The sequence below is a fragment of the Pteropus vampyrus genome, unplaced genomic scaffold (genome assembly GCF_000151845.1).
Source record: "Pteropus vampyrus isolate Shadow unplaced genomic scaffold, Pvam_2.0 Scaffold347, whole genome shotgun sequence".
Taxonomy (NCBI): Eukaryota; Metazoa; Chordata; class Mammalia; order Chiroptera; family Pteropodidae; genus Pteropus; species Pteropus vampyrus.
The window spans coordinates 1,297,774-1,528,091 of NW_011889128.1; the positions used below are offsets into that span (position 1 = coordinate 1,297,774).

Consider the following 230,318-nt stretch of genomic DNA (forward strand, 5'->3'; position numbering starts at 1 on the left):
ACTGAGTTAGCGGAGCAAGGAGTCGGGCGGGCTCCGCAGCTGAGGTCCCGGCTGGGAACGCCTACGTGGGCAGTCCCCAGAGTTTATCCACTGCATGTGCGCCTTCCCGCGGGGGCTGGGACTGGGCTCCGGATTCCACTGTCAGGAGGCCAGGAGGGAAGACCGTCGGGGACAAAATCGTAGGTTCCACAAATGACAAGGTCTTCGATCGCTTCCAGAGCCAGCGGCAGAGACTTGGGGTCCTGGGCGCGTTTTCCAACGGCCTGCCAGTTCCCGGCCTCGCGGCGCAGCCGCTCCCCGCGTTCGGAGCGGATCACCCGCCACTGTGCCGCGAGGGCGAAGGCGGCGCTGGAAGCCGCCAGCCTGTCCATTTTTCTTGAAGGCAAGAAGTCTCCCCCTTGATCTCCCCTCCGTTCCCTCTCCCCACCTAAAAACCCACCTGCAGCAGCCATATCATTTGAGGGCAAGTGGACAATGAGACCAGAGAAGCCACGCGGGCGCCATGTTTGATATAATCGAGAGATGGCGCCCTTAAGAGCAGTCAGTGACAACTGAAGCCAGGATGTCGCCATATTTTCTGAAGGCACCTTCCGGGTCTCTCAACCCGGGTGTCCATGGCCAAGCTGCCAAGAAGCGAATAAACGCCGAGGGGGTTGGTTTCTCCTCATCAGAATCCCTGAACCTCTAGCAACCAGTCCCTGCTACCTCGGTCCCCTCGGCTGCGTTCGGATGCCAAGGCTGGGAGGGGCTGCGGCCGGGGAGCCCTTACTGCGGACGACGAAAGCTGAGCCCGGGGCGGGGAGGCGGTGGCCCCGGGGCCAGGCAGCCTCTGCTCGGGGTTGGGAGGCCCCATGGCGCCGCCCCCAGCCCCGCTTCTGGCACTGACAGCCGGGGAGACCCGACCTGCTTGCAAAAAGCCCGAGGACGTGAGCTTCGCGGAGGTGGCCGTGTACTTCTCCTTGGATGAGTGGGGATACCTGTGGCCAGCGCAGAGGGCTCTGTACCGGGACGTGATGCGGGAGACTTACGGCCACTTTGGCGAGCTTGGTGAGGCCCGGGTCAGAACATCCCTCTTTTTTCACTGGGGTTCACAGACGAGATGATATAGAGGGACCCAGAATATTGTGAGCCCTAATCTTTATTCCACCAACAGCACCAGCTATCTCCTATTCCCAGGGCTTCAGGTACCCCCTTGGGAATCCTTCCATCCTGCATCTGCTTCCTTCAGGCAGGAGCACTGAGACTGTTCAGTTAAGAGCATAAGTTCTGAGAAGTGCCCTCACCCTGGCAGGGGGATGCCATCTTCCCAGGGCAGCCTCTCAGGCTAGCACTGTGATCCCTGTTCTCTCCCAGGATTCCCAGGCCCCAAACCAGCCCTCATCTCTTGGATGGAACAGGAGAGTGAGGCTTGGAGCCCCGCCGCCCAGGATCCTGAGGAGGGGGAAAGCGTGGGAGGAGCTGTGAGAGGTGAGGGATTGTCCCAAGCCTCCCCGACCTGGTGACCTGGCTCCAGGGCTTCCTGTCTAGCAATGTTTTCTTTCAGATTCCACTCCCAGCATCCCTAGAGGAATGAAAGAGCCACCCGATGTTGGATAATAGAGGAGGAAAGAAGGCAGACCTGGTACAGTTTTCAGAACTTGGGACAGTCATCACGTTGAGACCAGAGTAGGAGAATCAGGAGCCCAGGTCCAAGACTCAGGTTTCCAGGTCCCTGTGGTAGAAAGCACCATGCATTTTCCTTTTTCAGAAACAACTAAAACTCCCTAAGAATGGAAGTGGCTTCAGATCCACCTTTCTCATTCCTGAAACAAAGCAAACTAGTACATGACAAAATGCCCAGTAATGGACAACTCGGCTCTTCTCCCCTCAGCCCCGCCCCCCAGCAGAGTGATTTCCAGCACAAATAGGATTCCTCATCCGTAAATGTCCTTACCTTAAAAAAAAAAATCAAGAAAACATAATAATAATAGCTACTGCATTTTGAGCATTTGCTAAGTGCTTAACGTGCTTGTACTCATTTAATCCTCCCAATAACCCCGAAAAGAAACCATTGATTCCCATTTGATACATGAGGAACGGAGGCCCAGATAATTCACTCTTAAGAGATTTGAACTCTATTTACCATCCTTTAAAGCCTGCGTGTTAATCATTAGGCAATACTTTTCTGGCACTTTAAGTAAAAGCACCCCATAACATGAGATGGTCTAAGCAAATGTGTTTTAAAATGTAATTTAATTCCTATTCCCAGGAGTTGACCCAAACAAAAAGGAAGAGGAACCTGAAGAAGGACCAGGAGCCAAGGGACCCAGAAAGACTCCTGGGATGGAGAAGCCTGAAGGGCTGGTTAAACGCAACCCTGACTCAGCCATCAAGACTTCGGCAAGAGCACAGCCACTCACAAAAGCTGCCTGGGACCAGAACATGGGTACGCGGCCCCAGGTCCCGGTGCCCAGCGTGGACGCTCAGGCCAGCCAGCGGCGCCACGTGTGTGCAGACTGTGGCCGCCGCTTCACCTACCCATCGCTGCTGATTAGCCACCGGCGCATGCACTCGGGGGAGCGACCCTTCCCCTGTCCTGAGTGTGGCATGCGCTTCAAGAGGAAGTTTGCAGTGGAAGCGCACCAGTGGATCCACCGCTCCTGCTCTGGGGGGCGGCGGGGTCGGAGGCCTGGGATCCGGGCTGTACCTCGGGCCCCAGTCAGGGGTGACCGGGACCCACCCGTGCTGTTCCGGCACTACCCGGACATATTTGAGGAGTGTGGGTGAGCGACTCCCAGAAGCGGAGTTGAGCCTGACCTTACCTAAGGACTGACTGGGCCCTGAGTGGGGCTCCTAAGTCAGGGACCTGAGAATAGAAATTCATCAATTAGGCTTCCCTCGGATATCTCTCAAGTTTCCAAACTTGTAAAAAGGAAAGTGCCTGTAAAGATTCAAGTAGATTAAACTTGACAGCTCTCTCTCCAGTCTTTTTGGAAAAAAAAAAAAAAAATGAAGAGAGTGAGACACTGGACTTTTATCAAAAATGCTATCTCACTAGCAGGGGCAAGCAGGATCTTTTCACTGCCTCAGAAAACACCACCTTGCTGCTTATCTACCTGAGAGGTAAATGCTGAGGGGGACTACAGCTGGGGAGCAGGCCCAGACGGAGGGCATGGGTAAGCCCTGGCTAACTGACATCAGAAGGCAGCCCGGGAAGTGAAGTGGGCGCAAAGAGTACAGAAGCCCCAGCACAGAGCTGGTCTCTGCAGCTTGTCCCAAGGCATAGCTGGTATCACAGGCCCTCCCCAAGCCTCACTATTTTATTTGTAAAATGTGGATTACTAATATCTACCTCAAAGGAAAGGGTTACTGTGAGACTGAAATTTTAACACAATAGTATGTATGATAGTAAATGTGCAATAAACATCTGTCAAAAGTGAATTATTGACATTTTACACCTCAGAAAGTTTAAAGAAGCCTGCTAAGGATGCAGGGCCTGGATAGCAATAGCCCCACTAGCCATGTTTTACAGATGATTAAACTGAGGCTCAGAGAGAGGAAGTGATTTGTCTCAAAGTTTCATTGCTTTAAGGCAACAAAGCTGGAAACTGACACAGAGCCCAGGTATTTCTACCACTTCCTCTGAGCACTCAGATCTGGAGAGAACATGGGTCAGGGGCTCAGGCGAGGGTGAGGTAAGAACTGAGATTTGGACAGGGAGCCAGCCAGAGAGCAAACAACAGCAACTGCAGAACAGGTTTTGTGGTCCTTAGTTTCTAGCTAGATAGAGGTCTCCCCTTGGTGCTAGGGGTGGCTCCTCAGGATGCGGGGCTCAACCCTGTCTGGGGGAGTCTCAGCAGGAAACTGAGAGCCTCACCAAAGCCAGTGACCTTTTACTTAGAAAGTACAATCAGCATTCAATGACTTGTTGGAAAGACTGCTAGGCAATAAGGGAATTCCCAACTGAAGAAGGCTGACCCCATTCATTTTATTCAGCAAACACCATCTGAGGCCTCTTTGCTGGGCTCCAGGAACACGCTGACTCAGTAGAGAGTGATTGGGGCTGTGATGAAGGATGTCCAGAAGCACCACCTAACCCATCCTGGTTGGTGATATACCAGAAAATGCAGCTTGGAGAAGGAGGTGGTTGTGCCTCCCATAGCACTGGGTAGGAATTGATGTGTGGGGAGATTTTCAGGCAAAGGGAGCAGCAAAGAAGCCTTGTTTTATAGAAAGGATAAAAATTGGACAGTATGGAGTAGAGATTGAGAGCATGGGCTCTGGAGTCAGACTGTTTGGGTTCAGATCTTGATTTACTTGCTTTTTAGCTGTGTAATCTTGGGCAAGTCACTTACCCCAAGTTACCTCTCTGTGCCTTTGTTTCTTAACCTATAAAACCTGTATAATAACAGCAACTACCTCATAAGATTGATGTAAGGATTAAATGAGATAATATAGAAGAGTGTCTTGTACATTAGTATTTAATAAGCATTGGTTATTGTTATTATTCTAATACAATACAAAATAGTATGTGAGGAGGACCAAGAAGAGACCTGGGCAGGTCTTCTGAAGGAAGTTTTCCTGGAGGAAGTGCTTCTAATTGGCCTTGAAGGATAAGAAAGATTTTAACCAGGATAGGCATGTTTGAGGAAGGGTCAGCAGTTCTAATTGACTGAAACAGAAAAAAACAAGTAATGAATAATGGAAGACAGATGCAGCAGAGAGGTGGTTGCCAATCCGGAAAGGCCACAGATTCCAGTGGAGGAGCTTAAGGTTTACCATGTAGGCATTGGGGAACCATAGAAAGTTCTTAAGCAGGAGCAGGGCTGTTTGACAGGAACATATTTGACATATCAGAATATGTCTTTGTGCGACTTGTGGGAGGAGACTGGATATTAGAGACCTGATGGGCATCTGATCCTGGATAGAGGTGATCAAGAGCTGGGACCAAGCTAAAGAGCAAGACTTTTCTTGCAGTTGTTTTTGTTTCCTGACCTTGGAATTGGGAAGAAAGATACACACACGAGAGGCTTTTGCAATAGAATCTGCATGGCTCAGTGACTGACAATATGAGCTGTGAACAAGTAAGTCCCAGAGATTTCAAGCATGGAGAGCTGAAGCAAGGGAGCACAACACCTGGGCAAGGGGCAATTGGGATTGGGAGGGTGTGCAGGCCAAGGGGTAACCATACTGAAGAAGGGTGAGTCAAAGAGAAGGTGGAGCTGGAGAGAAGAGGTACCACCAAGGAGAGGGGAACAGAATCAGGCACAGTGTGTTAAGTGCAGCGTTGCCCAGGTCAGCATGGGGCACAGGGTGAGTGCTGTCTGCTCATTCTTTCTTGTTTATCAATTTAACATATCTAGTAAGCATTTACCATGTACTACATACTATTCTGTGTGCCAGAATATAACTGGGAAAACAGACATAGGAATCCTCTTGAAACTTACATTTGAGTAGGGTGGGGAGACAAGTGATAAGCCAATATATAAATAAGACAAGGTACCATATTGCAAATAATAAGCACTACAAAGGAACCAAAACAGAAGATGTACTGCAAGTGCCTGTTGCAGATGAATACCTATGTGGGGCTTGGTGAGGAGGAGAACTTGAGCTAAGTTCCAAATGGTGAGAATAGCCAAGGGAAAATGGGTTGGCCTCACAGGATGTGCAAGTGGGGCAGGGCAGAGTATCAGAGGCTGGGGGGGTGGTTTGGGAGATGAGTAGAGGGGTTTCCAAACAGGAAACAGCAAGTGCCATGCTCTGAGGTAGGATGAGTTTGGGTGAGGTACAGAAAGTACACGGGTGGCTGGATTGAGGAACTGAGGAAAAGATTTACAGATGAGCTTGGAGATGGAGGAAGGGTACAGGTCATAGTGCTCTGGCTTGTCATGATGCAAAGTTTAGATTTGATTCTAAATATATTGCGAAGTCACAGGGTTGTTTTTGTTTTGTGGTATGATATACATAACGAAATTTACCATTGTAAATGTACAGTTTAGTGGCATTAAGTACATCCACATTGTTGTGTAACCATTGCCACCACCCATCTCCAGAACTCTTTCATCTTCCCAAACTGAAACTTTGTATCCATTAGACAATAAAGCCCTATGCCTCTTTTCCTCAGCCCCTGGCTACCACCATTCTATATGTGTCTCTATGAATTTGACTATTCTAGGTACCTCATATAAACCACTGGGGGGCGGGGAGGATTAAACAGAGTATCAAGGTGATTTGCTTTGCATTTTAAAAACCCACTGTGACTACTCTGAGAATGGGCTGCAGTGGGCAAGTAGAGAGGAGATGTAGAGCTGCAGGACTGGAGGTAAACACGGGAAGATGAATGGACAGAGCCTGTCTGTGGGCTGCATGTGGCTGAGAGCATCAAAGAAGCCCAGACAATGATAAAGTTTTTGGCTGAATGAGGAGGACAGAGAAGCCCAGTTCCTGGGGTGGCCCTGAGGGCGATGACAGGGTGGACTATAGCATTTTAGAGCTAGAAGGGAGCTCTTAGAGCTGTCTGGTTCAATGTTTTAAGCAGGGTTTGGGAAGCAAAGGTTGGAATAGGTTTCATTGTTGAGGGGTCTCTCCGAAGGACATGGGGAAGAAAGCTTTTTCCACAAAGCGTCACATGGGAATATTGTTCCACAGAACAGGCTCTGAGAAAGGCTAAGGCTCGAAAGGGGAAGGGCCTTACTTAAGATCACACAGTTGAGTTAGTGGCAGGAGTAAGCCTGGACCCAAACCTTCCAAATTCTCAGTTGGTACTCTTGCTGTTTTCACTACACCAGGATGCAGTGCTGGATGAATGGCAAAGGCAAAAGGCTGAAAGCCCAGAGACCAGCTAGGAGACCCCAGGCCTAAGTCAGCAAAGGTCTGAGCAAGAGGAGCCTACGCTGAGAGATGTTAGAGGGTATCTTTTGTGAAGCCTGTCACCCTTTCTTCAGGGCAATTTCACACATCTCCCCAACACTGAATCATGACATATTTTTTTTCCCCATGACATGACACTCTTATTTTTCAGTATTTGTCATATTATAGCTCGTTATTTTAATTTTTTCTCTTTACATTTATATGACAGTACGGAATTGTATGTGTGCCCAGAGCAGCTCTTCTGACCTCCTAGGTCTCTTCTTGCACTACCCCATATTACAACTGTATCTTGGTAACCTGGCCTAAAATCTCACCTCTCTGGTTGCTGAGATTGTACCTTCAATAATTTGAGGCAATATAGCATGGGTTCTGGAGTCAGACTGAAACTGGAGGGCAACTGAGTCCAGGGCTCATGCTGCCTGTGCCACCCCACCAATAGACTCATACAGGATTTGGGATATTTAGAAGAGGCGTTTATTGTCAGAGCACCTGTGATCTGAGAAGGCAGCAGGTTAACACCTTTGAAACTGCCTTGGTTTCTCAGTCCTGGGTATTTAAGGAAAAATCTGGGCATTATTCCAAGAGGTATGTGATGGTTCCAGGGGGTCTGTTTTGCCTCACGGAGCCATTTCTCTGGCAATGTGGTTCTCTAGTGGCATTAGCAACTCAGGAACAAAGATGGGAGTAGTCTGGAAAGAATGCTAAACCAGAAGGATTGTGATCAATAAGCAGAAAGGCATTAATCATAAGTTTCAGGGCAATTTTCTATGGCAAGGGACATTTCAAGCTCTGGATCAAGCCTCTGAGGACAATCTATTGTTAAGCTATGAGGAAAGAAAAAGTGAAGCCTGGGATGTTGTGAGGCCTCTACTACAGGGGTCTCAATCGTGCCTTTTCAAGATTGCTTGGGTTTGAATACTGCCTTCCCCATTTACTAGCTATGAGGCTTAAGGCAAAGTCATCCCTCTGTGCCTCAGCCTCATGATTCAGAAGAGCATTTATCTCTTAAGTGTTGTGAGGGTTAAATGAGTGAACAGGCAAAAGCACTTAGAACAGAATCTGGCATATAGTAAGTGATCGGTCAAGGTAAGCAAAGGTTATTCATGTCTTAGTCACATCACAGAACCAAGAGCAGCTCTTGCATATTCTGTTCTGTTAGGAGAGCTTGGAATCGGGAAATCGGGAGGCACATTTGAATGGAACATTACAACAACCAGCCCTGTCATCCAATTTTTTATACAATTACAACTTAGTAAGTTGAGACTTCAGTTCGTTTTCACAAGGTTAGCAGGGGTCAGTAAATTCAAAGTATTCATGTTGCTTTTCTGGATCTGGCCTGGAGTAGGCAGCAGGAAGGAGTGGAAATGTCTCAAATTTAGGAGTCTGAAGACTGAGTGTCATTAATAGGCTGCCTGCCTTGGGTAAACAACTCGGACTTAGCTTCCTCTTCCGTGAAATAACTGAACTCTAAGGCACTGAGAGGCATTTGGCCCAATGTCCTCAGTTAAAGAGCTAGTAAATGTGTGGAAATACCACAGATGGAGATAGACACATACATAGTACATAGATAAACAATCTTTGGAGGGATATTTAAGAAACCGTTAGGAATAGGGTGGGAGGAGGCTTCACAGAATATTATTCTGTAACTTGTAAATGAAAAAAGAAATTGAGAAGTAAACTAATTTGCCAAAAAGTATTTTTTCTTAAATAACGGTCACTAAGTGGGTCTTGTTGCATGGATTGAGAAGGGAACATCAGGCGAGAGGCCTCCTGACCTTACCTCCCCTTTTGCCCAACCCCTCCCACCTCCGTCGCCCACGCACCCAGCCTCACCTTTCACCAGCCCAACATCTGACGCTGAAGTGGCTGTGGCCATCTTAACTACGGGCAAGGGGCGCTCTCAAAGCAGCTTTCAGAACAGCAAAAGTCGAAATTTGAGGGGGTTAATAAACGAGGTCATCAACACCAGACTGACATTGAAGCTGTTAAATGTCTTTCTCTAAACTTGAAAGACGCTAGAGTACCACCATCTTTTTTGATGAGGCCTTCATTTTCTTGGTCCTGGGACCACTGAGTTCATGGAACCTGCGGGTTCTGGAGTCCTAGAGTGGCCCCACTCAAAACTACTTCCGGTAGGTTAAACCCGCCCGCCCCCAGCCCCTTGAGGCCGAATTTCCAACGTTTCTCCTTGGTAGTAGTGGGGGGATATGGGATAGGTTTGGTCTGGAGACCCGCTCCCAGCTTCTCCAGGAAGGTGTTGGAGAAAGCCGGGAGGCGGGGGTGGGTGGGGGGGACCATGCGCTTTGAGCTTCCTAGACGGAAAAAGGAGTTCTATGGAAAGTAACCTCACAGGGTGAGTTGATCATAAATTCTTAATTGGGCAGGTCATGACAGGTGGTCATGCCCTAGGCCTATAACTTCTTTAATGAAAGGTTTTAAGCCAGCCCTGGCTATTGTTCTTGTGCATCTAGGTTAATACACTTTTGAAATACCAGAAGTAATTCCCCTCGATTCAGAATAATATTCTGTGAAGCCTCCTCCCACCCTATTCCTAACGGTTTCTTAAATATCCCTTCAGAGGTTATCTATGTACTATGTATGTGTCTATCTCCATCTGTGGTATTTCCACACATTTACTAGCTCTTTAACTGAGGACATTGGGCCAAATGCCTCTCAGTGCCTTAGAGTTCGGTTATTTCACAGAGGAGGAAACTAAGGCTAGTTGTTTACCCAAGGTCAAGTAGCCTATTAATGAGGGGGTGTTAACCCTCAAGAGAGCACATAATCTTATTAACTATCCTGTAATCCAATCCCCACTTTGTTTTCTCCAGTCTTCCTTGTCTCCTTCTTAATGTCAAATGCATAAAAGAAATTGCAAACGTGTATTATTCTCCAGAGCATTTGAAATCTTGCTCCTGGCATATGTCAGTTTGGCTCAAACTCCTATAAAATTTATCTACAGGTTTGGATGTTTTTTACATTGCTACTGTATTTCTTCCTCAAAGAGCAGGGGGTGTCTGTGGCCCGTGCAGAGGGCAATGGACAGGGACATGATCGGGGAGACCTGCAACCACCTGGGCATGCTCCTCGAGGTCTGGTTGTCCCTGATCTCTGTAAAAGGGAAGGGGTGGATGAGATGGACCATGCAGTGTGCCTGACTCATTCCGCTCCTGCCTCAGGTGACTCTTTTCTATGATTCCCCACCTGATCAACCTAACTGAAATTCATAACTGAGAGTCCTATGCCAGACTCCTGTGGCTCTCCAGGACTTCCTGCAAAAACTTCAGAACCTGTGCCACAATGCGAAGGCCCATGGCATGCTAACCTCTAATTCAAACCGTCTTTCCCTCTAGGCAAGCAATCTCATTTAGTTCCAGCCAAATAGAATCTTGGGTTTTTGTACACCTCTAGTTTAAGGAGCTTTAAGGCTTTGCTCTTGCTATTCTGCTCTGTATACACTAAACCTCCAAATATAACATCCTTCAATGCTCTTCTCAAGTTCTGTCTCCAAGATAATCCTGGAGCTCTTTTGCCCCGTGCTGGAGTCTCCTCAGAATCGAGGCTCTGTGTCTATCTCTATAGCCCTGAGTATAGTCTGCCTAAAGGTCTCCACACCTGTGCCAGCAGAGCTCATACCTGGTATCTCTCTCCCTTAGTGTAAATTTAGAGCTTAGTGTAAACTTAAAGCAGTAACTTTATCTTGGGTCACCAATGTCTCTAACAATAGAACATTTAGAACAGTGCCTGGCACCAAGAGGTGCCTGATAGGTTTTCTTTAAATGAATGCATATGTAGTCTTAAGAAAGGTTTCTTGAGTGGTTAGGGTTCTTCCCCAGGATTCCCAGATCCCAAACCAGCCCTCATTTCCCAGGTGGAATAGGAAACCCAGTTGTGGAGTACAGATGTTCAGGATCACCAGTAGGGAGGAAGACTAAGAAAGACAGAAAGATAAGAAGTGGGGGCAATGTCTCAGTTCCAGCTTGAAGGGAAAATGTTCTGCTGAGCAAGAAACATTCTCTAGTTGTTCCTAATTTTTTTGCTGACCTGAATTTATGACACGTAGTGGAGACTGAAATCTTGGCCTTCTCTTTCTCACTTAATTTACTTTAAGATACCCAGTGGTCCCATGATCAGGTCACACTGCATGAGATATCCAAACTCTAGATCAATAGCAGTGTATGAATTCAAATTCAGGATGGAGGCAACTCACCTTTCTGTCTCCAGGTCCTGGACTCTATAACAGCTGCTCCTCTGGTTGAGGGTATCTCCTCTGGTTGGTCCTGAGATTGGTGGAAAATATCCCTGATTCATCAGCCCCTCAATTGGTGAACACAGTCTAGGGGCTGCTTCCAGGGGCTAGGTACCTACCTGAATGCTTCTGCCACTGTGAAAGTTGATTCTGTCACCTGAACATGAGTAGACCTTGGAGAATTAACAGGGCAAGTTTTGAATCTGCTGTGTTTCACAACAGCCACTCAGAAAAACAATATATTTGGAAAGGACCAGGAGAAAAAGTCTATTTGGGAGTTGTTATGAACCTCTGAGATCAGAAACACTGATCTAGTCTATGTGCCTGTAGCCAGGGCTCCCTGTAACCAGGACTTTCCCACCCACTCACCGCCCCATCTGCACCCAACCTCAACACGTGGCACTCATGCGATACCCTCGTTCCTGCCCCAAGTGCAGTCGTGCTTTGCCATCACCTCTAACCTGGCCCAGTGCACTCGCTGGAGAAGGACCCTTTGCCTGCAGCTACTGCGGCACCTGCTTCCACTACAGCAGGTAACCTCTCGTGCTTCCAGCTGACTCACATAGGCAAGAGATCCTACTCCTGACCCCATTGTGGGAGGTACTTCAGCCAGACGCGGTCACCCAGTGATGGGCCGAAGCCCAATTATAAATGGCGTAGCCACAAAAAAAAACGTCCTTATTCCCAAAAGCGGAGCCGGCGGGTCAGGGCTGGAACCGCGGTAACCAGACGCTGACCTCGCGCCGCGCTGGGTGGGGCCTCCGCCCGCGGGCGGGACTGAGGCCGCGCCTCCCAGCGCGGGGGGCGGGCCGGGGACCGAACGGGGACTTCGTGGCCCGCTACTTCCCGGGCCGCTGGCTCTCTCAGGCGTGGTGGGGTGCCTGCTGCCGCACTGGTAGGCATCGCGGCCATTTGGGCAGCCGAGCAACCCGGAGACCCTGAGGTGGAGTCATCTGGGCACAACTGCGTAGGAGCCAAGTTCGTGAGGCCGCGTTGCCGCCATTTCTTAGGAAGGCGCTCTCCAGTCCTGATTCTGTGTGTACCCACGGCCACCAACTCTTCGCTTTTAGTCATCCGCGTGGTCCCTGAAGAGGCTGCCTCCTGCGCCCCGGGTCTTCTTGACCGCGCTCCGCCCCTCGGGCTGGCGGGGCAGGCGCTCTCGACCACGCGAGGCCCCGCGAAGCCAGGCGCGGCTTTGGCCTGTCGCCGGGGCTGGCGCTTCCCATGGCGCCGCCTCCGGCTCCGCTGCCCGCGCGGGGACCAGAGGGGGCCGCCCTCGTGGGGCTCAGACCCGAGCCCGTGAGCTTCGCGGAGGTGGCCGTGTACTTCTCCCCGGAGGAGTGGGGCTGTCTGCGGCCGGCGCAGAGGGCTCTGTACCGGGACGTGATGCGGGAGACCTACGGCCACCTGGGCGCGCTCGGTGAGAGCCCTATTGCTCGCCTGGGCTCACAGCCCTGTCCACCCAGCCCAGTCTCGGGGCCCTGCAAGAGGAGTGGGAGGCCCTAGGCCCGGGACGCCAGGACCGCGGGGGTGAGGGGGGAGCGGCTTCCCCGCAGTGTGGGGTATATGTCCTTCTTCCCCAGGATTCCGAGGCACCAAGCCCGCCCTCATCTCCTGGGTGGAAGAAGAGGCTGAACTGTGGGGTCCAGATGCCCGAGATCCGGAGATAGAAGAGTGTATGACAGAGGCAGACACAGGTGAAGTACTGGGGACTCTGCGTCATGGGGACTTCCTCGTCGCGCTACCCTCTACCAACTCCTACTTTCATCAGTTTCTTCTCAGAATTGCTTCCCCAGCTTAAGGTGATTATGCCTGGGTCCTGCCTAACTTCTGGATCCAGCCTAGAAAGGGCCTGTGAGCGTGACCAGGCCCTGCTGTGGTGCGGGTTTCTGGCATACGTGCCACTCCTCTCCCAACTGCTGTGGATCTGAGCCCCTCAATCTAGTTGGTCTCTAAGTTACGTTGAACTCCATATCATCTCTCCTGTTTTCCTACATCTAACTCCTCTGCCACCTTCTGTGTTTTAGTTTACTTCCCTTTTGTTGTATATTTTTTAGCAGTCTCCTTTCTCTTGGTTTCCACTGTTTTCTTCTAGTTCATCCTGTCGACCTGTTGCACAATGCCCAGCTCCTCAGAACTTGTCCATGCCAGACAGGTTAATGTCTCTGTGCTGTTCCTGCTGCCTGAAGCATCCTTAAGCATCCATTCACCCTGCATGATCCAGCTAAAATGTCATCCGTCTCTTCCCCAGCCATTTCCCCAGCCCTGAGATGGAATGTACTGTTCCTTCCTACTCTGTCTCTGCTGCTTTTCTTTCTGTCCTCTACAGCTGAGGAAAAGGTGTTACTCCTAGCTTCCTTGCCTATACTAAGCTGAGTCCCAGAGGAAGCTATGGGTCTAGAAGGTGGCTATACCTAAGAGGCTTCTCTGTCACCATATGGGGTGCGGGATTCAATGACCAGGATAAGCCAGGGTCTGAGCTCTCCCCTTATCTCCCAGCAGATTCCAGAAACAAGGAGGACAAAAGACAAGGAGAAGGGGCCGAAGCACTGGGGAAGATCCTTTCTATGGACACATGGCCTCCTGAGCTGAAGGCTCTCAAATCCCCTTCTGCTGGGCTCCCTTACAGTTTGGAGCAGCCGTACAAAGTGCCACGCCGGGGTCGCCCCCCACTCTGTGCCCATCCCCCTGTCCCCAGGGCAGACCAGCGTCACGGTTGCTACATGTGTGGGAAGAGTTTTGCCTGGCGCTCCACCTTGGTGGAGCATCTGTACACCCACACGGGCGAGAAGCCCTTCTGTTGCCCTGACTGTGGCAAGGGCTTCAGCCAGGCCTCTTCTCTGAGCAAGCATCGGGCCATCCACCGTGGAGAGCGGCCCCACCGCTGCCTGAACTGTGGCCGGGCTTTCACCCAGCGCTCTGCCCTCACCACCCACCTACGGGTCCACACGGGTGAGAAGCCCTATCGCTGTGCTGACTGTGGTCGTTGCTTCAGCCAGAGCTCTGCCCTCTACCAGCACCAGCGGGTCCACAGTGGCGAGACACCCTTCCCCTGCCCGGACTGTGGCCGTGCCTTTGCTCATGCCTCAGATCTTCGGCGCCATGTGCGTACCCATACAGGCGAGAAGCCCTACCCATGCCCAGACTGTGGGCGCTGCTTCCGACAGAGCTCCGAAATGGCAGCCCACCGGCGTACCCACAGTGGGGAGCGCCCCTACCCCTGTCCTCAGTGTGGCAGGTGTTTCAGCCAGAAGTCAGCCATGGCCAAGCACCAGTGGGTCCATAGGCCTGGTGCCAAAGGTCGCAAGGGCTGGGGTGCCAGTGGGTTGCCCGTGCCCCTGTCCTCTGGCCAAGGGGACTTCGACCCACCTGTGGGCTTCCAGCACTACCCAGAGATATTCCAAGAGTGTGGGTGATGGCCTCAAAAGTGAAAAGACAAAGGGTGAAGATCTAGACGTTGCCTGAGGCCCAAGTTGGGCTCAGTCCTGAACCTCAGTGGTGGTTCCAGTGGGCTTACAGAATTCCTTGTGCAAGAGTTGGACCTTGGGGGTGAAAACCATCTTATGTTAGGCCCTCACTAGCTTGATCTGCTGACACTGCCCTCTGTACTGTCCCAGACCCTGGAAGCCCCCTTTGCTGAGTTAGGGTTGAGGTAATAACCCCGAGGAGACCTCAGCTGTGGGGAAGAAAAGGCTGTTTCTCAGATGTGTTAAGAGGATTGAGGTAGAGGAGAACCTTGTTTTACCTGTTGTCGTTTTACTGCATAAGTTAATAACTGATGGCCATGTATTTTTATTTATTAGCCTAGCAAGCATTTTAAAATGTTACAAATTATTGGTTAAGATTTCACACAAAAGTCCAGGTTTCTGGCTTCCCTTGAAAAATCCAAAGATTTGGCAGCTCGACCTAAGCTCTCACAAAACCACAGTTGGAAGCCGGGGACAACCTTCCCCTTCGAATGGAGCCAGAGTTTGTGCCCTCTAGTTCGGTATGCCCTCCACTCCTCGTTAACTCCTGACCAGCATCAGCTGGCACCCATGTCTCTGGCAAAGCAGGCCTTCTCCATCTGTATTTTCCACTTGTTTATGTGATCTGTTGGACTTCTGTGGCCATTGGAGTTTGCAAACCATGGTCTATGGCATTCAAGTTTTCCTGAATCAGTGATTCAGGAAGACAGCATATATGTGAAAAGGTGGCAGGAGAGAAGTAAAAGCAGGCTTTATATCACCTTGCTTACATTGCATTTTATGGTTTCCAAAGTACTGTCTTGTCTATCAACTTATTTTACCCTCTTAACTGCCTGAGGAAGGGAGCGTCTTGCTTGGCAAAAACAGCCCAGTCAGGACTGAATCTTTTGCCCCGAACCAGTGGCATTTCCGCCGCACCACAGCACCGCTTTCAGCTGCTCGATAGTTCTGGTTTGGAAGGGGAAGGCCCTGAGAGCACCCTCCAGTCTTCGGACCTCCCTGGGAGAGCACTGCGGCTCAGGCCTTAGTGCTCTAGACCCAGCTCGGAAGAGATCTGAGCTCCATCCTTCTGCAGTTGGGAACACTGAGACTGGGTAAGGCTAAGCAACCTGTTCCAGATGGCTGGGTTCTTGGTTTACTGCTGTCTTTATCAAAACATTCTTGAATTTCTTGCCAGTGTCTCAGCCAGGGTTTGGAGGTATCTGCTCACTACCTTTGAGGGGACCCAGGTACTGACCTGGACTTGGGACAGACCAGTACAAAGTGAGTGACACAATGGCCACATAGCAGATCAAGGCAAGGGAGAAACCAGCCTAAGATGAGAGTTCAGGGCAAACAAAAGCAAAGCTTGATCTTCACTCACTTTTGGTACCTACCATTATGAACCAAGGGGAACTAGGCCAGGAACACTTGGGGTTAGCAGCCAGAGGGAACTGTACCTATATTCCCGAGCTCTGCCAGAATCTCTCCCCTACCACCGTGTGACTCCATTATCCACCTATTACTAATTCCTTTGTGGTCAGAGCCCAGCCTTATCCAGGTGATGGAAGCAGCCAGCCACAGGCAGACCCTGTCCTGCCTCTGGTCAAGATGACCCTTTACCTCAAAGAATAGCAGGAGTTATGTCCTCTGCCGGCTTGTGTGTAATTGCCTTCTTTACCCAAGTCAACCACATGTCTGGCCTACCTTAGGCAGGAAGAAACCAGATTTGTCAACCTGGAGAAACTTGTAAAAAAAATGTAGAAGATTTGAGGAAAACATACTGGTCATGTGAAGAATGAACTGACTTGATTCCAACCTAATCTTCAAATCTGAGCTCACCAAGACTTCCCTTACCCTAAGCTTTTCTGGGAGGATTGGCTTGTGTACCACCTTGTCAAAAATGGGACATCTTGTGAGAAGAAGTACCTTGGCAGTAGGAGCTAACTCTGTACCAGGTTTTGTTTCCGTAGAGAAGCCAGCGTACAACCCATCTCCACTAACCTTCAGCACTGCCTGGGGAAAGCCCAGCTTGCAATATCAGTTCTCAGCTCAAACTCAAAGCCAGATCTGGACCTTGGCCTCAGCTTGCCAATTAAAGGTATCATAATTACTACTTTCTCTGAGTGCTCTGAAGTTTGCAAGGCTTGCTCAGGGCCCAAACACGAGACCTAACTCTTCTTCCTGTGTTTGTGACCTAACTTTCTACCATTAAATTAATTATCAAGTGTCATGAAATACTTAAGCCTCAGCCTCACTCCATTCTTAGCTCCTCCTTTCGTGGTATGGATACTTCCACCAGAGGTAGACCTTCCCTTTTCTCTCTGCTACTGCAGGTCTTTGAGGTTCAGAAACTGAAGCAATTTAATCCAGTAAGAGAGTTTTCCTGGGGCTCTACTGGTGCATCAGGACGAATGCTGGGCTGCACCATATACAATGAGCCCATCCATATGGCCAGAGTGAGAGGTCAGGCCATGTCTCTAGCTTGTTCAACATTTCAAATAAGGGTAAGTACTGAATTGAATTCTAAAGACCCCTAAAATTTTGGAGAATGTTATATGCACCTTTCTAGGAACCGGATGTGCAAAGATGTTTGTGACCCAAAGCTAAAACCTGCTCTAGGCCAATATTTTTCAAAGTAAGACCTTCTGCCAAAGAATCACATGCTATCTCTTTAAAATGTAGCCAGCTCCTTGGGCCTTGTCCCTAGCTATTGAATTAGAACCTCCAGGGTTGGAATCATGCCTGCTAAACTTTGAGAGAACCACTGCTCTGAATAAAATGTTGTTTTCTAGCTGCTCTTAATTTGCAAGAGTAGAGGTTTGTCTCAGGGCCCGTTCCAAATGTCAGGCCAGAAGATGACCCAACTGTACACAAAAACTCCCATTTCCTTTGTTCTTCCCAAAAAGGCCTGTGCTGTAGCTGGTCTCTTCCTGGGACTTCAAATCTTGATACACTGGAGCATCCCTTGTAGTGTGACAGAAGGCCTCTTAACTGGGCTTTTATTCTGCATACAGGTGAGGGAGCAGTTCACACAGGAGCCCCTCTCACATTGAGAACCTTTGTGAGGGCTTGCTCAAGTGTGGGCCCTACCTACAGTGTGGGCCAAGTTGGCTGGACCATAAGCCTTGGCTGCACACTGAACAGTTCTGCCACAGTATTGCTGCACACCAGGGAATGATGATGTGGACAAAGTGGCTGCTCAGCTTGGGATACACACAAGGCTCCTCCTCACCAGCACACATTGGTAGAACAAGATCAGTGGACCACTACCTTGGATTGGTTGGTGCTAGGTCAAGTTGGAACCCTCATCAGAGGTTTCCATGTGTTTAGAGCCTCTCACTGCTAGGGGCAAATGGCAGTGGGAGGCTGGTTGCCTCTTGAAGTCCCATTGCATAGATGTATCTGGTGCTAGAGGAGGCTGCCTGGAAGTCAGCCACTTTTTTTTTTTTACTCTACGCACTAGTGAGACTGAATTTCCATGTGGAAATGATGGTGCCAGAGCAGCTTAAAGCCCTGGCCTAACTTCTGGTACACATGGGGCTTTGTAGCCCATGCAATGAAGAGTACAGGCAATGAACCATATTAGACTTGCGGCTAGCTTCGCCACTTACTTTGCAGCAATGGCTGTTCTCCTGTGTAAATTTTCTCCTGTGTGAATTTTCTTGTGTGTGGGTAAGCAGATAGGAAAGTCATAGAAAAGTGTCTCATGAGATTTTGTCTCTCACTTGTGTGAGAGCTTAGAGGATAACCAGTGGGTACCCCAGGTCCAACTCTTCCCAAGATCAATGCATATGTAGGGTGTTCTGTCTGTGTGGGCTGCCTCATGTGGACCATGTGAGCCATTCTTAGCAAAGGTTTTAGGACAGAGAGATATTGAGATGGAGAGAGGCATGAAGCTGGAAGCTGGAAGCTTGAAGCTGGAAGCTCTAGGTGGCAGAAAAATACTCCCAACTTTATTTGTAGGAAGATATCTGTGATTCTATTTATAAACCTCTATTGAGAACATTCTCTCTAGCCTTTTACTACTTGGAATTCTCCAAATTTTTGTTCTCATCTCTTTTCAGGAGAACGAAAGAAGCTATTTTTTCTCCTAACCAGTTTCTTCCCATCATTTGCCTGAGAAGGCAAGAAAATACAAACCATGGCTCCTAAATCACTCACACAGGAGAATTTGGCTCTTTAGCTGTCTGGAACACTACCAAACTAGCTTCAGCAGCAAGAGCAGAAAAGGGACAAGAATTGGATCCGATTAATATAGTTATCACTTTTTCCTTGATTCAAAACAGCACCTAGGGCAGTGTTTCTCAGGTTCCCTTCCTTTACAAGCCTCTATCCAAGTCATACAGGGCTGGAGCGTTCTTAGCTGCCTTGACGGCCAGCTGGTTCTCTCTCTGTCCATTTCCACTTCTGAACTCTGTCATCCTCACCTGGAAGAAATTCCCACAGGATCCTTGCCTCCCTGTGAGAAAATCCAGTAACCAGAGACTAAGGTTCCCAGGGAAAGAGTTAAATTTAGACTTTGGGGAAGGTGAAGGGGAGAGGCAGAATAATCGAAAAGAAAGCAGCCTCTTCTCTGAGGGAGGATCCCCAGACTGGCCCCTTCAGCACTTTAGACCTGTAGGAAGAAGGAAAAGTGCTGGTAAACGGAGTTGTGGGAGAAGACTAGGGGAGGAAGGGTGTCTGTCCCCAGATCCCTTGGCTTTCATTCTTCAGAAAGATAAAACATAACGATGGGTACTGGAGCGGGAAAAGTACTAAAAGTAAAGACTCGGCTCTAGGGCAGACGCCAGGCAGGTCCCTCCCACTCCTCCCGCCGGCACTTCTGGCGGACGGGGTAGGTGGTTCCGGTTGCGCACTCTCCAACCAATCAGAAAGATGCCTCGCGTTTCCTGGCGACCATTAACGCTTAGCAGTTGGAGTAGTGGGAGGTGGCGGGACGGTGAGCACAGGAGCTTCACCCGCCAATTGCCGAGCTCTCTAGGAGGTAGGGGCGGTGCCCCTGCAGATCCGAGGCGGAACTGTTTCCTTGGCAACGATCCTATCCCTGCGGGGGGCGGGTGGGGGAAGGGTAGAAATTAGGAGGCGCAGAGAGGAGGGAGCCAGAAGTGGGGGGTGGGCACGGCGTTCAGGGGCAGTGGAATTAGAGGAAGGGGGGGTCCCAGACTCAGGAGTCTCAATGACCCCAGGGAGGGGGGTGTCCGTCCAAGTTCCGGAGGCGCGGCCGGAGCTGACCCCGAGGCCCGGGAGCGGAGGGGAGCTAGACACCGCCCCCGCTGGCGCCGGGAAGCGTCGCTCCTTCTCGCTGACCTTGGTCTCTCCTGTCGTCTCGCCCTTGGCCACAGTCACTGACAGACGCAGAGCCCGGGAGAAGGACAGATAGGCCCTCCGGACGGAAGGAAACCTGGGACATAGGCACAGAAACTGCCCCAGCGTCTCTCGCCGGCTCCAGGACGCCCCGTCCTCCACCTCAACGAGGGGGCCTTCCAGCCCAGGGTTAATGCCAACGAGTTTCCACCTCCAGCCGCTCCTAGAGAGGCCGCAGCGCTAGCCAACGGGGGAAACTGGCCGCGGACGGACACTTCCTGTGCGGGGGGAGGGGGTCGGACAACCGCAGCCCAGCCGGGGGCTGGGAGGCCAGACTGCGGGGTCTCGGGTGGGAAGAGGTCTCTGAAGGCGGTAGGACGCGTCGTGAAGCCCCTCGTCTCCGAGGCCACGACGCGTGGGGACCTGTGAGGGCCCCAGGGCAAGCCGAGACCTTGTGGGTGGGGGCGGGGCCGCGGGGAGGGGAGGGGCTCGGCCGGCCCTAGAGGCCCAGGGTCAAGACGTCCGGCCTTGGGGGCCCGGGCTGGGCAGCCGGGTCTCCGGGGCGGCGCTCAGTGGGCGGGCAGCGAGGGCCCTGGTCTCAGGGCGCTCAGGCCGGGTTTCAGGATCATCCGCCATCGCCACTGCTGCCGCCGCACTGGGAGCCTGCGGGGATGGAACGGGAGGCGTCGCCGTGGGGCCTTGAGCCCCGGGATGTGCAAAGTCCTGACGAAATAGGGAGCCCCGAAGGGTCCCTCAAAGGTGAGGGAGGGAGCGCCCCTCCGAGGATCGTGTCTGGGAGCGGGAAAGAGGGCTCTGGTCCATGGAAGGGGTAGGGAGCGGGGGACTTGGACAACTGGGATTTGGAGTAGGCGGGGGCTGGGGCTGAGTGTCTTGGATTTGTTGAGGGGAAGGTGGGAATTTCAGCACCTGCCGAAGGGCCAGCTACCGTGTTTGAGGAGGGAGAGGTTTGTGGCAAATAATGGTAGGAACTAGTGACCTATGCCCCACAAAATCTGGATTTTTTTGTAATTCTCTGATCCTACAGGCGACATCAGTGAGAATGAGGAAGAGAACATTTCTCAGCAAGAATGCACTGGGGACTATGAGGTCGAAGAAATACCTTTTGGGCTTGAACCCCAGAGCCCTGGGTTTGAGCCACAAAGCCCAGAGTTTGTACCCCAAAGCCCCAGGTTTGAGCCTGAAAGCCCAGGTTTTGAGTCCCGAAGCCCTGGGTTTGTGCCCCCAAGCCCTGAATTCGCACCCAGAAGCCCAGAATCAGATTCTCAGAGCCCTGAGTTTGAACCACAAAGTCCTAGATATGAGCCCCAAAGCCCTGGGTATGAACCCAAGAGCCCTGGGTGTGAACCCCGGAGCCCTGGATATGAATCTCAGAGCTCCAGCTATGAACCCCAGAACCCTGAGTTCAAAACCCAAAGCCCTGAATTTGAAGCTCAGAGTTCCAAATTCCAGGAAGGAGCAGAGATGCTTCACAGTCCTGAGGGAAAGAATCCTTTGAGCATCCCCTTGGGAGCCCATCCCTTGGACTCCTTCACCCAGGGGTTTGGTGAGCAACCCACAGGGGGCCTGCCCCTTGGGCCACCTTTTGAGGTGCCTACGGAGGCCCTGCTGGCTACACCCCAGTTTGAGATGCTCCAAAATCCTCTGGGCCTGACGGGTACCCTGCGGGGTCCGGGCCGAAGGGGTGGCCGGGCCAGGGGTGGGCAGGGCCCTCGGCCTAATATCTGCGGCATCTGTGGAAAGAGCTTTGGGCGGGGCTCCACCCTGATCCAGCACCAGCGTATCCATACAGGTGAAAAGCCCTATAAATGTGAGGTCTGTAGCAAGGCCTTCTCCCAGAGCTCTGACCTCATCAAACACCAGCGCACCCACACGGGTGAGCGGCCCTACAAGTGTCCCCGTTGTGGCAAGGCCTTCGCTGACAGCTCTTACCTGCTTCGCCACCAGCGCACCCACTCTGGTCAGAAGCCCTACAAGTGCCCGCACTGCGGCAAGGCCTTTGGTGACAGCTCCTACCTCCTGCGGCACCAGCGTACCCACAGCCATGAGCGACCCTACAGCTGCCCCGAGTGTGGCAAATGCTACAGCCAGAACTCATCCCTGCGTAGTCACCAGAGGGTGCACACTGGGCAAAGGCCCTTCAGCTGTGGCATCTGTGGCAAGAGCTTCTCCCAGCGCTCGGCACTTATCCCCCATGCTCGCAGCCATGCCCGTGAGAAGCCCTTTAAGTGTCCTGAGTGTGGCAAGCGCTTTGGCCAGAGCTCTGTGCTGGCCATCCATGCCCGCACCCACCTGCCAGGCCGCACCTACAGCTGCCCTGACTGCGGCAAGACCTTCAACCGCTCCTCCACTCTGATTCAGCACCAGCGCTCCCACACAGGCGAGCGGCCCTACAGGTGCGCTGTGTGTGGCAAGGGCTTCTGCCGCTCTTCAACGTTGCTGCAGCATCATCGAGTTCACAGCGGGGAGAGACCCTACAAGTGCGATGACTGTGGCAAGGCCTTCTCACAGAGTTCTGACCTCATCCGTCACCAGCGGACCCACGCTGCCGGCAGGCGCTGACCTGGGGTGCTGTCAGGGGCAGGGCAGTGGTGGGCAGAAGAGGAGGGGACAGGGAGCTAGAGAAATCTTTAGAATAGTGGAAAAGCTGGAGGAGAAAGGAAGAGTTGAGGGTTATAGGAAAAGGGGGCCAGGATGGAGGAAGTTACATGCCCTGGAGACTTATGGGAAATGGGTAATGAAGAGGGGTTGGAGGGAGGCCAAACAGGCAGCAGGAGGCTCTGGGAGAATCCAGAAAGAGGTCAACAGAAAGCTGGCCTCAGCAGCAGCATGCCCCTTGGTGGGTGCTAGATGGGGGTGGGGGGAGGGAGGGGTTGGGTTCCTAAATTAGAGTAGGGTAGCCTAGATTGGTAGCTACTGAGACCCTTGTTCAGTCAGGAAGGGGTGAAGGCAGGTGGGATGGGGAGTAAAGCCCAGAGTGGGGCCTACGCCTCGGAGTGCAAACCCTAGCCTCCCTTGTCTTCTCAGGCTTTGGAGCCCCTGAATTTGAGTTCAATAAAAACCTTTATGTGGTAAAAGAGATTTGTCCTTAAAATGTGTGCATGGACAGTAATACCCTGGGCAGTGGAAGTCACTAGGTCATAACTGCGAACAGTGAAGCCATAGGGAAGTGCTGGGAAGTGATTTTATATTCAGTATTTTACTGAAATCTTACAATCTGAATCTCAGGAGACATGACTTTCCCATATCTGCCAGAGTTTATATCCCATGCTTTTTGCATGCTGCACAGACTCACAGGGGGCCCATTGTGGGTTTGAGAAAGCCCTCAACTTTGTGGATATCTCTCTTCCCAAACACAGAGGGTGTGCACTTGCACCAGAAAACAGACCCTGATTCTTATATCCGGGCGTGGAGCATGCGTTCCCTCTCCTTGGCTTCCAGCACCCAGCTGTGCCATTCCCCCTGCCCCACAAGCTGGAACCTCTAGCCACCATTCTGTGCAGACCCTGACTCTGACCAGAACCATAAGTTCCAACCCCACCCATAGGGGGTCATGTATTGGGCCCAGTATGAGGATTCACTTTAGCCTTTAGAACCCTCTCACCAGGGTAGGTCTGATTTGCCGCAGGTCTGCTGCCCCTTTTTAGGATCCCTGTATCTATTGGTGGGACCACTCTAGCTTTACTTTATCCTATTTCCCTTTCCCATCTGAGCCTCAGCCCTTGCAACACTTGGCTCCTCAGGAAAGGATGGGGAGTTGGTGTTATTAGTGAGTGTCAGGGATTCTGGCGTGTTGTGAGCTTAGCTGGGGACAGACCACACCTTAGGGAATCACCCTGCTGGGCATGTCTTGAGATAAACTCCTGCTAAGGGCCTGACAGTGCTCTGTGAAGGTTTATTCTATTTCACAGAAAAGGAAAATGGAGCTCGTAGAGCTAAGTAACCTGCTCATAGTCACTCATGGCTAAGAGGCAGGAAAGACATTCAGATTACGTCTGCCTGGCTCCACCTGCCCCCAGCAGCTTGGCCACAAGACAGGTGGGGAGTCTGATTTACGAAGTTTCTTGGGCCTCAGGATCCTGACATCATCCTAAGCCCCATGCCCATCCTCAGGGCCTTATATCTTGTCAAGAGTAAATCACTTTTCTAAGTACATTTCAATCTAGCCTCTCATGATCTGCAAGCACTGGAAGGGGCCTTGGAGATCATACAGTTCAATACAGTTTGGTTCTGTTTAGTGGTAGCCCAAGTTTTAATTATTTTTGGAAGTAGATTTTTCAAGTAAAATCTTGACATTTTAAAGACCTTTGTAAACTTTATCCATTTTTTTATATCGTCATACTCTATCACACAAAATTTCAAATATTAAAATACTCCAATTCCCACATTTAATATAGTTCATATATTTAATTACATACATTGAATAGAACTGCATTTGACTACCTTACATATTGCATTTGTAAACGTTATTTCAACATTTATTTCAATTACACAATTTAATTTTCATATTTTTGAGTTGATTTTTTTCAGTTCCCAAACAAGTTCATAGGCCTCTGAGAGCTAGGAGGCGCTGGGCATAGTGCCTGTGGCGCTCAATTGATAAAGTAGCCTGTATGCACAGAACCTTAGTATGTACAAGCTGATCAAATGAGGGTGGGGACTTGGCTGCTCAGCTCCCACCTCTCCCTTCCGCAATAACCCCCAAAGTACTGCCAGATCCCAGGTGGGGCAGACCAAACCCAGAAAGGGCACAAGTATTCCCCCAAGATCTGGGCGGTAGAGCTAGTGGAAGAGCTAGGACTCCAATATTTGGTGTCTTGATTTACAGTCCAGCACACTGCCTTTACCATACCATTCTGCACATCTGAACAACCATTTCTATCCACCACTGTTATCAAGCACTGGTGCGCTATAGCAACAGTGCTCAACAGTTTACAAGTATTATCTCATTTAATGCTCACAACAGCTCTGAGATATATACACAGTTGTTATTCCCATTTTACAAATGAAGAAATGAGTCCCAGAGAGAATAAGTAATTATCCTACATTACACAACTGAGCCTGGATTCAAAGCTAGGGTTGACTGGGTTTTGACTATTTTCCTAACAATACTAAGATGTTATTTACTTTTTTACTGTCCTTCTCACGTAAGTGCCATGTTTCCTAGAGGCTGCATGACATGTCATGGCAAATGTCATTACTCTGATGGCTTGCATGGAATATAGACTCAGGTGTTCTTATGTTTTACATTTTTCTCTATTTTAGTTTCTAATTGGATAAATACCAGTACATATAACCCATATAAATGAAAGCTCTTTGGGGATCCTCAATGATTTTTAAGAGGTCTTAAAACATTGAGGCCAAAACATTTGAGGGCCTCATTTGAACACATTCTTTGTGCCAGCCCTAGTGAGGGGTCACTGTTGATAACATATGTAAGACTTCAGTCCTGCCTTCCAGAACCTCCTAGTCTTGAGACAGGAGTCCATACAGTCAGTGTATGTGGTATAAACAACATGTGGTGTTGTATGTGGTGATGGTACAGGTCTTTTTGTCCAGAAATTGTGGGACTGGGAGAAGCTTCGAAGTGCTCTGAAGTAGTAAGGTTTTCATGGATAGGAAAGAGGTGGAACTGCACATGCTGGCAAGGGGAACATGTGCAAAGGCACAGAGGTGGGAAAGGACACATAGGTATTCAAGAACAAGAGCCATTGAGATTCTTGGGGATGATGGCAGGTCTGTTCTTAAAATGAGCCTCCCAGATCTTCTTTGCTTTTTGTTTTCAACCTGGATGAAAATATCCACTCCCCACCCTCCCCATGTCACAGAATATCACCTCCTTAGACTTTTCTGACCACCTATCTAAAAGGACCCTCTCTCTCCATCACCCTCTAACCCCTTATCCTGCTTCATTTTCTTCACAGCCCTATTGCTATTTAGAATCACATTTCTACATTTTTACTGTTTTCCCACTGTAGTGAAGCTTCCCAAGGGAAGGGACTTTTCTGTCATGTTCATCACCATGTCCTCAGAGCACAGAACAGAGCATGAGACAAAGCACTCAAGAAATACTTCATAAATGAGTACAACCTGATTTATGCTTCATGAGACCTACAGATAATTTCATATACTTTTAGTAGTTCTGTGATATTACTGACAGTTAAAACATTTTCCCCCTATGGAAAAATGGGCCTCACTTCTTCCTTCCTGATGTCTTGCTTAGGATCCAGCCTCAATATTCTTTGGGGACTGGACCGGAAGGGCCTCAGTAATGTTGGAAAGGCCAACAGCCTTTAAGAGATTTTTCTGGGTTGTCTGCCAGTCTTGGGAATGCTCACTCACTCCACACTATAGGTAGAAGGGAGCCATCAAAGGTCACTGCTTGGGGACCAAATGTTGCTTCTTACTTCCCGATGCTGGACCTGGAGCTGGCCTTAGAATGAGTCAATATTTTCCCTTTATCCCTTCTAAAGGAGGAAGTGACAGGGTTTAAAAAGGGTGGGGGGTGGGGGAGCAAGGGAAGGTCAACTCTCACATCTAAATGAATTGTCAATGCTTCCTTAATCTTTTCTCATTTTCTGTGTCTCCCTCCCTGCTTCTCTTTTGAACTAACCCACAATATCAAGTGCCAATCAGTTTCTGAGGGTCATGATGGAAAAAAATAATAATAATAAAGAAAGAAAGATAAATAAGAACTACTACTTGGGTCCCACTTAGTAAAATGGTTAAGAAAATGATCATTTAATTGAGTCAGACTGCAATGTTGCACCAGCATAGCAACTTCACAAAATTGGACGGAATTTCGCATTTATTGGGTAAATATATGTAGGCAGTGTGCTTGGCACTAGGAGCCAGGTGAATGGATATGGTCCCTGCCCTTGAGCTCAGAGTCTCACAGTGAGGGCTATAGTTGGGGATGATGACGTTCTGGTTGGGGCTGTGGAGGAAGAGGGCAGGCACTCAGGGAAGGTTGAGCCTTTAAGAATGGGGATACCATGGACCCATCCAAACTTTTCTCTATCTTACCACAGGCTCCCTCACTAATCGAATGAAATTATGTTAGGCACCAACTATGTGTCTGGCTCTGTGATATCATCAGGGATCCTGAAGTACAGTTCCTACCCTTGGAGTTCACTTTATTTGAGAGATGAAAATTAAGTTAAATCATTTAACAGTTAACAAATAAGATCTGTGCTATGATGGACAATTGCAGGCAAATGTGAGCATGCATAATGTGAAAACCCAAATGAGCCAGGTTCAGGGGGCTGCCATGAAGAAGTGATGTGTAAGTGGAGATCTGAGGACTGACGAGAGTTAGCCAGGAAAGGGAGGAAGGAGGAATGCTGCAGGCAGAGAGAGCAGTCTGAGCGAAGGTGGTGAGACAGTAAGGAGCTTGGCAAGTGAGAAATGCTGGTGTAACTGGGGCTTAGGAAAGGCTGTGGGATGTCATCTCTATAGGAGGCTGGGAAGGCAACAAGGGCCCAATTCTGCATTGGCATATTAAGGATATTTTGCAGATTTTGGAAGGCATATTAAGGAATTTGGTCTTCAGCCAAAGAGCAAGAGGTTTGCAGCAACAATGAAGTGACACAGATCATATCTGCTCTCTGGAAGCAGAATGAAAAACTGGCTGGACTCCAGGCAGGAGAGAGTGTGGGGCAAGGTTCTGGGAGTCTGAGGGCTTTGTGGACCTCTATGGGCAGGTGGGTTTGAGGACCAGGAGTGTCACTAGGTCCTGGGACTACGGTTTCTCCAAATTTAGATCAGATTTTCTCTTCCAGGGGAGGAAACTAAGAGGGGCTGGTGGGAACCAGGGCTACCTGATGATTACAAGGCCTCGCCTCCATGGCCTTCCTGGCCCATCCTTTGGTGAATCTTCACCATAAGCCTGCAAAGGAGGCAGACATGTTCTCCATGTTCAAGACAGAAAAATGGAGGCCTAGGGAGAGGTAATAACTTTGCCAGAGGGCACAGAATGGCATGCAGCTACAGGCAGACCTGCACCAGACATCCCGAGTCCAGTCCTGGGCCCTCTGCCTCAGGTCTGGGCCTCAGATTGTGCCACCTCCATCCTGGGCATCCTCCTTATGCAGGGGATCCAGGCAGCCTGGATCCACAGCCTCTTCTTCAGATGCTGGCTTCCCAGAGTCTTCTCCAGGGATTCCATTGGAGGCATCGACAGTAGCCTCCATCTTCTCCTTCAAATCCCGTTTGAAGAAGCCAACCTGTAGGAAGACAAAAATTGAGTGAGCGAAAAGTCATGGAACACAGGTGGCCCTATCAAAACATGAAAGCACTCTGTATGTTAATAAATCACAAGTGCCGCTGACATGTGGTGTTTACTCTAGGGATGGGGTGAGGGTGTCTGCCACAGCTGGTTGTTGGCAACATGTTAAAAAGCTGTACACTTACTAGTTCATTCTTCAGGCTCATCAAAATGTCATGTACCAATATTTTAGGTGTGTGATTTGACAATATCTAGTAATACTAAGAGTAAGAGCCCACGCTTATATAGTGCTTAGTATGTGTCATGCACTCTCTGTTGAAAGCTCAAAAGATATATATTCTTTGGCTTAACAATTCCATGTCCAGGTCTAGGAATTAATTCTAAAAAATATTTGGACAAGGGTGCAAAGAGGTGTGTAACAAGAACCTCTTTTGTCATGCTGTTTGGAACAGATGTAAATTATAAACCATCTAAATGTTGATCAATGGAGAACTTGTTAAAAGGTGGGGCACCCAGACAGCAGAGAAAACCACCCGGGTTACAAAGCAAGAGGTAGACCTGATTGTGGTCAGATGGAAAGACATCAAGATATAATATCCAGGGGAAAATACAAGCTCCCATGCAGCATATTCAGTCTAATCTCATTTACATTTTCAATATATACACACATACATTGACTTTTCTCTTTCTCTCTCTCATGCTCACACACGTACATATGTTAACAATAAAACTACATCCTGGAGAAACAGAAACAAAAAGTTGTTAATGACAACCCTCTGGAGGGGTAATGGGAAGAAACTTTCCCTTCAGTACTCTTCATCTGGCTAACTCCTACTCATCCTTCAAATCCCAACTCAAATGCCACCTCGCTTGGGAGGCCTTCCCAGACTCCCCCAGCCTAAGTCAGGCTCCTGCATTATGGGCTCCAGAGCACACAGGTCCCCCTAGTGGAGCCCTCATCATGTGTGTTCCTGTCTGTCTGTCCCATTAGATTGTGAGTTCCACAAATGCGGGGGCCATGTTTGTGGTATGTGCCTCTGTATCCCAGTGCCTGACCCTCGATATGTAGGAGAGCCCTTCTCCTTCCTCTCCCTGGGTACCCAGTCCTGGCCCTACCAGTGCCTGGTGGAGTGATGGGGAAAAATCTCATTTGCTCTTTGGGGCTCAGTAGCCAGCCTTATCTGTAGAAGGAAAGAGTAGGCTGAAATCCCTTCTGGCTTTGTTGCTGCCTGATATTGGTGTTCTCCTCCCTGACTCCTGCCAATCTTCTGCCCATCTCAGCCATACCCATTCCTCCCAGAAGCCCCCACCTTGTAGAGCACCAGGAAAATCAGCAGCAGCAACAACAGCCCCCCAATGCTGCTCAGCATGTAGAGATAGAGCATTTCTTTCTCATATACAATGTCCACCTTCATGATGACCTGGGGAGAACGAGAGGAGAGAAATACAGAGAAGAAGCCCGCCCCGCCCCCGCCAGCCCCGGCCTCCACTAACATTTCTTGTGAATCCGGCCTCAATCTCTAGGTCTTTGCATTTCCAGTCTAGACTGTGTCACGACACCAGGCTCTGGCCCCACCCCCCTTTCCAGTATACTTCTTGCAGCAGCCGGCAGAGTGAACTGGCAAACATGCACCATGGCCCACCTTAAGCCCTTAAATGGCTTCCTTTAGTTCCGGGAGAACATGCTGGAATCTCAGCTCAGCATGAAAGCCTTCTAGAATCTGGCTTCTGCTTATCTTTTTAGCTGCGACTTCCCTTCTCCTGCTCTGAGTCTCCTGCTCTTAAAACTGCCTCGCCCACTGTCTCAACTCCGAGCCCTGCACTTGCTCTCTTTCTACTTAGAGTGCCTTCCCTTCACACTCTACCTGAGGGGTGGGTACCCCTTTGCTGAGCTGCCATCAATTTGATCTTTACCTGACACACCTCAGACAGGTGACCTTGTGGTCTGTTTGCCCATTGGTGGTGGTAGAAGCTCACGGCTTCCATGAGCTCTGCCTCTGGGGAAGTTCTTACTGTGCTAAGCCCACACCTCCTTCAGTATGGCTGCCCGCTTCTAGCTCTGGCTTTTCCAGCTCTGCCCTGTGGTTCCTCAGATCTCTCTGCTGACCTCTATTCCCGGGTCTTCTGAGGAGGTAGAGAGATACCTGGGCCAGGGAGGCATTGCTGCCATAGAGGTGGAAATGCTTGCTGCTGTTGAAGGAGACGGAGAGGGAGCTGCAGAGGCTGAACATGGAGGAGGCCTGTGGGAGGGGAGGGGAAGGCGTCAGAGCCATGGAGCACGAGGCCCAAGAATCCACTGACTCTGCCCCACTTCAACTCAAGGGGCAGAAGAGAATGGGTCCTAGTGGGGTGTACCACATCTACTCAGTTTTATACTGCAGCATTCTAATGTGCTACACTCCACTGATGGAAGAAAAGTTCTCCTATAAAGAATGTATAAGAACTGTTCACAGGTCGATGAAAACAGCACTGCAAATTTCAAATTTCAAACACTGGGGATTTTTCATCAAGATAAAACAGGAAATGCAGGAAGAGCACATGGTAGGGAACCCACCTCCACCCCTCAAGGCCCCCACAACCACTTCTGTATCTGATGCTGGTAGGTGCTACCTTGATCTCCCCCACCAGCTCCACAATCCCAGTCACTTGGATGAGGATCTCCTGCTTGAAGGCAACTGGGCAGTGGAATAGGGCTCCGGGCAAACAAGGCTGCTAGGAATAAAGAACAGCAAGGGGTCAGAGAGATTGTCTTCCTACTTGCGTTCTGCCCAGCCCACACTCAAGTTTCTTAGCTCACATGTCCATACCTCAGTCACACTGGGCGACCTCTCCAGATTCTCATAGTGGCAAGTAACAGGAGGCTCCTAGGAATGATAAGGTGGGATCTTCAGTTAGTTCAGAGCTGAGAGAGGACATTGGCCCCTTAAAGCCAGAACCTGGCATTCATCCTGACCCTCTAGATATGACCTTGAAATCCCAGTTCTCCCCAGCTAGCCCTTGGAAGATTCAGACATAACTGAGTGTGATAGGATTCATCCATCTTCACTCCCTTCCCATGCCTCTGTATCCCTTTATGAGCTCAACTCCATAGACCTGAGCTTTCTTCCCTCCCCTGAGCAGTACTCACCATCTGCACGCTCCACTTGTGTGTGATAGGCCCCTCACTGTGAGGCTGCGGTACACCAATCAAGGCCTCTAGGGTGGGCACATTGTGGTCATGGACGGACGGCTGAATCCTCACCTGGTATAGAGAACAAAAGAGCTGCTGAGCCCTGGATGCCAGACACCCTAACTGCTACCCCAGGTCCAATTCTCACTGGCTGAGGCACAAGGGCCCACTCATTGTCAAGCAGTGGGCAGTGATCAGTCGCATCCCATCCCTGTCCTCAATTCAGTGTGGGTTACACGTACTTCTTGGCTTTCTCCATGCGGCCAGCCTCAGACATCCTGGAAGGTACTGCTCAAATATATCATTCTAAAAGTCTGGCTGACTCCCCAAGGATAGGGCAGCTTCCCTCTACTGTGTTCCCACAGCAGTCTACATCTCCAGCAGGATGACAAAGTATCTGCTGATGTGTCTGTATCTCCAATAGAATGTGGGCTTCACGAGGGCAGGAGCTGGGATTTATTTCACCTACAATTCCCTCCTGTTGGATACAGTAGCTAGCAAATAACAGGCCTTAAGAAAGTTTTTTGAATAAATAAAAGAATGAATGACATTTAACAAAGACAGATGCAAAAATTATTTGCAAAATGCAAGTTGGGAAAGACTCATTGTGGCAAGTGCGTTAAATTAATTTAATAAATATTTCCCGAGTACCTTTTATACAAAAGAGCTATCTGTGCTCGGATTGGAAGACCCAGACATATATAAAAAAGTGTCACAAGGGCAGCACCAATAAAGGTCTCAGGGATGTCAAGCATGGAAATATATATCCAGTTCGAGAGGTTCTATCATTTATTCATTCAGTAAACATTTGTGTATGCTTTAAAAATATCAGTTAAACTAAAAAGGTCTAATGTCAGAAGCAGAATACGAATTTAACTGTGAAAGATAAACAGGAAATTAACAGATGAAGATGGGGAAGGCATCTAGAAAGAAAAAGGGCGGGAGTTAGGCCAGCACCAGGTGAGTGTGTTGTGGCTAAATGGTAGGGTGCTCGGAAGGAGAGAGAGGAGATAAGTCTGGAAAGGAGACTCTGGATCAGACTGTGGGGCCCAGAAGGCCTGAGGGCAAGAAGTCAGGGGACCATTGCTCGGCAATGGAGAGTCATGGAAGGCAGCTGAGGATGGGGCGGCTCCAGTGAGACGCATCCACAGCAGGTATGGAATAGAAAGAAGTTGGGAAAGGTGGGTTGAGGCCCAAGCTTGGAGCCTATGCCAGTGGTCCAGTTGCAAGAAGATGAGGAACTGAGTCCGAGCAGTAGCAGAGACAAAAGAGAAAAGAGGATACAGACCACAGAAGATGAGGAGGCAGTGGGTCTAGCTATATTGGAAGGAGAAATTCACCCAGACTTGAAAGTTTTGCTTGAGGAAAAAGTGGTCTTTTAAAAGATTCTAAGCAAGCCAGAGAAGATGCTAGCTTAGGAAAAGATAATAAATAAATTTGGTTTAGAACATGTTGAGGCCAAAGCTTCAAGAGGAGCAGTTATAGTCCTAGTTATAGACCCAAGAGAAATAAAACATATGTTCACACAAAAACTTATACAGGAATGTTTAAGCAGCATTACCCATAACAGCCCCAAAGTAGAAACAACCCAAAGTTCCATGACTTGATGATGCATAAATCAAATGTGACCTACCTTACAGTGGAATATTATTTGGCAGTAAAAATGAATGAAATACTGACACGTGCTACAACATGGATGAATCTTGAAAATACTATGCTAAAAGAAGCCAGTCACAAAACACCACATATTGTATCATTTCATTTATATGTCAGGTTCAGAATAGGTAAATCAATACAGAGAGACAAGAGTCTATACAGGAGCTGGGGGAGGGAAGATGAAGGAGTGATAGTACATGGGTACGGGGTTTCTGTTTTGGAGCAATGAAAATGTTCTACAATTACATTATAATGATGGTTGTACAAATTTGTGAATAAACTAAAAAACCCATTGAGTCATATACATTAAGTGGGTAAATTGTATGGTATGTGAATTAGTTCTCAATAAAGCTGTTAAAAGATCAAAAAAAGATGCTAGGAAGACATTTCAGTGGAGATGAGTGACAAGCTGCAGGGACAGGTGTATTGGAGAAGGAGGGACACAAGCTGGAGTTGTCAGCTGGAAAGGGGTCACTGACACTGTGGAAACTGACACAGAGCAATCAGTAGTGCCGGCCCAGAGCCACGTACTGCTAAGGGAATGGTAATGATGACAAAGCAGAAGACAGAGGATTAGAACACATGCGTAATAACAATCATCATTTACTGAGCACTTGGAGGGCCAGGTCTCTTCTAATTCTCACTAAGTGCATCATCTCATTTAGTTCAGTCAGGATTCTTACTTGGTGGACATTATCATTCCCCATTTTACAGATGAGAGAACTAAGGCTCACTGAAGTTAATTTGTCTGAAGCGATCAAGTAGCAGAGCTGGCATTTTAATCTAGGCTCAAACCAGAGACTGGAACCACTATGCTTCATCACCTTCCTTGGATGACAGTAATAATAATAATGCTAAAACAGCCAATGTTGACAAGTACCTTAGGTGTCAAGCACTATGTTAAGTACGTAACACATATTTTCTCATTTGCTCTTCAAAACAACCCCATAAAGTAGGTGTTACTATCCACATTTTATAGATTGAAAAACTGAGGCTCAGAGAGGTCAAGTAAACTGCTTAAGGCCACACAGCTTTAAGTGGCAATGTTTAAAAAGATTCAGGTCTGGCTGAAGCTTATGTTCCTAACCAGCCAGAGGAGCAGGGGACCATGAGGAAGGAGATCCTGTGGCCCAGCTGTCCAGCTCTCACGGGGTTCCATGCCTGTCTAGGTTACAATAAACCTCAATTATTAGAGCTGACCTCCTTGTGGCAAAAAGGGCCTGACTCATGGGACAGTTTTAAAAAAGAAGGAATGGATCACCCATGTCCTATATTGTGTTGGGTTTAGTTAAAACAGAGAAGACATAAGGGGCTTTAGCAAAAGCAGCTGCTTGGAGGGCCAAGTGGTGGGGAATCAAATGCTGGCTTAAGGTGCTGGAGGGTGTGAGACAGATGGAGCCATCTAGCCCTGACGACTCTTCTGAGGGAGAGAGGAAACTCAGGGGTTTGAACTGGTTCTGGGCTGAGTGAGGCAAGAATGAAAGGAGGCCTTCTAAGTAGCTGGGGGTTCTCAGGGCACAGCACAACACCCACCTCACCCACCTCACAACCTCTACTTCCCCAGGCAATGCACCAAGCACTCCACAGGGAGCAGGTAACCCACTGAACCTCACGGCCACCTGTGAAATTCTTATTCCAAACTCCTTTTGTGATGGAGAACTGAGGCATAGACAGGTAAGTCTTTGGCCCAAGGCCACAAAGCAAGCAAGTGGCAGAGCTGGGGTTTAGATCCATACCTGCCAGGTAAAAAGACTGGCCTGGCCAACCTCCTCGGGAACCCAGAGCCATTCCAGTGAACAGCACTAGAAGCCAACTCAATTGGCTATTCAAAACATTCTATTTCAAACAAGCATGTGACCTTCCCAAAGGCCACACTCTCCTTCGTGGCAGTCTCACGGAGAAATGGCTCCAGCCTCTGTTCTGAAGGCACCTGAACTGCTTCAGGCCCCTTTACTTCTGGGCTCCTTTCCCAGTCTGTCCTGGCTCCAGTGTGGCCTTGGGTGAGACAGTTCCTTTTCGAGGCCTCAGTTTCCCCCGCAGTAAAATGAAAATGCTCTTGACTTGGTCAGTGCCCACTCCTCTTCCAGAGGTTAGGTCTAAGAAAGCCTTAGACTCCTCAAGCCTTTGACCCAGCGGGCTTCTTCTTAGACTCCTTCTTCTGAGTGCTGGTAATGGAAACTGCCATTACAGCACTGAGCATATCGCATGAGCAATGACAGACTCTTATCTTCAAGGTTAAACACATGGATTTTGGTATTCAAATAAGTGCTTGAATCTGACCTGTCCCCTTATTAGCTGTGAAAATCTGGGCAAGTTACTTGACCTATCTGTGCCCCAGGCAGTGTCTCATCTGTAAAAAGGAATGACGATGCCTAGCTGATATGCTCTCACAAGTTGGTGTGAGAATTAAAGGGTTTTGCATACATAGAGCACCAGGCACAGAACTTGGGTTTGATGAGTGGTCAAGGGCCCTGTTTTTTCTAGAGTGGCTCCAGCACCTAGTGAAGTACCTAAACTAGAACATCAGCTCATTAAATGTTTGAATAAAGGCAAGGTTCCCAGTTCTGGTTCTCAAAGTCTATGATAATTTATCCAGGGCTGGAAAGGAGTTAGTGAGTATGCTGCCACTGGAAACATTCTACTGGAGGCTGTGAAACCAGACAAAAAGGATCAGTTAACTAGGTGGAGGGCTGGACTCACTGAGGACGGGACTGCATCTAATGGTTCTCTGCATCCTCGGTCCCCAGGATGGGGCTGAATGAACGTGTGACCTATCAGGACCTTTTCACACTGAGGTTCATACCTGGTAGATGTGCTTGACATGGTGGATCTTGGAACCCTTGGAGGTGAAACTGATGTAGAGGGTGGAGTTTTCCTGGCTGCGGAGGGAGAGAAAAGCAGAGGTGGAAGGTGAAGAAGACCGCAAACCAGTCTTCTGGAGGGCAGGGGGGCTGGGTCAGGGGAAGCCTGAGTGGCCGGCACTGTGCTACCAACGGCATTGCCATGGCTGCATGTAATCCCCACAATGCCCTGCTGTTTCCCTTTGGAAACTAAGGCTTGTGGAAGGGGTTAGCCTCTTGGGCAAAGTCCTGCAGTAGAGGGCCGGGACTGGAGCGCAGATGGGTGTGCCTTTGGAGCCACGTTCTGCCTGCTACACACCACTGCACCAGGGTCTCCACTGCACTGGGCCCCACTGTTCATCTCCTAGATAACTGCACCAGCCTCTGGCTCCTTTTCCCACCCCATCTCTTCCTTGACCTTCCTTACATCACCTTTTGATCCTGCCTCCACAGAATCCAGCAAAGGCTCCCCGCTGCCCACAGGGTCAGGTCCCAGTCTGCCTGCCCACATCACCAAACAGACCTGACAGCTCCTGAGCCTTCCACTCCCTGCTCCCAGATCTGCCAGACTGTTTGCTGTGCCATGCCTTCATCGATGTTTTCTCTGGTGACACGTCCTTCCTCCTTCCTGGCCCCTATCCTCATCCTTCAGAGCCCAATTCAAGCCCCTACCTTTTCATGACCCCTTCCATCTCTCATCCAACAAATATCATCTTTCCTGGCTCTGATTTCTTGTCACTTTCAAACACTATCATTGTATAATGAGAAAATCCAACCAGTGGTCCCTATGGGTCCTTCTTGCCATAGCATCCTGAGACTCACTGATTCTGTGTGTGCATGAGTTTGGTTTCTCCTACCTGACTACACGCTCTCTGTGGGCAAGGGCCATCGTGAAACTTTTCTCTCACCTCTACTAACAGTGCTGGCCCCAAGGAGGGAGGAAACCTAGCACAGCTGAAAATAGTAAAGAGCAAGCTTAGTAAAGGTCAGGTCTTTGAGTCAGACAGTCCTAAGTAAAGGTCAGGTCTTTGAGTCAGACAGACCTAAGTTCAGTTCACGCCATCAGTAATTCCCAGCTGTATGACTTCTGGGCCAGTTCTTCCCTTCTCTGAGCCTCAGTTTGGTCACTAGTAAAATGGAGAGGGGCACTGCTGCCTCACAAGGCATTCAAAGCTCCAGGGAAAGTATCAGCTGTGCAGTGAGCTGGCACAGAGTTTGATATAAGGACAGCATTCGATGTGCTTTTTCTTCCATCTGAGTCAGATTAAATGTTAATCTGACTCAGCTCTCAAAGGCCTTTGCTCTTTTGAGTGTTGAAAGCTGCTAGAGTTGTAGCTGGAGTCAGTTCTAATTACCCCCATGGTGGGGGTGTGGGCTCTAGGACAGGGAGGGGGCTTTCAGGGAGAACCCTGGGAGGCAAGGTCAGTCCCTGAGTGGAGAGGCTGAGGTTGAAGGAGAGGGTTGGATGGCTGCTCAGGACTCACCCCTCGGTGAGGATATTGATGGGGTACAGGACTGGAATGCTGGTGGCAGCTGAATTGTCCTCCAGGAGGCCTGTGTCCTCATTGTCACTGCATTGGGGCAAAGGAGAGGGCAGTGTTAACAGAGGGCTTGGCCAGGACTGCAGAGCAGTCTGAGAGCAGGGTAAGGATGTTGGTGGGGGCCTGCCTGGGGCCTGCTCACCAGCTCACATTGGCGTGCAGCTTGACAAAGTCTCCCCAGGAGCTGTTCAGCAGTGTATGAAACATCACCTGGATAACAATCTGGGAGGAGAGAAGAGGGGAATGAAGAAGGAAGGGGTCTGAGCCTCAGGGGGCAGCCTTAGCATCTCACAGCCCCTATAGTCAACCGCCATAATAACAGTAACCACTTATTGAGTGCTCATTATGTCTCAAGCACTGGGATAGGGGTTTTATCCTCACAATACAGATGAGGATTCTGAGGTTCCAAAGAGTTAATGTGTAAGTCATGTGTAAGGTCATAAGACAGATAACCCATCTCCAGGTTTGTCTGATTCCCAAGTCCAGGCTCTCACACATGACACAAATTGTCTCCACACTGAGGTCGGGGGTAGGTAAGCCCTTCGCTGCCAGTCATCTGCACTCTTGGCTAGAGCCAGCAGCTCCCTTCTCTTCTGAGCTCAAAGCCCCTGGCTGCTTGGTACCTAGGGAGTTGAGACACTCACCGAGCTGCCTGCTTTAAAGATAGGAGAGCTCACGTTGCAAGAGAGGCTCCTGGTTGGAAGAGTGGCCTCCTCAGGAAGCTCCTCGCAGCTCACAGGTATCTGACTGTGGGGCTGGGGGTGAGAAGAGAATGAGTTTTTCAGTGGGCATGGCTAAGGGTTCCCCAGAGGCCACCAACCCTTAGGGCCCACTTCCTCCAGTTCTGTCCCTTTCCAGGCACATTCTCAGAGAGGTGGGGTCAAAGAATCAGGGGCACAGCCAGAGGTTTAGGACCAAGATATTCACTGCAATAATATTTATAATAGTGAAAAACTGAAAGAGAGAGGAATGGTTCAGTACATTGTAATACAATCACAGGAGAGGATATTATGAGATCATTAAAATGTGGCTACATCTACACTTTCAGCAACCATTTTTAAAAAGAGCTTGATCCTAGACTAAGCAGTTTAAAACCATTCCTCTTCATTTTTATTTATTTTTTTAAGCGAGACAACTCTTGGTTGACCTCAAGATGGCAAGGACCTTGTCAGCTTACAATCCCTTATTTTTTATTTTTTACGCCTACAGCACCTGGTCTTCCTAGATGGTCTCCCATCCAAGTACTAACCAACTAGGCCCGACCCTGCTTAGCTTCCAAGATCAGACAGGATCAGGTTTGTTCAGGGTAGCATGGCCATAGACTAAAACCATTCATCTTTACCATAACGTGTAGGACAGATTTTAGCCTCAGGTTGGGAAGGTGATTAGATAAGAAAATAGAGGCTCAGGGAAGTCAAGTGCCTTTCCTAAGCTCTCACAACTGGGTAATCTGGCAGGGGTCCAGCAGGAACTTGGACACAAGTCTGTGACTCTCAAGTTCTTAATCACTCTATTAGATGCCCCTTTAGGAAGCATTCGGTGTTTTTATTTAAGAATAATTCCAGTGTCCATGGACAGATGAATGGATAAATAAAATGTGGTATATCTATACAATGGACTATTACTTAGCCTTAAAAAGAATGAAATTCATACATAGTCTCACATGGATGAACCTCAAAAACATTATGCTAAGTGAAGTTAGACAGACACAAAAGGACATATATGATTCCACTCATAAAATATCTAGAATAGGCAAATGCAGAGAGATGTAAAGTAGATTAGAGGTTATCATGAGCAGACGGTGGGGAACAGGAAGCTATTGCTTAGTGGGCATGGAGCTTCTGTTTGAGATGATGGAAAAGTACTGTAAATAGGTAGTGGTGATGGTTGCACAACATCATGAATGTACTTAATGTGACTGAACTGTATGGTTAAGATGGTATATTTTATATTACATATATTTTACCGGAATGAAAACATTTTAAAAAACACGGAGGAAAAAAACATATCGAGAACAAAATGCCAGTTAGTTAAAATAAATATAGAATAAATATACAATGTAATTTGTACATATAAACAGAACAATAAACACCAAAATATTAAAAGTAATTGCTGAGTTGTAGAAGTATGGCTGATTATCTTCTTTAAACTTCTCTGTAATTTTTAAGTTTCTATGGGGAACATGTATTACCATTGTAATAATAATTTAAAAAATAAAAGCTGTACTTAAAACAACCCATGCCATCTCTCAAAAACATGCTGGTCACTTTCAGGAGGGAGGTAGCACAATCTCACTAAACCTGTGCACATCTTCTTGGTCACCAGGTCCAAGAGCCTCTGTCATATTCTCCATTTCATGAGACCCTCTCACTAGCCCTGTGGGTATCCCCAGACTCTCTTTTTGGTTGGGGAATATGAGGCTCACAAAGGGTGAACCTTATATCTCAGGTCATATGACTTGAAGGTGCCATCAGGCAGCGAACCCAGATGTGGCCCTAAGACCTCTGCATGCCAGCTGCTGCCCACGTCTTTAGGTGGTCCTGGCTTCCTGAGGCTCTAAGAGGTGAGACAAGTGCCCTGGCACATGGGCAGTCCCTGCCTTCTCATTCACCTTTAGCGTCTCCACTTTGCGGAAGGAGAGTCCCCGGGGTAAGCTCAGGCTGAGCTGGACCCAGTAAGCATCTTCTCCCAAGTTATTCAGTGTCAGCTCCACGGAGAGGCTGGCAGAGGGTGTCAGATGCAGAATTGTGGACCTAGCGGGAAGATCAGGGAAAAGTGATGAGGGCCAAGGTGAAGGAAGCAGGAACAGAGGTGTAGACTTTCAGAACTGAGGGATCTGGTAGGCCAGGAAAAAAAATACACAAAAATAAGCTCCTATGCACAGGCTTTAAGTTTTAAATCTTATCTAATCCTGACAGGGGTGTCACAAGAGACTTTCATTTCTCAGAAAAGGAAACTAAGGCCCAGATGACACATTTAGTGAGTGTAGATCGGGGTCTTCTGAAAGGAAAAGGAGGTGAGGGGTGGGGAGTCTTACAGACCTTGCAGAGGAGAAGGACAGCCCCAGGTTTGCTTCACAATTCTTGTCCTCTCCACAGTTCTTCTCAAAAGGGATCTGAAAGGCCAAGAAGAAAGAACTAGGAGGCTTAGGCCCCCAGACCCAGGAGGTCCTGACTCTGGCCTTTCCATCTGCCCTTCTTCCCCTCTTACCTCCTTGGTCTCTGAGTGAGGCAAAGGTCTCAGGATGGGCTGAATGTCCTTGCCTTGCTGAGCACAGAGGAGTGAAGAGCCGGGAGACAGGAGAGGTTAGTTGAGGCAGCAGAACTCACTGAGGAGGGCTGGAGGAGCTCAGGGTTTAGAACTCAACTTGTCTAGCTGTAGTCTGCCCCTCCCAGGAGCCAAGGCCCTCCCCAAGGCAGGCCCTGCCCTCCAGACTCAGCCCAGGGCCATCTATGCAATCCTCTGGTGGCAGTTCTTTGAGGGAGGCTGAGGATCAGGATGTCCATTCCCTTTCCTGGACAGGAGATCTGGACCTTGACAAAGCAGCTCCCATAGTTTCTCCTAGCCTATCTCCTCCCCTGGCAGGAATGCTTGGTACACAGCCTCTGGGCTCACCCGCTCATGACTAGCTCTTATTATGCTTCTCCGTGAACTCCATGTCTCCCTAGAACAGCTCTCCATCTCTTATCAGAGGAAGGCCAGTTTTTTTCAACAATTCCTGCTCTGGGCCAGGCCCCATGCTGGGTCCTGGGTATGCACCAAGAACAAAACAGGCACAGTGCTTGCCCTCCTAATCTGGTGGCATCTTGAAAGGTTATGATGGGACAAGTACAGGGTATCTTTAGAGCATGTAGAAGGAAATCCTATCTCACACTTTAGGATCAGGAATGGCATCTAAACTGAAATGTAAAGGATGAGCAGGAGGGAGCCAGGTAAAGAGAATGGAGAGGAAGGAAGAAAGAACAGTCTATACAAAGGCTCAAGGCAAGAGGGATTGTGTCTGTGGAAGGAGCAGGAGGACACTCGGACTGGCTAGAGTGCCGTGTGTCAGAAAGGGCAGGAGAGAGAAGCAGGGTCCAGATTCCCCTGGGCCTTGTAAGCCATGTTAGGGAGTTGGGACTTTATCCTGTGTATAATACAGTCATGGAAGTATTTTATGGGTTATCGGCTGTTATGTTCTAGAGAGATTCCAGCCTCCTCTGCTTCCAGGTCAACTGCCAAGCAGCCTTTAGATCCTTCCTTAAGGGGCAGGGTTCCTGGCAGCCTCTACTGACTGCTTGTACCCAACCTCAACATTCATACAGATTCGCACCACCCACTGGACCACAGCCGGCCCCCAGATAGGCTGTCTTGCACAGTTGTCATGCCAGAAGCCAAGCCCGCCTCCCATCTCCCTTGAATTTACCACCATACCTTTCCTCATGCGGTATCCTTCGCCTCTCCTCTCTCCACTTACCCAGTCTACTCATCCAGAGCCAATGACACTTCCCGCAGGAAGCCTTTTTTGACAACTGTGATTTCAGGTCTCTTTTTTATTTGAGTTCCTACATCACACAGTTTGGCTTTTTAAAATTTAGTTCTGATAGCAGACTGCTGTTTGTCCCCATATATCCTTCCTCACCTTCCTCATCTTCTGCCTTTAAAATACAGCCTCCATTTTTAAATCTGGTCATATGGCCACATGGGCAGAAGACTATGTTTCTCAGGCTCTCTTGTAATTAGCTGTGACCATGGGACTAAGTTCTGACCAATGAGATGTAAGTGAAAGTATCATGTGGATGTTCTGGAAATTTTCTTAAAGGGAAGAGGCTGCTCTTCTTCCACCCTCTCTCCTGCTTTGTGCTCCCATCCCCCCACCACCTCGGGCATCTTTATGCCTGTGCTCACACTATGCTTTCTTTCTAAATGCCCTCCTCTCCTTCTTCACCTGCGGACTTTCAGGGTCACAGCTTGTGGGAAAGCTTTCCTTGTTTCCCATTTATGTGGCAAAAGATGTTGCTGACTTTCCCATAGCTGTGTCACAGCATCCTGTAACTGTCTGTTGACTTTTCTGATGTCCAGAGCAGACTGTGAACCCTTCATGGGTAGGGACCATGTTTTATTTACTCCAGTAGAGCCAGTGCCCAGAATAGGCCTTAGCACAGGCAGGAGCTCAATCAACTCTCCTTCGGTACATGATGAGCATCTGGTGGGCAGGGCTTTACATTTGGGTAAGCACATCATTGTTCTTTCCCAATCTCAGGAGACTGAGCATGCGTTGGGGCATGCGCTTGCCGCATACTGCCGAAAGCCATGAGAAAGTGTGCATTTAGCAGTCACCATGCTCCAGCTCTGGAAAAGGCCTCTTATAGGTGGGGAAACAGTCCCCGAGAGGAATAGGACTCGGTCATGCTTGTGCCAGGCCTAGGTTCTTTCCACCAGACCTGCTGCCCTCAGCCAAAAGCCAAACTATCAACTGAGTGACAAGGATTTCAGAAGAGGAAATCATGATTTCAGCAGTGAGTGGGCAGTATGTGGTCTGAGAAACCAGAGTAGATATTGTTTTCCACCTTTTATGTAATAATAGCACCCCAATTTGGCTTTGCACTCAACTGAATACTCTTGAGTGAGAAGGCTAATCAGGGAGGGTGCCCTGTCTTTCCATAAATAACAGATGGTCCTAGGTCTTCTGAAGTTCTCTCCCTGGAATCTACATATTGAGCAGTGTAGGAGTCTGGTGAGGACTGAAGCTAATGCACAGGAGGGACTTGGAGCAGACTCACTGAAGGGGCCATGTGCCCTGAAGAGTCCACCCAAACCCCTTCCCCCGGAGAAGCTCCAGAGCCTCCACTCTGTTCCCTCTCTTCCCAATCTTGCTTTTCCCAAATTTCTCTTAAATATAAACATCCATAAATTCCTTTCCTCCTTAAGTAAGCCATATTTGGTTTCTATTGCTTTAAACAAAAGACTCCTATATAATATAGTCTTGCTAAATTGAATTTCTACTCTCCTCTATTTCCTATCAATTCCTTCAGTTGATCTCTCCTTACCTCCCTTTGGTTCCTCGGTGTCCCTTCTTCCTCCCAGAGAGAGAAATTTAAGGAGACATTGATGGGAGAGATGAGGTCTTGGACGCATACCTGAGGGTGACAAGAACACACCCTATATCATGAGTTTAACCTTTACCACATTCCAGTTACATGCATACCTTGTCCACGTTTTACAAAAGATAGGATTCTAGTAGTTAGTTGTCTTACCAGTAGCAGAAAAATATTTATTACATATCAGGGTTGCTTCCCAGCACAGGTGTCATTCCTCAGCCTCAATTCCACAGCAGATAGCGCGAATCTACCACAGCACATTTTCCCACCGAGTCCTGACAGAAGCCCTTGGATCTTTGTCAAATTAAGTTGCTCTAAGCAACTACTACCAAAGTGTGCAAAAGACAAGACTATTCTAGAATACCCTAGTCCCTTGAGAACAGGGATGGGTCTTAGTCTTTTATGTTATTACTAGTGCCCGACTCTGGCATTTTGCGAGAACTCAAATTGCACTCACCTGAAGTTTCTACCGACCCAAAGAGGTAGGCACTGTTATTGCCACATTAAAGAAGAGGAAAATAAGGTCTAAAAAGGTGACACAGTTTTTCTAAGGACTAGAACTAGGAAGTGAACTCAAATCTGTCCAACTCCCAAGTCTAAAGTCTTTCCATCACAACACAGTACCTCTTCTCTGGTAAATATTCCCCCCTCACCCCCCTGGTAAATTTATGTTTAAAATTTCCAAGCCCTGTAATGAAGCATGGCACAAAGAGTCAAAGGGGCACTGAGTTGAAGTATAAATGAAATAAATTGAGGTGATAACTGCTGAAATTGGGATAATTATTTGGAGGTTCATTCAACTATTTTTCTACTTTTGTATGTCTGAAATTTCCCATAATAAAAAATATAAAACCAACTTCAAGATCCTATACACCAATCATATACTGAGTCTCTTATAAAATATTTAAGAAACCACAGAAATTTAATGTCGGCCCTATTTTACATAGGACCGTGATAGCAAACTGAATTTGAGTGTTTTAGGAGTTGTTTAAACCAATATTTAAAAAAAATCTTTTTCTGGATGGATGTGAATAATAAATGACCATGTGCACCTGGCAAAGGACACACCTCTATGACTGAGTATTCTGTAACCCTTACAAATAATTATGAAAGCTGGGTAGCAGCATTAATATGTGACGTACGAAAACAGTAGGAAAAAATGGTAAGTACTTCAAATCATAATCATGTGAGAAATGCCTATGTACATAGATTAAGGACTAGCAGTATAGAGAGATCAAAGTGATTTGTGACTCAGCTGTGACCCAGAGTTAAGCCTTGCACCCAGTGCTTGCTCTCACTGGATCAGCTCATCTGTCCTTTCAATTCCTGAAGCAGCCTCCCTGGGTCCCTTACCGGGAAGTGGAACCAGAACTTAGTGCAGGACTCATTTGAGGTGACAAGTGTGTTCCCGCTGAGTTCATGTCTCCCTCCTGGAAACAACCCCCGGCTTCTGGTCCGATGGCCATCCAGCTGCAGAGTGTAAGTGAGGTTGGCAATCAGGAGCCCTAGGCAAGGTGAACAGGCAGGAGGTGAATGGTGGAGGATCCAGGGGCCATAAGCCTGGATTGGAACAGGCAGCTGCACTGGGGAGCAGGAAGACAGCACTGACCTTGGAACTGGGGGGTGAGAGACTTGACCTGAAAACAAACTGTGACATTAACTCCTTTCTTCTTCTTGTTGCTGGTTGGATAGGAGCACTCTACTTCATGCACAGGGATCTCAGCTGGGTAGAAGGACATCAGAGTGACGATATCCACCACAGGCCGGGATCTGCAGGGCAGAAAACAACCCATGCTCTCCCTTGGCCTCAACTGCAATAATTCCCAATCAGACCTGGAGTGCCATCCCTCAGAGCCCAGAAGGGTTCTCTTTCTCTGGAGCAAACCTCAACATCACTGTTTTCTCACAATAGTAATAATGATCATTCATTAAGCCTCCCTAGTTCATTCCAGCAACTTCTGACCCATTTTCCATATAGAGAGTGAACTTTAAAAAGAGAAATCATATTGAGCTACTTCCATGCTTTAACCCTTCTCTGATGCCATATGATATTCACAATAAAATCCTAACTTTTTACTATCCATGTCATACGGCCTGCCTTTCTAGTCTCATCTCCTACCATACTCTCCTTTGACTGACCATGGTCCAGCCACATCAGACTTTTGCCTGCCTTATGGCTTTGGTGCATCCTGGGTTTTCTACACAGAAAACTCTTACCCCAGATTTCTGCAAGCCTGGCTCTTTCTCATCTTTCAAGTCTTAGCTCAAATATCATCTCCTCAGAGAAGGCTGTCTTGATCACTCGATTTATAGTAGGTCTTCCCTGGTATTCTCTCTCACAGTACCCTGTTCATTTCCCTCATAGCACTTATCACAATTTGTAATTACATCTTTATTTGTTTAATTTTTTGTTATATGTTTCCCCACACATATACTCTGTACCCAATGCCTCATTCAGCATTTAAGACAAAGTAGGTACTTAGTAAATACCTATTCACTATATGATGTTACATGACGCCTCCAATAACTAAGATATGGGTAAGACATGAGACGCCATCACCATTTCAAAGATATGGAGATTGAAGTCCTGAGAAGCTAAGCGACTGGGGTAAGATCACCTGAGAAGTAAATGACAGAGCTTCAGCTTGAATCCAGGTCACTAGGTTCTAAAGCCATCACATGATGTTGCTTCTCTAGGAAGTTTTAATGTCAGATAGGCCTAAGTTCATATCCCAGTCTGTCACTGAATAGCAGCTGTTCAACCTGGGGTAAGACATGAAGCCTGTATAAAAAGAGAACCTATCTCACTGAGTTGGAGGGAAGACCAAATGATCTAATGCCTGTAAGAATTTCGTACAACGCCTGTACACAGTAACTATTCAAAGGATGAGAGCTGAAATTACTAGGTGGGACTCAGGAGCCCCGTCTTACCTCAGCACGATCACCTGACCCTCAGCCCCCACAGCCACATCTGTTAGGCCGTCCCCTCCAAGGTCCTTCACCCCATGGATGGAGCGTCCAAACCATCGAATTCCTGGGAACACTTGGGTTCCTTCTATCCGCTGAGACCAAGAAAGAAATTCATGCTAAGCTGGGAAGAGAACTGGCTGGAGGGCGGGAAAGGTCAGGCTGGGGAGTGGGGTCTGGACTTAAAGGCTTCCAGACACCCGGGAATGGGTTTTAACTGGCACGAAGGGTACCTCACCTGACTTGGCCGGGGGCTCAGCCTGCCATGCCACCCATTGAAGATGTATACAGCCCCCTGTTCCTCCAGAGGGGCTCCCACAGCCACGTCCATCAGCCTATCCCCATTGATGTCTGCCAGGGCGGTGATGGCTGCTCCAAATCGCCCAAGGGGGTAGCCAGGATCTCCCTGCAGTTCTGAGACTGCTTCAAATCCCAGCTGGTAAGGAGCAAGGTGAAAAGTCACACCTCAATCACTCAGCAAGCTTTCACAGGGTGAGGCATTTGCATATGTGAAGAACACTAACGAAATGTCAGATGTGGTCCCTCACAGAATTAGAATGCTGCCATCAGACTAACCTGGGTTCAAGTCCCAGTTCCACCTCTTGCTATTTGTGAACTTGTAGCTTTGGAAAGTTCCCTAGCCTTGCTGAGCTACAGCGTTCCCATTTGTAAGATGAAGCTCGTAGTACCTTGTGAAGTGATAGTGAGGATCAAATGAGGTTTCAGATATATAAAAGGCCTTTCGCACAGTCTACTGTGCCAGTGAGTATTAGCTATTGTTTTTCTGTGGTTCTAAAGGTCTGATTAGCACATGATCAGATAGGGAAAGCTTGCAGAATAACTCGTACTTGAGCAGTTTCTCCCACCCCCTTGGCTCTATGACCTGGTCCCCACCTGTTTTTTCTGATAGATAAACACCCGGCCTCCTCTCTGCTCCCCATAGAATAGGGGAGCTCCAATCAGCAGCAGCTCCGTCTCCCCATCTTGGTCCATGTCAATGCCACACAGCTCACCACCAAAATAAGAGCCAATCTGCAGGGAGAGGAAGATGTTTGAAGAGGAGACCATGGGCCCCTCAACCATACCCAATCCCTCAAATGAAAGTTCAAGTCCTAGATCCCACTTAGAGTCTGTACGAATTGAGACAAGTTGGGCAATTTGAGGTTCAGTTTCTTTAACTGGCAAGTGGAGATAACAAAGCTTACCTCAGAGGGTTTTGTGAGGAACAAACGTGACAGTGCTTGGCACACAGCAAGTGGATGAGTGTTTGGAGGGCAACAGAGAGTATAACTAGTGTCATACAAGCCTCAGATGCCCATGGGCCATGCTTACCTGGATTCCATCTATTTTCTGGATCTGGCTCCACTGTCCTTTGCCTTTTGACTCTTGGAACAGCAGTACCCGACCCACATGCTGGTATCGAGGGGCTCCAGCTGCCAGCATCGATGTGGGCCCTAGGGAGGGTAGCCAGGTCACCGTGTAACCTGAGGAAGAGTGGGGGGCTTAGAATTAGAAACACAATGACTGCTGGAAGAAGGTAAAACCCATGGGAGGCTTGGAACAGAGACCCTGGGAAACTGGGTTGGTAGCAAAGATGCATTGAAACAGCCAGAAGATCTGAGAAAAGCAGTCATGTGCTCTGAGCAGTACAAATCCTACTATCCTGATTCATGGCTGCATTTCTCAAACCATGGACAACACACACCAAGGAAAAGCAGCCAGGCACCACAGGGCAAACATGGTACATCTTCCTGAGGGTTGTTAAGAGACTACACTTCTTAAAAGATAATAAAATAAAATGGATATATTAGTAAGAAGAATGCAAAGTCTGCACAAATATTAAAGATAAAGCAGGAGACTTGAAAAAAATTTCCCCACTTAAAGATATAGCTTCAGGCTATCCTCACACTTCACACCTCCTCTGGCAAGGGTCTCTCCTCTCTATTACAGCTTTGGTGAAATGTGTGAGGAAATGCTAAAGGAGACAACCAGGGGTTGGGCTAGAGCCAGGAGCCACCCAATAGGAAGGCTCTGATTCAGAAGGTGACTGACAATTCTCTGCTTAGAGCAATCGAAAGTGAGTGAGAAAGGCAGAGATGTCTGAGACTCTACAGCACATGGGAGGAAGAGTCTGAACCACTCTCCTATTTGTTCATGTATATTGCTGAAGCACAAGGATTAAGAACATGCCCTTTGAAATCAGAGATAAAGCTTTACTCCTAGGGTTACTGCTCCCTAGCTGTGTAATCTTGAATAAATTGCTTTAATCCTCTGAATCTCAGTTTTCTCAACTGAAAAAAATGGGGATAGTACCAACCTTACAGGGTGGTTTTGAGCAGTAAATAAGATCATGGATATAAAATGCTTGGCACTATGCTAGTGATATCTAAACTAGTATCTGAAGGATAGTAGCATAGTAGGCACTTAAGATTATATATATATATATGGTGTGGTGAGTACCTAACTAGAGATAAAACTTTGGAGTTATTTTTCCCCTTTAGTGAGCAACATTGTCAGGTATTTTGTAGGATGCTGAAGGACAAAAAACTACCTTGAAGGCAGTGGTGTAGGTCCTGCAGCATACATATAGGGGTTACTGGCATTGACTTTGGGGTTAGACTACCTGGGCTCCACCTACTAGGCAAGTTATTTGAACTTCCCTGGGCTCAGTTTCTTCATCTGTAAAATAAAGAATGGAAATATTTACTCACAGTGTTGTTGTGAGGACAAAGTGAAATAAGGTTTGTTAATACATGTCATACACTTAGAACAGTGCCTAGCACATAATACTTGCTCAGGGAAAAATATCGAAAAAGAAAAAAACAAATTGCTGAAGTCAGCCTCCCTTAGAAGGGTAAGTGCAAGATAAATAGCACCAATTTTCTCAAAGAAAGAACTTCATAAGGTCTGAGTGTTCTGAGAGTTTAATAAAGGCATGGCCTGCCCCTAGACAGAGGTCCTGGATGAGGCAGGGGGAGGGTGGTGGTTCTCAATCTATGAGAAGGTAGAGCTTGGAAGCAGTCCTACACCAGAGCTCTTGGAGCCAGTTTTTGCCTTGGAACAGGCTGACTACATGAATTAAAAGAGCTATAACCTCTGAGCATAAGAGTAAGGCCCCTCCACAGCCTGAGACTGCCATCAACTCGGGTGGACAGGCAGCTATAGAACTGCAACAGCAATTGTGGACTGACCACTCACTTTCTCTGCGCTTGGAATCTGAAGAACTCTGGAAACTGAATCAACCCTGGAGTTCCTGGACAATTCAAAAGTAGGATGCCTCAATGAGAAGCAGCTAGTCCTCCTACTAATGAGGCAGGTTGTTTTAAAATGTACCCAGAATTTAATTTAGAGGTATGACTAAGTGACAACAGAGAGGTCACTGCCATTGAAAGAAGTTTATTACTCACAGCTCCCCAAAGCAGGAGGCAGACAAGCCATGCAGGGCCACAGGGGGGAAGCACCAGGCAGGAATGAGGCGACAGTGGCCCAGAGACTTTATTGTGATTTCTGAGAGAAGGAATCAGTGAGGCAGAGTAGGCAAGCTTAAGCAAGCTTAGGATTGAACAGTTTGAAAATGTTGGCAGGCTCTGGGGTGATCTTTAGTTGTCTAGTATTTGGCCCTGGGGTGGCTTAGGTCAGGGGGAATATTGGCTTGGTGTGTGAAAGTTAGATAGAGGAGGCCATTGGGGATCAAGGCTCTGGATTGGCTGGTTGGCCTATGCAAGGTCCACTCACAGGCAAGTTATTTACTTTCTGTTGGAATGAGTTGGCCCTGGGATGGGCAGTCTCTCCAGGATTAGCAAGGCCTCAAGATATCAAGGCCTCATGAAATGCAGAAAATACATACATGATTAATACACAGGCGAGGGGTTATTAAAGGAAAAGTTAAGAATGTTACAATCATATTTAAGCTCTGAGTTTGTTTATGCTAGTTGCTTAATTACTTTCATTTATATTTTTGAAAGTTGGTTTGAGTGACGACGCTCTGGCCCCTAAAACCAAAAAAACCTAGCATAAAATATAAGTACTCACCCAAATATCCTGCTCTCACTTCTGTTGTCAGTGGTTCATTCCCAACAAATATGTCATCCTGCAGGTCCGCCTTCAGGTCTAGAAAGCCCCCGGCCCAGTCTTTGGCTCCAACTGCCCCCACCATGCCATGGCCCTGCCCAGGGAAGGAGATGAGCGGGGTCAGCTGCATTCCTACACCATCCCTTGGCCCGCTGCCTCAGGCACACCACTCACTCTGCTGAGGTCCGCGCTGATCCCACTAGAGGACAGCTCCATGTTGAAGGATGTCAGGTCCTGTTTGTTTGTGCCTGAAGGACAAGGTAGAGGAGAACAGGCTAAGACCCAAAGAGCAGTAAAAACAGTGATATTCATAAAAGGACTAAGAGAGAAGCACAGCATTTGCAAGGTAGAAAGAACATGAACTTTAGAGTCAGACAGACTGGGAGGTGGCTTATGCTCTGAGTCTCAGCGACACTCCACAAGCCCAGTTACTGGGTCTCTGGTAACTCCAATCAGCACATCTAAGATGCAGCTCTTGATTTCTGTTCCTACTCAGACTTCTCCACTTCAGTGGGTGGTACCTCCACCCACTAGTGAATCATGCTAAAAATCCAGGAATAGAGCTTGATTCTTCCCTTTCTCCTGGTTCCATCTCCAAGACATCACCAAATCATGATGCTTCTCCCTTCAAAATGTATCTGAGCAGCCTGTATAGCCACTACACTGATGCAAGCCAGCCTCATCTCTTCCCTGGCTACTACAGTAACTTACTAATTTGGTCTCTGACTCTACTCTTCTTCTTTCTGTGCCTTATTATCCATGGAGCAGGTCAGAGCAATCTTTTTAAAAAATGTATATCAGACCACATTTTTCCATTTTTTAAGAAATCTTCATTACTTCCCATTGCGGTTTAGACCAAATGTCAAAGTCCTGTGAGGACCCTGAATGCCCCTGCCTATCTCTCTGACCTTCCCTCTCCCTTACTCACCATGCTCCTACCACTAATCTCTCTTTCTGTTCTCCCAATGTGCCAAGCCCTTCCCCATTTCTGGGCCTTTGCACTTGGTCATCTCTCTGACCAGAATGCTTTTTGCCCACATTCTTCACATGGCTGTTTGATTCTCATCTTTCACATCTCAGCTCAAAAGTCATCTCAGTGAATTTTACTTCAACTGAAAAAAGGCATCTTCCTTGAAAAAGTTTATCTAGAGTGGCTTCCTTCGGTTAATTCTGTCTCATCACTTTATTCATTTTCTTTACAGCAGTTATTTCAATCTTTAATTATCCTGTTTGTTCACTTATTTATAGTCTTTATCAAACTTGAATATGAGCTCTACTTTGGCAATATACCTAAAAGTCTAATTCTCAGAGCCTGCTACATGATTGTTGCAAGAATGAATAAAAATGAAAATAATACTACCAGCCTTGCAAGGATGCTGAGAGGAATGAATTAAATAATACAGATAAAGCACCTGTTACATATAAGCTTTCAAAAAACAGTAATTACGAATATTGGTTCATTCACTGCTTTTTCACCATTGTGCCAGGGATATAGTGGTGAAAAAGCAAGAACAATGCTTGCCATGATAGACCTCAGAGTTCAGTGTGGGAAACAGACACTGAATAGACAACTAGAATACATGTATGTCACAGGAGCTATGACAGGGAACATACAGAAGTTATAGCAGCATATGGGAAGAAACACCTAATCTAGACTTGGGAATCAGTGAGAACTTATCAGAGGAAGTGACATCTAAGCTAAGATCTGAAGGATGATTAAGGACAGGTCGGAAGAGAGGATAAGGGCTATAAATAATAAAAGCTATGATTTAGAGAGAGCCTACAAGGTATGATACACTTTGCTAAGCTGTTTAGGGGTTGAACTGTGTTCCCTAAAAAAGGGATGTTGAAGTCCTAAGCCCTAGTACTTCAGAATGTGATCTTATTTGGAAATAGGGTCTTTAAAAGGTAATCAAGTTAAAATGAGGTCATTAGGGTGGTCCCCAACCCAATATAACTAATGTCCTCATAAAATGGAAAATTTGGACACAGAGACAGATGTGCACAGAGAGAAGATGTGAAGACACACAGAGAGAAGTTAGCCATGTGACTGCAGTGCTGTACTACAAGCCCAGAAACACCGAGGATTGCCAGCAAACACCATAAGCTAGAAGGGGCAAGGAAGGGTTCTCTTCTAGAACCATCAGAAAGAGCATGGCCTTGTTGACCTCTTGATTTCTCACTTCTAGCCTCCAGAACTAAGACAGAATAAATTTCTGTTGCTTTAAGCCACCCAATTTTTGGTAATATCAGTCCTAGGAAACTAACACAGCAGTTAAACCTTACAGCCCTGTGAGATTAGTATTATTATCCCCATTTAACAGAGAACAATGACCTAGCTGATGTCACACAACGCAGGCAGCACGGATTCTTGAGCAGGTCTACCTGGTTCCACAATATACACCCCCCTGTTTTTTGAACTCCCACATTCCCTCTTCCTGGACTCAGGACTGAGGTATTCTGGCAAGACCTGGGGGCCTGGCCAAATGCCACCAACGTGCTGAACTGAACACCAATGCTGTACCTAGCAAAGGGGCCTTCCCTGTGAGAACCATGTATTCCCCAGCAGATGAGGCTTCCTGTGGAAATACCTTCCCATAGCTATTCCTCCATCTGGTAACCACAATCAAAACCTCTCATTCTGGGCTAAGGAAGAGGACCAGTGGGTTCCTTATAACTGGCCCCTGCCCGCTTACCCATCTTAAGTAATTTGAGGCCAAGGATAAGTAAAAATGAAGAAGCTGAGTGAGGAGAGGAAGGAATTACAGTCATTCTACAGGGACCACTGACACCAGCAAGGTAAAGGTCAGTTCTGGGCCCCACCCTGGACCAAGCTAAGCTTCAAGAGGAAGATGGAATTTCAGAGGGAATAGAAGTTGCTCCTAAATCACCTTCTCCTAAATTCCTACCCAAGGTCTTTTTTCAGGAGGGCTCTTAGCACAGTGTCAGATAATTAGTAATTGCTCCTTACTATTATTATGCAGTGTGTCTCTAACCTAACATCCCAGATGAGTTTCTGTATAGACATCCCAACGCTCCCTCCAGGGTCTGCTACTCACCCTCAATAACATAGATCTTCTTTTGCAGCTCAGTGAATAGATCTTTAAGTTTCTCAAATGTATCCAGAATCTTTACGAACTCTTTTGCGGGTTTTGAAGCAAATTCATGGAGTGTCTTCTGACTTTTCTCGGTCTGGAAATGCTTTCCAACCTGTGAGGGAGAAGAAAATGAAGTTCTGACATCCCCAGAATCACAGTCTAATTTTCTACCATTTTTACAAGGATAAAGGGGAGTAGGGAGAAAGGAGAGTGGGGTTCAAGAACAGGAGAGAGAAGATGCGATGTAGAAAGGAGCCAGGGGCCTGGGGCCTGCGGCCCATACCCCAATAATGTAGCGGATGATGTCTTTGGCTGCGTCAATGTTGTCATGGTCGGTGGCTTCCCCATCAGTGATGATGATGAGCACTTTGGTGGCATCTGGTCGGGCCCCTAGGTTTTGTTGGAATACATTGTTCCTGTGTCCAGGAAGGGGAAATGTGAGAGACTCCTCCAAAATCATATGAGGTCTTCTCTACCCCTCACCCCTCTCATTAAGTCAGTGCCCTGTTGATTATTCATGATTATTCACCAGGCAGCTATTCCCAGCCTTCTGAGTTCTCTTCTGAACCTCCTACTTTGCCCTTGCTACCACACCTCTCCTAGACCAGTGGTCTTCAACTGAATTCTGGGCAGTTGGGAGGTGTCCTAGAGTCCATAGGTGGGAAGGGGGAGGTTATGTGAGGGGAAACTCTGGGCTTCCCATCCTCCATTTCAACCACATTGCAATTACCCTTTAATCAAATATGCCGATGCTCTAGGTGAGATTTAAATAGAAAAAATGGGTTCTATGGCCAAAGAAAACTGGAAAGTCACACAAGCAGAACTAGCTCATATATCACCTCCTCTACCTCCCCTACCGTCCCCAGGCTGCCTATAGATCTCTGCCACAGCTAGTCTCCTATAGAATTGAAGTAACTTATTTCTGTATCAATTTTTCCCCAAACCATGAGTTCTTCCAGGAAAAGACCATGTTTGATTTGCTGCTGTAGCTCTGGCTCCTGACAGAGTAGGTGCTCAGCGTATGTGAATTTTTTTTTTTTTAAAAGGAACACAAGACTGAATACTAGAGAGGCTAAGACTCCAAATTCCTGTCCTGTCCACTGTCTCCTTCTGAAGAAAGACAGGTTGCCCACAGCTTTTGCTGGGACAACAGCTCTATTTGAACTATTTGATCCTTCCCTCCTTAGCCCTCAGCTAACCAGAGATGGACAATTAATCCAAGAGCAGCCAATCTACAACCCCTGACTATGACATGACGTGACTTGAGAGCAGAAGCTGGGCCACACTGGGAGGTGGAGGAGAGATAGAAAAGAGGGTGGGAAAGCTACCTGGAAGCTACCAAAGACAGAGGAGGTTTGGAGCAGGGCCAAAAACATGTTTTGTTGAGGCCTCTTCTTCTATCTTGGATACAAAATATTTCCCCAACCTCCATCCACACGGACATGGCCTATCATAGGTCCTGTTCATGAATTTCCACCTGGTCTGAACCACGGTCATCTCTCATTTGGATTTTTCAATAGCCTCCTAACTGACCTCGCTATTTCCATCCCTGCCCCTCCACAGTCTAATTCAACCCTGTAGTCAGAGGGATCCTTTTACATGAATCGGGTTATCACTCCTCTGCTCAAAACCTCCAATGACTTCTCATTTTACTAAAGTCCTCACTATGGCCTCCAAGTCATCCAGACTCCCCTGGTCCCTCTGACCTCATCTCCCACTACTTTTCCCCTCACTAACTTCTCTCCATCCTCACTGGTGCCCTGGCTATTCTTGGAACATCCCAAGCACATTCGTATCTCGGGGACTTTGCTTTCTGCTGCCTGGAATGGTCTGCCCCGGGTTTCCACATGGCTCACTTCCTCACCTCCAATAAGTCTTTGCTCAAATGTAACCTTCCCTGACCTTCCTATTGAACATCATTTTATTTTTCTCTATCAAACTTATATCTTCTACTGTATCGTTGAATTTACTTATTTATCCTGTTCATTGCATTTTTCTCCCCTACTAGAATGTTAAGCTCCAAGAAGGCAGAGATTTTCCTTTGTTCTATTTGCTGCTATAATCTCAGCACCTAGCCCACAGCTTTTTTGTATGGTCCATGAGCTAAAAATGGTTTAGATTTTTGTTTTTAAAGGGTTACAAAAACAAATAAAGAAGAATATGTAACAGATACTGTGTGTGGCCAGAAAAACCTAAAATATTTACCATTTGGTAAATATTTGTCAACTCTTGACCTGGAACACTGCCTGGCACATAGCCAGATGGTCAAGAAGTATTTATGAAATACATTTCCATGACTGCTTCTTTTTGCTCTCACAGTTGACACTTTTTGGGATGTCTTCCCATCCTGTGGTAATCCTTTTCTCTAAGAACTGCCCCCTTCTTATGGAGATGGAACCCCAGAATCCATGTTTGTGCCATGTGCCTCTATGCCATCAAGGCTATAACTGGGTGGACCCATGGACACCTAACCGAGGTTTGGCCAATCGTTTTCTCTCCCGGAGGCTGGAATTCAGGTTGAGGAACTGAGGCTGCCTTTTTTTTCCAGTGGACATGGCTTGACCATGAACCCATCCTTCAGAGAGAGAAGAATGAAGTAGACATGACAGGTCAAGTGAGCCCAGAAGAAAAAAGCTGGAAACACACGCAGAGCCTTGAGAACATGCATCACGTGCATGTTTAACTTATGCAAATTCAACTATACATGCTTGGTAAAGAAATGAAAATGAAAAAAATAAGTGTAGTAGAGATCCTATCTTGAGTGTATACCCAAGGGGGAACATGAGGTAGATTTAATTCTTTTATTCCGCAAACTGGTTTCAGTTTCTGTGGCCAATTTAACGTTCAAAGACATGTATTTTTAAAAATATACGATATGATCCTTCAAAATAATCTATGTTCATCTAGGCCTCAATTTAAACACAGCAATCTGATCCAAGTCTGGGGGAAAAAATATCTATAGTAAATTTAGGAAATCAAGATATGCTGTTTTCAGTGTGGGACTTGAATATATTTTATTGAATATTATGAACAATTCAGGGAATTCTTCATGGATGATTCTGACTATTTGAGATTTTCGTTTGAACACTTACTTCAAAGCTGATTTCCATTTAAGAAGTGACTCTCCTGTGGCTGCCGTAGTTCACCATTACTTTCCAAATCCTGCTTCTAGCTTCTCATGAGGCCCAGCAATGCTTCCCTGTCTCAGAGGCTCATGAACTATCCCCGCAGCCCCCCAAGAATTCTCCTTTGGGATTTAGTTAGTATAAAGTGGATATCTGTTACTCACAATCCAAAACCAGGACTAAAATTGCTCTGCTTGAATTCTTACAATAGCTTGTCCCTGCTGAACCCACCTGTTGAGTTCTACACACCAACTTGAAAAAGCCAGCGCATAGAGAACAACTGATGAATGGGCTTTCTCCTGCAAAAGGGAACTCACGCAACATAGTTGATGGCACCAAAGGTGTTGGTCAACTGGCACATGTGTTTTACTTTGGCCAGCAGAACATCGGGGTTCTTCAGTTTAATGTAATCCAAGAAATTAAATTCTGTTTTGAAGGTCGTGGAAAACTGAACGGCAGCAAACTAGAAAAAGAAGGAAGAAACAAAATGTTACATATCTTTTCTCACTTGTCTGTTCCAATCTCTACTTTTTATCTAGGGCCTGGGAAACCCACCTCCACATCCTGGCCTCAAAACATTCCTTTATTCCTTTTTTTTTTTTTTTAACGCCTACAGGCACCCGGTCTTCCTAGGTGGTCTCCCATCCAAGTACTAACCAGGCCTGACCCTACTTAGCTTCCGAGATCAGACAGGATCGGGCTTGTTCAGGGTGGCATGGCCGTAGTCATGTTTATTTTCTTTTGAAAATAAACAAACACAGAAATAAATTTAAATAAGCCTCTGATCCCTTGTGTAGTGCTGTCTGCTAAGCTCCTGCTCTCTGGGTCTGCCTACCTCCCCAAAAGGGTTGGCTCCCAGTAGCCATACTTCTGCTGCGTGACCCTGCTAAATAGGATACTGTTGGCTGGGCCAAAGACAGTCACTTGACTGAGGCTAGACCAGTCAGAATTTCTTCTCTGAGAATCTGGAATTTACAATGGGAAGAATTGGTTGAGAGGAAGATTAAAAAAACAAATGAACAAAAAAAACCCTCCTGAAGCTTTGACATATAAACTTAGGAGGTTTGCACAGGTCCATGTGACCCAAAGAAGGTGAGGGAGCCATTCTAGAGAGAGAGGGGAAGCAAAAGCCAAAAAGAAACAAATAAGAACCAGAGAAAATCCTGAAAATTTTCTATTCCCTGGTTCTTGCCCCTTCCAGAGTTCCAGCTACAGCCATGCCCTTAGGTTCTAGAGACATCTTAGACTAACTTGTCCTTTTATGCCTCAAGCTACTTTGGGCGGGCATCTATTGCTTACAACCAGGAATCCTAACTAATATATTTACCTGGTAGGAAGAATTGCTAAGTTTCTTCATCACATCCTTCATGAAGTCCAGAATTTTCTGAAATTCATCTTGCTGCAAGCTCATTGAACCATCGAACAAAAATACCAGGTCTACATTGCCCTTTAGACATTCTGCAGAGGCCAGACACAAAGGGACTTGGTAAAGTCTCTAATGGTTGGCCTGCCCATGCTGGTTCCCATGTATGAGCAGCCACTTGAAGGTATTTTTGCCCACTGGATCCCCAGTTCCTTACCCTGATAACCAGGGCGCCCTTGCAGCACAGGACCCCTCAGATCCTGGTGGAAGAGGTAGCACAGACCACTTAGATAGATATTCTGGTCACATGTCCGAGACAGCCCAGGGTCACAGGCCTGAAGGAAGCAAGTATAAAAGGGTTGCAGCTTCCTCTTGCTGGGTGTCTTTTGGGCATCATCAGCCAAGAACAAAAACCTTCAGAGTTATCTCCTGACCTCACTCCCTACATCCAACTGGTTACCAAGCAAGCCCAGGTAATTCTGTCTCCAGGTCTCTTATACCAATCTCTCCATCCCTACTGCCAATGCTCTATGCCAATGGATGCTTACTGCCTAGAGGATAAAATCTAAACTCCTTAGTTTGGCATTCATGATGTTTATAGTTGGGCACTATCCTCCATTTCCAAGCCCACCACTTTCCATTCCCAATCAAACATTCTGTGTTTAAGCCAAATCAAATTACTCACTATTCCCAGAATATACAATGGTGTTTCTTTCATTTAGGACTATCTTTCCTGCTAGACTGCAATTTCTTGAAAGTTGGGGCTCATGTCATAGTCATTTTTGTATCTCATTACCCTTTCTCCATCAGAATCTAGCACAACACCTGGCATGTAATACTAGCTAAGTAAACAAGCTATAATTAAATACTGGATCAATATTTCACTCAGTCTTCCATTTCTCACCTAACTGTATCAGAAGGTTGCTGCCGGGATAAATTATAAAGAGCAATGGACTTGGAATCAAATAAGAATTTGATTTAAATCCTGGCTCTATCTCTTTAAAACCATGTGACCTTGGCCAAGTCTCTTAACCCCTTTGGTCCTGTTTCCTCATGTGAAAAATGTATATTCTGATCCTTAATTCACCTGAGTGTCTTGAGGGTTAAAAGAGACAAAGCAGTGTTTCCTAAACTTTAGGCATTTAGGCATAAACTTTGTGTACGACCTCACAACATCTACCATGTGGGTATATCATCCACACTATTTTTCACTTAATAATTTATTTACTTTAAATTTACTTTTAAAAAACTTTAGCCTCATCCTAAACAATGAGATCCAAGAAATTATGAATTTGATGTGCTTCTTGTGTATTTTTTCTAATAATCCATTAAATAAATATGTAACTATTAAAACATTAATTAGTTTGTGTACCACCAAAAGTCATCTTGTATGTCAGTTGCTACAGATATTTAATATTTGGGGAAACAACTGAGGTAAGTAAGGTCTTGAAAATAGCTGGCTCAGTTTGTTCTCAGTAATAAACAATGATTGGATCTGAATCTCTCTGATGCCTTTAATCTTCTATAGGATCTTTAATCCATTTTTTTTCTTCTTTTCATTCTCTCTTTCCTAGCTTTGAGCTTCACACTATGCAAAATTCTTACCAAAAGGCTTCCACTTGCAGGGTCTGTTGCCAAGGTCATTCCCAAGTACTTAGAGGTGTAGTTTGAACCTGTAGGTACCATAAGATTTGTCTAGAGGACTTTAGGCAATCTAGGTGTGGGGGGCTATCCTTAATTTCCCAGAGACAGTATTCTTCCCAGCTCCCTCACCAGTTACTCACCACTCAAGCTCACTGGCAGGCAGCGTCCAGTGCCTGGCTGGCACTGGTAGAGATTTCCCATGCTGCTCCCCTCACCCGGAGCTCCCACGACAACCCTGATGAGAAATCTCACTTGTGAGTGGGAGTTGCCCAGGTCTTTACCCACCCACTCCTACCTATTAAGGGTGTTTCAATCCCCATCAGGTATCTCAGAGCAATGCAGCCATTATCCTTCAGGTCCCCACCTGTTTCTTCCCTATTGATTTCCAGATAAATAGTCCAATAAGCCAGAATTCTAGAAACTGAGGCCCAGATAACATGCCAGAATGTTACAAGTTCATTCAATCAGTCATCAGTTCAAAAGATATTGTTATTATGTGAAGGCTGGAGTATGTAGTGGGGATCAAGGGGGAAGAGACAAAATTCCTGCCTTAAAGGAGGAGCTCACTGTCCAGTCAGGGAAAGACTCAGGAGCTTAGGAAGTGCTGCCAAGTGTTTTTGGGTTGTGATATTGTTTCACTTTCTATTAGGCACTTATGTGGCGCTTTAATGGGTGTATGGTTCTTATCCTACTATCTGATGGCCTTGCTCTTTTTTCGGAGAAACCCCACCATTGACTCCTCGCAACCTGTGGGTTGCACTGACTGGCCAGCCTCAGGGCTGGCGTGTGGGCACCTCGTCCAGGGCTCTGCAGGGCAGGGAGGACCTGAGGCATCAGCTTACTCATTTCCAACTTGCAGGACGCGATACCCAAAATGTCTCCCAGCGTGTGGGATGGACAAGCTCTGCACATGACACACGTCCAGGTTGTAGCCAGAGGCTGGGGCTGAGGGAGACAAAGGGCAAGTCAGCTGCTTCTCACCCAGCAAGCGCCCCGAGCCGTGAGCGCTGATAGGCCACCACCCACATGCCCCAAGGAGGGGAGCCGACCCCCAAAGACCCAGCTGCCCACACCCGACGCAAGTTGTAATCTGCCTCCCTGGACTTCCCCTTGAGGGCCTTGACTCAGGGAAATATGGAAGCAGCGACTCCCTCGTACCCAGAGCTCTGGCAGCCCCAGGGCCTGGAAAGGACACAACTTCCTGTTTGTCCTCTCGGCAAAGAAGGAAGGATGAGAAGGTGGAGGCCCTTAAGAGAGGAGCAGATGGGAGGGACCCCTTGAAAAGATGGGGCTGCCCCAAGGCGGGGTGTATCTCCCACATACCCACTTCTCCCCTGGACCTGGGGCTCAGGCACCCTGAGAACTCAAATAATTAGCCTCAGGCTTTTCCCATGGGCTAAGTTTCAAGATCACCTGATCCCTGTGAAGCTGCCTCCTTACTCATCTAATGGTCCCGTACTCCCCACCTCACATGGACCAGTCTTTTTCCTAACCATTAGATCTCAGACTCCCCCACCTCAGGCAGCCTAGGCATCATCTACAAGCCCAAACTGTCCTATCTGGCCTTGCTCTCCTTCCAGGCATCATGCTACCTGCACAGAATCCTAGGATGTCCGAGATGAGGCCCCACCACTTGTTCAGATGAAGAGACTGAGGCCCAGAAAAGGGAAAGGACTTGCCTAAGATGGCATAGAGTAGTAGCACCATGGGTAGGACCAGACCCAGCCCAGCTCTAGGTCTCTATTAACCATCTGCCTTTTTTAGGGTCCTACTCCCCCAAATCTCACTGTTGCCATCTTTGCCTGCCTTCTGTCTTTTCCTCCATACCTTGCCTATACTTTGGACTCTTTCTTTCTTGGACCCCCTTCTCCCTCTGGGGTTCCTGGGCCCCACATTACCTAAGGCCAGTCCCACCCTTAGAGCAGCTCCTCCTTTACTCTTGTTTCATTAAGCCTTGCTGTTTTTCTGTTCACAGACACGTGTCCCCTGCCTCCCCACCTCCTTTGCCTACCAAAGAGAAAAGGCCCAGACAGCAGCAGCCTCATTAAGATGTTGCAGGAGTTCATCTTTCAAGCAGCTGGCAGGACCTGACCCAGGCTTAGTCTCAGAAGACCCTTGGGATTTGCTGGCAACCTGGACAGGGTGAAAGACGGAAATGATTATGCCTCTGGGGCTCTTGCACTGTGACTTTTCTCACAGAGGCACCAGACTGATGACACTGGGTGGGGGTGAAGGAAGGTTTTGCCTATAGGGGTTGTAAAACCGCAGGGGTTCAGAGAGGAAGTATAAGCAGTTTAGAGATTTCCTGTGCCTGCTTGCATTTTCACATCATCCTGGAGCAGACAGCAGAGTAACTGGATGACTTCCTCTTTTGCCCAAGAGCTGCTTGCTGTGTGTTAGTCCTTCACCAGCACACGAACTTCAGACTCTTTTAAGCTTGGTAGAGGACTGATCTAAAAATTTGTGGTACAACCATGATGGGATAGCTTTCTCTTAACATTGAAAGATGCCTATGATATGCCATTAAAGAAAAAGAGCAAGTTAGAGAACAATGAATTTACAAACTCATTTCGATTCTAAAAAAGAAAATATAATACCCATTGAATGAGAGAAAATATTTGTAAATCATATATCTGATACGGAACTTGTATCCAGAGTATATCAAGAATTCTTGTAACTCAACAGTAAAAAGACATCTCAATTTTTTAACTAGGCAAAGAATTTATGTAGATATTTCTCCAAAGATGATATGTAAATGGCCACCAAGCACATGGAAAGATTCTCAGCATCATTAGTCATTAGAGAAATGGAAATCAAAACCCAAATAAAATGCCACTTCACACTCATGAAGATGGCTAGAATAAAAAAGGAAAAAAGAAAGAAAATAACAAGTGCAGGTGAGAACGCGGCGAAGTCGAACCCCTTTGCCATGGAGATGTAAAACGGTGCAGCTGCTGTAGAAAACAGTTTGGCAGTTTCTCAAAAAAGTTGAAGAGTTACCATATCACCCACCAATTTCTAGGTATAGACCCAAAAGAATTGAAAACACAGTTATAGAAAGTTTATACATAAATGCTCATGGCAGCATTATTCATATTAGCTCCAAACTGGAAACAACAGAAATATCTATGTGAATGGATAAACAAAATGTGATAAATCCATTCAATGGAATATGATTTAGCGATAAAAAGGAATGAAGCGTGACTAGAGTAAAAGAAGGTTTTTGAATTTGGAATTTGACATATTCCATTAAATTGATTTCACAAAGTCCCTTTATTCATAGATTAATTGGTTGGTTTTGATTTTTTTCTTCTTGAACCATAAGACGAAGTTCTTAATGTATCATAAACATTAAATTTTGATAGGTTTCTGCTGGTCTATTAAATAAAGCATTTGTAATCCTAAAAAAAAAAAAAAAAAAAAGGAATGAAATACTGGTCTATGTTAAAACATGGATAAACCTTGAAAACATTATGCTAAGTTAAAGAATCAGGCATCAAATGTCATATATTTTATGACTCCATTTAAGTGAAATGTCCAGAAAAGGCAAATCTATAGAAACAGAAAGTAGGTTGGGGGTTGTTAGGATTGGTGGGTGTAGGAGTGAGGATTGACCGCTAATGCATGTAGGGGTTTTTTTGGGAGGTGAAGAAATGCTCTGGAGTTAGATAGTGGTGGTGGTTGCACAACTTTGTGAATATATTTAAAACCACTAAATTGTACACTTTAAATTTGTGATTTTTATGGTATGTGAATTACATTTCGAAATATAAAAGTTAAAAATAGAAGTTGAAATTATGTGTGTATGTATGTGTGTGAGTGTAAAAAAAATCCAAAATGACACATGACCAAATTCCAAACAGAATAAGGTTTATACATTTCTGTATATGCAAAATCAAGATCAAGCTCGTTGGCATGGCTTTCAAGAGCCTCACTGCCTCTCCATACTTCATGTTCTAACTGACCAAATGTTTCATCAGTGTTCAAATAGACCAAGTATCTACAGAGGAGTGTATGAAACTTGAAGCGTTGGCCATACTGGTAGTCCCTTCTGAGGAACGCAGCTTCAGCAGGTGCTTTCTGTATGACGATATCCTGGCTGCATCAAATTAACAGTAGGAAACTGATCCTGTCGGTGACGTGATGGCTAACTGGACATGAAATCAATGCCCAGGACAAAGTTAGCCATCGATAGACTGAACACAACAGATGCCAGCTCTCTTCAGGATGACTTGTTCTCTCTACTTGTTATGGATTGTTCCATACAGGATCATAAAAATGGACTCAAACATATCAACTCACAGATAAATGGCAAATGAGATCCTAGACTGGGAAGTTCTAGAGTACACAGAATCTGTGCATCTTCAGGCAGATGCCAGTGGCCTGGGTGCCTCAAGTCTTCAGCATCCTTTTTAAGGAAAAAATTATTTTAATTATGTCATCTTTTTCTATAGATTCGTCTGAAAACAATATGAGATCATTTTCTCTTGCTCTACTCAAGAGAGTAAATGGAGTTTGTGTCCAGCCAATTCTCATCTTTATCACTGCTCATTCCATGGTCAAGACACCAATATCTTGTGCCAGGATTTTGTGGCAGTCCTCTAACTAGTCTAACTGCAGTTTTACCCTCCTACAGTCTATATTCTTCGTACAGCAGCCAGAGGGATCCTTTAAAAACATCAGATCGTGTTACTTTCTTACTCAAAACCCTCCATTGGATCCCAATTTCACTCAAAATACAAACCAAAGTTCTCACTGTGCCTCATAAAGCCTTAACCTTTCAGATATCTCATGATCTCTCTGACCTCATCCCCCTCTATCTAGCTCACTCCTTTCCACCCACACTCTTTGATCATTCTAGCACACTTTTGCCTCAGGGCCTTTGCACTTGCTGCTCTCTTGCTTGGCTTTCCCAAGAAAGCCTCATGGCTCATTCTCTCATCAACCTTAGACCTTTGTTCTTTAGCACTTATAGACTTCTGCTTATACTTTTTAATTTATTTATTCATCCAGTTTATTGTCCATCTTCACTAGAATGTAAACTCCAACGAGCAGTATTATTATTTGTTGTTGTTATTTACTCCTGTATCCCTAGTACCTAAAACAGTGTCTGTAGCATAGTAGGTAAATATTTAGTCAGTAAATGTTTACTGAATGAGCGAATGCTTGGGGCTGCCTTTGCCTCTGAGAGTAGTTAAGATGTATTTTTGCATTCTAAGGCCTAGGCTCTTGGAAGCAAAAAATTGTATCTCTAAAAGGGAAAGGCTGAAGAAGTTAAAAGAAGAGGACTGAATTCTCAGAGCCAGAATTTATTTCATATATAAAATTAAATAATAAACTAGTAGCAGGTAAACAATCAGTTGGTTCCTTCTGGAAATTAAACTGGAGAATATAGAGAGGACTGGCCAGTTACAAGTGAGAGGAGAGGAGAATGGTACAGACGTGCAGAGAAGTAGATGTCATGAGAAAGAAATCATGAGGTCTACAAATAAGGAACAGTGATAACTTAGAGGGCTACCTCCATTCCCAGTGGCCTCTCTAATCCCAGTCCACACTTACTTCCAAACTGACCTCTCTCTCTGGTGGCTCTTATAGGAATAAAACGTTGAATAAGCCGGAGTGTGGCAGCAGGGTGCCTCTGAGCGTGCTCGGGGGCCAATGGGCCTCTGGCTGCGGTAGAAGGCTGCAAAAAAAGCTGGCTGGGGCTTCCTCACCCCCACACTAATTCACCAGGCCTGACTGCCTACAAACCCAGGATCAACCAGGGTGTTGACGTAAGAAATGTCCAAACTTGTAGAGAATTTTTTATAAGACTTTACTTGAGCCAAACTGATGACATATGCCAAGAAGCAAGATCTCAAACCTCCCAGAGAATGACAGTTTTGCATTTTCTTTTATGCATTTGAAATTAAGGACAGAACTTAAGGAGATTACTTGAGGGTGGGAGAAAGCAAGGCCAGGATTGGATTACATGATAGTTAAGATTATCTGCTCCCTTGAGGATGGTCCACTTTAGAAGGAGGGCATCTGAAAGGGGGTATTTCAAAGGTATGTTAACCTAGATGCACAGAAACAATGGACAGGGCTGGCTTAAGGCAAAAATAAGCCTTTCAGTAAAGAAATTATAGGCCTGGGGAGTGACTACCCACCATGCTCTGCCCAGTTAGGGATTTATGATCAGATCCCCCTGTGAGGTGACTTTCCCTAAAACCTCTTTTGCGTCCATGAGGGAAAAGTTCTCTCTTCAGATTCACAAAGATTTGCTGATGCAGATGCTGCTGGTTGCCACCAGCTGCTCTTGGCCCAGCCTTACCACCTACCACTTCCTCCTGCAGTGGCACCAGCCTCTTTGGTCAGGATGATTCTGACAAATATCTGGGTCACCACAGTACCCCTTCCCCTTCTTCCCACCTGCCAGGAGGTTAGAAGGTAAAACTCTCCAGAGAAGGAGGCTGGGCCTCAGAGGAGAAGAGGCCACTAAGGCCCAGAGGGCCCACAGTGGGTGGGGCTTATAGCCACGGCCCTGTTCCAAGGCCCTTATGAGCTCATGGCTAGATGGGCCAGGGCATTCTCAAGCTCTAGAAATGCTGCCTGGATTTTCTGAGAGAGGGCTGAGCCGAACACACCACAGGTAGGGGTTTACTAAGGATGGCACCCCTTGGGGGTTCACAGGCGGTCCACAGGGCCCTGGTTTCATGGCACGACCACTCTCCAGTGGCTCCATTTCTAGCCTCTCACCACGCAGTTGATTTTTATGGCCAAATGAGCTCTTAGTTCAGTTACCAGCAGTATTGTCTTGCTACGTTGTGTGAATGAAACTCTTCACCTCTCTGGGCCTTGGTTCCTTCTCTCTGCATAGCTCAGACTTCCATAGGCCTCACCAATCTGTAAATTCAAATAGGATCATATTAATCTTAATACTCCCATGTTATACTAGCTAGTACAAGATCTCCATCTTCTTTCAAATTCTTGCTCTATTTCAGAAAATCTCCAGAGGTATTTCTTTCATTCTTTTTTTTTCCCCTAGGGGTATTTCACTGTCTTCTACTCCCTGGTATGGGAGCTGCTCCAGACTTCACAGCATGGCTATTGTTTTATAGCCAAGACCTTAGATATAGCAATTCTTGGCTATTGGCCTCAAGCCCTCAAAATACCAAGTTCATGTATTACCTTGTACTAAATCTTCAACCAGGTCCTGCTTACACACTTCCAGAGATGGGGTGCTCATGACTTCTCAAAGAGATTCATTGTGTCTCCAGCAGCTCTGCCTGTAGGAAAATGCTTTCTTGTGTTACGTGCCAATTTGCCTTCTTGTGACTTTCATGCTATAGACTTTGTTCTGCCCTGTGGAAATGCCCAGGACAAGCTGTTTTCTTCCCCACCTGGAAGCCCTTTCAGAAATTTTGACAGGGCTCATGTCACTCCTTACTCTTCTCTCTTCCAGGCTGAACACACTTAGTTATATCTAATAGTCCCCATAATACACAGTCTTAAGTCCTCTGACCACCTCAGGAGAAACACTTGTTTCAACTACCCTCCTAAAATCTGATGTCTCAAAATAAATGCAACAAGAATGTTCAAGGAAATCTTTGAATTTAAAAAGGGAAGAAAATAAATATCCATCAATAATAGGAACTTGGTTATATCGATCAAACAAATCCATTTTATAGAATACTGTTCAATCTTTAACAAAATTCTGCAGATTTACAAGTACTAACATAGAGAGATTGTCATGATAATGCAAGTAGAAAAAAAATTACAAAACAATGTGTGTTACATTTGATTTGTCTGCTAGGCAGGAAGTCTGTCTTTCTCAGCCTCTTTCTCTCCCACATCTCTGTCTCTTAAACATTTCATTTTTTAGTGTACACATTAAAACAAATTGGAGGATATTTATTGAACTCTGCATAGTTGCTTCTAAAGTCTAGCGATGTCTTGAATTATTGCTAGAGTATACAGAGAATGAGGTTTGGGGGACTTTCATGCTATGATATATATCTATAGTTTTTTTTTCATATAAAGAGCACACATTGATTTTATAATTAGAAAACAATAATAATAAAGGATTTGCAGTGCTTTAGTGAGCTCTGAATATCAGGGTACTGATCTGTCCCTCATTCACATTCTTTCTATTTATTCACTCAACGAATGCTCTCTGAGATCTTCTCTGCACCAGACTGCATACTGGCCTTGGGCTATGGAGCCCAGTGAGACATGGTCCCAGATATGAGGCACTCACAGAGAAAACCTAGCATGATAAATCCAAGAACAGAGTAAATTCCAGGGTTATGGGGTCACAAGGGAGATACTTCTTGGAGTCTTCAAGATAATAGCATTTGTTGGGAATAAAGGGCTTTTGGGTGATTGAGAGCATTTGATGCAAAGGCCCAGTGGCAGGGAGACCTGTGCTGTTTTCTGTCCACCCCTCCACCCTACTCCACCCTAGTCTCAGCTGCCATCATTCCTCACTGGTCCTCTGCTGCATCCTGCCCCTCCAGTCTACTCACCTAGTAGTCAGAATGGTCTTTCAAAAACACAAAAATACATCACCAAGGAGTGTGTAACAATTTCCCTGCTGAATCAATCAGCCCTTAAAATGCATGGTGCCGGAGCATCAGGCCCATACCCGGCCATCAAAAAAGAAAAAGAAGAAAAACATAAATACAACCATGTCATCCTCATGCTTAAAAACCAATCCTGCGGCTTCCTCTTTCTTTTAGGACAAAAAGTCCAAAAGTCTTTCATATGACCCTTCAGATCTTGCATCCAATCAATCAGGAAATCAGTTGGCTTTACTTTCAAAAAAATCCAGAGTGCTCGCTTTGGCAGCACATATACTAAAAAAAAATCAGAATCTGATCACCTCTTACCATCTCCAATAAACCACCTGGTGCAAGCTCCCATCTTCTTGGTTTTTGCAGGAGCCCCCTTAGTGTCTCTCTGCATCCAGACTCCAACCCCATTCAACCTCACCTAACAGCCAGAGCAATCATGTCACTCCTCTGGTCTAAACCCTCCAATGGCCCTCATCTTACCCAGAGCCAAATCCAAAGACCTTATAGTGGCATGCAGACCCTACACATCTGGTCCTTCATTGCCACTCTGACATCACCTCCTCCTATTCTCTCCCTCATCCACTTGTCACCAGATGCACTGGCCTCCTTTAAGTTCCTCCAACACATCGACCTTGCTCCACCATGGGGCCTTTGCCGTGGATCTTTCTCTGCCTAGAATGCTCTTCCTCTAGGTCATCACAATACTTTCTCCCTCACCACATTCAAAGCCATCCTCTCATTCTCTCTTTACCCCCAAATCCTCCACTCCCTGAGTTCTGCCATCACTCTGGGTCTCTTCCTCTCCTCTCTCTCTCTCTTATTCTTATGACAAAAGGTGATTCATCAGAGCTTCTCACATTTGCCCCAGATTCAAAGCTGAAGCTTCTTGCCACTTTGGATGATAGAAGGTGGTTTAGTATGTGAAGGCTGTGGCCATGGGTGTCATTTCTCAAGTATAATGAGGCAGAGCCTATTTCTGAAGCCCCATGGGGCAAGCTCAGGGGATGTGGGGGTTGGGATCTGGGGCTGTGCCTGGCCTGGATCAGGCCCAGGTCAGGGACCAGCAATGGGGCACTGACCTAAATGTTGGGCCAGAGTGATGGGGACTCAGACTGATGGGAAAGGTTTTGGACTGCGGGGGTTTGCAGATTAAAAGCTATAGCAAGGTGAGATTATGTCAGTCCTACCATGACCTGTGAGGCCCTATGTCTTATGCCACCTTCCAACCCCATGCCACATCTGTCCGACCTCATTTCCTACAACTCTCCCCTCTCACTGTGCACCAATCACGCTGGCCTTCTCCTTGTTCCTAGAACACCCCGGCATGCTCCTGCCTTGGGGTTTTTGCACCGCCATTCTCTCTGCCTGAAACACAGTTTCCCAGATATCTGCATGCTCATTCCTCTCTTCGCTTAGGCCTTTACTTCAAAATCACCTTCTCAGTCAGCCTTTATCTGACCACAATCACACAGTACACACTCCTCATACCCTCCTTTTCCAGACTTCGATTTTTCTCCTTAGTATCTGTCCCTAACTAACCCAATGATTGATCTATCTATTGCTATATCTCTCCATTAGTATGTCACCTCCATGAGGACAGGGATTTTTTTCTGTTCTGTTCACTGCTATAGCTCCAGTATCTAGTGCAGTGGCTGGCCTGAAGAAGGTCTTCAATAAATATTTGTGAATGACCCCGAGATGAGGGTTGTTGTGCCACCTATTATGTACCAGATGTTTCTCAGCCATTATTTTACTTATTACTAGAAATATATGTGGTGATCTCATTTTTTATTTTTGAAAAAAGTATATATAATACACAGCACACAGCACGCTGCTCCTCACAGTGGGGAGGGAGTGACAGGGCGCCCTCTGGAGTTCAGTGTGAGGTGGTGGCCCTCCACATACAGGAAGAAAACTAAAGTACACTCAGCTAAGGTGTACTTCTCTCAGGGAGGAGGGATTTCAAGTTATTTTAACTTTCTTCCTTCTAGTAAGAAGGAACTTTCTTCCTTCTTACTAAGCTGCATTTTGTGATTTTTCTACAATAACAACAGAATGACTTTATAATAAGAAAAAATTAATTAAAAGTGAACCTACTGAAGTACTTTCAGTGTATTGGAAATATACTGAGTGTGTATTTTACCACAATAAAAAACATATTTAAAAATATTGTCCAAAATGGAGGTGTAGGAAGACCCTGAACTCACCTCCTCCAATGAACACATCAAATTTATACCTACAGACAGAGCAATACCCCCTGAAGAAAAATTGAAGGCTGACTGAATAGCTTCTACACAGCAAATAAGAGCAAGACCACATTACTGTCTCTGTCTCCGTTTCTTATGTGTTCATGGCAGGAGGTGAGTTCAGGGTCTTCCTATACCCCCAGAGCCAACATTTTATTTTATTTATTTTTTATGGTGACGTTGTTTAACGAAATCCAATAAGTTTCAGCTGTACATTTTAACAGTAAAGCATATATATGTTTACACTGTGTGTTCACCTCCCATAGTTAGATTTCTTTCTGTCACCACATATTAGACCTCTTTTACCCCGCCTACCTCCCCTCCCCCCGCTCTGGTAACCACTAGTCTATAGTCCATGTCCATGAGTCTCTGTTTGTTTGTCCTGTTCATTTGTTGCTTTTAGGTTTATATCCTTATATAAGTGATATCATGTGATTTTCAACTTTTTCTGTCTGGCTTATTTCGCTTAGCATGATCATCTCAAGGTCCATCTATGTTGTCGCAAATGGCAGTATTTCATCTCTTCTTATGGCTGAGTAATATTCTATCGTATATATGTGCCACAGCTTCTTTAGCCAATCAGCTACCATAGGACACTTCAGTTGCTTCCATGTCCTGGCCACCGTGAATAATGCTGCTGTGAACATCGGTGTGCAAATATCTTTTTGGTTACGGGTTTTCAAGTCTTTGGGGTAAATATTCAGTAGAGAAATTGCTGGATCATATGGTAGAACAATTCTTGGTTTTTTGAGGAACCTCCATATTGTTTTCTATAGTAGCTGCACCAATTCGCAGTCCCACCAGTAGTGTATGAGGGTTCCTCTTTCTCTGCATCCTCTCCAACATTTGTTATTACTTGTCCTATTGGTTATAGCTATTCTAACAGGTATGAGATTTTAAAAATGTTTTTTTATTGTGATAAAATAAACACTCAGTATGTTTTCAATACACTGAAAATACTTCAGTTGGTTCAGTTGAGAGGAATCATTGAAGGACCCGCCCACAGACTCATCAGCCCTGGGGCACAGCAAAAAACAAAAAAAAAAAACAAAAAAACAAAAAAACAAAAGAAAACACAGTGGTTTAAAGGGTACCTAGACTGCATGGGAAGGAAATCCATTTACTAACCCTAAAGCATCTGCCGGATGGGAGGGAGACTGCAGGAACTCTTTTCTCTGTTGGAGGCCCCAGAGAGTGCCATTTGTGGCCCTCCTTCTCCTCCTTGATCACACAGGCAGGAGCACAATCCAGGCACTCTAACCAGCCAGCCAAGGCCATCAGAGTACACACTAGGCCTCAGGCCCACACCAGCTCCTCTTGTTCCTGAGACTGACCACGGCTGCACCTGCTCCAACTACAGCTCCAGGCCCCAGTGTGGTTTACCCCAGGGACTGCCTGCATCCTGAGCTGGCTCCAACCATAGTCTCAGCCAGCCCGCCAAGGCAACCCTGACAAGGCTTGCTCCAGGGACTCCCCACAGTCCTTGCCTGCTCCAGCTCCGACCTACCTGCCAATGTGGCCCCAGTGTGCCTTGCCCCGCCTTGTCTCCCTGTGGCCCATGCAGACCTGTTAAAGACACCTGGCTCCAGCTGGCCTGCCAGAGACACCCCACACACCGCATGTGCAGTCTACCAAGGGGGAAGCTCCTATACAAGGCCGCTCTTTCAAGACTTGGAAAGGTTGAAACAGAGACAGCCAAAATAAAGAGACACATAAATATGTTCCAAATGAAGACCAGGATAAAACCCCATAAAAAGACCTAAATAAAATGATAAGCAGTCTACCAGATAAAGAGTTCAAAACACAAGTTATAAGGATGCTCAATGAACTCATTAGAAGGGTAGATTAACTCAGTGAGAACTTCAACAAAGAGATATAAAATATTAAAAAAATCAATCATAACTGAAGAATACAATAACTGAAATTTAAAAAAATACACTAGAGAAAACAACAGAAGATAATTGATGCAGAAGAATGAGTCAACAAGTTGGAAGACAAGGTTGTGGAAAACACCCAACCAGAACAGCAAAAAGAAAAAGGATCCAAAAAAAATGAGGATAGTTTAAGGGACTTCTGGTACAACATTCAAATCACAGGGGTACCAAAATAAGAGAGAGAAAAAGGGACAGAAAACCTATTGAAAGAAATAATGGCTGAAAACTTCTCCAACCTGGTGAAGGTAACAGACATCCCAGTCTAAAAAGCACAGAGTCCCAAACAAGATGAACCCAAAGAGGCCTACACCAAGATATATCATAATTAAAATTCCGAAAGTTAAAGAGAGAATTTTAAATGAAGCATGAGAAGAGCAGCTAGTTACGTAAAAGACTATCAGCTGGTTTTTCAGCAGAAACTTTGTGGAAGGTAATGGCATGATATATTCAAAAAACAAAACCTACAACCAAGAATACTCTACAAGCAAAGTTATTCTGAGGTGAAGAAGAGACAGTTTCCCAAACATGCTTCCTCCTCTTCTGCTAGGTCAGCTATCATGGCTGTGAAGACTCTGAACTCTAAGGCTGAGGTAACCTGAGCTCAGGCAGCTTTGGCGGTCAACATCAGAGTGGCCCGTGGGTTGCACGACATGCTGAGGACCCACTTGGGGCCTAAGGGTACCATAAAGATGCTTGTTTCTGGTGCTGGAGACATCAAGCTTACTAAAGATGGCAACGTGCTGTTTCATGAAATGCAAATTCAATACCCAACAGCCTCCTTAACAGCCAAAGTATCAACAGTCCAGGATCATGTAACTGGTGATGGTCCGGATCATTAGAGAGCTGTTGAAATAGGCAGATCTCTACATTTCTGAAAGTCTTCATTCCAGATTAATGACAGAAGTATCTGAAGCTGCAAAGAAAAAGGCACATCAGTTTTGGGGACAAATCAAAGTGAGCAAAAAGATGGACAGAGAAAACACTCATAGGTGTGGCCAGAACATCTCTGCGTACTAAAGTTCATGCTGAACTTGCTGATGTCTTAACAGAAGCTGTAGTTAACTCCATTTTTTCCATTAAAAAACCAGATGAACCTATTGACCTCTTCATGGTTGAGATCATGGAGATGAAACAGAAATCTGAAACTGATACGAGCTCAATCAGGGGTCTTGTTTTGGATCATATGGCACAGCATCCTGATATGAAAAATAGAGCAGAAGATGCATACATCCTCATGTGCAATGTGTCATTAGAATATGACAAAACAAAAGTGAATTCTGGCTTTTTTTTTTTATAAGAGTGCAGAAAAGTGAGAAAGTAGTAAAAGCTGAAAGAAAATTCGCTGAAGATAGAGTTAAAAAAATAATAGAACTGAAAAAGAAAGTGTAGCGACTCGGGTAAAAAAAAAATTTGTTATTATTCAAAAGAGAATTGACCCATTTCCTTTAGATACTCTCGCAAAAAAAAAAGGCTTAGTAGCTCTGTGCAGAAATATGAAAGGAGAAATATGGAAAGACTGACTCTTGCTTGTGGTAGGGTAGCTCTAAATTCCTTTGATGACCTAAATCTTGATTGTTTGGGACATGCAGGACTTGTCTATGAGTATACACTGGTAGAAGAGAAGTTTACCTTTATTGGGAAATATAACAATCCTCACTCTGTCACTTTATTGGTCAAAGGACTCAAATCAAAGGTGCAAAAAGAGATGGCTTGATGGCTGTTAAAAATGATATTGATGATGGCTATGTAGTTCCAGGTGCTGATGCAGTGGAAATGACAATGACAGAAGCCCTGATTAAATATGAGCTGAGTGTAAAGGGCAGGGCCCAACCTGGAGTTCAAGCATTTGCTGGTATATTGCTCATTATTCCCAAGGTTCTTGCTCAGAATTTTGGTTTTGATCTTCAGGAAACACTAGTTAAAGTTCAAGCAAAACATTCAGAATCAGGTCACCTTGTGGGTGTGGATTCAAACACAGGTGAGCCAATGGTAGCAGCAGAAATAGGCATATAGGATAATTGTTGTGTAAAGAAGAGACTTCACTCCTATACAGTGATTGCCACCAACATTCACCTGGTCGATGAGATCATGTGGGCTGGAATGTCTTCTCTAAATGGTTGAAGTGAAGCTTCCCTTGTATCGTCTGAATCATGAAGACGCTACGGAGTAATCTTAAGCTTTTGTCCAGGCTTCAAATTATTTTCAAAGGAATTTTCTTTTCCTATATGAAAACAGGAGAGAACACTGGCACTTATTCAAATTCTGAAGTCTAAAGTTATAATTACAGTATTTTAAAAATTGTACTCAATGTACACACATAAAGCAGGGCATTTTCAACCAATGAATGGGACGTTTTGCTTTAGATTCGTTGATATAAAAATACATGTTAGAAAAGCACATGCACCTATCTTATTAAATATTCCTTGAAAAACAAAACTGTATCCCAGACAAGCAAAAGCTAAAAGAGATCATCACCACTAAACAGGCAATAAGAGAAATGTTAAAGGAACTTCTTAAATTGGAAAAGAAAAGGCCAAGACTAAAAATAAGAAAATATTGGAAAGAAAACAATCTCACTGATAAAGGCAAACATTTAGTAAATGTAGTGGATCAAACAATAATAAAACTAGTATGAAGGTTAAAAAACAAGAGTAATAAAAGCACGTATAACTACAGTAATACATTAAGGGATACACACACACACACACTGTAAAATATGTCAAAACCAACATTGGGGTGAGTGAAAAAGTAGTGATTTTAGAATGCATTTGAACTTAAGTGACCATGAACTTAAAATAGCTTGTTATGTACGAATCTTATGGCAACTCCAAACCAAAAATCTATAATAGATACACAAAAAGTAAAGAAAAAAGGAACCCAAACAAATCACTAAAGAAAGTTATCAACATACAAGAAAAGAAAGCAAGGAGGAACAGAGAAGAACTACAAAATAATAATAATAATAATAATAATAATTTTAAAAATAGCAATATGTAAATACCTATCTATAATCTATAATTGTTTTATTACTCTGCCATAAAAAAAAGAATGAAATCTTGCCATTTGCAACAACATGGATGGACCTAGAGAATATTATGTTAAGTGAAATAAGTCTGACAGAGAAAGACAAATACCATATGATTTCACTTATATGTGAAATCTAAAAAACAAAAACAAATAAACAAAACGAAACAGAAGCAAACTCATAGATACAGAGAACAAACTGATGATTGCCAGAGGGAGCGGGTAGGGATTGGGCAAAAAAGGGGAAGGGGATTAAGAAGTACAAACTTTCAGTTATGAAGTAAGTGACAGGGATGTAATGTATAGCATAGGGAATAGAGTCAATAATTTTATAATAACTACGTACAATGACCAATGGTTACTAGACTTACCATGGTGATCACTTTGTAAGGTACATAAATGTTGAATCATTATGTCGTGCACCTGAAATGAATATAATATTGTATTTAAACTATAATTAAGAATAAATTTTTTAATTGGAAGAATGTGTACTGAAAAAACTATAACTAGCCCTAGCCCCAGTGCTTTTGTTACATATGAAAAACGAATGAGGGGTTGGCACTCAGATCCTTTTATTCTTTAGAACTGTCTTCCTTGCCTGCTCTCCCAATGCCCCCTCCACATTTTTACTTTGGCAATCTTTGACCCACATGCTTTAACCCAAACGGTAAGTGTAGTTCAGAAAAAGATAAAAAGGTTGCTTTCAAATGCTCATGATACAGTCACAAAAATCACCTGCAAGACGCCCATGTGGATCTCCTGCAGAAAGGCAAATGAACTTCTGAATCCAGTGGGTTTGTCACTGGCCGAGGCAAATTTATGACTTTCTTTACATTGGCACAAGTGAACATTGCCTCCAAGTAGAAGGAACAGGGAACTATATGGGTGAAAACATTCCCCCAAAAGAGTCCTTCTTCCTTAAGGGGCATGGTGGGGATTGTTAGAATAATCGAGGGGGCCCCCAGGGTAAGGGGGTTGATTCCCAGATGATGACCCTGTGCAAGACTCTTAACTTATCTAGGACTTCAGTTTCCTCATCTGTAAAATGAAGATAATAATGCTAGTCTCCTGTGGCTGCTATGAGGATTAAATGAGGAGCTAAATAAATGTGAAATGCTCAGTACCATGCCTGGCTCATCATATGTGCCAGCAAAGTGTATTGTATAAAATGATGCATTCATTTGACAAATGTTATTGCCATATAAAGTGCTAGAGAAAGCAAGGTGGAAAAACAGAGCAGCCTCTGCCCTATGGTGCTTACAGACTAGTTGGGGAGGCAGATGGTCATGGTGAAAGCACATGAATAAAGAATTACAAATAACGCTATGTGCCAAGAAGGAAAAGTCCACAGAACTGAGAGAACATATAACCAGGGGCATCTGGTCTAGTCCCTTTTTTACCCAGGCGAGGTGACTATGGGTGGAATAGAATGTTTCTGTTTTTCTTTTAGTGACATGAGGATCCTTCACATGTACATTATGCTGAACATTTTGTGAAGAACTTTTCATAGTTGAGGTTTTCATATGATCCTCTCACCAGATCCTAAGCAGAGATTATAACCCTCATTTTGCAGAAGTGGAAACTAAGGTGTAAAGAGGTTATACAACCTCCTCAAGGCCAGATAACTCACGGATAGCAAATCCAGAGGTCAGACAAAACCCAGAGGTCTTTTGCTTCCATAGCTATTGCTTTTTCACTATCTCTTTTTCTTTTTGTATTTTTGATTCTGAAATATAGCATGCTTTTTCAAAATGTTGAAATACAGCTTACTTACAAAAAGAGTGTGGGGAAATACATATGTATGGTTTAAAGAACACCCATTAGCTACCACCCACCCAAGGAACAGATTTTAACACAGCCCAGAGATCCCCTATGTGACTTTCCCCAGAAGTAATCCCTATGCTTACCTTTTTAAAGGTTGTTTTTTTTTTTTTTATCATTTATGTATCTCTTAATATATTATTGCTTTTCCTGGTGTTGAACTTTATATAAATGGCATCTTAGTTTATGTGTTATTCTGTAACTTCTTACTCTCCACATTTTGTTTTTGAGATTGATAGCTATACTTATAATTCATTTTCACAGAAAAATAATATTCTATTTTGTACATTTATTTTACCACATTTATTTATGTATTCCCCTGTTAACAGACACTGGGTTATTTCCAGTGTCTTGCTGCTATAGTTATTTTTTTAAGGGAAGATAAATAGCTTTGTTTTTATAAAAAATTTTCCAAGATGTTATGTTTTGTTAATTTAAATTCTAGTCCCTATATCCACATTAACAGTACTGTTTGGTTCTATCATTTATTTTAAGTTTACCATCAGCCAGGAACTGTATTAGGTGCTTTACACACATTTTAAAATTTAATTCTCATAACATTCCTATCTGATATGTATTATCTTCAGGTGAAAGGATTATTTTATAAGCAATGAAACTGAGGTTAGTAGAAGTTAAACAATTCTCCCAAGGTCATTAGGTGGGCCAAGATTGCAACTCAGTCTAATTCTAATGTTCAAGTTCCTTCCAATTCACTCCATGCCTTAATACTGTGTTGTGCATTAATAAAAACCAAATGTAATGCTGTACTATAAGATCTATAGGTATCTCCTATTTTTTAAATATTTTTGTGGCAAAATACACAGCATAAAATTTACCATCTTAACCATGAGTGTTGACTACATTCCTATTGTTGTGTGATTCATCTCCAGAACTCTTACATTCTGTACATATCTCCTGGGGTACATGCGCAGAATTTCTTCTAGGGCATGTCCTATCAGTAGAACTGCTGAGGCATTCCACCTGTGGGTGGAATGCATGGGATTCCATATGTTCAACTTTATCAGTTAAGGTCAAACATTTTTCCAAAATGGTTGCACCAATTTATACTCTCATGGGAAGTTACTTTTTAAAAGTATGTAATACATTCATATATTTAAAAATGTTCTTTTTAAAGTTCCAAATGTTAAAGGAACAAAAGGACAATAAAAGGAAAAATCTTCCATCCCTTAAGCACATCATTCCCTCCCTGGAGCAATCGATATTATCAGTTTCTGGTGATCATCCTTCCAGAAATATGCTATCACATATACTTCTCCCTTTTACAACAAATAGTAAGTAGCATTCTATCCACACTGTTCTGAAGCTTGCTTATTTCTCTTAACAAACATCATAGGCAATATAACCTGATGTTCTCTGGAGCAGATTGTTTGGATGTATATTCGGCTACACGCTAAGCTGGCTTTAACCTTGAATAGGTCATTTAATCTCTTTGTGCCTTATATTCCTTATTTGTAAGGTGTGGAAAGAATCCTAACTCAAGATTTTATGAAATTAAATTAGTTAATATATGTAAAGCATTTAGAACTGTGCCTATCAGAACTGTAACTATTATTAATATAATTATATCAGTGTTTCCTCCTTATTTTTTATGGTTGCTTGGCAGCTTGTTATATAAATGTATAACAATTTATTTAAATCATAACATAAACATTTACGTTGATTCCAGTATGTTGATATTCCAAACAGCACAGCAATAAAAAACATATCATTTCTCACTCATTCTGGTAGGATAAAGTCCTAGAATTGGAACTGCTGGATCAAAGGTATTATGTGTAGTTATAATTTTAATAGACATTGGCAAACTGCCCTTCATGGGTACATCACAGATTCTCATTTGTATTAACTTAAAGAGATATAGAAACTTCAGAACAGAACGGATCTAGGTAAACTACTTTGTTGTTCAGATGAGTCAAGTAAAGCGGAGAAAGGGAACGTGACTCTTATAGACTGGTGGAAACAGCATCGAGACCCATGCAGGTGTCTTGAGTGCTAAAACTCTTTCAAACCCATTTTAACATTTTATTATTTTGATGCTGCAGTTTGCTTACATAATGGTAGGAACTTAATATCTCATTTCTCATTATTCTTTCCGATTTTTTCCCCCATTGGCTAATTTCCTACCCTGGACTGATCATACGCGCTGTCAAGTGACCTTTGAACAATTCTAGCCGGCTTGAGGTTTGCCAAGTGACGGATGTTCCCTCGTGTTTAAAAATGCTGTACTAGGTAAACTGCTTTTAGAAGAGCAGAGTTCCGCCAGCCACGCTCAATTAAATTACAGTAAGGGGAGAGAACCAAACGCTAGTTCTGTAATCTTGCCGATACCAATTTTACAAGTTGGTGGTTGATTCGTACGTAATACGTAAGTCTTTTTGACCAAAGGAAACCCGCCTCTCCGTAGCAAAGTCGTCATTGGATAAAATGACTGTCAATCACCAGGGGTATAAATACAGGAGGCTGTCGGTTCTTCACTCAGGAAGGCCAGGAGCGCGCGGCGTTCTTTGAGTCCGGAGGCGCTAGTTGGGTCGGAGAGAATCTCTGCGGTAATATCTGACAGTTACTCGCTATTAACTGGAGTAGAGAATAAAAGGAGCCTCGCCTCTTTTCCCTTCCCTGCCAGGCAGGCGTGATGGCAGGAACCGCGGCGACGGGCGCCAGCGGGGAGGCGATGGCGGCGGCGACAGAAGGCTCCGCGGGTCCGGCGGGCTTATCTCTGGGTCGGGGCTTCTCGAGCTACCGGCCCTTCGAGCCCCAGGCGTTGGGCCTCAGCCCGAGCTGGCGGCTGACGGGCTTCTCCGGCATGAAGGGCTGAGGTTGCAAGGTCCCCCAGGAGACTCTGCTCAAACTCCTGGAGGGACTGACGCGGCCGGACGAGCGGCACCCGCTGGGCCGGGGCCTGGTCGGAGGCCACGAAGAGGCGGCCCAGGAAGCCAGCCTGCCGGTCAGGGCGGAACCCAGCCCAACCTTTCCAGCCCTGGGCATTGGGATGGACTCCTGCGTCATACCCCTGAGACACGGAGGCTTGTCACTGGTGCAGACCACGGACTTCTTTTACCCCTTGGTAGAAGATCCCTACATGATGGGGCGCATAGCTTGTGCCAACGTGCTAAGTGACCTCTATGCCATGGGCATTACTGAATGTGACAACATGTTGATGTTACTCGGCATCAGCCAGAATATGACTGAAGAGGAACGAGAAAAGATAACCCCAATGATGATCAGAGGCTTCCGGGATGCTGCTGAGGAGGGAGGGACTGCAGTGACTGGTGGACAAACCGTGGTAAACCCTTGGATTATCGTGGGTGGGGTTGCCACTGTGGTGTGTCAGCCAAATGAATTCATAATGCCTGACAGTGCAGTTGTTGGGGATGTGCTCGTGTTAACCAAACCCTTAGGAACCCAAGTTGCTGTTAATGCCCACCAATGGCTAGATAATCCTGAAAGATGGAATAAGATAAAGATGGTGGTCTCCAGAGAAGAGGTAGAGCTGGCCTATCAGGAAGCCATGTTCAATATGGCTACCCTAAACAGAACTGCTGCTGGGTTAATGCACACATTTAATGCCCATGCAGCCACAGATATCACAGGCTTTGGCATTCTAGGACACTCCCAAAACCTTGCAAAACAACAAAGAAATGAGGTGTCCTTCGTCATTCATAATCTGCCAATCATTGCCAAGATGGTTGCCATCAGCAAGGCCAGTGGGCGGTTTGGGCTCCTTCAAGGAACCTCAGCAGAAACTTCTGGGGGATTACTGATTTGTTTGCCAAGGGAACAGGCGGCTCGCTTTTGTTCTGAAATCAAATCTTCCAAGTATGGAGAGGGACACCAAGCATGGATCGTCGGCATTGTGGAAAAGGGAAACCGGACTGCCCGGATCATTGACAAGCCTCGAGTTATTGAGGTCCTACCTCGTGGGGCCACTGCTGCTGCTCTTGCTCCGGACAATTCCTGTGCCTCCTCTGAATCTAGCTTGTGAGATGGAATAGCAGAAGTTGTCTGGACCTTAGAGCCTTTGTACACAATCATGAATGATTCTCAAGAGTTAATTTTAAGAAGGAATTTCCAAAGAAGGCTACCTGCATAGTAGTTCCACAGTTGCCCTTTCTAGGTAATTTGAATCAGCCCATCATAAGCTGCACATTCCAAGACCAGAAGTAATATTTGGACTTTGGCGTGTTTGGGGGGGGGTGGTTGTTCAACTCTTGCATAAAAAAGCAGAAAAATCTCTTTCCTCTTTCCAATGGCAAATGAAGCTATTCTGGTTTGAGAGATTTTTCTTGGCACTGGGTTGATTAATTTGCACAGGGAGTGAGACTGTATGTTAAAATTACATACATACCAAAAAAAGTAAATTGCAAAAAAAAAAAAACTTAGAAGCAAACAAATTTGGACCAATACTGTTGATAAATATAAATTGTTAAAAAAAGATCTTATGATACAATGCCAAATTCTTTACTAGATTTTTCTGAAATACTGTCTCTTTCCTGCTCTGGACAAGAATTGAGCAGCTTGTCCAATGACTGGGAAAGGAGGATGGCAACCATCTGCCTTGGTCTCTGTTAATGATGTCTCTCCCTCTAAACCCCTTTAAGGACTGGGAGAGGCAGAGCAAGTCTCAGAGTCCAGGCCTTGATGGTCATTAAGATGTTAAATCTTGTGCTGAAAATTCCTGGTGATTTAATAAAGTAATTTCTAGTGAAATAAATAAAAAGGACTTTGTTGAAAATTTTTCTGGCTGATGTTTGGATCGTTGGAATTCTGAATCTTTTATGGTCTTATAAAATGAGTCAATTGATACATTAAGAGTCTGGCAAAGTAGAGAGTTTCCTTGTGTTTTCTCTGGTCCTGGACTAGGGGATTTAACACCCAGATTTAGGTTTGCGCTTTCCCCCTGAGCTGACAGCAAAGGACTCAAAACAGAAACACCAAGGACTAGAGGGTGGGAGAGGAAATAGCAAGAGGTTTCAATAGTTCTTAGAAAATGAAAAGTAGGTGGAAAAGGGGTAACTGACTTAGCAGAATAGAGGAAGCCAAAGTGTAAATGCCTTCAGAGTTGGGGAATAATAACAGGAAGCAAGGAGATATGTTCCAGAGGTACTAAAGAAGGTCGGGTCAAGGATAAAAACAGAGATACTGGTTGAAATTTTATTCACAGGGTAATCAGATCTTCAGAGTTCTCGAACTTCTCCCCCATTCACACAGCCAGATGACTGCCCCTCACCTTGAAGTAGAGGGAGGTTTATTTTCTGAAAAATGTGAAATAAATACTGCAAAATCAGGGACACCAGACATAGCAGAGGGGGCATGACCCAAAACAGAAGAATAGACTGAAAACTGAAGCCCCAGTCCACTTCCTCAGTTTTTGAAAATATTGTCCAGGAAGCTTATATCACTACTCCTGGAGAAAATGAACAAGCGCAGAAAAAAGACCTATAAATACAAATATTTAAAGATCCCCTAGTCAAAAATCCTTGTACCAGGAAGCCTCCCAGTTGAAAAGCTTCTCTCAAGCACATTCTTTTTAATGCTTCATTCTTGAATATGAGCAGTCAAGGATTGCCAGATATTTGTGGCAAGCCTCCAGTTTGAAGGAAGTCAAAGCAAACAGAAAAACTCAGGAAGGGAAAATACAGGGAGAAGAAAAAAAGGCAGAGATAAAAGAAGATAAAGTATCTATAAAAAGATAATAAGAACAAAGTACTTAGAAAAATATAGCTAAAATTTAAAAATTCAGCAGAAGACTTAGAAGATAAAATTGAGGAAATTTATCAGAAAGTAGAACTAAAATAAAATGCACAGTAATAGAAAAAAATGTATGAAAATCAGAGATGAGCCAGGAAGTTCAATTATCAAAGAATTATCAAAGAAAATTATCAAAGAATAATAGAAAGTTTTCTAAAACTTAAAGTGTGTCACATACCTTTTGAATTTCCAGCATAATGAGTGAAGGAAAGGCACCAATTTTATTAAATTTTAAAATGCCAGGGATAAAGAGATCCTAATAATAATAGCAAATGTTTATGTAGTGCACACTCTTTGCCAGGCACTGTTCCAAGTGTTTTATATGTATTAACTCATTTAAACTTCCAACAACCCCATTTTGTAAATGAGGAAGCTGAGGTGCAGAGAGATTAAGAAATTTGTCCAAGGTCACACAGGCAGTCTTCTAGGCAGTCTGACTCCAAAGTCTATGCTTCTAATCACTATGCTCTCCTAAAATCTGGGGAAAAAGGAAGATCACATACAAAGGTTTGGGGATAAGAATGGTATCAGACAACTCAATAGCGAATTGGAAGCTAAAAGCCAATAAAAGAATACCTTCAAAATTCTGAGGGTAAATGATTTTCTGTATAATTTTATACCTAGCCACGTTTTTCAAACATGTAGAATAGAGATACTTTTAGATATGCGAGGTATTGAAGTGGTTTCATCCCATGCACACTTTCTCAAGAAACTACTGGAAGATGTGCTCCAGCAAAACAAGGGATTAAACCAAGAAAGAAAAAAACATGGGATTCAGGAAAATCCGGCCCAGGAAAGAGGTGAAAGGAAGTATCAAGGTACAGCAAGCCTGGAGAGAAACAGTCCATGCAAGAACAGGAGACTGGCAGGCTTCCAGGGAAAGGAAAATAGAACTGACATGGTTATTGATGCATTTAATTTTGTGAAAAATTATACTGGAAGGTTAATGGAAGATGTAAAAAGAATTAATAATAATCATATAAAAACAAGTGAGTCCTAGAGCAAATTAGACCTGAAACATCACTGGAGGCAAAAATGACAAAACTGAAGCTGTCCTACTGTGGGCACATCATGAGAAGGAAGGCAAGGTTCTTTGGAAAAGACAATAATGCTGGGAAAAATGGAAGACAGCAGGGAAAGAGGAAGACCAAATATGAGATGGATTGACTCCATAAAAGAAGATATAGGCATGGGTCTACAGGAGCTTAGCAGGTCTGTTGAGGACAGGACATTGTGGGCATCACTCATTCATGCCAGGAGTTGGAGCCGACTCAAAGGCACATAACAACAATGTAGAAAACTAGCAAATGAAAAAAAAATGAGGCAGTTAGTTACCAACTCCAGCCAAAAATAAAATCTTGTATAACAAGTGAAATGCAATCATATATAGTATTCAGCAATAAATTTTTACATAGTTAATAATGTAAACACTAACAAAAAAAGTTAATCAGTTCTTCTGCTCAAAGCTCTTAAATAGCTTTCCATAAAATTCCTGCTACATAGCTCTAACTTTATCTCATGGCTCCCTACACCTCTCACTCAACTCTAGCCCATTAGTCTTTTCATGGTGCTTCAAACAAATCAAGATCCTTTGTGCTTGCAGTTCCCCCTATCTGGAACCTTACTTCAGGCTCTCTACCTAGCTTACTCACTCTCAGTCCTGGCTCAGCTCAAATTAAACCTCCTCATAAAAGCTCTCTCTGACCTCAGCCAACACCTAGCTACTCTCCATATTTACTAGCTTCATAGCTCTTATCCTAATCTGTAATTATCTTGACAACTTATTGGTTTACTTTATAATTGTCTCTCTCTGCTAGCATGTAAGCTCCAAGATGGCAGAATATATTGAGTGAGTGAGTGAGTAAGTGAGTGAAGTATACATTGGGGACCCTAGCACCCTCTATATTCACACTTTCCTTGCTCTTGTTGTCTCCTAGGGTGAAAGCTGGTACCACCAATTTCTTTAGACAAGGCTTTGAAGAAGAAATTTGGGCTTTGGTCCTGGTTGTCCATTTACACAACTTTCTACTTGGCTCATTTTCTAACTTGGGGTGGGGAGGAAAATGGCTGGATACTTTCCTGTCCTGGGCCCTCTTAGTTAACCTAGAAAGGTTTAGGGGTTGAGAGCAAGGCAGGCATGCAACTTTTCTTTGAGGACAGGCTGGGCAGCAAAACAGAGGTAACAAGTAGTGGAGGTGACAGGGCCTTGGATAGAAATTAGAACAGAATCACTGGTACAGAGGTAAGGAAGGTGACAGAAGCCAAGGAAGAAAGAAAAAAGGGAGGAAGTCGAAGTTTGAGGAAGAGAAAGAAGAAGATGGAGCGAAAGGACAGAAGGGCAGAAGGAAAGGCAGTGACAAGGTGATCTCAGCACACGCCAATCACACGTGAGCAGCCTCCCTGCGGTAGGTAGGAAGACTTCTTTCACTTGCTGAGGAGCAATGAGGAGTGCTGATGAGCTTCAGCCTATGTCTTTCTGGAAGATCTCAGACAAGTCTCTGGGCCTTAGTTTCCTCATTTGTAAAATAGGTGCAGCCATACCCACCTATGGGAAGGAAGTCATGGAGAGGATCCCATAAGACACAATCCTATAAATTAGTATTTATTTGATTACTCAAGTGCCAGGCCCCAGGGAAACAAAAGCCTGACACTGCCTCTGTTCTCCAAGAGACACAGTCCAGGGGAAGATCTAGAACAGGGACACCAGTCACCCCCAAATTAAGATGAAAAGTGGTAAGTACCCTGAGAGCTAGAGTGGATGGAGTACTATAGAAAACCAAGTTATTTCCTTTTGGAGAAAGTTCAGGAAGGCTTCCCAGAGGAGGTGTCTTTGAAGCAGGGCTCTACAGGATGGGTGGAATTTGGATTTGGATATGCAGAGGATGTGGATAGGCATTCCAGATGGAGGGAACTGTGAGAGCAAAGGAAGGAAGGGCATAAGGGCATAGGGAATATCTCTCTGGATTTCAGCATATGTGTAGGGAGATAGGGCTGAATAAGTAAATTGAGGAATGACTTCTAAGAGTGTTGGGGACTCCTCGTCCTGAATGGGCTAAGCAAGAGATTCCCAAAAGCCTGTCATGACTCCCCCTGAAACATTTAATAAGAATAAATATTTTTATTTATAGCAACACCCTTATCCCATGCCCCAGTTCAAAACCAACAAGACCTATGCTCTACCTCCAATAAGAACGGCGCTGTGAATAAGTTGAAGATACAACTGTGAACAAAATACATATTGTCCTGGTCCTCTCAGCACACACATGAAGGTTTCTTGAAGGCCACCATTATACAGATAGGAAACTGAGGTTCAAAGAAGAGAACCAATCTTCCCAAGGGCATTGGTGGTGGGGTCCTAATCACCTGACTCTTAGTTTTCCATCACACTCTGTTGCCTCTGAGATCTCTGACTGGCCCGATTCCCCCACTCCAACACCACACACACAGCTTTTTTGTTTTCCAGCTGCTGCCAGCTCTTCCACTCCAGGGTTTCCCAAAGAGCCTTACTGGGAGCAGCTGCATGGCTTGGCTCCAGTGGAGAAAGTGGCCAAATTCTTTTGAGTAGCAGAATGGCATGTATGTGCATGAGCATGTTTGCCTGTCCCAGCCTGTCCATTCTGCTATTAAACATTTATTAGCCAGCACTGGGGAAAGACCTTTAATTTGAAAATATTAGGGTACCCAATCTCTGGGGGAGGATAGCCTTATAAAGAGCCAATCACAACATGGACCAAAAGGTAAGACCAAGCACACTAAGGCCCTGACCAAAGGGAGGTCAGGTTGCCTAGATGTGTCTGAGAAGAATGAAGAAAACAGACTGGATGTGGGGGTGAGGGTTCAGAAAGAGCCTGGGATAAGGAGTCCAGATGATAGGGCCAGTCTTATGTTCAGGTCTGTTTCCTTTCCCTCATGAGGGCCTCTCTTGCCCCCACCAACTCTGAGCTGTGCTGGAGCTAGGTTTGGTTGGTCTTCAGAAGATGATGCTGTGGAGCAAAGAACTTGGATGGCCCTGTAGGATGCTTCACAAGAGCCTTACAGCCCATCCAGGTAACTCCTGGGAGGAGGGCAGAAGCAGTCTCAGAGAGACTGCCTCCTCCTTTCTGTTAATCTCCAACGACCATCTGACCTGTGAGCTCTAGAAGTCCCGGTCCCTAACTCTTCAAAAATCTGAGATGCAGAGGCCTCCAGGAAAAGCTGCTCTCCAAATGTGTTTTATATTTCAGTAAAAAAGTTTGGGTTCTTGTCTGGAAAAGTTTAGCAAACACCAAGGAAGGTGCTAGGGGAGGTACCTGACTCCTGAAACTTTCACTTCCCAGATCCATAAAACAGCTCAATGCTCTGAATTTCAGGCCTGTATGTCCACCTGCCTGCTGGACATCATCTGGATGTCGTAGGGCCCTATTAGACTCCAAGTGTCCCAAACTAAATTCATTATCTTCCTTTTCACCCCAACTCTTCGGTCTTCTGTGTCTTCTTTTCTGAAAATGGCAAAACTATCCATCCATTTACTCAAGCCAGAAACCCAGGAGTTACCCAGGACCCCATCTTTTTTTCTCCATTCTCCATATCCAACTTCCATGTTGCCTAACCCAACGGCATATTCTGTGCTCCCATCTTACCCAGTACCTCTGCAGCATCAAAAATCATATGTTTACTCATTCTGGACCACTCTGATCTCTTAGCCTCCATGACAGCACACTCTGTCAATTTTCTTCCCGCCTCTTCTCCTCTGCTGAACTGCTAAATGTTGGAGTACCCCAAATCATGGTCTTGTCTACTTACATTCTTGTACGTTATTCTTCTCCAATTCCATGACTTTAAGTACTATCTAAATGACTGAGACTACTAAATCTGAATCTCTAATTCCTCTAAAGCTTAGGCTCATAAATCCATGTGCCAACTTGACATGCATCTTCAACTTGCTTTGTCCTAAACCAAACTCCCGAAGTCACATGTGTTCAATCCTGCACCTCATCTTCTTCGTCCCAGCAGGGTTCATCATCAGTCTACCAAATTGCTCAACACTCATACCTGTAAGCCACACTTGATTCTACCCTTTCTCTCATGCCCCTAGTTCAAAACCAACAAAACCTACAGATCTACCTCCAAAAAATGTTCCCAATGTGTTTGCTTTTCTCCACCTTCACCCACCATCAACTTGGCCCAAGCCACCATCATCTCTTGGCTGGACAACTGCAGTAACTTATCTCCTTGCTTCTTACTTTGACCTTCCTCCAATTCATTCTTAACACGGCAGCCAGAGGGGCTCATAAATACATAGTATGATTATATAACTCCCCTGCCTAAAACCCTCCAAAGAGCTTCCAAAATAAAATAAAATAAAATAAAAAAAAAAAATAAAATAAAATAAAAAAAAAAAAAAAAATAAAATAAAAAAAAAAAATAAAATAAAATAAAATCCAAAATAAAATAAAAAATAAAATAAAATTCATGGTTAATTGATCTGAATTGGCCTCTGTTTACTTCTCCAACACCACATCCAACCACTCTCCCCCTTGCTCACTACAATCCTGCCACACTAGAATTCTTTTGTCTTTAGAACATGATAAGCCTTTCTTGTTTTAAGCACTGGTATTTCCTCTACCTAGAACTCTGTTCCCCTTGATTTTTGCTCAGCTTAAATGTTACTTTCTCAAAGACAAGTAACAGAAAACCCAATAAAAGTGGCTTGACCAACAGATATATTAATTTACATAAATAGGATCCTAAATTAGACCATTTTTGGAACTTGTAAAAATATGTGGCCCAACAATGTCATCAAGAATCCAAGTCCTTTCTATCTTGCTATTACCCATTCCAATTTGTGGGCTAGCTCTCTTCACAGTCCAATTCTCATATGACAACATCAAAGGTAGAAACGCACTGTCTTTTTTTTTTTCATACAGTGTCTTAAAAACAAAAAAACCAAACAAACAACTAAGAACCTTTCCCAAGTCTCCAACAGACTTCTTTTAACTCCTCATTGTCAGGAACTAGGCCACATGCTCACTCATAAATCTATTAATGGAAGGGCAATGGGGCCACATGAAAATCATCTAGAGAAGGTGGCCCCAGAATAAATAAGTCACTGTTCTGCAAAAATCGAGGAAGGGAAAGGGCAGTTGACTAGGTAACCAACAATTCTTACCACCTCTTCCCTGGACCATGCACTCTAAAGTTGCCCCCATTTTTCATGTTTAAATACTGTAACATTTAAAATTTGTTTTCATAGTACTTATCACTATTTGGGGCAATACAGTGTAGTGGATAGTAACACAAATTCTGAGGCCAAACTGCCGGGACTTGAAACCCAGCCACCACTTCACTAGCTGAAACATTACTCAATGTCTCAGTTTCCTCATCTCTGAAGTGGAGATGATGGTGATGATGATGATGATGATGATGATAACGAAGAAGATGATGATATTACCTACCTCATAAGATTGTTGTGAGGATTAAATGAGTTGCTGTAAGGATTAAATATGAAAATGCTTAAAACAGCTGCCCTGGTTCCAGTTCATTCCTAAGGCCCGGCTGTATCCTGGAGACATTCTTGTATCCTTATAATAAATTCCGTTTTCTTGCTTAAACCCTCCTTTACTGAGGTTCTCTACGGAGCGCCCTTCCTTTCCCTGCCCAGTCATTTCGCTTTGCCGCCACCTGGCGCCTATAAGGGAAGTGACGCGCCTGCGCTGTCCCCGCTCTCTGCCCTTTGTCTCTTCCTCTGGTCGAATCTGGTACCTACACCTTTAAGGTGCTTAGCCAAGACTGAAGAATTCGAGGGCAGAGTCCTTAGAGCTCACGCTTGAAGCTCGCTCAGATCGATCCAGTCCAGCAAACTCCACATAAATAATTGGTCTTTCCTGCGGCTCCGCCCCGTGAAGCAACGAATTCACCTGTGATTGGTCAGGGGCTTTGTAGGCGGGCTCCGAGCTGAGCGCAGGGTTCTCCAGTGCAATCTGAACTGCAGCGTGGTGGGCGACATGTCGGAGGAGGGCGGGGAGAAGCTTGAGAACACGGGGAGAGAGCGCACTAATGCTGCCGGCCCTTTCAGCTTCAGCCCGGAACCCACGCTTGAGGACATGTAAGCAATCCTTGCCCAATCTGGGCTGGGGAAATCGCCCCCTTTCTCCCTTTGTTGGAGAGGGTACCTTCACGTGGTCAGAAAGAAGGCTAGCAGCTCTGCTCAAGTCTCAGCTGCTGGCTGACCTGGGGAGAGCCTTCTAATTCATCTGCAAAATGGAATTAGCAGTGCACATCTGAGGCAGGGAAAATTGGAGAGGCCCGATGACTAATATTAGAACCAGCCCCGGGGAAGTACCGGGTCAGATGCTGCTACTACCTCCGCCCTCCCGGAGTGGGATGTAGGACGTAGGCAAAGGCAGTGAGAGGTGGGAGGCATTATTTCTTGCAGGAAACGAAGGAAGGCTTCTTACGGGAAGTGCCCGTGGACCTGCAAGATCCCTGTAAGATCATGGAATTTAGATATGCAGAGATAGGGATTTACCAGGTGGAGGAAACTGCAGAATCAGCAGCAGGAGATGGAATAATGGAAATCTATTGTTAGATTTCCATAGAGTTTAGGGTCTGTGTAAGGGTGTGCCTATTTAATAGTCCCATAGAGAAGACAGGACTTGTTTAAGGCCATCTAAGGAGTTAGTTGCAGAATGTCCTCTGATACCCATGCCCCCTTTACATATCACTGAGGTATCCGCCTGTGCTTCTTCCCCTATCCCCTAACCCTGGGCTTCCATGCCTTTCTCCTATTCCAGCCGCTGCCTCCATGCTAAGTTTGCTGCTGAAAGAGACTGGGACCAGTTCCACCGGCCTCGGAACCTCCTCCTGGCCTTGGTGGGGGAAGTGGGGGAGCTGGCAGAGCTCTTGTAAGTAGATGAGAGGCTTCCTGGAAGGGTCTGTGGGAGAGGGGAGGGAGGATTTATTTGATCATCAAATATCCATGGATTCAATTTTCCTTCCTCACTGCCAGGCTCTGTTCCTGGTACTGGGGATACAGAGATGACTCACCTTTCCTGCCCTCTAGGGGCACCCAGTCTCCTGGTAGAGAAAGGTGTGAAAACTGCAAGGCAGATCCAGGTCTTAGAAGGGGTAATGGTAACCTTCTTTTGCCTCTGCCTCCAGGGTGGAAAAGAAGGTATTTTATAGAAGACCTGCCTATGGCATTCCAGGCAGGGGAACTATATCCGCAGAGGTAGTGAGATGGGAAAGGGCAGGTTAAATTCAGAGAGAACCTGAGATTCCTTCAGTGTAAGCTTCTCCAAGAAGAGCAAGGAGTTTGTATCTGTTTTATTCTCTGGTATGTTCCAAGTGCCTGGCACACAATTGACATTCAGTAGATATCTACTGAATGAGCGATAGGGTTGTGGAGGAGAGGGGTGGGATATGAACCCAGAATGATAAAATTGGAGTTAGGAAGCAGTAGAGTTTGGACAGAAGACCTGACCAGATCTGAGGGGTAGAAAAAGCACAGTGTCTGCAGGGTGGATTGAATCACCAAAAGAATTAAGGCAGGGAGACCGTGAGGAGGCTAGTATAGATCAGGCAAAAGGTGGTGAAGCCTAAGCCAGGGAAGTCACTGTGGGGATGGAGAAATGAAGGCCAAAGAGATGTGTGTGGGTGCAAGCCATTTATTCATTACAGATTTGTGAGCATCAGGTATGTGCTCGGTCTTCTAGACTGACGAGGTATGGCCTTCAACGAGATAGACATGGTTCCTACCTTCGCAGTGCAAGGAAACTGATAATAAATAAGCAAACTAATTTTAAAGATCAAGAATTGTGATAAATTCTATGAGGAAGATAACAAGGTGATGAGAAAGAAGATAAAAGGAGAAGGCTTTTCTGAGTAGGTAAAATCTGAGCTGAGACCTGAATAATAGGAAGGAGGCAGCTGAGGAAAAGGTCTGGGGGAAGTAGTGGGGAGAACATTCAAGGCAAAGGGAGCAGTAAGTGCAAAGGCCCCATGATGGTTTGGCCTGTTTGCAAGACAGAAAAGGCCAGAGTGACTTTTAGATGGGGAATTAGGGAGAACAGTGGATAATGACATTAGGAAGAGGTAGGAGTCAGCTCATGCAGAACCTGGAGGGCATGGTTGAAAGTTAAGATTTTATTCCAAACACAGCCAGAGGAGTTTTAGCAGGGAAGGGACAAAATGTAATTTGTGCTTTTGAAAGATGGTACTGGGCAAGAGTTAGCAGGCTTCCACAGTGGTCCAGGTCTGAGATTTAGCCTGGGATGGCAGTGGCTAGGGCTGGAGAGAAGTAGAATTGGGACTTGACAAATGAAATGATGTCTTGGCCACTGTGTGGCTCAGGAAAGGACACAAAGGTCTGGGAAAATCATCTGTTGGAGTCTCTTCCCTACCCTGACCCTACTCAGGGTCCAAATGCGTTGAGTTGTCCTTGGAGGAAGTTCCTAGGTGGTGGGAGTTCATTGCTGCAAGAACTGGGGTGCTGTGAAGGGCTTGTCCTAACATCTGTGTGTGTGCCTATCTGTGTGTTCTGTCCCCCAGTCAGTGGAAGCCCGATGAGGAGCCTGGCCCCCAGGCCTGGCCCCCCAAGGAACGGGCAGCTCTTCAGGAGGAGCTTAGTGATGTCCTCATCTACCTGGTTGCATTAGCAGCCCGCTGCCATGTGGATCTGCCCCAAGCAGTGCTCGCTAAGATGGACACCAACCAGCGACGCTACCCAGCACATCTGTCTCGTGGCTCTGCCCGCAAGTATACAGACCTGCTCCATGAGGCCACCTCTGAAGACCAGGCTGTAGGGACTGCAGACCTTGCCTGTGAGTCCTCAGGCCCGACCTCAACATAGAAATATGGTGCTTGGTCCTCCAACTCAGCATGGCATCTGAGGAGCAAAGGATGGCCTGGCCACAGAACTTTATTTTAGTCCTTTCCTAACAGATCATTGGCCTGGGGACCCCATTTCCTGAGGTACGCGGTTCAAGAACCTTTGGAAGACAGCCTTTTGGTATTTTTCTCTCAATAAAAGTTTTGTTTAGCAACTTCTGGATTCTTCCTGGGGTGGCCAGGGAGGCTCTGTCTCAGCAGGTGCTGGAGAAGAGCACCAGAGTTGCCTCTGGGCCCAACTCTCTTGTTTGTCTATTGTATGTCCCACCTGCAGGGCAGAGATCTCATTTCTAGTAGGTTCCCTTTCGATCTCAGGCAAGTTTCTTTCCCCTTCAGGGCCTCTAACAGATTGGAGGCTGTACATAGTGTTAAGTCCAGATTTTAGAGCCAGGCTACCTGGATTCAAATACCATCTTTGATACTTAAGAGCTAGCTGATGTTCATCAAATGACTTCACCTTTCTGCACCTTGGCTTCCTCATCTAAAATGAAAATAATGGCATCTACATGATAGGGTTGTAAGGTGTGAGATTTTCAAAGTACAGTGCTTAGGACAGTGCCTGGCACATAGTAGGTACTTTGTAAGTTTGCAATTATTACCTTTTTTTTCAACTCAAAACTTTCAGATGCCCAAAGCAGGAAATGTCAACAGTTAAGGCAGGACTGAGCCTTAGGACCCCAGCACAAACTGGGGTCAGGTCTCTGACGTGGAGCAGAACAGGGCTTCCACTCTTCTTGGGCTTGGGCCCCTTGCTTTCTCCCCTGCCCTCCCAAGGCCAATTTCTCATTACACCTCTAAAGACTGTTGGGTGCGAATGACTTACCCCGTTGTGTGACCTCAGGCACATCACTTCCTTTTCTGAGGTACCTGTGGCCTGCCTCCCTTATAGGGTGGGGTAACAGTAAAAAAGACCTTTAAATTACTTTTGCTGCCTCTCTGAGCATGTTTCCACATCAGTAAAATAAGGCATTCCCCTTTACTAGCCTCATTCCTCTTAGTGACCTTACTCCCTCTTAACCAGTGATCTTACTTCTCAGGCAAAATAATCCAGATTGGAACTGCTTCGGCTTTGTTCTCAAACCCACACTGCTTCTCTCTACCACTGATAGCTAGAGCCTTATCCTTACTGGTCTGATTTCATTCCCTCTCCTTGATCAACGATCTCTCCCTTCTATATAATCAACCTCTCTTCCTTTCCATTAGCCCTCCCACCAGCACATAAAACTTAATTGAGTCTCCCTATAGACAAAACCAACAAATGTTCTCCTGCTACTTCCCTCATGGTTTTCACAGCCAAACCTCTCAAAAAGTGTTGTCTACACCCATCTACTCTTCTTCCTTATTCTCCCATTTAGACCCTAACCCACTCAGTGCTGGCTTCACCCCTACCACTCCACTAAAACTGCTCTCACCACTTTCCCCAAACTCCTACGAACACAATGGACACCAGAGCAGTATCTGACTGAGCTGACCAATCTGTCTGAAACACTTTCCTTTATATTTCCCAGACAAAACACTGCTGGTTTTCTTGAGCTCTGGCTGTTTTTTCACAGATTCTTCTTGAGTACCTTCTTCCGGACATGGTATCATGCTCTCCAGACCTGATATCCCAAGCTGTCACTTCCAATCACCTCCCTGACCCTTCCACATTAATCTCACACTCAGCATGCCCAGATTGGGGTGTAAAAATTGCATGCAACTTCAGCTGTACTACTACTCATCCTGTGCCATCTCAGTGACACTACCTGCAGCTATCCAAGAAATGAAGTCTGCCCCATCTCTCCCTCATCCCGAGGTCCACTCTAACCCCTTAATATGTCTGATCCATTCCTCCCTTCTTATCCCTCAAAGCTTCTTTACTGCCTTGGATCCTTTCCCATGGCTTCTAAGGTCCCTAGTGATCTTATCTCCTGCCACCCTCCTTGATTTTTGTCCTTACTTTCCACACCAGGGGATGTCTGCAAGCTCTATCAAGTCACGTGCGATTTCAGGGTCTCTCTCTAAACTTTCCCTAACCCCATCTCTCTTAGCTTTGAAGACCAGGTTAAACTTAATCACCTCAAGAATAACCTCTCTAAACTCCCAAGATTTCATTAAAGATCTAACCAACAACTTCCCCCATCATAGCTCCAATGACAATGGACTGTTTACTTGTTTGCTTTGCCATTCACTGGCTGTCAGTGCCTACTTACTCATCTGCAGAAATGGGAATAAGATTCACCTAAGTTTGGGCTATTGAGGATGAAAATGAACTAATGGCAGTAATAAACCACTTAAAGCCTTCAGCATAGTGCTATAGTTTGTACCGTTGCTTGTCTCTTCACTACACAGCTCCATGACGTTCGTGGCTGCTCAAGAAAGCTCTGCAGAATACAGTGCCTGTTTGATTACAAACGTGCTATATTTATGGACTCTTCCAGATCTGTGGTTATGAGGACATAACCAAAGGCCAAATGTGGGATGACCTCACACACAAACCCAGTTCTAGTAATGCTTTTGGGCTTATAGCCCCACCTGTCTCCACGACAATTCACTGAAGTCACCTAAACCTGTGGAAAACCCCAACTTTCCTCCTCTCCCCACTCACCTCATTCACAGGCACGGGTGGGGTGAGGATATAATATTTTATTCACTAACACGAGCAGAGGGTTTGTAGTGAGGGGAAAGTGGGCACGGTATCCAGGGACCCTGGTAGGAGATCTGTCATGTCTCCCGGGTCCAGGGCAGCCAGGCCTGCAATCCCACACCAGGGAGGCGAGGGTGGGGAGGAGTCGTCCGGATTAATGCAGCACCCTAGCGAGCCCTGCCCCATGTGGATGCTAGCACCCCACGGCAAGAACCGCGGCTCAGCTACCCTCGCACTCTGGGCAGCGTTCGGTGGCAGTGGTGGCCGTGGCACCAGAAGGTAGCTTGAAGTCCCGGCCACAGCCAGCGCAAATATAGAGACGGCGCCGCATGTGCGCGCGACGGTGGCGGATGAAGTGTGAACTGAGGCGGAAACGCCGGCCACATTCGGCGCACGGGTAGGGCCGCTCGCCCGTGTGCGTGCGCGCATGCTCCGCCAGGTTGGAGCGGTGACCGAAGCGGCGGCCGCATACGGCGCAGCGGTGCGGTTTCTCGCCCGTGTGCACGCGCCGGTGCTTGGCCAGCGCCGAGCTCTGCGCGAAGCGCGTGCCGCAGTCGGCGCATGCGTACGGCCGCTCGCCCGTGTGCGTGCGCCGGTGGCGCGCCAGGCACGAACTGCCGCCGAAGGCGCGTCCGCAGTCCGGGCACGCGTACGGCTTCTCGCCCGTGTGCACGCGCAGGTGCTGTGCGTAGTTGGAGCTTTGCGCGAATCGGCGGCCGCAGTGCGCGCATGCGTACGGCTTCTCGCCAGTGTGGCGCCGCCGGTGCTGCCGCAGGTTTGAGGCGGCCGAGAAGCGCTTGTCACACTCGGGGCACTCGTAGGGCCGCTCGCCGGTGTGCGTGCGGCCGTGTTTGGTCAGCGCCGACTTCTGCGAGAAGCGCCGGCCGCACTCGGTGCACGCAAAGGGCCGCTCACCCGTGTGCGTGCGCGCGTGCTTGGCCAGCGTGGAGCGGCGCGCAAAGGCGCGTCCGCAGTCCGGGCACGTGTGTGGGCGCGCCGGGTCTGCAGGCGGCGCTGGCGGCTCGCTCGGTACCTGCGGGGAAAGGGGGGAACAGGTCAGCCCTGACCCATAGGCCCGGGAGCTGGAGACCTGGGTCTCCGCAAGCTGCAACCTCTCAGTTCCCCATGTGTAAAACAGGAAAAGGGTACCTGCCTCATAGGCCGGCCGTGCGCATTAAATGAGATATTGCATTAACGCACATATCACAATGCCCAGTGTCATTCTATTCTTTATTAATTCAACAAATATTTATTAAAGGCGTACAGTGTGCCAGACTCTGCTCTAGGCACTAGGTATTCAGCATTAAATTTTTTAAATTTCAGTTTTCAGGAAGAATGGATAAGGAGTGCTGGGATCAAGGGGATCCTGCAAATTCAAATAAGGTTAAGAAACCTAACATGTTACATGAGCAAAGACCTAAAGGTGAGAAAGCCAGCTACAAACAGCAAGACCCGTTAAATTCCAGGAATGGCAAGAAAAAGGGCCAAGGGCAGAATGCATGAGGGGGAGAGTAAATGAAGGGGTGATCCTGAAGGGGATCTCTTAGCTTAGGGCCTTGTAATATAAAAAGCATGGGAACCATTAGAGGAGATGTTAGATGGTTTTGAGCAGCTAAGTGACCAGACTCATTTTAAAAGACTCCATCAGGTTGCTAAGTTGGAAGAGGGGAAAGGGCAAAAGCAGGAGCCCCGGGAGGAGGCTACTGTACTGCAGTACTGACAAGAGAAGACTAGATCAGACCAAGTGACAGGTGGAAAGTAAAGGTGGTGAGAAGTGGTCTGCTTCTGGATATACTTTGCCATTTGAGACAACAGATTTAATAAATGTTAGACATAACGTGGAAAGAAAGAGAGGAGTCAAAATTATTCCCAAGTATTCTGAGTTTAGCAACTGCAAAGGTATTACCATCTGCAAAGATGAAGATGGTGGGAAGAGCAAGTTTGGTAGGTGAGATCTGTTTCAGATCACATCTCCAATCCTCCTTGACACTTCTGGAGCTCAGGAGAGAGGCCTAATCTGGAGATGTTAATTGGTAAACTGTCAGCCTATAGATGGTTTTTAAAGCCTTGAGCCTGGTCAAGATTACCCAGGGAATGGGCAGAGAGAGCCTGGGGCAGCATGATGAGAAGCAGCAGATAAGAGAGGATAGTGTCTTAGAAGCTAGGCCAGGACCAAGTCCACGCTCTTTAATAAATTTTTAAGATCAAGCACTTATCATTTATTAAACTGAAGAAGATGACAAGGGTAAAACCCAAATACTATTCTGAGGCCTGAACTGAAAATGAGCTGGTTTCATGAGGTCTAGGCTTCCAAAAATAAAATCAGAAAAATAAATGCTTTGTAAGAAATGAGTGAAGGGAAAATTTTGTATTAACAGTATTAACATTGTATCAACATTTTGTACTAAAGGTAGAATGAAGAGGCATATTGAGGGCACATTGCTCTCTTCTTAGAAAAGGCTCATCCCAACAAAAGTGATGTTGAGTATCTACTGTGGGCCAAGCAATTAGGTATATTAATTCATAACCAAATGAAATACCTGGCACATATTAAGAGCAAGACAGTGTTAGCTTCTCCCCATATTCATCTCCACAAAATAGTTATCACAGTCTTATTTTATAGATAAGGAAACAGGTTAAGAGATGGTAGGTGACAGCTAGCAAGCAGTAAGGCCTTTACTTTCTTAAATTGCAAGGAAGGCGACTTCAAGGCCTTGGAGATGCTTTGTAAAAAGACAGTAACTTTTTGGTAACCAGCTCAGAAACTGGAACACAAGGCAGTTTGGGAAATTAGTGACCAGTCAAGGGAACACTGGTTTAAACAGTATATATAATGATAATAGTGATACCAATATTACAGTGTATAGCTTTGACAATGCTATTTTATGTACATTATTGTATTAAATCTTCCTGTCACTCCCCTGAAAATCAAGACTCAGATTAAATTCACATAGCCAGTGAGAATCAGGATCCTTCGCCAACAGGCTACACTGCTTTTCTGCACTTGCACAGCCAAGATGTGACAGAGGCTGGATTCCAAGTCTCTGGCACTCTCCAAGAGGGATTCAAGGTTAAAATACATCTTGATACTTTAAATCAAGAAACTCCTCATAGTCAGTTTGGCACAGTCTGAATTCAAGGTCACAATTTCCAGTCTTGCCCTGCTTTTGATATCTATTGGGTTTATTTCAACATGTTGGCCATTGTGCAGAGAACTTTTCTTATTATATCTACATTTTTCTAGCCCTTTTTTCTTTGGTGCCATTTTTTAAGATGACTTTGACCAACTTGAAGATTTCCTTATGCTGAGTTCACTGACTTATGAAAAAGAAATTCTTCACATAAGTACTCTTGGCATCTCCAGCTCCAGGAGGAGGGGCTTTGGGTGCCCCAGGAAAAATCTTGGTAAGAGGGGCCAGGTCTAGCTCATTAAGACCCTAGGCAAGTCACTACCTTCCTGGCCTGAGTGAACCAAGGAAGGTGAGGTAGGCTAGGTAAGATAAAAAATTTCCCAACTTAAGGTATGTACATCACAGATACAAGAGGATTCTAAGTGTTACAGAGGCACACTTTTATCTCATAATCATTATGTATTTATTTTCATGAATATTAGAAAAACAATGGATCACACGAAACCCACAATTTCATCAATATTATTGTTTGGATGAAGGTAGATTTATTTAACGAAACAATGTGAATCTATATGAAGAGCATTAAATAAATGCACAGCTGGTGAGTGATATAAATGTAACTGAAGCTTGATAAATACCAGACTAGGTAGTCATCCAAGGCCCTTACATGTCTTAAATTCTACGATTAGATTTAAAAATCAGAATGGTATTTGCACTATAACAAGAGGGTACTATAGAAATACTATGTAGAATAGTAATGTGATAATCCAAGTATTTGAAGTTAGTGATTTTGTCTTCCTGCTTAAGTGGTTTTTTTTTCCTTTAACCAGGGCAAACTTCCCAGTTTCCTCCTCAGCCATTACTTTTCTAATTTATAATAATAGTTACTATTTATTGAGCACTCACTATGTTCCCGGGGCTGTGCTAAGTGCTTTTCATCCTCATTTTAAATTCTCACAACCCTTTAGGTTAGGCATCATTAGCTCCATTTTATAAATAAGGAAATAAGACTCAGAAGGAAAGTGACTACTCAAGGCCTTACAGCTAATCAATGGTAGAACCAAGGTCTAAATGGAAAGTCTGTCATTGTCCGAAACACTTGTTCTCTTAGCCATGATGCAATTCCATCTCACTGACGAGTATGAGGTCACCTACACAGCTTATCTCCCTCCCTTGAACTCTTTTCTTTTGGGTACAAAGGGTAAAATACAATCCCTATCCTCTAGCTCCTTGCTACAGGAAGTGTGGTCCACAAATCAGCAACATCAGCATCACTGGAAACTTGTTAGCATCTCAAGTCCCACTCCAGACCTACTGAAACAAAATGTTCACTTTAACAAGATCCCCAGGTGATCTGTATGCATGTTAAAAATTAAGAAACTTGATCCAGAAGAGAGAAGAGCAACACCTGGAGAAAGCAGGTGGGAAAGGTGAAGAGGGTTTTACAGGCTGAAAGACCACATGGGCAAAGTCTTAGAGGTGAGTAAGGGTCAGGTGTGTTTGAAGCTGGGGCATGAGATGGGTGTTGGGTAGTTAGAGATGAAGCCAGGACATGAGGTCAGATGGTGAAGAGCTTTGAATGCCAGGCTTAGGACCTGAGATTTTATCCTGAGGAAAAAAGAAAATCACTCAAAGGTTTAAACAGAGATAGGATTGGATGTGCATAGAGCCCTCTGAGAAAATCATTCTATTCATTAAAGAGATTGTATTTTGATAGACAGTGAGAGAATGCTTCAGTCTCTGAGTGCAGCATAATTAAGGCTTATTCTAGACAATGACTGGCCTTAGACTGGTGGTAGCTATGATTCGCAGAATATCAGCACTGGAAGGTGTTGAGATCACCATTTCATAGAAGCTGAGACTCAGGCCACACAGCAAGTTAATGAGCTATCTTGTGGGCACAGTACTGTTTATGGAACATATATGTGTAATCCTCATTTCCACCCTCCTCCTTCAAATCTAGTCACTCAGATGATACTCAGACTGGCTTTCAAGAATCTTACTTTCATTATCTCATTTTACAGATGAGAAAGCCAAGGCAAAAGTAGTAAATGGTAGAGTTAGGATTTGATCCAATGCTTTTAGTAGCTACAAACCATTTAGAGTCTAGCCCTACATACCTTTCATGACCAGCTATGCCCATCCTTCACCTTCCCATCCTTAGCTCCAGCCAGTCCAATCAAAGTTCTCAAATATCCCCTTCTTTCCATCTTTTCTCCACTGCTGCCACTACCTTAGAGGAGGCTAGCAGCCTTACATAGCCTGGTCGTTCCACAACAGCCAATGACTCTTCTAAAGAGAAAATCCAATGTCCTTCCTCTGATTTGAGGCTTCTGATGGCACCACATAACCTCACATAGTATGTCCCAATTCCCACGCTGGCTTTCAGCACCTTTAACTCTCTGGCCCTACCTACCCTCTGGCCTCATCTCCTCTGAGCCTTTGCTTTTGCTGTTTCTTTTCCTCCTCCATTTGCCAAATCCCCACTAAGCCTTCTCCATGAAGCCTTCCCCACTGCCTTGAGTTGTTTGCCCTCAATCCTCTGTTTAGGCCCCCGTGTTGGTTTCCTCATTCACTCTCAGCCCCAGGGTTCAGCCCAGAAAGGCCTTTGATTAAAATGAGTTAAAAATCTCCAGAAGGATGACCTAGACCAATGTCCTGAACTTTAGGGAGAAGAATGAATAATAGCAGCAAATATTTGCACAGTGTTTATTATATGCCATACAGTTCTAACTCTTTACATGTATCAACTCATTTAATCCTCACAACCCCAAAAAATAGGTGCTGTTAGGCTTTCCCTTTTACAAATGTGAAAACTGAAGCACAAAGAGGTTCAGAAACTTGCCCAAGGTCACACAGCTGGTATGTGTTGGAGGTGGAAGTCCACCCTAAGTTCTGGAGTCTGAGTTCTTTACTTATAGGCCAAAGTGGGAGATCAAGGCCAGATCCACAGGGCAGACTAAGCTAGGAGGATGGGCCAAGGAGGCCTAAAAAAATCAGAACTAGTTATTTCAACTGGAAGAGGCCGAAGCAGCCAGCCCCCTCCCCCTAGGGCCCACCACACCCACTAGGGGGCAGCAGAACTTTCTTTCCCTGAGAACTGGCCCCTGTGCAGGAAGAAATCAGAGCCTGGGCCCAGAAACATGGCAGAGTCAGCTGGACTCAGGGCTGCACTGGCTGGAGGTGGGAGTTCCGCAGGGTTCTGGAAAGTAGAACTATGCCTGGTGGCAGTTAGGGTCTCAGATGGGGAATCTAACTCATTCTGATCTTCTTAAAACTCCTCTCTTTAAATCTTCATCACCCTCAGGATAAAGCCCAAGTGCCCTACCTGGCCTGCCAACCACCCTACTCTCATCCATGCTACAGCATGACTGACCCACCTGCCCTCACTTCTCCCAGTGCCCATTCACTCCCTCTGAGCCATTCCTTCTGCATGGAGTAGTCACCCACATCACCCCTCACTCTCACTGGTCTCAGAAAAGCCATCCCTTTACTAACTTTGAGACCTTGGGCCAGTCATCAAATTGTACAGTTTCCTGGACCTGTTTCCTCACCCATAAAGTGGAAAAAACTACTACTTACCTTATAGAATTGAGGTGCTTAAAACAGTGTCTGGAGAATAGTAAATGCTACCAAGAGTCAGCTGTTACTGTTGTGGTTGCCCAATCTGACCCCTCCCCCAGCTCTAAGTCTGCATTAAGTTCCTAGCTCTGGGCTTCCACCCTGCCCCCCATAAAATAGGACTGTTGCTGTATGCTTACTTGGCAGTGTAACACTGCTAGACATCAAGCTTCATGGGGAACCAAGAATACCATTTATTCTTTAGCTCCCAGCACAAAGCCTGGCACAGTAGGCATGACATTTATTTGATGGCAGCCTGGGCGGTGGGGCAGAAGGATGGGTGGCTAATTCGTGATTCTGGGTCCGAGATTCAGGAAAAAGTAGGGGCAGGATCCCTGGCTTCTGCCTGGACCTGCACCAGGTTACGGGCAACGGGCCCCAGGGTGTGGGACACGTACCTCCTTGTTGTCCATGGGGATCTTGAGTTTCACCACCTCATACTTCTCCTCACCCTCATCCTCCTCACTCTTCACCAGCAGCACCATCTCCTCTTGCATCTCCTCCTCCTCCTCCTCCTCTGTCTGCTGTTCGCCAGGCATCTTGGTGTCCTGGGGCGGGCAGCTGGGTCAGAAGCTCAGGACCCGCCCCCCTCCGTGGCCTTGGCCCAGGCAAGGCAGCGCAGCCGTGACTTCTCTCGCCCTGCCCTGGCCTCTGGGTCTAACCCGCTCCCCTCCACCCCAGCTCGGCCCTAGGCCCCAGCGCTGCTCCGAGACCAGCTCTGAAGACACTCGTTCACCCCACTCATCCCGGCATTCAAGGCCCTGATCTGTTCGAATCGCCAGTCCCAGCGAGTCGATACCCTCCCCGCGCTGAGTCACTCCCCGGCGCCTGGGTCGGCAGCCGGGAGATCCAGGGCACGGACTGGAGTTGGGATGCGGGCGGAGACCCTGGGGGGTGCGAACTCACCAGCTGCAGATTCCGCGCTGGCGCAAACCCAGGCCCGGGAGCCGGGCGGTCCCGCACTCTGCGAGGCCGCGGCTCGGGGGAGGGGCGGGGCCTCTGGGACGCCCATTCATTGGTCAGGACACATATGATAACCCCGCCCCCTAGGGGAGGTGTCCAGAGGACCCAGGCGTCCGGCCCAAACTACCCCGGGAGGGTGGAGAGGGCAAAGCGGTCGTCTTCTGTTGTCCCCCAACTCCCAGGACCCCAGGCCGCCCCACCTCGACTTTCAAGGTCCTCACGGTCTGGTTGTGACCTACCTTCAAGGCTCGTCTCCTGTGGCGGGCTTGGAGGTCTCTGCTAAGGCCAAGCGTGCGCTCCCGCCCAGGCCTGGGCCTCTCGCTGGCGCCCCGCCTGGAAGGCGGACCCTGTTGCCTCCTCACCTCTTCCCTTCCCTCTTTTTCCTTCTTTCCTGTCTTTTTTACTTCTTTCATGGCGTCGCCTCTCTGGTCTCTTGGTCTCTGAAATATCTTGCGCCTTGAAAACACATTTCCCAAATCAACAGCCCTCCAAGCTACCGCTGCTTGTGTAGTGTGCCTACTATGCGCCAGCGTTATGCTAAGCGTTTTACACACCTGATCTCTTTTAAAATTAAATTTATTAGGGTAACACTGGTTAATAACATTACATAAATCTCAGGTGTACAACTTTATAGTATAACATCTATATACTTTATTGTGTGCTCACCACCCAAAGTCTAGTCTCCAAGGATAACGGTGTATTTGACTCCCTTTCCCCCTTTTCCCCTCCGCCGGCCTTCCCCCTGGTAACCAACCACCATCTGTTGTCTATAAGTTAGTTGATCTCTTTTGATCTACATAAAGGTTGGTCCATTTTACAGATGAGTTAATTGAAGTTCAGGGAGGTAAAGTGATTTGCCTAAGTTACACAGTAAGGGTCATTGTCATAACATCCCTAACAACCAGTAGCCTAGGTGGAAAATTGGTAGCCTACAGGCCAAATCCACAGAAGTACCTTGTTTGACCCTCGGTGTTTTTACATCTATAAAATAGATTAAAAAAAAAAAAAACAACGATTCTTTACAAATTTTAATTTCAAGTACTTAAAAATTGGGATGTTTCCCACTTTAAAAGATATCTAAGTTTCCCAGTTTATGAATGAGGCAACTAAGAATTAGAAATGATGAAAGAAAAGAGAAATAACAGTAAGTGCTTACAACCTCTACATTGTCTCTTTACAACAGCTCTGCAGGTATCAATAGTATTATCTCCCTTTGACAAACGATGGAACTAAAGCTTATCAAGCTTAAGTAATTTGCTCAAAGTCACATAGCTGGTAAGTAGATTCCAAAGCTCATGTTCTTTCTGTTGCACCAAATTATCTCTCAGAAATAAGGTTCCATGAGGAAATTGGTAGTAGAGCCAGGACTCAAACCTGAGCCTCAGCCTGCAGAGCCCAGGGCATAATTTGGATGTTGGGTTTGTATCTGGTCAAATTTTTGCTCTTACCCAGAGCTGAAATAAGGGAGCAAATGCCTGGATACTCACAGTTGAGATCCCCAAAGCCACTTTGATTGTGTTCATTCTCTCATCAAGTATTTATTGAGCCCTATTAAATGCCCCATTTTAGGTATTGGAGATGTAGTAGTTAACAAAACAGACAAAAATTTTGACTACTACGGATCTTCTAAGGGTGTAAAAAATTTAAACAAGTAAATAAATATACAAGATAATTTCAGATAATGATAGGTGCAAGAAGGAAATGGGGCAAGATGATCCAATAGGGAGTGGTATGGTTTGGGGGCTTCTTTAATGTGGGCAGGCAAGAGATCTCTGAGGAAATAATATTTGAAATGCCTTGAATGATGAGAAAATGTTAGCCATTAGAAACTCTGGAGGAAGAGTGTTCTATACAGATCTAGAGGCCTCAAGGTGGGAATAAGCTTATCATGTTCGAGAAACAGAAAGAAGGCTGTGTGACTGGAGCCAAGTGAGTTAGCAAGAGGAAATGTAGTATGGGAGATGGAGGAGAGGTAAGTAGGGACCAGATTATGGCTGGAACCCCAATTCAAAAGGCAAGGCCTGCTTGCCCTGATTCAGAGTCAGTGAAGAGACAGCTGGGAGTAAAGAAAGATCATACTGGAAGGGGCTTCTGCAGTGGGAGGACTTTGGAACAGATGCTTGCAAAAAGTGAACAAGGACTCCATCCATTTTCTACAAACATGTACAAGTACCTACCTAGACTTGGAGCTAGTTCCTGTTCTTTAGAATCTCATAGTCTAGTAAAGATTGTGATTTAAAAATACATATATAGGGAAAGGCGTTTTGGCAAGAGAATAGTGGAGTAAGTGAACAACTCCCTTAAAACGAGTGGATATTGGACACAGGCCTCACTGAGGAGATAAGAGGTTAAAGAGTGGGAGTGGGAGTGTGCCAGATTAACAAAATTTGTAGGATTGTAAACTCTTGTGAAGAGCACATCGTGGTCCAAGGATACTGTTCACAAAGTATTTAGTGAGGCCTATTGTGTGCCACGCTTCTTTTAGGACTGGGAGATAGAAAGTTGAATTTAGAGAAATCTTTATCTTACTCTTTACATTGCATTTCACTATTTGCCTTTGGCCCCACCAGAACTTCGGTTCTGGAATCCCCAAGGACTTGGTACAGACTCTTCACTCTGCCTAGATCTCCCATATGAGCCCGCATCTCTTCCTATCCTAGCTTATTTCGAGTCACCCTTTGCCACTTCTTTGGAGAGGCCTTTGGATCATGTAGGATATTCTCCTGCATGTATGCTTCCTTTCCTTATCACAGTTGAAATTATTTGTTCGATGTCTATATTCTGCATAGAAACTGATGGCAGAAACTTTGTCTTATTCATCCTTTTATCCCCAGTAACCGGCACACAGTGTAGGTAGTGCTGGTCAGTGACTAATTATCTTCTCAAAGAAGATAATTAGTGTTTTAAGTGTTTGATGTGTTAAGTGCTCAGATCAAGGGGATTCTAACCCAGGCTGGAGTACCAGGGAAGGCTTTTGATTGAAGAGGTTAAAGAGTGTGTGTGTAGCAGGGGAGCATTCTGAGTAAAGGAAACAACATTTAAAGCACAGGACTGAACCCACATAAATGGAAGGCTTGAATGCCAACTAAGGAGTTCTGTTTTACAGAGAAGACATGCAGAGATACTGCAGAGGTTTTAATTGGGAACTGACATGGTCAGATGTAATCTTACAAATTCACTACAGACAGACTACGAGGCCAATCTGGTAAAGAGGGAGGCAAGGGAAACAAGGGAGGATCTTCAGAAAGTGGATGCGTGTGTGTACACTTGAGGCCCAAAGTCTCCAAGAATCTCAGGCTTGAAAGCAAAACTCTGTTTCAAGTGGGTTTAACAACTTGGCAGGAGGTGGGAGGACCAGGAGGAACTATAACAAGCTTTCACTGATTTCTAGGCAGGCCCAGCAGATGGTTAAGATCTCGGGATAGCATCTATCCAGAGAGCATTCCCCCAGACAGGTTAGCTGAGACACCCAATCCCTCAAAGTTGCAAATCAGTTTTATACTTCATTTCTTCAGTGGGTCAACTGCTCTAATCTTCTTGTCCCTGGCCAGTCAGGTTAGCTCCTCTTACCCCTTTCTCCCCATCAGCACCCTCCTTGGAAAAAGCTAGAAATTGAGATTCCACTAGCTTTTGGGGGTGGGGTTATAAAGAGGTATCCCCTTTGCCCTCTCTTGCACTGTGCAAATGACCTGTTTCTCAACAAGTAAAAAAGGGTCTTAGGGAAGGAGTTTCCTCAGGAGGCAGAGCATCAGTGTTGGGCCTTCTGTGCCTGTACCAGAGCTACACTTCTCGCTGTCGCCATAGCCACAGCACTCACTGAACTCCCCCACCCTGTGGCATCGCACGATTTTCCCTTTTAAGTCACACTGGATGGTATGCCATAGATGGCACCTGTGTGCATCAAGACCTCAGGTCTGGGGATCAGTTGACAGACCAGGCGAGAAAGGGGCTGACTATGCCAACTTCTCTGACAGGTTCAGAGGGCAAGGGCCCCACACAAGTTTACACACTATTTGGGGTTTTTGCCTGTCGTGACCCTTTGACAACTTTTTCACCCCTGACCACACGCACACACACGTACGCACGCACGCGCGCGCGCACACACACACACACACACACAAGTCCAAGCCTCAGACAAGTAGCAGTTTATTGGCAAGGAGACACATGGTGATGTGGCTGTCGGGCCCTGGTGCTCCCCTGGCCTCTCCTCACGACAGTCCTGCCCTTTTCCCAGCCACTTTTTTCTCTGATGTCCACCAGAAAGACCTGGGCTTGGCATCTAGAGCAGAGGAATGCCCCTGCTCTCTGGTCCATCCTGCCAGTGTCCAGGTGTCAGGGTGGGTTGGGGTACTCCAGGGAAGATAGGTCTGAGCTCTGTCCAAGAGTGCCCTTCCTGGCTAAGACCGTGTCCAGTGGCCTGAGGCTGAGTACTGCCTGCCATAGAGCAAGACTCTCATCAGAATGATGATCAAGATGCCCCTAACTCTGTCATTCCAAATTCTAAAAGTCTGTTGCAGCTCATAAGGTCAAACAAACTCTGGTTCAGGGTGCTGGTCTCCCAGGGACAAGGTTGGGAAGGATCAATTCTTTACAGGTTAAGAGGCAGCAGGGATTTAGGGTTCTTTGAGTCCTCAGGCTAAGGCCAGTTTATTAATTCAACAAGTATTTATTCAGTGCCTACTGTGTACTAGGCAGTATTCTAGAAGCTGGGAGTATAGATCACACTGGCAAGGTCCTGACTAAGCCCAGCTGGGACAGTTTCCTGAGCTTCAAGGTCATTGTCTCCAATCACTATTCACTCCTTTCTCTCATTTCCTCCCCTCTTTTCCCTCCCACCAACTCCCAGGCCCTTTCTTCTCTGCTTAAGCAACAGATATCACCCCTTTGGTCTCCCGGCCCTCCACCCTCCCTGGACCCCATCATTCCAGTCCTGTTCGTGGTTCCTCCTTGAGTGGCCTTGCCATACCATCACCTGTCCCGAAGGGCCTCAAGACCAGGTGCCCACGCTGGTGCTTGATACGGGCAGAACTGTCACCAAAACCCTTGCCACACTCTGCACATTTGTATGGCTTCTCCCCAGTGTGTGTGCGCCTATGTTTAATCAGATCTGAGCTCCGGGGGAACTCTTTCCCACAGAAGCCACATACATGGGGCTGGCTGGGCCCAGAAGGCTGGGCCCGGACTCGGGGTCGAGGAGACATGGGTGCTGGGCCAGGGGGGTTATGTGGCCTCAGGAGAGTGGATGGTGGTTGTGGCCGCACCCGTTCACCACGGTGGGTGCGGAGGTGCTTGACTCGGGCTGAGCTATCAGCAAAACCCTTGCCACATTCAGGGCAGAGGTAAGGTTTCTCTCCCGTGTGCACACGATGGTGTTTCACCAGGTCCGAGCTTCGGCGGAAGCCCTTGCCACACTCAGGGCACTTGTGGGGCTTGTCACCAGCTAGTGGGGGTGGTGGCTCCCCAGCCTGTGGGCCCCCTGGCTCTGGCTCCAAGCCAGGCAGGCCAAAAGGCCCATCACCTGAGTGTGAAGGGCTTCGAGGCGTCAGCGGGGGGCTGGTGCCAAGAGGAGGCGGGGGTGGGCTTGAGCTGGGGGGTGGGCTGGGGATCAAGGGAGCCAAGGGGTAGCCTGGGAAGCTGAAGTCTTGGGGCTCCATGTGAGTGAGGCGGTGACGGAGAAGGGTGGAGCTGAGGCTGAAGGTGCGGTCACATTCTGGGCAGGCGTGAGGCCTCTCGCCACTGTGCGTGCGGAGATGCTTGACCCTGGCAGAGCTGTCGGCGAAGCCCTTGCCACACTCAGGGCAGAGGTAGGGCTTCTCTCCTGTGTGTACTCGTAGGTGCTTTACCAGGTCTGAGCCCCGGGCAAATTCCTTTCCACACACATCACAGCCAAAAGGTTTGGGCCCCAAGTGACTGCGCTGGTGGCTCAGAAGGCTGCAGCTAAGCACAAATCTTTTGCCACAATCAGTACAGATATATGGCTTGTCCTGGGCCTTGGGTCCCTGTGTGGCTGCAGTGGCTGCTCGAGATGGCTGCCTCCGGGGCACCATGGGCCGGGGGGCCTGCTCTCCACGATGTGTCCGCTGGTGCTTTATGCGGGCAGAACTGTCACCAAAGCCCTTGCCACAGATGCCACACTTGTAGGGCTTCTCACCTGTGTGTGTCCGCTGGTGTTTCACCAGGTCAGAACTCTGCCGGAAGCTCTTGCCACATTCACCACAGATAGTGGGGCGCTCACCAGCAGGGATCCTGGACCGAGGAATCTTTGGGGGACCCTGGGCTGGTGGTCGGGCTCTGTAGGGCTTTTCACCACTATGAGTTCGCTGGTGTTTGATACGAGCAGAGCTATCCCCAAAACCCTTGCCACAGACCCCACACTTGTAAGGTTTCTCCCCTGTGTGGGTCCGCTGGTGTTTCACCAGATCCGACATCTGCCGAAAGCTCTTGCCACACTCACCACACACAGCGGCCCGATCACTAGCTTGGCCCCAGCGTGGTTCTCCCAGGAGCCGGGGGCCTCCGTCCTGAGCCTGAGATTTCCCTGGTCCCTCTCTCTGGACCCACAAGTCATCCCAGGTATGGATGCCTTCAGGTTTGAGAGTGGTGTTTCCTACTTCATGACCTCGGACCAAATCTTCCTCTTCCTTGAACCCCAAGTCATCCTCCTGTGAGATATGTTCAAATTCATGCATCTGAGACATCTCCACATTCTCACTCCCTAGACCTGGAGAAAGAAAAGGGAGTTGTAGACCTGCTCTTTGACTCAGCCCCTATCTTCCATTGCAACCTCCCCACCTCTCCAGAAAGGCTTCCTTGACAATCTGTGGTTACAAGGATCTCTCTTCCCTGAACTTCTGAAGCACTTATTGTCTGTGTCTCTCAATAATAATAATTACTTCCTTTTACCATACCCTTAATATGTGCCAATCACTGAACTAAGCATTTCTGAACCCTTGCAAACAATCCTGAGGTAATACTCTTACTACCCCTTTTGGAGAGTCAGATAATTTAAGTCACTTGCTCAAGGTTTTAAAGGTTAGAAAGTAGCAAAGCCAGGTTTCTAACTCAGGTCTGTCTGATCCCCAAGCCTGTGTTAACCATTACATTATATTGTCTCTATTTGAGAAATCTAGCATTTGCTACTTCGATTATATCTTTTTATATCAACCCGTTCTGTAATTTGTTCAGTCACTTGAGAGCCCTCAGATACACACCTGTATCTGAAGATACTTGGGGTCGGTAGGAGAGATAAGGTAAAGCACAAATAATTATACTTCTGAGCTCAGAATAATTACGCTGGGGAGAGAGGGAGAGAGAGATGAGGACAGGCTTTCACAGTGAGAAGAATAAACCATGTAGAGCAATGGAGGATAAAAACAGAAAGGGATGTTGGGACTAGGGTCTGGATTGAACACTAGGCTAAGGCTCTTAATTAGTAGACAGTAGAGGTTTTAGAGAAGGGAGCCCTGATTAGATCTGGACTTAGATCAATGTGGTTGCAGAGTACATCATTGGAGAGAAAAGGGCAGAGGGGAGGCTGTTGCAATTGCTGGATGAGGCAGAATGAGGCCTAAAGTAGGGCATAGGCAGTGAGGCTGGTGATGTCTGTTGGGGAGGAGAGTCCTAGAGATGATAACCCTCCCGGCCTGGCACAGAGTAGGTGCACTGAAACACTGACTCGCTCTTGGTTTTTGCTCCCCTTCCCCTCTCTCCCTGGAAGCACAGTTCAAGTCCAATTTCTCTGGGTCTTGGCCAGGCAGAGCCCAGCATCGGGGTCCCCACCCAGCCATTACCTGCCCACGGCGGCGCATTGCCGCAGACCTCACCTGTGCGGGCGCCTCTCAGCTGCTCCCTTTCCTCCTGGCCACGGAGGTCTGGGCCCCAGGGCTCCACCGCGCGCTCCATCGCCAGCAAGCCGCCTTGAGCAAGGGGACAGACACACAATCACACGGTCACACAGCCGGCCGGCGCGGGCACCGTGCAGCGTCCGGGTCCGAGGTGCGGGGCGCGGCTCCCGGTGAACCCCACCGGCGCCACGGGCCACCCTTGCACCTGCTGTTCCTTCAGGCAAGGAAGCCGCCCCTCACCTTCCCCCTTCTCCAGCTCCGCCACCCCAGTGCTCTCCGGAGCTCCTAGGCAGGGCTCGGGTGACCCAGCCGCGGAAGGCTCTGGGATGCAGGTTTCGCGTTCAACGGGGAGGGGGCTCGGCCCCAGGCGTCCCGGGGGCCGCCGCCGTGGGCGGGGACGGGAAGCGGAAGAGCGGGGCCGCACGGAGCCGCTCTAGGACCTTGGAGGAGCTGCACGCCTGTTGGGGCCGCCGGGTCGATCCGAGCTCGGTGGCCGGCAAGCGGCCGCGTGCCGCGGAGAGGGCTACTCTAAGCCGAAGACGGTGGCCCGAACTCGGTGGTATTAACCGTATGCCTCCTGGGTTGGAGCTGGGTGATGAGGGCCGAAGACCCCTTCTAATTGTGGCTGTGTCCAGCCACCTGCGCCGACCGGCGGGGTTGGCTGATAGCGCCAACCACCCGGGCCAGGAGAGACAAAGAGATCCGAAGACAGACCCAGGGAAAGGGGTGGGGGGAAAGACCCAGGCAGACAAAGGGCGGCAGAGAGCGGCGGAGACCCCAGACGGGGCGGGGCGGGGCGCCGAGACGCAGGAAACAAAGCGGGGCAGGTCCGACAGGCCGAGAGGTGGGGGCTGGTCTTGGGCGGGGGCGGCGGGGGCTGCGGGGGCTGCGGGGGAAAGGCTGAGGCAGGAACAGTGGCTGGAGGTGGATGTCTCTAGGTAGGCGTCTGGGGGAAGATGGGGAGATGGAATCAGATCTGGGGCGCGGAACCGAGACCCAGAGGCAGTGACTCACCAAGTTGTAACCTAAGCCTTGAGTCGGAGAAGACGCAAACTCAGAGACAGTGAGACAGCGGCAGACCAAAAATACAGGAGCAAAAGATTGGCCGCCAGAGACAAAGAGTTGTAGAGACAGGTAAGAGATAAAGCATTGAAGAGTCAGAGGAGCTGTAAGAAAAGGCCAGGAGTCTGGAGAGAAACAGATCCAGAGGCAGAGGAACAAAGACTATGAAACAGGCAGAGACAAAGAGACAAACAGGCCATAGAGAGATTAGGGACAGGTAGACAGTCCTACAGAGGCCAGGGAGAGGCTGAAACATTAAACCCTGTTTCCCAGTTTGGTGGGGCTCTGGCTGGGGCTGTGTTCCAGCCAAGGGCATGGTCTCTATAATCTCCAGTATCTGTACGTTGGGCAAGCTTGCCTTTAGGGAGGAGGAGTGCCTGGAAGGGTCTTCAGCCCATCTGATGATGGGGAGGGGTAATTGAGGTTTGTATATTCACATTTATTAGCGTCCTAGTGCTAATACAAGAATTTAGGATAAAGAGATGAAACTCTTGTAAGATTTGTCCTTGGAGTGCTACCAGTTTGAAGGGGCAAGCACACAAATCATAAAAAATAAAGAACTGTAAGGGCATTGAGAGAGTTATATGTGCTCATAGGAAGAGTTCTAATCTGTGGGAATAAGTCTGCTTGATTCTGTGTGCCTGGGATGCATGATGTTAGACCACAAATCAATACATACTTATGGATCACCAACCTAGACACTGTTAGGTTGGAAATACAAAGAAACTCCTCAGGAATCTCTCAGCCCAGAAGAATACAGAAATGTGCAGATGATGTGACATATCCTATACTGACCTGATGAACGAGATATGATAGGCATGTAGTGCAGAGAGAGATACCTTCTGTAGAGTTTAGTGGCTATGGACACATCTTTAAGGTCATTCATGCAGAGTTTGATTCCTGGCCTTGTCAATTACTACTGTTTGACCTTGGGGAAGTTATTTTGTCTCCTGAAGTATAAAATGGGAATGATAATACCTAATTTGAATGGTTGAAGATTAATATGTGTAAAACACTTCGAAAAAAATATCAGCTCTATTACTCTTTTGGCTGGGGTCACCAAGAAAGATGTGACATTTTTGAGCTGATACTTCAAGGACAGCTAAGATTTCAAATTCCGGAGCCTGGCTGAAGGGGCTGAATGAAGAACTCCAGACAGAGAGAACGAAATGAACAGTGGCCCACACACTAAATGAAAGCCTACTATGTACTAGAAACTTCAGATTCAAAGATGATTAAGACCTATCCTCAAAGAGGAAAATAGAGAAATAGTCCTGTTTTAATATGTCATGAATTTACATGATAGGAAAGCAGTGGCAGCTCAAGATAGTAATGGTAAGTTTATTCATTTGCCACAAATATTTCCTGGAGGTCCTACATGTGCCAGGCACCTGTGCTAGCAAACAGGTAAGAGGATATCAAATTGCAAAGAACCAGCCCCTCTTGGAGGAACCTTCTCCCAAAAGCTGGCCAGCCCACACGCCATACTCAACTTGCAGAACTAGCCTTGACTTTGAGAAGATAAAACCTGGAGTTATTAAGTCTGAACCTAAACTCAGATATAAAGATACAGAAACTCCTCCAGGAATGCCTGGTGGGGCCATAGGTAGCTATGAAGACATGGCAAGATGAAAAGGAACTAATCCAGATGATTATTAAATGGAAAAACTGCTGTCAACCGTATATTGCTCTATGGAGATCTCATGGTGGGAACTTCCTTTCTCCAAACAAGCCTCAGATTTTATCACATGAATGACTAGGCATGACTTGTTGGCATTAATAAGCATGTAAATGGAATATTATGTTATTAATTTATGTCATCTCTACACTTAACACAAAGACTAGTCCACAGCCTTTTCTGCAGAGTAATTTGTTAATATGCACAAATGCCTTACAGATGTAACTTTTTTGACTCAGTAATTCCCTTTGTATAAATTAGGCCCAAGGAAATGGTTGGACAAGTGCACAATAGCACCACAAACATGTTTGTTCATTCCACCTCAGCACTGTTCATCACCGTGAAGAATGGGAATTAACCTAAACCCTCAGTGTCTATAAAAATAATAATGTAGATGTGTATTATTATAGATGTAGTAGAGAACATGTAAAGTGACAAAAACAGGTCTCCAAAGTTATAATATCCTAGTTTTGTAAATATGTATTTATTAATATGTATGGGAATAGAAAATCTAGAAAGATAAAAATCAAAATAGGATTATAGCATGGTAGTGATATTAGATGCAAATTCTAATCCATTGGCATTTTCTAATTTTTCTATGAGAATATATATTGATTATATAATAAATGACTATACATGATACTTTCTTAAAGTCTTTGAATAACTCAGGGAAGAGCTGATCAGAATTTGAACTCAGGGCAGGGGCAAAGGGGTGGAGGATATAGAGAGAAGGGGACAAATTTTTCTGATTGATAGGAAGGACCTGGAAATATATTTTGTGGAGAGAGAGGGAGGGAGGAGTTCAGAGTTTTAACTAAGATAGTACGGCTGCTCAGCCTGATGAGTAGGAGGAAGGGTTGTGGTGGAGGAGGGAGGGATATTTTTCCTTTCCTTGGCTTCTCAAAGGACTCGTTTATCCCCTCTTACACTACTATTTTAGCACCAATGCTGTCACACTTGTGGCTGTCTCTGTCTCCCCAGAGGGTCACAACCCTGACTGATTCACTATGTTTGGGTTCTCAGCAACTAATTTACAAGAACAGTCACTAGATTTGAGCTGGTGGCACTGTCCCACCCCTCAGCTCATGTAATAGCAATAATTAGCATTCTGTATAAGCTCATCTACGAGGCACTGTACTAAGAGCTTTACATGTATTAGACCATATCATCCTCATCATGGCTCTATGAGGTAGAATTATTAATGGTGCCATCTAACAGATAAACTAAGTCGCAGGGGTAAAGTAAGATGCCTAAGGTCACACAGCTAGTAAGATGACACAGCTCTTAATCACTATGTCTCTATAATTATATGAACCTCGCGCAACTTCCTTGAGTTCAGTGTGGCAGGAGCTTCCAATCCCATTTGATAGATGAGGAAAGTAAGGCCCAGAGAGGTGATTTTTCCCAAGGTTACATGAAGAGAACAGTAATATAAATTAGGTTGAAGTAAGGGTAAGATATACACATGGCAACATGGACCTTAAAAAGTAGTGCTGAATGGCTTTTCTCTAAGATGGCGCCGAAAGTGAAGAAGAAAACCCCTGCCCCTCCCAAAGCTGAAGCCAAAGCAAAGGCTTTGAAGGCAAAGAAAGCAAAGCTGAAAGGTGTCCACAGCCACAAAAAGAGAAGACACGCATATCACCCACTATCTAATGGCCCAAGATGCTGTGCTCCCAAGGCAACCCAAACAAGAGCGCCCCCAGGAGCACCAAGCTTGACCACTATGCCATCATCAAGTTCCCCCCGACTACTGAGTCAGCCATGAAGAAGCTAGAAGACAACCATACACTTGTGTTCATTATGGATGTCAAGGTCAACAGGCTGTGCGAAGAAGCTCTATGACATTGATGTGGCCAAAGTCAACACTCTGATCAGGCCTGATGGAGAGAAGTCATATGTTCAGCTCACCTGGCTCCTGACTGTGATGCTTTGGATGTTGCCAACAAAATTGGGAGCATCTAAACCGAGTCCAGCTGGCTAATTCTAAATATAAAAACTTTTCACTGTAAAAAAAGTGCTGAATGAAAAAGTTAACAGAAATGTTTATTCATATGTATATATTCATATATGTATAACCATTTGTATAAACATGTACTGTACACTACACATTTTTAAAACCAAAAAATTACACATTAGGCACATTAGAGCAAGGAAGGGAAAGGAGTGAGCTACAAGGCTGTATTAGTTTGCTCAGGCTGCAATAACAGAACACCACAGACTAGGAGTTTTAGAAAACAAATATTTGTTTTCTCATCATTCCGGAGACAAAGTCCAAGATCAAGGTGCCAGCAGAATTGATTTCTAGTGAGGCCTCTCTCCTTGGTTTGCAGACAGCTGTCTTCTGTGACCTCATGTGCCTTTCCTCTCTGCCTGAGCAGAGAGAGATGGATGGTGTCTCTTAAGACCCCAGAACTATCAGATCAGTGCGCCACCCTTATGGCCTCATTGCACTTTAATTACTTCCTTAAATTCTAAATAGTTACATTGGGGGTTAGGGCTCCAACACATGGATTTTGGGGGAACACAATTTAGTCCATAACATGAGCTAAAAGGGAAATAATAAAACCACAAGAAGTGGGAAAAGTAAATGGGGCTGGAGCAGTAGGCAGGATCAAGATCAAGCAGTCCCTTATAAGCCATAGTAAGGAGATGAGCTTTAAAGGCTCAGAGAGGCCACTTAGTTTGTAAATGCTCAAGCCAGTTTGTATATATAACTGATTGACTCCAAAGCCATGTCATCTGAAACTACTCGGAATCCTGATAACAAAGTGAAAATGGATTTCCTTTTATCAATAGGAAAATGGAGGCCATTTTCCTATTGGCCAAATGACTTGCCCAAGGTCACAGAGTAAGTGGAAGCTCTTTCTGACTTCAAAGCAAGTTTACTTTTACATGTTCTACAGTTTTCCAGCCTTCGGCCCTGACTAACTTCATTTACTTATTCTTTCATGTATGTTATTTATTGGCCCCTTCTTTGTGTAAGACCCTGCGAAAGACACTGAGGATATAAAAATTAGGAAGACATGGTCCCTGCCCTCAGAAAGCTCAGCTGGGAGTAGAAGAGACAGCCAGGTAAGCAAATGTGGGCATTGGAGGGGGCTGTGAAAGGTGCTAGGGAGTCCAGAAGAGAGAAAATGACTCTGCCTGAGGTAGTTGGGGAAGATTTAATAGAGGGGGAAAAGCCCTTTGAATTAAAGATGAGGTGGAGTTCGCCTGGTAAAGAAGGAAAACCTCAATATGGGCAGAGCCGAGGATGTGGGCACTCGCTAAGGGAAAATGAGTAATGAGGTGATGAGACCAGACGGGGAAGGCTTTGGCTGCCAGGTCAACTCTGATTTGATTCTGAGGTCACTGGGAAGGGGAATGTCTTGGCTAAGATTCTGAAGGAAGGTTTCTCTGGTGGTGTTGTCTAGAGACCTGGAATCTTTTTAAGAATCCATTGCATTTAAAAAAAAAAAATCCATTGCATGAGCTGGCAAAGAAAATTGATGGCCTCTCCCACCCCTAAGCCCCTTAGGGCTTTGGGTCCACTCAGGCCCTAGGATCTTTAAAAAAATAATAAGCCCTGTCAAAGCCTTCATCTCGCTTGCTGGAGAGACCAACCTGTTTCCTTCCTCTCTGCCTACACCCCACCTCCCACCAGTGATGGGGCTACAGTGGGGCTTGGGAGAAAAGTGTGCAAAGAACAGAGGGATGAAGCTTCCTATAGGAGTGATAAGCAAAGGGACCCAGGTGAGGACCCTAGGTATTTCTGGTCTTGGCTTCCCCCACCTCCCTGGGCCAGTTAGAACATCTCAGCTTCCTACACAGCCCGCCCCTTTGTTTGCTGCACTCAACTTCCTGCCTTACCAGAGGAAGTGGGGAGAGAGAACAGGTGCAGCAACAGCTAGCGGGGCCATGGTGAGTCCTTATGCCCAGGAATCCAGGCATCTCTGTACCCAGTCCCTAAGCCCCAGGGTAGCCAGGCCCACCCAGTTCGATCCAATATAGACTGACTTCTCCTAGCCCTTGGATCAGGTTATACTGAAGGCCCTGCCCGCCGCTTCCAGCAGCCTCATATTGTCCACCCCCCACCAACAGGACAAGGAGTATGTGGGTTTCGCAGCCCTCCCCAACCAGCTACACCGCAAATCCGTCAAGAAGGGGTTTGACTTCACACTCATGGTGGCAGGTCTTGGGGGTTTTTGGAGAGGGGACTGGTGGTGGGTCCTCAAGAGACCCTGGCTGTCTTCTCACCTGACCAGTTGGGCCTATTTTGTCCACAGGAGAGTCAGGCCTGGGGAAATCCACCCTCATCAACAGCCTGTTTCTCACCAACCTCTATGAAGATCGACAACTGCCAGAGGCCAGTGGTAAGACCCTCCCCATCTTCTCCAGGCACTCTGCCCGCCTTCTATATCTCCACGCTACCCTCTTCTCTAAGACTCAGTTTCCTCCCCTAAAAAATAGGTGGGGGCTACTGTGATACCGAGAAAGGAAATTAATCTTACCTCAGAGCCCTACCTAGTTCCTTGATGTCTCCCCGACCCTATAGCTCGCTTGACACAAACGCTGACCATTGAGCGCCGGGGTGTGGAGATCGAGGAGGGGGGTATTAAGGTGAAGCTGACTCTGGTGGACACACCTGGCTTTGGGGACTCAGTGGATTGCTCAGACTGGTGAGTGGGGTAGGGGACGAGAACTAAGCTTCCTCCTAATATAGCTACCCTGTGGAGACTGAGGGGTCAGTTACAGGGCTGGTCTGCCCTGGCCTCCCACACACCCTGAGCCAAAGGCGAGGCCTGTTTCTTATGGCCGTGTGGCCCAAAGTGCCTGTGCTTCCCCACATCTCACCTCTGCCAGTGTCCTCTAATTTCTTTGGTTGGAGCCAAAGAAACTATTTCCAACTCCCACAGTCCTGGCTAGCCTTCCCCGCTTCCCTGCCACATAGCCCTTGATCTCTAACATCTCTGACCACATGCTCTCTCCCCTCTCCCCACACCCCAGCTGGCTGCCCGTGGTGCGCTTCATTGAGGAGCAATTTGAACAGTATCTTAGGGATGAGAGTGGTCTGAACCGGAAGAACATCCAGGATTCCCGTGTCCACTGCTGCCTCTACTTCATCTCGCCCTTTGGCCGGGGGTCTGGTGGAGCCACCCTGGGGGTTGGAGCATTTGGGGAGGGATTGGGGGGGTGTCTCTGTACCCTGAGACCAAGCCCTGATCAATCCCTGGGTGCAGGCTCCGGCCCCTAGATGTGGCCTTCCTCCGGGCAGTGCACGAGAAGGTCAACATCATCCCGGTCATTGGCAAAGCAGATGCCTTGATGCCTAAGGAAACTCAGGCCCTCAAGCAGAAGGTATGTGTGGTGACTTATAATTTTTGGCCCCACATGAAGCTAAAAGCGTTGATCAAACCTGAACTCAGCTTTGACTTCTTTGGTCTTGGGGTGGACTTTTTGGAACCTGTTTAAGGCTAGACTATGGGAGAAATTTTCTAAGGAAGGTGAGTAGTAAGTTGCCTGAAGGAGCCATGTCTCCGGAGGTTCAGAATGGAATCCCTGGGCTGGATGCCTGGCTGAGAACTGTCAGTCGGCAGGGGCAGAGACATGATGACCCTCACCCTCCAGTGTCTTCAGAGCCCTCTCCCGCTGGTTCTGCTTGTATTTCTCCTGGTATTTTGATATCCGCCTCATCTTACAATCTTTCCAGGCCTCTGACTTCCCTGTTAGGGTGTCTTTGTTTCAGTTTTTCAACTATGTCTGTCTCTCATTGCCTCTGGGATTTTGCTTTTGGTCATCCTGTAGGTCCATTTCTCACTATCTCTGTTTTTCAAGTCTTTCTCTCTGTCTCTGACCACCCAGTATCTGTATCTGACTGTTTCTGACCATGAAATATCTGTTCCTCACAGCCTCTGTGATTCTCTCTATCTCTGCATTTGTCTCCTCCAAGATCCGGGACCAATTGAAGGAGGAGGAGATCAACATCTACCAGTTCCCGGATTGTGACTCTGATGAGGATGAAGACTTCAAGAGGCAGGATGCAGAAATGAAGGTGCAGAGGCAAAGGAAGAAGGGGCAGAGAAGCAGGGGAAGCGGATGTGGAGGTGGAAGCTGAGAAAGAAGTTTCTGCCCACGAAGGGCCAGCGGTGATCCCTAACTCCTGCCCTCTAGGAAAGCATTCCTTTCGCAGTTGTCGGTTCATGCGAAGTAGTGAGGGACGGCGGGACCCGACCCGTGAGGGGACGCCGCTACTCCTGGGGTACTGTGGAGGGTGAGTAAGGCGGAGCAAGTGTTCTGAGGCCAGCAGGGATCCCACCTCCAAATCAACCGCATCCAACAATGTGAAGTTGGGGTGAGCTCTGGTCTTGGAGGTCCTAGGAGGCAAAGAGGGGTCCTTGAGCTGCAAACCGCGGACCCTTTCCTAGAGCGGCCGCAGGATTGCAGGCCGACTCGACCTAGCAGATGGGGCTGGACTGAAAGCCCCCTGACGCATGCCAGTCCGCGGCCCCCGTCCCCCCACACTCTGCAGTGGAGAATCCACATCACTGTGATTTCCTGAACCTGCGACGGATGCTAGTGCAGACACACCTGCAGGACCTGAAGGAGGTGACGCACGATCTGCTCTACGAAGGCTACCGGGCCCGCTGCCTACAGAGCCTGGCTCGGCCTGGGGCACGTGATCGAGCCAGCCGTAGGTGAGAGCCGGAGCTGACTTCTAGGTGCTTCCAAGGCCGGGTCATCACCATCCGCCTTCATCATCCAGACCTCTCTCCTAGTCTTTCCCCACCTACTGCTTACCGCGCTAACCTCAAGGATATGGCTCCGCCTCCCTAGAGCCCAACTGCGTCCCAGGCCCAGCCTCGCGGTCGTAACCTACACCACCACGGGTCCCGCTCTTAATTCTTGTCCCTTTTCCCCACCCCCTAGCAAGCTTTCCCGCCAGAGTGCCACGGAGATCCCGCTGCCCATGCTGCCTCTGGCCGACACGGAGAAGTTGATCCGCGAGAAGGACGAAGAGGTGAGCAAGCACCTCTCTCCCCCACCATCTAAGGCCCGCAGTCCTCTTTGCATTCCTCTCTGGCGTCGTCGGGTCCCATCACCTGCAATCTTGCCCCGCACAGCTGCGCCGCATGCAAGAGATGCTGGAGAAGATGCAGGCCCAGATGCAACAGAGCCAGGTTCAGGGAGAGCAGTCGGACACTCTCTGAGGCCCCAGCCCCGGCTCTGCTTTACCTCGGCTCCGCCTTCTGTCTGTCTCTTGTCCAATCCCGGAGCCCCAGCCCAGAAAGCCCTTGCCCTGGGTTCTCGGGAGAACAGGTTCTTCTAATCCCAGAGTTGTAGCCCCGCCTTTAGTTCCACCCCACCCCACCCTCCGCCACTTCCTGAGCCCTAGCTTCCAGCCCACGCTCGCAGCCCCGTCCCTGACCACCCCATCCCGGCCCCTCTTTCCACGAGCTGTGTCTTCAATAAAAATTAAGTTTTCCCTCTGAACTAGTTAGTATATTGTACTTCATTTGAACAGTAAAATAACGGCACCTTCTTAAGGCTTTATAAAGATCGTAAAAAGAATACTAAGTCCGTTAAGCCACGCGAGTCTTTTCTTTCCCAGCGGGAAGAAGCGGCGGGAGTAGCGGGTGGAGCGGCCCCACCCAGGCCTTCAGGGCACTATTCATTAATTTATTGGGCACTCGCTTTGTGCCAGGCAGTGTTTCAGCCCAGGCTCCCACCTGAATCCCTCACACAAACACACTGAAGGTACCGCCCCTAAGAAACAAAGACCAGTTCAATTTTATTAGGAGTCGGGTGGAGGTCGGACTGACAGGAAGGCGTTGGTCAGCGGAGGCCTAAAAAGGGTCTCCTACTCCTGGTCCTTGGCGTCACCATGCGTGATGACGTAGCAAATGTTCTTGTAGTCTACATTGCCGCCCACATCGGGAGGGAAAGCCGCCCACATATTCTTGATCTGGGGAAAGATTGCAAGATTGCAACTCTTACCGGTTCTTTACTATCGCCTCCCCATCCCTCCACTCCTCCCAGGCCCCTCCCCCACTCACCTCTTCCTGGGAGAAGCGGTCACACTGTGTGGTAAGCAGCTCCTCCAAGCTGCAGAGAGGTGACATGCGGGGAATTGAGATTGGGTTTCTTGAGTCCTTTCCACTCCCTCCCACCTCATCCTTGTTACCATTCCCAGTCTCTCCTTGAAAACCAGGATCACTCTAGATCCCTCCATTGGTTTCGCAAGCACTCTGGCCTCCCCATCGCTTTTACCCTTTCCCCCATATGTGTTGTGAAAATGTGATCCTATCACCCATTTCCACAGTCTTAATTTCTCCCTTATCCCTGGCAGTGCCTAACCCTTGGTAGGAATTTAAGGAGGCTTTCTGTGGGTGAGCAGTGGGAGGGAGTCACTTACAACTGCTTCTTGATGGTGCCCTTCCCTTCAGGGTCTAAGACCTTGAAGGCTCCAGTGATTACGTCCTCAGGGTCGGCACCTGGGGGTCAGAGGGTACATAAAGCTGAAGGGTCCCTGAAGGGTCTGTCCCTGAATAGTCTGGGAAGTGGCAGCTGGGAAGTTGGACCCAGAACAACTTCATTCACCTTTGAGCTTCTCCCCAAACATGGTCAGGAAGACAGTGAAGTTGATGGGACCACTGGCTTCCTTCATCATGGCATCTAACTCCTCATTCTTCACATTGAGGCGTCCTGGAGCAGGGTAGGGAAAGCATGAGCTGGAGTGAGGTCCTGGGACCAGGGGTGATGCTTCTCATAAATTCAGATCATCCTACCCATTTTTATCTGGGTAGACTGAGGCCCAGGGTAGAGCCATCAGGGCTGGACCCCAAAGCTGCTGAATTCCCAGGACTCTGCAGCCTTGGATGTTTGCGGTTCAAGTGGGAGGCTCACCCATGGCTGCAAAAGTGTCCCGCAGATCTTCCTTGTCAATAATGCCATCGCGGTTCTGGTCGATTACTGTGAAGGCCTGAGGAGGGCATGGACAGGGAGGGGTTAGGTTCCCCATGGCCAGGCTTTAGCATCCTTACTCCAGGCAGATCAGATTCTGGCCTCTAGCCAGCTGTCCTCTTATACCCCAAGGGAGGGGGAGGGGGCATTCTAAACCCTCCCCCTCGCCCTAAAACAGGTGCACATTCAAGGGGTTGGGGGGAGCAGGGATGTCTTTGCCCAGCCTTCAGTGTCTTCTCTCCCCTTGCTCACCTCCTTGAACTCCTGGATCTGAGTCTGGTCAAACATTGAGAAGACATTGGAGCTTCCGCCCTCTGCTGCTGCCCTTCTCTTGGCCTTCTTGGGTGCCTAGGGGGTGAGATTTGGGCAAAGAGGTCCATGGACCCAATCCTACTACTCTCTGGAGGCAATTGATTAGATTCAGGGTTCTTTGAGTCCATTCTTCTAAAGCAACTCTTCTGGCTCTAGGCCTCCCTCTCTTTATGTCCCCTTTGCTGAGAGGGCTTGCTTCGGTTGCATCACCAAATCCTATCTGTAGCCCTTGAGTCCCATCCTTCCATCCTACACAACAAGTTCCCCTTTTTAGAACCCCGAGCCGAGTCCTGGACTTGTATCACCCTGATCCACTCGTTCATCCTGTATGAACCTCTGCTTTCTCATTTATAAAGTGAGAGTGGGAATTTTTGCCTGGCAGGTCCTAAAGGGTTTTAGGAAGGTGAAATGCAGGAAGGTATGGAGCATCCTTTGAGAGAGACTAGGCTCCTGTGAATGGAGTGTCTGAGCAGATTATCCTTGGTTGGGTTCTGTATGTTCCCCATGAGTGATACCAAGAAAAAGAGGATTCAGTTTTCTTCCTCTGATGGACTGGAAACCAGCTACCTTCTTTCAAAGGGTGAGGCTGCTCTGAGGTCTGAGGGATCTGGTCAGGGGTTGGGAGATTCTCACTCACCATGTCTTCAGTCTCCTGGGGGCAGGGCAGTGGCTCTGGCTGGAAAGGAGCAGAGAGTCAGCCTGCGCAGTCCCTCTGGGGTTTTATAGTCCTGCCCCAGGGAGCCCTTAACATACCAGGGTAACCTTAGCCCTGTGGGTACCCACCCCAGATACCAAAATAGCTAGGCTCTGGGCCTCTCCCTTCTGAGAGGGCCAACAGCAGCTGGATTCCAGGGAGGGAGGGAGGAAGGAGGGAGTCTTGGGATGCATGCCTCACTAGGACCTGGGCAGGAAGGGATGTTCCTTTTCTCAAAAGGGGGCTGGAATGTACCAGAGATCAGAGAGGGCCCAAGCCGGGGTACAGTGCTGGAAGAGAGATGAACCAGGCCCCTGTACCCCTAAGTGGGGTGAGCTCAGATTTAAACCCAGTAAATTTATTGAGCACCTATAGTGTGTCAGGCATTGTGCTGTTCTTTATGGGTACACTTTGGCAAACACAACTCCCCTCCCATTGGGAGTTCACAATCAAGTGTGTGTATGTGTGGGTGTAGTCACAGAGTTTAAACGTGGGAGCGAGCTATCTGGTGAACCTGAAGATTCAAGAAGCTCTTCTACACCTCCTTCAAGGAGAGGGAGGGTTTTATGAGGAAAGATGCAGAGCAAGGAATCCCTAGGTATAAACAGATTTGATAGCCTGGGGCTGAGAGCCTGCTCTGTGATTTTGGGCTTTGTGCTTCAAATCCTGGGCCTAGGTTTCCCCCTCTATAAAATGGAGATGTAATTCCCATCCCACAGAACTTGTGGATGCGAACACTATTTGGAACAGTTTAGTGAAATATAATCATAATTAATATGTAGGCCCTGCCTTGGTAGAACTTACAGTCCAATCATGGAGACAGGAGAAATATAGAAAATGACATAGAAGTAGAGGGCACAGTAGCCCTATCTAGGAGTATGAGAATGACTTCAGTAGAAGTGAGTCAGGTGAAAGTGGAGGAGCAGGTGTGCTAAACAGAGGGCACGGATGGGCAAAGGCCTGGAGAAGTGAAAGATTAGAAGTGTTCAGGTTGCCAGAATTGTGATGGGCTTGAGCAGAAGATGCAAGGGGCTGAAAACAAGAAACTAGAGGGAGTCAGCCTGAGGACTGAGCCCTTGGGAGTCTTGGAAAGGTTTGAAACAGGAGGACATGGTCTAGTGTGAGTCTATACCATTTCTTTGGATACTGGTGTGAAAGTTAGAAATCAGATGAAGAGAGTCAGAGACACCAAGAAGGAGACTAGTCGGTCACTTCCTCTTGATTGACTGGTATGGTCAGTGGCTTCTCAATCCTTTCTGAGCAAGAACCAACTTGGCTGACTGTGTGACTTTGAGGTACCCTCTTCTACCTCTCTAGGCCTGAGTGCCCTAGTCCCCTCTATAAGTGGAGGTCGGGGACAATAGTGGCTGAGGAAACCCCAGGAGGCTCAAGGTTGGCCATGACACCCATCTCCTCCTCCTGCTCCCTCTATGACCCAATGTCCTGAGCAAGGTGCCTCCTCCTTTTGCCTTCCTCCCGCCTCATGCCAATGCCTCTAAGACATTTTCTTTTCTGGGCACTGGGGCCCAGCCACCTGTTGTCTCTAAGAGTTAAGGAGCCACCCTAAACTTAGCAGCTGCCCTTGGCCTTCTGCCCTGGCCCCTCCTTGCCTGGTTCGACAGCTGCCTCACCTTATAAGGTTATCATGGGGGTCCAGGCCCAAGGAGGAGCCCACTTATTATTGGGTTCTGGGAGGGGAGGAGAACTCTGGAGACAGGAATGGGGAAAGTGCTCAGGAAGCTTGGGTCGACTGGAAAGTGGGGAAGAAGGAAGCAGGAGCGGTATATCTCAGACACTCAGAGTTCATAGGATCTGGGTCTGAGGAGCCTCAGAGGACTTAGCAACCAAGAAGGAACTGAGAAGTTGGGAATTAGGCCTGACTGAAATTTCAGGATGGTGAACTCTGTATAGAAATCTCCTGGGGCTCGGGGAAATGCGAGTTAGAGTGAGAAAGGGCACGTAAAGTTAGGACTTTATGTTTGTGATCTAGGATAGCTGGGGACACTCGTAAGTTCGGGGTATGGTTTCTTAGCAAAAAATGAGGAGCACAGAAGTGCGGCAATGAGAGAATAGGAGTCAGTGGAATGGGTCTTGGATTCGCAAAAGAATAAGGACACACATATGGGAGTTCATGGTATTGGGAATTCCTGAGGTCCCCACTTGAATTGGACACGCTCAGAGAATGAGGTCTGAGGAACTGAAGCCTGGATTCTGCGGAAGAGCTCAGATGATGGGGGCTGAAAAGAGGAACTTGGAGCTTGGGATTCCTGCAGGAAATGGTGCATCAGAGAGATGGGTCACTTAGAGGATTTGGGGCTTATAGTGTTGGGATTAGTTGCAGGCCGGGATGAGAATTAGAAACACTGGATGAGGGCACTGGATCTTTGGTAGAGTTCGGAATCTCACAGACTGTGTGTGTGTGTGTGTGTGTGTGTGTGTGTGTGTGTGTGTGTGTGTGTGTGTGTGGCGGGGGTGGGGAGGGGAGTCAGGAGCTGGATGGAGAATGAGGGCCCAGAAAAGACTCAGGAAGGGCAGCACGGCGCTCCTATTGGCTAAGGGCTGCACCAATGCCCCCGGCCCCCCGCCCTTCTCCGCGCTATCCCCTACTGTCACTCCCCTCCAGCGCTTGTCTCCGGTTGTCACAGATGTCCCTGAGCTGGCACCGCCTCCTGGCAGCGCCCCTGAACTTTGAGTGCTGCTATTGGCTGAGACAGCTTTCTATACTCTCCTTGTTGCTAAAGTGAAAGAATGCCCTCATTGGCTGACTAGGCAAATTAATTGCAAATTTGGCCCGGTCCCCCCGCCTCTCGTTCCCCCAGCTGTCATTCCTTTCTGACCTTCTTGGGAGACCTAAAGAATTCCTCAGCTCTTCCTATTGACTGCGGATTCTGTCTGTCACCGCCCAAATAGACGTCACTGTCTGTCAATTTGACCTCCGCCTACTCCCCTTATCATTGGCTTCCTTTTTACCGTTCCTATTATCCAGGCCCACCTTTCCTAGCACAGCACCCGCCTCCTTCCGCGGTTGTACATTCTTTAGCCATGTTTATTGGCCAGAAGGTTCAGCTTCCTGCTTTTCTATTAGCTACTTCCTTCACCCCGCCTCCTCCCTCCTGCTCTTGCCCTCTCATTGGTCCGCCTTCTCCGTTTCTTCTATCCGATGGGACCGCCCGCGCGCAGGCGTGAAACGCCGAGACGCTGGCTGCTTTGCCGGCACCAGTGCGTGTGCGCAGGCGTGAGGTCGGCCGCTCGCCTGAGGCGAGAGGGAGGGGGCGGCGAGAAAGCGCCAGGGGCAAGAGGGCACGGCTGAGACCCCGGAGCCTGGCGCCCCGGGTTCCCAGCCCCGCTTCCGCGCGCCGGGCGACTGCCCACGCGCCGCTCCTACCCCTGGCGCGCGCTGGGCCGCGCCCTTCACCTTCTCCCCTTCCTCGGCGGGCTGCGGGGAGCCGCCTGAGGGGCGGCGCCTTCTGCGGCCGTCCCGGCGGGGGGATGTGAGGTGTGTCCTGCGGCCATGGAGACGGGCCCGGCGCCCCTGGTGGCCCCGCCGCGCCGTCATGGCAGCCCCGCGGCCCCCTCGCCGCCGCCCCGAGGCTCCCGGGCCGGGCCCGTCGTGGTGGTGGCTCCGGGGCCGCCAGTGACTACGGCCACTTCGGCCCCGGTCACCCTGGTGGCTCCCGGGGAGGCGCGGCCCGCTTGGGTACAGGGGCCGACCCAGGCCTCGGCTCCAGCCACGTCTTCGGCCCTGGCTCCGACGGTCACGGGCGGCACGGTAGTGGTGCTAACTCTGGAGGCCTCACCCGAAGCCCCGAGGGCGCAGGTTTTCTCCGGCCCAGAGCCCCTGGTGCCCGCGGCAGCGGTAGGAGACGATACATCTATGGCTCGGGCCCCAGGAGCAGACTCTCCAAAGACGGAGGAGGCTAGAACCTCGCCCATCCCTGGACCAGGTACCCCCACCGGAACCCCCACCAGGACCCCTTCCAGAACGGCTTCTGGGGCCCTGACCGCCAAACCCCCGCTTGCCCCCAAGCCGGGAACCACAGTGGCCTCAGGAGTGACTGCACGGGTTGCAGCAGTGACAGCAGGACAGGTGACAAGCGGACATGGAGCTGCAGCAGCAACATCAGCATCAACAGGACAGGCTCCAGAGAACCCCCCAGGGCCTGGCACAGGCCCTCCAGGGACATGTGAGGCTCTGGTAGCTGTTGTGACAGTGACCCCGGCTCCAGAGCCTGCCGAAAACTCTCAGGACCTAGGCTCCACATCCAGCCTGGGACCTGGCATCTCTGGGCCTCGAGGGCAAGCCCCGGACACTCTGAGCTACTTGGACTCCGTGAGCCTCATGTCTGGGACCTTGGAGTCCTTAGCGGATGATGTGAGCTCCATGGGCTCAGACTCAGAGATAAATGGGCTGGCCCTGCGCAAGACGGACAAGTATGGCTTCCTTGGGGGCAGCCAATATTCGGGCAGCCTGTGAGTACCCAGTGGGAACCCGTGGGACTGCTTCAGGGAAGCAGAGGTTGGAGGAGGGGTAAAAGATGCACCTTGCCCAGACTCTGGCAGCCCAGCCCCCTCTGAGGATTCAAGGGTGACTAGCGGGAGTGGGATACTTGGCAACCCCTACCATGCCTAGAGCATCCTGAAGTTTCTGGGCACTCACATGTTTGTTAGAGCTTCAGACTATGTGTCAGGAGTTCTGGTTTTGAGCCTAAGCTTTGTTTTTGGTGTGTTGTGTGCCCTTAAGCTAATGTCTTCCCCATTTCCATGCCTCAGTTTCCTCCCCTGTGAAGTGAAAGATTGAAGGAGATGATATCTAAGGACGTCCGAGCTCCTTATGTGAAACTCCTGCTGTGGGCCAGATATTCTGGAGGGTTGGCTGGACAGGGTTCTGTTAGAGATTTTGGTTCCTTAGGGGGAAGGACTCTGGGAGTGATGCAGACATCTTATCTACCTTATAGCCCTAGGTCTGATGGGGCGATGAGGTGGGGGCAGTCTGATGGATGGAGGGGAGACCCTGAAAGCAGGATTTCTCTTCAAAACAGAAAAGGACAGTCTTGTGTTTTCACTGAGGGAAAGGGGTTGGAGGAGGCCTCTTCCCCATTTCTTCATCTCCCCAGCCCAGTTTACTCTTTCCTAGTTCCTTCCAGGGACCTTAGTCACTCCTGAGGTGGGGGTGTGAATGCCTCTGACTTCTTCCTTCTCTCTCTTTGGATCCTGCTCATTGTTCCTGTACCCCTTTAACCTACTGGTCAGCTCATTGTCACCTGAGCATCCAGGTGGCAGGCTCTGTGCTGGATATTAAGGATAAAAGAGTTTCAAGATGCTTATCATCTAAAGGGAGAAAAAAAATTTGGTTTCCATATATGTTAGGTTTAGCCTAGGGATCATCACAGGACTTTGTGAGCACCTAGGGAAGGAGTCTTTTGCCCAATGTGGGAGTCTAGCTGAAGCTGATCTGAATGGTGAAGAATGAGAAGGATTTAGTCATGGCTGGGCCTGTTGGGGTTGGGGGAACCTGCCTGATTTTGGGGGAAGCCCTTTGGGAGAATATTCTAGGCAGGGTTTATAATCCAACAAAAAATTAAACAGAAAACCTTTATAATCCAACAGAGGACCTCTGAGCATCAACATTCAGGGTCTTATGAGGGTAGGGCAACTGAAGTTTGACCCTGGTGCTTTCCCACGCACGAGGGATGTGTTGTACCCAGTTTACAGATGAAGAAACAGGATTAGAGCAGTTGAGTGAATTGCCCATTCATATAATCTGGATCTGTGTGACCAATGGTTCTTTTGTCAATACCATGCTGTCTTAAGGAACTTAGATTGAATTGGATTTTAGTGAGCCCCACTTGTGTGCCAGGCACCATGCTGGGTGCTGTTTCTCTGCTTTGTAGTTTTGTCCCTTTAAAATTCATCTTCCATGCTGGAGGAATCTACTGAAGTGAAGCTGTCTAGGCCAAATGTATCTTACAAACTTTTAGCCGCTCCCCACTGGCCACAGGACAAAGTCCAAGTGCTTTAGCCTGCGCATAGGTTCTTCATTATCTGGCTTTGCAGCCTCTTTGGTCTTCTCTCCCACCACTCCTCACCATGCGCTTAGTGCTACCATGGTCCTATTGAACTGATTCATACTCAGGCCAAGAATGCCTTTCTCCACCTTCTGTTAAATTCTTCTGTCTTTCATGGCCTACCTCAGATGTTCACTCTTCCAGGAAGCTTTCCCTGATACCCACTGCCCCTGCTCCAGTTAGGTGCCTCTTCTGTGCAGTTTTGTCATTGTGTTTTTCACACTGTATTGTAATCACCTCCCCTACTAAGCTCATGACCTTCTCGAGGGCAGGAAAGATATTTTACTCTTTCTGGCCTTTAGTAGAGCTTGGAACTGACTTATGATAGAGATTAATGAAAGAGGCTTTCTCTGTTTAAGGCACTTCTAGGACAGAAGAAACTAATATTTAATGAACCCTTCTATTTAACAGTCTTTTATATAGTTTCTCAATAATCCTCTCATAACTTTGTGATGTAGGTAGTGACATCCCTTTTTAAACAGATGAGGAGCAGACTCAGGTTATCACTTGCTAAGACACCCCAGGTTTCTAAAGGACATAAATGGAATTTGAGGTCAGGTCTGTCTGAGAACCCAAGCTCACTCTTCCATTACACTCACCTTCTGGTACTGGTTTCTATAAGTAATTGTTTCAAGACTGATGGGACATCTTGAATGTGAAGCTCTCACAGTACAGTAGGCAATCAGCGCAAGGAAAACTTTATTTGCCTGGGAATCTGGGGTGATTTCAGGGAGGAGGAGGTAGAGGGAATTGCAGATGGTCCAAGGGATCTCAAGAGTCTCATAGGAGACTCAATTGCTTCTAAGGAGACAGAGAAGTATGTATTTGTTCTATATTTTATTTTGCGGATAATAATTGCTATTATTTCCTGAACCCCTGCTATGTGTTCTCATATAATTTCTCAGGTGGATATTGTTTTTCTCTCCATCTTACAAGTGAGGAAATTGAGGCTTAGAAGAATTAAATGGCTTGCCCAAGGTCACAGTGAATAAGTGGTAAAGCTAGAACTTGGATCCAGATTTAATGCAAAGTGTGGTTTTAAATATTCTGTATTCTCTCCCTAAACTTATATACATTAGAAGTGGGATTTAAACACACTTCTCCAACGTAAGAACGTGATCTCGGTACAGAGATTTCCTTGCAAAGGGAAGAAGTTCTTTCAGTTTAGTGAACTTGGATGGCCAAGTGGCCAGACATCCTGATGTTCGGCAACTCACAATAAGCTTTTATGTCCAGTCTCATTTGAGCCTGGGGAAGTGGCTTGCTTCAGTTCCCCCAGCAATCCAGGTTTTATACTACTGCTACTGACCTCTTTCATGCTCCACCCCATCCTATAGAGAGAGCTCCATTCCCGTGGATGTGGCTCGGCAGCGGGAGCTCAAATGGCTGGAGATGTTCAGTAACTGGGATAAGTGGCTATCACGGCGTTTCCAGAAGGTTTGAAAAGGCTGAGTTGTGGGCAGGGCAAGGCGTGGGGGCAGGGTGGGCCCCTGTGCTCTGGGGAAGCCCAAGAGCATGATATTCTCGACTACATTGGGAACAGGTGGTACTTGGGGAAAGGGGTAGCTTTAAAAGTAGAAGGCTAGGCCAGGTCAGTGGAGTCAAGTCTATGGGAAGTGGGAAGGGTGTCCAGGGAGCTTGAGAACTGTGGGGTCAGCCCCTGAAGCTGGCTTCCTGCCTGCCACTCTGCCTTAGGTGAAGCTGCGCTGCCGGAAGGGGATCCCCTCCTCCCTCAGAGCCAAGGCCTGGCAGTACCTGTCCAATAGCAAGGAACTCCTGGAGCAGAACTCGGGCAAGTTCGAGGTACGTCCAGGGTGTGGGGTTGTGACACTGTGTGAAGGGTATCATCGGTCCCTCCCAGATCTTGAGATAATTGTTGCTGTCCCTTTGCAGGAGCTAGAACGGGCTCCTGGGGACCCCAAATGGTTGGATGTGATTGAGAAGGACCTGCACCGCCAGTTCCCTTTCCATGAGATGTTTGCTGCTCGAGGGGGACATGGGTAAGGTGGCCTAACCATATGGGTCAGTCAGCAAACATTTTTTGAAGGCTCCAGGTGGATATAGGGCTGGGTTGAAAGCAGTTCATACTCTCTAGGACTTCTAGAAGACTAATCCTTAATGGATTAAGTGTCAAGTTATATTGAAGGAAGTGTCCTAGGATGGAGACTCTTGACTCAGGGAACTGGGGGACTGCTGTTGGGGGAAGAAAGGAGACACACATCAAGGACTCATTGAAGAGGTTGCATATGAGCTGGGTTTTGAAGAATAGTTGGGAGCCGAGCAGGGGTCAGGTTTTTCCTGCCTTGGGGATTGTGTAAGTTGTATCCGGGCAGTGGGGTTAGGTATAACTGAGGCTGGAAAAACAGTTTCGGGCCAGATCACCAAGGGCCCTTAAATGCTGTGCCAGGGCACTTGGATTTTATTCTGTGTGCCAGGCTGCCTCAAGATGTATATATACCACTCTCCAATACTATGCATGATGTTAGGTGGTTCTCCGAAGGACTTTTTTTGTCAATAAGTTCATCCTTTCAGCAAATGTTTAGTGAGCACTTGCTATCTGCCAGGCACTGTTCTAGTCATAGATGACAGTAGTGAACAAGAGACAAAAACTCCTGCCCTCGTGGGGCTTATTATATTTTAGTGGGGATAGACAAGATAAAGAAGGAAACTATGTTGTATGTGAAATGGTGGTCAGTGTTAAAGAGGAGTTTAAAGCAAGAAAGGGGAATAGAAAATCTGAATGGATTTGGGGGTTACAAGTGACCTGATCTGACTTGTGTTTTAAAAGAATTATTCTGGCTGCTGTGCTGAGAATAGCATATAGGAAGACGAGGGCAGAGGCAGAGACCAGTTAGAAAACTATTTTCATAACCCAGGAGAGAGATGATGATAGACCAGGATGGTAACTGGAACTACGGGGAGAAGTGGTTGGATTCTGGATATATTTTGAAGGTATAGCCAAAAAGATTTGCCAATGGATTAGATGTGGAAAGAGTGTAAGAGAGAGGGAGGGAGGGAGAAGTTATGAATGACTCTTAAGGTTTTTTGGTCTGAGAATTTGGTATGAATGGAGTTCTATATACTGATATGGATGGGGGAAACTGGGGGAAAGTAGGTTTTGAGGATATATTAGGAGCTCAGTTTTGAAATATGTAGTTTGAAATGCTCATTGGACATCCAGATGGGGATGTCAGGTGGGTTTGATGTATAATGAGTACAATTCCGGATTTTGGGAGAGGTTTAAACTGGACATAAATTGGAAATTTAAGAGCTGTCAGCCTCTGGATGGGACTAAATCTTACCCATGGAACTGGATGTCGTCAAGGCAGCAAGCATAGATATGAAAGGAAGCTCAGAGATTGAGCTCTGCAGCTCCAGCATTTCCAGAATGGGAAGATGAGAAAGAACCAGTAAAGGGGACTAGAACGAGAAGCTGGAGAAGTGGAAGGAAAACCAGGAGTGTGTGTTTCCTGGCAGCAAAGTGAAAAAAGGGTTTCAGGATCAGCTGTATAAAATGGTGCTGATGGGCCAAGTAAAGTCAAGCTGCAAATTGATTTCTGGACTTGGCACTGTGGAGTTCATTGCTGACCTTGATAAAAGCAGTTTTGTGGGCAGCAGTGAGAATGGGAGAAAAGAAATTGAAGATAGCAAGTCTGCACTCTGGAGGAGTTTTGCTGAATAGGTAAGGAAAGAAACTGGTATTTGGAGGGGAAAGTGGAGTCAAGAGACTTTTTAAGCTAAAGAAAGTAACAGATGTTAGTATGCCAACAGGAATGATCTAGTAGAGAGAGAAAAATTGATGATGCAGGAGAGATAAGAAGGTTGCTGGAGTGATAGCCTGTGTAGGCAAGAAGGGATGGGATGCAGTGCCCAGTGGAAGAACTGCTTGGCCAGGATCACAGACAGTTTACCCATAGCAGCAGGGGAGAAGTCAGGGCACAGAAGCAGGCAGATATTAGGTTAAATAACTAGCATATCAAACCTGTCGTTTCATGAATGCTATTGCAGAGTGGAGAAAAATATTAAGTAAATAATAGTAGGAGTGGTATGCAGATAAAGTACAAGTGAATATCACACTTCAGTGACTGAATTTTGGAAAACACTATTATTATAAGCAGTGGTCAGGAGTATGTGTGTGACTGAGTGCAGGGAGAGAATTTGGGAGACTGTTATTTATTTTCTGGGTAAGAAATGAAGATCTGAGCTGTGAAGTGGTTGTGGAGGTGGAGAGAAGGAACACACATGAATGAAATTCAGGTTGTAGCGTGGATAAGACTTGGAGATTAGTCATGGGGAGTAAAAGAAGGCTCTCTGTTTTCTGACGTGGGGCTGAGGAGAGGAATTCCCAGACACAGCAATGGATGTGACACCTTCAACGAAGAGGAGCAGGTTGGGGCCAAAATTTTATTCTTTTGGATGCAGAGATGAGGGAAAGGTCTGAGTCACAGCTGGCTTCCCAAGCCTGCAGTAAGAACCAGGGCCCATTGGATGTGCTGAGGGGGAACTGATAAAATCCAGCGAGACAGATTAGGCAGGCCCTGCCCTGGGAGAGCTCCTCCTTTGGGGTGGCAGAAGCATTTAGACAGTGCTGGAGAAGGAATGAAGCTTTGGATATTGAAAGCTTCCGAAGAAGATGACCTTGAAGGTTTATTCGGGATGCTGGCAGATGAGGGAGGGAGAGCGAGCACAGATTGTGCTGGGGAATGGTAGGGGGCAAGTGGGGTCTGCAGGCAAGGATGGAAGGCTGGAGCCTGGAATGCTTTGATTGCAGTATTAGTCTGGCTTAAGCTTGATAGGCAGGACTAGGAATGGTGTGTGGTGGTAAAGCTCTGAGGTTAATATGTATCTAGGGTGGGGCTGATGCGGGGGAACGGATTTAGTTTGGGGCAGAGCACTCTCAACCCCTGTGATTGCCCTCATCATCTTTCCCAATACCCACAGGCAACAAGACCTGTACCGAATCCTGAAGGCCTACACTATCTACCGGCCCGATGAGGGCTACTGCCAGGCCCAGGCCCCTGTGGCCGCAGTGCTGCTCATGCACATGCCTGCTGAGGTCAGCATGCTCTGGTCCTGGTTGGGTAGGGGCTGGGAGAGCCTTGGCATACAGTGGTGGTGGGGGAGCTCTCCGCCGTTTCTCAGGCCCCATCCCTCCCTCCTTGTTCTTGTCCTTCTCAGCAAGCCTTTTGGTGCCTGGTGCAGATCTGCGACAAGTACCTCCCCGGTTACTACAGTGCAGGGCTGGTGAGTGTCTAGGGCTGTGACTTTTCCCCAAGGCCACAGGGAGGTCTTTGTCCTACCCTCTGTCCTCTGTCCCTCTCCTGCAGATCTCTCCCACTGAGGTGAGAATCCCCTGCTAGATCCAGTTCTACCCCAAGGGAGCCATAGTAGGTCTCTTCTCATGGCTTTTTCCACCTCTAGGAGGCCATTCAGCTGGACGGAGAAATCTTTTTTGCACTGTTGCGCCGGGCCTCCCCACTGGCACACCGGCACCTGCGGCGGCAGCGCATTGACCCCGTGCTCTACATGACAGAGTGGTTCATGTGCATCTTTGCCCGTACCCTGCCCTGGGCTTCAGTGCTGCGCGTCTGGGATATGTTCTTCTGTGAAGGTACTTCTGTAGTCTTTCAGGCCATGAGGGGGCTGGGGTTTCCATGTGCTTGCCAGTGGGCAGCATGCTGACAGAAGTTGCTTCTTGAGTTTGGGGGCTGGAGAAACTGAGACCTGGTCTTGGCTCTGCCACCAACCCAGAGCCTGTTCTCCGTCTCCGGAACCTGAAACCCATGGCAGCTTGTCTCCCTTTCGGGGCCTCAGTATCTTCATCTGTAAGATTGGCAATAGACAAGGATAGGGGCTGTGAGTCACTCCTAAAGGGGACAGGATGAGATTGCAGGCCCGGTTACCTGTGATGTCTTCTCTCTGGCCCTGCAGGCGTCAAGATCATCTTCCGGGTGGCCCTGGTGCTGTTGCGGCACACGCTGGGCTCAGTGGAAAAGCTGCGCTCCTGCCAAGGCATGTATGAAACCATGGAGCAGCTGCGCAACCTGCCCCAGCAGTGCATGCAGGAGGACTTCCTGGTTCATGAGGTAGGCCCTGGCCCTGGCACACCCCACACCTGCTTCAGGCCATCCCCATCTTCATCTGCATTCTGATACTCGTTTGTCTATCTAGGTGACTAACCTCCCAGTAACAGAAGCACTGATAGAGCGAGAGAACACAGCCCAGCTCAAGAAATGGCGGGAAACCCGGGGGGAGCTACAGTATCGGCCCTCACGACGACTGCACGGCTCCCGGGCCATCCATGAGGAGCGCCGGCGGCAGCAGCCACCTCTGGGTCCCTCCTCCAGCCTCCTCAGCCTCCCTGGCCTCAAGAGTCGAGGCTCCCGGGCAGCTGGAGGGGCCTCCTCTCCACCCCCTCTTGCTCGCAGGGCCAGTGTTGGGCCTGCCCCAGGGCCAGTGGTCACCGCTGAGGGACTGCATCCATCCCTTCCTTCGCCTACTGGAAATAGCACCCCACTGGGTCCCAGCAAGGAGACCCGGAGGCAGGAGAAGGAACGGCAGAAACAGGAAAAGGGACGTGAAAAGGAGCGACAGAAACAGGAGAAAGAGAGGGAGAAGCAGGAGAAGGAGCGGCAGAAGTGGGAAAAAGAGCAGGAGAAGGAACAGCAGAAGCAGGAGAAGGAACGGCAAAAGCAGGAGAAGGAACGGCAGAAGCTGGAGAAGGAGCAACAGAAGCAGGAGAAGAAGGCCCAAGGCAGGAAGCTTTCACTGCGTCGAAAGGCAGATGGGCCCTCGGCTCCCCAGGATGGTGGGAACAGGTCCTCGGCATCTGAGGCCCGGCAGGACGCTTACTTCTGACCTCTGCCCTGGGACTGGATGGCATGGCCCCCTCTTTTCCCCTCAGCCAAAAGCAGGCCCCTCAGCTGGCTGTCCCTCTTTCTGAGGAAAGTGGCTTGGTTTCTCATCTGCTTGCCAGCTGCTGATTCCTACACAGTCAGGACAGTCAGAGTGCATGGGGTGGCTGCATTTCCCTGGGATAGCCGTTGAACAAGTCTGGAACCCCTCACCTCCACTTAGGCCCTGCTGGGGTCTCTGTCACTTCTGCCCAGTTCTCTGTGGGGTCCCTTCCCAGGTGCTGTCCTGATTGGCCTTTTGTCACCACAGGGGTGTCTCTTGGCGATGAGAGTCAGCAGTTTTCAGATTCTTACACTCCAGTTACTCCCCTTATCCATGAAATGGAGCTGGGTTCCTTTTTCCCTTTTTCAGTCCTGCCTGTCTCTTCCACTTCCTGGCTGGGGGTGAAGGCCCTCCTTGTTCAACTTCTGGACATCTCTGTATTGTAATTATGTACAGAGGACCTGGTTGGCCCAGGATAGGGGAGTTCGCTCTATCTTCTATCCTTTGGTTCTTCCACAATGTTCTTGCACTCTAGTTTATTTAATGGGACATGCACTGGAACAGGAAATGTCCCCCACTTCCTCACATACCACCATTCTCCTTGCTTTCTCCCTCTTCACCTACCTTCCCCTGCTTTGTCGCACCAGGGTCCCCACCTTTCATCTTATTCCCTTCCAACCCTCTGGCCCCTCTCTGGGAGGGGGTCTTCCCTTAAGCTCCAGGGGGTGGAACCCAATGTTTACATTCTCTCCTGTCTCTGCCCCCACCCAATATGGCCTTTGAGGAACCAGAAAAGAACCCACTGTTGTAGCTGGGCCTGTCTCCTGCCTTGTTATTTGATGAAAGGGGTTAGAAGGACTGGGGAGGGAGGGAACAACTAATGAGCCAAGATTTATTGAAGCAGCCTGCAGGTTTTGGCAGGTAGGTACCTCTTGGCCTTTGGCCCATCTTGCAGTCACTCATCAACAGTTGTCGAGATCCTGCTTCATATTTGCCTGGGATATGCTGCTTCCATTGTCAGTGGCCTCCCGAAGCCCTCTACATATCTCCTTCCCAAAGCATCCATGCAACTCCTGGTAGCCGGAGACGGGAGACAGGGTGGCTAAAAAGCTACAGTCCTGGGGGTGGGGGGAGGGAAGCTGGGCTCTTGGCCAGCTGCTTGGTACAGCGCCAGTTCTGGGCCTCCAGGGACAGTAGCAGCACAACTAGCACCCACATCCAGCTTCCCAGCTCCTGGTTTTCTGCTGCCAGCTTGTAATCCTGCCCACCCTCTGTGCCCTCCACCCGTGAGGGTAAAGGCAGGTTCTGTGGCTCTGAGGCATGGCTCCATCTGGCAGTTCAACAGGGTGAGGCCCAGGGTGCTCTTGGTAGAAGAGGTTTCCTATTTCCCCAGAGGATGAACCAATGGTACTGGTAGCTGGTATTTCTGGACCCCTTCTTTAGCAAGATGTCCTCTGGGTCTGGAGCCTGTGTTCTGTGCCCACAGAAGAAACAGCATGCACTTTCGGTGCAGTTTCATGGTACTCCAATCTGGGAGAAAACACTGCCGGCAAGGAGAGAGGAGGGGTGGTCTATCTTGTGACCCCGGGGACCTCTATGCGGTCCTCCTATAGTTCCATTAGGCTCTGGGCACAGCCTTCGCCTAATGGGATTCAGCTTCTGAGTGTCCTCAAGGGCTAGAGGTCTTGTCCCCAAACCACTGGGACCCACTCTGTCCACCTCCGTGCTCCAGCTCTACCTCTTGGGCCAAATTACAGAACCTGGGCAGGGGCCACTTGGCTGGGGCCCTGTTTGATAAGGGGCTTTGTGAGAGGCTCTGCTACCTTTTTCCAGTCCAGAGGTCAAAACACAAGGAGCTACTGGACTGGATACTGGGCACAGGTGTCACTGCCACTTCTGTGATGGCTCTTCCAGCCTCAGAAACCAGGAACTCGCCTGGGGATGGAGTGGGGGTGTAAACGACTTCCCCTGGGTCCTAAAGGAAGCTGGGTTTGGAAAGTGCCCCTGGAATGGTCAGCGGACTCCCGGCTGGCCATCAGGGAAAAGAGAAAGGCTGCACCTCGGACTAATTGAGGGCAGACAACTGGATGCCGAGAATGGGAGGGCAAGAGTTCTACTGAGATGGTGAGGGTTGCATAGCCCTTGACCAGCCCTGGGGAAAGGTATGCAACCGTGGAAAAGGAAACTAAGGCAAGAATCTACTGGCCCTATTCGCATTTTGCCTTCCATCATGATCCTGGGTGCCCCTTAAGTAGAGTGCGCTCCACTCTTCCAGAGTCTCTACTGCAGTGAGAGGGACTCAAAACCACTTCCCGCCATCCCTCTCGTCCGAAGACGGTCTAGGCGTTCACATGTCCCCTTTTCTGGCCGCTGTCGCCCCACACAGCTCACGTCACTTCTGGGGCTGGGCGGTGTCTCCCCGGCTCATCACGTACTTCCGCCTGCCGTTCAAGTTAGTCCTCTAACGAGAGTGAAGCAACTTCCGGCCTTCCGGGCGCCTTCCTCAGTTCTCTTCCGGGTGATGGCGGCCCGGTGCCCCGGATGTAGGCTTGGCGAAAGCATCGCTTCTTCCCCCGCCTGCCTTGGACCCGTAGGTGAGCGCTTACCGGTGGGACTGCTCGAATCCTTGTGGCTTTGCCGCCTCTCTTATTTGTACTCATAGTCCGGGACAGCTGGGGTCACCCCGCGGAATTGGGAGTTTGGCGCAGGGTGGCCAGGACACGAGGTCCTGTGTCCGCCCGAGCCTCACGGGCTCTGAGGGAACTGGCAGTGGAGGAGTGGGTATCAGCCTGAAGACCTGCTTGGCGCCCAGGACTTTGGGGACCTGGAATGGGGCTGGTCACGTGGGGGAACCGGTCTCCTTTCATCAAGGGTGGGGGTGCTCGTGGGGGGCTCCTCCGCACGTCCACCTCTAAGACCTTGCTCCAGCAACTCTTTCGGATACCAAACCAGGTCCCAGGGGCCCGTTGGCTGCCAACTCCTCTTTCAGCCCCTGAATCTGCCCTCCTTCTCCTCCCATACGAGATCTAGTACATACCAGGGGAGATGTTTGTTGTGCTGGGGGCCCTCTCGCGGTGAGTTTTTTTAATCTGCACCCTTTCCCTCGGTTCAGCTTGGTGAAGGCCCCTCTGTCCAGTTATGTCAAAGAGGAAAGTGACCTTCCAAGGCTTGGGAAATGAGGATGATGAAGACGAAATCAGTGTCCCCAAGAAGAAGGTGAGGGGGCCAGATTCCTGCATTCTGGGAAGAAGAGAGAGAAAAAAGGAACTAGGAACCAGCAGAGGGAAAAGGTTGGGGGAACAAAGAAAGGATACAAGGAGCTAGCTTTTGAATTTTCAGTTTGAGTCCAGATCCTAGAGCATTTTGAGGACTAGCCAGTAACCTGCATCTCTCAACTGGCTGGCTTCTGTTCACAGCTGGTGGACTCTGTGGCTGGGGCAGGAGGTCCTGGGAGCCGCTTTAAAGGCAAGCACTCTTTGGACAGCGATGAGGAGGATGATGATGATGAGGGGTCCAGCAAATATGACATCCTGGCCTCAGAGGATGTAGAAGGTAAGCTGTACCCAAGAATTGACTCTTCGCGGTGGGGGGGGGGGATAAACAGGGGCTTCTGGGAATGTGGGCAAGGGAGGCCCCTGTCTCTTTTTCGCATGCCTAGCAGGGGATGCCTGTGTTTTTCGTGCAGGTCAGGAAGCAGCCACACTCCCCAGCGAGGGAGGCGTACGGATCACACCCTTCAACCTACAGGAAGAGATGGAGGAAGGCCACTTTGATGCTGATGGCAACTACTTCTTGAACCGGGAGGCTCAGATACGAGACAGCTGGCTAGACAACATTGACTGGGTGTGGTTCAGGGGCTGGCATGGTTGGGGCCTGGAGGCAGCAAGTGCTTGGACTCTTCTGACAGTTTGTAGAAAATAAACCTTCCTGTTTTCACATTACAGGTTAAGATCAGGGAGCGGCCACCTGATCAGCACCCACCATCAGACTCAGAGGAGGAGGACAGTCTGGGCCAGACACCAATGAGTGCCCAAGCCCTCCTGGAGGGCCTTCTGGAGCTGCTGTTGCCGAGAGAGACAGTGGCTGGGGCACTGAGGCGCCTAGGGGCCAGAGGAGGAGGCAAAGATGGCAGCAAGGGGCCTAGGCGGCCTAGTTCCCCCCAGCGCTTGGACCGGCTCTCTGGGTTGGCTGACCAAATGGTGGCCCGGGGCAACCTTGGTGTATATCAGGAGACAAGGGAACGGTTGGCCATGCGGCTGAAGGGGTTGGGGTGCCGGACCCAGGGACACCCTGACCCCAAGCCCCCACCTTCTCTGGACATGTTTGCTGAGGAAGTGGCAGAGGGGGAGCTGGAGACCCCAACCCCTGCCCAGAGAGGTGAGACTGAAGGGCAGAGGAGGAGTGTTGCAGACAGGGGCAGGGCACTTGAGGACCAAATGGCTTTGCCTGTTATTTTAGAAGCAGATTCGCCAGGAGATGGTTTGCTGGATGTGATGTGGGAGTATAAGTGGGAGAACACAGGGGATGCTGAGCTGTACGGGCCCTTTACCAGCACCCAGATGCAGGTAAACCCCTTTCTGCTGCTTCTCTCCCCTCTTACCTCCCCATGCCATTAGTCCTCTTCTAGTTCTGCTCTCTCTTCCTGCAGACCTGGGTGAATGAAGGCTACTTCCCGGATGGTGTTTATTGTCGGAAGCTGGACCCCCCTGGTGGACAGTTCTACAACTCCAAACGTATTGACTTTGACCTCTACACCTGAGCCTACTGAGGGCTCACTTAGGTGGCCCCTTCTTTCCTGGACTCTGTGAAGGAGGCTCCAGCTGCCTCAGGCAGTGAGGATATTGGGGGCAACTTTTCAGTCAATTTTCCTTTCCCAATAAAAGCCTTTAGTTGTGTGTTAGGGCCTTGGCTTTGCTGATGGCCAGAAGCCAGAGACCACAGCCCCTTTGGACTTGCCTTGGTCTTATAGTGTTTCCTCATGAAGTTCCTCTTTGAGAGTTCTGGTCCCTCAAACCATCTCCTGTTTACTGTTCATAAGGGCAGAGCCAGGGCTGTCAGGTGACCAGTGGCCTCCCTTTTTGGATGCAGATCACCATCTAAAAATCCCTTCACTCGTGTGGCATTCTTTGGTATCCTCTGGGGTTCCTGTTTTGCTTTTCTTCGGTCTTTGGTCTTTAGGACCTCAGAGTCTCTCCTTGCAAACAGTGCAGGGTAGAGCCCTAGCAGCGGAGATTTTAGGTCTGATGGGCTGGGGCATCTGTTGGTTTTGAGTAGGAAGCATGGTACTCACTGGCTTCTCATTTTCTCAGGCTCCTTAGGTGAAGTACAGACTCAATATTGACTCTTGAAGGACTCCAAGGCCACCTGGGCAAACCATCCATAGAATAGGCACAGAGAGGGACAGCACCTCACTGAAGGTTACACAGTGAATCAGAGGACTGGCCCAGACCCAATGGGCTCCCTTCCCAGACCTTTCTTGTTACTAGGTCTTTTCTACCTGGCCTTGAAGCCCTGAGCTTACATTTCCTGAGCTACCAAAGTGTACCTGGCACTGAACTAGTGCCTTGAGGAAACTGAGATAACTGGGCTGGTCCCCTTTCAGGAGTTCACAGTCAGGGGTGTAGGTGAAGAGGGAGATAGACAAGTATAATTGTACAGTCTGGACCTACCACTACCACCCTCCCAGCCCATCAGTATGGCTTAAAGCCTCTCCTCACTTGACCAGTTTAGATTTTTCCCTCCACTTTTTCAACTTGGCTGACCATTGGAATCTCAGAGAGAGCTGTTAAATCACTCCTCAGAGACTCCGAATGAGTTGGTTTAGGTAGTGGCCTGGCAGTTGGGTTTTTTAAAAGTTCTCAGGTCTTTCTAATGTGTGGCCAGGTGGAGAGCCATTGGATCTGACTCCCATGACAAGTTATACCTGGGGAGAGGGGCTGGTTCCTGGACTCCGCCGTGGTAGAGCTGAGCATGTGTCTGGCCAGGGCTCTGGTTGATTCTGTTAGTTACAGGAGAGCTGAGCACCAGAGCCGTGGATGCATGGGAGCTCCAGGGTGGAAGGAACCAGGCCTGGAACTAGGAAAGACTTGGGCGGGGATGGGGTGGGGTTACCTGATGTAAGTGAGGCCTCCAACTTCTGTAATAATTAGACCCACTCTTAAGTGCCAGGCCACGCCAGGTTTTCATTGACTCCAAAATACCTTTGGTTGTAAGATGGCTTTATGTCAATAAGAAGGGAAACCCTACCAATTATGTTTGTAAGATGTCATTGATTAAAAGGTACATCCTGATTTCAGAAGTGAAAAGCAGGTGTCTTAAGACCAATGAAATGCAGTGTTCACGTTCGTATCCTTAGTGATTAACTCACGGGAAGTGCTTAGTGTTTGGTGAATAGGTAGGAGCACAGGAGGTGACTCCCCTGGATGTCATCCCACAGGTCCCTCAGGCTCTCCCTGTCGCAAACGGACCTCTTACCCTCACAACCTCTTCCTGTATTAAGCTCCCCGATGATAGCCTGTGTGGGCAGAATGATGCCCCTCACAAAGAATTTCACATCCTCAACCTCAGAACCTGTGATACGTGACCTTATATGGCAAAAGGGACTTCGCAGATGTGATTAATAATTTTGAGATGGGGAGATTATTCTGGATAATTGAGGTGGGCCCAGTGTAATCACAAGGGTCTTAGGAAGTGAAAGAAGTCGGGAGGGTCAAAGTGAGAAAGGGAGGCGAAAATGTTACACTGTTTCTGGCTTTGAAGGTGGATGAGTCATGTGCCAAAGAATGCAGTAGTCTGGAAAAGCTGGAAAAGGCAAGAAAATGGATTCTTCCCATAATCTCCACAAAAAAATGCAGCCCCACTGACAGGATTTTAGCCCAGTGAAAACCATTTTGGATTTCTGATGCTAGAAGTTTGTGGTCATTTGTTATAGCCCCAGTAGGAAACTAATACCCCATCCAGCTGAACGCCTCTTCCCCTCATGGATATCACTAAGTTCTCTCTGTGGCCATGTCCCTCTTTTAAGCACCTATCAGCACTTAACTCCCTTGCTTTAAAAAAAACAAGACTTTGTATGTGCATGTTTAAATTTTTATTTAAGCCTTTTCTATTTTACAATAGTTTAGTAGATTTACAAGAAATTTACAAAAATAGCACAGAAAGTTCATTCATTTTCTCCTATTAACATTTTTCGGTGGCACATTTGTCACAACTAATGAACCAACAGTGTTACTTATATATTTTTAACAAATTTATTGAGACATTCACCCATGTAAAGTATACAATTCAATGGTTTTTAATATCTTCATAGGGTTGTGCAATTATCACTACAATCTAATTTTAGAACATTTTTGCCTAGCCTAAAAGCAACCCCACCCATTACCACTCCCTCCCCATCACTCCTCATTATGCCTTCACCTTCCAATCTCTGCAACCACTTATCTACTTCCTGTCTCTGTAGATTTGCCTATTCTGGACATTTCATACAAATCTTACAATATGTGGTGTTTTGTGTCGTGTCAGCTTCTTCTGTTTAGCATGTATTTAAGATTCTTCCTTGTAACATTCTTTTTTATTGCTGAATAGTATTCCATTGTATGGATGTATGGCATATTACTATTAGCTAAACCTCACACTTTATTTGGGTTTTACTAATTTTTCCTTTATGTCCTTTTTCTGTTTCAGAATCCCTTCTAGGATACCCCATTACATTTAGTTGCCATGCCTCTTTAGTTTCCTCTGGTCTGACAGTTTCTCAGACTTGTTTTTGCTGACCTTGATAGTTTTGAGGAGTATTGATTAGGTATTTTGTAATATATTCCTAACATTTGACTTGTCTGGTATTTTCCTCATGACTAGATTTGGGTGATGGGTTTTGGGGAAGAAGACCACAGAGGTGAAGTTCCTTGCTGTTTACTGAAAACCTGTAATGGCTCTACATTGCCCTCAAGATAAAGTTCACAAGCTTGAAGCTGACCGAGAAGATCTCCCATAGCCTGGCTGGAGCCAGTCTCTCCAGCTCCACATCTGCCTTTGTTTTCTTTCTCCCTTCTCTCCCCTGGCTAGGCTCTAGCCTTCCCCCAGAACAGGGCAGATAATTTCATCTCTCCAGGCTGGGCCTGTTGCAGGAAGCGACACCCGATGGAGGAATTCAGACGCTCGGACAACTTTGTTTAGAGGAAGGAGAATTCATTAGGCCAGCGGAGCGTGTGGAGTTAACAACTCCATGCACAAGCTCACTCTAGTTGGATTTATTACAGCTTATATACTTTTGAAGTATCTATGCAAGGGGGATGTGATTCCTTTGAGGTTTTACATGTCCCTCCTTACTCAGACTGGGGAGGGGGAGCTTCAGGTGGGGGTGCTGCAGGGGAGGAATTTCTAGACCCCTGGTCTTACAGGTCGTTTGTCTTGTAGAGTCTTGTAGGGACCTTGGTGCTATCAGCTCTTATCAGATTCTTGAACAGAGAGACAAGACTGGGACTCCTAGCTTACAGAGAGGAGCACTCGTTGATGTCGCACCCACTCGGCAGGTTCCTTAACCGGAGGCTGAGCTCTAACTGTAACACAACAAACAGTTCCACACAGTCTTGACATTCATACACAGCTACAGAGATAAGGAAGGGGCTGGAGAATCCTGGAAGTGGGGGATGCAACTGTGGAAAACGTGTTAACTGAAGAGCATAGGGTAGAATGGGGGAAGAGAGAGCAGTTTTAACCAGCTGAGTGGGTTATTGTTGCAGGCCCTTTCCTTTGCATTTTTTTTAGATGCCTCCTCTCTTCTCTCAGGCCAGTGATACCTTTCTCTCTCTTCTGACTGGGGAAGACCAGTTACTATGTCTATTGTGTCTTAGCTCTGGACCTCTTCCTAAAGGCTCCCTAACCCCTACTCCCTACTCCTCAGGTTGCTTGTGGTTTCTCCCACTGCGCCCAACAGCACAGATGTCTGATGCAACACCTAGAGCAGTTTGTCCTGGTCTGTCTCCACCAGTTAACCTGAAATGGGATCAGTGGTGATGAATGAGTGGAAAATGAGCCAATTCTTTCCCAGTCCTGTGTATCAGTGGGACAACGTCCTCCTGAGCCAGGCCAGAGAATGGGGACCTGTGGGGCTATTAGTCTATGCTGCCCCAGAAGAGATGAGGTGTGACCTAGATGAGCAGTGTACAGTCACTTTAGATCCAAGAGTCTCTCGGGGCAGAGCAGAGAAGACATTAGAGTCATTCTAACTCCTGGGGTTATCACTTAGTCATGGGAAAATTTACAGGAGGAGTTCAAGATCAAAGCTGCATCCAGGATACCAAACCCTCCGAAATGCAGCCTCTTGCCTTTGGAAGGCTATTTTCCAGGAGAGTAGCAGAAGTGGAGGAAGATGAGTCTGGACATTGCTGGTTGAGAGCTGGGATATCACCCTTCCCTGGGCGTCTGGTGGGTCCCAGGGGAGATAGAGACTGGAGGAGGCCCCAAAGGAGCTAAGATTAATGAATGATCAGGCTCCACAAAGCCTGAGGAGTTGGGATTCTGAATGCCTTTGACACATGCCACCCCTTCCAGCCCCACTGGCTGACTTGATGCCTCATTGCACAGCCATTGAAACCCAGGCTCCCAGCCAGAACCCAGTTGGAACCCTAGAAATGCCCAGCTCTTCCTGATGCTGAGACCCAAGAGGAATTTCTCCATCACTTCTTCCAGGAAGCCTTTCTTGACCCCCAGATTTAAGTAGGGACCCCTGTTATGTAGTCTCATAAGTCCTTGTGGTTTCCCTTTGTAACTTTTATCAATGGCTCCAGTAGGTTCCATGGGAGCTGGAACCATGGGGAGCCCGTGTATTCTCAGCACTGAGTGCCATGCCATGCCATAGTAGATATGCAGTAAATATTTATTGAAAAGGGTTTAAAAGGGTGGTTTGAGATGGAATAGCCAGGCCTGCTTAGAGCCCCCTAGTCTCAGCATGTAATGACACAAGGGAGGAAATTGAGAACTGGGGTCCAAAGAGACCATGACAAACAGAATTGGCATACAAGGGGTTTCAACAAGACGACTCCTGTTCCAACTGCCATGAGCTCTGAACCCAGCCCAAGTTGCTTTTTCTTCTTTATACCCCTTATCCCATGCTCCAGCCCAGTCAGCCCTGGCCCTTTTGTTCAAGGTGTTCCCTCCTCCTGGAACACTCACTCTAGACTCCTCCACAGATCCCTCCCATGTCCCTTCCTGTTCTCCTCCTTTGAGGATCTATTTGACCCTTTCTTAGGCTCATGGAACACTGTTTTTGTCTCCCACTGGAAATGGGGCAGACTACTGACACGCTAGGTTACTTTCGTGAAAGTGTCTGTCCTGAGTAAACAGGCCTCCAAACTCGGGGTTGATACGAAATAACTTCTTAAAGTAGTTGTTTTCAGCAGCAAAGCCCACTTTTATAAAGTCTTTTTTTTTTCAATTATTTTTTATCTTTCTATCAAAATAATAATGCACAGTTTTAAAAATTCAAATAGCATTGCAAGGCATAAGCAAATGAAAAATAGCAATGCCTTGTACTCTCTCCTACAAATCTTACTCCTGTACAACTGTCCTAAATTCCTTTAGCTTGTTCCTACTGATATTTACCTCCATGTTTCTTTTTTTAATTTCTTTTTTCTTTTTTATTATTATTTATGCCTGGTCTTCTTAGGTGACCTCCCATCCAAGTACTAACCAGGCCCGACCCGTCTTAGCTTCCAAGATCAGACATCAGGCTTGTTCAGAGTGATACGGCTATAGACCATGGACTATGGCTCCACTGGGGTACAAACCAGGACCTTCTGCATGTGAAGTAGACGTGCTAACCACTACACTATGGAACCACGTCCAGCCATATTTCTAATAACATACTGCTTTATAAAATTTTATCACATTTAGACATTATGTCTTTTTTAATAAAAACTTTATTAAGATATAATTCACATACCATACAATTCACACATCCAAGGTGTACAATTTAATGAATTTTTTATATATTCACAGAGCTGGACAGCAGCACCACAATCCATTTTAGAACATTTGCATCACTTCAAGAAGAAACGCTGTACCTCATTTCTCCCCTACCTTCCCAGCCTCTGGCAACCACAGTCTACTTCCGGATTTGCCTTTTTATGAAGTTGCCTTTTTTAGACATTTCAAATGAATGGAATTATACAATATGTGGTCCTTTGTGCCTGGCTTTCACTTGCCATAATGTTTTCGAGGTTCGTCAGTGTTGTAGCATGAGTACACTACTTCATTCCTTTTTAAAGCTGAATAATATTCCATTGTATGGATATACTACATTGTTGATCCATTCATCAATTGATGGAATCTAGGTTTTTTCCAGTTTTTGGCAATTATGAATAATGCTTCGTGAACAAGTTTTTGCATGTGTATGTTTTTATGTTTTCAATTCTCTTGGGTATATACCTAAGAGTGGAATTGTTGGGTCATATAGTTATGCCCATGTGGTTTAAAACATTTAGTATTTTGAAGTGCCAAACTTTTCCAAAGTGGCTGCACCATTACCTGTTCCCATGTTCAGTAAATGAGGGTTAAACATTGTGTCTTGAATGCCTGTTAGAATAGTTAAGGATCAATGACAGTTTAAGCTGGATTCCCAATTATGTAAACCATATAAAAGAGGTTCCGATTGATATGGGGGCATGTTCTAGTTAATTCCAGCTGAAGCAATCCAACTCAGATGGTTTTAGAGCACTGTTGTCCAACAGAACCTTCTATGATGATTGAAATTCCTATATTTGAACTGTTCAAGATGGTAGCCACTAGCTACATTGGCTACCGAACACTTGAAATGTGGCTAGTGCAATGGAGGGACTGCATTTTAAATTGTATTAATTTTCATTTAGATTCAAACATCACATGTGGCTAGAGGTTGTCATATTGGACAGCACAGCTTTAGAGGCTTTAATATAGGGACTACCTGTAGAGAGATGGGTATGGTTAAAAGAACCTACAAGGAATGTTGAAGCGTGCAGAGGCTAGAAACAATGGGGAGCTGCTACTATCTCTAGGACTTAAGGGCAAGGGAAGAAATTGTGTCACTGAAACTCAGTGACAGCTGGAGACAGGAATGTAAAATTCCGATCATCAATTTCAGTGTGCGTGTGTACGTGTGCGTGTGTGCGTGTTTGTGTGTGTATATGTAGTCTTGGGAGCTCTGTGCCAGAAATGAGGACAAAGACCAAATATAGATTTCTTGTTATAAATCACAGTATCACAGTATCACAGTGGACCACCTGACAGATGGTACAGACATGGGTAGAGAGATGAAGCCACTGTGAAAGACATGACCCAGAGCAGGAAGGGAGCAGGGAAGAAATGTTCTGACTCTTTTCTCTTCCTCTGATCTCCAGTTCGTCCTACCTTTAGCTGAACCTGAGTGGAAGCCAGAGGGCAAGGGAGCCTCCACGGCAGAAAGCGGGACAGAGGATGGATTTGGGGGATGGGGCAGATGACAACCAGCCCAGGGCGACAAGCCCCAAAGCACCACCTCTAACCCCCAGAGCTCCGAGGAACTCTGTCTGAAAACCACTTCCCAGGTGGAACATGTCAAACTGAACAGATACCTGGGACAGGACATGTGAGGACCCCTGGAAGTCATATAGCTTCTGAGGGAGCTTTGCTGAGATTCTTAATGGCTGAGGCAGAAGAAAGAAATTAATCTCCGGGTCAGGGCTGAGAGCTGGGTAATTTCACTGATGTTTTCTTGTTTAACCTTGTAATAGCCCTGGAGAGAGGCACACCATTACCTTCAATTTAAGGCAAGCAGTTGGAGACACCTGTCTTGACATTTTTCCAGTCTGGAGGAAGGCCTGTTAGAGTATATGCTGGGTACTCCATTAATTGTTCAGGGGCTGGAGTGGATCCAAAATTGTGTTTTTTACTGACCAACACCGAGCTGGCCAGGTCTTCCAATTTTCAAAATCTATTATGACTCTTACCACCTCTGGCTTTGCAAACACACAGATCTGCCCTGTCTCAATGTGTAGGAATCCTGTCAGACCACCAGGCCCCACATTAGACTCGTGATTCTCCAGCATTTCCTAAAGCTCAGCTGAGAAACAACTTAGGGCTTCTCTAAATATTCTAAATTACATCCATTAGATCAATAGAAGCCTACATAGACTACTGGAAAGGAGTACTAACTAGATCCAAACTAGAAGCTGGTTTTGAATCTGAGCCACCATGACCCTCTCTATAATTGGAGTAGCACCCATCTCATGAGTCAGTGCTGGTTCTCTTCTCTTAGTAAATACTCACTCAGGAGGTGAATTCATCCAGACTCATGGCTTTAAACACCATCCAAATCCTGATGTCCCCCAAATTTTCATCTTTAGTGTGAACCTCTTTTATGAGCTTCAAACTGCTTACTTGACATCTCTACTTGCGTGTCTAATAGGCATCTCAAACATAGCATGTCCCCAGATGAACTCTTTACCTTCTTCCCCAAACCTGCTCCACCACCGCCTTCCCACATCAGCAAACAACAATTCAATTCTTACAATTGGTCAGGCTAAAAATCTTGGTACTGTCCTCGAACCTCTCTCCCACGCCACTATATCCAATATGTTAAAAAACCCTATTGGTTCTACCTCAAAAGATATGCAGCAACTGAGCACTTCTCTCCACATCTCCGATCATCCTGGTTCAGACCTGGTCATCTCTCATCTGGCCAGGTGCAGATGCTCAGACCAGGAGCACTCCTCACTGGTCTCCCTGCTTCTACCCTCATCCCCACAATCTGTCTTCCAGCCAGAGGGAGTGCTTTTCAAAGGCAAAGCCCTTGAACAGCTCTCCATTGCCTCAGAACAAAAGTCCTTAGGATCACCCCAAAGGATCTGGCCCAGTTTCCTGTCCGACATCCCCACCCACCCCTTCCCTGCCGCATGCCCTGCTCCAGCCTCACTGGCCTCCTCGGGGTTTCCATAACATGCCAAGCATGATCAGGTTTTAGGGAATTTGATTTGGCTTTGTCCTCCTCTGCAAATTCCTTCCCCAGGGATGCCATGGTTGGTGCCCTTACTTCCCTCAGGTTTCTGCTCAGATGTCACCTTCTCAGAGAGGCCTTCCTGTAGAAATAAGAACTTCCTATACCCCCTTTGATGGTTTATGTTTCTCCCTAATACCTAACATTATATATTTGTCCGGAGTCTCTGTCTCATTTCAGGAGAAAGTCACCACCAGGAGGACAAATTACTGACACTTCATGGCCAGTGTTCAACAACATTTGTGGAATAAATGAACAAATTAAATAACATTATGAGGTAAATCCTTTATTCCCATTTTCAAGGTCAGGAAAACTGAGACTCAGAAATGTGTCCAAGTGCACACAATTAATAACTAACTGGTAGAGTTGCCTTCAGGCTAGTCTGTCTGACTCCAAGGCCCAGGCCCTTGCTTGTGCCTGATGACCATCAGCTATTACATCCATAACATCAACTGGCATGAGGTATGTTCTCACATGAAAGTCAGTTTTAGAAATGAGTACCAAAAAACACTGGACTCTTTTGAGGAACTACTATTTTCTCTTTTTTGACTAAAATAACTCATCATGCAAATTTTTTCTTTCGGGGTCAGCCCCAGGAAGCTCAGAGTCAAATGTGGAGTTGGTCACTTTATTAGCCCTTTTTTAAGCTTGAATTTTTTCCTCTCATTTTTATTAAACTCATCCTTTATGTTCTTTGTTTTTTTTATTGAGATATAATTGACATATAACATTATATTAGTTTCGGTTGTACGACATGTTTTGATATTTGTGTATATTATGAAATGATCACCACAATAAGTCTAGTTAACATCCATTACCACACAGTTACATTTTTTTTCTTGTGATGGGAAGTTTTAGGATATACTACTGTCTTAGCAGCTTTCAAATATACAATGCCGTATTATTAACTAGAGTCAACATGATGTACATGACATCCCCAGGACTTATTATTTTATAACTAGAAGTTTGTACCTTTTGACCCCCTTCACTCACGTTGTCTATCCTGCCTTTGGCAACCATCAATCTGTTCCCTGTATCAATGAGTTAGATTTTTTGTTTTGTTTCTTAGATTCCCCATATAACTGAAATTATTTGTCATTTTGTGTTTGACTTATTTCACTTAGCAGAATGCCTTCAGGATCCATCCATATGTCACAAATGGCAAGACTGCCTTCCTTTTTTTGGCCAAATAATATTCCGTTTTATACATATGTTCCACATTTTCTTTATTCATTTATCCATTGATGAACACCTGGGTTGCTTCCATATCTTGGCTATTGTAGCCATTCTAGTAGGTTTGAGATGATATCTCATTGTGGTTTTGATTTGAATTTCCCTAATTATTAGTGATGTATCTTTTTCATGTATTTGTAGTCCATCGGTGTGTCTTTGGAAGAATGTCTATTCAGATCCTCTGTTCATTTTCAGTTAAACTGTTGGCTTTTTTGCTGTCGAGTTGTATGCATTCTTTATATACTTTAGATATTAACCCCTTATTGGATATATGATTTACAAATATTTTCTCCTGTTCTGTAGGTTGCCTTTTCATTTTGTTGATGGTTTCCTTTGCTATGCAGAAGCTTTTTAGTTCGATGTAGTCTCACTTATTTATTTTTGCTTTTGTTGCTTTTGCTTTTGGTGTGAAATCTAAAAATCTTTGCCAAGACTGATGTCAAGGAGATTACCTCCTATATTTTCTTCTATGAGTTTTATGATTTCAGGTCTTATATTCAAGTATTTAATCCATTTTGAGTTGATTTTTGTGTGTGGTATAAGATAGAGATCCATTTTCATTAGTCTTCATGTGGCTGTCCAGTTTTCCGAACATCGTTTATTGAAAGACTATCCTTTCTCCATATTCTGGCTTTTGAACATCATTTATTGAAAGACTATCCTTTCTCCATTTCTCCATCTGTATACCCTATTGTGTGCTCACCACCCAAAGTCTAGGTTCCCCCCATATATTTGACCCCCTTTACCCTCTTTGTCCTTCCTCCCATCCCATTTGGTAACTACCATTCTGTTCTCTATTTCTATGAGTTTGTTTTTTATTTGTTTTGTTTTGTTTTGTTTTGTTTTATATCCCTCATATGAGTGAAAGCAAACAGTTTTTGTTCATTTCTGTTTGACTTATTTCACTTGCCATGCATGTCCAAATGGCAATATTTCATCTTTTTTATTGCTGGGTAGTAGTATTCCACTGTATATATGTATCACATCTTCTTTACCTTTTAAGTTGTTTTATTTTGTTCTTTTTGATGCCATTGTAAATGGGGTTGTTTTCTTAATTCCTCTTTTTGATAATTTGTTGTTAATGTATAGAAATGTAACTAATTTTTGTATATTTTTGATTTTGTATCCTGCAACTTTACTGAACTCATTTATTCATTCTAACAATTTTTGGTGATCTTTGGGGGTTCCTATATATAATATCATGTTATCTGAAAATAGAGACAGTTTTACTTTTTCCTTTCCAATTTGGATGCCTTTTATTTCTTTTTCTTGCCTAGTTGCTCTGGCTAGGACTTCCAGTACTATGTTGAATAAAAGTGGTGAGAATGGGCATCCTAATCTTGTTTTTTATTTTAGAGGAAAAGATTTTAGCTTTTCACTATTGAGTATGATGTTAGCTGTGGGCTTATCATATATGGCCTTTATGATGTTGAGGTATGTTTCCTCCATACCCACTTCGTAGAGAGTTTTTATCATAAATAGATATTTGTTTTTGTCAGATGTTTTTTATACATCTCTTGAGGTGATCATATGGTTTTTACCCTTCATTTTGTTAATATGCTGTATCACACTGATTGATTTGCAGATATCAATGAAGATGAGCAAGACATGCTTCCTCCACACTCCCTTTTTCTTCCTGGTTAGAATTCAAGACAGCAAGTTCATCCATGCCCTAGAAGATGGTAGAACAATGACTGGAAAGGGGCCTGGGTCCCTGAATGATGTGAGGTACAGAGCTGCTTCATCAACCACAACCACATAACTTGGACATACTCCATCAAAGAGAAATAATCTACTTTTTTCTTTAGGCCATCATGTTATTATATCTCTTTGTTAGCTTTACCTGTAATAATGCAGTCTTATATATTGTCTCTCATATTTTCTTCCTCATCTCCCACTTTTTTGAGGTTCTGTTTTCTGGGATAGTGCCTCGATTTTATATTCCAACAGTTTCATTAATTCAATATTACAGTTTTAATTCCTAAGAATTCAGTCTTATACTCTATTTCTCTTCATAGCATCCTGTCCTTATTTTTAAAAAGCAATATCTTCTCAAATTTCTCTAAGAATGTCAAATTTTTCTTTCTTTCTTTATATAACGTCTATTGTTTCCTCAAGGATTATTATTATTATTATCATTATCATTATTTTATTTTGCTTATGTACTCATGATGCTTTTGGCTACAAATTACTAAAGATCCAACTTATAGGGAGACCACGTAAGGACATAGGTGGGATTCAGGGCCTGTTGATCTAGCTTTTGCAATGTCTCCAGCATCCCATGCTCTTTGCTCTTTGCCTTCCTGCTCTGCCACTCACAACATTGTCATCGTCATAGGGCTGGTTCCTCTCGGAGTTGTAGGGTATGTTTTTAATCATGTCTGGTGGGACAGAGAAGTCACTGACCCTGGTTTTCTTTCTTTTTTCTTTTTTTTTCCAATAACATTTTAGTGTGTTCCCTTCTAGTTTTTTCTATGTTAATTTTTTTGTTTTCCAAAGAATGTTCATATCTATAACTGCTAAACATATCATCAGACTCTGCTTTTTTCCACTGCATATCAGAGCATAACATTTTCTACTTTGTTTTTTTTTTTTTACCAAATCTTTGTAAGCATCATATTTATTTTATTTTCTTTCTTTTTTTTCTTCAATTATAATTGACATTTGATATTATATTAGTTTCAGGTATACAGCATAATTAATGGTTAGGCATTTATATAATTTATAAAGTGATCACCCCAATGAGTCTAATACCCACCTAGCACCATTCGTAGTTATTACAATATTATTGACTGTATTTTCTATACTATACTTTATGTCCACATGACTATTTTATAATTGCCAATTTGTACTTCTAAATCCCTTCACCTTTTTCACTCAGCCTCCCATCCCCCTTCCATTTGGCAACCATCAGTTCTGGTTTTCTTTTAAAAGTAAGGAAGAACTTTCCAAGAAGCCTCTCTTCCTTGCATCTCTGTGGCTGGAATTAGGTCACATGCCCTTTCCTGACCCAATCATGGGCAGAGGTGGGAGTGATCACTTTAGATTAATCAGACTTTCTCCTGAAGCTGAAGAAGGAGTCAGTGTCTCTGATGTGTATGGAAGGTGGACCTCTGAACAAACTGGGGTTCCGTTTGGAAGAAGGGAAGTGGAATGGATGACGGGGTTGGTTTATTTCAGTGCCTTCCTTTCATGTTGCAGAGTTTCTTTGAATGTCTGGTATTTCTTTAAAGGTTATTCATACTTGAGAGTGAACTAATAAAAAGCTAATCAGGCTTCAGGTATTGGAGTAGGGCTTTCCAATTTGAAAGCTAGACTTTCAAATTTTTCCTTTTTATTTTTGAGAAAAACTCTTGGATTAGCATCAAACTTTTCATCAGCAAAATCAAGTATCTGTATCCTAGAAGAAAAGGAATGAATGCCTTCTACCTTCTAAGGAAAACAATTTTTAGCCTGGAATTCTATATCAAACAAGTGTGAGAATAAAATAAAGACATATTTAGGTGCAAAAGTATTTAGAAAGTTTACCTTTTTCTTAAGAAGGTCTTTTTCTTAGAAAGTGACTTGAGGATGTGCTCCAACAAAAACAAGGGGATAAGCCATGAAAGAGAAGGAAGTAGGGTGCACGAAACAGGATCCCATCTGGGAGAGAAATCCACCAGTCCCAGGATGAAGCTGTGTAGCAAGGGAGAGGCAAGGAACAAGTAGGCCACTTGAAGCAGGAAAAAGCAATTAGAAACTGCAGGAAAAATTCAAAGATGTATAATTAAGGATAAGGAACCACCATAAATTATTGCCTATGCACTGACCAATATTTATATAATCTTAAGAAGGAAAGAAAATGAAGTCCTCCATATTTAGACTCAAACTCGACCAAAAAGTGCCAATCTTTAATTTCTGGGTTGATGCAAATATTCTACTTCTGTGGTATCCAGTACACAAGCCATTAGTGACATGTGGTTTTTGAGCACTTGAACTGTGCCTGGCTCGTTGCAACCAAGGAACTGAATTTTAAATCTTACTTAATTTTAATTAATTTAAATTGACATAGCCCCATGTGGTAGATGGCTACTGTATTGGACACTGTAGCTCTAGACAATGCAAAAAAAGAGAATTATCTACCCTAAGCATTATAAAAGTAAATGTACACATAAAGGAAGGGAAGCCACAAAGTGACAATCAAGAGTTTATAACGGCTAAAGTTTACATGGGTTGAGATTACTGGCACTGTTCCAGAAGCTCTCAATGTCCTAGCTCATTAAACTTCAGAATAAGGCTGCCAGGCAGGTACTGTTAGTGCTAACCTCTTCTCACGAATGAGAAACCAGAGGCACAGGAAATTTGTATTTGCTGCTCAAGGTCACACACTCGGTCAGTGGCCCCAGAGTCTACTCGCTCAACCACTGTGCTGTTGTACCTGACAACGGATACTGAAAATGACCACAGAGGGCTATGGTTTAAAGTAACAAAGCATTTCAGTTGCAGGGCCTAAAAAGAGGGATGTAGCTGACCTAGGAGGTAGGATGGGGCCAGTGAGTCAAATGCTCATCTATTGAGCTAGAAGTCAGTAGATGATAGAAGGCAAAATGGATCTTTTCAGAAATAACAGAATGAGCATATTGTTTAAGGATATGGGCCCACCAGAAGAACTGAGACTAAGATAAGTTTAAAGCGTTAAAAATGGTTTATTTCTAGGACCACAACTTATCATTCATGATAAACCCTCTGTGCTTAAATATGCATTACTTTGATAACAATTAAGAAACAGTTATGTTCAATGAATAGATTAGTACATAAACTTCTCTGACTACATGGAAATTCCCCAGAGGACAAGAATTGCCTGCTCTGTCAGTCCACTTCCTGGAGAGGTTGTGGATGGCAAGAAAAGTTCCTAGGCCCCAAAGCAAAGCCAAATCTTGTCTGGAGTCTGACCTGGAGGGTCAGAATGGGACTTGATAACTTGTCTCTTACTTCAGCAGTTATTATTAATTAGGCTTTTATTAAAAACCCCCACACTATCTAATTTAATCCTCCCAAGAACTTCGATAAATAGCATTATTATCTCTATTTTACAGGTGAAGAAACTGAGGCAGAGATGAAATGACTGACCTAAGGCCATACAGACAGTAGATGGTGCAGTTCAGTTGCCTCGGACTCTTCTGTGGCTTTCCTGGCCTCCCGCTTAAGGGTGGGGAGGGGCAAGCTCTCTTGCACCCGCTCCTGTCTGCTTTAGTGTCTGGCTGGAAATAGCCCCTCAAAGATCCCGCAGAAAGTCAGAGCTGAAAGTCCAAATCCTGGTGGGGATGGGGGCCTGGGGAAGAAAGTGGTATTATCTATGCAAAACTCAAGTTGTTCATATTACCCCTGAGCATGCAAACCTCTGATGACCCTGGATGACCTCCTAGAGGTCTGCAGGCTGGGCGGTGCCTTCACAACTCCAGGCACACCCAGTGCTCGTAGCCCTTCTCTGGCCTCCTTGCCTTTGCTGGGACTGTCCTTCAGCCTGAAGCCCACTCCCTTCTCTCAGCCAGAAAACTCTGTCATCAATAAACATCACTGAGCACCTACTGTGTACCAAGAACTTTCTAGGTGCTGGTAGTACAGCAGCAAACAGACACGCGCACACACCCATGCTCTCATGGAGCTTACATTCCAGTGGAGGCAGAAAGACAGAAACAAATTAAGAAAGTAAATGATATGGTATATAAGAAAGTGAGAAGTACTATGGAGAGAAAACTAGGGTAGGGGGTGGGGGATTCAGGCCAGGGGGAAGGAGTACAATTTAAAATAGGGTGGCCAGACAAAGCCATACTGAGAAGGTACCATTTGAGCAAAAAAATGTGAGAAAGGGAGCCATCTAGATATCTGGGTGAAGGGGCTTCTATGGAGGGCCACACTGCATGAAGGCCCCAAAGCTTGTATTCTCTAGGAACGAAGCGGAGGCCTAGGTGGCAGCAGTAGAGGGAATGAAGGCAGAAGAGGGAGGGAGGGTCAGATTGGGTATGGTCTTGTTGGCTATTTTGAGGACTTGGGCTTTTATTTGGAGTGGGGTGAGAGCTGTCTCAGGGTTTAGGACAGAGGATGGATAGGATCAGATGTTCGATCTGGGTCCCTCTGGCTATTCTGTGGAAAAGAGCTTCAAGGAGGATGAGGTCACGCAGGGAGACTGGAGCAGTTTCCCACGAGGAAAGACAGGCTTGGGCCAGGAGGATAGCAGTGAAGATGGGGAAGAGTAGTCAGATTTTGGATCATTCTATTTTTTAGTATTTTGCCGTATCAGTATGCAACATTAACACAGTGAACCCCCATAGACAGGCGGTTCACATAGCTTTACTACCCGCCCCCCTTTTTTAAACATGTCCCGCTGCGCCATGCCTAAGCAAATAATAAATGGGTAGTAGAATTACATTTTCAGTATTGCATCTGGATACATCTTAAAAGCTTTCTAGTTCTCAGAAGACTTATCTGGGTCCTCTTTGTTCTTGGGACACACGATGATCCCATTCAACATTTTTGTTAATGGCCACTGACTAGATGACTAGAGGCCTTTTCTTCTTCTTTTTTTGTTTTTAATTTTTTTTTATGAGCACCTGAGAAGAGAATTAAGATTTAGCAGTCATTCATTCCTATTTTTCATTCCATTGTTGAGCTCTTCTCAAAAATCAATTCAGGTGCTAAATGTATTGAGGGAAATGGTGGCTGAGGAAAATGTTAAAATATATTAGATTATCAGCTTGTTGTAACAGGATATAACGCAGGAACAGCCAGGTGGAAGAGATGCCTATGGCGAGGCATGGGGACAGGGTGCAGAGTTTCCATGCCTGCTCTGCATGCGCCATTTTCCTCAAATCTCCACATTTCACCACCCCAGAAACTGCTTCACTGTATGTTAACATTTCGCCACATATGCTTTATTTTTATCTCCTATATTATTATTTTTATTGTTGTCATTCTTTTGTAGAGCTATTTCAGAGGCAGTTTTGCATTGTGTATCTTCACTCCTACATACTTCAAACATGTATTTCCCGTGACATTCTTTTTCATAACCATAATATATTTATCAAATTCAGGAAAGTTAATGTTAATTTAATACAATTATCTACTTTGCAGTCTGCATTCAAATTTTGCCATTGTCCCCATGGTTTCCTTTATAGCAATCCTTCCCCGTCTTCCAGGATCTATTCCAGAATCTCATATTGCATTTAGTTGTCACATCTTTTTACTCTTTTTAAGATCCGGAAGAATGTTTCAGGCTTTCTTTGTTCTTCCTGATACTGCCAAATTTGAAGAGTACAAGCCAGTCATTTTGCAAAATGTCCTCCTACAATTTGGATTTGCCTGATATTTCTTAACAATTAGATTCAGGCTATACATTTTTTGCTAGGACTGCCACAGAAATGACACTGTGTCCTTCTCCGTGCATCATATCTGGAGCCACTTGATGTTAGTTTGTCCCCTTACCAGTGATGTTAACTTTGATCACTTATTTAAGATGGTGTCTGTTAGATTTTTCCACCTTGCAGTTGCTACTTTTCCTTAGTAATGAATACATATTTTGAGAGGAGATACTTTAAAACTGAAAATATCCAATATGCTATATGCAACCCCCCTTGCTGCCCTAATTTTACCCAATGGTTTTAACATCTATCCTTACCTGAATCAATTATTAGTTAGCTTTTCTACAGTAAAAGAACTTTCCCTACTTTTCTTCCTCCCTTCTACTCTCCCTCCCTTCCTCCTTCACTCTATGTGTGATTCAGAAGCAATATGAACTCATGGGTTCTTTCTTCACTCAATGCATTCATTGATCACTGACAGTATTAATTTTGATGCACAAAGGGTCTCTAGTTTGGCCAGGAGGAACTCCTTCAGGTTGGTTCCTTGTCCTTTTGACACATTACCATCATTCTTTGAGTACTTCCATACTTTCTGACGCAACAAGATGTTCCAGGATCATCTTGTACCTTCCCTGCCCCAGCTTTGGAATAAGCCGTTTTCCAAGGAGTCCTGATTCTTTTTCAGGAACCAGGTATTTAGAAGCCAAGATCTGGGTGTCGGGTACTCGCCCCATCTTGAAGGTAGAGATAGAAGAATTTACAGATGGATTGGATGTAGGGTATAGGAGAAAGAGAAGAATACCTATTCCCTTTAGCTTTTTTAGACATTGCTTCTTTAAAGTCTTCCCAGACACTCCCCAAGACTGAATCTAGCCTCTATTTTAGCAAGTATTCTATTATTTGAATTATTTACACACAAGCATGTCTTTTAATGCAGCATAGTAATTAAGTGTCAGACTCTGGTACTACTTGGGAGAATCTTACCCTTGGCCTTGGCCTTGGGCCCTTGGACCAACCTGGTTTTGAAGCTCATCTCCAGCGCTTGTTGGTTGTCTGAACCTCCGCAAGTCTCTTAATTATTTGCCTTCTCAGTTTCTTCACCTGTAAACTTAGGGTAATGACATGTATCTCACAGGGTCGTTGCAAAGAATAAACGCTGTATGAATGTTAAGGGCTTGGCACTGAGCCTGACACATTCTAAACACCCAGGGCAGGTTACTTAACCTCTCTTACCTTGGTTTTCTCACCTGTAAAACTGGCTTGTCATGAGGAATGGCTGGAACCACACACAGAGAACCTTTGGTTTTGTACTTAGCAAACTGCTGCTACCAGAGTTTTCTAAGAGTGTTTCCAGAATATTGCTCTTCTGTGATGTCTTGAGGGCAATGACCTCCTCTTTTTGACATTTTCATCATCTCTCCCTCTGAGCGAAGATCCATAGTCTGTGCCAGTCAGACCCTGTTTCTTGAGGTCTTCGTGCTAGAACCTGGACCCATCTACATCCTCTCAGGTCTCCCCAGAATTGAGGCCCCATATAGAGTTTGGGAACTTTGTCAGCAACAATTTGGTCGGAATGACAATTTTGTCAAAAATGAATTTTGCTTTGGTGATTTTTTTTTAAAAGATGGGAAAATTGGGAATCTTTGTGCAGTCTTACAAACATTTTTGTTGATTTTTTAGAATTAAAATAATTTCTTAACCTCCAATTGCTTTGCAGGCAATTATTCCTGCTTTTCTATTTGCAATAGCAAAATGTTGAAACAACCTAAAAGTCTGACAATGGAATAGTTTCCTTCCTTCCTTCCCTCTCTCTCTCTCTCTCTTTCTCTCTCTCTCTCTCGTGCGTGCGCTCTCTCATTAGGTCAGTAAAAAAAAAGTACAGAACAATATATAATAATAAAATCTCATATAATGAAATACATACATGTGTAAACACTTTGTTATGTACGTCTATCTGCTGATGGTGGTATGGAACCTTTTCATTTCTTACTCTCCTGACTGTTGGAGAGGCAATCCATTGTGGCCCTGAGCATCCCCGCATACTCCTGCTAGTACGCCAAGAATGCAAAGTCCTGGCCACTCTATATCCAGGTTGTTTCTCAAGGTTGTGTTTGCAGTGAGTAACTCTGAAGGATGACATAATGTCTCCCTTCAGGACAAAGAGCAAGCTTGCTTACCACCTGCTTAAAAAGAGAGAAATTCTCCAAGCTCAGTGTTTGCCAGCTATGGGGCAAGCCCCTTTGTGACACCCTGTGGGACTGGGGGGCAAGGAGAACTGATGCAAACATAATGCTCCTGCTGCTTGTTGTGCAGTGACTAATGGATTCCTGTGTCTCTGACCCAGGAGTCTCATGTCTTTGTGTCAGATTTACTCGTTAGCTTGTGAGTTGGGTACAGTCCCAGGCCCTGACATCAGTCTGTTTCAGTCATCTGTCATGCACGTGTATTATTACTTTTACAATATAAAAATCAGTTTTCGTTATTTTAAAAGAAAAACAAAAAACAAAACCATACACACAACCAAAAATCAAAGCTTACAGCTTAGAGGAAAGTCAGAAAACGAAGAAGAAAATAAAGAACCCTTATTCATACATATCTTAAGAAACTTGGTTAATACATTAGTAGATATCTTTCCAGACTGTTTTCCATATAGATTCCCATATCTTTATTAGTCTTCTACAAAAATAAGATCAGGGTATATGCAGTGCTTAGTAAGTACCTTGATTTAGTTGAGCACGCCACAACTGGGGGCTATTGTGGTGACCCCTTAGCTTCTTGAGAAGTCGTCAAGAGCTCATTGAAGAGCGCATGTAGCTTGCAAAGGCTTTCATTGCCCCCAGCAGAGTTGGGGGCTTCCTCTTGCCTAGTACTTCCTAGGAGCCCTTGGAGCAAGAAATGGTGCCACCCTAGGTCCTGGCCTAACAGCTTGGGGACCACAAACTCAAAGGAAACCACTCTCTCCTCCCATTTCCTCCCCTGAGCCCCTAGTTCTCAAGTGCACATTCCCATCACCCTGACTCTGATACCCCTCCCTATCTAAGCTTCACCTCTTGCCATCCCATTTCCCACCTAAGACCCAGGAATCCCCATTCCAGACTCCCTGCCCCCACATCCCCACCTGCCTCATCTGAGACCCCAGAGCCCCTGGCACCATCTCAGACCCTAGAAAGAGTAGGTGATGGTGCTCAACGCAGGGCAGCTGTGGGAACAGGGCGGGTGGGGCAGGATGCTGGGTGGGGTGGGTGGAGCCAGGGCCACTTCCTTTCCCCTTGGGGCCCCATCTGCTCAGTCCTGCCCCAGCTTCAGGAGGAGTTGGAGTGGCCTGGCTCCAGCCCTGTGCTCTTATCAAGTGAGCTGGTAAGGAGGTGTGGCTTGGTGGGGCAGGGGTCTCAGTGGACCTGGGAATGTAACTTTGGCTTGAAAAGACCCTGATAGATGATGAGAAAAGAGTATTAGAAGCCACTGGGGCTGAATATTGTCAAGGAAGGCCGGGAAGGGCAGCCATTGCTGGAATGCAAACTGCCAAGGCCTAGGGGACCTGTGAGATAGGGTTGATGGGAGAGCTGCCAGCATCTGTGTTCTTGTTATTTCTGATAATAAAAGCAAGGGTGGAAAAAGCCGTTAAACCACAGGTTAGGCCTGGCAGCTGGCAGGGAAGTGGGCAGGAGGGAAGGGCCTGGTCAGGTCCTCTTCACCAGGTCCTTATGTGTTCCATTTCTCTAACTTCCCCATCCTCAGGTCCCAACTCCTAGTCATGGAAATGGTCCTGCTTCTCCTCCTCTTTGGGTGTTTCAGCGTCCAAGAGGTGAACACAGAATCTCAGAAGGATACAACCACATTGCAGACGTCCAATTTTACTTTGGCTTCAACTATCTTTGAGGCCCTAAACCTTAACTCAAGGACCTCCGACCATATGCTAAGAACGGCCCCTGAGAAAAATGACAGCACTGGGCACTGGCTCTCCTCATCTTCCTCAATTCTTCATATAGCCAGTGATGTGTCCTCTCCTGAGACTTCCATTGCTACCAGCGGTGGCCTTCTTGTATCTGATTCAACAATCCCCCAGGAAGTTTCCACCGAGAAATCAACAATGCTCCAGGAAATCTCTAATGAAACCAGTAACCCTATTGTCCCGACAATGACCACTATGACTGGTGGAATCACGACAACTAGCTCTCTGGAGACCTTCGGTGGGACCAGTGGACCCTCTGTCACCGTGGCAGCTAGCAATTTGGAGACCTTAGACAAGACTGGTGGACTCTCTGTCACCATGGTAACTAGCTCTCTGGAGACTTCAGATGGGACTGGTGGACTCCCTGTCACCATGGCAACTAGCTCTCTGGAGACTTCAGATGGGACTGGTGGACTCCCTGTCACCATGGTAACTAGCTCTCTGGAGACTTCAGATGAGACTGGTGGACTCCCTGTCACCATGGTAACTCAGATGAGACTGGTGGACTCCCTGTCACCATGGTAACTAGCTCTCTGGAGACCTCAGATGGGACTGGTGGACTCCCTGTTACCATGGTAACTAGCTCTCTGGAGACCCCCAAGGGGCCCAGTGGCTCCCCCATCTCCAGGGTAAAAATATCCACCATGACTACCCCAGGAACCTCTGCAAACACAGGCAGTAGACTCTCCCCAAATTCAAAGCAGGGGACAAATAACAGCTGGCTAATGGCTGTAGTCATGTCCCTGCTTGTAGTCATTGTCCTCCTGGCACTGCTCCTGCTGTGGCGCCAGCGGCAGAAGCGGAGAACAGGGGCCCTGACACTAAGCAGAGGTGGGAAGCGCAATGGAGTGGTAGATGCCTGGGCCGGGCCAGCCCGGATGTCAGATGAGGAGGCTGTGATAACAGCAGGAGTGTCTGGTGGCGACAAGGCCTCTGGGGTCCCCGAAGGGGAGGGGTCTGGCCGGCGGCCCACACTTACCACTTTCTTTGGTAGACGGAAGTCTTGCCAAGGTTCCTTGGCACTGGAGGAGCTAAAGGCTGGGTCAGCCCCCAGCCTAGAGGGAGAGGAAGAGCCGTTGGTGGACAGCGAGGATAGGGCTATGGAGGCCCCTGTTTCTGAATGCCCAGAAGCGGAGATGTGGAGGTCCCTTAGTGCTTATGAATAAGAGGACTGGAGATCAGAGTCATTTCTAGCTTTCATCACCTTCTCTCCTATTGTCGCTTCCAATCTCATCATCACCCTGAAAACGTTGTCACCCAGCATCTTCACTCTGAATCCTCGTCTAGCTTCTAAACCCTGGAACTTCCAGCCAGCCTCCACACCCAACATCCACGCCCAGCACCGAAGCCAAGGCCTGTACCCACTGAATACTTGAAGACTGACTGAATGAAACTTCCTTATCAACCCCTACTTGTCTTCATCACCTTTTACTCTACATTTTTGTCCCTGAAACCAGATACCAAACTTCCTTGACCTACGATTGCTCAGAAGATGTCCCAGGGACACCAGAGTCTAGGAAGAAGGAAGGGATAATCCAGCAAACTCCCATCAGGGATTACTCTGGAAAGCTCATTTGGCTCCATAGATTAGGACTGTCTTACTGGGTCACTCTGTGAACCTCCTTTAACTTTGGGCTCCAGTGCTCTGTATCAGGCCAGCCTGGAGCTTGGGCTGGGTGGTGCCATCTAGATATGCTCTCAGGTGTACCTGTGACAGCACTAGGACTCTAGGCTAGCACAGAGTCCCCCACTTATGGACGGAGACAGCCAAAGGCTTCAGTCATTTCTCCTCCCAAAGGCAGAGGTGATAAGAGTTTTGGGGTGGGTGTCGTCTCAGAAGCCCCAGTACCAGCGTGGGTCCACTCGTGGGTGCAGCGTGTGTGCGAGAGACAAGATTCGGTGATGTTTGTGAAGGGTAGTGGTGAGTACAGAGGGCGTGAGTGAGGGTGCAGGTGGGGCTGCCGAGGCGGAGGACATGCCAACCTGAAGAACTGCTGAAAACATGTGTGCCCTCATCTTTGATCGGGCGGGGGCGGAGGTAGGAGATGTAACGCTGTAGCCCAATAAAAGGATGTTGGGCTTGATAGAAAAACTGCTTGTATGACTCAAGTGTGGTTCTTCAGCTCAGCCACTGTATCCTTTCCTCACAGCCTCCCCTACACATGAGGCAGCGGGGAGGAGACCTGGTAGCCAAGTCTTGGTGACACTCCACTACTACGTGTTTTATGTGTGTGTCTGTTCTAAGCTCCTTCCCTTCTCCAAGGGAATCAGTGAGAGTGAGCTAAACGAGGAGCTGCAACAAGCCGGCAGAACCAGGGGCTTTCCCTGTGGCTCTGGGATGGAGGGGAGGGAACACGATCCAGCTGGCTGTCTCAGACGCTAGCCCAGGTCAGAGCCCAGGGGGCCACATGGGGCAGAGGCCGTTGGTATTTCCCCAGGATAAAGAGGAAATTTGCAAAGAGGAAGTTGTTGAGTCACAGGGTGCAGTGGCTGAGGGCAGACAGATTGACCTACAAAAAGAGAGGCCAGTGGGAATCGTATGAGTGGGACTGCCACATGGCCTGGACTGGAGGGGAGGCAGGAGACAGGGAAAGAGCCCCCATGAGTCAGATCATGAAGTGGGGGAGAGAAAGGTGGAAAGTGGCTACTATCCACCTGGCTACCATGGGCTTGTGCCTGGCCTGTGGGGAAGGGCTGAGCTGGGGTGGAAATCCAGCCTACACCAGCTGCCAGGCTGGACTCCCACAAGGCCACGTCTGGGTGCCTTTTCCCAGCTGTTGAGACTAACTGTAGCCGCAGAACAGCAGAAGTAGTTCCAAAAGTCCCTGAGGGATACTGCAACTGTTGTCTTAGATTTGTCAGATCAAGTGCCCCAAGTCAGGTTTAGAAAATATTGTCACTGAACTTAAAGGCCATCAGCTTCACCTTGCTCATTCAGCACATGTAGTCATTTTGTGAACCATTGTTGGTTTGTGAGTTCCAGGAGAATCCTTCAGGAAATGGGGTGAGGGTGGATAATGTACCCAATAGGGCTCTTTCAGTGCAGAAAATATCAAAATATGTGAAAAGTGTTCAAAGAGAGGTGCAAACAAAATTTATGAATGTACCAAAAGAAGGGAGTGACATACTGCTCCTGGGGGTAGGTTAGGAGGCTCCTACTAAGTTTCACAGGGTCTTTGTCATGTTCACTGCCATGTTCCTGGTGGCTGTTGTGCTGGCACATATTAGGTTCTCGGTAATATTAATTTGAATGAATGAATGAATGAATGAATTATGACTCCTCAGAGATTTTGAAGGCTAAGAAAGATTTTGCCAGGCCGCAAACAGGGGAAGGGCACTCTTCAGAATCGCTAAGAAAAGTGAGCAACTCAGTGTAGATGCTTTTTTTGAAAATCATGAAATGAATACCTTAATTTCTCAGAGGGGGAAAAAAAGCAAAAACAAACAAACAAACAAACAAACAAACAAAAACCCAGGAGATATTGTAAGACCAAAAAGAAAAAAAAAAAAAAGGGGGAGAGAAACAATAAGGAAATATAAAACATGGTGGTAAGAGAAGATTATAAAAGCAATTGTAAAAACTTGCTAAAAATAACATTTTCAGTAACTACGTAACTTTAAAAAACTTTAAAAAATGTCTGCAACATAATGTTAAGTGGGAAAAAAAGTTAATCACTAACTTGTAAATATATGATTCTAGTTTTGTAATAAAAAGGCAAAAACATAGACATTTATAGAAAAAGTTTGAAGGAACTATCCCAAATTATTTACTGTGGTTATCTAGAAAGTGATAGGTTTATGGGTGATTTTTATTTTGTTTATATTTTTCTGTATTTTCCAAATTTTATACAATAAATATCAATCACTTTTACAATTATAAAAAATATTAACAAAAAGGTGTTCACTGGGGAGGTTGGGGGGTTCGATGAGAGTTGTGAGAGACGAGGCTGGAAGGGCAGGTCAGAGTCATTTTCTGAAGGGCCCGAGAGTTCTAATTCAGCTCTGGAAGCAGTGGGGAAGGTAGACCGTACGTCTATTTTACTCCGCTCTTTGGGGCCTCAGCAGCTGGTAAATGTAGGTATCCTCTGTTTTTTGAAAGTTTGAGTTAGCCACTTCACTATTACAAAAGACTTACATTAGTACTTGCTTCTGCTAACTGGAAGAAATTCGAAGAGAATTTTTGCTTTCACCAAAAAAAGGCAAAAAGTAAAAATAGCGTTCGGCGTTTGTTTTGCAGCAAGCAGTTATAGGGGCAGAGAGCACCCCAAGCAGACAGAGTGATACTGCTTTTACTATGTGTTAGTGTTATTTTAGATTTTATGTGTTATTTAGTATGATTTGGCAGGGTTTTTTTTGGGTCTGAGAATGCTCAAAAAATTTTCCATATAAATTAATGGTAATTGCTTCTTCACCTTACCCCGTCTGGGCTGAGGGAAGTTTCAGGACTGCTACCTTCCGATAACAGCTGAACTGTGCCATCATTAGACAAACACACGGAACCACCGTCAAGCCTGGTTCTCTCCCTGTTCTTGCTCCCTGGTGCCAAGTCCAGCTGATTCTTCTTCAACAGTCCCTGAAAGCCTTTCCTTCTCTCCAGGCCCCATCACACCTCGCTTGGTCCAGCTGAGACTTCCTTTTTGGTTTCTTGATCTCATTCCCTTTCACTCTCCGCACATGGTGGTCCCAGCAACCCTTCTAAAATGCCACTCTGTCCAGTTTACCCCAGTACTCCCTAAGGCTGCCCAGATACAGCCCACCTGCCTTGCCATGGAATATAAGACCCTTCTGGCCCTGCTTCTCCTCTGCCCACTGTTGCATGGCCAGCCCTGGAACCCAACACTCTAGGCCTCCAGCCTCATCAAATTCCTTGTAGCTAGTGCCCTAAACATGCCACGCGCTTTTCTTGGAAGAAGGGGATACAGTTTAAATTCCAAAAATATTTATTTTGTCCAGACAGTAAAATAACATTTTTTCTCTTTTGCAAAAGTTAATTGGTAGTACATCCTAGTTTCTTAGATAATGGGATTCACACACACACACACACACACACACAATCATATACTGTTGTATTATTCTTCTTATATTTTAAAATATATGTTTCTGGTTTATTTTCAAAAGTGCACATTAAAGTCATGATTACAAATAAAGCTTTGTCATCCAAAATAAAAATTCCATATGGAAGAAGGATTTGCATGGGGAAGATCTTGAGAAATGTATTAATGCAATTCACTTTTGTAGAAAGAAAAAGGGCCTCAATACATGGTTCTAAGGACATTTCATTTCTGAAAATAGACATTTACACCTAATTTTCTCTTCATCTCCATTTTTTACCCTTGACTCTTAGTGAGCAGAACCTGGGACTCTGAGTGACCCCTGTCAGCTATGAGCACTTCAGCCCTTCCAAATTCTGAGAGTATTGGTTGAGGAGCCTACACATTGGATGACTGTCTTGTTCTGGGGAGCTTTGGAATAGAGACATTGGACAAATGAAACCCAGGGTATTTTGGAGACAATTTACTCGCTCCCAATAATAAGCTACGAATGGGTGCTTGTGTGCCTTAGCTCCCTAGGGTGTTCAGCACCTGTCTGCTCAGCTCGTGGCATCAGGACAGCCTAGCTGGACCGGTCCAGATCCCAGGAGGTGTTGGCCGTGGAGAAAGCCACTCACTCCCTCCTGCATTAGTGTGCGCTCTGCCTGAAGGCAGCCCACCCCCAGCTGGCCCAACAACACACACACATCTCAACTTCCTTTTACACTCCTCCTCCACTGTCAGGGTTCAGCACAAATGTCACTGCCTTGCCAAACCACTCTTGCTGCCTCCACCCCAAACGGACATAGTATTTCTCCTCCACTCCTGACACTCCTTACGTGACAGCACAAACAACTGGGCTGTAATTATGTGAAGGTGTCCCTCATTCATTAGAGTATAGCCCTTCCAAGTCCATGTGTCATCTTTGTGGCTCCAGAGTCCAGGGCTTGGCACATAGTAGTTACCTAATAGGTGTTTACTGAATGAAGGGATAAATAAATTAATGAATGAACAAACGATGGTTTTTAAGTGGCAAGATCAGCTCTGTCTTTTGACAGAACTTGGTATCCAGGAGGGTGGCCTGAAGGCAGTGTGGCCCAAGAGGAGAGCATTATTCTCGTCTGAGTTAGATATAGTGGGAGCGTGGCCTGAGGTGAAAGGAGAGGTCAGGTCTGAAATATATTTTATTCAGAGAACAATATTTTAGAACCAGTTGGCTATTGAAGTGGTGGGGGAAGAATGAGGTTGGACTTTAAGGTTTCTATCTTGGGAGATTGAGGAGATACCAACATGATTATGTGGAATTGCAGAGAGGTGAGCAGTTTGGGGAAAAACATAATAAGTTCTTTTTTAGAAATGTTATAAGGGATGTTTGGAGATGGTTAGAAATAGAGACCTAGAACTTGGGAGGGAAGTCTGAGCTAGAGATATGAGTTTAAGACTCATCTGATTTTACATAGCAATTTAAATAAAGGTATAGATGAATAAATGCATGAACTATAGCATTCACTGTGTAGAATAAGAAAAGGAGAGATCTGTGAAGTGAATCTTTGTGTGTTTGTTAGTCAGGGCAGGTTAACTGCTGTAACAAACAACCCCAACACTCAGGGGTACAATTCAAGAGAAGTTTTTTTCCTTGCTTATGTGACAGTTCAATGCTGGCATTTGGAAGGTGACTTTCTACAAGGTCATTCAGGAACCCCGGTGTAATGCAGGAGCCCCAGGCCTGGAACTTGCACCTGGGTCTGGATATTCTGGAAGAACCACTAGGAGGACCAGAGGGATGAGAAATGCCCTTTATTACTCACAAGGCAGGGAAGCTTCAGCAGCGGCTGGTTGAAGCTGCAGGAGTAAAGCTGCTGACCAAGAGCAAGCAGAGTTTTTATGCGCATGAGCAGAGGTAGGGGTTATCATGGGGGGAGCAGCTGCCTTCTAAAACAGATGAGAGCAAGATGTGCTGCTTGGCTACAGGAGCAGATAATGTCCACGGGAGCATCAGGAAACATCCTTGGGAGCAGACACTGTTGAAAGCTCTGTGCACTGCCTTCCCTGGCTGCTGGCTGGGCAGTCGTCAGTCTTCTGAGTATGTGGAGGGGCTATGTTCTGAGTTAACCCTATACCTGGTTCCTTCATTTTGTGGCTCTGACATTCTTGGAAGGCAATGGGGGAGGGTGCGGGAGGAGGTAGAGAGATAGAGAGAGACAGAGAGAGAGAGAGAGAGAGAGAGAGAGAGAGAGAGAGAGAGAGAGAGATCATAAGAAGACTTTCATGGGCCAAGTCTGGAAGTGGCACATATCACATTCCATGGGACGAAACTTTCAGTCATGGGGTGGCCTCAGTGCAAAAGAGGCTGGGAAGTGTAGTTTAGTTGTGAGCCTAGGAGGAAAAGAAAAATAGTCCCATCACACTGGGGGAACAACAAAATTCGAGCATTGAATGTAGGAAGAAAGACCTACAAGAGACAGTAAAGCACCTTTAAGAGAGAAACTTGGAGAAAATGATGTCTATGGAAAAAAGGGAGAAAATAGTTTGGAGGAAGGCAGTCAGGAACGGGTCTGGACTACAGTGAGGCAAGCAAGGTGCTGAGAAGCAAAATGGAACTTGAGAGTGCGGCCCCCTTCAGTTTTGCACCCCGGGACCTTTACTTGTTTTACCAGAGTCCCCGTCCTGGCAGTGTCGTGCTGCAGAGAAGGAACTGGGAGCAGACAGGGAAGATGCCCGTGGACTGGTGATCAGTGGTCCCAGAGGCTTTAGTAATGTAGACAAAAGAGGGCCACATACCAAACTTGACAAGTTCAGGGTAGGCCTGCATGGCGGGCCCTACAAACTCAGAAGCCAAAAGTAACCATTGAGGCCTGTAGCTTCCTTGACAAAGGTCAATCTTTACCTTAAATGAGACTGTCTTTTAGTATCTAAGAATATACCTTTGAAATGTCAGAGTAATCTTTTCCAGACTCCTCAGGGCACACCCATAGGCACCAGAGCAGGAGACCACAGAGCCCCTCATTGTCATCTTGTTTCCCACATCCCATCTCTATATGATGTAAATGTTAATTATTAACCATCCTGTACCCACCAATGCAAAAAAAGCGAGCTCTCTCTCCATTTTATTTTTTATCCAATCCCAGAGATTCCCTCTCCCGCCTCCTTAATCTACCACCAGTGACTGTCATGTAATCCTCCTTACATCTCCTCCTTTGATTCTAATGTGTAAAATAAAATAAGCTTAAAAACTGCCATTCTCTGGAGCATTTTCTCAGTCTGTTGAGATTTTGCTTCCTGGCAATTGTCGTCAGTTTGGCTCAAATAAACCCATTAAAATTCTCTACAGGTTTGGATGTTTCTTATGTCGACAGCAAGCAGTTCTCCATGAGGAAATGGAGCCCCGGCAGTTCTTGGACAGGAACTCGCCTGGCGTCCCAGTACAGGTTACTGGCAGTTTCCCAGTTCTCCCATTCCGAAGCTCCGATCCGCCCATGCCTCTAAAGTACATTGGGAAGAGGGAGAGGAAGGGAAGTTGACATTTGTTGTTTCTACTCTGTGTCACTCTGAATTCACTTGATTTTCCGTTGAACCCACGAGGTGGGTATTACCCCATTTTTCAGCGAAGAAAACTGAGGCTCATAAAAAGGTAAAAAGGTACTAGTGATCAAAAAGGGTAGAATTAGAATTTGAACGCAGGTCTAAGGCCCGATTTTCCTAGTGCACCATCAAAAGAGCTTTCCAGCCCTCACAAGGGAGCACATTCTTGCATTCCCAGCCTCACACACTGGGAAGAGCTGGGTTTGTGGGGAGGACCGCGCCTCTGGCTCAGAGAGGAGAGGACTTCTGAGATAGGAAACTGAGAGCTCCTCCTCTGAGTATAGAAAGCAGACAAGGCATGCGCTGTCCCAGGGGTCCTGGAAGAGGGCAAGAGGGAGCCCCAGAGAACCTGGGGAGGGCAGTCGGGGGCTGGCTAGACTGGCCCCGCCCCCTTCGTCCTCCGGCAGCCCCGCCCCCAGCCTCAGGCTTCTCCAAGCTTTAGATCTGAGCAGCTGACACCAGCTCGGCAACTCCAAGCTGCCATGGACCTTGAAGGTAAAGGAGTCCCGCGGTCGTCTGTCCCCTGTGTTCCTGCACCAGCTTCTCGCCATTCCTGCTGCCCCTCTTCCCATCCCAATGTACCTCAGTCCCTCATCCCCCTACCCCCACTGGAAGACCAAGTCCCTGGACCCCATCTACTCTCTTACTTCCGCCGTCTCCTTCTAATCTCTCTGAACCGCAAGCATTCATTTCTGTCCCCCAAAGACCTCTTCTCACTCTTCTTTTTCCACTCTGTCGGGTCCCAAGAAGCTCTGGGGCTTGAGACCCAGGAAGGGTCAGGGATGGCCTGGAGGAGGGCATTTTTCCTGGGGGCTGTAGGGGACAGGAGTAGGAGGCTGGACTGGGATCAGCTCTGGACTTTGTTCCTGGCTAGCAGCTCGGGAGGAGTGGAGACAAAGTCCCATCGCATGTGCCTCTGGCCGGGGAGAGAGCTTGAGTCCAGTGATCCTCTGCTGGGTGGAGTGATGTTGATAAGGAGGCTGTATGTAGAACGATGCGGGCCAGGCTTGGAGGTCAAAAAGCTCCTGTCTGAATACGGGCACCACCAAGAACAGGCTGTGTGACTTCAGGCAACTCACCTGACTTCTCAGAGCCTCCTTTCCTTGCATCCGTAAAATGACAATAAAAGCTCCCTGCTCACAAGGTTGTGGGGAGGAAGAATGACAGGATGCATGGAGGTGCCCGCTCTGTGAGCTCTCTGCATTTTCACTGGACTTCTTCCCCAGGTCTGACTTCGTCCCTGGTTTGCTGCTTCTTTTGGCCCTGCATACCTGGTTCCTTTGGCTAGGCAGTGGAAGTAGCTGTTGGGGGTCCAAACAAGCTCTTGGTTTTAGAAATGACTCAGAGCCTAGGTTCATGTCCCATTCCTGCCACCTGCTAGCTGTGTGACCTCAGACAAGATGCTTAGCCTCACTGTGTTTCTGTTTTCTTATTAATAAAGTGAAAACTTTATTAATAAGAAAGTGCCTGCCCTTGGCTTGCGATGAGGATTAAATGAGATAATCCATGTGGAGTGCCTGGCACACCAGGACCGCCCGGGGGTGGTTACACTGATGTTGATCCCTCACATTGGTCTATCCAGCTCTGAGCCTTCCCCAGGTTCCAGCTCCATTTTTGGAAGTTCTGTGTGTCCATCTCCACCTGAACACCGCCCCACCATGCCAAACTCAGTCTTCCCCCTACACCATCTCCATTCTGTTCATGTCTCACCATCCTGCTACCCACACTGTGATGACGCCCGATGTTTAGCTCAGAAGGTCTGGTGCTGGGATCACTGAGCTGTGGGAATTAAGTCGTCAAGGGGGTGAGGCGGAGGCTGAGGAACTGGTGGAAAGCAGGGGCAAGGACAGAACATGGGCAGGGTGGTGGGCAAAGGCGGAGAGGTCAGACTTGGCCAATGTGTGAGCGGGGTGGGACCACACGTGGACGTGGGGTGATGTTCAGGTGGTGTCCCTTTTTTCTTACAGCCTTGAGAGGGACACCCTCCTATTGCACTTCACCCTGGCTCACTGCTTCTTGCCCAGCTGTTGCAACAGCCTCCCAACTTATATCTTTCAGGAACCCTAGGCACAATTTAAATATTTAAACTTCAAAGTGCGTTTTTGATCATATGACTGATAAAAAATTTTAGTGATTTCCCATTGCCTACTGATCAAAACCCTCTTTCCTGTCATTCAAAGCCTGCTCGGTCTGGCCCCATCCTACCATTCAGCTCTCTATCTTGCTACTCTCTAACTGCTCTGAAATTCTGTAGAAAAAAGAGTCCCCAGCCCTGGGGCCACAGACCAGTACTGGACTGTGGCCTGTTAGGAGCTGGGCTGCACAGCAGGAGGCAAGCGAGCGAAGCTTCATCTGTGTTTGCAGCCGCTCCCCAGCGCTAGCATCACTGCCTCAGCTCCACCTCAGATCATCAGGCATTGGATTCTCATAAGAGCACAGGTCCCTGGTGCCAAAAAGGTTGGGGACCGCTGCTGTAGATCCTCTTAGCACTTATGTGATGGGCAATCACATTTGGTCCTATTTGGAGGTCATTTCTCTTCTCTAGGAAGAGAAGGGGAAAGAGAAGAATATTAATCTGGAAACTGCAGTGCTAATCAGCCTGTGTCTCCATCTGGTATTTGCCAAATGGATTGACAATTAAATAGAGCCACCGGAGTCAGACACCCGGGTTCAAAGATGCCTGCTCGGACACTTTATGCGAATCACCTCATTCCCTCCTCACTGCAGTCCTGTGATTTCCTCGTGAAACTGATTCAGAGAGGTTAGCAAACTGCATGGGGTTACCCAGCATAAGGGTGGTGGAGCTGGGACTCAAACCCACGCGTGCCTGACTCCTAGTCCAGGCCGTTCCTACTACACCAGGGACAGCCCTGGAACCTCGACTGTGGCTTGCAAAACTCTGTGACTATTCACTTAATAAACGTAATTTAAAAATATAATTTTGTGTTAAGTTAAATAGCAGCGTGGTGAGGTGGGGGAATGAGAACACTCCAGAGCCCCTCTGCCTGGGCTTATGTTCCTGACTTCACATTCCCCAGCTATGTGAACTTTGAGCAAGTTACTTGCCCTTTTAGTGCCTCAGTTTCCAATCTGTAAAATGGGGATAATAATAGTATTCCCATAGGGTTGTTGTGAGGATTAAATGTGTTACTATATCTAAAATGCTTCAAACAGTGCCTAGGAAAGATGGTTAGTTGTCATTATTATTATTACACATTATGTCATTCCCGCTTCTATTATAGACAAGTTGTAGAAGTCCCAGAGTTTTAAGAAAAATTTAAAAAGTCAAAATCTTTAAAATTGACAACTTCCGAGTTAATTTTTTCCTGTGAATTGAGAGAAACCATCATTACCTGGTTTTGGCTGGAAGACTATCAGCCTCATATAACACGACTGTTGCTGCAAGCACAGGCCACAACATTACATATACCATTAAGAACAAAGACTTGTATTTATTTTAGGTCCACTCGAAGAGCCTCCCTTTGTGCCCACCCGTCACAGTCATGGACAGGTGCCTGTTAATGACTGAAGGTGAGCTGAGGGGATGGAAGCTCTGCTCCCTTCCTGCAAGGAGGCACTGCCCAGTTAGGGCAGCATAGAAACAGTTGGCAAGACCAGCCGAAGTGCCAGTGGGAAACATCTTCATATATTGTGCCAAATCTTTGGTTTATTTGTATCCTTTTACATAATTTGTATAGAGAGAAGTACAGGAACTATCCCAAGATGCTTTTTGTATACACTCTCAGAAAAAGAGATTCAATTTTAATAAAACTGTGGACAGTCAACTCAGAAAGTATCGCCTTGAGACAGCAATGTTACATCCCACAGGGTAAAATTATAATCTCTGAAGGCCCGGCATTTTGAGAGATCTCATACATAACAACTGCAAGGGTAGAAAGCGGGACACAGTGTTACAGCCGAGTAGCAGCTTTTCCCAAGCCTTCTGCACCAGCCTTCCCCAGGCAGCTGCAGAAACGGCCCTCTCCTCCCAAGTTCCTTCCACTCATACCTGCGCATTAGGAAGCCTGTGTTTTCAAGGCCACCGCAGGGAATCCCTCTCGTTGGAAATGCAAGAGAGTTGGGGCCAGACGTTCCTTATTTATTTTTCACAAACTGAATGTGGAGTGCTTAACATTCTGCCTCTACAATAAGCAGTTGGAACAACTGACCTCCAAGAAAGGGACAAGAGAATGGCTCCCCGCTGGCGGGGTGGGGGAGGGCGGCAAGGTTCCACAGTGGAGGCTCTACAAGCACCAGCTGTGAGGGAGGAAGAGCTGGGCCCGCATAGATCATTTGCCAGCTTTATCATTTTCTACCTCTGCCCTTTAAGTAATTTCCCTTTACATCTCTGAGCCTTGGTTCTCCATCTATAAACACGGATGATCTCTACCTAGGATTTGTGACTGTGCAGCAAGTGCCTGGCATGCCATGGGCACCAGTGGACGGCAGCTTTCCTTCTCTTCCAGCAATTCTGAAGCTCTCAGCTCTGCTACAAACTAGAATTATGTTACCACATTCCAGATCAGTTATATCAGAATTTTAGGGAGTGGGACACAGACATCAGCATTTTGCAAAGCTCCCCAGACAATTTCATTGTGCAGCCAAAGTCGAGAACCACTGCTCTACCCATTCTTTTTTTTAAATTAATTAATTTTTTATGGAGACATTGGTTAACAAAATCTAGTAAGTTTCAGTTGTGCACTTTAACACTGGGATTGCAGAATGGGTCCTGCCTTTCGGCAGAGCGTTGATTATTATTTGCTTAAATGAACAATTCAATGATTTTTAGTAAATTTACTGAGTTGTACAGCTATCACTATAGACCCTTTCCATAACCCCATTAAGATCTCATGCTGTTTCGAGTTCATTCCTAGTCCAAGGCATACACGATTCTGATGTCTGTCTCTTGATTTGCCTTTTCTGGGTGTTTCATATAAAGGGAGGCATGCAGTTTGTGGTCTTGTGTGAGCGTTGGTTCTTAACTTTCACAAGCATCTGAGTCACGGAGGGAGCTCTTCCAAAACCATCCCTCACAGACCTTTATTAAGGTGGTCAGAATGGGCCAGAGCAGCAGAGATTCTGCAAAGCTCCCCAGATGACTCCAAGGTGCAGCCCAAGTGGAGGGCTCTGCTTTCTCACCTCTGTTGAAGGGAGTGGTCCGTGCTGACCACCTCCACTTTCTCACCTCCCATATACTTCTTGACCATGACTGTATGGTTTCTGCCCCAACCACACAGAACCAAAACTGCTCTGTCAAAGGCCTCCCAGCCTTCTTTTGACTTGCTTCAGCTCACATTCCACTACTTGAAATCCAGATGCCCACTTCCTCCTGGGGCTCCTTCTCTCTTTGACAGCCACACTTCTGTGTGTCCTTTAAATACTGGTGTTTCCCAGAGCCTCCTCTTCTTCTCCGATCCTGCCCACTGCTATGCTCAGTCACCATCTATATACAGCAGTGGCTCCAACATCTCCATCCCTCATCCTAATATCTCTTCTGAACTCCAGGACCATTCTTCTGCCCTCCGTGTTTTCTGCTGGCACCTCAACCTTAGCATCTACAAAACCAAAGTCATCTTTTTCCCCAGCTCTGCTGCTTATAAGCGGTGTCACCAGGGCATGCTCTGGGAACCTCCTTGGGATCTAGTTTCTGTACTTGTAAAATGGGAAGATGCCCTGTAGTGAGTTTCAGGTGAGAGAGCATTATAAGAGAACTGCGGTGGCCATGGCTGCCACACCATAGGCGGTATAGATTGCTGCCTTCTGCTGTCCCCATCCTCCGCCCCAACCTACTTCTTCTTATGTCAGTTTTCAGCTACCCGGGATGGAAACCCAAGGTTACTACATTTTACTAGTTGCTAATTCTGGCAGATCCTACCTCCGGAACAATTCTCTCCTTGACCCCTGTTTGCTCTACCTACGGCTACTGCCCAGGTTCAGGATTTCATCACCTTTTGTCTGGCCAGTGGCTTCGGCCTCCCTTTGCCTCCCAACCCATCTCCAGTCAGTGGCTGAAGCAACCTTTCTAGAAAAAAAATCATAATTATATAACTTCCTTGCTTAAAATTCTGTATGGCTCCTAGGATCTGTCCGAACTTCTCAGCTAAATAGTTTAGGCCTTTTTCACTCTGGCCTCACCCTCCACCATTTCTCCTGTGAGCCCTACTCAGCCCTCCCTCCCATCTTCTCTCCGTTTTCTTGTGTTTGAGCCTTGAACACCTGCTCTTTCAGCCTGAAGTGTCTTGCCCTCTCTCCTACCCACCCTACACCTCTGCCCGGCAAACATTACTCATTCTTCAAGGCCATCAGAGCTACCACCTCCTTCTTCAGGGACACTTAGTCATTTCTTCCTCTACGCTCCCACTACCCTTGGTAAATGCTTCAGTCATCCCTTTAGCAAACATGCCTACTATGTGCCAGGAAGTGTTCCTGAGCACTTTGCAAATATTAACTCAGTTAATTTTTGTAACAACCCTATGAAGTAATTATTATCATTATTCCTGTTGTAGAGGAAGAACCTAAGGCCTCAGAGAGATTGAGTCACTGGCCTAAGATCAGTTAGCTAAAAGGTGGCAGAGCCAGTGTTGAAACCCCGGCCATGTGGTCCAGAGTCAGGGCTCTGATTCGTTCTGCTGTGTGGCCTCTCTGCTTGGATAAGTATCATTGAACACTTAGTATTAAGCTAAACAATATGAAATTGCCAACATTTGACCATGTTTGACCAATAAAAGCAGCACATTCCTATGGTTCAGTGTGCTAGGCCCCTGGGGTGCAGCGGGGAACTCTTTGGACAGACACATCTGTGCCTCCAGAGAGGAAACAGGAGTAGAGTGCGATTGCGAGGGAAGAACAAGGGATGAATGAGCAGTGACCTGATTCAGGGGGTCTGTGAGAGCCCCCTGCTGAGGAGGTGATGTCGAAGAGAAGACCCAAAAGAGAACTGAGGGGTGATGGGGAGTTGGCGGGGGCTGGGGGATGGAGTGAAGTAAGGGAGTTGCAGGCAGAGGCGCAACCCTGAGACAGCTCAGGCTAAGGCCTGAAAGCTAAGAGAAAGAGCTGCCCGCTCTGTCACCCCAAAAGATGTACCTGGCACCAAGCAGGTGCCAGTAAAGGTTTGTCAAAAGAATAAATGAAAACTGGAAAGAAATTGGGAGGCCTGAAGCTCATACAATGAAAGTGGAATTTTAAACAGGAGAGGGATCCACTCGGAATTTATTTGTTTATTGTTTTATTTTAAAGCCACGTCTAGTGGGGTATAATTATAGACAGTAAAATTCACCCTTTTCTGTGTGAAGTCCTGTGAGTCTTGACAGATGCATGGGTCATGTAGCCACCATCACAGACAAGATCTAGAACAGTCCAGTCACTTCTAAAAACTCCGTGGTGCTGTCAGTTTGCGGCCAGCCCCACTCCCGCCCCCAGGCAAACATTGGTTTCTTCTCTGTAGTTGTTGGTTTGCCTTTTCCAAAATGTCATATGGATGGGCTCACATGGGATGTAGCCCTTTAAATCTGGTTTCTTTACTTAGAACAATACATTTGAGATACATCCTTACTGTGTGTATCAGTAGCCAGTTCCTTTCTTTATTGCCAAGTTAGAATTCCATTGCATAGATGTGACAGTTTATTTATCTGACTCTCAACAGTTGAAGGATTTGAATTCGATTTAAAAAGCAAACATGAGTGCACAGAGGCTGAATGAGTGGGGACCTCTGCATCGCTGCTGTTTGTTCCTGGGTCTTTTACTTGGCGGGACCGCAGACAGTGAGGATAGGGACTACGCCTTTGTCCCTCTTGCTGACTTCGTTCCCAGCACCCAGCCAGGGCACAGCTGGCTCTGAGTGAGGAACCTGACCCTCTTTCCCCACACTTGGGACACTTGGGACAGTGTGGGAGAGAATTTGGGGAAAGAGGTCAGGTTCAACCACAGGACTGCGGCTGAGGGTGGGGGTGGGGAGGTGAAGACTGGGTGCTTTGGGGAAGAAGGGCTGCACAAGAGAGTAGAGCAAGCCAGTGTCTGGCATCAACTTCAACCTGGAGCAAAAGTGAGGTTAACAAGGCCCAACTCAACTCCACCCAAGCCCCTCACATGCTGTAGAATTGCGTCCCCATCCCTGGGAAGGCTCCCGCGAGGCCGCAGGTCTTCTTTTGGCCGACAGATGGCCTTGTTGCATCGTGCCTGAGCTCAGCCTCAGCGGGTCACCCAATTCATTCAACTGGCGTGAGGGGCACGGTGACCAATACACATGAGCAGGAAGGACATTAGGGACCACCCTGTCCATCACTCCTATTTTACAGGCAAGGACTCGCCTGCACTCCTGAAGCTGTGTCCCACAGAAGAGAGGCTCTAACCCAGTTTCCCTGTGCTTTTCCTTGTACAGCCCCCATCTGTAGAGACATGGCAATTTGCTGAAACATCAGGTGTGGGAGGCGTCTCTAAGCTAGAGGGCAAAGGCAGAGGGACAGGCAGCCAGGACCACAAGGCCTAGTTTGTCTGACTCTGCCACCAGTTTGCTGTGTGACCGCAGCCTGCTTGCCTTTCCTCTCTGCTCCTCAGTTTTCACCTGTATAAAAGCTAAACTTCCAGCTTTAAAATAGTTGGTGCGTCTATGGCCATGCCACCCTGAACGTTCCCGATCCCATCTGATTTCAGAAGCTAAGCAGGGTCGGGCCTGGTTAGTACTTGGATGGGAGACCACCTAGGAAGACCAGGTGCTGTAGTTGTTAAAAAAAACCAAAAACATATATATATGTTTGGTGCTATGGAGAAGACTGGGATGAAAAAGACACACAGCTCAGATTCTACTGGGGGCTTCAACTCCTAAATAACTAATCCTTCTACGCAAGGCAGACTGGAAAGTCTTCAGGGTGACTCTCAGGTGGTGTCGCTTCTCTCGTAGTTGGTCAATAGCTGTTGATACAGCACCAGGTCTGCCAGGAAAAATGTAGGACAGTTAAAATTTGTTTCAGATAACCAACAGATAATTTTAAAGTATATGTATGTTCTGAGTATCACCTAGGATATATTTATACTTAAAAAATCTTTGATGTTTGTCAGAGATTTAAATTTAACTAGGTGTCCTGTATTTTTATTTGCTCAGTTTGGCAACCTGACCAGCCCGCAGGGCCCACCCTGCACCCCAGCCATTCTTTCAGGACCTCCAGATCTTCAGCCTTATTGGCTAGTGCCCAATTTAGCTGGTCGTTAAATCCAGTTGACCCTGGAACAACATGGGTTTGAACTGCACAGGTCCATGTATGCAGATTTTTTTTCAATAAATACTTGTCTTTTTTAAAAAAATACCTATACTATTTTTGATCTATGGTTGGGAGTTTGTGGATGCGGAGGGCCAGCTGTATGCATTGATTTGTGCCATTTTATGTAGGGGATTTGAGCATCTGTGAGTTTTGGTATTGGTGGAGGGGTCCTGGAACCAATTCCCCACTGATACCAAAGGACAACTAATTTTGGGAGGGAGTCAAAGTTCTATAGGGATTTTAGATTGCGTGGGGTTGCCACCCCTAACTCCTACATTGTTCAAGGTCAACTGTATTTTGACAGTCTCCCCTGACTACAAGAGAGGCAGCCAAAATGTAACATTGCTCTCTCTCTTTCTCACAGACCTGGCGCTCCTGCTGCCCCCTGCCACTCTGGCTGCCCTAGCAGATGGCTGGCTCCGAGAAGACTGTCCAGGCCTCAACTACGCAGCCTTGGTTACAGGGGCAGCCCCCTCGCAGGCCGTGCTGTGGGCCAAATCCCCCGGGGTACTGGCTGGGAGGCCTTTCTTTGATGCAGTCTTTGCCCGAGTCAGTTGCCAGGTCTCCTGGTTCTTCCCTGAGGGATCAAAGCTGGTGCCTGTGGCCAAGGTGGCTGAGGTCCGGGGCCCTGCCCACTGCCTGCTGATGGGGGAGCGGGTGGCCCTTAACACACTGGCCCGCTGCAGCGGAGTTGCCAGCTCTGCAGCTGCTGCTGTGGAGGCCGCCAGGGGGACCGGCTGGGCAGGGCATGTGGCTGGCACGAGGAAGACCACACCAGGCTTCCGGCTGGTAGAGAAATACGGACTCCTAGTGGGTGGAGCCGCCTCCCACCGCTACGATCTGGGAGGGTTGGTGATGGTGAAGGACAACCATGTCGTGGCAGCTGGTGGTGTAAAAAAGGTGTGTGTCGGCTGAGCCCCTGCCCTGCCTCTACTCCAAGCCCCATCACAGCGCTTCCCTCTATTAGAGACCCTGGTGAGGAGTGAGGGCCTGGGAGTTGGGGGGGTGAGACTCCTAGACCCTTCAGTCTCTCAGTCCGTAAAATGAGGGGTTGGACCTGCTCCTTTACAAGTGTTCTGCTGCTGCCTGGTGTGATGTTCAAGAGCAAAAGACAAACCATGGGGAGCCCAGTGTTGATGGTTCTACAACCTTGGGCATGTGTAAAAAGGTTCTTGAAGACCCCTTCCTGTTTAAATATTCTGCGTCAAAATGAACTCAGGTCTAATGCCAAACATCACTAGTTGGCCATTTTTTAGACCCACAAAAGTAGTAATTTCATGTGCTTTCACCGAATATGAAAGAAACCATTCCAATGCTTGGTTTCCTCATTAACTCAAAACTTGCTAACCACCTGGGCCTTTTGAACGCCAGCCCCAGCTCGGTGTGCTCCTAGTGCGGCTGTTCTCACGAGCACCTTTCTGGCCTGTCAGGCGGTGCAGCGGGCCCAGCAGGCGTCAGACTTCACTCTGAAGGTGGAAGTGGAGTGCAGCAGCCTGCAGGAGGCCTTGGAGGCGGCAGAGGCAGGAGCAGACCTTGTCTTGCTGGATAACTTCAGGCCGGAGGTGAGGGGGGTCTGCTTCCTGGGAAGGGGCCAGGTTGGGGGCTCTCACTTCCCCTTGGCTTGTGTCCTGCAGGAGCTGCACCCCACGGCTGAAGCGCTGAAGGCCCGGTTCCCGAGCGTGGGTGTGGAAGCCAGTGGGGGTATCACACTGGGCAACCTCCCTCGGTTCTGTGGGCCACACATCGATGTCATCTCTTTGGGGATGCTGACCCAGTCTGCCCCAGCCCTGGATTTCTCCCTCAAGCTGTTTGCTGACGGGGCCACTCCAGTGCCCTATGCCCGCCGATCCTAAAGCTATAGAGGATGACACTGGTTTTGGGGTAACATGGTTTCTCGGGATCCTCAAGGTTATATATATTTTAGGAATAGTGGCCAAGAGAACACCCTTAGTGTTCACCTGGGTTACAGTCTGGCTCTGCCGCTTACTGCTATGTGGCCCTGAAGGGCTGACTTCACCTCTGCCCACCTCAGTTTCCTAATCTATAAAATGAGTTAATAAATGGTCATCCTTCTGGATTTCTTTGGGTGATAATTAACACATAGTAAATGCTCAGTAAATGTTAGACATTATCATAGATCATCTGTTCTAAGATGCGTTTTTTTTTTCCACACACTGGCCACCTCCGAAGTCAAGGTGCGTCTCTAACCAATGATGTTTAATGGCTACTGCAATCAAGCGTCAGCCGTCATGTAGCCTTCGTGGCCTGTGCATGCAGGTTATAGATATAACATGATAATCTATGTTGAAATAACTTCAAAAGAGCACTTTTTACAAGTATAAAATAGAAATGGTAAGTGATAAGAAAGCATTGGTCATATTTAATCAACAATTTTCTTTTGGAGTGATAGTATGAGTTTTATAATTAATGACATCTTATATTCGAGGATATGTGGCATCAGGTCTGATATTCAGCTAGCAGATTCCACTTGGTTGATGCCCCAATTGTACCAGTGATTAAGTCTTTACATCTCACCTCTGGCTACTGTTTTACCTCTTTGGTGGAGGTGAGAACCTGTCCATTCCTCACTTCTGGAGTCCCCAACAGACTTCACCATGCATCTTCCCCAAAATGAAAGACACCCCCCACTTGGTGTTGCAAGCTTTTTGGGGTCTGGTTCCATGGGGTTATCAGTGAGGAAAGGATGGTTGATATAGAGCAGCTGAGGCCAGAGCAAATGTCTGTTGAAGGAGTGAAGGATTGGGGTTTGGGGTCACATGTTCAAAGGTCAAACTTCCTTCCGTGCGAAGTCAGGACTCAGGGATCTAAGCAGTGAATCTAAATCCTGCTCTCCAAATACATACTAGAGTCCTCACTCAGCTGTGTGCCACTCCTACCTTCACCTCAAGCCTAAGGCTCACCTTTCTTTAACCCCTTCTGGTGTGGCTCCTGGAGGAACCAGGACATGAGGGCTCCCCAGGATGAAGGTGGTCCCCGAGGTGACCCTTTCCAGAAGGGCTCCAGTCTGGAGATGCCTTTCTCCTCCCAGAACCCATTCTCTTCTCCACCCTTTACCAGAGGGAGAGAAAAACAGCTCTCGTCCACAAATTCTCCTTCCAGGGGGAATGTGGGCGTCCCAGTCTGCCTTAAGGGAGGTATTCTTCCCTTAACCCCTTCTCTAAACCTGGAAACTAGTAAGGGGCCTGGGAAAGGGGCGGATTAAGAAAACAACGAGCTCATTTCAGATGTGAAAGCCCCAGACCTTCATCCTCATGCACCAAACATGCTTTGAGCACCTGCCATGGCCAGGCTCTGAGCACACATCACCTAGCAGAGATGCAAGACACAAGTGGACACTGCCTTTGTTAATACACTGAACTGACAGGGCCATTTTCATAGGACACAGCTCAGAGGTGCCATCTGGGGCTGCACCTGTCTTCTCTAATATGCATCTTGAATCCAAATTCTCCTGTCCTGGGAGGAAATGCCATTACCAGAGGAAAAAGAAATGGATCCTGGGCAGGCAGAAGCAGCACAAGCCCTCCTTGCAGGGAAATGGATTTCCAGGCAGAGGAGACAGCACGGGCTCAGCGATAGGAAATGGCTTGGAATGTTTGGTATAAGATTTGAAGCTGGGATCAGGTGAGGCGAGATGGCCAGGACTGGGCTACATTCAGACCACAAAATGGTAGGTCAGAGGACTTGGACTCTGTCCCGAGAGCAATCAGATCGAAGCTGGAAAGTGAGATAAGCATATCTGCAGTTAGATCGCAACCATTGCAGGAAGATGTATTTGAGGGGCCAGGGAGTGGCTTCAGGGGAGACCAGGAGGAGGCTGAAGCAAGAGAGGGCTTGAACGTTGGTCATGGCAGTGGGGTTGGAGAGAAGGGATGTGAGCATCTGCAAAGGCTTGGAGGGCAGATGGAGCCTGATGGGTAGAAAGAGTTGGGTGTGACTGTGGGGGTAGGGAGACGGGGTGGATGGCAAAGAGAATCTCCCCCTCATCTGGTAGTGACCTATCTATCTGGCTACACTTTATCCTTGCCTGGCAAGCCTAGGACTATGTTTGGGTGATTTCCTCAAATCAGGTGCTGCTGTCAGTGTATAACGAGTCATCAACACTGGCTGGTAGTGAGAAGGGAACGTGCATTGACTGAGTGCCCTTGCTCAGCACACATAGATCTCTTTCCCTCAATTAACGTTCGTGAGGGGTGGATGTTAGTGTCTTCATTTTACCTATGAGGAAACTGAGGCTTTATGAAGTTAGAAGTTAGGGTGATATATCAATAGAGTGGTGGGGCAGAGTTTGAAATCTGTGTCAGCCTTGTAGTCCATTAATATTGATTAAACACCTACTATGCACCAGGCACTATTCTAGACACAGGATACATATCAATGAATAAACAGACAGAAATCCTTGTCCTCAAAACGTTTATATTCTAATGTGGAGGAGGAGTTCAATGGGGTGGGAAGAATAGACAATGAAAAAAATACCTGAGAATACCAAATGTCAAAACCACTCACGGCCACAAGAGGGCACCGCAATCCCACCACCGGCCATTCTCTGATTTCATCTCCCTTTCCAAGTTCCAAAGATAACAGCCAAGGAGGCTATGAATACTAAATGTAGCATCTGCTCAAGAATGAAAACTGAGGAGGGATGTGCAGCAGTTTCTTCTTCCACCTGCTTTTCCAGCTTAATCCCCTTATCACATTCCCATCCAACTATCTAAGGTATCTCTGTGACTTTTCAAGGCCCGGTGTACTCCAGAGACGACCAAGACACATCTTCACTCACTGACCCATCTACTCCTCTCCATTTACCTCCCTGCTCACCCCGCTTCCATCTACCCTCCTGGCCACCCTCCTACCCTATCCACCCACACAGCTTCTATTTATTCTAGTTCTCACCTACCTACCCCATCCACACACACCTCTTCCACTACCCGTCCCTCTTGCTGTGCCTCCACCCACCCACCTACTGGGACACTCAGTCAAGAGGGTCCAAGAAGGCAAGAGGTCAAACCAGGATGACAGTCAGTGGACTCAATGGACCTGAGTTTTAGAGTGCCACGGCCGGTGAAAGCGGAAAGCATTTAAAAATGGCAAGACATTATTAGCCAACCACACTGTATCTGAAAGCAATTCAACTTTAGATCTTTAAAAAAAATCCCACTGTGATATTATGTGGTGCAAACAGAAACATTAATTTATCGCTAGCCCTTGAAGACAATATGGTAGGTAAAATTCCATAAATGTTTCAGCATCCTTCTACTTTGTTCCAATCATTTCCTGAGTAATAGACCTTTTTGGCAGTTACTTAATAACATTAAGACCTGCTTCCTGGGGCCCTAAGTAGCTCAGCATGTAAGACAGAACTACAGAGCACTAAAGAAAAGCTGACCATGAGGCCGTCAATAACATCTCTATCAATCACTGTGCACATCAGATTTACCCCAGACAATTCAGGCTTTCTTTATTTCAGGTACATAATGCTCTTTAGATGAATACTAAATGTAGCTGAAATAGCACAACACGCCCAGAAAATGATTAGGGGCAAAGAGATCCTCTTACACATCTCTAGTTTTGTGAGTCAATGGGTAACCTTTTCCTCTCTTCGAGCCAAAAGATTCAGAAGTCTTAGCACCAGCAAAGAGTTATCCACAAGTCACTTGCTTTTTTATATTTGGTGGTTTTTTAACCAAAGGAAAGCATCTTTTTGGTTTTGTTTGCTTTGTATGTATACCTAATTCAAGTCTAAACTCTGCCTTGAGATTTAAATATCTCGATTCGTTCGAACACATTAGATTTTCTAATGGCTTAATTTTCCTAAAGGTATCTTTCTGTAGCCTTCTGACTTGCCTCTATCTGGAGTGGTTATTCTCCAGGCCTACTGCATAGCTGTCTCCTTGAGAACACCCTTCACCATCTACTGGGACTTCCTTCCTGTCTTTCTTGAGTTTGATCCCTAGTTTCCTGGATTCCCTGTCTTCCTCTCTCTTGCTTTGTCCCTTGTTTTGGTGGGTGCATTCTCTCGTGCCTTGTGTGTGAGATTTGTGAGCTCTTGGGTATGCAGGTTTACAATTTTCATCGAATTTGGAGAACAAAACACAGTTGTTCAGCTATTAGTTCTTAAAATATTTTTTCTGTGCTCCCGTGTTTCTCCTTCAACTCCAGTTACTCACATATTAGGCTGCTTGAGGTTGTACTACAGCTCACTAAAGTGCTTTTAATTTTTTAAAAAATTTTCTGTTTTATATAATTTCTGTTGCTATGTCTTCAACTTAATGAATCTTTTCTTCTACAATGTCTAATCTGTTATCTGCAGTGTATTTTTCATCTCCGATATTATAATTTTCATTTCTAGAAATTTGATTTGTATCATTTTTATATCTTTGTCTCTACCTAACTTTTTAAACATACAGAACACAGTTAGAATAGCTATTGTAATGTCCTTCTCTGCTCATTCTAACATTTGCGTCACTTCTGGGTTGGTTTCAATTGATTGATCGCTTTCCTCAGTGTGGGTCATGTTTTCCTGTCCCTTTGCATGTGTAGTATTCTTTGATTGCTTTCCTGACATTGTGAATTTTACTTTGTTGAACACCAGATATTTTTGTAATCTGTATGATTTGTTGGGCAGATTCAAAGCAGTGTTCAGTCTCAAGGTTAATTATTTCCCACCGCTAGGCCGAGAACTTCCTGAGGACTCTGCCCAGTGCCCTGTGACATTTTCCAGTCTGTCTGGTGGGAAAGGCCCTGGCCTTGTGTGAGCCATGGACAATGATCCCTTCTTCCCCTGGCCTTGGGTAGTTTCCTCATGCACGTGTGCTGATTAGTTCTCTGCTGAACACTTGAGGGGGCCCTTCTGCAGATCTTGGGGTTCTCTCTGGGCAGCTGTGTTTTGTTCTCCAGACTCTAGCTGCTGTGGGTCCCTGGATTCTCAGCTCTATTCTCTCAGCTCAGGTCCCACTTCACTCCCCCTGCAAACTCTATCTGCAGTTGGAAATTCTCAAAGCAGTAAGCTGGACACCCTAAAAGCCTTGATTGTCTTCCTTTCTCTCTGGGATTTCATTGCTTTCATTATTCTTTTGTTGGTGTCCAGTGTTTTAAAAACTGTTGCTTCACGTATTTTGTCTGGCGTCGTTGTGGCGGTGGTGACTGTTTCAGGTGGGAGGGTAAACCTGGTCCCTGCCACTCCAGCTTGGCGAGAAGTGGGAGTGTCGACGTCCGCGTCCCTAAGAGCTTTGTGGGTGACTCCAGTGTGCAGCCAGGTGAGGGCTGCTTTGCAGACCTTTTTTCTCAACTTGAAATGTTTTTCTAAATTAAATACAATCTTTGATCATTCCCTCCCCTCTGATTTCTCTGGAACTCCTGTTAGATGAATGTTAAATGGAATGATCCTTCATCTCTTAACTTTTCTTTCATATTTTCCACTTCTTTGTCATTTTGCTCTACATCCTGAGAGATGTTTAAAAATTCTTTCCTCCCATACCTTCCTTTTATTAATTTTTTAATTTGGACAATTATATTTGTAATTTCCAGAACTTTTTCTTGTTCTCCAGTTGCAATTGGAACCTTCCTAGAAGCCTCTATTTGTTTCATGAGTACATTACCTTATCGATCTGATTCCTCCAGGGCTGGTTGTTTTGTCTCTTCATCTTATTCCTTTTTGGCATCACTGAAAATTAGTAAGAGGAGGCCCACGTGGTTCTTTCTCCCTGGCAGCTTAGAGGGTCTGGTTCCCCAGCAGTCTTAACCTGAACAGGCTGCAAGCTCCGTGGGCAGGTGTGTTAATTCATTAAAATGTTTCACTTAGGTCAGAGGTTCTTGTTCCCTTCCCCTCTACCCAGGTGACATTTGGTGAGAGTCACAACTAGAGGATGCTACTGGCACCTAGTGGATAGAGGCCAGAGATGCTGTTAAATATCCTATAGTGTACAGGAAAGTCCCCCGCAACAAAGAATTATTGGTTGGCCCAAACGTCAATAATGCGAAGGTGGAGAAAACCCTGATTTAAGACCTTCTGAGAGCAGGCTGCCCCACTTCAAACCAAAGGCCAAGATAATGAGGGAAAATCCACACCCACTTCAAGAGCTCTTGCTCAAGTTTGTTTAGAGGAGCTCTCCAACTGACCGTTCTCGAGTCACATGTAGCCCACAGGCTTGCTTCATTTGGTTTTTACAGATAGATTTAAAAAATAGGTATATATGTATGATATATATGTATGATGTGTGTGTGTGTGTGTGTGTGTGTGTGTGTAAAGAATGGTCAACATTCTGGTTGATTTTACCTAGAAATCTGGATTTCTAGCTTCTGCTGAAAAGTCAGAAGGATGGACACGATTGGTAGCACCGAATGGGAGCTACTCCCATGGACAGGCATGTGGCCTCTTCTCACTTCTGTCCCCTGATCCACATAACTCACCTATGTCTCCGGCTTGGCCTCTTTATGCAGGTGAATTCATGACCACTGCATTTTTTGAGGGGGCAGGGAGCTGATTTTATCCTGGGGACAAATACTGATTCTACCCAAGGATGGGCATGGACTGGTTCTGAAATAATCTTTTAGTTAATTATATTTTCTTCCCTACTGGTACTATTGCTTTAGAATAATGGGAGAATATCTATAGGAGGACCACATCTGCCACAGTTGGAGGTGGAGACTTGGGGGTCACTAGGGCATGAGACAGCAATTGAAGCCATGGCATCAGTGAGATTGCCCAGGAAGAGTGTGTCAAGGGAGAGCAAAGCTGTCCAGGATGGACCTCTGAGGAAGGCAGCCAGCAAAAGAGACAGAAAGGATGGCCAGAGAGAGGGAAGGGAAGTCAAGTCAGGTATGTGTAGAGTCATGGAAAGCAGGGAAGAGAATGTGTCAAGAATGAAATCGAATGCTGCCGACAGGAGGCTGAATGATGCCCCTTGGTTAAAATATGCGGGACGTGATTTTGGTGAAAGCAGCTTCTATAGAGTACTGAAAATATACAAGAGCCTGCAGCAGGTCGCAGAGTGATGGGGAGATGAGAAAATGTGGACTGCTAGAACAGACAGCTCTTTCCAGAAGTTTGTATGTGAAGGAGGTGAGAGGTCATGTTATGTGGTGCAAGATAGAGAATTAGTTGTTGGTTGGCTGGTTGTTTTAAGGTGGGAGAGATTTGAATTCATTTATAGAGGAAATAGTCTTTTGTGTGTGTGTGTGTGTGATATTGTGAATGGTATAACCTGACAAGCACATTCTCACCACAAAACATCTAGAAATGCTGCATAAAATCAAGCAAACATCCTTTAAAATGCATAGCTGGGTTTCAGGAAAGTAAGGGGAATCCCCAGGAGCCACATGCAAAGAGGAAATTGAAAACCAGAGCTGTGTGAGCTGCCGGGTGGTTGTAGAGCTCGGCAGTAAAGGGCTTGAGTTTTACATCCGCCTAGAAATTGAGGATGAGGCCTTGTCTGCGGGGGAGGTTCAGGACCCTAATAAAATCTCAGTCTCTTAAAGGATGACACTCTCAGTGAAAGAGTAGGCTAGAAAAAAATCTTCCCATCAGCCCGGAGAGCACAAAAGAACCTTTTCTGCCTCATCCTGAGACTTGGAGGCAATAGAAAATCTCCTGTGAGAATTCATAACCAAAGGTCTTCCCTCACCTGGATTTGGGGTTCAAGTTTACACCATTTGCATGGTCTTGGAAGCCCAAATAAAATTAACAAATAATGTGGTCCAGCGTTGGTACTAGCCTTGAAGCATCCTAGGCAGGAACAAGCACGGACTCTCTCTAAAGAGACATCCCCTCAAACTGCTCACATGGATTCCCACTAATAAGGCCCTGCTAAAGTTGAGTTCATAGCCCCAAATTAGAAAGCATAAGAGGAAATCACTAGTCATAAATGAGAGTGAGTGCACCAGCCCTCCAGACAATAGAAGGATTGAGCAAAGGACCATATGGTAAGTAGGTTTCAAATGCCTAAAGACATAAAAGAAGGACTCAACATGAGAAAGTAATAAGATGGTGTTTAAAAGGAGAGGAAGAGGTTTAAAATAAAGAGAAAGGGTAAAACTGATGCATCTCTTTAGTCCACTCACCTATTCGTTTCCCTTTCCTTGGGCTCTTGTTTTGTTCTAGACCATGTTCTGGGTCTGGGTATATAAAAGTACCTTGAGGATAGCAGGTTGACTCTGCCTCAGAAAGATCACATTCATCCCTGCATGCATGCATCCACTTTTCTTTTTGTACCATCCTCAGATGTCACAGCTAGCAAAGTCCCAATAGAGCATCTTGTTCAACTTTCAACTTTCTTGTTATTGAAAGACTGTGAAGGCTCAGTAATGTAAAAACCACTCTTCTGAAGTCTCCAATTGTATGGAGCCAGACCGAGTGCCGGGACCTTGTCTCCGATGGCCCTTCCGCATTGCCCTGCTTCGGCTGAGCCCTTGGTGCACAGGCATCTATGAGTTGAACATTGTATCTCTGTTCTGCTTCCCTGGTGGACTGACCACTCTCATGGGCACAGTCCCCACAGCCTAGTTCTGTCAGCTGCTGTGATGAGAAGTGATGAGATAGTTATCCAGCTTGTAAGTGACAGAGATGGGACAGGAGCCCTGCCTTGTTTCAGTTATGTGACCCTTCTTATCCCACCCCCCTCCATCCTCACCTCTGCCACTAGAGAAATTGTGAGCTCCTTGAGGGCAGGGGTCAGGCTCTTTGGCTCTAGGTCCCAGCTGTAGGGCCCACCCCTAGGGCCTGGCTCAGGGAAGGTGCTGGATTTGTGCACGGGGGTGGGGGGGCGGTGAGAGGCCCCCTGGGGGCTTTTCATTCCCCTGCTGCTCCTTCAACTTCTGACATCCACAGGGCGGGGGAGGTTCAGGACCAAGTGCTTCTGGACTGGCCCTCCAGAGGAGTAAGAGCGGAGTGTTGACCGCTGCCCAGCAGGGTTTCCCTGGCCTAGATAAACTTGGGAAGTCCCTGGAGGGCAGTAAGTAGCACAGGATCTCAGCTCCCTGTGCAGGGCTCAGTCTGTCCCAGTGCTTCTGGGGAAGGCCTCAGATGGCACTAGAATGTCTAACACTTGCTGATTCATCTGGTTCCTTTTAACAAAGAAAGAACAGGTCTTTGGGTCAGTGCCTCCAGCAGGGAACAATGTCTACATAAAACTTAAAATCTTTGTTTACATTGTATTTATTTTCATGTTTTACCTTCTATTTACAGCAAGTGAAACCCGTTTTCCATTTACAGAGGTGATACAAAAAAGATTCCTTTTAAAATAAATTTATTAAGCAAATAGTAAGCCAATTTAAAGAAAAATATAAAGTAAATAATAGTACAGGTGGTCAGCTGGTACGGCAAAAATTCTAACACTCATGACTGCAGTTTGGGATATCAGACCTCTGGGGATTGCTAACTCCTTGTCTCTCGCCAGCCCCTGGCCCTGCTCCCAAAGAGGTCATCTGATATAGATGTCTATAGGGCCAAGGACATTTTGGGGTTCCATTTCTCTAGGGTAGAGTATTATAAGTAAGTCCATCTGGGGGGAATCTGTCTCTCCAGAACACTCCACCCAGCTGGATCCAGCAAGCTGGGAGGGAAGGTGGCCAGAGGCTGAACTTTGGGGAGCTGCCCTGGCCCAGGATAGTGCTGTCTTCCCCATCGGCTCAACCTCAGTCGCCTTGGCCCAGGCCTCCCTCACCATGGAGGGAGAAGATTCTGAAGTCTGGGATGTGTCAGACTTCAGAGGACAAGCAGAGGAGCCCACCGATTTTTTTGGACTCTAGATCCCAGCTGTAGACAAGAGAGGGCTTCTCCAGTTTGGCTCCCCAAGTTCCCTGCTATGAGCTGGGAGTCAAAGCCACAGTTCTCATATAATAAGATGCTCCTTTGCCCGCTCTTGACCCCTCTTTATGATTTGTGGCTCTGGAAGCTGGATTCCTGTCATCTCCTGATGGCACGACTGACACACATCATTATCACGCTGTCTGTTCTTCAGCATCCATAGGACCCCTTCCCACTGATGTTGGCATTTTGGATGCACACTGAAGGAAGGTAGAAGCTACTGCAGTGATGCTGTTTCATGCCTATCTGGTACCTTGAGTTTTTAATCAGCAATGTAATCTTGGTGGCTTCTGGCCCAGAGTCAGCCCCACCTCCAGGTCTCTGCACCACAGCCTACGCAGTGGCACCTCTGAGCTTCCACTGCAGCACAGGCTCTGTCCACACCGACCTGCCCAGACCCAGATACAGTGGAACTGAAATCCAGATGCAAAAGGCCTGGGGCATTCTTCCCTGGGGAGGCCACACGTGTCACTGGGTTCCCAAGCTGGAGCCTTAGGGTCTTAAGGTCCCTCTGAGGTTGGGCCTTCCTCAGAGTCTCTGGGAAGCCAGTCCTCCAGGCCCTGGAGATTCAGAAACCCATGCTGGTCCGGCCTTCGCGCCTCCAGAAAGCTGAGATCTGCTCCAGGGTGACCAGAGGCTGGAGGCCCCACTCAGAATCAGGGCTTCCCGGGCGCTGCCTTCGGGTCTGGGGGCTCCCCAAACACACGCTGGCCTCTGGCCTCTGTTCAGGCTCAGCCCAGCTCACCAAGCCCGGAGCGTGGAGCCTCTCCTCCCAGGCCTGGGGTCCCCAGAAGGTGCTGCGGGCTGGGGCTTTAGGCAGGGGCTGAGGGACTAAGCAGCTGGGAGGGGAGTGTGGAATTACAGGGGCAGGTGGGGCTGTTGCTCTGGCCTCCAAGGTTCCCCTGGGGGTATGAGGGTCTGGGGCCTGGTCCATCAGCAGAGGGACCTCAGAGCCATACCAGTCCTCGGAGCGCTCTCGAGGGGTGCCTGTGGGCTCAATCCATAGCTCTCCTCCAGGGCGCCAGACCAGAGTGGGTGCCCGGTGGCTGGGGTCCGGGCGCAGAGAGCGGCGGAAGAGGCGCTCGGCCAGCACAGCTGTACTGAGGAGGAAAAGGGCAGCCAGAGAGGCCAGGGCCAGCATGATGGGGACGCAGGGTCCGCAGGGTAGCGGGGGCCACGAGGCCGGCTCTGACGCAGGGGGCCCCTCCATGTACCCAGAGGGCTGTTCTGGAGTCAAAGGCATCTGGAGAGACAGGTCAGAAGAGGAAGCACAATCTAGAGAGGGAGAAAGGCAGCGAGTGCCCAGACAAGAGGAAAAGAGAGACGGAGATCAGGGAGCTGAATATCGGCCTCAGAAACACCCAGGCAGGGGCAGGGACAGAGGGGACCCAGAGAGGGCGAGAGGGGTCAGATGGTGGACAGGGGGCTCCCTCAGAGGCCTGCAGCCAGGCCGTACTGCTCAGAACTCCCAACCCCCTCCCAGAGGCCCTGTTTTTCTCCCAGACCCCAGGGTGCCTCAAAGTTCTAAGTGTCCTAAGGGTGTCTTTCCTCCAGTCTTCTGGGCCCATCAGATCTTGCTGGGCCTAGAGAGGAAGCAATGGGTGCTGTCCCCTGGGATTCCCACCTACGGGGGCCTCCTGCTCGCCTCACCTCAAGCGCTGTTCGGTCCAGCCCCTCTCACCCCTCAGAGCAGCTCTTCCTTGTGCCTGCGGGAGGCTGCAGGGCAGTTGCCTCAGATGAAGGCGGAAGGGAGGGCACCACTTGTTGCTGGGCAACTGCACACCAAGTCCCCTGCCTGAGAAGTGTTTCCAAGGCAACCTGGGGGGATGTGGTCACTGCGGTGGGGAGGCGGTTCCTGGCAAGAAAGGTGGGGCGGGAATGGGCAGTGGCCCTGTTGAACTCAGTGTCACCCCACAACCAGGCCCCAGGCCCCAGAATATTCATCCAGTGGCCAAGAAAGAGGAGACAGAGACTCTGGCCCACCCATTCCCCGCTGAGCACCAAGGCACCTCACTGCCTGCTCTCTGATTGTTGCCCAGCCCCTGTCCTGCCCACTGGGTCCCACCAAACCTGCTCCTGCCATCCAGCCCCCACACACCCTCCTGCTAGAGCCAGCCTTCTCTCTACTGTTCATGAAGATACATCTGCTTGTCTTCAGACCGTTTAACCCCAGTTTTGATCAGAACTGGGAGATGAGGCTCGGGTAGCAACAATGTCAGGCCTCTGGGAAGAGTCTGGGGTAAAAAACAGGCTTAGGCCTGTCTCCAAGACCCAGTTAGCTATCTCTGCTCCTTTGTCCTGGGCCTGAGGGTGGGAGGAGCCTGGGCCAGGGCGGGATGAAGCATCACCAGCTCCTGGACTAGAGTCAGACTCACTCACTGACAGATGACAAGCAAGCCCCAAATAATGGAGGCGTCGTGTCCAAAGTCACGTAACCCACGTATGTGGAAGGAATGGGGGGAGCATAGATGTAAATTCCTGATCTGGCAAGCTCCCTGAGCATAACACAACATTTAGGTATTAATATTTTGTTTTGCAAAATGACAGCCATTTAATGTGAAAGGCTATAAAAATATGTTGAAATGTTAGTGTCTTACACTGAGGGCACAAGGTGGTCACGAGGGCAGCCTGACTCAGATCACTCTGCCTTGGTGGCTTTGAGGAAAGGGCCAGAAAGAGCACAAAGTGCAGCGTAGACGGAGTTCCAAGGACATGAGGGGCCCCGTGGCTCTGTGCCTTGGGATGTATCAGACTAGAATCTGGTGAGATTTAAATTAAAACCTGAACTTAATACCACTGAACGGGACACTTAAAAAAGGTTAAAATAGTAAATTTTATGTTATGTGTATTTATGACAATAAAAAAGTTTTATTTAAAAAGTCCAAGTAAACAAAACCTGAAAGTTGTTCAGGTTAGATGTTCTCTTTCAATTAGTCTCTCTTTCTTTCTTTTTTGAAAAATAAATTTATTTATTTAAGTTAGTTTCAAGTATACAACACATTGGTTAGACATCCATATTGTTCATAAAACAATCCCCCCAATTGCTCCCTCCCTCCCCTGGCCCGCCACCTAGCCCTCATATTAACACTAACTGCGTTCCCTATATGCTCCCCATCCCCATGCCCACCTATCAACTATTAATTTGTACTTCTTTAATCCTTCACCCCATTCTCCCAGCCTCCAAGCCCTTCTCCCCTCTGTCCATCACCAAACTGTCCACTATATTTGTGAGTCTGTTTTTGATTAGTTTGTTCTTTTTGTTCCTTAGATACCGCATATAAGTGAAATCATATGGTATTTATCTTTCTCTGTCTGACTTATTTCACTCAGCATAATAACCTCTAGGTCTATCCTTGTCATTGCAAATGGTAGGATTTCATTTTTTCTAATGGCTGAGTAATATTCCATTGTATATATGAACCATAATTTCTTTATCCAATCATCTGTTGATGAGCACTTAGGTTGCTTCCATATCTTGGCTATTATAAATTGTACTGCCATGAATATTGGAGTGCATAGATTTTTACAAATTATTGTTTTGGTTTTCTTTGGATAAATACCCAGAAGTGCAATTGCTGGGTCAAAAAGTATATCCATTTTTAATTTTTTGAGAAACCTCCATACTGTTTTCCATAGAGGCTGTACCAATTTACAATCCCACCAACAATGTATGAGGGGTCCCTTTTCTCCGCATCCTTGCCGACACTTGCTGTTTTTTTGATTTATTGATGACAGCCATTCTGACAGGTGTGAGGTGATATCTCATTGTGGTTTTAATTTGCATTTCTCTGATGATTAGCGACCTTGAGCATCTTTTCATATGTTTGTTAGCCATCTGTATTCCCTCTTTGGAGAAATATCTATTCGAGTCCTCTGCCCATTTTTTAATTGGATTGTTTGGAGTTTTTTTTGTTGTTGAGTTGTATAAGTTCTTTATAAATTTTGGATATTAATCCCTTATCAGATGTATCATTAGCGAATATCTTTTCCCAGTCGGTTGTCTTTTCGTTTTGTCGATGGTTTCCTTTGCTGTACAAAAACTTTTTAGTTTGATGTAGTCCCACTTGTTTACTTTTTCTTTTGTTTCCCTTGCCCGAGGAGATATATCTGAAAAGAAATTCCTGTTAGTAATATCAGAGAGTTTAATGCCTATGTTTTCTCCTAAAAGTTTTATGGTTTAATCTTCCTTTAAAAAATAAAAACACTAGAAGAGTAAAAATTATTAAAAACCAGAAAGATCAGACATGATTTTCTGTTCCAAAGGTTTCAAACTGGCTGTTTTGATTCTTTTTTTTTTTTTTTTAATGGCATTAAATTTTTACTGCCTTTGGGAAGTCTAATTGTTATGGTCTTTTATCATTTAAAAAAAAAAAAGCTAAAAAATTTTTAACTGGTTCCTTAAAAAATTAGACATAAAATTACATATGATCCAGCAATTATGCTGATATATATATATATATCAGTATAATTATATAACAAAAGAACTAAAAGCAGAGACTCAAACAGTTATTTGCACACCAATGTTTATAGCAGTGTTATTCACAATAGCCAAAAGTGGAAACAACTCAAATGTCAATCAATGGATGAATGGATAAACAAAATGTTACACAAACACTGGAATATTATTCAGTCCTAAAAAGAAAGGAAATTCTGATACATACAACATGGATGAACCTCTAGGACATTATCCTAAGCGAAATGAGCCAGTCAGAAAGGACAAATGCTGTATGATTCCGCATTCATGAGATCCCTAGAGAAGTCAAACTCGTAGAGATGGAAAGTAGAATGGTGGTAGCTAGGGGCTGGGGATGGGGAGAAAGGGGAGTTATTTAATGGGTGTAGAATTTCAGTTTGAGAAAATGAAAAAGCTCTGGAGATATATGATGGTGATGGTTACACAACAATGTAAATATACTTAATGCCACTTATAAATCATTAAAATGATAAATTTTATGTTATGTATATTTTACCATAATAAGAAATTTAAATAATAACATAGAAACTCGAAACATAGAAAAGACAGTTATTCTTCATAATCTCATTCCCCAATCAACCCACATTCTTTTCTATTGTTTTGTGGGCTCTGCGGGGTGGTGATCAGAGCCCAGGTGTCCTGACTCCCAGGTTTCTCCCACTCCACCACCCAAGAATTTCTGAATAAAAGAATCAAGAAGTTACCCAAGGAGTGTGTGCAGTAGAGAAGTCTCTGGGTCAAAATTCTAGAAAACAGGTCTTTGCTTGGGGGGTGGGGGGGATGCTCCAGGGGCCAGGTGATCAGGGATGAGCTTGACTGCACCTGAAACCAGCAAGAGAAAACTTTCTTTGTAGACTAGGCAGCTGGTTGTGGGCTGCTGTGTGCGGTGATCTGTCCTTGGTCCTCTTTGGTCCTAAGTCTATGTGGTAGTTTTAAAACATGTCCACAAATTCCTTGACACTCCTAAGACTGAGTCTACTTTCCTGCCTCTTGGATACAGGCTGGCCTTAGTGACTCACTCCTATGGAATAGAGCAGAAGTGACTGCATGGCTTCCAAGGCTAGTTAAAGAAAAGGGTAGAGCTCCTGCCTGGCTTGGGCCCTCTCTATCCCACACTTGAGGCATATCCTTGGAACCCAGTCTCCATGTATGAGAAAGTCCAAGTCACCTGTGGCTGCCCTGGTTAAAGTCCCAGCCAGAGTTGACAACCGGATCCTTTAATGAGCAACTCTTCAGATAGCCCCAGCCTTCAGCCACTTCATCTGACACCAAGTAGAGGAGAGGTGAGCTATCCCCTCTGAGCCCTGCTCAAAACATGGATTTATGAGAAAAACAAATATCGCCGTTTTAGGTCACTAAGTTTTGGAGTGGTTTGGAATGCAGAAATAGGTTACTGGGACACTCTACATCAGTGGTTCTCACCAGGTGAGTAAGGACAGGGGTCCTTCTCCAGCATTCACTATTTAACCCTACTAGTCCTCCCCCCACCCCCCCGCATTCTATTACACTGTTTTAGGGCCTGAACTGGGGAGGGTGAAGAATGCAGCAGCAATAAGAGCATTGAGTTAGTTAAGAAATCTCACAGGTGATTCAGATATGCCCTCCCCCTAGCTGAGATCCACCAGGCCTGCTCTGTCCTATACAGTAGCCATTAGCCACATGTAATTCTTCCAATTAATTCAAATTAAATAAAATATTCAGTTCTTCATTCTCACTAATTACATTTCAAGTGCTCAGGAGACACATGCAGCCAGTGGCTACTGCATTTGACAGCACAGCTACAGAGCATTTCTGCCACTACAGAAAGTTCTGTCGGACAGTGTTGCATTAGAACCTCATTGCCTGGAGTGGACTGAGGACTAGCAAGGTCAACATCACCTGGGTGCACAGAACGCAGACTCTGAGGCTCCTCCCGGACCTGCTAAATCAGAAGGTGTATCTCATCAGGATACCAGGTAATCTGTAGGCCCAGGAATGTTTGAAAAGCTTTACACTAGGTAGTTCTCAGCCCTGGCTATACATTTGAAGTACCAGGGCAGCTTTTTAAAAAGTCTAAGGCTGAGGCCACAGCTCAGACCAAGTAAATGGGATAGGAATCAGCCTTCTTTAAGATTTTCTTTGAGATGATTCCAATGCACAGCCAAGGTTGAGAACCACCGCTCTCATTTGTATCCTCTGGGGAATCCGACAGCTTCTGCCCTGTAGTGGGCATCTGCTAGATTACTTGACCAGTGCTACTATTTGAGGAATTGTTTTTTCTGAGTGGTTGTAATAAGAGTTGTCACATTTGTACAATGTCACCCCTCACCGAGCCACGAGTTACTGGGTTGGATGCTTCTGGTGTGCTGGGCTAATTCCATAGTTCTTTCCCTTGGAATTTTGGAGCTGAGATTGAACAACTCTCCGGGTGATTGAATCTGTTGGATGTAAAAGTTAGGAACTGTCAGTGGTCCCTATCCCATCACGTGAACCAGAGAAGTGGAAGAAGCTGGCCGGCAGAGAGGAGCATTGGAGAGAGCGATTTCTGACGGTGTTTGAGTCCCTGGTTCAGCTCCTTCCCAATGCCCAGCTATATTCCTGTCTTAGGTTCCTGTGTCCTTATGACACATTTTCCTTTATGTCTGATAGTCTGTGACTTGCAACCAAAACAGTGCTCATTTATATAATCCTGGGCCTGTTAACTATGTTTTAGAACAGAATTTCCAACTAGACTCCACAGGTAATTCAAACCTAATAAATAAAAAAACAGCATTGTTATTATTATTATTGTACTGCATAGCACATTTCTTTTGCGTGCTTTTCTATATTTGTGTAACATTTCGTAATAAAAATCTTTTTTAAAAAAGCCATCCCCTCCCCTAAGCCTATTTATGTCTATCTGAACTAACGGCATCATGACCTCCCAGTTTGCTGACCTAGAAATGTGCAGGGTGTCCTGGAATCTCTCCTCCTCGCCTTTACAGCCAGCCGGTCTAGGTGACTGTGTGTGTAAAATACCCTGCACACGTGTCTGCCCCCGCCCCCTTCCCCACAGCCACCGTCTATTCGGATTCTCACCTTCTCTGTCCCGACAGCCTCCTGATATGGTTTCCCTTACTCTCATTTCTCCCACAGCCTGGCCTTTTCCAGGTTAATCTTTTAAGAAGACGGTTCCGATCCTATCACCTTCCTGCTTTAAAGTTTTCGAGGGCATGCTGCTGCCAACGAGATCAAGTTGAAATTCCTCGGCTTAGCACACAAAACCCTTCCCGATCTGGCTCCAGAACTACCGCTCCCGCCTCAACTTCATCACATGTGTCACCACCTCACACTTGGACAAACTCAAGCTCTCTGAACCCACAGTCTGCCTTCCTCACGTGTGTTGTTTATTCATCCACCCATCCAGTAAAAGCGCAGTGATGCGGCACTTTACTGGTGTTGGGGATACAGTCTCTTTCCCCTTGAGATCGAAACATTCTTTTATCTAGCCAACTTTTACTAGTCTGTCAAGGCTCCGCTAAAACATTAGCCCTTTTGGAAGCCTTCAAAGGCGAAGAGCTGCAGTTCTCTCTGTGGTGGGTGGAAAGGGTGTGCCGGGAAGGCTTTCAAGAATAATGATGCTTATCTATTCCTCCAGGATCTCCTAGAGTGACTCCACTTCTGGGCTTGATTCCAAGGAAAATTACCAGAAACGAATCAAGATGCATTGGCCTGAACTTTCAAAAAAAAAAAAAAGGCAGCCAAGTCAAGCTGATTAGCAGATGCGTCATGCCGGAAATGTGGCTGGACACCTAATTTTCAGGAAGAGAAGCCTGTGTGGATTGGAGTATATGTAGATGGGTGTGCTCCCATACGTATGCGTGCATGTCCTTGTGCTCTTGCTTGCCTGGATGTGTCAGAATCCCTAAGGATGAACTGAATGGAGCTGCAGTCAGGGGCGCAGCTATGATTATGCTCTGGGGAGCCTGGCTACTTTCAGATATGGAACCCTCTTAAGGACTAAAAAGTAAATTGTCAACCCTAAGCTAAGTTGAGGACATTTTAGCTACTAGTGAGATCGCAAAACCAAGCAGTATTTATTATCTCCTATGTGCCAGGTACAGGGATTCAACGATGAACTATGGTCCCTGCTCTCGTGGGGCTTATTTGGGGGAGTAAGCAACCAGAAAATTCTAGACCAGGGGCTTGAGCCCTAGCAACCAACATGGCCCAAGCTCCTGCTAGGCTCAGTATATGTTAATGATGTGCCCCTTTTTTATGTATGAGAGATTTAGAATGCTTCCTGGATAAAATTGTCTGGTTTATTTGGGGGTAGGCTGAGGGGGTAGGGGAGCAGGGAAGAAGCAGGCTTTTCCAGCAGTGCAGCCTCTCTGAGGAAACGTGTGTTTGCAAAACCGGAAGCCACAGCTCAGGGCTGTCCTGTCCAATCAGAAGGGCCAAATGATACCAGGTCTAGTGTATATGATCCTCAAAGGAACAGAAATTTGAGAGCTTGGTGAGCTACCTCCTGGAATTCTGCTCTCTTTCAGCTTAAAGGACCGCTAACTGACCGCCAGGTGCCTCCTTCACTCTTGCTAAACTCCAACAGTTCTCTGCAGCCATAAACTGAAGCTGACGCTCCCAGCCCCACCAGGAGATAATGGGACCTGTTGGATCTCAAGGAAGCAATTAGTTGAACTGAGTATGTGTAGGGTCCCCCTGCCCACATGACCACTTGTTGCAGGTTCCATTTCTCTGCCATGATGCCATTTGGAAAGTCACTGAGGTCCATTCCAGACTGAGGCTTTCAGTGGCCGGCATCTGGCCTTACACCGTGATACATTGTTGCCCACATGTTCCCAGGTGAAAGAAGAGCCCAAGGGACTACCTCATCTTTTCCCAGCTCCTGTGTATGACCGGCCTGACCGCACTTGAGTTCTTAGCCTGATTCTGGTGGAAGTAGATACTCTCAAGAAAACATTAAGTGGACATGGTTCCATAGTGTAGCGGTTAGCACATCTGCTTCACACGCAGAAGGTCGTAGGTTCGCACCCCAGTGGAGCTACGGTCCATGGTCTACGACCATACCACCCTGAACAAGCCCAATGTTTGATCTCAGAAGCTAAGCAGGGTCAGGCCTGGTTAGTACTTGGATGGGAGACCACCTAGGAAGACCAGGTGCTGTAGGCATAAATAATAATAATAATAATAATACATTAAGCTTCATGCCCTTCACAATGTGTCTAGCCATCACTGGTCATCAGGAAGATTTACTACCTCTGTGATTTACTATCCACATGAGATCCAACTAGAGGGCCCACTTGTGTCCTGGTTCCAGGAGACACATCTGTCCTCTGGCACTCCCACAAGGGCTTCAGCTGGATCCTAAGGACATCGCTCCACTGCTGTACTTTCTACATGTAGCAGGACTGAGTGGCCAAATTTTATTATTATATCTATAAAGCTGTTATTCACATGCTATGAATTTCATCCTTTTAAAATGTACAATTCAGTGGTTTTAAGTATATTCATGAGACTATGCAATCACAACCACGATCTAATTCCAGAACACTTTTATTAGCCCCAGAAGAAGCTTCGTACCCATTAGTAGTCCCTCCCCATTCCCTCCTCCTTCCAGACCCTGGCGACCGCGATCTTCGTCCTGTCTCTGTAGATTTGCTGATTCTGGGCATTTCATGCAAATGTAATCACTTAATACACGGCCTTTTTTTTATTTCATCCATGCCGTTGCATAAATCAGTACTTCATCCTTTGAGATTTTTAAATTTTTTAAATGTTAAATTTTCAATTACAGTTGACATATAATATTATAGACTTTGTTCCTTTTTTATAGCTGAATAATATTCCAGTGCATGAATATACTACATTTTTTAAGTCCACTCATTAGTTGATAGACTTATGAGCTGTTTCCCCTTTTTGGCTATCACGAGTAATGCTGCTATGAACATTCATGAACAGGTTTCTTTGTGGACATATGTTTTCAATTTCCCTTTGGTATATACCTAGGAGTAGAATTTCTTAGTCTCATGATAACTTCATGTTTAACTTTTTGGGGAACTGTGGGTGGCCAAATTTACATCTACTGAGTTCATTCACTCCTCCTCACTTCCCGTTTGAAACTCACCCTTCCGTAGCAACAAAAGGCCCACACCTTCGCCCTCTACATTGTTGAGTATCTCTATGAACTTGGCTCCTCGGCAAAATGGGGAGGCACCAACTTCAGGCAAGAAGAGAAACAATAGCAGGCACCAGCAGAAACAACCTTCAGGAAGACTTTGTCTGCTTTCCTCCTGCCATGCCTCCACAACCCATTCTGGCTAAAGCCTCAAGAACTCTTCTTATGCAATGTTACCGTGACTGGACTTCTGGATTTTGTGTCTCTAGCTGCCTTCATCCGTGCACACTCAACCTCCATCTCAACACTGCCTGCTGAGCACGGTGTGCTTAGACCTTGCCACGCTCACCTGGGAACAAGAAGCAGCAGGGGGAGGGTGATCAATTGGGGAGGCTCACAACTCATGGTCTGGGCCACGACATGAGCAGCAGCAGAGGGCTCCAAGCAGAATACTGGTGAAAAGTTGCTTCGTACTTCAGAAGTTCAACTTCAGCAGATGCAGGAGTATGCTGTCAATTTTAAACTTCTCCTGAGCAGATAGAATGAAACCATGCTCCTTGCTCTTGTGTTCTCTGAAAAGCACAGTCTCGCATGGTGAGAAGCAGAGAAGTGGGCAGCAGATAGCCACATTTCATACTTGGAAACTGAGGCTTAGAGGGGCTGAGTAGCCTGTATAGAGTGACCAACAGTCCCCTTTTGCCTGGGAATATCCTGGTTTTAGCACTGAAATTTCCATGTCCCAGAAAACCCTTTAATTCTGGGTCAACTGAAAGTTGTTCAAGGTCATCCAAAGCCACACAACTCAAGTGCTGGAGCCGAATCTGAACCCAGATCCAACCATTTCCAACATCTTCTTCCCACTGAATGAGTGACTTATTGAGCAGGTCAATCACATGAAACATATTCAGAGCTTCAACGAGAGAGTGCAGGTGCTTCCTGTTGCTCTTCCCTTCATATTTGCTCTCTCTGCGGTGGGGACCAGCCCAGTTGAGAGTTCCAGCCCTCACCCAGGGCTATCTTCCTGCCAACGGTGAATAAAGACAGGGCTGAGCTCAGGAGAGTTTAATCACTGCTCAAGGCAACCTACCTTGCTGCCCAAGATCCTAAGAGTCAGAGATTCCAACTTTGAGAACCGTGAAAAATGATAAGAATGAATTAGAAAGTTCTCAAGTGCCACCTCTTTGGGGAAATCTGGGGAGGTGGAAAACACATGGGCTTTGGAGCTGGTCAGCCCTGGGATTAAGTCTGAGTTGCCCTTGGCAAACTATTTGTGTCTGCATTTCCATTTTTCACAAATCTCCAACTTGAAAGGCTGTCGGGAGGATAATATTAGTTTATATAAAGCACCTCGTACAGTAGGCATTCAACATTTGGGTCCCCTTCCACCTTGATCTAGCATTGCTTCTCATCTTTGACAGATTATAAAGGATTTGCCCCCTCACATTAGGGAGCCACTTTAAATCTGGTTACCATTCAAGACTGCTCTACGTTGACCATCTAATGCCCCGGGTTCTGAGCCTCACTTTTCTCCCATTGCACCTGCTGGGCCATCTTATTGACATTTCTTCTTCCTGGAGTCCATCACTGACTACTCTCTCTCCCTGACCTCACTTCACTTCTTCTATAACCTTGACTTTATGGTGTATTGCTTCAGCCCCTTCCTTTTCAGCACTTGCCAGCCTGTCCTTCTGCCACCCCTTCCTCCTAAATCTTCTGCCCTGGACCAATACAATCACCTTCCTTTTGTTCTATTACCAGCTTAATAAGTCCTATTGGAGAAAATCACACAACTCACTACATTTAGTGTCTCTAACTCCACCTGATCCCTCAATCATCCTGTAACATGGATCTGGGCCATTCTCTCTCCCTCACCTACATACGGTTGCTCTTCCAAACCTTTCACGTCTTCCCCAAAGAGCCCTGCCCAACTCCAACAGCTCTCTCCATCAGTTGCTAGCCTCTTCTTCTCCCTCCATGATGAGAGCGGGAGCTCCAGCTCCCTTCCTTGTTGATTCTCAGCCTCTAAGAGCTGGCTCTTTTTGCTCTTTTCCCCACCCCAGCAAGTAATCAGAAAATAAACATTGTGTTCAGCGCTTGGCTCTACTCACAGCTTGCCTAGGGATTGGCTTCCTCCAGTTCCCATAGCCCTATCTGCCCTGATACTTTCCTTCTGCAGTGAAGGAAGATGTGTGCCACTTTGTGCCCTCTGCTGATCTTCCTACCTTGTCCAAATGTCTCTACTCCTCCTATGCTACTGCTCCCAGCCGGTAATTGATTGTGCATCTTCTATGTGTTTAGCAATTTGCTAAGCACATTTTTATCTTATTTTATCCTCTAAAATAACCCTTTGAAGTGGATCTTATCCTTTCTCTACTAATGAGGTTCAGAGACTTTAAGTAACTTGCCCAAGATAGATGGCGGAACTGGACCTCAGCCTGCTTCTCCACTCTGCAGTCCTGGCATATGTGGTCAACTTCCCTGGCCACCAACAGGGTCCTCATTCCCTCCTCTGGTCTGACTAATCCATGCTCACTCACTGCACTCTGCGGAGGTGCCTTTCAGGTTTGCCCCTCGGGTGACTCTGAGCCCCTCAGGGCAGGAAACTTCATTTCCATTTCCAAGTGCCCTCTGTGAATGCTTTTGATTGTATTAAATTCAAGCTTTCTTTGCCTGTGTATTAGTGTTTGGTGTTTAGTTGAGCATTTTGCCCTTATTCATGTATAAATTGAATGGACATGAAAAAGTGATGATACCAGAGAAAAGATATGAGATTTCATAACCTTGGTGCACTCGGGGCAAAGTTGAGAAGTACTGCGGATGCCAAAGTCATCTGGCCTTGGTTGGACAACGTACTGGGTTTTAGTTGGTCTGCAGTATATTCAATTAAGAATGAAAAGAAGAAAACTGAAATACACATGGAATGCTGGCAGTATATGATTTAGGCTTATACTAAAACTGTGCTCTTGCCAGCACACCGCACTGCCTTTGTCTTAATGCGCTGGCAGAGCATGCTGTATGCGAGAGCAGATGCCTGAACCTCATGTGAATATATAACGGAGACCAAATCTGCTCGTATTTTTAGATAAATTCTTCCTGACACAAAGCAAGAATGAGTGCATCTTGGCGGAATGATCTCGCTTGCTCACACTTCGATAGCAGCTCATGCAGCAGATACGAGCGCTGGATCTGGTTGAGTCTAACCAATTCAGATGGCGGGGGGATGTCAGCCCTTTGGATATATGCTGTTGTGTGTTCTGGAGAGTGATTATTCTCTGTGAGGAAGAAAACAAATAAAGGAAAGATCAAGTAAACAAAGGTTAAAAAAAAGAAGAGTTGCTGTTGATCAAACAATTCAGTAAGAGATGTGGAGACGGAAAGCAAAAATGTGGAGGTTACGAAAAGTTACCATGTAACTATACTTCCACAAAAAGGAAATTAAAATCAGGTTCTCAAATGACTAACTTCAGTCATCCAAACCAACTGACATAAAGTTCTTTTTAAACTCTATGTTCCGTTTGACAAGATGTCTAGGCTCTGAACTCAAGCTAAAGCATAAAAGAAAGCTAACTGCAGATGAGAAAGATCATGGCTGCCCAGATCAACCTTATCTGAGAGACCAAAAAAGAAAGGCTATGTTTTGTGAAAACCTTCAGGGAGAAGAGAATAAACATTTACTCAGTACCTACCATGTGCCTGGTCTGTGCTATGGAGTTGACAAAAATTGGTTGGTCTTATTACCCCCAGTTTACAGATGATGAAACTGAAGGTCAGTAGGTCATGAAGCAAGGAAAGGCTGGAACCAGGCTTTCAGCCCACGTCTCTTTGCAATACAACATTCTGTCTGTGAGTTCTTAATGCACTACTATAGGTTTCTGCTTTCAGAAATGATTAACTCACTGTGTAGTATATATATATATTGAATCATTATGTTGTATACCAGAAACTAATACGATGTTAGTTATATCTCAATTTTTAAAAATGATTAACAATGTACACTTATCTACCAAGAGTCTGGATCTCTGGAGCCACTCTAACTACTGCCCTAGAGGTGTCCTGGCCACTTTCAGCCTGGCAGTTTTGTTTTTATTTTTATTTATTTATTTTAATTATTTATTATTATTTATGCCTACAGCGCCTGGTCTTCCTAGGTGGTCTCCCATCCAAGTACTAACCAGGCCTGACCCTGCTTAGCTTCCCAGATCAGACGTTGGGTTTGTTCAGGGTGGCATGGCCATAGACCATGGACTCCACTGGGGTGTGAACCCAGGACCTTCTGCGTGTAAAGCAGACGTGCTAACTGCTACACTATGGAACCACGTCCCAGCCTGACAGTTTTGAACTGAGTGTTGGTATATAAAGAAACTTACTCTTAGAAAATAGTAAAGTTCTCATTATTTTCAAGGTTTTTGTGTTTTTAAACTGCGATTCACAACAGGAAATAACATTTTATATTGTGAGCCAGTAAACACAGTGTATTCAACTGAAACAATATTTAGCCTCGTTACATGTAATACTCTCTTATTTTCTATTCCTCTTTTAAAGTATCCTGGTCTTGAGCTGTTAAATTAATTTCATGGTCCACAAATAAGTGGACACAAATAAGTTTTTCAACCTGCAGGTTGAAAAACACTGTCCTTGAGGATTTTGATTGATCTTGAAACTTTTCCCCCTCGTTTTACAAATGCAGAAATATTATAGGCTCCAAAGAAAGAAGTGACTTCTGTAAGTTCACACAGCTAAGAGGTATCGGATGGAGGGCCTCAACCTGGAATTCTGTCTTTATGTCCAACGTTCTTCTGAATACAGAGTTTCTCCAGAGGAATCGTAAATAAGAAACTAAAGAAAACCTAAATGCAACCCTGCAAGAAGAGAGACACAGATGTGTGAAAAGACAAAGGAGGAACATTTAATAGAAGTCTCACTACAGCCTGGGCATTTGACAGTCATTTATGAGGCACTTGCTTTGTGCCAAGTGAGATGCAGGCACTGGGAATTCAGAGTTGGTTAAGAGAGTTCCTGCCTTAGAATGTGCTTGGGTTTAGTAGAGGAGGCTTCCATTGTAAACTGATAAATTATAGTGCAGTGTAATTAGAACTGGACTAGTGACCTAGGAAGCACAGCTGGAGACCAGAGAAAGGAAAGAGGAATTCTGTTTGGGAAAAGAAAAGCCCTGAGGAGCCTGTGAGAGAAAGCTTGGTGATGGGTGCAGGGGGATGCTGCTGGTGGTCATGGTCTGGGCTGACTGACTCGAGAGTAGAAGATGCCAGCTGGGCAGAAGAAGAGCATTTCAGGCAGCTGGAGTAGTATGAGCGAACTGTAGGGGACAAGAGGGTAGGGAGTGGAGGGACCCTCTTTGCAACTTAGTCAAGTCACTTCTGCTTGCTAGACTACTCATTGGAACAGTGAAGGGTGAAGAGAAAAGCAATGTTCAAATTTTTCTTGTGGTAAAACCCTTTGTTCAAATGAAACCACCTGGAGGCCCAATGTGTAAGGGAGGAGGTAGAGGATTTTTTCCTTAACAGGAAACACACATGTCATTATTTGGAAATGTTTTTTGAAAAATCCTTGTTGAGGGCAAAGGGGCAGATTCTCAGTGGGGGCTGGGTCCGAATTCGCACCAAGACTTTAGGAAGAGGACAGAGCTTCTTTGTTTGAGAGAGGGAATAGCTCTCACGCAGTCCAGGAGGGCAGGAGAGAGGGACCCACTGAAATTGGGGGGGTCTACGCCGCTCCTGCTATGGCTTCTCGTCTCCACTCTCTCCCATCCTCGAGTCCATTCTCCTGTTATCAAAATCCAGAACAAGTTACCTTTTTAAGAGGCAAAACCCTTCAATGGCTCCCTTCACTCTCCGAATCTGAACACGTGATCATGGCCTCCCAGGCCCCGCACCATCTGCCCCCTGGCTGCTGCCCAGATCTCACCTCCCGCCAGCCTCCCTCACTCACCGCCAGCCACCCTGCCCTCCCTGCTTTTTCTAACTTCATCCCACACACTTCCTGCTTAGAGCTTTGGTGCTTGTTGTTTGCTCTGCCTGGCCCACTCTTCACCCAATTTATCTATATTTCTTTTTATCACTTTAGTCAGGTCTCTTTGCAAATGTTTATCTGAGCAGAGGAACTCCCAGTAGACAACAGCCTCCCAGATGCAGGACAGGGAAAATTTTCCCAGGTTGGGGCAGGGAGAGACCAAACCCTGCACCAAGAGAAGAGGGTCTTTCAGTGAAGAGTGTAGAAAGAATTCAACACACAAGCCAAAATTAGAGTCAAAAGGAAAGTTTATTAGAAAAGGCATGACACTCCACAGACAGTGTGGTCTCCTCTCAGAGACAGAGAGGAACTCTGAGTGTTCAGGGAATTCAGTTTATATATCATTCTGTAGTTCCCATTTCCTTTGATATGTACACACAGTGAGGAAGGAGAAAAGGAAGAGTCTGTAGCCTGAAGGCCTGTTGGCAGTTCCCAGCCTCAAATCCATAGGTTCCCCATGCTTTTAGCCATAGGGAATGAACAATTTTATTTCTATAGGGTAGCCACTTAAAGACTCTGTTCTGCCTGGTTCTCCTTCCACAGGTGTGGGGAATGGGTGGCTGGCGATCCCAGCAGAAATCTTCCTTAGTTCTGCAGGTGTCCTCCCAGCCTGGCTGCAGGGCTGATCAGCATATTGCATCTCTGAATGTAGCTTGATTAACATTTTAATTCTCTTGCCTCTTCCCTACATTATCCCCATCTCTCTTCATGCCTCACTCTGCTTTTTTTATTTCTTCATAGCATATATCATGCAGTAATGTAGCTTTCCATTCGTCTGACTCCCCGCACTGGAGTGAAAGCTCCTGGAGGGTAGGATTTGACTGTCTTCTTCCTTGCTATCTTTCCAGCATGTAGAATGGTGCCTCCAACATAGAAGTGCTCCATAAACATGTGTTGAGTGAGTTGCTTTGCCAAGGAGGCAGAGGAGACGATGACAGGGGTTGAGACAGCAGGAAGCTGTCAATAGCAGAATGCTTTGAAAGGATTTGAACTTTCGCTGCCTGTATGACTGGGGGTGGGGTGAGGTATAAGGCAACTTCACTTGGACTTAAAGGGGCAGGTAGGCTCACAACTGGCATATGCGTTAGATATGAAACAGATCAAACAGAAGCTGATGAGGTAGAAGCAGAGGTGGGGATGGTGTCCCGCTGCCTTCGCCTTCTTCCTTTGGGCTCTACAGGCACTGCATCAGAGCAAACCCTACCTGTATCAGCATTAACTACACAGTGGTCTTCCTTGTCCCTGACAGAGGATGAACCCTGAGACTCCTTCCACCACAGGAAAGGCATCTCTTGCACTCTAGAGACTTGAGGACTTGCTGTGGGGAACCCAGGGAGTCTGCAGGCCTGGAGGGGAGTCTGGATCTCTGCGTAGGTAGAGTCAATGTATCAGAGTGAACTCATGACAAGTGTGGAGCCAGCATTCTGAGGATTCCAGATGTGTCATGCATGGAGACACATCTCCCACAGGGTTCACCCCAGATCTCTCTGACCTGCCATCATTAATTTCCTGTGTTTGATCACATACTGTGTGATACGCTTCTAAAAAGGAAGAGGTGAGATGGATAATAATGAGAGAGGAGAGAGAGGAAAGAGAGGGCTTGGAAGAGGTGGAGAGACGATGAAGAGAAGAGGCAAAGAGAAAAAAGACGTGAAGAAAGGGATTATGAAGAAAAGAACTCAGCACAGGGGATGTGAGGGAAGATCAATACATAAAGGGAAAGAGTGACAAGAGAAAAACTTTGAGATGTTCTAAATTAAATTACGACTGTGGGAGAGTGAGAGAAACACAAGAATAATTAATGAGTTAATAGCTCTGGGCCAGTTAACAAAAGACTGTTAGAGCTTTGAATCAACTTCCAGGCCTCTATTAGCGGACCTGGTAGACTCCACCACATTCTGAATATGCATGTGTTAGGATCTTCAAAGGAGGAATGCACAAGGCCCAAAGGGTTAAGAAAGATTTATTTTAGTAAAGTGAAAGCCGAGCTCAGCCAAAGATGACATCAGCCCCGAATGCGAGGGGACTTGAAACTTATATGGGGCTCGAGGCAGGCTTTTTTGGTGGGAATATTTCAGGTGGGTAAATTGGCGGGGAAGGGAGGAGATTCCAGTGAAACTGGAGGTGAGCGTGTAATTGCCAACCCGGATGCAAGGTCCGGTTCCCAAACAAAGGTAAGGGAGGAGTCTGGTTCCCACTCTACAGGGGATAAGGGATAGGGGCCTCCTGGACCTAACAGCATGAACTTTTAGAACTGTTGCCTGTAACTAATAAAGAATGATAAATAGTTCTTTCTTACAGACTGTGCTTCTATCCTAGAACGGCCCCCCTTCATCTTTTCCCACCTCCCTTATCTGTAGCTAATGTAAATTCTTTCAAAATAACTTACATCTTCCTTCCCCAAAATGTAATGTATAAAAGAGCGCTTCAACTCCAGGACAGCAGACGTGTGTCGTCTTTTCCACCTAGCCCTGATGCTGGTGGTTTAGACTTCATCCCCCAGACCTGGTCCTTTTCCGGGTAGCATAAGGCTCAATAAAGTCTTTCATTTAAAAAGGCTTTCATCCGTGGAAGTCAAGTTTTTTGTTTAACAAGAGAGGATCAGGAAAAGAAGGCAAACAGAGAGGACAAGGGCATACAGAACAGAATGGCTGGAAGGAAGTAAAAGTCATGTCACCAGGACATGTCTGTTTTGGACTTGGATAAGGTTGGAGAAGGGAGCTCAGACAATGTATCCTTGGTTGTCCTCCTTGCTCCTGGAATCTCCCTGCCAGGAGCCCCACCCTATTTCCGGCTTCTCAGGGTGGAGTTCCTTTTGTTTCCTAGGAGGCGTCCTCAGTCCCAGGTGTTGAGCCTGTCAGGAGGTGGGTACTCCGAATGCCTGGTCAGTGGTCGTTAATAACTGAGGCTAATGAGTTCAGCCCTTCCCTGAGCTCCATCCTCTCAGCTTGGAAGGACCTGCTGACTCAGAAGGTCAGAGGGCCAGCCCTGGCGGGATCACACAGTAGTAATGTAGGGAAGAGGCAAGAGAACTAAAAGGTAAATCAAGCTATATTCAGAGACTGCAACATGCTGATCAGCCCCACCGCCAGACCACATGGAAGACCACAGATCGAAGGAAGATTTTGGCCGGGATCACTAACAAACCATTTTCCCACATCATGAGGGAAAACAAGAAAACAGAATCTTTAAGTTGAGTCCTACACAAAATAAAATCATTCATTGCCATGGGGAACCTGTGGAAGGAAGGCTGGGAATTGCAGCAGGCCTTTCACGCTACACGCTCTTATCCCTTCACACCACGTGCCCACACCGTCAAAGGAAAGTGGGCAAACAAAGTCTTTAAACTGTAATTCATAGACACTAAGAATTATAAATAAATGATTCCTGGAACACTCGGGGTCTCTCTCAGTGCCTTTTTCTCGTCTTCTCTCTCTCTCTGTCTCTCTGATTCTCAGGTTCTCTCAATTTCCACCTTTGAGAGGAGACTATGCTCTGTCTATGGAGCCTTACCCCTTCTCTAATAAACTTTCCTTTTGACTCTAACTCTGGCGTGTGCTTAAATTTTTTCTTGTCTCAGTCAAGAACTCTTTCGGTGCAGGCCCACTCGGGGGAATTTGCCCTGTCCTGCATCAGTAGGACTCAGGAATCAATTCCAGGAATTTTAGGTGGAGAGGAATCAGTCCTGGAAGAGAAGGACCTGCAAAGAGAAAAAAATCGATGACATTAATTCTGGAGAGGTTTCAGACCTATGGGAAGGAGCAATTGTCCTGTGCGGGCTACAGGCCCCAGGAGGATTCAGCCATGGTGCCCAGGAGTCCTGAGAGCCCTGAGCCCAGAACTGTCCCCAGAGGAGAACCCGTTTACTGTTGGTCTCTCAGCTTCCCACTTACTTGCTGGACTGAGTGTTCCTGAAGGGGATCTGCAGGTGTTCAATGTCCACCTGCAGCCCCAAGTCACCCTTCTCAGAGAGAAAAGGTTTATGAAGGGTCTGACAGATTGAGGATGGATAGATGAAAGAAAAACAAGAACAGCAAAATATAACCATGGTAGAATCTACATGGTGTGTGTATGGGTGTTCACTGTACAATTCTTCCAACTTTTCTAGATGTTTGGATCTTTTTATATAAAATATCAGAGGAGAGATAAAAAAAAAAAGCGTTTGGCAAATAGTAGGCACTCCTAACTATAAGGCGTGAGCAGCGTAATCCCTTTCTAGAACTGATATTTCACATGTAATTCTGCAAGATGACAGGTTGCAGATGATAGCACCTGCAAACACTCAAGAGAGGAGGGAGAACCTTAGACCACACCTAAAGGTGATTAGTAACTTTGTCCACCCAAAGCTATTTGCTCTTCGGTTGGTGACACTTTCTCAAGTTTATTCTGCCCCTCTTGAGATCTGGGCCTTGGCTAAGAGTGGACCCCACCCTGCCACCTGTAACTGTTGGTGGGGGGGGTGGGCAGGATAAGATGTTCCAGACCCTGCCTGACAACTGACTCTAAGAGGTTAATCATGTTTGTTCAGGAGGTGAGGTTCACACGATAAAGAGCAGGGGGAGCACTAGGACCTGGTATAAAAGTTCTGGAAGTTTCTGGGGTGTTACTTGGTACCTGAAACTGCCAGGTGAGGAATGACAGAGGCCTGGGCTAAAGGGTAACAGGGATGCCTATGGAGATGGAGAACTAGGGGACAACTGGGATACTCATGAGAAGAGATATGGCCAGATTTGTGTTAGTGGAGAAAGAATCATAACAGACCAGGCACTGGGATCTAATATCTTGAGCTGGTCTCAACTTCTGCAACTTCTCGGCCTATCCCACCTCCACCAGAACTACTTGGACACTGGTGTCGGCACAGACTCCTCTATCACTACCGTCACTCCCCAGGTGACACAGAGACACACTTCTAAAATACTCCTTTCCTTCTGAGACAAGAGTGAAGCCAGGAATTTAAATTTTGCTCCAGATGCCCCTAAGCCAGGCCAGTCTACCACAGGAGGACTTCAGTTAGGTTTTCTTAAACTCCTGGTTTGGTAAACTCGACCACCTCAATGATTTGGAGTCGTCTTCTTTTTCTTTAGAAAACTCCTTTTCTACTTTGTGCCAGGAGGGAACAGGGCTTGACACAGCTTAATCCAGATAGAGGTTAAGATTGATCTTCTGGCTTGGGATAGAAGAGGTAGGTTGGCTACAGCCAGACCAGAGAAAAGCAGAGGGGCTACGGCCACAGATTGTATCTGTGAGGAACAGTCCTAGAGACTATGGACCATCCTTTCTAAGCCCAAGATTGGGTCAGCTAGGTCTCCGTTAAAGGACCAAGAAGCCTGAGTCTCAACCTGAGGTCAAGGATGCTTTGTAAATGAAGTCCAGAGGAAAAAGGGTAAATCTTCACTTTCTCCTTTCTTCTCATTCCAGCCTCAAAATGTTGACCATTGCTCTTCTTGCCCTTCTTTGTGCATCAGCCTCTGTCAATGCCAGTAAGTGAGAGGCCAGGAACCCAGTACCAGGGGGGCTGCAGCTTCCGGAGGCAGGCTTGGGTGGTGGGAACTGAGTTGTGGGAGGAATAGGGGTTTTGGGAAGGAACTTAGCTCTCAGGGAATTTCTCCCTCCAACTCCTACTTTCCCCTCCAGTTCAGGCTAGGTCCTCCTCCTACAATGGAGAGTATGGAGGTAGCGGAGGAAAGCGATTCTCTCATTCTGGCAACCAGCTGGATGGCCCCATCACTGCCATCCGTGTCCGAGTCAACAGATACTACATTGTAGGGTAAGATTTTTTGAGTTTCTGTGGTTTGGGGGCCCTCTAAGATCTTACTAAATTGGCAAGTTCTCACTTTGGGTCATGCCTGTTTCAGTCAATGAGTCCCAGGGATAACATGTGATGTGAAAGTTGTTGGAGGACTTGGATTCAAGACCTGTGCTGCTGAAACCCCTACAACCCAAACACACGTGGCCTTGGGTGAATCGTGTACCATCAACTCTCAGGGGCCTGGAAGCTGTCTAGTTTAGCCCCAATCTGAGGTTTAAATCCCCTCTGGCACCCTCCATCTTTGCTTGATGCCTCTCCCAGAACGCGTACCCTTCTGATCCTGGATCTGCATCCTGGATGGCACGGTCAAGTCCTTTCTCTCATGAGAGCCTTTCACGTGTTTGAAAAATCCCTTTGCTTCTTTCAGGGTGGGGGCACAATGGGGGTCTAGACTTCAAATTCAAGCTCTGACACTTACTGTCTGGGTGACTCCGGGCAAGCCATTTTCCCTCTGTGAGCCTGTTTGTCGTCAAAACGAGGAGTTGAAGTTCCCTGTATGATCTCCATGGGCTCACCCAATCCTCACATACTGTCAGACTGGCAGACTTGTCACCTGTCACCAGTTTGAAGGTCTCAGCATATAGGCCAGGTCCCGAGTTCTGATCACCCTACTCAGTGTCTCCCTTCCTTCTCTCCTCACCCTGTCCCCAGTCTCCAGGTGCGCTATGGCAAGGTATGGAGTGACTATGTGGGCGGCACCTGGGGCGACCTGGAGGAGATCTTTCTGCACCCTGGGGAATCAGTGATCCAGGTGTCTGGAAAGTACAAGTACTATGTGAGGAAGCTGGTCTTCGTGACTGACAAGGGCCGCTACCTGCCTTTTGGGAAAGACACAGGCACGAGTTTCAATGCTGTTCCTTTGTACCCCAACACTGTGCTACGATTCATCAGCGGCCGAGCTGGCTTCTTCATCAATGCCATCAGCCTGCACTGGGATGTCTACCCCAGTGACTGCAGCAGCTGCTGAGCCTCAGTCTCCTCCCAGGCAGGGACACTGCAGTGGGGGGGGTGTGGACCCCCTTACCATTAATCCCGTTCACATGGCTCAATAAAAAAAAAGACATGGCTAAAGCTAGCGTGTATGTGCGTGTCTGCTGCTGGGACCCTCCCCCTAACTCTGGGTACTGATGTGGAGATCTCATTCTTGCTTCTCTGTAGGACATCTATCTGGGGAAAAATGGGAGGATGAGGGAAAGAGAGGCGTAGGTGTCTTGGGCTTTTCCTCATTATTTATCAAAAAGAGATAAGATTTTGGCTTGCACCAACTCTGTTTTTAAAGATAACCGTGTTTACCCAAACTGGAGTTCTGAGGCTGCAGCCTCGTCTGGCTTAGTGCCAAAACCCCAGGTGTTCCACTCTCCAGCCCTCTGTTCCGTTGTATTCCCCTCCCCTTGAGACAGCGCCTTTTCACCAAAAGGCTGTCACCTCACTCTCTTGACCTTAACCCCACTCACTGTACATAGGTGGCCTGGGCCATTATCTTTATTCTTTCCCAGAACCCACCTGACTCTCGAAGTTTAGCCTTTTTGAGTCAAGGATTCTGCCTATTACCCCAGCCTCATTCCTCCCCACCTCTACTGGTGTCCTCACTTAGCTCTCTCAGAGCTGTAGTTCTTTCCTTAGGAAGCTACCACCTTCTCATAGCTTCTGCACTGCCGATACTATCCTCGAAAAAGGGCACTCCAAGGTGGGGGAGGTTTCCATCCTGGGTTTCCATGAACATAAGGGGTCAGTTAAAGTTCAGGGGAAGCATTAGAGTGACTGGGTAGATTCAGCAATATAAAGTCACTTTGGAAATAATTCTTAGGTCTCTGGGTCCAAGTCCTAAAACATTTCTTTCCAATTAGACAAAGATAACAGTTATGTACATATAATTTTATAAAGTAATACTAACATTCAGAAACAAATTCATGCTTTTTATAACAATTCCTTTCTCTTAAACAATCAATTCCATGGAATGGAATGTTATGTCATTGTAACTATTTTTTTGTTGAGATGTAAATCACATAAAATACATTCTGTGTGCCATTTCAGTGGTTTTTCTTTTAAAATTTATTTCCCCCCACCTTTATTGAAATATAATAGACAATTAGTTGCTCATATTTACATTATGCAATTTTATGAGTTTTTTAACATTATAGTTGGCATACAATATTTGTTTCAGTTGTACAGCATAATGATTAGAGCTCAAGTAATCACCCCACTAAATCTAGTGACCCTCTTCCCCCTTACATATTTATTACAATATTGTTAACTATTTTCCTTATGCTACACTTTATATCTCCGTGACTATTTTGTAACTATCCATTTGTATTTCTTAATCCTTTCATCCTTTTCCACTATTCCCTCAATCCCCCTCTCGTCTAGTAGCCCTCCAAATATTCTCTGTATCTATGAATTTGTTTGTTTTTGTTAATATTATTTTGTTCTTTAAATTCTGCATTTATGTGAAATCATGTGTATTTGTCTTTCTCTGACTTACTTCATTTAGCGCAATATCCTCTATGTCCATCAAGACAATATCCTTTTCCATCCGCTCCCTTTTAGTCTGTGTGTGTCTTTTAATCTGAAGTGAGTCTCTTGTAGGTAGCATACATAGGAGGCTTGTTTGCTTATCCATTCAGCCACTCTATCCTTTGGCTGGAGCACCTAATTCTTTTCCATTTGAGGTAGTCGTTGATAGATATGTAGTTATTACCATTTTTATTCATGATTTTGATACATGTTTTTTTCTTCTTAAAGAAGTCTCTCCAACATTTCCTGTAATACTGGCTTGGTGGTGATAAATTCTTTAGCTTATTTTTGTCTGGGAAGCTCTTTATCTGTCCTTCGACTCTAAATGATAGCTTTGCTGGGTAAAGTATTCTTGGTTGTAGATCCCGAGTTTTTATCACATTGAATATTTTGTGCCAAGCCCCTCTGCCCTGCAAAGTTTCTTTTGAGAAATCAGCTGCCAGTCTTATGGGTGCTCCCTTGTAGATAACTAACCTCTTTCCTCTTGCTGCTTTTAAGATTCTTTGTGTTTAACCTTTGGCATTTTAATTATGATGTGTCTTGGTGTGGGCCTCTTTGGATTCCTCTTTCTTGGGATTCTCTGAGTTTCCTGGGGTTGTATGTCTATTTCCTTCACCAGGTGAGGGAAGTTTTCCATCATTATTTCTTCAAATAGCTCTTTGACGTGTTGTTTTCCTTCAGGTATCCCTATGACACAGATATTTTTACCTTTAATAGTGTCCCACATGCTCCTTAGATTATTATTATAGTCTTGGTTTCTTTTTTTTTTTTTTTTTTGCTATTTTGTTGAGTGTCCTTGGCTTCCCCATATTCGATATCGGTGGTTTGATCCTCTTCTTTATCCACTCTGTTTATTCCATCTAATATACTCTTCATCTCAGATAATGTGTTCTTCATTTCAGACCGGTTTCCTTTTATAACTTCTCTTTCTATTTTTATGTTTTTTATCTCTTTGTTAAAGTTCTCACTGAGTTCATCTACACTTCCCTTAAGCTCATTGAGCATCTTTATAACCAGTGTTTTGAATTCTGCATCTGTTTCATTGCTTGACTCCATTATTTCTAGATCTCTGTTCTGTTCTCTCGTATGGTTTCTGCTACTTTTCTGCAACCCATTTTGGCTGCTTTTCTGTGTCTATTTCTATGTACTAAGCAAAGCTCCTCATCACCTCAAAAAGAAACTCCATAGCCATTAAGCAGGCACTACTCATTCTCCTCTCCCAGTCCCTGGTAACCACTCACCTACTTTCCATTTCTATGGATGTACCTATCCCGGACATTTCAAAGAGAGGGAATTATATAATCATATGGCCTTTTGTGTCTATTTTCTTCCATTTAACATATTTTCAAGGTTGATTGATGTTATAGTGTGTGTCAGCACATCAAACTTTTTATGGCAGAATCTGACAGATTTTTGACAGATATCTGGTCAACTTTAGGACAGCCTTTAAATCAGTAGTTTTCACACTATGGCCAGTGAAGGCACTGGCATCTAAGAGTCAGCCACAGCAGAAGAAGACTTTCGTCTAGTCTACATATAGGCTTTTGCAGAAGATTTTAAAAAAAGATTTCCATTACTTAATAAAGTTTTCAAATTACTGAATTGAGCTAATCACATATTTGTCAAACATTTCCTGCTAGGTGCTAGGCATATAAAGACTACTGAAGATTTGATTCTTTTTTTCTAAGAAGACAGTTTTATTGGTGCTATAATAAAGATGTTTTTTATAGGATGCTAACCTTCTCTGGGAGTGTCAGGGAAATTTTCAGGGTGAAGGAAGGGGTGTGTGTGTGTACAGGGGAGCAGTAGGGGATGCAGGACCCAGCTTATGCAGAAATCTAAAAATATGAAAACTACAAGTGGCAGCTAAAACGCAAACTATAATTGGACAAAAGTGAAGTCTCATGCAAAGGCTGGGATCATGTATATTATGTTAAACTATTTAAACTTTACCTTATAGGCTACAGGAAGATAATGAACCAAACTTTTGCTCAGGGGATTGATAAGATTTATAAGAAAATCATTTTCCTGGTGTAAGTGGGGAAAACTGAAGGTGACTGAAGGTAAAGCAGAATAAGAAAATACTTAAGAGACTAGGTCTAGATCAGAAATGATTAATATCTGTACAAAAGCAGTAATATGAATAAGAGAGAAAAAGGAAGAATTTGAGAGACTTATGGGGAGGGTAGACTCAGAAGAACTTGATAACTGAATGCATGAGGGTGAGTGAAGGAGGCGAGTCAGGAGGACTACCATATCTGTAGCTTGGGCAACTGGAAAGAGAAGGATATTCTCTGAGATAAGAGAAACGTGAAAGGACAAATCAATTAACTTTTGGACCTGTTGAGTTTTGATGAATCTGTGGTACATCTTGGTTGAGATCCAACATTAGGTAGAGAGATACTTGGGAACAAAGCTTTGATACAGGTTTGATACAGGGCTTAGAATTAGGATTCATCAGAACATAGATAAGGAAGTTCAAGTGATGAGTGTGGAAGAAGTCACCCAGGGAAACTATGGGCATATAAAATGAGAAGGCTGAAGTCAGTTGGGGAATACCAATTTTCTATTGTTGGTCCATAGAAGAGGAATCAGTTAAAAAAAAAAAAAAAAAAACAAAGGAAAAAAAAAAAAGAATGGAGTGGTCTGGGAGGTAAAGGAAGTGAGAAGTGATGCACGAGAAGGCAAGAAAGAAATTTCAAGGAGTGGTTAATGTCACCAAGTCAAGAAAAGGACAAACTTCAGATTCCTTGGCTTTGGCAATCAGAAAGTCATTAATTATTTTAAAGAAATTTAATTTCAGTGGATTGGGGGTACCAGGTCGCAATTGCTTACGGAATGAATGGGAAGTGAGGAAATACAGCCAGCAAGACTTGAATGTTTCAAGAAATTTGGCTCTAGCAAGCCAGAAAATAGGCTAAGTAAGTCATAGTTATGAGGGATGTAAGGAAGGAGGGATTTTCTTTTCTTTTAAACAGGAGGGATATGGGCATGTTTATATGATGATGAAGAGGCTGAAGATTCAGGAAAGAGGAGATAAATAATAGAATAAGGTCTCAGAAATTAGTAGGGAGGATATTTTATGTAGGTTTGGGAGTAGGAAACTTTAAGAAAAAAAGGAAGAAAATAAAGATGAGTGAAGATATAGTTTAGTTTGTATGGGGGAATGGGTATGAAGTAAAACTTCAGGGAGTTAATACTTAACCTTTACTTGTTCAGTTAAATAAGTCAGATGCTATGTGAGAACCAGTAGTAGATGTGCATACCTATATACATAAAGAGAGTTATTGCAAAGAACAGGCTTATGCAACTGCGGAGGCTGGCTAAGCAAGTCTGAAATCTGCAGGGCAGGCCAGCAGTCTGAAACCTCTCAGCAGGGGCTGTGCTACAGTCCACTGGCAGAATTTCTTCTTCCTCAGGGAAATCTGTTTTGTTCTTTTTCTCCTCTGCAAATTAATTTATTAGGTTGTCAAAATTTATACTTTTAGTAACTTCATTTTCGTTAAAAAAAAGTTTTTCCAGCTTTATTGAAGTATAATTAACAAATAAAATTGTAATATATTTAAAGTATACGATGTGATGATTTTCCAAATCAAAGTAACATATCCATCATCTCAAATGAAAAAAAAAAGAAAAAAATTGGTGAGAATGCTAAGGTTTACTCTCTCAACAAATTTTAATTATACAGTACAGGATTATCAACTATAGTCACCACACTATATATTAGATCCTCAGAACTTACCTCATAACTAAAAGTTTGTACCCTTTTACCAACCTCTCCCCATTTTCTGTACTTCCCATCTCCTGGAAACCACCATTCTACTCTCCATATCTAAGAGTTTGACTTTTTAATTTTATATTCTACATAAAGTGATATCAGGCAGTATCAGATTTGCTCTTAAGCCTTTCAACTGACTGAACGAGGCTCACCAGATTGTCCTGGATAATGTTTACTTAAAGTCAAATGATTGCAGATGCTAACTACGTAAAATATCTTCATAGCAACACCTAGATTAGTTTTGATTGACTACTTTATTATAGTCGCATAACATTAATTTGGCACATAAACTAGCTGTTGCACTTCATTAAACCTAAGAGGGCTGGAGTGGGGAATCAGGAGAATAGCAGGGAGTGAAGGAGTCTGCTGACCAAAGTCAGGTAAAAGGATTCCTGAGTAATGTCGGGACTCTAGCTATCAAAGACCACAGCAAGCTGACAGAGTACTGCACAGGGACTTAGGAAACATAAATTCTAGCTCCACTCAGCTATACGACCCCAGACAAAATGCTTAACCTTTCTGGGTTTTAATTACCCATTTGTAAATGAGTTTATTTGGGTCAGATGCTCTCTAAGACCTATTTAGCTCTCACATTCTAGAAATCTAAATTCTAGGAATTTATTGCTACATAAAAATAATGGGTCTCCTTGTCCAGTGGCTGAATGCTATATAGGAATGACTGAGATGTGTGTATAGGGAAGTAGGTCCCAGACACATCGCCTGAAATAGCCTGAACTGGGGGCATGTCTGGAATGGCTGCGGTCTGAGGCCTCCTCACTTAGGGAGTGCTCTGGAGCATGACTGGAATGAAGGGCCCTAAGGCTCTAGCTACAAAGGCAGCCCACAGCTCTTCCGATGACAGATTGAAGTTTAAAGGCAATCTCTCAGAAAGAAGAACCCCGAGGCCTACAGGAGGTCACCAAATTAACTGGGTGACATGACTAATTCCTTGTTTGGATCATCATGGACTCCACAGTGGCTGGTACTGGGTCCTCAAGCTTCAATTGCAGAGGGGAGCAAGAAGAGAGCTGCGCCGAGGGAACACAGGACCAGGCCAAATGAGTAGCCCCAAGAATAGAAAAGCCTCAACTTGCACAAGCTGATGCAGTCATCCAGGAGAAAGCTGAGGTTAAATTGCTAAACAACAATTACCAACAGAACCCAACTCTGCAAGTAATAGACTACACTCATGGATCCAATAAATTCAAGCCCAGCCAATGAAAGTGCAATTCTTGGCGTTACCGTGAATCTGGACTTGTGTGTGCTGGGGACAGCAAATATAGATTTATTATTAACATCTGGCATGTGGGAGAACCTTTAAGGATCACTTCAGGTAGGAAGACTGTATCAGTGGTCATACATGTTCTGAGGGGGTATATTTCAAGGAAAACAGTAGGGAGAAAAGAAGAATGGAAGAGGCAACTAATATTTATTGAGTATCCATTATGAGTTCAGGTTCTCTTCAAAATTACTTCATTTAATTGTGACAATGATCCTGTTGGAAAGTAGTAGTAGTATTCTCATTTTTCAGATGAACTCACCAAGACAGAAAGCCGCTGACATGTTTGTAGGTGGTATGAAAGTCACAGGGACAGACATCAGAGGTCACTGTACCCCCTCCTCACCCAAATTTACACCCTTGACTATTCCCAAGTATTTAACAACTGAGCAAACCCAAGCTAAAAGCATCTTTTCTACTCTCTGCTTCAGTTTGCCATCAAAAGGAAGCTCACTCAGAAACCCTCTAAATCTTGGTAGAGCAAATTAAAATGAGATCTGTTGGACTTAGTACAAAACTAGGCTCAGAAAAAATTATATGACATCATTCATTCATATTACAAATATTTATTAGGAGCCTATAATGTGTCAGGCATTCTGCTGAATGCTGTTACTTGTCCAAAGTCATAAACGTAGTATGTAGCAGAATCAGAATTAAATTCAGATCTTTCTGATGTCAAAACCTCAGCATTTGTCACACATCCATGATTTTCAAACATCTTAGAAACAAAATCTTACAAGGAATTTCGATGTGAGGATCACATAGTTGGAAAACCATTTCATGCTTCTGCACGTGAGTTTTGACAAATTCATATGCCTGGGTAACCCAAACTCCTATCAAGATATAGGACATTACCATCACCCCAGAAAATTCCCTCTAGGCCCTCCCTAGTCACTCCCTTGCTCCAACTCCCAAGAGGCAACCAACCACTCTTCTGACTTTTTCACCATAGACTAGTTTAGCCCATTCTGCATATCATCTGTTGTGAAATTACATATCACATAGACTGTGGAAAACACTGTACACTTGAGAGAGAGTAAGAATGAAAAGGTAAATAACATCTTAGTATTATTATGAAAAGAGTGTTAATTTTGCAGAGGCCAGGGACGCCCAGATCGCATTTTGAGAATTCTTGCTCAATATTTCGTTTTCTTGTAAACATTAATATACTACCCTTTTTTGTCTTCTCAAGGCAACTTCTGCAGAGCAAGCCTCATCATTCCAGTGAGCACATCAAACTTGCCCACATGCAGCAGTCGCCAAAGCTAACTTCAGTCCTCAGTGCCCTCAGGAAAGGGACTGTGGGACTAAGCAGCAGGAATCCTGCTGAGCCACTTTGGGTAGTGCCGCTCACCATAGTTGTTGTACAATTTTATGTGAAAGAAGAGGGCAGACTAGCACTGGCTTCCTGGCCACAGGTGGTGCTCTATTATCTAAGGACTCCTTCTCCACCTGGCCCTCTAGGTCTGGTCCTCTCTTTTCCAGCCTCCATTCTCTTCTTCATCACTGCCATTATGTCTTTCACCCCAGATAGCCCTTATTTAATCTTCTCAGGCTTGAAGGACAGCATCATCTGCCTCACCCACTAGCCTCTTTCTAATTTTTATGGCATAAACTCTGTTCTACTTGCTTCTGCTCTTCTTTGCTTAATAGCCTAGATTGGAAGTTAAAAAACAATTACTGTTTCTCTTTGAATATCAGGTGTTTAACAACCCTAATTTCCACCAGGTAGATGCAGATCTTGATACCCTTCCCTTAAAATTCTGTTTATTGTCTGTCATCATCACCCACTCCCTCACCCCAAATCCCACAAAAGATAAACTCCAGGAAAACAGGGACCATGTCTGTCTTCTTGTTCACCATGGTAGCCCCACCACCCAGGACAGTGGCTAGCACCTACAAGTAAACAATACATTGTGAACTGAAATATCTTATTCTCTTTGAATGTCACATGTTTAACAATCCTAATCTCTACAAGGCTGGTGCGGATCCTTAAAACAACCCTAGGAGTGGATTCAACCACTATTCTCTTTTAACATCTGAGGAAGTGGAGGTGCAAAGAGGCTAAATCTCTACCCTAGGTGACCTGGCATCAAAGTCCTGTACCTAAGCTATTTATTCATCTATATAAGTCCTGACTCCCAGACCTATGCTCTTTCCACTATTTCTGGCAGATATCTTACCAAATATCTGGGGACTAGCAACAAATGTGAAAATCTGAATAGCCCTTTCTGAAGTGCAGGTTAATACGGAACTGCCAATCCTTTAAGTCAGTGGTTCTCAAAGTGTGGTCTGCAAGGTCCAAACTATTTCCATAATTAAAAAAAAAGATGACATTTTATTATTTCCCTTGCATCTTTTTTTTGAGTATACGGTGGAGTTTTCAAGAGGCTATATGATGCGTGCTATCACAACAGACTGAATACAGAAGCAGATATGAGAATCCACCTATTTTCTCTTAAGCCAGACATTGGATTTATAAAAATGTAAAACAATGCCATGCTTTTCTTTTTTTTGCTTTGGAAACGTTTATTTTTTTAATTAAAATGTTACTTATATTTAATGGGTTTGTTATTGCATTTTGGGGGCAAATTTTTAAATGGAGTTATAATTCACATAACATTAAATTTATTGTTTTTAAGTGTACACTTAAGTAGTTTTTAGTATATTCATTATGTTATGCAGTTATGACCACTGTCTAATTAAAAAACATTTCCATCACCATACCTATTAGCAATAGTCTCAATTCACCAACACCTCACCATTCTCTGGCAACTGCTAATCCACTTTCTTTATGGATGTGTTACTGTAATTTTTAAGTGCATTAATATTTTAAATTTGTTTTAATTTCTAATACAGTAAATATGGATAGATAAAACCTATATAAAGATCTTTGGGCTTCCATTTTTAAGAATGTTAAGGGATCACAAAGCCAAAAAATTGAGAATCACTATTTGTTTTTTGTTTTGTTTTCTAATAGGTTGGAATACTATCTAAACCAGGGTCCTACCAGAACCCCAGTTAAGCTTTCAGAAAGGACAGGGTACTTAACAGAGTTGAACCTACAGGACATGGGACCTTGGGTGAAACTAACAGACCAAACATACCTTTACCGCTTCTGACATGTTAGGTGCTGAGTTACTAACTACAGAAAACCCGAGCTGGTCTTCTTGGCTCGGACATGCAACATAAGGGGGCACATATGTCATCTGGCTTCTGTCTCGGCAAGAGGTGAGTGCAACGTGGCCGCCCACAATGCATCCAGCGTGCTCCAGACCTACAGAATTTACCAGACGTTAAAGCACCATTGACCGGCAGAAGTCAAGTCCCGCAATCTACAAAACGACTCCGCCCCCAGGCGCGCGAAACTTCTGAGGCAAGAAATTGTGGAAAGTGAAGATCGCTACCAGTCTTTTTATTATTATCTCGTTTCCACGCAACGTCTTCCTTATTCATATAATCACCATTTCTGCCACTTAAACAGTGAAAGCTGTACCGAGTTCAGGGAAATTTTTAGTTAAATTGATCAAGTGCCTTAGTTGACTGTCTGCTTGATTCGTACCAAAATTCGTAGTTATTTGAGGGGAAAACAATGAGGCGAAAATGCTGCAGTAAACTCAAACTAAACGGCGCTCAGCAGCTCCCCTCAACGGCCACTGTCGCCAACGCGTCGGGCTTCGGAGTTTGCGTCGGGCTTCGGAGTTTGCGCCGCAGCTCGGTCTCCGACGTCAACGGCAGCGGCGTCCAGCGTGCGCGTAAGTGTCCTCCGCCAGCGGAACCTTTTTCTATCAGGACTCGGGAGCGAGCCCTAGAGGGCGGATAGTTGCAATCCGCAGCAGGGACTTCCGGCGGTGAGCCGCCGTGATTGGTGGAGCCTAGGAGAGGGGGCGGAACACCGGGAAATTCGAATTAGAAAGACAGGTCAAAGGAGGGAGTGGAATGGCGCTGGGGGCTTGGTACAGCTGAGGCGACGCGAGATGGCGGCTGCTACCTCAGGTACGTGAGCCTGGCTTGAGCGGGGCGCTGAGGTCTGAAGCCTGTTGTGGTATCGCGTCGGAGTCTGGTCCCAGCTCCGCAGGTTGTCCTGGAGAGGCTGGAGGGGAGTAGGAGCAGAGGGGAAAGGTGGGAGTCGCAAGCTGGTCAGCTCACTTTGCTGATCAGTACACGCGGACCGAGACCCGGTTCTGGCAAAAGTGCTTTTGAGTCCAGCACACTTTTCCTCTGTGAGCTTCAATTTCTTTGTAAAATGGGGGCAGTGACTCCATCTCAGGAGATTACGTGAATAAGCGAACTAAAGTGGCTACAACTCTAACCATAAGGACAAAATAAGGGTGCTGGACGCGTGTTCGGGGGGAAGGATTCTGTGTATGACGTGTTCAGGTGCGGGGAGATAACCTGAGAGATGTAGGAGGGCAGGCCGAGGTTCAGATGGACTGCAGCTGGGTGTGAGTCGACAGCAAAAGATGTGCTGAGACCACAGAAAAGGGAAATAAGGAACTGTTTGTTTTCACTCTAGCCATGGAAGTCAGTGCTATTTTAGGGTTAGAAAGGCTATTAGGACATTTCAGAATCTTGTATGTGAGTATTTGTTTACATTTGTCTCTGCTCTCATCCTGTAGACTGAATTCTGGTCAGTGGTTATGGTGGGCACCATAGTAATTTATTTGAGGCCCTTACTGTTTCTCAGGCCCTGTGGAGGAACAAAGCTATTTAGTAGAATATCAAACACACTGTTGAGCCCTTGCCAGGCACAGTTGTAAGCACTTTACGGTGATGAATCATTTCATCTCCACATAAAGCTATGAGGTGGTTTACTATTTTACAGACCAGGCATAGGTGGGTTAAATAGCTTGCTCAAAGTTAACACAACTAATTAACATTGGGGTCTGAATTTACACTCAGGCAGTCAGACTCTAAGGCCTCTGCTCTTAACCATTACGTCCAAACACATGATATTCCTGCTGTCAGCACGACTGCTTTTACCCTGCCAAGACCAATGCGTCTAGGACATAGTAGGTATCGTAAAAACGCTTGAATGAATATGGTCCCTTCCCTAGAGGAGATTATAGTCTACTTCAGTAGGTAGTAAACATATATAACTGGAAAAGCAATGAGAAATATGTATATACTGATATAGAGAATATAGAATCTGAAGTAAACCCTTAGGTATTCCTGGAGGACTTTATTAAGGAAGTGATATTTGAGGTGCATTTCAAAGTTTGGATAGGAGTTTGCCAGACCTTCGTGGGACAAAAAGACTACCAAGTGATTTCTTATTTATAATGTGAAGAAAGGCCAAAGATGCTCTCTGGCTCAATTTCCTCATCGTAAAAGAAGAGTTAAGTTGAATGAAACTTGGGAATTGTGGGAGAGAGGAAAATTAGAAGAAATAAGTGCTAGCCTTGCCCAATCTCAAAGTTGCTTTTATAATGAAAGGGAGAGACTCTTGTCCTGTAAGCAGTTGTTTACATGTGCCTCTCCTTCCCTATTCTCCTGGACCATGAGCTTTGGGGCAAGAATGACCACCACTTTTATGATTTAAACAGGAAACGAACAAGTCATTGTTTTATGTTAGTTTGTTTGTTCACCAAATTTTAACTTGTTCAGCAAATACTAAGAACCTACTCTGTGCCAGGCATTGAGGATATAAAGGTTTCACTGAGTTCACAGCTAGATGGACAGACAAATAAGCAATTACAGTGGAGTGTGATCAGTTCTTGGTTAGAGGAGCTAAAAAGAGTGATGGGTACACCTAACAGAGCCTTAGTGCAGCAGTTATTTTATAAGGGAAGATTTTTAGAGGAAGTAGGGTGTGTTTACCTCAATAACTTGGTGGCGAGGGGATGGGGTAAAGAAGATATTCCAGAGAGATAGAATAGCATATGTAAAGTCCCAAAGGTGTGAGTGAAGTTGGTGTGTTGTAGCGACTGAAGGAAATTCATTTTGGCTAAGAGCTTACAGCGTAAGGAAGGAAGTGGAGAGAGAATGATTGGAGGGGAATGAGACTGGAGGCAGGGAGACCAGTTGGAAGACTGTTGAGATGATGATGACCTTGGCAAAGGTTGTGCAGTAGGTATAGAGAGAAGTGGACTCATTTAAAAAGGTAGAATTGATAGATGTTAATGAATACTGATATGGGCATATGCTAAACATCCTAAACATCCTACAGTGCACAAGACAACCTCACCACAAGAATTTTCCAGCCTAAAATGTCAATAATGCCAAAATTGAGCAACCCTGGTCTAGACAGAGGATAGAAGGAACCTAGGAAAAACATTTAAGAATGGCAGAAACCGAGGAGTCAACATGAAACTAAGGGATAAGTACATTTCCCAAAGGAAAACAAATCAAGGGTGTTAAGTACTGCTGGGAAGTCAAATACAGTGGGGACCGAGCATGTCTACTGGATTTAACAGTAAGGAGGACATTGGCGACTGCCGAACCGTGAGGGCAGAAGCTAGTTGCTGCCTTGAGGAGTGAGTAGCAGAAAGGAGCGTAGTAATAGTAGCTAACATTGACTGAGCTCTTGCTGCCAGCACTGCTAAACATTGTATGTATGTTATTTCGTTGACTCTTCACAATCTTATGAGGGTGCCATAGTTATTTTTATATACAAGGTGAGATACTGTTATTTTTATAAAGAGAAACTGAGGCTTGAGAAGCCTTGCCAAGGTCACACAGCCGGTAGTAGAATTTGCCTCAGACTCCAAGGCCTATGAGGATACAAAGATGAAGGGCCTGAGACAGCCTGTGGATTCACATAATGAACTTTGAAGATAGACCTTTATTGCAAGCTCTGTCACTAACTAGCTGTCAAGTTAGCTAACCTGTCTACACTGAGGTTTCCTTATTTGTATAATGGTTGAATATAAAATAAAACACTTACTGAGCTTTTACTAAGTACCAATGCTATTCTAAGCACTTTTATATGAATTACCATATTTACTGCCTTAACAACCCAACAAGTAAGTATTTTTATTCCCATTTTATAGGTATGGAAATTGAGGCACAGGAGTAGACAATCATTTCCTAGGTTATTTAGTTAGTTGTAAGCAGCAGAGTTGGGATTTGAACCTAGGCTATCTTACCTTGAATAATGAACCTACCTACTATATGCTAGTTATTGCATTGGAATTTTATATGTTACTTCTTTTAATACTCATTAAGCCCTTCCAAGGCCCACCCAACCTCTTATAGACAAAGAAACAGGGGCACATGGATGTTAAGTCATTTGCCCAAAGTCACAAGCTAATAAGTGTTAGAACTGGAATTTAAATTCACCTCCCTCTGACCAGAGCCTACACTCTTTCTATATCACCACAGACTTACCCTTGTATGGATCACTAAGCTTTCTTAAGTGCTTCTATATCTTTATGTGTTCTCTCTCTCTCTCTCTCTCTCTCTCTCTCTCTCTCTCTCTCTCTCTCTCT

The 230,318-nt window shown here is 46.3% G+C and overlaps 16 protein-coding genes, 2 long non-coding RNA genes, 1 other non-coding gene and 5 pseudogenes across 35 annotated transcripts in view; 14 read left to right on the forward strand and 10 right to left on the reverse strand.

Moving 5' to 3' along the window:
- Positions 1-67: 67 nt before the first annotated feature.
- Positions 68-15,357, forward strand: LOC105304595 (zinc finger protein 764-like). Its single transcript, XM_023522419.1, has 8 exons — positions 68-382; positions 889-1,047; positions 1,354-1,467; positions 2,249-2,764; positions 11,998-12,080; positions 12,221-12,518; positions 12,682-12,795; positions 13,598-15,357. Exons 1-8 carry the CDS (start codon positions 193-195, stop codon positions 14,512-14,514), a joined length of 2,391 nt encoding a protein of 796 aa, XP_023378187.1. The 5' UTR covers positions 68-192; the 3' UTR covers positions 14,515-15,357.
- Positions 15,358-19,427: 4,070 nt separating this feature from the next.
- Positions 19,428-22,948, forward strand: ZNF768 (zinc finger protein 768). The gene is made up of 3 exons (XM_011378663.2): positions 19,428-19,531; positions 19,890-20,610; positions 20,897-22,948. The coding sequence occupies exons 2-3, from the start codon at positions 20,523-20,525 to the stop codon at positions 22,429-22,431; spliced, it is 1,623 nt and encodes a 540-aa protein (XP_011376965.1). The 5' UTR covers positions 19,428-19,531; positions 19,890-20,522; the 3' UTR covers positions 22,432-22,948.
- A 1,448-nt stretch (positions 22,949-24,396) lies between these two features.
- On the reverse strand, positions 24,397-61,837 carry ITGAL (integrin subunit alpha L). Of its 2 annotated transcripts, none has more exons than XM_011378666.2 (31): positions 61,662-61,837; positions 60,493-60,595; positions 59,791-59,885; positions 59,612-59,679; positions 58,224-58,341; positions 57,971-58,101; positions 56,961-57,106; positions 53,802-53,934; positions 53,480-53,630; positions 50,595-50,668; positions 50,382-50,514; positions 47,682-47,833; positions 47,244-47,381; positions 46,588-46,785; positions 46,314-46,444; positions 44,992-45,152; positions 44,736-44,887; positions 43,332-43,421; positions 40,513-40,569; positions 40,344-40,417; positions 39,914-40,055; positions 37,947-38,057; positions 37,445-37,524; positions 37,246-37,332; positions 35,725-35,800; positions 31,224-31,337; positions 30,904-30,960; positions 30,707-30,805; positions 30,241-30,336; positions 29,407-29,517; positions 24,397-28,094 (listed from the first exon to the last, which is right to left on the reverse strand). In XM_011378666.2, the coding sequence occupies exons 1-31, from the start codon at positions 61,714-61,716 to the stop codon at positions 27,921-27,923; spliced, it is 3,507 nt and encodes a 1,168-aa protein (XP_011376968.1). In that variant the 5' UTR covers positions 61,717-61,837; the 3' UTR covers positions 24,397-27,920. The 2 variants fall into 2 exon arrangements, with proteins under 2 accessions (XP_011376968.1, XP_011376967.1); XM_011378665.2 differs by having other exon boundaries at positions 30,707-30,808.
- LOC111731021 lies at positions 38,503-38,625 on the reverse strand (annotated as a pseudogene).
- On the reverse strand, positions 57,251-57,370 carry LOC111731017 (annotated as a pseudogene).
- Positions 61,838-72,942: 11,105 nt separating the features above from the next.
- On the forward strand, positions 72,943-74,572 carry LOC105304596 (annotated as a pseudogene).
- Positions 74,573-79,711: 5,139 nt separating this feature from the next.
- SEPHS2 (selenophosphate synthetase 2) lies at positions 79,712-81,982 on the forward strand. The gene has a single exon (XM_011378667.2). It carries the CDS (start codon positions 79,881-79,883, stop codon positions 81,228-81,230), a length of 1,350 nt encoding a protein of 449 aa, XP_011376969.2. The 5' UTR covers positions 79,712-79,880; the 3' UTR covers positions 81,231-81,982.
- A 7,926-nt stretch (positions 81,983-89,908) lies between these two features.
- On the forward strand, positions 89,909-93,018 carry DCTPP1 (dCTP pyrophosphatase 1). The gene is made up of 3 exons (XM_011378668.2): positions 89,909-90,080; positions 90,769-90,879; positions 92,525-93,018. Exons 1-3 carry the CDS (start codon positions 89,980-89,982, stop codon positions 92,823-92,825), a joined length of 513 nt encoding a protein of 170 aa, XP_011376970.1. The 5' UTR covers positions 89,909-89,979; the 3' UTR covers positions 92,826-93,018.
- Positions 93,019-95,468: 2,450 nt separating this feature from the next.
- On the reverse strand, positions 95,469-104,277 carry ZNF771 (zinc finger protein 771). Of its 4 annotated transcripts, none has more exons than XM_023522466.1 (4): positions 103,444-104,276; positions 102,640-102,789; positions 95,991-96,522; positions 95,469-95,907 (listed from the first exon to the last, which is right to left on the reverse strand). In XM_023522466.1, exons 1-4 carry the CDS (start codon positions 103,615-103,617, stop codon positions 95,714-95,716), a joined length of 1,050 nt encoding a protein of 349 aa, XP_023378234.1. In that variant the 5' UTR covers positions 103,618-104,276; the 3' UTR covers positions 95,469-95,713. The 4 variants fall into 4 exon arrangements, with proteins under 4 accessions (XP_023378234.1, XP_023378233.1, XP_023378232.1 ...); XM_023522465.1 differs by having other exon boundaries at positions 95,469-95,983; positions 96,068-96,522; positions 103,444-103,947; XM_023522464.1 differs by having other exon boundaries at positions 95,469-96,522; positions 103,444-104,277.
- Positions 104,278-107,333: 3,056 nt separating this feature from the next.
- On the reverse strand, positions 107,334-111,368 carry ZNF48 (zinc finger protein 48). Its single transcript, XM_023522426.1, has 2 exons — positions 111,028-111,368; positions 107,334-109,925 (listed from the first exon to the last, which is right to left on the reverse strand). Exons 1-2 carry the CDS (start codon positions 111,104-111,106, stop codon positions 108,124-108,126), a joined length of 1,881 nt encoding a protein of 626 aa, XP_023378194.1. The 5' UTR covers positions 111,107-111,368; the 3' UTR covers positions 107,334-108,123.
- A 116-nt stretch (positions 111,369-111,484) lies between these two features.
- SEPT1 (septin 1) lies at positions 111,485-121,258 on the forward strand. Of its 8 annotated transcripts, none has more exons than XM_023522427.1 (15): positions 111,489-111,607; positions 111,987-112,182; positions 116,585-116,636; positions 116,772-116,860; positions 117,599-117,688; positions 117,869-117,959; positions 118,054-118,140; positions 118,323-118,446; positions 118,775-118,909; positions 119,008-119,125; positions 119,718-119,819; positions 119,939-120,038; positions 120,297-120,462; positions 120,695-120,785; positions 120,889-121,258. In XM_023522427.1, exons 3-15 carry the CDS (start codon positions 116,615-116,617, stop codon positions 120,973-120,975), a joined length of 1,302 nt encoding a protein of 433 aa, XP_023378195.1. In that variant the 5' UTR covers positions 111,489-111,607; positions 111,987-112,182; positions 116,585-116,614; the 3' UTR covers positions 120,976-121,258. The 8 variants fall into 8 exon arrangements, with proteins under 8 accessions (XP_011376974.1, XP_023378195.1, XP_023378196.1 ...); XM_023522428.1 differs by having other exon boundaries at positions 111,524-111,616; XM_023522430.1 differs by lacking the exons at positions 111,489-111,607; positions 116,585-116,636 and adding an exon at positions 117,432-117,520 and having other exon boundaries at positions 111,917-112,182.
- Positions 121,259-121,532: 274 nt separating this feature from the next.
- Positions 121,533-126,833, reverse strand: MYLPF (myosin light chain, phosphorylatable, fast skeletal muscle). 2 transcript variants are annotated; one of them, XM_023522432.1, is made up of 8 exons: positions 126,727-126,833; positions 123,678-123,716; positions 122,981-123,076; positions 122,672-122,747; positions 122,366-122,470; positions 122,181-122,259; positions 121,822-121,870; positions 121,533-121,730 (listed from the first exon to the last, which is right to left on the reverse strand). In XM_023522432.1, the coding sequence occupies exons 2-8, from the start codon at positions 123,678-123,680 to the stop codon at positions 121,626-121,628; spliced, it is 513 nt and encodes a 170-aa protein (XP_023378200.1). In that variant the 5' UTR covers positions 123,681-123,716; positions 126,727-126,833; the 3' UTR covers positions 121,533-121,625. The 2 variants fall into 2 exon arrangements, with proteins under 2 accessions (XP_023378200.1, XP_011376979.1); XM_011378677.2 differs by lacking the exon at positions 126,727-126,833 and adding an exon at positions 126,572-126,722.
- A 91-nt stretch (positions 126,834-126,924) lies between these two features.
- TBC1D10B (TBC1 domain family member 10B) lies at positions 126,925-137,511 on the forward strand. Its single transcript, XM_011378678.2, has 9 exons — positions 126,925-128,204; positions 131,137-131,236; positions 131,495-131,602; positions 131,693-131,799; positions 134,741-134,855; positions 134,978-135,043; positions 135,221-135,410; positions 135,731-135,885; positions 135,971-137,511. The coding sequence occupies exons 1-9, from the start codon at positions 127,246-127,248 to the stop codon at positions 136,655-136,657; spliced, it is 2,487 nt and encodes an 828-aa protein (XP_011376980.1). The 5' UTR covers positions 126,925-127,245; the 3' UTR covers positions 136,658-137,511.
- A 1,629-nt stretch (positions 137,512-139,140) lies between these two features.
- CD2BP2 (CD2 cytoplasmic tail binding protein 2) lies at positions 139,141-144,200 on the forward strand. Of its 3 annotated transcripts, none has more exons than XM_011378679.2 (7): positions 139,141-139,290; positions 139,809-139,912; positions 140,113-140,248; positions 140,382-140,539; positions 140,641-141,073; positions 141,155-141,261; positions 141,345-144,200. In XM_011378679.2, exons 2-7 carry the CDS (start codon positions 139,835-139,837, stop codon positions 141,453-141,455), a joined length of 1,023 nt encoding a protein of 340 aa, XP_011376981.1. In that variant the 5' UTR covers positions 139,141-139,290; positions 139,809-139,834; the 3' UTR covers positions 141,456-144,200. The 3 variants fall into 3 exon arrangements, with proteins under 3 accessions (XP_011376981.1, XP_023378179.1, XP_011376982.1); XM_023522411.1 differs by having other exon boundaries at positions 141,161-141,261; XM_011378680.2 differs by lacking the exon at positions 139,141-139,290 and adding an exon at positions 139,316-139,473.
- An 18,342-nt stretch (positions 144,201-162,542) lies between these two features.
- SPN (sialophorin) lies at positions 162,543-165,318 on the forward strand. Its single transcript, XM_011378681.2, is given in 4 exon segments — positions 162,543-162,631; positions 163,013-163,675; positions 163,714-164,354; positions 164,357-165,318. Coding segments are annotated over 3 exon segments (1,311 nt in total). The 5' UTR covers positions 162,543-162,631; positions 163,013-163,028; the 3' UTR covers positions 164,380-165,318.
- On the reverse strand, positions 164,912-171,259 carry LOC105304542. Its single transcript, XR_897009.1, has 3 exons — positions 171,249-171,259; positions 167,673-167,678; positions 164,912-164,976 (listed from the first exon to the last, which is right to left on the reverse strand). It is a non-coding gene; the product is annotated as an uncharacterized LOC105304542 (long non-coding RNA).
- Positions 171,260-172,320: 1,061 nt separating this feature from the next.
- On the forward strand, positions 172,321-182,945 carry QPRT (quinolinate phosphoribosyltransferase). The gene is made up of 4 exons (XM_011378813.1): positions 172,321-172,333; positions 181,457-181,992; positions 182,523-182,654; positions 182,727-182,945. Exons 1-4 carry the CDS (start codon positions 172,321-172,323, stop codon positions 182,943-182,945), a joined length of 900 nt encoding a protein of 299 aa, XP_011377115.1.
- LOC111731030 lies at positions 180,440-180,558 on the forward strand. Its single transcript, XR_002776922.1, has one exon. It is a non-coding gene; the product is annotated as a 5S ribosomal RNA (ribosomal RNA).
- A 10,189-nt stretch (positions 182,946-193,134) lies between the features above and the next one.
- CUNH16orf54 (chromosome unknown C16orf54 homolog) lies at positions 193,135-195,200 on the reverse strand. 3 transcript variants are annotated; one of them, XM_011378684.2, is made up of 3 exons: positions 195,012-195,200; positions 194,564-194,768; positions 193,135-194,156 (listed from the first exon to the last, which is right to left on the reverse strand). In XM_011378684.2, exon 3 carries the CDS (start codon positions 194,154-194,156, stop codon positions 193,482-193,484), a length of 675 nt encoding a protein of 224 aa, XP_011376986.1. In that variant the 5' UTR covers positions 194,564-194,768; positions 195,012-195,200; the 3' UTR covers positions 193,135-193,481. The 3 variants fall into 3 exon arrangements, with proteins under 3 accessions (XP_011376986.1, XP_011376984.1, XP_011376985.1); XM_011378682.2 differs by having other exon boundaries at positions 193,135-194,188; XM_011378683.2 differs by having other exon boundaries at positions 193,135-194,188; positions 194,538-194,768.
- A 2,929-nt stretch (positions 195,201-198,129) lies between these two features.
- On the reverse strand, positions 198,130-200,938 carry LOC111730981. Its single transcript, XR_002776901.1, has 3 exons — positions 200,445-200,938; positions 199,696-199,804; positions 198,130-198,209 (listed from the first exon to the last, which is right to left on the reverse strand). It is a non-coding gene; the product is annotated as an uncharacterized LOC111730981 (long non-coding RNA).
- Positions 200,939-202,419: 1,481 nt separating this feature from the next.
- LOC111731031 lies at positions 202,420-202,535 on the forward strand (annotated as a pseudogene).
- Positions 202,536-207,604: 5,069 nt separating this feature from the next.
- LOC111731025 lies at positions 207,605-207,720 on the reverse strand (annotated as a pseudogene).
- A 6,408-nt stretch (positions 207,721-214,128) lies between these two features.
- On the forward strand, positions 214,129-216,284 carry ZG16 (zymogen granule protein 16). Its single transcript, XM_011378686.1, has 4 exons — positions 214,129-214,135; positions 214,927-214,988; positions 215,143-215,275; positions 215,969-216,284. The coding sequence occupies exons 2-4, from the start codon at positions 214,934-214,936 to the stop codon at positions 216,282-216,284; spliced, it is 504 nt and encodes a 167-aa protein (XP_011376988.1). The 5' UTR covers positions 214,129-214,135; positions 214,927-214,933.
- A 10,454-nt stretch (positions 216,285-226,738) lies between these two features.
- The window catches only part of KIF22 (kinesin family member 22), a 13,749-nt gene continuing 10,169 nt past the window's right edge, over positions 226,739-230,318 (forward strand). Inside the window, exon 1 of the mRNA XM_011378687.2 lies at positions 226,739-226,884. Within this exon, the coding sequence (XP_011376989.1) occupies positions 226,866-226,884 (19 nt within the window). The 5' untranslated portion in view covers positions 226,739-226,865. The remainder of the gene's footprint in view (positions 226,885-230,318) is intronic.

What these genes read in the sequence shown, in the direction of transcription:
- ZNF771 (XM_023522464.1), bottom strand. Translation starts at nt 103,617, where the DNA reads ATGAAAGAAGTAAAAAAGACAGGAAAGAAGGAAAAAGAGGGAAGGGAA. An exon ending in ACAGGAGACGAGCCTTGAAG is followed by an intron (nt 102,790 to 103,443) that starts GTAGGTCACAAC and finishes TGCCCGCCCCAG; the next exon opens with GACACCAAGATGCCTGGCGA. An exon ending in TCCCCATGGACAACAAGGAG is followed by an intron (nt 96,523 to 102,639) that starts GTACGTGTCCCA and finishes CTTTCCCCGCAG; the next exon opens with GTACCGAGCGAGCCGCCAGC.
- QPRT (XM_011378813.1), top strand. An exon ending in CAGCTGGTGGTGTAAAAAAG is followed by an intron (nt 181,993 to 182,522) that starts GTGTGTGTCGGC and finishes CTGGCCTGTCAG; the next exon opens with GCGGTGCAGCGGGCCCAGCA. An exon ending in TGGATAACTTCAGGCCGGAG is followed by an intron (nt 182,655 to 182,726) that starts GTGAGGGGGGTC and finishes TGTGTCCTGCAG; the next exon opens with GAGCTGCACCCCACGGCTGA.
- MYLPF (XM_023522432.1), bottom strand. An exon ending in AGATCCAGGAGTTCAAGGAG is followed by an intron (nt 122,748 to 122,980) that starts GTGAGCAAGGGG and finishes TGCCCTCCTCAG; the next exon opens with GCCTTCACAGTAATCGACCA. An exon ending in GGACACTTTTGCAGCCATGG is followed by an intron (nt 122,471 to 122,671) that starts GTGAGCCTCCCA and finishes ACCCTGCTCCAG; the next exon opens with GACGCCTCAATGTGAAGAAT.
- DCTPP1 (XM_011378668.2), top strand. Translation starts at nt 89,980, where the DNA reads ATGTCGGAGGAGGGCGGGGAGAAGCTTGAGAACACGGGGAGAGAGCGC. An exon ending in GAACCCACGCTTGAGGACAT is followed by an intron (nt 90,081 to 90,768) that starts GTAAGCAATCCT and finishes CTCCTATTCCAG; the next exon opens with CCGCTGCCTCCATGCTAAGT. An exon ending in GGGGAGCTGGCAGAGCTCTT is followed by an intron (nt 90,880 to 92,524) that starts GTAAGTAGATGA and finishes TCTGTCCCCCAG; the next exon opens with TCAGTGGAAGCCCGATGAGG.
- ZNF48 (XM_023522426.1), bottom strand. Translation starts at nt 111,106, where the DNA reads ATGGAGCGCGCGGTGGAGCCCTGGGGCCCAGACCTCCGTGGCCAGGAG. An exon ending in GCTGAGAGGCGCCCGCACAG is followed by an intron (nt 109,926 to 111,027) that starts GTGAGGTCTGCG and finishes TTCTTTCTCCAG; the next exon opens with GTCTAGGGAGTGAGAATGTG.
- LOC105304595 (XM_023522419.1), top strand. Translation starts at nt 193, where the DNA reads ATGACAAGGTCTTCGATCGCTTCCAGAGCCAGCGGCAGAGACTTGGGG. An exon ending in CGGCCACTTTGGCGAGCTTG is followed by an intron (nt 1,048 to 1,353) that starts GTGAGGCCCGGG and finishes GTTCTCTCCCAG; the next exon opens with GATTCCCAGGCCCCAAACCA. An exon ending in ACTGCGTAGGAGCCAAGTTC is followed by an intron (nt 12,081 to 12,220) that starts GTGAGGCCGCGT and finishes GGGTCTTCTTGA; the next exon opens with CCGCGCTCCGCCCCTCGGGC.
- ITGAL (XM_011378665.2), bottom strand. Translation starts at nt 61,716, where the DNA reads ATGAACTCCTGCAACATCTTAATGAGGCTGCTGCTGTCTGGGCCTTTT. An exon ending in GCAAAGTGGAGACGCTAAAG is followed by an intron (nt 38,058 to 39,913) that starts GTGAATGAGAAG and finishes TCTCACCCCCAG; the next exon opens with CCCCACAGTCAGATACCTGT. An exon ending in TCTTTAAAGCAGGCAGCTCG is followed by an intron (nt 37,525 to 37,946) that starts GTGAGTGTCTCA and finishes CTCTCCTCCCAG; the next exon opens with ATTGTTATCCAGGTGATGTT.
- CUNH16orf54 (XM_011378684.2), bottom strand. Translation starts at nt 194,156, where the DNA reads ATGCCTTTGACTCCAGAACAGCCCTCTGGGTACATGGAGGGGCCCCCT.
- SEPT1 (XM_023522427.1), top strand. Translation starts at nt 116,615, where the DNA reads ATGACTTGCCCAAGGTCACAGA. An exon ending in CGTGATCGAGCCAGCCGTAG is followed by an intron (nt 120,463 to 120,694) that starts GTGAGAGCCGGA and finishes CCCACCCCCTAG; the next exon opens with CAAGCTTTCCCGCCAGAGTG. An exon ending in TCCGCGAGAAGGACGAAGAG is followed by an intron (nt 120,786 to 120,888) that starts GTGAGCAAGCAC and finishes TGCCCCGCACAG; the next exon opens with CTGCGCCGCATGCAAGAGAT.
- ZG16 (XM_011378686.1), top strand. Translation starts at nt 214,934, where the DNA reads ATGTTGACCATTGCTCTTCTTGCCCTTCTTTGTGCATCAGCCTCTGTC. An exon ending in ATCAGCCTCTGTCAATGCCA is followed by an intron (nt 214,989 to 215,142) that starts GTAAGTGAGAGG and finishes TTTCCCCTCCAG; the next exon opens with TTCAGGCTAGGTCCTCCTCC. An exon ending in AACAGATACTACATTGTAGG is followed by an intron (nt 215,276 to 215,968) that starts GTAAGATTTTTT and finishes CCCTGTCCCCAG; the next exon opens with TCTCCAGGTGCGCTATGGCA.
- TBC1D10B (XM_011378678.2), top strand. Translation starts at nt 127,246, where the DNA reads ATGGAGACGGGCCCGGCGCCCCTGGTGGCCCCGCCGCGCCGTCATGGC. An exon ending in AGAACTCGGGCAAGTTCGAG is followed by an intron (nt 131,603 to 131,692) that starts GTACGTCCAGGG and finishes GTCCCTTTGCAG; the next exon opens with GAGCTAGAACGGGCTCCTGG. An exon ending in TCATGCACATGCCTGCTGAG is followed by an intron (nt 134,856 to 134,977) that starts GTCAGCATGCTC and finishes TGTCCTTCTCAG; the next exon opens with CAAGCCTTTTGGTGCCTGGT.
- ZNF768 (XM_011378663.2), top strand. Translation starts at nt 20,523, where the DNA reads ATGGAACGGGAGGCGTCGCCGTGGGGCCTTGAGCCCCGGGATGTGCAA. An exon ending in CCCCGAAGGGTCCCTCAAAG is followed by an intron (nt 20,611 to 20,896) that starts GTGAGGGAGGGA and finishes CTGATCCTACAG; the next exon opens with GCGACATCAGTGAGAATGAG.
- CD2BP2 (XM_011378679.2), top strand. Translation starts at nt 139,835, where the DNA reads ATGTCAAAGAGGAAAGTGACCTTCCAAGGCTTGGGAAATGAGGATGAT. An exon ending in CCCAACCCCTGCCCAGAGAG is followed by an intron (nt 141,074 to 141,154) that starts GTGAGACTGAAG and finishes CTGTTATTTTAG; the next exon opens with AAGCAGATTCGCCAGGAGAT. An exon ending in TTACCAGCACCCAGATGCAG is followed by an intron (nt 141,262 to 141,344) that starts GTAAACCCCTTT and finishes CTCTTCCTGCAG; the next exon opens with ACCTGGGTGAATGAAGGCTA.